General features: G+C 52.6%; 17 protein-coding genes and 1 long non-coding RNA gene across 34 annotated transcripts; 8 read left to right on the top strand and 10 right to left on the bottom strand.

Annotated features, from left to right (window-relative positions):
- Positions 1 to 5,253: 5,253 nt before the first annotated feature.
- On the bottom strand, positions 5,254 to 16,274 carry TLE5 (TLE family member 5, transcriptional modulator). Of its 2 annotated transcripts, none has more exons than XM_068169504.1 (7): positions 15,989 to 16,274; positions 15,431 to 15,528; positions 13,833 to 13,896; positions 10,341 to 10,385; positions 8,599 to 8,661; positions 6,413 to 6,487; positions 5,254 to 5,500 (listed from the first exon to the last, which is right to left on the bottom strand). In XM_068169504.1, exons 1-7 carry the CDS (start codon positions 16,013 to 16,015, stop codon positions 5,282 to 5,284), a joined length of 591 nt encoding a protein of 196 aa, XP_068025605.1. In that variant the 5' UTR covers positions 16,016 to 16,274; the 3' UTR covers positions 5,254 to 5,281. The 2 variants fall into 2 exon arrangements, with proteins under 2 accessions (XP_068025605.1, XP_068025604.1); XM_068169503.1 differs by having other exon boundaries at positions 5,254 to 5,503; positions 15,989 to 16,271.
- A 12,187-nt stretch (positions 16,275 to 28,461) lies between these two features.
- On the bottom strand, positions 28,462 to 29,975 carry LOC137457674 (uncharacterized). The gene is made up of 3 exons (XR_010991384.1): positions 29,388 to 29,975; positions 28,963 to 29,135; positions 28,462 to 28,800 (listed from the first exon to the last, which is right to left on the bottom strand). It is a non-coding gene; the product is annotated as an uncharacterized lncRNA (long non-coding RNA).
- A 616-nt stretch (positions 29,976 to 30,591) lies between these two features.
- Positions 30,592 to 53,599, top strand: GNA11 (G protein subunit alpha 11). Its single transcript, XM_068169519.1, has 7 exons — positions 30,592 to 30,765; positions 36,697 to 36,881; positions 38,696 to 38,850; positions 40,388 to 40,516; positions 42,299 to 42,428; positions 43,077 to 43,230; positions 44,924 to 53,599. The coding sequence occupies exons 1-7, from the start codon at positions 30,630 to 30,632 to the stop codon at positions 45,112 to 45,114; spliced, it is 1,080 nt and encodes a 359-aa protein (XP_068025620.1). The 5' UTR covers positions 30,592 to 30,629; the 3' UTR covers positions 45,115 to 53,599.
- A 7,265-nt stretch (positions 53,600 to 60,864) lies between these two features.
- LOC137457673 (chymase-like) lies at positions 60,865 to 65,220 on the bottom strand. Its single transcript, XM_068169497.1, has 5 exons — positions 64,979 to 65,220; positions 64,737 to 64,872; positions 63,038 to 63,179; positions 62,678 to 62,902; positions 60,865 to 61,583 (listed from the first exon to the last, which is right to left on the bottom strand). The coding sequence occupies exons 1-5, from the start codon at positions 65,043 to 65,045 to the stop codon at positions 61,446 to 61,448; spliced, it is 708 nt and encodes a 235-aa protein (XP_068025598.1). The 5' UTR covers positions 65,046 to 65,220; the 3' UTR covers positions 60,865 to 61,445.
- Positions 65,221 to 69,171: 3,951 nt separating this feature from the next.
- Positions 69,172 to 71,437, bottom strand: LOC137457665 (mast cell protease 1A-like). The gene is made up of 5 exons (XM_068169490.1): positions 71,343 to 71,437; positions 71,112 to 71,259; positions 70,807 to 70,942; positions 70,276 to 70,527; positions 69,172 to 69,651 (listed from the first exon to the last, which is right to left on the bottom strand). The coding sequence occupies exons 1-5, from the start codon at positions 71,404 to 71,406 to the stop codon at positions 69,517 to 69,519; spliced, it is 735 nt and encodes a 244-aa protein (XP_068025591.1). The 5' UTR covers positions 71,407 to 71,437; the 3' UTR covers positions 69,172 to 69,516.
- Positions 71,438 to 77,014: 5,577 nt separating this feature from the next.
- Positions 77,015 to 81,477, top strand: S1PR4 (sphingosine-1-phosphate receptor 4). The gene is made up of 2 exons (XM_068169499.1): positions 77,015 to 77,066; positions 77,931 to 81,477. Exon 2 carries the CDS (start codon positions 78,110 to 78,112, stop codon positions 79,337 to 79,339), a length of 1,230 nt encoding a protein of 409 aa, XP_068025600.1. The 5' UTR covers positions 77,015 to 77,066; positions 77,931 to 78,109; the 3' UTR covers positions 79,340 to 81,477.
- Positions 81,478 to 82,608: 1,131 nt separating this feature from the next.
- On the top strand, positions 82,609 to 93,061 carry NCLN (nicalin). 3 transcript variants are annotated; one of them, XM_068169523.1, is made up of 15 exons: positions 82,609 to 82,822; positions 85,261 to 85,445; positions 85,670 to 85,814; positions 86,739 to 86,833; positions 87,068 to 87,148; positions 87,366 to 87,469; positions 87,964 to 88,052; positions 88,212 to 88,351; positions 89,768 to 89,946; positions 90,383 to 90,470; positions 90,571 to 90,609; positions 90,728 to 90,891; positions 91,501 to 91,554; positions 91,644 to 91,722; positions 92,958 to 93,061. In XM_068169523.1, the coding sequence occupies exons 1-15, from the start codon at positions 82,642 to 82,644 to the stop codon at positions 93,015 to 93,017; spliced, it is 1,683 nt and encodes a 560-aa protein (XP_068025624.1). In that variant the 5' UTR covers positions 82,609 to 82,641; the 3' UTR covers positions 93,018 to 93,061. The 3 variants fall into 3 exon arrangements, with proteins under 3 accessions (XP_068025624.1, XP_068025623.1, XP_068025622.1); XM_068169522.1 differs by having other exon boundaries at positions 85,261 to 85,451; positions 90,731 to 90,891; XM_068169521.1 differs by having other exon boundaries at positions 85,261 to 85,451.
- Positions 93,062 to 100,280: 7,219 nt separating this feature from the next.
- SUB1 (SUB1 regulator of transcription) lies at positions 100,281 to 103,355 on the top strand. The gene is made up of 4 exons (XM_068169533.1): positions 100,281 to 100,481; positions 100,736 to 100,855; positions 101,217 to 101,325; positions 102,795 to 103,355. Exons 1-4 carry the CDS (start codon positions 100,395 to 100,397, stop codon positions 102,872 to 102,874), a joined length of 396 nt encoding a protein of 131 aa, XP_068025634.1. The 5' UTR covers positions 100,281 to 100,394; the 3' UTR covers positions 102,875 to 103,355.
- A 7,028-nt stretch (positions 103,356 to 110,383) lies between these two features.
- CELF5 (CUGBP Elav-like family member 5) lies at positions 110,384 to 153,101 on the top strand. Of its 6 annotated transcripts, none has more exons than XM_068169528.1 (13): positions 110,384 to 110,681; positions 118,664 to 118,746; positions 133,422 to 133,470; positions 139,854 to 139,982; positions 141,742 to 141,821; positions 142,855 to 143,001; positions 146,998 to 147,142; positions 147,768 to 147,914; positions 148,119 to 148,181; positions 148,269 to 148,352; positions 149,510 to 149,653; positions 149,751 to 149,915; positions 150,906 to 153,101. In XM_068169528.1, the coding sequence occupies exons 1-12, from the start codon at positions 110,399 to 110,401 to the stop codon at positions 149,876 to 149,878; spliced, it is 1,482 nt and encodes a 493-aa protein (XP_068025629.1). In that variant the 5' UTR covers positions 110,384 to 110,398; the 3' UTR covers positions 149,879 to 149,915; positions 150,906 to 153,101. The 6 variants fall into 6 exon arrangements, with proteins under 6 accessions (XP_068025629.1, XP_068025627.1, XP_068025628.1 ...); XM_068169526.1 differs by having other exon boundaries at positions 146,998 to 147,229; XM_068169527.1 differs by having other exon boundaries at positions 133,422 to 133,473.
- Positions 153,096 to 164,035, bottom strand: HSD11B1L (hydroxysteroid 11-beta dehydrogenase 1 like). 2 transcript variants are annotated; one of them, XM_068169532.1, is made up of 9 exons: positions 163,783 to 164,035; positions 161,983 to 162,156; positions 160,708 to 160,838; positions 158,759 to 158,870; positions 158,058 to 158,149; positions 156,802 to 156,895; positions 156,453 to 156,618; positions 155,357 to 155,554; positions 153,096 to 153,389 (listed from the first exon to the last, which is right to left on the bottom strand). In XM_068169532.1, exons 2-8 carry the CDS (start codon positions 162,065 to 162,067, stop codon positions 155,374 to 155,376), a joined length of 861 nt encoding a protein of 286 aa, XP_068025633.1. In that variant the 5' UTR covers positions 162,068 to 162,156; positions 163,783 to 164,035; the 3' UTR covers positions 153,096 to 153,389; positions 155,357 to 155,373. The 2 variants fall into 2 exon arrangements, with proteins under 2 accessions (XP_068025633.1, XP_068025632.1); XM_068169531.1 differs by lacking the exon at positions 153,096 to 153,389 and having other exon boundaries at positions 153,493 to 155,554; positions 163,783 to 164,034.
- Positions 164,036 to 164,159: 124 nt separating this feature from the next.
- Positions 164,160 to 166,342, top strand: MICOS13 (mitochondrial contact site and cristae organizing system subunit 13). The gene is made up of 4 exons (XM_068169512.1): positions 164,160 to 164,265; positions 165,076 to 165,232; positions 165,969 to 166,020; positions 166,122 to 166,342. The coding sequence occupies exons 1-4, from the start codon at positions 164,237 to 164,239 to the stop codon at positions 166,217 to 166,219; spliced, it is 336 nt and encodes a 111-aa protein (XP_068025613.1). The 5' UTR covers positions 164,160 to 164,236; the 3' UTR covers positions 166,220 to 166,342.
- A 5,028-nt stretch (positions 166,343 to 171,370) lies between these two features.
- Positions 171,371 to 190,550, bottom strand: LOC137457679 (scaffold attachment factor B1-like). The gene is made up of 21 exons (XM_068169505.1): positions 190,175 to 190,550; positions 188,789 to 188,876; positions 187,041 to 187,105; positions 186,744 to 186,950; positions 186,191 to 186,253; positions 185,571 to 185,598; positions 184,096 to 184,594; positions 183,555 to 183,604; positions 182,951 to 183,051; positions 180,575 to 180,724; positions 180,415 to 180,491; positions 179,146 to 179,279; positions 178,474 to 178,565; positions 177,684 to 177,790; positions 176,712 to 177,005; positions 176,323 to 176,460; positions 175,802 to 175,844; positions 174,537 to 174,658; positions 173,426 to 173,535; positions 173,244 to 173,295; positions 171,371 to 171,813 (listed from the first exon to the last, which is right to left on the bottom strand). Exons 1-21 carry the CDS (start codon positions 190,361 to 190,363, stop codon positions 171,687 to 171,689), a joined length of 2,736 nt encoding a protein of 911 aa, XP_068025606.1. The 5' UTR covers positions 190,364 to 190,550; the 3' UTR covers positions 171,371 to 171,686.
- Positions 190,551 to 190,795: 245 nt separating this feature from the next.
- Positions 190,796 to 207,817, top strand: LOC137457680 (scaffold attachment factor B1-like). 4 transcript variants are annotated; one of them, XM_068169508.1, is made up of 19 exons: positions 190,796 to 191,114; positions 191,990 to 192,074; positions 193,673 to 193,737; positions 193,824 to 194,102; positions 195,249 to 195,311; positions 196,039 to 196,066; positions 197,135 to 197,633; positions 198,115 to 198,164; positions 199,625 to 199,725; positions 200,696 to 200,845; positions 200,943 to 201,043; positions 201,645 to 201,787; positions 202,208 to 202,296; positions 203,232 to 203,368; positions 204,740 to 205,033; positions 205,385 to 205,531; positions 206,205 to 206,301; positions 206,583 to 206,695; positions 207,400 to 207,817. In XM_068169508.1, exons 1-19 carry the CDS (start codon positions 190,923 to 190,925, stop codon positions 207,524 to 207,526), a joined length of 2,760 nt encoding a protein of 919 aa, XP_068025609.1. In that variant the 5' UTR covers positions 190,796 to 190,922; the 3' UTR covers positions 207,527 to 207,817. The 4 variants fall into 4 exon arrangements, with proteins under 4 accessions (XP_068025609.1, XP_068025610.1, XP_068025608.1 ...); XM_068169509.1 differs by having other exon boundaries at positions 190,797 to 191,114; positions 205,385 to 205,522; positions 206,262 to 206,301; XM_068169507.1 differs by having other exon boundaries at positions 190,840 to 191,114; positions 193,824 to 194,034; positions 195,253 to 195,311.
- A 749-nt stretch (positions 207,818 to 208,566) lies between these two features.
- On the bottom strand, positions 208,567 to 221,261 carry AP1M1 (adaptor related protein complex 1 subunit mu 1). Its single transcript, XM_068169510.1, has 12 exons — positions 221,147 to 221,261; positions 220,276 to 220,432; positions 218,978 to 219,045; positions 218,235 to 218,365; positions 217,952 to 218,099; positions 216,473 to 216,599; positions 215,407 to 215,549; positions 214,075 to 214,146; positions 212,989 to 213,147; positions 212,380 to 212,505; positions 211,644 to 211,719; positions 208,567 to 210,934 (listed from the first exon to the last, which is right to left on the bottom strand). Exons 1-12 carry the CDS (start codon positions 221,186 to 221,188, stop codon positions 210,912 to 210,914), a joined length of 1,272 nt encoding a protein of 423 aa, XP_068025611.1. The 5' UTR covers positions 221,189 to 221,261; the 3' UTR covers positions 208,567 to 210,911.
- Positions 221,262 to 221,719: 458 nt separating this feature from the next.
- FAM32A (family with sequence similarity 32 member A) lies at positions 221,720 to 222,950 on the bottom strand. The gene is made up of 4 exons (XM_068169493.1): positions 222,842 to 222,950; positions 222,615 to 222,753; positions 222,418 to 222,471; positions 221,720 to 222,238 (listed from the first exon to the last, which is right to left on the bottom strand). Exons 1-4 carry the CDS (start codon positions 222,916 to 222,918, stop codon positions 222,170 to 222,172), a joined length of 339 nt encoding a protein of 112 aa, XP_068025594.1. The 5' UTR covers positions 222,919 to 222,950; the 3' UTR covers positions 221,720 to 222,169.
- Positions 222,951 to 224,645: 1,695 nt separating this feature from the next.
- CIB3 (calcium and integrin binding family member 3) lies at positions 224,646 to 234,597 on the top strand. 2 transcript variants are annotated; one of them, XM_068169494.1, is made up of 6 exons: positions 224,646 to 224,782; positions 225,849 to 225,883; positions 229,237 to 229,348; positions 230,206 to 230,353; positions 232,061 to 232,256; positions 234,114 to 234,597. In XM_068169494.1, the coding sequence occupies exons 1-6, from the start codon at positions 224,732 to 224,734 to the stop codon at positions 234,133 to 234,135; spliced, it is 564 nt and encodes a 187-aa protein (XP_068025595.1). In that variant the 5' UTR covers positions 224,646 to 224,731; the 3' UTR covers positions 234,136 to 234,597. The 2 variants fall into 2 exon arrangements, with proteins under 2 accessions (XP_068025595.1, XP_068025597.1); XM_068169496.1 differs by lacking the exons at positions 225,849 to 225,883; positions 229,237 to 229,348.
- A 3,750-nt stretch (positions 234,598 to 238,347) lies between these two features.
- On the bottom strand, positions 238,348 to 244,617 carry RAB8A (RAB8A, member RAS oncogene family). Its single transcript, XM_068169520.1, has 8 exons — positions 244,480 to 244,617; positions 243,895 to 243,955; positions 243,630 to 243,690; positions 243,051 to 243,128; positions 242,558 to 242,647; positions 241,870 to 241,935; positions 240,638 to 240,688; positions 238,348 to 239,555 (listed from the first exon to the last, which is right to left on the bottom strand). Exons 1-8 carry the CDS (start codon positions 244,601 to 244,603, stop codon positions 239,463 to 239,465), a joined length of 624 nt encoding a protein of 207 aa, XP_068025621.1. The 5' UTR covers positions 244,604 to 244,617; the 3' UTR covers positions 238,348 to 239,462.
- Positions 244,618 to 245,312: 695 nt separating this feature from the next.
- On the bottom strand, positions 245,313 to 255,912 carry TPM4 (tropomyosin 4). 4 transcript variants are annotated; one of them, XM_068169513.1, is made up of 9 exons: positions 255,655 to 255,906; positions 252,196 to 252,321; positions 249,086 to 249,219; positions 248,711 to 248,828; positions 248,314 to 248,384; positions 247,730 to 247,805; positions 247,091 to 247,153; positions 246,870 to 246,939; positions 245,313 to 245,669 (listed from the first exon to the last, which is right to left on the bottom strand). In XM_068169513.1, the coding sequence occupies exons 1-9, from the start codon at positions 255,766 to 255,768 to the stop codon at positions 245,587 to 245,589; spliced, it is 855 nt and encodes a 284-aa protein (XP_068025614.1). In that variant the 5' UTR covers positions 255,769 to 255,906; the 3' UTR covers positions 245,313 to 245,586. The 4 variants fall into 4 exon arrangements, with proteins under 4 accessions (XP_068025614.1, XP_068025616.1, XP_068025615.1 ...); XM_068169514.1 differs by lacking the exon at positions 245,313 to 245,669 and adding an exon at positions 246,139 to 246,345 and having other exon boundaries at positions 255,655 to 255,912; XM_068169515.1 differs by lacking the exons at positions 252,196 to 252,321; positions 255,655 to 255,906 and adding an exon at positions 251,221 to 251,432.
- Between the last annotated feature and the right edge of the window lie 5,798 nt (positions 255,913 to 261,710).

Below are 261,710 nucleotides of genomic sequence, written 5' to 3'. Positions count from 1 at the left end.
AGGATCCCAGTCTCAGGAGAGCTGGGTTCTGAGCCTGGCTGCCTGCCTCCCTCTCCCACTCTTGCATCATGACCTCTCATGCACAAAGAGAAAAGGTTTCTCTGCCAGGGGCCAGCTTTAAACCATCCTTGAGCAGCAGAGCTTTGGAGGCCCCATGTCACCTGCTTCTCACGAGCATCTGAGCCCCTTCTGCTGGGGCAGGAGTGAGACTCTCAGCTTCAGTCATGGGAGAGCTTACATGGAAGGAAAAGCTGTTTCCTCAAGTCTGCAGCTACTGGGAGAGTCATGAGGGAGGGGAATTTTAACCCTTCTCTTGCTGCTGGTGTGAGTTAGAGCTGCAGATTTTCTTAGGCAGTTGGATTTGTGCCCTTCAGAGAGGCAGAAGCAAACCCAGTGGCTGCAAACAGAGCCAGGCTGGGAAGCAGAGGGAACCACAGCCCTGCTGGTCTGTGGGATGGGATATCAGGATGCCTCCCACCACCCAGGGAAACACTTTGGGTGCAAAGCCAGCAGTGCTTCAGGAATGGGTCATCAGGGGAGGCAGGAGTGAAGCACAAGGTTCAGTTTAATACCTGCTGGGAGATGCAGGAGATTCGGAGAGCCCCAACAGCTCTGCCTTTATCTTTTACAGTGGGTTAGCCTCCTGCAGAGAGCAAGAAGCTCTTCCCCAGGAGGGTGGTGACAGCCTGGCACAGGTTGCCCAGGGAGGTGGTGGAAGCCTCCTGCCTGGAGGTGTTTGCAGCCAGGCTGGAGGTGGCTGTGAGCAACCTGCTGTGGTGTGAGGTGTCCCTGCCCATGGCTGGGGGAGGGTTGGAACTGGCTGAGCCCTTGAGGTCCCTTCCAATTCTATGATTCTATGATGTAGCCACAGCCCAGGCAGGAGCAGCTCCCTGGCCCCTGCCTGCTGGCAGCCAGAGATGCTCAGCCAGCAGCCCTGTGGTTTGTTCGACCCTTTGCCCACTGAACTGAGGCTGCTAATTAGCTCTAACAACAGGAACGTCTGTTCCTCTGAAACCACCAGCCTGCAAACACCCCGCACCGATTTTCTCCTAAATCCTCCTCCCTTTGCACATCCATCAGGAATAACATCCACTTACCGTGCTCCCTACCCCCGGGGCTGAGGTTGAACCAGTGACCCCGAGGTGAAAGCGCTTGAAAAGCTCCAGCCCTCCCCGCAGCCACCTCCCTGCTCCCAGCGGGGTTTGCAGCAGCAGCAGCAGCAGCGCTTGCAGAGCCGAGAGAGAGAGATGGTTTGCAGCCGCTGTCGCATGGCAGCAGCCCCAGCCCGGCGCTCTGCTGCTCTCTCACATCGCAACCCGGCTTGGGCTCGGCTTGGGCTCGGCTTGGGCTCGGCTTGGGCTCGGCTGTGCCGAAGCCCCCGGAGCAGCAGCGAGACCCTGGGCTAAGGCTGATGCCAGCAGCAGGGTTTCTGCCAGCTCCTGACCCACAGACCCTGGGCAGTGCTGGGGGATTACAGGTCTGAGGTTTGTCTTGTCCCAGGGCTCTGTGGCTCCCAAGGATGCCAAGACCCCAGGATCTCAAGAGGGGAACCTTAGAGCAGCCTTCCAGTACCTGGAGGGGCTGCAGGAGAGCTGGGGAGGGACTTTTGACAAGGGGCAATGGCTTTGAGCTGGAGGAGGGGAGGTTGAGACTGGGGGTTGAGACTGGAGGTTGAGACTGGAGGTGAGGAAGAAATTCTTTCCAGTGAGGATGGGGAGACACTGGCAGAGGCTGCCCAGGGAGGCTGTGGATGTCCCCTCCCTGGAGGTGTTGAAGGCCAGGCTGGATGAGGCCTTGAGCAACCAGCCCAGCTGTCCCTGCCCATGGCAGGGGGGTTGGAACTGGATGATCCTGAAGGTCTTTTCCAAGCCAAACCATTCCATGAGCCTGTGAGCCCTGCCCTCACCTCTGTGCCCTGCATCTGGCACACAGCAGCCAAGCAGCTAGCACTGGTGGCTGCTTCCCAAAGCACAGGGCCTGGCTGCATCAGGAGTGTTGGGCCCTGCATGAGGCTCCCAGTTTGGCAGGGGACAGGGCTGAGACCCCCCCAGACAGCCCTGCAAGTGTCCCAGCCAGCAGCCAGAGTTCACAGATGACCACCAGAGCTTTTGCTTCTCTGCACTCTCCCCGGGGATCCCTCCCAGGGGCACAGCAAAGTCCTCCAACACAGCCTCCTTCCCAGGGGAAGGAAATCTTTCTCACTCCAGGTGGCCTGGAAGATACAGAGAAGATGTTATCAGGGCAGAGCAGGCTCTCTGAAGCCAGAGGACAGCTCTAATTGTCGAGAGCCAATTCCATTACAGCAATCTCAGCCCCAGGGCAACACAGGGTGGATTTTCCAGAGGGGCTGAGTGCCACAGGAGCAGCTTCTCCTTTTCACCCACAGGAAAAAGGAGTTGTGCACACGCAGAGCAGAGCTGCAGCAGCCCACAGGGACCATTCCCTTGTGTTCCCAACCCGCTCCTGGCTTCAGCAGGCAGCCAACAGCCCTCCGTGGCACTTTGCCTCCTCACTTTTCATTCAGAGAGCTTCCAGGTCCCTTGCACCACCACCTGCTTTTGCCTTACTCTGAGGTTTGTTTTGGCTCTGCCCAGGCATTGCTCCTTGCCCTGGCTCCAGCAGGCTCCAGCTAAAGCTCCAGCGTGGGCACAGAGCTCCCAAAGGATGCCTGTGGGAGGGATGGCATCCCACAGTGGGAGGTAGGCAACAAAGATGGTCCTAGTTCTGGCAGGAGCAGGAGAGGAGAGGGAGGCAAGAGCAGGAGAGGGGAGGGGAGGAGCAGAGGGGCAAGAGCAGGAGAGGGGAGGGGAGGAGCAGGGGGGCAAGAGCAGGAGAGAGGCCAGAAGAATAGAATAGAATAGAATAGAATAGAATAGAATAGAATAGAATAGAATAGAATAGAATAGAATAGAATAGAATAGAATAGAATAGAATAGAATAGAATAGAATAGAATAGAATAGAATAAAACCAGGTTGGAAGAGACCTTCAAGATCGTGTCCAACCTATCATCCAACACCACCCAACCAACTAAACCATGCAAGAGAGAGATGCCAACCTGAACCTCCTCCTGCCCTCACAGAGGAACCTCCAAGAGAGAGGATCCCCAGCACAGAGAGAGGGAGGGAGAGAGGGGCTCCCCAGCACAGAGAGAGGGAGGGAGAGAGGCTCCCCAGCACACAGAGAGGGAGGGAGAGAGGCTCCCCAGCACACAGAGAGGGAGGGAGAGAGGCTCCCCAGCACACAGAGAGGGAGGGAGAGAGGCTCCCCAGCACACAGAGAGGGAGGGAGAGAGGCTCCCCAGCACACAGAGAGGGAGGGAGAGAGGCTCCCCAGCACAGAGAGAGGGAGGGAGAGGCTCCCCAGCACAGAGAGAGGGAGGGAGAGGCTCCCCAGCACACAGAGAGGGAGGGAGAGAGGCTCCCCAGCACACAGAGAGGGAGGGAGAGAGGCTCCCCAGCACAGAGAGAGGGAGGGAGAGAGGCTCCCCAGCACACAGAGAGAGGGAGAGAGAGAGGCTCCCCAGCACAGAGAGAGGGAGGGAGAGAGAGGCTCCCCAGCACACAGAGAGAGAGAGAGAGGCTCCCCAGCACACAGAGAGAGAGAGAGAGGCTCCCCAGCACACAGAGAGAGAGAGAGAGGCTCCCCAGCACACAGAGAGAGAGAGAGAGGCTCCCCAGCACACAGAGAGGGAGAGAGAGAGAGGCTCCCCAGCACAGAGAGAGGGAGAGAGAGAGAGAGGCTCCCCAGCACACAGAGAGGGAGGGAGAGAGGCTCCCCAGCACAGAGAGAGAGGGAGAGGCTCCCCAGGAAGGGCACCAGGTAAGGCAGGCACTGCTCCGGGGCCGCTCCCGGCAGCCCTCCCAGCCCTCTCGGCAGCAGAGCTCCGTTTCCTCCTAGCGACCGACCGGGGCGAGCCCAGGGGGGGCGGGCGGGCGGGCAGGGGAGGAAGGGAAGCATTTGAAACTCACCCCGAGGGCGCCACAGAGAGCGAGAGAGGGCAGGCAGCGACTCAGGGAGGTGTTTTTTAACCAACCTTCTTATTTCTTTATTTGAAAGGCACAGCTTGTACGTCCTCGATACAGCATTTTCACTTCCTCTTATGATTAGGTCAAAGTGATTAAAACACAAAAAGCAAAAACCAAGATCTTTCTAAAGGACTATATACAAACACCAGATGATTAGTTTATTCCTTTCTTTTTTTGTTGTTGTTGTTCCTTTTCCTCCCCCCCCTCCCCTCCTCCCCTCCCCTCCCCCCCCCCCCCCCCCCTTGCTGTTTTTTGTCTGTTTGGTTTTTAGGAGACACGCTAGCGCACGGAGATAAGAACAGAGAAAGCTGCTGTATCCTCTACACTGGGAAGGAAGGGAGCAGGGATGCATGGAGGGCACCAGGAAAGGCTCTGGGGGGGGAGGTCTGCCCCCCTACCCAAGCAATCCCCCCCCTCCCCCCCCCCCAAAAGCTATGCCAAGGTAAGGGGGGGAGCGGGCGGCGGAGGCTTCCCCACCGCCACCACCAGCCCGAAGCCAAGGAGCAGCTGAAGACAACCCCCTGGGGTGGTGCTAGGGGGACTGGGCAAGAACAGATACATGCAGAAGAAGAGCAAGGTGCCAGCCTGGTATTAGTGCAGGAGGAAGGAGGAGGGGAGGGGGGCACAGAAAAAAAGGGGGGAGAGGGCCAGGGGGATGCGAGGAGAGATCGAGAGCGCTCGGGGAGGGAGGAGATGGTCTCAAGGGCAGGGATCCCAGCAGGGAGTTGTGCAGAAACCCCAGGGGCAGCTTTAAATACCAAGGGGAGCAGCGGGCAGAGGGGAGCCCCATGGCACTGAGGAGCTGGGACAGGCAGGGGGTGGGGGAAGGGAGGGGCAAGCAGCCCCAGAGCACACCCCCCACCTCCCCCGTGCCAGGCTGTGGCTGGGCTCAGTGAGGGAGCAGGGCCAGGGGAGCCAGGCTGGGCACAGGGAGAGAGCACAAATCGGCCACACGGTCACTGCTATGGCGCTCACATCACTGCACAGCAGCCTGCCCCGGGGCGCTGGGGGCAGGAGAGGGGGGGAGGAGGGGGTAGTGGGGGGCATCCCCCAGGCACTGCTGCCCATGGGAACAAGCCTGGCAAGCTGCCACCAAACCCCAGCCCCCCCTGCAATGAGAGAGAGAGAGAGAGAGAGACTGCATCTTGCGTTAACCAGCGACACCCTCCCCACCACCACCACCCACCCCCCAAAAAGCCTGCCAGCCCCCTCCCCTCCCCCCCTCCCCCAACCAACCCCAGCCCCTCCATCCACTTTAATCTGATTTCTCCCCATCATCATCTTGGTGAGCATCCCCATCGTGGCCGTTCTTGTCCTCCTTGGAGAGGTGAGCCTGAGAGCCCAGGGCCGAGAGCGAGAGGAGCCCGGAGCCGGCGCTGACCGCGGGGAGGGATGGGGGCTGGAGGCCCACGGGGAGAGGAGTCAGAGGCAGGGCAAGGGCTTGGAGCTGTGACAGTTGGTGAGCTTGAAGCTGCTGCTGTAGAGAACGATGGACAGACAGGAAGACAAGAGAGGGATATTGTCATTTGGAGTGCACTTGGATTTCCCTCCCCCCCAGCCCCCTCTCCCTTAACCCTGGGCTGCCCACGCAGGTTGTGCCCAGCGGCCAAGTTTAAATCGGGGGCCTGGAGAGCAACACAGCCTTGGGGCAGGGCAGGGGGCAAAGAGATTGGAGAGTTCTTAGGCTGTGGCAGCCTCAAAGGAAGGCTCAACAGCGTGTTGGCAGCACCACACATAGCCCCAAGCCCGCAGGACATCTGGCCTCAGACTCCAGCATGCTCCAAAGGTTGCAGTTAAAGCCCTCTTGACCTTGACCACGAGCAGATGGTGTTTTCATGTCAAGGAGCTGCTGCAGCAGCTCCTGCTCAAAACCAAAGCTCCTCTCCTTGCACCCTGCTGGGATGGAGCAGGGGTCCTGCAACCCCGTGCCCAGATGGCAAGTCTGGGCAACACCAGTCCCATGCCAGCAGGGCCAGCCCAGCACTCAGCTTCATCCCAGGAGGGCTGCTCCTGGGCACAAGGGCACAACCCCAGGCCATGGCTGTCCTGCCCAGCCAAAGGCAGGGACTTTGGAGGGTGTCAGGGAGTGACAGGACTGGGGAGGGATGGAACAAAGCTAGAAATGGGCAGATTGAGATTGGCTGTCAGGAAGAAGTTCTTCCCCATGAGGGTGGTGAGAGCCTGGCACAGGTTGCCCAGGGAGGTGGTGGAAGCCTCCTGCCTGGAGGTGTTTGCAGCCAGGCTGGATGTGGCTGTGAGCAACCTGCTGTGGTGTGAGGTGTCCCTGCCCATGGCATGGAACTGGCTGAGCCCTGAGGTCCCTTCCAAGCCTGCCAAGCCTCTGATCCCCACCCCTCCAAACCCAAACTAAACCTGCACCACGTACACGGATGATGGAGTTCAGTTCTGGCGCCGTGACCTGCTTGGCTCTCTCGATGGCTCCCAGCACTTGCTGCTGATGCTGCACAGAGAAATTCAGGGTCACTGCTGGTAGCACAGGGAAAGGGAACAGGGATTTCCCCCCTCCTCCCCCCCCCCCCCAAGTTGTCCCAGCTGCTAGCACCACAGTGTCCCAGACCCAGGCACAGGCTGGCTGAAGCCCACGGCGGGAGACCCCCTGTGTGCACTTCCACTTGTGACAAGGACCTCACAGCACTGAGGCCCCACAGAAATGAGCAGCAAGCAGAGAGGTCTCCTTCCAGTTCCTCACTACAGGCTTAAACAAGTCCTCTCTTACTCCCTCTTCCTTCTCCCCCTCTGCCCAGGCCCAGCAACCCTCAGCCAGAAGGGCTCCGAGGCGAGTTCCCTGCCTCCCCCTCCCCACACCTGACACAACAGGAAACACTTTCCCCAAACTAAACAGAGCCTAAACCAACCAAATCAGAAGCTCCCTGGGAAGTTCCCCATTCCTTGGGCCACATCCCAGGTCCCAACTGCTGCAGCAGCAGCAACAGCAGCTGGGAGATGCTGCTGTGGAAGAGCCCAGCACAGCTGCTCCAAAGACAGGCAGGGGAAAGGCAGCTGGGCCACAGCTTTAAGAAAGGACAACTGTGCTTGGGCCCCTGAGAGCAGAAGGTCTCTGCTGGGCCTGACCACTGCACCCCCAGCAATTGGCTGTTTCTTTCCATCTTGGCAGCAGCACAGGGCTGGGGAGCAGGGAGGGGGGGAAGGGGATGCATTAAGATACAAAAGTGGCTTAGTTATTAGGCAGCTCTGATCTGATCTGCTCAGCAAAGCACTTTGTCCCCCCCCAGGAACAGGTGGGGGTGGGAAAAATCCCACCACAACTCACAGCTTGTCCCTCAGCCCCACAGCTGACCCAGACCCAAACTCCAGCCCCACCCCCCCCAGCTGACCCAGACCCAAACTCAAACTCCTCCTCCCCAGCTGACCCAGACCCAAACTCCAGCCCCACCCCCCCCAGCTGACCCAGACCCAAACTCAAACTCCTCCCCTCCAGCTGACCCAGACCCAAACTCAAACTCCTCCTCCCCAGCTGACCCAGACCCAAAGCCCCACAGCCTCCATCCCCAGAGCTGGCCATGAGAGCAGCCACAGAGTTCAGCCCCTGAGGGGCTGTGTTGGGGAGATGGACAAACACAGCACCCGAGGTGCTTCACCCTCCTCCTGCCTGGGGCAGCAGCTCCCAAGCCCTCCCAATTGATTCCTCAGGGGAGTGTGGGAGGAGCCAATCAGCTAATTAATGAGGCAGAGGAACCAGCTCTCCAGGAGGAGCCATATGGAGGTATTTTTTTAACTGCCCCCCCTCTCCCTTCCCCCAGCTAGCTGCCTGTGCAGAAGTGGCTGATGACTCAGGAACCACAGGCAGGAGAACAGAGCCCAGCTTTGTCCACTGCTGCCAAGGAAGGGGCTGAGTGGGCACATTCACCCCCACACAGTGCCTGGGGGGGCTGCTCCAAGGCCTCCAGGCCAAATTTGTCCTGAAGGGCTGAGCCCCAGGCAGGGGCCAGGAGCAAGCACGAGGCTCCCCAGAGCAGAGGTGAGAGGCTGCCCAAGTGGGGAGGCTTGTGGTGCCTCACTGCCCCTCCACTGCTCCCCTGAGCCAGAGCTCAGAGCAAGCCCTGGTGAGGCCTCATCTGGAGCACTGTGTCCAGTTCTGCCCTCCCTGGTTCAAGGGGCTTGCTGGAGAGGGGACAGCAAAGGGCTACAAAGGTGCTGAGGGCAGTGGAACATCTCCCTTGTGAGGAATGGCTGAGAGAACTGGGAGGGGAAAAAGAAGAGAGGATCTCATCAGTGCTGCTCAGTAGCTGAAGGGTGGGTGTCAGGATGGGACTGGTGCCCAGTGCCAGGACAGGGGGCAATGGGCACCACCTTGAACCCAGGAGGTTCCACCTAAACATGAGGAGGAACTTGTGTGATGTAAGGGTGATGGAACACTGCAGCAGGCTGTCCAGGGAGGTGGTGGAGTCTCCACCTCTGGAGACATTCAAACCCTGCTTGGAGGTGCTCCTGTGTGACCTCCTCTGGGTCAACCTGCCTGGGAAGAGGGGTTGGGCCCTTATCTCCAGGGGTCCCTTCCAAGCCCTACCACTCTGTGACTGTGTGACTCACCTCTTGAGAAAGGTAGGGCAGAACCTGTGCACAAATCCCATTTAGCCTCTTGACGATTTCAGCCTGCAAGGATGTGAAGAATGCAGAGGAAAGGCAGCAGGTGACTCAGGCCTGACCACCCTCAGCACCACCTGCCCCATCTTCCCCTTCCCCAGGCACAGCCCAAGCTCCCAAATGGGACCTGAGCAAACACACACACCCCCTCTCAAAGATGCTGGCAGTGTCCTGGGGCCATGGAGAGGTCACCCCAATGATTAAGTAAATCACTGCTGCTGACTGCAAAGAGAGGCTCTCAACATTCCCTTCCCTCTCTGGCTCCCTGGTACTCACTCCACAAACTGGGAGCAGCCAGAGAAGAAGCCAGACCCAGGTGGGGATGTGTTGAGTGACACTGGGCAGGCAGACACAGAGGGACACAGCTGCTGCCTCTGCTCAGCCCCCTGGGACTCCCCCTCCCCAAAGGCAAAGGTTTGCTCACTGGCAGCCTGCCCTGTGGCCCAGATGCAGGACTGGAGCCACTCAGGCACTGAGAAGCTTCTTCACTGTCAGGGTGGTGAGACACTGGCATAGGTTGTGCAGAGAGGTTGGGGCTGCCGCCTCCCTGGAGGTGCTCAAAACCAGGCTGGATGAGGCCTTGAGCAACCTGGGCTGGGGGGAGGTGTCCTTGCCCATGGCAGGGGGGTGAAATTAGAGGACCTTGAAGGTTCCTTCCAAGCCAAAGCAGCCTCTGATTCACAAGCAGGTGGCACACTTGGGGCTGTTAAATGCTTTCCTACTGGCAAAGCCCTTGGCAAAGCACAGAGCCAAGGGGTTTAGGCACCAGCCAAAGCTCACCAAGAGGGCTCCACCAGCACCAGAGGGGAGCAGACTGCACTGGGAGACAGCTGATGGGGCAGCAGTGGTGACTCATGGCTCAGAGCCTTTAGCAAGATGCCAGTTCACCCAGCCAAGTCACTCTCATGGGCTTCCCATGGGTGATGGGATGGGAGGCACCAAGTGCCTTTCTGAGGAGCAGAACTGTGCTAGGAAGTGTTTTAACTGAGCCCCAACAGAAGTGACTTTGTGGCTGGAAGCTGAAGCCAGCCAGTCAGGCTCAGAGGAGGCTCTTGGTGTTAGCAGCATGGGTAATTAGCCACTGGGGATAATTAACAACTGCCAGTGAGGGTAATGAACAAAGTTATCCAGGCTGCAGCACAGCCTCCATCACAAGGAGGCTTTCTTAGAAGGTCTGCCATCACCTCATCACAGCCCAGAAGTTCTGGCCTGACTGCAGCAGGAGCCTGGAGGGGAACCAGAAGTGTTTGACATATTAGGGTGACCACAACAAAGCCTCCCTGGGCACCAGGGAAGGCTGCAGAGCCAGGAACCCACCCAGAGCCTGAAAGGAGGGTGGGAGAGACCTGGGGGTCATCTCTTGCCCTCCACCCTGTCTTTGCATCTGCTGACGAACTCAGAGCTGCAGCTCCAGACCCTGCCTGCACTGTCTTGTCCAGGGCTTCACTACCTCTTCAGGCCCTGGGGGAGAACCAGAGAGTGCCCAGAGCCTGGGGTGGGAGCCCTCAGCCCAGCACCACCTTCCTGAGAGCTTGGGGGTCCCTGTATTTTGAAGGCAGCTCAGACATTTGACAGGCTCATGGCATTTCCAGCTGCTGAAATACCACTGAAGTGACAAAGAGGGCAAAGCCCAGCAGCCAACCCTCCCTCCTCAGGAATTAGAGCCCTTGGAAATGCCTCCACCCTACCTGTTTGTGCATTTCAATATTCAGCCCGTAGGACATCTCATAGTACTGCAGAGGGGGAGAGAAAAAGCACACACACAAAGGGACATTTTAAGTCAAGTCTCCAGCAGGGGAAAGCAGCTCCATGCAGCTTTCCTAACAAGGCCTTCTGCAAAGGCTGGTAGGAGAGAGGAGAGCAGCCCCAGGACACAAAGGCAGCAGGAGGCAAACAGAGAGAGACTCAACTCCAGGTCTAAAGCAGAAGTGCTGAGTCCAGGCACTGCCTGCCCCATCCTGCTCCAGCCTCACACTGCTGCAGATGGAGACCTGGGAATCTGCCAGCTGGGCCCTATGCAACACCCCTCACAGCCACCTTTCAGCAGCCTGCACCAAGGTGAGAGTTGAGTGCTGCTGCCTTCAAACCTGGACAAAGGCTCAGGGCTCCACAGACTTCCATTAGCCACAGCCAAAAGAGAGGCAGCCTGACCCTAACCAGCTTTGCCTGGCCAACAGCCCACAGCCCACGTGGCTGCTCCAGCAGCAAATGGAAGAGCTCACAACTGGGCTTCATCTAGCCAGGAACACATCCAGCTGCACACAGCTCCAGCTGTTTGGGGAGAAGCTGTGTGGAAAAAACCCAAACCCTCCCAGAAAAACCACCCAGAAAAATCCCTGCACAGCAGCAACAGGCAGCTCCAGAGCAATCTGTTGGCAGGAGGAGCTCATTCCTGACCCCTGCAAGAAGCTGTTTCAAGGCTTGATATTTGAGAGTGTAGAAATCTCCTCCTGCAGCTTGCAGGCTGCAATCCTCAGCCTTCCAAAGGGGAAGGGGAAAAAAAACCAAACAAAGATCCACATCTGTGCTGAGTTAATGCAAGGAGAGGATCTCTGCAGACATTCTGCAACTGAGTGAGGAGCACCCAGCTCGCTCTCACCATGATCTCTGTCTGCTCTGCCACCACTGCTGGGCAGCTTGCAGGCTGCAATCCTGAGTCTTCCAAAGGGAAAGGGGAAAACCAAACAAAAATCCCCATCTGTGCTGAGTTAATGCAAGGAGAGGATCCTTGGCATCCTGGTACCAATGCTACACAGCTGAGGTGCTGAGTTAATGCAAGGAGACGATCTGTGGCATTCTGGAACTGAGTGAGGAGCACCCAGCTTGCTCTCACCATGATCTCAGTCTGCTCTGCCACCACTGCTGGGCAGCTTGCAGGCTGCAATCCTGAGTCTTCCAAAGGGAAAGAGGGAAAACCAAACAAAAATCCCCATCTGTGCTGAGTTAATGCAAGGAGAGGATCTGTGGCATTCTGGATCTGGCTGAGGAGCACCCAGCTTGCTCTCACCATGATCTCAGTCTGCTCTGCCACCACTGCTGGGCAGCTTGCAAGCTGCAATCCTGAGTCTTCCAAAGGGAAAGAGGGAAAACCAAACAAAAATCCCCATCTGTGCTGAGTTAATGCAAGGAGATCATCTCTGGCATTCTGGAACTGAGTGAGGAGCACCCAGCTCATTCTCACCATGATCTCAGACTGCTCTGCCACTGCTACTGGGCAGCTTGCAGGCTGCAATCCTGATTCTTCCAAAGGGAAAGGGGAAAAACCAAACAAAAATGCCCATCTGTGCTGAGTTAAGGCAAGGAGAGGATCTGTGGCATTCTGGATCTGGCTGAGGAGCACCCAGCTTGCTCTCACCTTGATCTCAGTCTGCTCTGCCACCACTGCTGGGCAGCTTGCAGGCTGCAATCCTGAGTCTTCCAAAGGGAAAAGGGAAAAACCAAACAAAAATCCCCATCTGTGCTGAGTTAATGCAAGGAGAGGATCCTTGGCATCCTGGTACCAATGCCACACAGCTGAGGTGCTGAGTTAAGGCAAGGAGAGGATCTGTGGCATTCTGGAACTGGCTGAGGAGCACCCAGCTCGCTCTCACCATGATCTCAGTCTGCTCTGCCACCACTGCTGGCTCTCCAAGCTCCTTTGCATTCAGGAGCCTGAGCAGGAAGCAGAAGCCTGACCCCCAGGCTGCTTAATTGTGACTTATTGAAAAAAAAACCCAGCAAGAGAGAGCAGCTGGAGCCAGTGCTGCACACTCACAGCAACCCTCCTCTGTGCTTCCCCTGCCTGGGTGCTGCGGGTGGCGAGCGCCAGCAGCTCCGTCTGCCTCCGGCTCAGCCAACGCAAGGAGCTGCTGTGCCTGCAGAGCCCAGGAGTGCTGCACAACAAGCAGTAGCCCTTCCCCTCTGCTGATGGAACCAGAATCAATTCTGGAGGCTGGCAGCATCAAGGGGAAAAAATAATAAAAGCAGCCAACAAACCAAACACAACAAAAAAAAACCCAACCCCAAACCAAACATCTCTCAGCCACACCTGGAGCTGAGAGTCTGCAAGCTGGCTGCAAGGCTCGGGTGGCAGAACAGAAGCAGCCTTCCCCTATTAATAGGCAAGGAAAGCAAGTGGCCTCCTTGTCACCAGCCACCCCTTGCTGCCCAAGGCCTTGGAGTCTAAGCACACAAGGCAGTGGAGTGGCCAGCTCCCCTGTTTCTGGTTTCCAAGTCCCCACTCTGCTCTGAAGAGTGGCTGTATTCATTCCTACATCTTATCTCTCCCTTTCCAGGGCAGGTGCAGCAGCAGCAGCTGCAGCTGGCAAGAGGGCTCCAGCTCATCTTCATGGAAGGTATCACAACCTAACTGTTAACTCTTTGATAGGAAGGGAAGAGAACACAGCCCTGCCTGGCATCCCTGCCTGGCATCCCTCCCCTCTGCTCCAAGGGCTCTTCCAGGCGTGGGAAGAGAGAGGCATCACCTGGCAGGCAAACCACCAGGCTGCCTCCAAGAACATGGCTGTTCCCTGGCAGATTTCTCTCTCCTGAGCCACAGCTAAGCCTGCTGCTCACGTGTGGCACCGCTCCTCATGCCTTCACCAGGCTCTGCTCTGGGGTCTGCACACTTCGTGCCGGGACACAGGCACCGGCAAGACGTGCCAGCACTCAGCACCAGGGCTCTGCAAGGCTGCTGGGGTCACAGGAAGGTGCAGAGGGGTCAGCTCTTGCACAGCAGGAGGTTTCTGCTTCCCCTCCCACCAGCCCTGGGGGATTTTGCAGCTTCATGGCTCCTCAGAGCACAGCTTTGCCTTTCGCCGGCCAGGACTCTCCCCCAGCCCCCAGACGCCTGCACACCAGCCCCTCACAGCTCTTTCTTGGGTGCATAAGAGCTGTCCCTTCCCCCAGGGCACAGAGAGTCAGGTCAAGCAGTGGCAAATTCAAGGACCCCATCCCCAAGCCATTCAGCAGTCAGCCCTGTGCCCACCAGCTCTCTATGCCCAGCAATTCCCTGCTGCTTCCCCAAGCGACTGCATGCAGACAACACACACCAGGGAGAAAAACACCAACATCAAAAGCACCATTTTCAACAAAGCCAATGCCAGCCCTGCCCACAGACCTGCTGCTTCACGGGGCACCTGCTGACTGGAGTCCCCACCACTGCCACCCACATGCTCTGGGCTGCCAGGACCCATCCTTACCATGACGTAGTGACGCTGCATCTCCGATTTCTCACTGGCTAGTTTGTCACATTCCAACTTCAAGCTGAAAAGCCAGAAAACAGTAAGGGTGGGGGGAAAAAAAACCACCCCAAACAAACCAAGCCAACAGAAAACACCCCACCCACAAACAGGAGGTGAGAGAATCGATCTCCACACAGCAGCTGCTGCCTCGCACAGCTCCCTCCTGGTTTCTCGGCACCACCGTCCAGGCGCGGAGGGGCAGCTTGGAGCTGGGCCACGCTGCTGTGCTGGCACGGCGGCGACCACAGCAGAGCCCAATCCCCACCTTCCCAGCTGGAGTTCCCACCAAGCAAGCATTCCAGAGAAGAGGCACAGGGCCACGCTCCAGCTGGAGGACACTGAGCTGGCAAATCCCTTTCGGTGGGAAGCAGAAAGCAGAGCAGAAAGCAGAGGTGGCCGCTCGGGGAGGGCTTCGCCTTCCCGCAACCGATTGCTGGGGGCTGGCTTCTAAGCATGGACCTCGCTGCAGCACTCCAGGGATGCTCCAACACAACTTCAAAGCCAGATCCATTTCTGGATGGTGATGGTGACAGAGGGGGAGGCTCAAGTGCTGCACATCCCTCCAGAAGACATTTTTTTTTGTGGGTGTGTTTTTGGTTGTTTTTTTTCCCCCCTTCTTTCCCCCTCAGTTCTTCACACCCTTCAGAGAAAGTGCTGCTGCTCCCAGTGTTTTATGAGACTCCAACTCACCAGCCCAGCAACTCCAGCCAGCATGTGCTGTGGTTTTAGGTTTCAAACAAGAAACAGCTTCACCTACATAAAACCTGCTCCTTCTTGAGCAGATTAAGTCCAGGGGGTGGAGTGTGGTGGTGGTGGTGGTGGGGAATAGCCTCCCTTCCAGCAGGCATGTTTCCTAAGCTGCCCTCCTCACTTGCTGGCAATGCCCAGACAGAGGGAATACCAGGAAAGAGCTATTTCCCAGCAGCTTTTCTGCCTGCTCCTGCCAGCTCTGCCCAGCAGAGCCCAGGCTGGGAAGCTGCACCCAGGCACAACTGGCACCTCGCAGCCTGCCAGGCTGTAAGCAGGGGGGCATCACCCAGCTGCATTTAACCCCAAAGCTTCATGTTTTCCTTTCCCATGCACACAGAGGCAGCACATCACAAGCCAGCCTGCAGGTCAGCAGATGCATCTCCACACACACCCCCCCCCCCCCCAGAGAGGAGTGGAAGCTTTTGGACTGAAGTGCTCCCTGCAGCACTGGCCGGCCAAGAACGGCAGCCAGCAAGAACAACCACGGAAAACTCCCAACAAGAGGCAGGAGGCCTGGCAAAAGGCTCTGCACGCTGCTGGCCGAGCAGTGCTCAGAGGAAAGACCTTGGCTGGAGAAGGAAGATGCACGTTCTGCTCGCTGGGCTCCCGAGGGGACGCGACTAATCCTGCGCGTTAAGTCCTTCTCTGGCCAAAGGTGACCAAAGTTAAGTGACCAGGCTGTTCCCAGCCGGTGAGCGAAGCAAGGAAGGAGAAGAAGCAGAGCGATTCCTTCGCGTCGTGCTACCACCGGGCAGGCCAGCGGAGGCTGCGGGGCAGCCCCGGGCGGCCCCCCCGGGGACACGTACCTGTGGTACTGGGCCTGCAGCAGCTGGAACTCGTCCTTGATGCGGTCGCAGGAGTCAGAGGTCGTGAACTTGAGCTGCTGCGGCAGGTGAGAGGAGCCCTAGAACGAGAGAAGGCAGCGCTGGGCGCAGGACAGGCAGCCCTCCCGTCACCCTGGTTCCGGCCCCGGGCCCGCCCCGCTGCCGCTGCCGCTGCTCTCGCCCCGGGGCTCAGCCCCCGCAAGGGAGCCCAGGCTCGGCGGCTGGAGGCCCAGGACGCGCCCAAGGTCACCCGTGGGGCCCTTCCCCGGGCGCTGCTTCCAATCCCCACCGCCCCTCGGTAACGGCCGGGGCGCTTCGGCCGCGGCGGGGCGCGGAGATCCCCGGCCGGGGCGGCGGGGCGCGGAGATCTCCGCCCTCTCGCTCGTCGGCGGCGGGAGGCGCTCGGGCACCTCGGCCTCTCCAGCGCCGCCACCGGGAGGGCCGGGCGGCCCCCCCGCCGCGGGCCAGCCCGCGGACCCCCCGCCGTGCCCCGGTGCCGTGCACCAGCCCCGCCCCGCGGCCGCCGCGGCCGCGCCGTACCGAGTGCCGGCTTTGTGGAAACATCATGTCAAGCTGCGGCTCGGTCCCCGCACGGAGCGGCCCGGTGCTGCTGCTGCTGCTGGTGGTGGTGGTGCCGCCGCCTGCTCCTGCTGCAGCTCCCGAGCCCGCCGCGGCTCCCCGCACCGCCGCCTTTGTCCGCACCGGGCCCGCCCGGCCGCCCCCGGGCCCGCGGCCGCCCCGCCTCGGCCGCGCCGCTCGCCCCGCTCCGCTCCCGCCGCCGGCGCCTATTGTCTAATGGCGGCTGCGGCTCCGGCTCCGTCCTGCGGCTGCTCGGCACCACCTGCCGCCGCCGCCGCCTCCCCGGGCCGGGCGGGCCCACGGCCGCTCCCGCCCCCGCCGGTCCCCGCCCCCGCCGCGCAGTGCCGGCGGCCGCGGGCACCGGCCGGGGCTGCAGGCTGCGAGCGGTGCGGGAGCTGAGCGGTGTTTGGGTCGCGCCCGGTGCGCCAGGCTGAGACCTCCGCGCCGCCGCCCGGCTCCCCGCGGCGGGGCAGGGCTGTACCCTGCCGTACCCGACCGTACCGTACCCACACCGGCACTCCGGTCCTCTCGACGAGGTCCCCGAGCCCTCCCTGAGCCCCGGCCGGGGCTACCCAGCTCCTGCTGGTGCTGCAGCCTGTCGGTGGCAGCTCCACTGACCCTGGACTCCTTCCGCCCGCCGCTGCCGAAGCGAGGCCCCGGGCTCAACGCTGGCCACAGCTGGGACCGGGGTCGTGGTCAGGGCCGAGCTAACGCCGCCGCTGAGCCACCGCCGCAGGAGGTCTTTGCTGAGGCTTCTGTGAACAGAGGCTTCCTGCAGGTCTATTGCGTTGTTAGGGGGTGCTCCAACCCCCTCCTTCCCCTCCCCAGCAAAGATAATTCTTGCATCATTGTTTCCTGGGGTTAGAGGGAATTGCAGAATCATTATGGTTGGAAAAGACTTCAAAGATCATCAAGTCCAACCATCAACACCTCCCTGGCCGCTAGACCATGTCCCTGGTGGTGCCTGTGCCAGCCCGTTCCAATGCCTGACCACTCTTGGAATAAGGAAATTCCTCCTGATATCCAACCTAAGCTTCCCTCTGGTGCAGCCTGAGGCCATTACCTCCTGTCCTGGAGGTTTTGCTGTTAACAAAGCCACCGCTCCAGTTTCTTACCAGTTCTTACACCTGAAGTGGCACCACAGCACCTGGACTGCGCTGGGCCCTGCAGGGAGCACCCTCAGGTGTGGCTTATTTCTCTGTCCTTTTGCACAGATTCGGCTGCATGGGTTTGGTTTGCTTTATTTCGGCGCTGCCTTTGCTGAGGGAAGGCAAAGGAATTTACCTGCATCTGCCCCTGCACAGCCCCTCCCCAGCCTTCTAGCAGGTCTCCTTCAGGCACTGGAAGGCCACTATAAGCTCTCCCCCAGAGCCTTCTCTTCTCCAGGCTGCACAACAACCTCAACTCTCTCAGCCTGTGCTCATAGGAGAGAGGCTCCAGCCCTCTGATCATCTCATAGCCTCCTCTGGACCCTCTCCAACAACAGTTCAATGTCCTTCTTGTGTTGAGGACCCCAGGGCTGCACACAGCATTCCAGCCTCACCAGGGCAGAGCGAGAGAATCGCCCCTCTGCACCCGCCGGCCACGCTCCTTTTGATGCAGCCTAGGCTACGCTCTGCCTTCTTTCATGGCTTTCAGATGCTGCTCTGCTTCTATCTTTGAAAAAAATCAGTACATTTTCTGCTCAAAAATAGCCCCCCACACGTCATGGCTCCAGCACTGCGGGCTGGGCTGTTGTGCTGTTTGTTTTTAAAGAGAACAATACAGCAGCTGAGTTATTGTGACACCTCCTGTGTATTGTGCAGCAGCCCCTTTTCACTTCCCCATCTCCATAGTAGTGAAAACTGTGACAGCTTCATGCCAAGGATTATTAATAGTGCAGGCAGGCTTCAGGTCCCTGCAGAGTAAAGGGTTGGAAAAGAGGGTAGCCACTCTCCACCCAAGCTGGTCAATGTTCTGGTGCTGGTCCACAGTCTCACCACCCTCCACACAAGCTGGTCAATGTTCTGGTGCTGGTCCACAGTCTCACCACCCTCTACCCAAGCTGGTCAATGTTCTGGTGCTGGTCCACGGTCTCACCACCCTCACACCAAATAACTTCTTCCTGAGAGCCAGTCTAACCCTGCTGTGCCTCAGCTTCAAACCATTCCCCCTTGTCCTGTCTCTAGTCACCCTCATGTGAAGTCCCTCTGCAGCCTTCCTGCAGGATCCCTTCAGGTACTGCAAGGCAGCTCTAAGGTCCCCCTGGAGTCTTCTCTTCTCCAGGCTGAACACCCCCCCCAGCTCCCTCTGCCTATCCTCAGAGCAGAGGTGCTCCAGCCCTTGGATCATCGTTGTGGCCCTCTGGACTCTCACAGAGGCTGGAGGGAAGGTGCTGACATTGCTCCCACTCTCCAGGGCTTGTGTCTAGGGACATCCTCCCCCCGCCAGGTCGCTGGCCACTAGTGCTGGAGCCTGGTTACCTGGGGACCAGGGGTTTATATTTAGCATTGCTAATGGAGCCATTGGCTGTCCCAGTCCCCAGCCCCAGCAGGAAAGGTTCTTACAGGGATGTCCTAATGAGACCAGGGCAACTTCCTATTCGTTCCTAAAAGGAGCAGTCTAACAAAGCTGCCAAAAATAAATCTGTGTAATGAAGAGCCTTTGTAAATTATTCAGATATTCCATCCCACTCCAGCACTGGTTCAAGGAGAAGAGGCTGTACAGACATTTTCTTCTTCTGAAGCTTTGGACACAAGGTGAAAGTCAGGCTGTCATTGCAATGGAAATGTAGGCCCCAAGGTTCTGCTGTTACCCTAAGAATATTGTCTCTTTTACCTGGAGTTGAAGAGGAAGAAATGAAAGAAAAAGGCAGAGCAGCAATCCAGGCCCTGAGACAAGGAAGGATTTTTTTTTGCCCTTCTCACCACTCGAGTCCCCCAGCCTGAAGCTGAGCACATAGAGAAGTGCTGTGCAGGTTGGAGTGTGAGGAATTCAGGCTTCCCCGAGCAGCAGCGTGGACAGGACCTCATTGGAGGTGGCATGGTTCAGCCAGCAGCTCCTCCTTTGCTTCTCAGTTGTGGTTTGGGTGCTGTGGACTCCTTCCAGTAGAAGCAGGGCTGAGACCCACCCAAACTCATTGAATTTCAGCTGCCATCCCTACACCAGCTGCTAACAAATCCCAGTCCCTCCCCAGGATGTGAAGCCTGCCTTTGCAGAGTGCTGACCCCCACTATCAGCCCATGCTCAGACACCTGTGAGACATTTTGTAAGCCACAGTGGTTGGCATCTTGTGGGCTATTAGCCAGAGCCTGCCCCATGGCACACTGCTGGTGCCTGAGGGCTTCTTCCTTTCCACCATCCCTGCTTTCCCAGCCCATCTTCACCAGTAGCAAGGCAGCAAAACCCTTGTGCAGAGCTTCCCTTCTGACTTTAATGTCCTCTGGAGCTGCTGGAGTGGGTCCAGAGGAGGCTGCAAAGGTGATCAGAGGGCTGGAGCACCTCTCCTGTGAAGACAGGCTGAAAGAGTTTGGGATGTTCAGCCTCAGCCTGGAGAAGAGAAGGCTCCAGGGAGACCTTGGAGCCGCATTACAGTATCAGAAGGGGGCTACAAGAAGGCTCAGGAGGGGCTGTTAGAAGGGCCTGTAGCTCTAGGACAAGGGGCAGTGGTTTGAAACTGGATCAGGGGAGATTTGGGTTAGACATCAGGAGGAAGTTCTACACAGTGAGGGGGGTGAAATGTTGGAATGGTGAAATGCTGCCCAGAGATGTGGTTGTGGCCTCATCCCTGAGGATCTTCAAGATCAAACTCAATGGGGCCCTGAGCAACCTGCTCTAGTTGGAGATGTCCCTGCTGACTGCAGGGGGCTTGGACAAGATGCCCCTCAGGGTTCCCTTCCAACTTGATGCATAGCTGGCACCTGAGTACCAGGTTCCCACCTTGCTGGGCTGCCTGGCAGTCTCTCACCTGCCCCATCCCCATCCCTCTGACGCTGCCACGCAGCACCATGGCTGCCTGCTTGGCTCTGAGCCTTCACAGCTTGGGCAGAGGCAGATCTCCAGCTGAGAGTCTGGGGACAGGTCTGCCCACATAGCACCTACCTTGCATCCCACTACCCACCCCTGAGCAGCTTTGCTGGGGAGGCCAGAGGGGTTGGGGCAGTGGTGGTGACAGGGGGATGCTGGGGAAGGCTGGGGCATCCCTGACTGCATCCAGGCCAGCTCCTGTGGGACCTGAGGCCACGCTGCCTCTTATCATCCTTTTATCACAGGGATTATTGGCTTTTTATATTAAACTTTCTCCAGATAGCATAACACAATCTCCCAGATGCCTGGCAAGGGCTTGGCAGCCCTGGAGTGATTTATAAGCAATCTGTCTCTGCGGTCTCTCTGTTTCCTCCTCTCCCTCACCACCTCCCAGCTCTCTCTGCCACCACCCCCATCAGCCATGCAAATCTCCCTGCTGCAGCCAAGGGCTGGAATGAGCAGTGGGGCTGTGAGTCCTCCTGCCACCAGCTGGAAGGCAGTGCCACCCCTGCTGCTGCCAGCAACCATCTCGCCCACCCCTCAGGCACAGGGCTTTTGGGGCCTGCCACCTCCAAGCAGGTGGCCAAATGCCTGCATAGGAAAGGTCCTTATGACACCAATGGTGACCCCAGTGCCATGGCCATGGGGTCAGGTGGCTGCAACCCATAGTGTGCATTTAAAACCCTAGAATCATAGAAGTGATGAAGTTGGAAGAGACCTTTGAGCTCATCAAGTCCAGCTGCTCACCTGGAGCTCACAATGCCACCACTGCTGCTAAGGCACTGCCACTGGACCACATCCCTCAGCATCTTTTAGACCCCTCCAGGGCATGGTGACTCCACCACCTCCCTGGGCAGCCTGTTCCAGTGCCTGAGAACTCTTTCTGGGAGGAAATTTGGCCTAACATCCAACCTGAACCTCCCCTGGCACAGCCTGAGGCTGTTTCCTCTTGTCCTGTCACTTGTTGCATGTGAGAAGAGACCAACCCCAGCTGCCTCCAAACTCCTTTCAGGGAGCAATAGAGAGCAATGAGGTCTCCCCTCAGCCTCCTCTTCTGAAGACTGAACAACCCCAGCTCCCTCAGCTCTTCATCACAAGATTTGTGTTCAAGGCCCTTCCCCAGCTTGGTTGCCCTCCTCTGGACCTGCTCCAGTCCCTCAATGTCCTTCCTGGAGTGGGGAGCCAAAAACTGCAGCCAGCATTTGAGGTGTGGCCTCACCAGCACGGGATTATAGGGGCAGATTCCCCCTGACCCCTGCAGAGGAGTCAGAGCCAGAGTTCAGCAGCCAGGGCCAGTGCTGGCTGGGGCAGCTCCGTGGGGGTCTTTGTCTTGATCTTCAAAGAGCAGCTGAAGAAAAAAGAGAAACTGCCCCATGGACGTGCCCTGCCAAGGATGGCCTGTGGGCAGGAAGAGCTCTTCTCCAAGGGAAAAAACTCGGGTCTGGGCAGGCTTTTTACAGCTGGCAAAACATTTCCACCCTCTCTGGTCGTGTTTTCATCAGGGACTGGGAATTACCGGGCTCCATCCCTCGCCGCGGCTGCTGCTTCCCCCTTGCTTCTGCTGTGCCCGGTGTTTTTGTTGCAGACCCATTAGGGGTAATTATCATCCCTTTTACCAGCCAGAGTGCAAGGAACAGTTTGACACTCCTCGCAGGAAGCAGGAAAGGGATTTTGCAGCTGAGGCGTGATGAGGAAGCACATGGCAAGGATGCCTGCAACTGCCGGCTCCAGCTCCCTCCCGAGGAGGGCTTTTAGCTCCGGGTGGTGTCTGCCAGGCGTTTGGAGGGAGACAAACAGGAAGTTTGAAGCTGTAACATGGTCAGGAGAGCCAGAGGAATCCAGTGACCCTCTGACCATGCAGAGGCTCCCGGGCCAATTAGTTCCCAGAGGCAGCATTTGGATCCCTCTGCGCGGGGAGCCAAGCCTGAGCCTGCTGGTGGGAGCGACCCGCAGGGGCTGCAGTGGGCAAAGGAGGAGCTTCTAGACCAGGCTGACTCTGTGTCATGGGCATGGCAAGGACCCAGACCTTGCTCCTGCTCCCTTTGCTGGACAAAGGGAGTAATGAGATACCAATTTTAAGGTCAAAGGGATCATCCAGGCTTTCCTCCTGCCTAAGGTGAGGCAGATAATCTCTCCTGGCCACCCTACATCACAATCCTCCTGCTCCCCCTCCCCAGTGCAGGATCAGTGCTCATCTCGTGCATGGGAGCTCCATCAAACGAATATTTGCAGGGTTTTCTGAGGTTTGCAGGGGGGAAGACAGATTGCTACACCCTTAAGTGTCTTCCTGTGCTCAGCTAGTTTAGCAGTGCTGCATTCCAGGTAGGAAGAACATTTCTTCCTGACCTCAATTTATGACAAAACACTGAAGCATGAGGCTGGATTGATTGCAGGAGGAGATTGTGTCTTAGTAACTCATGTGAATGCTGCAGCACAGCTGTGCTAATTCATCATTCCTTTATTTATGTGAATCCTGTGTGCAGGTTGAGTGCAATTAAATGATGTTCTTTGGGATCCTAGGTGGGGGAGAGGGGGGGGATGAAAGGATCACGGTAAATGTAGGTTTGTTATCCTGATTTACTGTGCACTGAGCCCACCCTCCAACAGCCATGCCAAACCAGCTGTGAAACCTGAGGTTGGGAGAAAAAAAACAGAAACCCTGGGCTGTCACAGGCTGTGTTTGTCAGGGGGTTTGATCTGGGAGCCTTTTCCCCCCCTCCCTCTCTTTTCAGAGAACTCAAATCTCCTTGTGGCATCTTCCTGTGACAGGCCATTGAAGAGCTTAACAAAAAAACCCACCACACTACATAATTTTGGGGGGAGGCTGAAAGGTTTGACACCTGCTGTGCAGTAATGACACTTGGCATGCTCAGGCTTTAGGGCCAGCCCTTATGCACCTCTTGCAGGTGCTTATTAAGTACCTTTTGTGGCTTCCAGGGCAGCATTTACAGACTGGGACCTGCAGCACAGGGGAGGAGATGGAGGAATTGATGAGGAAGGAGTCTCAGTTTATGCAAGGGTGGCACCACTGTCATGTTTTCCACTGGTGTGGAGCTGCTTTCAGCTAGCACACAATACTCTGCTTTGCTTTGCCTTACTGGAGGAGCTGTGCTGGAAACTGCTGGCCGTGCCCTGGCCACCAAGGGGTTAAAGAGTGGCAGGGTCCCGATCCTGACCTGAAACACCTGGGGGAGGAGGGGAAGGAGGTGTTAAAGGGCAGGAGCTGGCTGGAGGCAGCTTGGTAGTGTTTCTGTGGCCTGTGGCTTGCTGGTGCCCTCCTGTGGGAGGTGAGGCTGGCAGTGGGTGCTCTGCAGCCGTGGCTCTGGAGGGAGGAGGTTCTGTGCCTGGGGCTGGAAGAGGTGCTGGGGAAGCTGAGGTAAGGCAGTTGCAGGGTGCTGTGGGCACCCTTTGGGGGTGTGCTCAGGATGAGGTGCTGTGAGACGAGCCCAGCAGTGATCTCCTGGCAGGAGCTGAACTGCCCTACTTTATCCTTGACTCTTAGGCACCATTGGACCACGTTCTGGCTGGGGGTCTCAGTGTCCCAATGCTCTTCCCTGGTGGAAAATATTCCTTGTTTTCTGCTGGCCTCTGCTCCTGTCCTCCTGGGGTGCTGGCAAAGGATGAGGGGGAAGGGCAGCCAGGCCAAAGAGGAGTCAGGGTGGATGGTGTAGCAGCCAAAAGAGAGGTGAAGTCCAAGCAGCCCTGATGAACCTGTGTGAGAAGGAGAGAACTGAGGGTGGGAGTCAGGCCCAGTCTTTACAGCTGGGGAGGGAATAAACCTCATTAAAAAATAATCCCACCCAGTAGCTGCAGTGCTGTAGGTGACCCCATTACACCTGAGCCTGCAGATCACGGTCAGTGGATCCCCAGGCTGGACATCAAGGTGCTCTGGCCCTTAACTGTCAGCTCATTTTAAAACCAGGCAGATGAGAGGCAGCTCAAGTGTCCTCCCGAGCACCTGGGCAGGAGTCATTTTTTTTCCTGGCTTTGTTCCTTAAGCACCTGAATGCAGCCAGGAATTCAGCAGTCCCTGCCCACCCCTCCCCGGGCAGGTCCCTGGGGCTGACCTGGTGGCACGGCAATGCTGCATGCCTGAGGGATGATGCTCCCAGGGCTGCTGCAATCCTCTCTCTTTGCTCTGTTCCAGAGACTACTTCAGTGATCCCAGTGGTCCTGGCCTCTCATTAGCGCTGATGAGAGCTCAGGGTAAGTGTCTAATTGATGCCAACCCTTCCCAAGACTGCAGGAGGGGAAAAATTGCTGCTGCTGCTGTGGCAGGTGAGGCAGGAAAACCTTGAAAGGGATGAAAAAGGAGGGGGAGCAGGTGTGAGGCTACAGAAACACTCGGGAGGGGCTTTAAAGTTGTTGGGGGGTGGGTTTGTTTGGGCTGCTTTTTTCAGTGTTTGTTTGGGGCTTTGTTTGTTTGTTTAATTTTTGTTTCTTTTTGTGGTGTTGGTGGTTGTTTTGGTTCGGGGTTTGTGTTTGTTTGCTTGTTGGGTTTGTGTGTTTGCTTTGATGGGAAACGGTGAGCAGCAGGAAACCCTGATCAAAGAGGAGTGTGGTGTGGTGTCCCTGTCCTGTCCCTCCCACCAGCCAGCTTTAAGCAGAGCTTTCCATCCCAGCAGGCAGCAGAGAGCTGCTGTGTGGCTCTGACCTGCAGTGTGGAGCTGCGGGGGGGACACAGCTCGCCAGCCTCCTGGGTGGGCCTGAAAGGGCTGAACTGGGTTACTGGCTCTGGGAAGCTGCATGAGGGCCTGGGAAGCACACAGCTGGCTGGGGGCACCCTGGTCAGTAGGTTCCCCAGTCCCTGGTCAGTAGGTTCCCCAGTCCCTGGTCAGTGTCCACAGAGCAGGTGGTGATGCCTGATGGTCTCTTCTCCCTAGTGTCAAGGGATCTTTGGGTTCAATTTTGGGCCTCTCACTTCAAGAAGGAGATTGAGAGGCTGGAACAGGTCCAGAGAAGGGCCAAGAAGCTGGCAAAGGGCTTGGAGAACAGGCCTTGGGAGAAGCAGCTGTGAGGGAGCTGGGGCTGCTCAGTCTGGAGAAGAGGAGGCTGAGAGGAGACCTCATTGCTCTCTACAGCTTCCTGAAAGGAGGCTGCAGTGAGGTGAGGATTAGTCTCTTCTCCCTAGCATCAGGTGATAGAACAAGAGGAAATGGCCTGAAGTTGTGCCAGGGGAGGGTTAGGTTGGATCAGGAAAACTTTCTTTGCTGCAGGAGTGGTCAGGGATTGGCACAGGCTGCCCAGGGAGGTGGTGGAGACCCCATCCCTGGGGGATTTTAAGAAACATGTAGCCATGGCACGTCGGGGGGACATGGTTTAGGGGCCCTGGTGGTGTTAGGTTGATGGTTGGACTCGGTGGTCTCTTCTGTGATTCCATGGATGTGGTCCTGGGGGTGACCAGGGCATAGCGATGGATCCTATCGCCCCGGTTCTGCCACCCTTCCCCGGGCAGGGTCGGGGCTGTGCGGCGCTCTGGAAGCGACCGTGCGGTCCTGAGAGCCGAGGGGGGTCCCGGGGGCGGTGGGCGCTCGGCCCCGGCCACTCGCTACGGAGCGGTGCGGGGGGAGCCCGGCGCCGGGAGCGGCTCCGCTCCGCTGCTGCCCTCTGCCGAGCGCGGCCCCGCCTGCGCCCCCGCCCCGGTCATCTCCCGGGGGAGCCCGGGCGGCGAGACCGGCCTTGGGGCGGGGGAGAAGAGGCTTCGCTTCTGGTCCAGCAGAAAAGGAGCTGGGGGGCAGAAGACGAACCAGCGGTGTGGCCAGGTGGCCCCCAGCAGGCTGGCCTGGATCAGCAGTGGTGCGGCCGGGCAGGAGCAGGGCAGGGATTGTCCTCCTGGACTGGGCACTGGCGAGGTCACAGCTTGAGTACTGCCTTCGGTTTTGGGCCCCTCACTGCAAGATATTGAAGTGCTGGAGTGGGTTCAGAGAAGGGCAAGAGAGCTGGAGAAGGGTCTGGAGAACAGGGCTGGTGAGGAGCAGCTGAGGGAGCTGGGGGTGTTTAGTCTGGAGAAGGAGAGGCTGAGGGGAGACCTCATTACTGCCAGAGCGGTCAGGGCTTGGCACAGGCTGCCCAGGGAGGTGGTGGAGTCCCCATCCCTGGGGGTGTTCAAGAAACCTGAAGTGGCCATGGCACTTTGGGACATGGTTTAGTCGCCATGGTGGGGTTAGGTTGATGGTTTGACCCAATGGTCTTGGAGGTCCCTTTCAACTGAACCAGCTCTGTGATTCTGTGACACCCTGGTGTCAGCTGCCATGTTTGTGCAGGGCTGGCAGCAGCCAGTGGGTGCCCCCTGGCAAAGGCCATGGCAGGAACGTGCCTGTGTCCTTGCTGGCTTGCTCTCCTCACTTGCAGACCACCTCTCTGCTTTCTCCCCCTGCCTTTTTGGTGATGTTCCCCCTGTGTTTTGTTCTTGCTGTCAGACTGAGCCATTTCTGACTGAGCAATGCTCCTCACCTGCTTCCTGGGGAGGGATAACTATCACTGGACACCTCCTGAGCTGGGGAATGAGGGTTCTAGCTCTGCTCCATGGCACTGTCATTTCCTGGAGAGAGACACATCAAGGACTGGGATCCCACACTGCATTCTTCCAGCAGCTGGAAGGTATAAAGATGATAGGAAGCAAGGCCCTTCCAGCTGACAGAAAGTTGTGAGGAGGGATCCATAACCCTGCACCACCTCTGCTGCTGAAAGCCCAGCTGAAAGGTGAACTGGGGGCAACTAATTCTCTCCAGCAGCTGAAGGGATTGGTTCTTCAGCTTACCAAAGAATCACACAGCAGAAGATCAGGGTCCTGATTCAGCAAGGTACCTGCAGGAAGGGGGCATGTGCTTGGCTTCCAGAAGATCCCTGTGTGGATGTGTGCAGCTGATCTGGGATCCTGGGCTCCAAGCACCTGGTTTCTGCCCTGAGGTGCAGAATCATTTCTCACAGCCTGCTTGCCAGCTGCCTTTTGTTTGTTTGTTTGTTTGTTTGTTTTCCAGGCAATGGAAATGTTTCTCAATTAGGGTTTGTTGATAGGCAGCTGCAGCAGAATGCAGCTGGGCTGTCCCCTGCTCTCCTCTGCTCTCCCACATCTGGAACTCAAATGGGGGCCAGAGTGAAGGAAGGGGATGGGGCTTTGAAGTGGCTGCAATGCTTTCCAGCAAAGTGTGGGTGCACCCTGATGGGCTCAGTGACTGCAGAGCCTTTACAAGGGCAGGGACCTGCCTCTAGAAATGGATGGGCTCAGTTATTTGTTTATTTATTTGGTGCTTAATATTAACTGCTGCAAATGTGGAGCTGTGGAAAAAGAGCTGCTGTGAAGTTGCCTGACATGTTCAGGATCAGCTTGCTGGAAAATCTTCCTCATTAAGTCCTTCCTGGAAAGCCTGAGAAGCCACAAAACCCCACATGGGTTTCCACCCCACTCCCCTCCCCTCCCCTGTCTTGTGCCCCTTGCCAGCCTGCTGGAGAAGAGAGGTGGGGTGGGAGAGACAGATGAGGCAAGCAGCTGCCGCTCTGAGGGGACTGGGGAGGATGCCTGGGAGTCAGTGACATCTGCTGACAGATGACTGAGGGAAGAGGAACATCTGAGGCTACAGACACAGCAGCCCTGTTGAGGCTTAGGGAACTGCACAGCACACTGGTGATGAAGCTGAGGGGAAATCCCAGACCTGTTTTCTAGGTGAGGCCTCTGAGCACCCAAACTCTTCTATTAGGGCAGAAGGGGAAGGGTAGAACAGACTATTGCTGCTTGGAGGTTAGCAGTTCTGTTCCTCTTGGATGGATAGCTTGACCTGGAGTCATCAGAAGTGATGCCTGTCAGCAGGAACCAAGCAAGTGGTCCACAGGGTGGATGCAAATATTGCTCCATCTTAATTCTGGGGGCAAGATGTGAGAGCTTCCTCAGGATCTTCTGGCCTTCAGATTTTAATCCTGCCTAGGGGAAGGGAATCAAAACAGCCTCCAGCATGTAGCACCTTGTGGATCAAAGCAGCCTAGCAATCCTGACTGGGTGACTCTTTAGCATGCTCCTGAGACAGTATCTAGCTTGCACTTGCAGCCTGAGGACGTGTAAAGAGGTTGAGTGGCTTGCCTGAGGTCAGAGCACTGTTGCAGGGGTTACAGGAACTTAAGCCTTCCTGCCTCCTTCAGCACCATCCAGAGTTCCAAAGGGCAGGAGGTTGTGGCACTTGAGCACCCCTCTGTGACTTCAGTTCTGGATGTCCTGAGTGCTTCTGCAGAAGAATTTTTGGCTGCCAAAGCAAAACGACTGCACCTCCCTCACCAGAGATCAGTCAGGAGGCACTAACAGTCCTCTCTCAGCTGTGGGACATCTGGAAGAGAAAGTACAAGGACACATGAAGGTGAGGTGAGTTTTGATGCTGTGAAAGGCCGAACTATGGAGATGCCACTGGAGGGGTGGAAGTTATCTTTTAATTGAGGCCAAGAGCTGATGGGGGAATAGCACAGGTATATGAGGAGCAGGTGGAATTGAAGTGGAAACCAGAACCTGTTGTTTGTGAGTGTCTTGTGTTCCTGTATCAGCCAGACTGCCATGAGGTAGGGACTTGGCACACTGTGCCACAAGCTAGGCAGGTAACAAGTAGGACAGGTATAGAACAGCTCAGTCATGCCTTGGACCATCAAAAAGCCTGGTTGCATACAGACCTCCAGGCAGGGGAGACCAGGAAAGGCGAGTGAGCCCAGCCCAGGAGGTGTGGGGACACACTGCAAGCAGACAAAATGGGCAGTGGTGGAGCTGGGTGTCCATGAGGATGCCAAAGCACCTGCAAAAAGCAGAACAAGAGAGTGGCTAAACTGTGAAGGGTTAGGGAACTTGAAAGTGAGACAAAGAAATAGCAGATGGAGCAGGAGAAAGCGAGACAAGAGGGGGAGAGGAAGCTGGGAAGAGACTTCTCCTTTGGAAAAGGAAGTGTGGTTCTGTTTACCTGCCATATGGAATGTGCAGAGGTCTTTGCCTGCTCTTTCTGGGAGGAGTGACTTGAAATGCATGCACTAAAGCACTTGAGGATCCACAGGGCTGGGATGGAGGGGGTCTCGTGGATGCAAGATGCTCCACCATCCCAGGACAGCTTGCAGCAGCTGGAGCCCTGGTATCCATCTGAAAGGGAGGTGGGAGATGTGGATTTTGGCAGAATCTGCTGCTGTGTGATTTGGGACGGGGGGAAAAAAAAGAATATTCTGAATTTCCAGAGTTCTGTCTTTGTGTATGGAAGCCTCTGGGGAGAGCATGTGGCTGGCTGGGGCACCCTGTACCGGGTCTCCAGCCCCTGTTCACTGTGCTGGGGCCAATGCCTGACTGAAGGAAAATAGTCCTGAGGTTACTGGGATGGAACTCAGCTGAAATGCTCACCAGTGGGGTGGGAGAGTCCAGGTGGCAGATCTGCTGGGGCAGGTTCCTGTGGGACACGGTGGGGTTGCTCAGAAAGGTAGCTAAAAGCTCCACTGGCTCTGGCTTGAACGGGATGCATCAGGCTGCAGCTCAGAGTCGTAGGGCAACAGGGAGCTAGTAAGGAGCAAAGGGGAACCTGGGGTTCAAGACGCCTCTGAGAGACCCCTGCCTGGAGAGACGCAGAGGGAGGGATGGCTCGGAGGAGGCACTCGGGAGAGTTTGGCCGACAGGTTCTGCCCCTGTCTGGCTCATCTCCGGCAGGATGCAGGCGAGGAGCCGGCGGCCGCCAGAGCCTGGGAGCGCAGGGCTGGCGCTTGTGTGCCTCGGGATTTTCCTCCGCATCGAGGACTGCCGCAGCCGTGGGCGGCACAGGGAGGCCGGGCCGGCTGGGGCGACGGGGCCTACAGCTGAGGCAGGCCCTCCCCCGAGCAAGGGCCAGGCCGGGCTGGCTCCGCCGGGGCGGCGCAGGGCATCCCGAGCGGCGGGCGGGTCCCGGGACGTACGGGAAGTGCCACCAGGCCCCCAAGGCCGCGGGGCCCGCCCTGCGCCGCCGACACAGCGTCCGGCGAGGCCAGGCCGCGGGCCCGCAGCGAGCCGGGAAGGGGCGAGGGGGGGAGGGGGCACCAGCTCGGCGCTTCTCTGCGCCGACGCCCCCGGGCCCACCGTCCCGGCCGCCGCCTAGCCCCGGCCCGCCCCGGTCCGCCACCGTCCCACAATGCCCGGCGGCCCCGCCCCGCTCTGGGAACGCGCGTCCCAGCGCCCTCCCCCGCCGCCGGCCAACCGAACTTTGCGCTCCCGTTGGCCGCCGCGCCCCGCCCCGCCGGCCTGGGCCCGCCCCCGCCGCCCGCCGCCCTCTCCCACTGGCGGCGGCGGCTGTCAGTCAGAGCTTGTTTTCGGCGGCAGCGGGTTGGGTTGCGCCGGCTCGTCGCTGGCTCGGTGGGGCTGTGTGAGGAGGGAGCGGCGGGCGGCGCAGCCGGGCGAGGGAGGGCAGCGGCGGCGGCGGCGGCGCTAGGCCCGGCCGCAGGAGTCGGGGCTGAGGCCGGGGCCGGGCCGGGCCGGCGCCGCGAAAGAAGGGAGGGTGGGGAGGCAAAGGAAGGGGGCGCCGGGCGCGGGGCCGGGCCGGGCTCCCGGCCGTGCGGAGGACGGTGGTCGGTGCCGGGGGGGGTGGGGGGTGGGCGGGGGCGTCCCGGCCGCGGCGCGACCATGACTCTGGAGTCCATGATGGCCTGTTGCCTGAGCGACGAGGTGAAGGAGTCGAAGCGCATCAACGCCGAGATCGAGAAGCAGCTGCGGAGGGACAAGCGCGACGCCCGCCGTGAGCTGAAGCTGCTGCTGTTGGGTGAGGAGCGCCGGGGCCCAGCCGGGCCCCGCGGGGGCCGCCGGCTCCTTCCGCGGGGGGGGGGGGGGCTTGGCCCGCCCGGCCGCCCCGGCCGCGGGGCTTGACAGGTCCGGGTGGCCGCGCGGCCCCCGCCGCGCCCGGGCCGTGGCAGGCGGCGGGCGTGGTAGGGCAGCGGCGGGAGCGACGAGCGAGCGGTCTCCGCCTCCGAGCCTGGCGCTCGGTGTGGCCTTCCTGCCGGTGCCGGCCCGGCCGCCTCGCTGGCTGTCCTTTGTTTCTTGGGTTTCGGTGGCGGTTTTGTTTTTGTTCTTTTGGGGTTTTTTTTCCCCGTTTGGGATTATTATTTTTTTCGTCGTTGGTTTTGGGTTGGATTTTTTTTTTTTTGTGGTGGGTTTTTTTTTTTCGGGGTTGTTTTTTTTTTTCCTCATGATGCGTTCTCTTGTCAAAATGGATTTTGACACAAGCAGGAACCGGGGAGCTCCCGAAATCGCTTGCTTCTCGATGCAGGCGGCACACACACACACACGCCTGGAAATGGACTGGGAGCAAAGGCTTCCCCCCCCCCCCCCCCGCAGCCTGCCCCGGCCTTCCGTGGCCTGTCGAAGGTTTGCCGGTGGGAGTCGGTGCTTCTCGGTCCCCCTCGGTGAACTTCGGGGGCTCCCGGGTGAAGATCTTGTTGGGGGGGGTGGGGTGGTGGAAAGATTTGGCCCCCAGCTCCCGAAGCAAGAGAGTTCCCTCGGCGCAGCCCTGCGAGGCAGCCGGCAGCGCTGGGAGCTCGGTGCAGCGGATTTTGCAGGGAGGGTGCAGGAGTTGTGTGTCCGACGAGGAAATGGCTCTGGTGTGCGAGCGTTGCCTTCGGAGGTGGAGATCAGCCCTGCAGCGATAAGGATGTGGCTGCTCAGATGGGAACGTAGCAGTGTCGTGTGGCTGTGCAGATGGGTAACTAGTCCCTGGTTAGATAAGGTTAAAAGGGGTGGGTAAGCAGCTAGAGGAGCAGCCGGCTTAGATTTCAGGCATTTTATGCCCTTCAGCAGCGAGTTGGATGTTGGTGTCCAGGTAGCCCTCAGATGGAAATGGAAGTTAACAGTTTTCCAGGGTCCTGTGATTTGTCATTGCCTGTGTGCCTGGAATACGGTGGCATCTCAGGCCGAAATAGAAAGCAGATCTGGTGGATTGAGCTCTTTCCCTTGGGGTCTGTCAGGAGCTGGCAAGCCAGGAAAGGGCCAGGTGAAGAATTAGGATGAGCCTTGTGAAAGCAAATGGGAAGCTTGGCAGGGGGTGATGTGAGGCCAGCCCTTCGGAGGCCTCCAGTAGTGACATTGTTGCATGGTGATCAGGGCTTGCTTTCTCCCCCTGAATCCTCGGCCGTTAACATGTTGCTGCTCTCCAGGTGAAAGGTAAAAATCGAGGGCTTGATGTTTGTGCTCTTGGAGGATGCTGTGACAGCTTCTGCAAGGCTCCTTTGTCGGTGAGGGACTGTGTCCCTCGCTCTCATGCCTCCCTAAAGCAGTCCCCCAGAAACAGCTGTTTCAAAATAGGTTGGCACTATAGGATAGATCTGGGTTAAGAAGATCCCACTGGATCTAAAGATTTCACTTTAGAAATAATTCCAAGTGTTCAAGAATCCTTTCTGCTTTTCTAAAAGGCACAGCTAAATGAGAGTCGGCCTCAGATTTCCCAGGGAGAAGAAAACCCAAACAAGCCAACCCAAATCTTGAGTGGTTAGTGGTGGGCACTGATCTGTGTGGCTAATATTGGTGTAAGCAAGGCTCTCACTTTTTAGGATGCTTGCTGCCAGCCTTTCACTGGGTACAGCACAGGATCACACAGGGTGTCAGGGGTTGGAAGGGACTCAAAGAGATCATCAAGTCCAACTCCCCCCTACCAGAGCAGGACCACGCAGTCTAGCTCAGGTCACAGAGCACATTGCCCACCTCAAGCTGTGTGCCAGGTGATGGCTGCTCTGTGCTCCTTGCAGGGGTTTCTTGCCTTGCTCCCCACGATGTGGAGCATTTCCCCTTTCAGAAGTGTGTTCCTGAGAGGCCTTTCCCAAAACCTTCAAGGATTTGAAGGCTCTGGTTGGGGGAGGGAGTTTCTGCCTTGTGGAAGCTCTGAGGATTTTTTCTCCCCTGTCACTCCATCGAGTGACAGTTAGTTTGGTGAAGCCTAAACCAAAGTTGGAGGGAAGCAGTGTGTGTGTGTGTGTGTGTGTGGAAATAACAGTTCTAATCACTGATGAAACTTGATCTCAAGGTGTTGGACGTTGCCCTCTGGTCCAGGGCAGTCCTTTGGGTGAGGAGCTGGCTGTGAGGAGAGGGGGAGAATATTGTATGTGGAAAAATTGCTGTTGCTTAACCACCAGACAGTGATGTGCTCAGTGCCTTGGCAGGTGCTGGGGGAGGAGGGGGTCAGCAGCAACCTGTGAGCTCTGCTGCTTTCAGGTGTTGCCAGAAGAAGTGGTGAACTCAGATGAGCTTCTTGCCTCAGCATTGCCAGGCTGACAGAGATTCATTGCGAGGAGCCCACCCCCTACCAAAACCTGGGAGCTTTTTGGGGTGGTGCTGCTCTGGATTGTGGCAAAGCAGGCACCTTTTGTGAACCAAAACAACTTCCCCCCCCTGCCCCCTCAAAATAACAAACCCAACCCCAAAAGCCAAGTGATGGTGGGGTGTGAGGAAGAGTCACCAGGGCTTGAACTTGGGGGAAGGAAGTGCAGGGCTGCTCTTGAGGTTTCTCTTCTTTTTTGTTCTCGTTGTTGGAGTGCTTTGAAACTCCACTTCTCATATATATATATATGTATTTTTTTGTGTGTGTGCTTCCCAGGCTTGGTTGCTGTGGTAAAAGACAGGGAAGTGTTTCTCACCACAGTGAGAGAAACCACAAAGGATTTCAGTTTCTATTTCCCCTCACCTCTCATTTATGATGGGTTGGGTTTTTTTTTCTTCTTCTTCTTCTTTCTTCTTCTTCCTGGGTGAGGTGGAGATGCTTTGGTGCATTTTAATGGTGCTTGTAATGGGCATTTCTCACTGCTGCTGAGATGATTCCTGGCACTCCTCAGCGATGGGGAGAGCTGTTTCATTTCCAACGTGCTGGCTTCTGGTTACTTGCTTGCTGCTTTTATTGGAGCATATTTATTTGTTTGCTTTTTAGCCAGGCACTGTAAACATGAGTAATTGAGAAGCTGCATGTGAGCAGCAGTTGGCTATCAGGAGAAAGGAGCCCTGAGCCTCAGGTCCTAATGGATCTGTCCCCTCTTCTGAGCAGATCTATCCCCTCTTCTGCAGGTCAAAAGAGCATTTGTCCACCTCTGCCATGCTTTCAGGTTCTAGCCCTCAGCAGTTAAGGGAGCTGGGCCACTGAATTCAAAAGAGCTGGATTGAAGAGTTCTTTACTGTGGGGGGTAGGGGGACACTGGAACAGGTTGCTCAGGGAGGTGGTTGAGGCCTCATCTCTGGAGATGTTCAAGGTGAGGCTCAAGAGGGCTCTAGACAAACTGGTTGAGGATGCCTCTGCTTAGTGCAGAGGGGGTTGGTCTGGATGACCTTTGGAGGTTCTTTCCAACCCAGGCCCTTCTAGGATTCTGGCTTCTTTTTAGTCTTTCTTTTTCCTTAGTATATATTTTGCAGATCAATAGCAGATTGTAGAAGACTGAATCAGTGTCAGAGGTACCTGGGCTGTTGGTAGTGGGGTGGAGTGTGGAGGTGTGGCTGATGCATGCAAGGCTTGACCCACACATCCCCTCCACAGCAGTTAGAATCAGAGAATTGTCAGGGTTGGAAGGGACCTCAGAGATCAGCCAGTTCCAACCCCCCTGCCATGGCCAGGGACACCTCACACCACAGCAGGTTGCTCACAGCCACATCCAGCCTGGCTGCAAACACCTCCAGGGATGAGGCTTCCACCACCTCCCTGGGCAACCTGTGCCAGGCTCTCACCACCCTCCTGAGGAGCAACTTCTTCCTGACATCCAATCTCAATCTCCCCATTTCTAGTTTTGTTCCATCCCCCCCAGTCCTATCCCTCCCTGACACCCTCAAAAGTCCCTCCCCAGCTTTCTTGTAGCCCCATTCAAATCCTGGAAGGCCACAATTAGGTCTCCTGGGAGCCTTCTCCTCTCCAGACTGCACAACCCCAACTCCCTCATTCTGTCCTCACAGCAGAGCAGCTCCAGCCCTCTGCTCCTCCTCGTGGCCCTTCTCTGGCCACCTTCCAGCACCTCCAGATCCTTCCTGTCATAGAGGCTCCAGAACAGGACACAGTGCTCCAGGTGGGGTCTCCCCAGAGCAGAGCAGAGGGGGAGGATCCCCTCCCTCGACCTGCTGGCAGAGGGAAGGTGGCTGAGCCCTTCCTGAAGGGGGGGGATTGGACAAGGCAGTGCATGGCTGCTTCACCCAACGGTGGGGTTGGTTCCTCCCCCCACCTCTTGCTTGCTGTGTTACAAAGTTCTGACTGTCTTTTTATATCATCTGTTGGCCTTCACATGCTGGATGACGCTTTTCTGGGGCCATAAATGTAGGAGTGGGAGGACCTGCCCAGCTGACTGTGCAGGAAGCAGGCGCTGAGAGAGGGCTGGACTGTGGAACTCCACCGTGCTGCTGCCCAGCCCTCCCAGCCTCTCCTCTGCTTGAGAAGCTGGGGGACCTGCCAAGCAGCCACTCTCTTGGTTGGGGCTCAGGGTCAGGATCACTGCTCAGGCAGCTTCAAGCAGCATCCTGCCCTGTTCTCCCTGCTGGTTGCTGCTTTTAACTCTGGAGTTACCCAGAGGCTGCCAGCAGTATTAAGAGGTGGCTTGCCACAGGGATGATTATCATTGCAGCCCAGCCCTAAGAGCAAACTGCAGGGTGGTTTGAGGCACTGGGCAGATGCACTGACTGGGTTGTTGATGTCAGGTGGAGAAGCAAATAGTTGCTTGAGTTTCTCTTCTCACCCTGGAGAAGAGAAGACTCTGGGGAGACCTTAGAGCTGCCTTCCAGGACCTGAAGGGGTCCTACAGGAAGGCTGCAGGGGGACTTTTCCTGAGGGTGTCTAGAGACAGGACAAGGGGGAAAGGTTTGAAGCTGAGGGAGTGCAGGGTTAGACTGGAGCTGAGGAAGAAGTTCTTCAGTAGGAGGGTGGTGAGACTCTGGCACAGGTTGCCCAGGGAGGTTGTGGATGACTTCTCCCTGGGGTTGTTCAAGGCCAGGCTGGGTGAGGCCTCGGGCAGCCAAGTCTGGTTGAGAAGTGTCCCTGCCATGGGCAGGTTGTAGTAGATCGTGTCTGAGGTCCCTTCCAACCTGAGCCATTCTGTGACTGGAGAGGGAGTCGTTTCTTGAGCTCTCCTCTCCTTCCAAGTTGGTTTTTGTGCTGCATTCAGATCTCTTTCCCCGGAAGCCATCGGAGAGGCAGAGAGAATTTCTCTGCCGAACGGCAGCGAAAGGAAGCTGCCTGCACAGGGGCAGCCTCCCCTGGCCCCCGCTGCTGTCACCTGGGTTGGCAGCGCTTGAGAGTGCCCCTGGGCCCTCCCTGGTGGGTGCTCTGCCTGTAGCATCTCGCTGGAGTATCTGAGAATAGGTCAGGTGTGACGGCCGAGGGCCTTTTGACGCAGGAGGTGTGGGAGGGGCTGTAACGTGAGATTTGGACCGAGCACCAGAGCTGCTTTTTGAAGGCTGCTGTAAAGGACGAGATGTCTTCCTTCCCTGCTCTTGTTCAGCCTGGGGGGGATGAGCAGGACCATCCAGGTTGTCTTTTTAATAGCCTGGAAAGTGGCTGGGAGGGAGGGTTGGGGGGGGTGGGGTGGGGAAAGAAGTGCTCGGACGGAGTGGTGTAGTTTGGGTACGGCGCCCGGGAATTCTGGGGTGGGGGGTGGAGGGGATGGGGTTGGGGGGGGAGGTTGGTTGCTTTCTGCAGGAAGCTTTGCTTGTGCTGGCTCCTGACTGTCTGCCTTGCACTCTGCAGGCACTGGGGAGAGTGGCAAAAGCACGTTCATTAAGCAGATGCGGATCATTCATGGCTCAGGCTACTCTGAAGAGGACAAAAAAGGCTTCACCAAGCTGGTGTACCAAAACATCTTCACTGCCATGCAGTCTATGATCAGGGCCATGGAGACCCTGAAGATTCTCTACAAATATGAGCAGAACAAGGTGAGCCTCTCACTTGGTTGGTTGGGGAGGGTTTGTCTTTCTCCTCTGGTGTGCCTGTAAGCAATGGGGACTGCAGTGTCCAGCTTTGACTCCGGGTTTGCTCTGTGTGTCCTTTTTGCACTGCAATCTCAGCCTCCCTGAGAGCTTTCCCAGAAAGGGTTTGTGTGTGAGGGCTGCTTTGGATGCCTTCTGCTGGAGACCTGACTCCAGTGACTTGGTTCTGTTAAGGGCATAGAGCAACTTCCTCGGGGTGCTTTGTGTGCTTTGGGCTGCAGAGTGAGTGGTGGGAGCCAGGGTCTGGGGTAGGAAAGGATGGAGGGGGTGGGATTGGGGATAGGAGGAGGGGGTGTGGGATTGGGGGATGGGGGTGGGGTGGGATTGGGGGATGGGGGTGGGGTGGGATTGGGGGACAGGATGGGGGGGTTGGGATTTGGGATAGGATGTCCAGAGAAGGGCAACAAAGCTGGGGAGGGGTCTGGAGCACAGCCCTGTGAGGAGAGGCTGAGGGAGCTGGGGTTGCTTAGCCTGAAGAAGAGGAGGCTCAGGGGAGACCTTCTTGCTCTCTCCAACTCCCTGAGGGAGGTTGTAGCCAGGTGGGGGTTGGTCTCTTCTCCCAGCAAGCAGCACCAGAGCAAGAGGACACAGTCTCAAGCTGTGCCAGGGAAGGTATAGGCTGGAGGGGAGGAAGAAATTCTTCCCAGAAAGAGAGACTGGCCATTGGGATGTGCTGCCCAGGGAGGTGGTGGAGTCACCATCCCTGGAGCTGTTTAGGAAGAGCCTGGATGGGGTGCTTGGTGCCATGGTTGATCAGATGGTGCTGGGTGATAGGTTGGACTGGATGATCTCAAAGGTCTCTTCCAACCTGGTGATTTCTATTTCTATTCCTTTCCTGTTCCCCTTCCTTTCCTGTTCCCCTTCCTTTCCTGTTCCCCTTCCTTTCCTGTTCCCCTTCCTTTCCTGTTCCCCTTCCTTTCCTGTTCCCCTTCCTTTCCTGTTCCCCTTCCTTTCCTGTTCCCCTTCCTTTCCTGTTCCCCTTCCTTTCCTGTTCCCCTTCCTTTCCTGTTCCCCTTCCTTTCCTGTTCCCCTTCCTTTCCTGTTCCCCTTCCTTTCCTGTTCCCCTTCCTTTCCTGTTCCCCTTCCTTTCCTGTTCCCCTTCCTTTCCTGTTCCCCTTCCTTTCCTGTTCCCCTTCCTTTCCTGTTCCCCTTCCTTTCCTGTTCCCCTTCCTTTCCTGTTCCCCTTCCTTTCCTGTTCCCCTTCCTTTCCTGTTCCCCTTCCTTTCCTGTTCCCCTTCCTTTCCTGTTCCCCTTCCTTTCCTGTTCCCCTTCCTTTCCTGTTCCCCTTCCTTTCCTGTTCCCCTTCCTTTCCTGTTCCCCTTCCTTTCCTGTTCCCCTTCCTTTCCTGTTCCCCTTCCTTTCCTGTTCCCCTTCCTTTCCTGTTCCCCTTCCTTTCCTGTTCCCCTTCCTTTCCTGTTCCCCTTCCTTTCCTGTTCCCCTTCCTTTCCTGTTGCCCTTCCTTTCCTGTTGCCCTTCCTTTCCTGTTGCCCTTCCTTTCCTGTTGCCCTTCCTTTCCTGTTGCCCTTCCTTTCCTGTTGCCCTTCCTTTCCTGTTGCCCTTCCTTTCCTGTTGCCCTTCCTTTCCTGTTGCCCTTCCATTGGTCTTTTCCAGCCTGGCTAATTCTATTCCATTCTGAATTAGAACTTAGTTACATCTAAATATTTTGGTTTGGGTTAACCTGAGACTTTTTCTCTGCCTGACCACCATCCCCTCCCCACCCTTGGGGCTGTTCCCCCTCCCTCTTGCTTTTCACTCTCCAGGCCAATGCAGTGCTGATCCGGGAAGTGGATGTAGAAAAGGTCATGACATTTGAGCAGCCATATGTAAGTGCAATTAAAACCTTGTGGAATGACCCTGGAATCCAAGAGTGCTATGACAGGAGAAGAGAATATCAGCTTTCTGACTCAGCTAAATAGTAAGTGTACAACCAGGGGCATGCCCTGCTGGTGGTGGTGGTGGTGGTGATGCTCTGACCAGATGAACCTCCTCCAGGCTCTGTTTCAGAGGACCCAAGCACCTGCTGTGGATTTCACTGCAGAGTTGGTTTAAAGTTCCTGAGGCAGGTGGGGGGAGGGTTTGCAGTGGTGGAAGCCCAGCTGCACAGTCTCTGCTGGCTGCTTCTGTGGGGATATAGAAAAGGCAAGATCCCAGGCAGTGTGGAAAAGGCTCTTTGCCTCTCTACAGCCAGAAGGATCCTTAGGGGAAAAAAATGAAGATCAAAGAGCAAGGAATCTGGCTCCAGAAAGGCCACAAAAAAGCTTTGCTGGAGATGAGGGAAGCTCTTTCTTTATTTGGGGATGGATGTAGGTCAGGAAATTCCTTCCCCTTTGCTGCTTTTCATGAGGGCATGAGGTGTTCTGCTTGGGGATCAAGGCAGTGGTTCACACAGCTGCTTCTGGATATCCCTGAGGCTACAGTCTCTGCCCTCTGCCAGCCACCTGGGTCCTGCCTCTCAGGCAAGCAGAAGGGTTGCTCTTTCCCTTCAGCTCTGTCCTTTGGCCTACAGGTGTCCATGGATTTGTAACTCCATGGATTTATTATTAATAAACTCTCAGTCAGGTGACAGGGCTCTGTTTAGAGATGGAAAACCTTGGGGAGAGTTGATGCTGAAGCAGAATCATCCACTGGGCTTCAATTTGCTCCACTAGAGCAAGGATCCTCCTTTCCCCTGGGACCAGAGAGGGGCTTCCTTCCTCCTTTCCCCTGGGGCCAGGGGGGGTTCCTTCCTCCTTTCCCCTGGGGCCAGGGGGGGTTCCTTTCTCCTTTCCCATGGGGCTGGGGAGTTCCTCCTTTCCCCTAGGGCTGGGGGGGTTCCTCCTCCCCACTCCTCTACAGAGCTGATAAAGGTGTCCAAGGTGTCCTTAGTGTGTAACCAAGGCCATTAAGAATGCATCTGCTGATCTCCAACAAGAATGGCCAACCAACTTCTCCTCTGAGCCCTGTCCTGGCCAACCAACTGCTGCTCCTCCGAGCCCTATCCTGGCCAACCAACTGCTGCTCCTCTGAGCCCTGTCCTGGCCAACCAACTTCTCCTCCTCCGAGCCCTATCCTGGCCAACCAACTTCTCCTCCTCTGAGCCCTGTCCTGGCCAACCAACTTCTCCTCCTCCGAGCCCTGTCCTGGCCAACCAACTTCTCCTCCGAGCCCTGTCCTGGCCAACCAACTTCTCCTCCTCTGAGCCCTGTCCTGGCCAACCAGCTGCCGCTCCTCTGAGCCCTATCCTGGCCAACCAACTTCTCCTCCTCTCAGCCCTGTCCTGGCCAACCAGCTGCTGCTCCTCCGAGCCCTGTCCTCCTTCGTTTCCCACCTCGTATTCTTAAACCCTTTGGGTGACTTCTGCCTTGTTTTTTTTCCTCTCCCCCTCAGTGCCCAAAGGTGTTAGGAGTGTTGCAGCCTGTGTGCTGCAAGCCCCTAAGGCAGCTGTGGGTTTTGTTTTGTTTTGCCTCCTGTAGCTACCTGAGCGACGTGGATCGTATCGCTACCCCGGGCTATCTACCGACTCAGCAAGATGTGCTACGGGTTAGAGTTCCCACCACCGGGATCATAGAGTACCCCTTTGACCTAGAGAATATTATCTTCAGGTACTGCAGGTGTATTCATGTTACAGCTTAACGTGGTGAAGATCTCTGGCATGACACTGAAAGGATAGGATAGGATAGAATGGAGTAGACCAGGTTGGAAGAGGCCTTCGAGATCATCATCCAGCCCAACCCACCACCCAACACCACCTAATCAACTAAACCATGCAACCAAGCACCCCATCAAGTCTCCTCCTGAACACCTCCAATGATGGTGACTCCACCACCTCCCCAGGCAGCCCATCCCAATGGGCAGTCTCTTTCTCTCTGTAGAATTTCTTCCTAACATCCATCCTAAACCTCCCCTGGCACAGCTTGAGACTGTGTCCTCTTGTTCTGGTGCTGCTTGCCTGGGAGAAGAGACCAACCCCCACCTGGCTACAGCCTCCCTTCAGGGAGTTGGAGAGAGCAAGAAGGTCTCCCCTGAGCCTCCTCTTCTCCAGGCTGAGCAATCTCAGCTCCCTCAGCCTCTCCTCACAGGGCTGTGCTCCAGACCCCTCCCCAGCTTTGTTGCCCTTCTCTGGACAACTTCCAGCAAGTCAACCTCCAGCAAGTCAACCTCATTCCTAAACTGGGGAGCCCAGAACTGGACACAGGACTCAAGGTGTGGCCTAATCAGTGCAGTGTACAGGGGCAGAATGACCTCCCTGCTCCTGCTGGCCACACTGTTCCTGATGCAGGCCAGGATGCCATTGGCCCTCTTGGCCACCTGGGCACACTGAAGGCTCATGTTCAGCCTACCATCAACCAGTATCCCCAAATCCCTCTCTGCCTGGCCTCAGCTGAGCTGAGGCAGCAGGGATAGGGCTCTGCAGAAAGGGCTGATGGGCTTTGGGGGTTGCTCTCATGCTGCCTGGTGCTCAGCCAAGAGGGCTTGAGGGGATGGATGGTGCTGGGGTGGGGTGGAGTGGGAGCTGGGATGTGTGCTGGGGTGGGGTGAAGTGGGAGCTGGGATGTATGCTGGGATGGTGTGGAGTGGGAGCTGACTCTTAGCATGGAGTCCTAGAATCAGTAAGGTTGGAAAAGGCCTCAAAGATCATCAAGTCCAACCTGTCACCCAGCTCCCCATGGCTACTAAATCATGGCTCCAAGTGCCACATCCAAGCCCTTTTTGAACAGCTCTAGGGATGGTGACTCCACCACCTCCCTGAAGTCAATGAAGAGTGTGGCCAGCAGGTTGAGGGAGGTTCTCCTCCCCCTCTACTCTGCCCTGGTGAGACCTCATCTTGAGCACTGCCTTCAGTTTTGGGCTCCCCAGTTCAAGAGGGACAGGGATCTGCTGGTGAGGCCACCCCAGTTGCCTCAGCTTCTCCTCACCAGCCCTGTTCTCCACACCTTCCACTATCTTTGTTGCCCTTCCCTGGACCCACTCCAGCCCCTCAATGTCCTTCTTGGAGTGAGGGGGGCTCAAAACTGACCCCAGTATTTGAGGTGTGGCCCTCACTAGTGCCAAGGGGCACAAGTTTGCTCCTTTGGCAGAGCAGAGTGTGGAAGGAGTTCTCATTTCAGACTCAGGACAGCTGCTTAGCAAACCAGAGCAGAATTCAACTGAGAATGGTAAAGCTGGGATTTGGGGTTTGAACTTGGGATTGCTTGCCTGCCTGAGGCCAGCTCTTCACTTTTGATGTCTCTCTGGAGCAGGATGTTTTGTGAACTGGCTGGTTTTGTGGGCAAGCATATCCCCCTGCCAGGGGAAATCTGAATCTTTATCCTGTGCTGCTCCTTGGTCTTCAGCCAGAGAGCTGCAGCTCCTTCTGTGATGCCCTGTGTGTTTCTCCCCTTTAGAATGGTGGATGTTGGAGGTCAGAGATCAGAACGAAGGAAGTGGATCCATTGCTTTGAAAATGTGACTTCCATCATGTTTTTAGTAGCACTTAGTGAATATGACCAAGTTCTGGTGGAATCTGATAATGAGGTAAGCCCAAGGAGTGGGAACTCTGCAGGATGGGTGGGGGAAAGCTGCTTGGAGGTTGGTACCAAAGTCCTTGGTGCCCAGGTGGGTTAGCAAATATTCACAGATTGCATCAGGTTGGAAGGGACCCTCCAAGGTCATCTTGTCCAACCCCCCCCTGCAATCAGCAGGGACACCTCCAGCTAGGTCAGGCTGCCCAGGGCCAATTCTGGCCTTCAGTTCTCCCTCTTGCAAAGGGAACTGAAGTTTTGCACTGGTTAATAGCTTACAAAATGCTATCAGGTGACAGCTGATGTCTGCTGGACAAAGCATGTGCTCCAGGTGGCCCTGCCAGTCCTCTCATGTCACTGTCAAAGCATAAAATGGCTTTTAAGCCCTTCTGCTGTGAATGGTTTGGCAATCAAATGAAGCTTGAGTCCATCAGATTCTGCACCTCACTGAGTGATTTGAGTTGGAAGGGAGCTTAAAGGTTGTCTGGTTCCAACCGTGGGCAGGGACACCTTCATTTACTGGCACAGCTTGAGACAGAACCTACCTGGGGCCAAAGGACTTTGGGAGGCTGGATCAATACAGCTTGGAATTTGTGTGCAGGCAGCAGCAATACCTCTTGGTGCTCTCTGTGACAGCAGAGATTTCCTTCTCTCCTTGCAGAACCGGATGGAAGAGAGTAAAGCTCTCTTTCGAACCATTATCACTTACCCATGGTTCCAAAACTCTTCTGTCATCCTCTTTCTCAACAAGAAAGATCTTTTGGAAGACAAGATCCTCTATTCCCACCTTGTTGACTATTTCCCAGAGTTTGATGGTGAGTGGACACTCTGGGAGGAGGGGTGGGGGTGGTTTGGTCAGAACTGAGAGCTGGATGGGGAGAAAACACCTTAATAGCATCTTCAGCTTTGTGCCCCTTAAGGAGGTGGTTTGGTCAGAACTGAGGCCTGGAGGGGGAGAAAACATCTTAATAACATCTTCAGCTTTGTAATCCATAGGGAGGTGATTTGGTTAGAACTCAGACCTGGAGGTGGAGAAAACATCCTAATAACATCTTCAGCTTTGTAATCCTTAAGAAGGTGGTTTGGATAGAACTGAGACCTATAGATGGAGAAAGCATCTTAATAACATCATCTTTGTAACCAGTAGGAAGGTGGTTTGATTATAACTCACACCTAGAGGTGGAGAAAGCATCTTAATAACATCATCTTTGCAACCAGTAGGAAGGTGGTTTGGTTAGAGCTCAGACCTAGAGGTGGAGAAAGCATCTTAATAACATCATCTTTGTAACCAATAGGAAGGTGGTTTGGTTAGAGCTCAGACCTAGAGGTGGAGAGATCCTCTTGGTGACATCTTCAGCTTTGTAACCCATAAGAAGGTGGTTTGGATAGAAGTGAGAGCTAGGGGTGGAGAAAAACATCTTAACATCTTCAGCTTTGTGCCCTGTAAGGAAATGGCTTAGTTAGAACTCAACTCCAGAGATGGAGAAAACATCTTAGAGACATCTTCACCTTTGTACCCCTTAAGAAGGTGGTTTGGTTAGAACTGAGACCTAGGGGTGGAGGAAAACATCTTAACATCTTTATCTTTGTAACCAGTTGGGAGGTGCTTTGATTAGAACTCAGACTAGAGATGGAGAAAATGAATCACATCTGGATAAGATCTTCATCTTTGTACCCCCTAAGGAGGTGGTTTGGTTAGAGCTCAACTCTAGAGGTGGAGGAAACATCTTAGAAACATCTTCAGCTTTGTACCCCTTAAGAAGGTGGTTTGGTTAGAACTGAGACCTAGAGGTGGCACCTTAAAAACATCTTCACTTTTGTACCCCATAAGAAGGTGGTTTGGTTAGAGGTCAGACTGGAGATGGAGAAAGCATCTGAATAACATCTTCATCTTTGTACCCCCCAAGGAGGTGGTTTGGTTAGAGCTCAGACTAGAAATGGAGAAAACATCTGAATAACCTCTTCAGCTTTGTACCCTTTAAGAAGGTGGTTTGCTTAGAGCTCAGACTGGAGATGGAGAAAGTATCTTAATAACCTCTTCATCTTTGTGACCCATAAGAAGGTGGTTTGGTTAGCACTGAGACCTAGAGGTGGAGAAAGCATTTTCATAACATCTTCATCTTTGTAATCCATAAGGAGGTGGTTTGGTTAGAGCTCAGATTCAGAGATGGAGGAAGCATCTTAATGACATCTTCATCTTTGTACCCCTTAAGAAGGTGGTTTGGTTAGAGCTCAGATTCAGAGGTGGCGTTAAATGCCGTATTAGCATCTTCATCTTTGTACCCCATGAGGAGGTGGTTTGGTTAGAACTGAGACCTGTGGGTGGAGAAAGCACCTTCATAACATCGTCTTTGTAAACCAGCAGGGAGGTGGGTTGATTAGAAGTGAGTCCTAGAGGTGTGGAGCAAACCCCTTACCGACCTCTCCAGCTTGGCGGCCCCGCGGCGGCGCTTCCGCCGGCCCCGCGGCGCGCCGCCCTTCAGCCCCTTGCTTTCTCCTTTGCTGCAGGCCCCCAGAGGGATGCCCAGGCAGCCCGGGAGTTCATCCTGAAGATGTTTGTGGATTTAAACCCTGACAGTGATAAAATCATCTACTCTCACTTCACATGTGCCACAGACACAGAGAACATCCGTTTCGTCTTCGCAGCTGTCAAGGACACCATCCTCCAGCTCAACCTGAAGGAGTACAACCTGGTTTGACCTGGTTCTGCTTGCTCTTGACCTCTTGAGGGAAAGAGGTTGTTGTTGTTGTTTTGGTTTTGTTTTTTTTTTTCATTGTGAAGAAGGTGGGGGGGGAGGGGGGGGGGAAGGAAAAACCAACCAGCCAACCAAAAAAAAAAAAGGAATAAAAAAGGAGATTAAAAAAAAAAAGGAAAAAGAAAAGAAGATTGAAAAAAAAAAAAAAAAAAAAAAAAAAAGATTAAAAGCAGATAAAAAAGATGTAAAAAAAAAAGATTAAAAAAAGGATGGAAAAAAAAAAGATGACAAAAAAAAGATTTAGAAAAAGATGGAGAAAAAAAATGGAGAAAAAAAAAGATGGAGAAAAAAAGATTGAAAAAAAAAGAGATTGGGAAAAAAAGATTGGAAAAAAAAAGATTGGAAAAAAAATTGGAAAAAAAAAGATTGAAAAAAAATGGATAAAAAAAAAGATTGAAAAAAAAGATTGAAAAATAAAAGATTTAAAAAAAAAATTGGAAAAAAGATTGGAAAAAAAAAATTGAAAAAAAATTGGGAAAAAAGATTGAAAAAAAAAGAATGAAAAAAAAAAAAGATTGAAAAAAAAAAAGATTAAAAAAGAGGTAAAAAAAAGACCAAAAAAAAAATTAATAATTTTAAAGCTGAGAAGAAAATTTGAATTTTTTTCTTTTTCTCTTTTTTCCTTTTTTTTTCCTTATTTTTTTCCTTTTTTTCCCCCCTATTTTCCCCCCTGGTTTTTTCCTTTTTTTTTCCTTTTATTTTCCTTTTTTTTTTCCTTTTTTTCTTTTTTTTAAGAAAAAAAAAAAAAGTTGATGATGTTAACTGATTGCAAATTGCCTGATCTGTGGAGGTGGCAAGTGCTCAGTGTTCTCCTGGAGTCTCATGTCTCTGTCCACAGCAGCAGTTTTGATTTCTCTCTATATATATCTCTTATTATTTTGGGGTTTCCCTCTTCTTATTTTTAACAGATTTGCCTTTTTTTTTGAGGGGTTTGTTGGTTGTTTTGTTTTGGTTTTTTTTTTTTGAGGGGGTTTTGTTTTTTATTCCACAGTTAATGGGGATACTGCCTCATTCCTTCAGCACCTTGCTTCTTAAGTTGGGTTTCTTTTGCCAAACAGCTAAGGCAGCCTCATCTTGAGCTTTCCCTTGTGTTGCTTAACCATTTCCCCTCCCCTCCCCCCTCCATCCTTCCCTCTCTTTTCATTCCCATGGTATATATATATATATATATATAAAAAAGAAATAACTTCCCAACTGAGATTGTGAATTCACTGGACTGTGGGAGTGCAGAATGCTACTGGTCCCTTTGCCTCGTGCTGTAGGGTGCCTCTGGTGTCATTTGCTAAACCCTGCTTGCTGGATTATTTTTTTCCCCCCTCCCCTCCCTTCCCCTCTATGTTTTTTTTTCCTTCTTTATTTCTTCTCTTCCCCAGGACATGCTCCATGGTTCACTGTGATGAAATGGTTGGGGAGGAGCTGATTGCTCTCCAACTGGTGTGCAGAGGGGGGAAAAAAAACAGAGAGAGAAAGAAAGAAAGAAGGGAAGGAAAAGGAAAGGAGAGAAAACGGAAAGAAAGGGAAGGAAAAGGAAAGGAGAGAAAAAGGAAAGGAAGAAAAGGAAAAGGAAAGGAGAGAAAAAGGAAAGAAAGAAAAGGAAAAAGAAAGGGAAAGGAAAGGATAGAAATGAACTGGGGGAAAGAAAGGGTAGAAATGAACTGGGGGAAAGAAAGGGTAGAAATGAACTGGGGGAAAGAAAGGGTAGAAATGAACTGGGGGAAAGAAAGGGTAGAAATGAACTGGGGGAAAGAAAGGGTAGAAATGAACTGGGGGAAAGAAAGGGTAGAAATGAACTGGGGGAAAGAAAGGGTAGAAATGAACTGGGGGAAAGAAAGGGTAGAAATGAACTGGGGGAAAGAAAGGGTAGAAATGAACTGGGGGAAAGAAAGGGTAGAAATGAACTGGGGGAAAGAAAGGGTAGAAATGAACTGGGGGAAAGAAAGGGTAGAAATGAACTGGGGGAAAGAAAGGGTAGAAATAGGGAAAAAAAGGAATGAAAAAATGGGGAAAAAGGAAAGAAAAATAAAAAGGAAGAAAAATTTTTAAAGGGAAATCAAAAATGGGGAAAAGAAAATTAAAAGGAAGGAAAAAAAAAAAAGAGGAAAGAAAAATTAAAAGGGAGACAAAGCAAAAATGGGGGAAAATTGGAAAGGAAAAATGGGGGAAAAAAGGAAAAGGAAAGGAAAATGAAATTAAAAATGGAAGAAAAAGAAAAAAGGAAACAATGGGGGAAAAAAGGAAAGGAAAATGGAAGAAAAAGGAAAAAGTGGGGAAAAACAAAGAAAAAGGAAAAAATGGGGAAAAAAAGCAAAGGAAAAAGGAAGAAAAAGGAAAAAATGGGGAAAAAAGCAAAGGAAAAAGGAAGAAAAAGGAAAAAAAAGAAAAGGGGGAAAAAAGGAGAGAAAAAATGGAAGAAAAAGAAGAAGAAAAAAGGAAAGAAAAAATGGAAGAAAAATGAATTAAAAAAGGAAGAGAAAGAAAAAAGGAAGGAAAAAAAAAAGGCAAGAAAAAGGCAAACGGAAAGGAAAAAAAAAAAGAGGAAGAAAAGGAAAGGAAGAGAAAAAGGGAGAAAAATAAAGCAAAATAAAAGGAAAGAAAGAGAAAAAGAAAGAAAAAAAGGAAGAAAAAGGCAAACCACCAACGGCAAAGCCATCACTTTCCATTCTTTATATCTTCTGGTTCTGAGTTAGAGAGAGAGAGAGAGAGAGATATATATTATTTTTCCTTTGGTTCTTATCAATGATACAAAGCTCTGGAGACTGTGATTTAAGTTTTTTTTTTCCTTTTACATTTTTTTTTCTCCTTTTGTTTTTTTTTTTGAGGGGGGAGGGGGAGGGTTTAAATTATTGATGTTCTTCTACAGAAGGTTCTTCTTTCGTGTCGTCGTTGCTACCTGTTGCTGTATTTCCTTCGTGGACTTAAAACAAACGCTGATGGGAAGCTCTCGGAGCGCCGAGCTGCTGAGCCTGGGGAAGTGCCTGACTGTAATTGCTCTTTCCTCCCACCCCACCACCCTCCCCACCATTTCATTGGAATTTTGAAGAACTCTTTTTGGTTTGGTTTCCACACCACCACCACCACGAGGTTGCCAAAAAAGCAGAGAAGGGAGTTGGATGCTCTGGCAGAGAGAGGAGTTGAGTTCCGCCGAGCGCTGTCCCGTCCCGGCGAGCAGCTCTTCGCGCTCAAGTCAGGTCGTGTGGCATCTCAACATCAAGACTTTGGCTGGGTTGATTGAGCAACAACCCCACCCCCAAAATCCGTCTGAACCCCAACAACCAATCCAGCTGAAGTCTCCTGCCGCCCTCCAGCTCTTTCTCGTGCTGCTAGTAGCAACCAAGCCCTTTGTTTATTGCCTTGTTTTATCCTTTCGTTTGGTTTGGTTTGGTGCCAGTGTGTTGAAGGACTCTGTAAGAATTCCTTGCTCCTGTCCAGCTTGCAGAGGTTTAGAAGGAACCAGAGCTGGTGGGGGGAACAAAATTTTGGGGGACATAAGTAGGATTCTTACTTGAAAAGCTTGAGGATAGCTCTTGGGGGGGTGGGGGGAGAGAGGCAGCTCCCTCTCTCCTGGTTTTTATTGTTCTGCATTCCCCTGAGGCACTGCTGTGCCTCTCTCTTTGGAGGAGTCCTGCTCCTCTGTGAAAGACTTGCACAGGTTCTTGCTCTGGGGTGCATGTGAGCGAGAATCGAGTTGCAGTAGTTCTGCTGTGGGAAGCCAGAAGGCCCTGCTGTGGTTGTGCACTTTGCTTTTAGCAGGGAGGCAGCAGGGGGTTGCTGGTTGCAGGCAGAAAATGAAGTGGAAGGAGTTGTGGAGTCCAGATGCCAAATGGAGTCTCCACTAAAGCAGAAGGATGTGAGGCCTTTGCACATCAGAGAGGGTTTTTTTGGGTTGGGTTTGGTTTTATTCTCTCTCCAGGAGCTGAGGCAAGTGAACAAAATGTGCTGAAGGTCTCTGGGCAGCCTGGAAGCTCACTGCAGTGAGAAAGGCCTGGCAGGAGTTAATGAAGCAGGGTTAGATCTGCCCCCACCTCTGGACTGTGTGTTGTCATTTTCACCATCACTGATGGCTTCTGCTTCAGTTCCAACCAAGTAGCAATGGGTCCAAATTCTCTGGTTGCCCCCTTGGAGAGGCCAGCAGGCTGCCAGGAGATCCAGACTAGAAGTGAAGCTGCACTCTTGAAGGGGGCTGTTGATAAGCTGGGGGGGTTATGTGTGTCTCTTTTGTAGACAGAGCACTACATCAGTGTTTTGCACATCACCTAAGAGTCAATCTGAACTGTCTTGACATTGCTTAAAGATGCTTTGATCTAGAACACTAAGATGTGGAGGGGTGGAATTTGGAGGCACTCCGTCTCTAGGCCAGACTAGCTGAGGGAGGCCTCTGCGTCTGTCTGTGTGTCTCAGAGCACTACAGAAGAAAGCCACAAGCTCTGCCAAGTGGGATTAGGGAGCTCAAGCTGGAAGAGTAGCCATGGGACCAAGAGTTTGAAGAGCCAGTCTGGCTGAGTGGTGATGCTGAGGGGGGGATTAAACAGCATCTCTTTAGCCTAAGCCATGCTCTGGTGGACTGCATTTAAAACACTCGAGAGGGATCCCCACGTGTCAGACAACTTTGCCTGGGTTTTATTGCTTGCTTTGGTGGCTGTTTGTTGGTTGTTGGGGTTTTTTTTGGGGGGGGAGGGGTGTCTTCATGCCAAAATGATCCATTTTTTATTGGTAGCAACTGTCCTGTAAAGGAGGACTTTAGAACCACCTTCATCTATTCCAAAGTGCTGCTCGTCTGCCCCAGGTGGCAGCAGCTCCTTCCGCTTCTGTGAGCCTCTTGTAAATGGTTCACGCTACCAACTACTGCCAGCAGCCAAGCTGGCACTCAGATACCACAGGTTCTTGGAAGTAGCTTCCCAGAAGTTTGTTTTGGTCTGGGTTGGGTTTTTTTTTTGTGTGGTGGTTGTTGTTGTTTCATCAAGGTGAATGATGGTGGCACTGCCACTTGAATCAGAAACTTCCTCTGGTTTGCTTCTGTATCCTCCCCTTCTTTTCAAGAGCTGCTGCTGCCCTGGCACGGGAGGAGGAGAGGGATCTTGGCTTCTGTCCCTTGCAGCGTGGTGGGGGGAAAGTGGGGGAGGCTGGTGGGCACAGGGACCTTCAGGCATGTGCTGGACCTTCCTGAGCAAGCTGCTTGGCCTGGCTGTTGGCCTCGGGACCGACACGGTGTGCCGCTGAGCTCCGACGGGGGAGAGGAGATGGCGACGGCGCTGGCTGGCTCCTGCCTTCCTGCAACCTCCTTCTGCAGCAGGGGAGGAATGGGCCAGACTTGTACACGTAATCTGGAGTTGTCTGTGACCTGTGTGTCCTGTGTGAGAAGATCCCAGTGTTAGCACCTGCTTTTTTTCTTCCTCCTGCCTCAGCAAGCAGTAGCTTGTGTGCCTCCAGCTCGGCCAATGAAGCATTCCTGCAGAACTGGTTCATGTCTCTTGTTGGCTGACTCCTTGGCAAACAACCTGCCCTAGCAAATAAAGTGCCAAACCTTCAACCAAATTTGCCTCTACCATCATCTCTCACAGTGAGGCCAGGCAGAAAGTGGTTGGTTTTGGTGGTGGTTTTGTTTTTCCTTCTGGTTTTCTGCAGGTTGAGATTGACCTGCAGGAAACACTAACTAAAGAGTGGAGCTGGGTTCTCGAGGAGAGCCTAGCAGCTGAAAAATCTGAGGAACTCTTGGCTAACCTCTGCTAATTGTGCACTTTTTGTGTTATTTAATCATTGTTCTTGCTTGAAGAAACCTTTGAAGCAGTTGAGGAGAGGACCATCCTAATCCTTTGCATCATTCTATGGGGGATTGATAGCTTGGTGAGCAGCAAAGCCCTCCCCTGCTTTTCCATTCCTCTTCCTTCCTGCTCTCTTCTGCCTGTTTCCTTCCCCCCTCACCTCTCTCTCCTCCCCTGGCACTGATCCTTTGGTCTCTTCTTGTTGCTTCTGAGCAGTGTTGACCTCCTTGCCTTCAACTTCTGGGTTTCTCTTCATGTGCTTCGTTGGTTTTTACAGACCATCCCAATCCTTTGCATCATTCCATGTGGGATTGATAGCCTGGTGAGCAACAAAGCCCTGTCCTGCTTTTCCAGCCCTCTTCTGCTCCATCCCTTCATGTGTTTAAAGACCATCCCAATCCTTTGCATCATTCCATGTGGGATTGATAACCTGGTGAGCAACAAAGCCTTTTCCAGTGTGTCAGATGAAACCTTTCTGCCCCTTTCTGCCTGTCTCTCTTCCTCCTCACCTCTCTTTCCTCTGCTGGCACTGATCCTTTGGTCTCTTGTTGCTTCCTAGCAGTGTTGAATTGCCTTCAACTTCTGGGTTTCTCTTCATGTGTTTTGTTGGTTTTTAAAGACCATCCTAATCCTTTGCATCATTCCATGTGGGATTGATAGCCTGGTGAGCAGCAAAGCCCTGTCCTGCCTTTCCAACCTCCTTCTGCTCCATCCCTTCATGTGTTTAAAGACCATCCCAATCCTTTGCATCATTCCATGTGGGACTGATAGCCTGGTGAGCAACAAAGCCCTGTCCTGCTTTTCCAGCCCTCTTCTGCTCCATCTCTCTTCCTTCCTGCCCTTTTCTGCCTGTCTCCCTCCCTCCTCACCTCTTTTTTCCCCCCTGGCACTGATCCTTCAGTCTCTTCTTGTTGCTTCCTAGCAATGTTGACCTCCTTGCCTTCAACTTCTGGGTTTCTCTTCATGTGCTTTATTGGTTTTTAAAGACCAGCCCAATCCTTTGCATCATTCCATGTGGGATTGATGACTTGGTGAGCTACAAAGCTCTCTCCTGCTTTTCCTGCCCTCTGCTGCTCCATCCCTCTTCCCCCCTGCCCTCTGCTGCTCCATCCCTCTTCCCCCCTGCCCTCTGCTGCTCCATCCCTCTTCCCCCCTGCCCTCTGCTGCTCCATCCCTCTTCCCCCCTGCCCTCTGCTGCTCCATCCCTCTTCCCCCCTGCCCTCTGCTGCTCCATCCCTCTTCCCCCCTGCCCTCTGCTGCTCCATCCCTCTTCCCCCCTGCCCTCTGCTGCTCCATCCCTCTTCCCCCCTGCCCTCTGCTGCTCCATCCCTCTTCCCCCCTGCCCTCTGCTGCTCCATCCCTCTTCCCCCCTGCCCTCTGCTGCTCCATCCCTCTTCCCCCCTGCCCTCTGCTGCTCCATCCCTCTTCCCCCCTGCCCTCTGCTGCTCCATCCCTCTTCCCCCCTGCCCTCTGCTGCTCCATCCCTCTTCCCCCCTGCCCTCTGCTGCTCCATCCCTCTTCCCCCCTGCCCTCTGCTGCTCCATCCCTCTTCCTCCCCATCTCTCTTTCCTCCCTTGGCACTGATCCTTCGGTCTCTTCTTGTTGCTTCCTAGCAATGTTGACCTCCTTGCCTTCAACTTCTGGGTTTCTCTCTGTGTGTTTTTATTGGTTTTTAAAGTAATAAAAGGAAAAAAAAAAAAAGGGAAAAAAAAGGTTAAAAAAGGAAAAAAAAAAAGGTTTAATATATATATATATATATAAAAAAAATATAGTGTGCTGACCATTGTAATGTACTGTACAGAGCCCAGGTTTTGTTAGAGCCCAGCAGAGGTCAAAGTGTGTCATGCAGCACCCAGTCTGGTTTGTGCCAATGCCCTCCTTTCCCCCTCCCCCTTCCCCCTTTCCCCCTCCACATCCTTTTATTTTATTATTTTATTCTATTTGTTGTTGTTGTTTTTTTTTTTCCTCCTTTTGAGTAGTGCCAGAGACTCTCTGACAAAAGTGCCAACGTGGTGGGGAAAAAAACAATAAGGCAACAAAAGGAAAGAGAGAGAGAGAGAGAGAAAACAAACAGACACAACGAAACCTGTTATTTGGTTACACTTGTATATTATAGGAGCCTGATTTAAGACAATTTAAACCTTAGCCTATTTAAGAAAAAAAAAAAGGAAATAATTAATAATAATAATTAAAAAAAGATAAAAAAAAGAGAGGGGGGAGAAAAGGTTAAAAAAAAAAAGAGAGGGGAAAAAGGTTAAAAAAAGGGGGGGAAAAGAGGGGAAAAAAGGTTAAAAAAGAGAGGGGAAAAGATTAAAAAAGAGGGGGAAAAGGTTAAAAAAGAGGGGGAAAAGGTTAAAAAAAGGGGGAAAAAAGGGGGAAAAAGGTTAAAAAAGAGAGGGGAAAAAAAGATTAAAAAAGGGGAAAAAGGTTAAAAAAAAGAGGGGAAAAAGGTTAAAAAAGAGAGGGGGAAAATGGTTAAAAAAAGGTTAAAAAAAAGGGGAAAAAAGGTTAAAAAAAAGACAGGGGAAAAAAGGTTAAAAAAAAGACAGGGGAAAAAAGGTTAAAAAAAAGAAAGGGGAAAAAAGGTTAAAAAAAAGACAGGGGAAAAAAGGTTAAAAAAAAGAAAGGGGAAAAAAGTTAAAAAAAAAGAAAGGGGAAAAAGGTTAAAAGAGGGGGAAAAAAGGTTAAAAGAGGGGGAAAAAAGGTTAAAAGAGGGGGAAAAAAGGTTAAAAGAGGGGGAAAAAAGGTTAAAAGAGGGGGAAAAAAGGTTAAAAGAGGGGGAAAAAAGGTTAAAAGAGGGGGAAAAAAGGTTAAAAGGGGGGAAAAAGGTTAAAAGAGGGGGAAAAAAGGTTAAAAGAGGGGGAAAAAAGGTTAAAAGAGGGGGAAAAAAGGTTAAAAGAGGGGGAAAAAAGGTTAAAAGAGGGGGAAAAAAGGTTAAAAAAGGGGAAAAAAGTTTAAAAAAGGGGAAAAAGGTTAAAAGAGGGGAAAACGGTTAAAAAAAGAGGGGGGAAAAGGTTAAAAAAAGAGGGGGAAAAAGGTTTAAAAAAAAAGAGGGGAAAAAAGGTTAAAGGGAAAAAGGTTAAAAAAAAGGGGGAAAAAGGTTAAAGGGGGGAAAGGGTTAAAAAAAGGGGGAAAAAAGGTTAAAGGGAAAAAGTTAAAGGGGGAGGAAAAAAGGTTAAAGGGGAAAGGTTAAAAGGGGAGAAAAGGTTAAGGGGAGAAAAAGGTTAAAAGGGGGGAAAAGGTTAAAAACAAAAAAGGAAAAAAGGTTAAAAGGAAAAAAGGTTAAAAAAGGGGGAAAAGGTTAAAAAGGGCAAAAAGGTTGGAAAAGGGGAAAAAAGGTGAAAAAAGGGGGAAAAGGTTAAAAAGGGGAGGAAAGGTATAAAAAGAGGACAAAAGCTTAAAAGGGGGAAAAAGATTAAAAAAAGGGAAAAAAGGTTAAAAAGAAAAAAGTTTAAAAAGGGGGAAAGGTTAAAGAGGGGAAAAAAGGTTAAAAAGAGGGGGGAAAGGTTTAAAAGGGGAAAAAGGGTTAGAAAAGGGGGGAAAGGGTTAAAAAGGGGGGAAAGGTTTAAAAGGGGGAAAAGGGTTAAAAAAGAGGGGAAAAAAGGTTAAAAAGGGGGGGAAAAAGGTTACAAAAAGGGAGAAAAGGGTTAAAAAGGGGAGAAAAACGTCAAAAAGGGAAAAAAGGTTAAAAAGAGAGGTTAAAAAGGGGGGAAATAAAGGAAAAGGGGGGAAAAGGTTTAAAAAGGAAAAAAGGTTAAAAAAGAGGGGGAAAAAGGGTAGAGAGGGGAAAAAAAGAGGGGGTAAGAAAGGTTAAAAAAGGGAAAAAGTGGAGAGGAAAAAAAAAAGGGGGGAGGGGAAGAGGGAAAAGAGAAAACCACCAACAAAAAGATAACTCTCTTACAATATGCTGTTTTTAAACCTTGTCATTTGCAATGCATGTATTGTTGTGAGTGTTTTGGGGGCGGGGGGAAGGGGGAATTACTTGAGGGGGAGGGGGAGGGCGGGGGGGGGGGAAGGGAGGGAGGGGGGGAAGAAAGGAGCTCCTGGATAAAGATGCTCCAAAGTGTCAGGAGCTGTTCAGGCTCCCAAGTGGTCTCATTCCCAGGCCCTGGAGTGTGATTGTTTTCTTGGAATGGTCTCACTCTGACTGCTGGGCAACCCGACCCTGACTCCAGAAGTATCTGATGGAAATTGATTTTCATATCTTTCTCCTGAAATAAATTCTCTGTTTGAAATTGGAATAAATTTTGTTCCTAAAAGCCATGGTGGTCAGGGCTGCATTTCTTCTGCTGGTTCCTCTGCTCTTCCCCTCCTTCTGCTTCCCCTGCCCTGCCGCCCCTCTCCCTCTCCCTGCCCTGCCGCCCCTCTCCTTCCCCCTGCCCTGCCGCCCCTCTCCTTCCCCCTGCCCTGCCGCCCCTCTCCTTCCCCCTGCCCTGCCGCCCCTCTCCTTCCCCCTGCCCTGCCGCCCCTCTCCTTCCCCCTGCCCTGCCGCCCCTCTCCTTCCCCCTGCCCTGCCGCCCCTCTCCTTCCCCCTGCCCGGCAGCCTCTCTCCTCTGCAGGCTAAGACCCATCTGGTTGTGTTCCTGTGCGACCTGTGCTGGCTTCTGTGGTGCTGCTCTGGCAGGGGGTTTGGACTCGATCTCCAGAGGTCCCTTCCAACCCTTCACATCCTCTGGTCCCGTGGGACCTGCGCCCTCTGCTCTCCCAGGCTGTGGTTGGTGTCGCTGCTCAGCAAATCAGGATGCCGAGGCACGGAATCAAAGTGGTTTGCTTGGAGCAGATGAGCTCCGAGGTCCCTTCCACCCTAAGCTGTTCCATGGCAAAGTGTCCAGAGCAGGTCCAGAGGAAGGCCACAAAAATGATCAGGGGGCTGGAGAACCTCTGCTGTGAGGACAGGCTGAGGGAGCTGGGGGTGTGCAGTCTGGAGAAGGGAAGGCTCTGGGGAGAGCCTGGAGCAACCTCCCAGGGGCTGCAGGAGAGCTGGGGAGGGACTGTAAAAGGTTTGGGAGTGACAGGATGAGGAGCAATGGCTTTGAGCTGGGAGAGGAGAGATTGAGACTGGAGATGGGGAAGCAATTCTTGCCAGTGAGGGTGGGGAGAGACTGGCACAGGTTGCCCAGGGAGGTTGTGGATGTCCCCTCCCTAGATGTGTTGAAGGCCAGGCTGGATGAGGCCCTTGAGCAACCTGGGCTGGTGGGAGGGTGGTTAGAGCTGGATGATCTTGAAGGTCCTTTCCAACCCAACCCATTGTGTGAACTGGCTGAAGGAAGCCTGTTTGGTTTGTTGCCTCCTTCAGCTCCACGTGGGTCATGTGCTGTGCCAGTCCTGCAGGGAGAGCCAAGCAGAGCACAGAGCCAGGTTTGGACTCTCCAAGGAAGGAGGTTAGTAATGGGCTGCAAGAGGAGCCTCCAGCCAGGAGGTGCACATGGCCCCCAGCTGCTGCAGGGTGCTGTGCAGGCTCTGGAGCCTTGCAGCCTGCTGAGTTCCACGCTGGAGGAGGTTGGGTCCTGGAGAGGCCCAGGGAAAGGGGCAGCTGGGAGCAGCAGCCGGCAGAACAATCCTGCAGCTCGCTCACAGTTGCCTCCTTTCCCAAGGGCCCCTCAAACATCGCCTGAGTAAACCATTGCCAGCTCCTGGCCTGGGGTGAGAGGCCCTCAGCTCCTTTGTCCCACGCAGGCAGGACCCTGTCCTGCAAGGAGAAGCCTTGGCAGCCCAGGAAGAGTTTGCTGCTGCCAAGAGAATTCCTGCAGCCTGCTCTGGAGGGACTCCTGGGAGAAGAGGGTGGTCAGCAAGTGGCTGTGGGGCAGGGGGAGTGCTGCTGCCAGCCAGGGACTGGGCTGCTGTTGGTGCTGCAAGTCACTTCCACCTGGCTGTGAGCTGTCCCTGGGTGGCCCAGATATTAAATCAATTTCCAGCTTCTCTTTTTTTTCATATTAGAGAAAAAAAATCTCTTGCAGAAGATGAGGGCAAAGAAGAGAGAATTTAGGATTCACCTTGGGCAGGCATCCTCAGAGCAGGAGAAAGCTCTGAACATCACACTTGCTCCCCTGGCAAAGCTAGAGGAGCACCTGTGCAGCTTGAGAAGGGTGAAATCTCAGCTGGAACGCCTGAAGCAGGCCCACAAGGACTCCCTCCCTTCACCTCTGCCCCCTCCCATCTCCAGCCTGGCCACAGGCTGCCTATGGAAGCCCTCAGGCTGCCTGCTGTGACTTCTGTGTCACCTTGGGTTGAGGACTCGGGGCTGCTGAGGAGCTCTCACACTGGATTGTGTGGCAGGACACTGTTTGGGGCTGGGGGAGAGCTTCTGGCTCACCTAGCTCTTGAGATGGGGCTCAGCAGGGGCTAGAGGTGCAGCCTGGGGGCTGTTCCTGATGCCTGCCCAGGTGCCACCACCTGCTGTCCCTGGCCACTCTTATGCTCTGCTCCCAGAGCTGCTCCTCCCTTCACCTCCAGTGTGGATCTATAGCTCCTGGCCATGGATGTTGGTGTGAAGCACCCAAAGGACAGGTCTGTCCTGCTGGGCTGGTTCACAGGCTCCTTTCCCAGTGGATCAGAGCTTCAGTCTCTAACTCTGCAAGCAGCTGATGGCTTCAGTGAGGCTCTTTGCAAAGCAGAGGTGGTGCAGGATGAGGACACCCTTGGAGCTCTCTGGGGAGGCATCAGCAGCCAGCCTGATGAGAAAAGAAGTTGCTTCTTGCTGGCAGCTTTGCAACACTTGATTGAGAGCAGAGAAACCAGAGGCACAGAGAGGCCTTTCTCAGCTTGACCAAGGCACTCAAACTGCTGGAAAAGGCTTTCAGAGGTGAAGCTTCTTTTGGATCATAGAATCACAGAACACTTTGGGTTGGAAGGGACCTGAAAGATCATCCAGTTCCACCCCCCCTGCCATGCTCCTCACCAGCCCAGCTTGCTCAAGACCTTATCCAACCTGGCCTTGAACACCTCCAGGGAGGGAACATCCACAGTCTCCCTGGGCAGCCTGTGCCAGTGGCTCTCCACCCTCACTGGAAAGAATTTCTGCCTCCTCTCCAGTCTCAATCTGCCCTCTCCCAGCTCAAAGCCATTGTCCTTCATCCTGTCACTCCCAGCCTTTGTCCAAAGTCCCTCCCCAACACTCCTGGAGCCCCTTCAAGTACTGCAAGCTGCTCTGAGGTCTCCCTGGAGCCTCCTCTTCTTCAAGCTGAACAGCCCCAACTCTCTCAGCCTGTCCCCCTCAAGCTGTGCCAGGGGAAGTTTAGGCTGGAGGTGAGGAAAAAGTTCTTCCCAGAGAGAGTTGTTGGCTGTTGGAATGTGCTGCCCAGGGAGGTGGTGGAGTCCCCATCCCTTGGAGGTGTTCAAGAGGGGATTGGATGTGGCACTTGGAGCCATGGTTTAGTAGTCAGGAGGGGTTGGGGGACAGGTTGGACTTGATGATCTCTGAGGTCTTTTGCAACCTTATTGATTCAGTGAACTTCTCCATCCCTCTGACCATCCTGGTGGCCTCCTCTGGTCTCTTCCCAACAACTCTTCTTGTGCTGGGAGCCTCAGACTTGGAGGCAGCGCTGCAGGCTGGGTGTCAGCAGAGCAGAGGGGGCAGAATCTCCTCCCTGTGCTGCTGGCCAACTCAGAATTCCATTCCGGAGCCGTTCGGAGCCAGAACCTTGAGGAACCTGTGCTGCTGCTAACCCAAAGAGGGCACTGTGAGCATGCACAACCCCCGGCGGGGCTGCAGCTCCTGGTGCGACATCATCGCTGGCAGCCAAACTCCCTCATAAGCCAGAGCCGGGGAGGAGAGGGACCTGGGGGGGGGGTGAGGGTGGGTTTGAGATGTTTTGATTGATTACCTGTGGAAAGCACCTGGCGTCTTGGGCTTAGATTGGAGGAAGAGGGAATTGAGGAAGAGGGAACTGAGGCTGACTCACAGCGAGGTCTTTACAGTCCTGCGGTTTACAGTCCTCAGGAGACCTTAGGCAGCCTTCCAGTACCTGAAGAGGTTACAGGAGAGCTGGGGAGGGACTTTGGACAAGGGCTGGGAGTGCCAGGATGAGGAACAATGGCTTTGAGCTGGGAGAGGGGAGATGGAGACTGGAGAGGAGGAAAAAATCTTGACAGTGAGGGTAGGGAGAGACTGGAACAGGTTGCCCAGGGAGGCTGTGGCTGCCCCCTCCCTGGAGGTGTTCAAGGCCAGGCTGGATGAAGCCCTGAGCAAGCTGGGCTGGTGGGAGGTGTCCTTGCCCCTGGCAAGGTGGGGTTGGAATTGGTTGATCTTTAAGGCCCTTTCCAACCCAAAGCATTCTGTGATTCTATGATCTTCAACTCTTTGGTCTCCTGTTTTGGGTCAAGCACTGCCCCAGGCATCAGATGGCCTTTAGGAAGTGACCTGCAAAGGTGAAGAGGCAAAGCTGGGGAGGGACTTCTGAGGGTTGTGAGGGGGACTGGGGCGGGGGGGGGGGGGGAATGAAGCAAAACTAGAAATGGGGAGATTGAGATTGGATGTGAGGAAGTTCTTCCCCATGAGGGTGGTGAGAGCCTGGCACAGGCTGCCCAGGGAGGTGGTGGAAGCCTCCTGCCTGGAGGTGTTTGCAGCCAGGCTGGATGTGGCTGTGAGCAACCTGCTGTGGTGTGAGGTGTCCCTGCCCATGGCAGGGGGCTTGGAGCTGGTTGATCCTGATGGTTGGACAGCAGCACTGAAGCATCTCCCATTGCTTGGGCTGATGCCTGCATCTTTCTCTCTTGATTTCCACTACACCCAGACCAAAACAAAACCCTCAGCAAAACTCTCTTGAGTCTTTGCTTTTGATTGCTTTCTTGCCGCACCAAACCTGGAGCTGACTCGGGGGGGGTGGGGGTGGTTTGCTCCTCAGTAACACATTGGCTGGATGCTATCACAAGCTACAAGGGCTTGTGGGAAGAGGAGGGTGAGGATGGGTTTAAAGCATCAGCACAGGAGCAGCACTCCCAGTTCTGTTTCCTTTATTGCTTGCAGATTGACTTTGCCCTTTTCTGAGCTGGCAGAGGTCTGAGATAAGCTCATCTGTGGCAGCTGTGCCCTCCAGCCTGGGCACAAGGCCTTGCTGTGGGAGGTGCTGCTGTCATCCTGCTTCCAGCAAGGGTCAGTGTCCTCCTTGTCCACACTGTGGCTTCAACCAGGACCCAACCCTTTGATGCTGAGCCAGTTGGTGCAGCTGAGTTGTGGTCAAGCTGCTTCTGTTTCCAAAGGCCTGCAGGGACAGGAGCAGGGGCAATGGCTTCAAACTAGAGGAGAGCAGATTTAGGTTGGATGCTAGGAACAAGTTCTGCACCATGAGGGTGGTGGAACACTGGAACAGGTTGCCCAGGGAGGTGGCTGAGGTTCCATCCCTGGAGATATTCAAGGTAAGGCTCTGGGCAACCTGATCTAGCTGAGGAGGTCCCTGCTGACTGCAGGGGGGTTGGACTGGATGGCCTTTGGGGGTCCCTTCCAGCCCAGATGTCTCTCTGATTCTGTGATTCTTGGGTCTACTGGAATGGGCAGGCTGTGTCCATGTGGCACAGCAGCAGGTCTGGAGCTCTTCTGCACCTCTGCTGCCCATGCTCAGAACACACAGAGGGCTCCTCCTGCCTTCTGCCCAAGAGGTGGCCTGCTAAGGCTTCTGCAAGCTTGCTCTTGGCAGGCTCAGAGTGCACTTGGGACATTCAGGAGCTCACTGCTGAGTTGTGGCAGCACAGCCCTGGGGGGGCTCTGAATCCATGATCCCTGCCAAAGCCACGATCCCAGGCACTGCCTACCCCGAGGGGAATCATCCTGCTGCTGCCTCTGGCTGTCCCTCAAGCCCTGATCCATGGCAGGATCATGGATGTGGGTGGGAAGAATTCCAGCCTGGGCTTCAGCTGGTCGAGCAGTGACTTTCTTCTGAGCTGTTCAGGGCTGGAGCCAGCAGCTGAGAGAACTCTGAAGCACAGAAGGACAAAAGTCTCTCCCAGGCAGATGCAGTTTATTGGCTTTGTGGATTCTTACAATGCTGGAGCTGCAGCAAGAGGGGAGAAAGGAGGCAGCAGGCTTCAGAGGTAAGGGACAGCAGCAACAGTAGTGAAACAGGAGCTGAAAGTGTCTTCCTTGGAGCTGAGGGCAGTCCTCTAATCCCCCCAGGGCTTGGGCAAAGCAGCCCCAGGTGTCACAAATGCAAGGGGCAGGGAGGAGGCTGCTTTTTGGCACCCCTCCAGTCTCATTGACCTGCAGTCCTCAAGGCATGGAAGCCATCACAAGAGCTGCTGTCAGCCTGGCTCAGGGTTGTCCTGCTGCCTCCTTTCTAGAGCTGCAGCCACCAAAGGGGCTGCTCAGAGCAGCACAGCCTGGCAACATCCCCTGGGTTCAATGGGCACAGGCAGGAAATGCAGCCAGGGCGCAAGCCTCTCACTGCCATCCCTTGGCCTGGCCAGAGAGGAGTCCTTGCTGTGTCCGTGGGGGGGCAGCAGGAGATGTTTCTCCAGGGAGGAAGGAAGAAAGAGCAAGGTGAGCATGGGGTCCTGAGGGCAGGAGCTGGGGGCAGGGCAGGGTCATGCTGGCTTTATGACGCTGTTGACCCAACGGAGGTAGCGAGCGATGTGTGTGTAGAGGCCAAGCTGGGGGCCACGCTGGTAGGAGAAGATGCCAATGGCTTTGCCCTTGCAGATGAGAGGATCCCCAACATCACTCTGTGAAAAGGAGGAGAGAGCTCAGTGGTGACTGCTGTGGGGTGCTCAGGGAAAAGGAGGCATTTGCAGAGAGCAAGGAGGCTGCAGCTCGCAGGGCAGAGCTTCCCCAGAAGCAGCCTGGACTCCCAGGAGCTTGGACTCAGTGCACCTGGGTCCAAAAGGGAGCACTGGCAGTTTTGTCTGGATCCAGCACAGCTGCAGCTGGGCAAACACTGCAGCTGCAGGTGTTGCTTCATTCCTGCCCTTCTGCTGGCTGCAGAGCACACAAAATGCACTCAGCCCAGCCATGAGATTTAGGACAAACCCTCCCTGGCCAAGCTGTTGTCCTGTTCTAGGTTCCCAGGTCCCTCTACAGTGGGAAACCAGGATCCCTTTGGCCTCTCTGCTTTGCCCCCAGCTGAGCACAAGTGTGATGCTGCTGAGCCTCTGAGGGTCTGATCATTGGAGATCAAGACCCAGGGCACCTCCTGTGCCAGGACAGCAAGAGAGAGGGAGGCAGCATGGTCTGGGGGTGGTGGTGTGGGGAGAGTGAGGGGACCACAAGAAGCAGGTTTTAGACGTTACCTTTGCACTGAGGGATTTCAGCCCAGATCAGGTTTGTGGCCAGCACCTGGCTGAAACCTCCCCTGCAGCCTTCATGGAGTCATAGAATGGTTTGGGTTGGAAGGGACCTTAAAGATCAATCAGTTCCAAGCCCCCTGCCATGGGCAGGGACACCTCCCACCAGCCCAGCTTGCTCAGGGCCTTATCCAGCCTGGCCTTGAACACCTGCAGGGAGGGAGCAGCCACAGCCTCCCCTGGGCAGCCTGTGCCAGGCTCTCCCCACCCTCCCTGTCAAGAGTTTCTTCCTCATCTCCAGGCTCAGTCTCCCCTCTCCCAGCTCAAAGCCGTTGTCCCTCCTCCTGTCACCACAAGCCCTTCTCAGAAGTCCCTCCCCAGCTCTCCTGGAGCCCCTTCAGCTACTGGGAGGCTGCTCTGAGGTCTCTCTGGAGCCCTTTCTCCTCCGGGCTGTACAACCCCTGGAGAAAAGAAAGCTCCAGGGAGAGCTTCCAGTACCTGAGGGCTATCTCCTCCTGCCCCAGCCAGAGACTGACCTTTCCAGGTGTGTCAGCAGATGCGCTCTGGCCGCAGATGATGTTGTCAGCACGCCAGTTGTAGAAGGTGTTGCAGACCCTTGGCTTGATGATGGTGACATTGGCTTCCCGGAGCCTGGCGCCGGGGGGCTGCTGGCCCCAGCCAACGACTCTGCACTCAGTCCCACCGAGGACTTTGCCCAGCTCAAGGGCAAGGCAGCCACTGCTGCTGGCATTGCCTCTCAGCTGGCCAAGGGGAAGGAAAAGCCAGAGCTCAGTGCTTGGTGTGCGGGCGCTCTGTGACGGAGGCTGTCCCCTCCTGCCCCGGGGTTCCAGCTCAGGGCAGAGGGCACCCAGCTGGTGCTGCAGGCAGGATCTTACCTTCAGCAAGAGGAGGTCATCTCCATCTACAGGCTTTGTGAAGCCTGGGTGGCTGTGGTACTCTTGGACTTGGAAGGTCTGCCAGCTCTGCTGTTTCCTGGGTGTGGAGTAAGCTCCCAGGGTGGCAGTCAGAGGTTTGTACCTGGGAAAGCCAAGCACAGTGGCTGCCATTTCACACAGTCATGGAACTGGCAGGGTTGGAAGGGAGCTCAAGGCTCAGCCAGCTCCAAGCCCCCTGCCATGGGCAGGGACACCTCACACCACAGCAGGTTGCTCACAGCCACATCCAGCCTGGCTGCAAACACCTCCAGGCATGAGGCTTCCACCACCTCCCTGGGCAGCCTGTGCCAGGCTCTCACCACCCTCATGGGGAAGAACTTCTTCCTCACATCCAATCTCAATCTGCCCATTTCTAGTTTTGTTCCATCCCCCCCAGTCCTATCACTCCCTGACACCCTCAAAAGTCCCTCCCCAGCTTTCTTGGAGCCCCCTGCAGATCCTGGAAGGCCACAAGAAGGTCTCCTCAGAGCCTTCTCTTCTCCAGCCTGAACAGCCCCAGCTCCCTCAGGCTGTCTGCACAGGAGAGGAGCTCCAGCCCTCTGATTTCATTGGCTTCCTCCTGCCTTCCCTGATAACACTGAAGCTCATCTCCCAGAAGCATGCCCAGGAGAGACCAATTGAGCTTTAAAGAAGAATGCTGGCACCAAGGACCTCTGCCAGTGAATCCACCCAGGCAGGAGGCAAAGCAAGTTCCCATCTGGCAGACCAGAGCTCTGCAAGTGCTGCTTCACCTCTGGACCTTGAGCTGAGTGCCTTTGGTCCAATGTTGCTGCTGGGTACTCAACCTGTGGGCTGTTGGTGCAGGCATCACAGAAGCCCGTGGAAGGCCATGGCACCAAGGAGGGATTTCTAACTCAGGACCCTGCCCAGGGCCATTGCACCTTCCCTGGCCTCCTACATCATCTGCAGAAGGGACTTGGGACCTTAGGAGAACTGGGAGGGACCCTGGGGATGGGTAAGAGCCTCTCTTCATCTAGCAGGTGGGACTTGGGCATCCAGGCTCCTGGATTCTGCTGATCTTCCTTCCTTCAGGTGAGAGGAGTGACCCTGAGCCTGGGTTACTGGCACCAGGGCAGAGCTGCCAGCCCTGAGGAGGGGCAGAAGCTACCCCCAGAGCCATCTGGATCTAGAAAAGCCTTCTTGCCTGGCCATGCCCCAGTTTCTCCAGCTGGAGGGATGGAAGAGCGTTGGGCAAGCAGCTTGCTCATAAGAGATTGCTGAGTCTGACAAGTCTTGGGGGTCTTTGGGGGCAGAAAGGGCAAAGCCTGACACCTGCTGTGCCAGCAGGTCGGTGCCAGGAGGGGAAGAAGCTGCTCTGCCTTAGCATTGGGGATGTCTGGGAAGGTTAAAACGAGTCATGGAGGTGGGAACTGAAAAAACCAAAGGGAAGGATCCCAGAGTGGGCTAAGGGTGGGAGGGGACATGGGGAAGGAGAGCTCAAGGGAGAGCTGCAGACACAGCTCTGCTGTTCCAGAGCCAGCTGGGTCCCAGCCTGCACTCCCTGCTGGGGACAGAGTTTGGCCCCAGCCCCTGGCATGGCTCAGACTGTTAGAGCCTTCCACCTAGGAGATGCCATCCAGAGCCTGGGAGCAGACCCCCTGAGTGCAGCAGGAGCTTCCCCAGCACAGCCGCGACTTACGCCAGGCACTGAGCTGCTGTCATCACCCAGTTTGGAGCCACCAGGAAGCCACCACAGGAATGGTTGTTCCTTCCTTGCAGGTAAGCCAGGCTGGGCAGGACTTCACCTCCTCCCTTCATCCAGTTCCAGGGATAATCTGCAACAGATGGGACCCAGGATGAGGGGATGGGAGGATGCAGGGTGTGCTGGCCAGGATTCTGCCTTCCCCGACTCTCTTCTCACCCCCAGGCTGCTCTACTTACAGGCTGTGGTTGAGGGGCAGGTCACCAGCAGCAGGAGCAGCAGGAGCTTCTGCAGGTGCTTCATCATAGCCTCCCCAGCTGCAGTGGATTCCCTTGGAGGTGAGGCTGCAGTTGGGGTCTCTCTCTGCTCCCAGCAAGGCTTTATAGCCTGAGAATAGACTCCAGGAAACCACAGAAGGCAGCCTCATCTGGTTGATCTAGCTGAAAACTGCATGCCTCAGCGATCTGAGAGGGGAATTCAGTCAGCCCTACCCTGGGGCATCAACCCACCTCCGTCCTGGGCCTGATCCAGGGTGAGCCCACATCAGCCCATGGCCTTTGGGCTGGAAGCTGTGGGGACCATGCCCATCCTCACCCCATTGCCTGCTCTCCCCTTGCAGCTCATGGTTGCTGTTGCTGTGCACTTGCAATCTCTCTTGGTTCTTAATCCCCAGCCCTGCCACAAGAGATCTCTTTGCCTCCACGTCCCAGTTCCAAAGGGCCAGGCAGTGGCAGCTGAGGACCCTTCTGCTCCTTTCTCAGGAGGTGTGGAGCAGAATTGCTGTGAGTACATTTAGAAGGACCACTGTGGGCATGGCCTTGTGAGGGCAAGGTGCTGTTAAGGCAGCTTCCTGAGCATGGCCCACAGCAGCCTGACTGTTGTGCACCAGCTGCTGGCGTGGGGCTGGCAAGGGGAACCAACTCCATTCCCTCCAGCCCTGGCCAGCCCTGGCCAGCCAGTGTGAGAGAAAACAGCAGAACACTTCCTTCACCCTGGGTTCAGGGCTTCTCTTGTCCCCTGATGTCTTGAGGGTGGATGGAGACAGGAATGGAGCTCTGGGATTCCACTGGCTAGAGGCAGCCTGATGCCACAGCTGCCTGAAGCTGCCCTGGTTGCTCTGGGGAGGGTCCTGTCCAAGCTGCCCCCACCCTGGCAGGCAGTGACTTTGTAAATGCCAAACAGGTGCCAGGGGCCTCTCTGCCCTGCAGAGTGAGGATGGGACTTGGCATCACAGAATGCAGTGGGTTGGAAGGGATCCCTGAGGGGCATCTTCTGCAACCCCCCTGCAGGCAGCAGGGACACCTCCAGCTGGAGCAGGTTTGCTCAGGGCTCCATCAAGTCTGACCTCCAGTGTCTGCAGTGGCTTCCACCATCTCTTTGGGCAACCTGTTCCAGTGTTTCACCACTCTCATTGTGAAGAACTTCCCTCTGATGTCCAACCTAAAGCCACCCTGCTCTAGTGTCAAACCATTGCTCACTGCCCTAGAGCTGCAGGTCCTTCTGAACAGCTTTCTTGTAGGTCTCCTCCAGGCATTTGAAGGCTACTGTAAGGTCTCCCTGGAGCCTTCTCCTCTCCAGGTTGAACAACCCCAACTCTCTCAGCCTGTCCTCACAGGGGAGGTGCTCCAGCCCATCATGACCCTCCTGAAGGCCTTCCCCTGACCAAGCCCTGTGGCAGCTGTGCCTCCTCCTCCTCTTCCAGCCCTTGACCAAAGCAACCATGCTGGAAGAAGGGCTGGTGGCAAACCACTGAAGACAGTTCCCCCTCCACAGGATGCCCTCTTGCCTCTTTCTTTACCATGAGGGTAGTGGGATGGCTCCGAGGAGACCTTTTTGTGGCCTTGCAGTGTCTGAAGGGGGCTCCAAGAAAGCTGGGGAGGGACTTTCGAGGGTGTCAGGGAGTGATAGGACTGGGGGTGGGGATGGAACAAAACTAGAAGTGGGGAGATTCAGATTAGATGTCAGGAAGGAGTTGTTCCCCATGTGGGTGGTGAGAGCCTGGCACAGGCTGCCCAGGGAGGTGGCCGAGGCCCCATCCCTGGAGATGCTCAAGGTGAAGCTCTGGAGCAACCTGATCTAGTTGGGGATGTTGCTGCTTACTGCAGAGGGGGCTGGACTGGATGACCTCTGGAGGTTCCCTCCCAACCCTGACAGCCCGTTCTGCGTCCTGGGACCTGCCCCCCCCGGCAGCAGGCTGCAGTGAAGGCTGACGGCTGGGCACGTCCACACCGCCCCATCCCGGCACTGACGAAACCTCCGGGCTGCCTCCTCTGGCTTCCAGTAAATTCGGCTTCGCTCTCTGCCCCCGGAGCAAGCCCCAGCCTCGGCTGCAGGCTGCAGGCTGCAGGCTGCCCCTCTCGTGCAAAGGCTGCAGCAGGCTGCAGCTCGGGGGGAAGCCTGACGTGTCACCGCGCCGTGCAGCAGGCAGATAAGCAGCTGCAGCCTTTCCACTTGCAGATTTCCCAGCTGATAGCAGCTGAGCAGCAGCCCAGGGCCATGGAGCCAGCTCGGGCTCCTCGGTGGCAAGGGGGGTGCTGAAGGGAAAGGTGTCGGAGTTTCCGCTCGTCCCAGGGCGAGGGCGGAGAGGAGGTCGGAGCCGGTGCCCGGGGCTGGAGCGCAGGACGCCTCAGCGGCCTCTGGGAGCTTGGACCTGGCTGCTTGGGAAAGAGCTTAAGATCATCAAGCCCAGCCACAGCCTCCCCTCTCGACTCTTAGACCATGTTCCTAAGGGGTTGGACTCGATGATCCCCAGAGGGCCCTTCCAACCCCTTAGCATCCTGTGATCCTGGGTGTGAGCTTCGAAACCGCTCCAGGGATGGTGACTCCACCACTGCCCTGGGCAGTTCCAGTGCCTGATGACCCTTTCTGGGAAGGAATTTTTCCCCATGCCCAACCTGAACCTCCCTTGGTGCAGCCTGAGGCCATTCCCTCTGATCCTGTCACTTGCTAGCTGGGAGAAAAGACCAACTCCTACCCCACTCCAGCCTCCTCTCAGGGAGCTGTAGAGAGCAATGAGGTCTCCCCTCAACTTCCTCTCCTCCAGACTCAACACCTCCAGGTCCCTCAGCTGCTCCTCCCCAGCCCTGTTCTCCAGACCCTTCCCCTTCTCTGGCCATGCTCCATCCCTTCTTGGAGTGAGGGCCCCAAAACTGAACCAGGTGTGGCTTCACCAGTGCCAAGTACAGAGGGATGAACATCTCCCTGGGGTCCTGCTGGCCACACTGTTCCTGGTACAGCCCAGGATGCTGTTGGCCTTTCTTTACCCCCTGGACACACTGCTGCCTCATACTCAGTTGGCTGCCAACCAGTGCCCCCCAGATCCCTTCCTGCCAATCAACCTTCAGGCCAGCCCTCCCCAAGCCTGGGGTGGTTGTGAGCCAAGTGCATGACCCAGCACTTGCTGAACGTCACACAGAGCTTGGGGAGGTCATCAGCCAGCCTCCCACCCCCTTCCTTTCTGCGTTTCAAAGTCCCCTCTGGGTTTCCCCACCACAAATCTGGGCTCCTCTTGAGCTTGTGCAGACCTCTGTCATCCTGCACTGAGGGCTCTGCAGCTCAGTTGCTCACTCTGCCCTCTGTCATCTCCAGGCAAGTGTCTGGCACTCTCCTGACTGTACATGAAAGAGGCCATCAGAAACTTAGCTGGGACAGAGGAAAGTGGGGCTCAGAGTTCTGGGCCCCTCAGTTTAGGAAAGATGTTTTGATGCTAGAAGGTGTCCAGAGAAGGGCAAGAAAGCTGGGGAGGGGTCTGGAGCACAGCCCTGTGAGGAGAGGCTGAGGGAGCTGGGGTTGCTTAGCCTGGAGCAGAGGAGGCTCAGGGGAGACCTTCTTGCTCTCTCCAACTGCCTGAAGGGAGGTTGTAGCCAGGAGGGGGTTGGTCTCTTCTCCCAGGCACCCAGCAGCAGAACAAGAGGACACAGTCTCAAGCTGTGCCAGGGGAGGTTCAGGCTGGAGGTTAGGAAGAAATTCTTCCCAGCAAGAGAGATTGGCCATGGGAATGTGCTGCCCAGGGAGGTGGTGGAGTCCCCATCCCTGGAGGTGTTTAAGAAGAGCCTGGATGAGGCCCTTGGTGCCATGGTTGAGTCGATCAGATGGTGCTGGGTGACAGGTTGGACTTGATGATCTCTGAGGTCTTTTCCAACCAGGTTAATTCTATTCTATTCTCTTTATACCTAGTTCCAGGCCCTGGAAGCAGTGGAGGCTGTGCACATCACTTTGCCCAGCCCATTTCTCTTCCTGCAGTGCACTCAGGAAGGGCAACAGCAGCTCCTGTCCTCCAAGGTTGGCAGCAACTCAGTGGATGCAGACCTGTGATTGCCCCTGTCCCAACAGGCTGACCTCTCCCTTTCACCAGCTAGGACCCCCCCCCCTGCTTTGAACCCCCCTCTCTTCCCCTCAGCCCGGGGTAAAGGACAAGAAAGACCAAGGCTGGGCAGATGCAGCTCAGAGTTTACTGAGGGTGTTGGAGGAGCAGCAAGGTTCAAGCAGGGACAGAGGAGTGGGGTCTGGCTCTTTCTGGTGCCATCTGGGATGCTCCCTGCATCTGCCAGGGTGACTTAAGATGACCTTGGCCTGGCTTCCTGAGGTGGGCAGGGCAGGGCAGGGCACAACCCAGCAGCCTCAGAGCAGGAGGAAGGGCAGCCCTGAGTGCACCGCTTGGGTCACCCAGGAGAGAGGAGGGATTTGAGGCTTCAGCAGGGGCAGGAAGGAAACCACTGCAGTCTCCAGGGCTGCAGCAGCGTTGGAGCCAGTGGTGGTGGTGGTGGTGCTGCTGCTGCTACTTCTTCATGGTGTGCTTGATCCAGGGCAGGTAGCTGGAGATGCGAGCGTAGACGCCGGGGGGTTGTTCGTACCCGAAGGAGACGATGCCCTGTGCCACCTTATTGCACACCAGGGGCCCGCCAGAATCTCCCTGGGGACAGAGGAGAGACTGCTTTTAGAGGCCTCTTCCCTGTGGGAGCAGGTTTCACCTCGGTCCCTCCCTGCCCAGGCAGTGCCATCAGGGCTGTGGCTGTGCTCCTGTTCCCTGTGCCCATGGAGGAGCTGCCTGGAGGAGGCCAGGTGGAGCTTTACCCTTGGCTGCGGCGTCAGAACATCCAGAGAGCTACTCCACAGAGAAGCACAGAATGGTTTGGGTTGAGAGGGACCTCCAAAGGTCATCTACTCCAAGCCCCCTGCACTCACCAGGGTTATCCTCCATCAAACCAGGTAGCCCAGAGCTCTGTCAAGCCTCACCTTGAATATTTCCAGGGCTGGGGCTTCCACTCCCTCCCTGGGCAGCCTGTTGCAGTGTTCCACTGGTCAGAGAGCTTCCCTCTCACATCCAACCAAAATCTACTCCTTCATAGGTTACAGAGTACCAGGTTGGCAGGGACCTCAAGGATCATCTAGCTCAACCTCCCAGGGTGAGAATACAGCTACAAAAGGTTGTCAGCTCTCCTGGTGGACACTCTCCTGGGAACCAGCTAAGCCTGTGCCAGCAGTGAGTCCTCCTGCCCCCCAGCCCAGCCCCCAGCCCGGCAGCAGCAGCCCATACCTGGCTGGAATCCTTGAGCTGATGGAAGCTGCCAGCACAGACCATGCCACTGGTGAGCTGTGGGTAGAACTGGGTGCACTTCCTGCGGCTGTAGATGGAGACTTGGGTCTCAAAGAGCTTGTCAGTGGCCTCCTCCTTGTCGATCAGGCCCCAGCCAGCTATGGTGCACTTGGTGCCCGTGGGCAGATCGCTGCTGCTCTTGGGCAGCCGAATGGTCTTCACATACTCGTTGAGGGTGGCCTTCGATGTCAGCTGGCAAAAAGGGAAGGTTTTTCCTTTTCAGAGGAGGCTACTCCAGCAGAAGAGCTGAAGGACACCTCCCAAGCAGGACATAAAGCACTGCAAGCTCTGCTGAGCCGCTGGGAACGGAACCTGTGGCTCCGAGCCCTGCCCACAGCTCCCTCCCAGCAATTCCTGTCGGCCCTGCAGCTTTCACAGGCAGAAGGGGGTGGGGGTTTGGAGAAGGAGCTAACAGTGAGGGTGTGCTCTGCTCAGAGCCTGCTTAGCCCCACAGCCCCAGGGCCCCCTTGCCTTGAGCAGCATGATGTCATTGGCCACGGTCTGGGGGTTGTATTCGGGGTGCGGGTGGTAGCCGAGGACTCCTCTTATCTGCTGGGTGCTCTCTGGCTCCTGGATGTTGTGAGCCCCCAGGATGACTGTGATGTTCCTGGCCATGGCAGCAGAGGGGAGAAAAGGGGGAAAAGAGCTTGTGTCACACCTGTGTCCCTCTGCTTTTGCAGCTGCCCAGCGCAGCAGGAGGAGGAACTGACTCCAGAATGATTCCTCGCAGGTTAGGGAAGGAGGAAGGGCACAAAGCCCCCGAGTGAAGCACTCACCCCAACAGGCAGTGTGCAGCTGTCATCACCCAGTCAGGGGCCACCAGGAAGCCTCCACAGGCATACTGCCCTACCTTCAGGTATGCCATGTAAGGGTGGGAGTGGGGCTGAGCCTCGTGGCCTCCCACGATCCGAACCCGCAGAGCACCTGAAAGAGAAGCCCCAGGCAGGGTGAGCTCAGAGCCCGGCCCAGCAGCTCCCCCCAGCAGCTTTGCAGCACCCCCAGCTCACTGGCATTGGCCCATGGGCAGCAGAGCAGCAGCAGCAGGGCCAGCAGCATCTGGGGCTGGCACATCTCTTCCCACAGCTGGATGCTCCTTCCAGGACGTGTGGCAGTCTGAGCCTCTCCCGACGGCCAGGGACTGCTTTTATACCTTGGGACCAGCTGTACCCAGCAGCCAAGAAACCATCTGTGATGGCCTGATTGTGCTAATCAGAGCAGTGCAGCATCCCTCCAGGGCTATCTGCATCTCTGCTTCCCCAGCCTGCCCACATGTCCCCCGTGCCCCCAGGCTGGGACTTGCTCACAGAATCACAGAGTGGGGTTGGAAGGGACCTCCAGAGATCATCGAGCCCAGAGCAGGGTCACCCAGGGCTGGTCACTCAGGAACACATCCAGGTGGGTCTTGAAAGTCTCCAGAGAAGGAGACTCCACAACCTCTCTGGGCAGCCTGCTCCAGGGCTCTGGGACCCTCACAGTACTGAAGTTTTGTCTCAGTTTGCTGCACTGCTTCTTGTTCCCTGGGGCTTGGCTGGGCAGTTGCATGCCCACAGCAGAGTGGCTCTCTGTGAGCAGCAGCTCTCTCCACGAGGCCTTCTCCTGCAAGAACCTTGTGCAAAGGTCTTGCTTCCTGCTTGATCCAAGCTCAGGTGCCCAGGGCCATCTGAATTCACTCCTGAGCTCAGCAGCACCAGGGCCAGGCTATGCTGCAGGCAGGAGAAACCAGAGAGTACTGCCAGCTGGCACTGTGGGGGCTTCCCTCCTCTTCTCTTCACAGGGGACCTCTGCTCCTCCTATTACACATTCCCAGGATGAGAGCCCTCACCAAACCCATGATGTGGACTGGAGACCTTCTGGCTCTCTACAGCTCCCTGAAAGGAGACTGGAGGCAGGCGAGGATTGGTTTCTTCTCTCGAGGAACAAGTCACAGGATGAGAGGAAATGGCCTTGGGTTGCAGCAGGGGAGGTTTAGGTTGGCCATGAGGAACAATTTCTGCCCCCAAAGGGTTGTCAAAGCCTGGCCCAGGCTGGCCAGGGCAGTGGTGCAGTCCCCAGACCTGGAGGGGTTTCAAGGCTGTGGGGATGTGGTGCTGAGGGCCATGGTTTGGTGGTGTCCTGGCAGTGCTGGGGTGAGGCTTGGACTGGGTGATCTGAAAGGTCTCTTCCAGCCACAGCACTTGTGTGGATCCACTCTAAGACACTTGAGAGAGCAGTTCTCTGCCACACACCTCTGGGTGTCCTTGGGCATGCCAGGCAAGGAGGAGAACCAGCAGGTGGAGAAAGTGGTGCACAGGATGCTGAGCAGCAGCGCTTGGGACCAACTGGTGCATCCCAGACAGTGCAGCAGCAGCAGCAGCAGCCCTGCTGCTGGTAGAGGAGATGTCACTGCCCCACTAACCACAGGGAGGGGTGGTGCTTGTCCTTCCTCTGCAGTACCCAGGTTAGGTTCAACCCAGGCTGATTTCCTCTGTGTTGTGTGGTTGTTGGCACCAGCCCCTGCCAGCTCCCTCCTGCTCCTCACACTGAGCCCTCCCTGCCCCATCTCCTGGGTGGGGGCTGGCTCCTCCAGGCTATCCCCCCATAAACGTGGGGCAGAAGCAGCTCTGAGTGCTGAGCCTGTGCAGGCAGGGCTGGCACTGAGCTGGCATTGAGCTGGGCCCTGCCCCAGGGGATGCAGGGTGGCACCAAAGAGCTCACTTGAGGGACTTCAGAGGTCTTGTTCAGGGCACCCTAGGAGGACAGAGGCTCCAGCCAGGTCTCTGAAGCCAGCTTCATGGTCTTGGTCACACCACACTGACCTGAAACTGTGCCAGGGTGTGAGGAAATATTTCTTCCCAGAAGGGGTCCTGAGGCACTGGAGCTGCCCAGGGCAGTGGTGGAGTCACCATCCCTGGAGGGCTTTAAAAGGTGAGGAGCTCAGGGACGTGGTCTGAGCTGTGCACAGGGAGGGTTGTGAGTGGACTCCATGGTCTTCAGGTCCTTTCCAAGCAGGTGGTTCTGTGGAGCTGTGAAGCTGTTTGCTTTCTGCCTGCTGCTTTGCACTGGGGAAATGCAAGTTTCTAAAGCAAAGGCACTTAAAGAAAGGAGGGTGGGGGGAAAAAAATATCATCAACAAAACTTAGCCATTTAAGGTCATTAATGTGAGCTGAAGGAGAGGATCTTGAAGCTTTCTTTCATGTTCTTGTTGTCCTTCAAGCCCTGAGATTGGCTGCAGAGATCCTTTTCCTGCAGAGACTTTGCCCAACTGCAGGGAGCTGGCAGCCAGCCACAACAACCCTGCCTGGGACAGTTCCTGGAGCACTGGGCAGGGCCAGGTCTCCAGGCTTTGGGGTCAGCCCAAGCCAGAGAGGCTTTTGCTGGCTCTTCCCAGCCCCTCGGGGGCCTCCTGCCACGCTGGGCACTGGGTTGTGCTACTGCAAAGCCGACCCCCTCCTGCTGCACAGTAGAAGGGAGCAAAGCTAGGAAGTGCAACCAAGGCAGTGCCAGGAGCAATCAGTCATTTTTAAACCAGCACAGCTCCACCCTTCCTGGAGCAGAAAAAACACCTGTGGGGAGATGAAAGCCCTTGGCTGGTGCCAGGCTGGGCTGGGGCCGCACACTGGGGGCAGGATGGGTGAATGGGGGAGGTGGGGGAGAGAGAGAGAGCCTTGTGGGGCAGAGATGAGGATGCCAACCGTCCATGAGCCTAACCTGAGGGGGGGTGTTGCATGGCTGTGCCCTCGAGGCAGAACTCCCACCAGAGCTAGATAGATAGATAGATAGATAGATACACACACTTTTATTTTCATCAGAATGCCTGAAAAGTGAACTTTTAATCAGGACTGTGCAGCAGCACAGCAGGAAAACCTCAACAGAAATCATTGCTGGGTTATCTTGCATTTGTCACTTGCTCCCTTCCTCCCACAGGTGCTCATGGCCCCTGCTCCCAAGAGCAGCAGAGACCACACACAGGCCACGTACCCAGGCTGCTCCTGCCCTGCTTCTCTCCAGGCAGCTCTGTCTGCAGCCAGGCTGCTCCCTTTGGGGCTGAGGTACTTCAGCCTTGCCATTGGCCTCGGGAGGAGCAGGCTGTGGAGGCTTCCAGGGCTGAGGTGTCCTCATCTCAGCATCCCTGCATGCCTGCTCTGACAAAGGGTTTGAGGGGCTGCAGCTGCCCCCCCCCCATTAGCTCCCCTGGTCCTTTCAAGCCCAGCACTCAGCCCCTGCCGAGCAGTTTCAAGGAGATTGTGGTCTTGAGCTGATGGAAAGAGATGAGAAATGCTGCAGGCTGGGGGTGTCCCCCCCCTGCCCTCCAGAGAAAGCACAGCTGAACTGAAACAGCAGCAAATGAGAAGTACCAAGATAAAACTCAGGCTGTTTGTGCAGATAGCAGGGGGCAGCCAGTGCACAACAGCAGGAACTCTCCCTGGGGTGGGTGCCCAGCTGAGGGGAGACTTGTTTGCCCCTCCAGCTGGGGACTCCCTGCCTCGGGTCTGGCAGCAGCAGCTCTCAGAGGGCTGCAGGGTCAGATTTGTGCCAGGCCCCAAGACCCTGCTCTGCTGAGCTTACTGCCTAGAGGGGAGGGGACCTGAGTCCCTGCAGGCCCCCCAGGCTATGGGAAGGTGCCTCTGACCCCATGAGCTGCTGGAGGGGTGCAGTGACTCCCAAGGGGTGAGGAGCTCAGCAGGCTGCTGGGGGGGTGAAAGTCAGAGGGTGCTGGAAGGGCACCAGCAAAGGCTGGCACACAGCTCAGGAGCTTCCCAGATCTGATCCCCCTCCTGATGTGCTGTGAAGCTGTGGTGTGACTCAGAGCTACCCAATCCCCTCTGCCCCAGAAAGGGAGAAGAAGCCTGGAGCTAGGACAGAGCAAGCAGCCAGGTTTGTCTCACTGGAACAGCTCTTGGCACAGTAATCAGCCTTGCCTCTCAGGCAGCACCTGGTGTGCTTGTGGAAGGGGCACCAGGAGGAGCCTGTGATATTTGGCTGGTCCAGAGGACCCAGCACCCCATGGGTGAGCGTGTGGAGGTGTCCCAGCTGCTTCCCTGCCCCAAGCCCTTTCCTGCCATCAAAAACACTGCCCTGCCACCAGCCCCACACTCCCTGCAGCTCTCCCTGACCAAGAGCTGGTTCCTGTCAGATGCCTCCTTCCTGAGACTTGCTGCCAGCCACCTGAGAAGCTACTTAGGGGCCCCTCACAGGGCAAGGTTCTTCATCCTCTGGTCTTTGAGGGATGCCCCCTACCAGCTGTGCCCTGAGCAGACACAGTAAGTGGAGGCTCAGCCTGAAGCAAGAATAAAGCAGTGGTGATGTGCAGAAAAAAATCACAGCGACCTTCCTGACTCCAGTGCTGTGCCAGGAGCAGCTGCCCAGCCCCTCTGGGCCCCTGTGCTGGATGTGCCCCCTTGCACTGCTCTGCTCTGGACCTGAGCAACACTGGGGCAGGGCTCCTGTGCCAGGAGTGCTGTGCCAGGAGCAGCTGTGCCAGTGCCCAGCCCCTCTGGGCCCCTGTGCTGGATGTGCCCCCTTGCACTGCTCTGCTCTGGACCTGAGCTGCACTGGGGCAGGGCTCAGCCAGGAGTGCTGTGCCAGGAGCAGCTGCCCAGCCCCTCTGGGCCCCTGTGCTGGATGTGCCCCCTTGCACTGCTCTGCTCTGGACCTGAGCTGCGCTGGGGCAGGGCTCAGCCTCCCTGCCGATTTCCGCTCCTCCAATCTCGGGGTCATCTGCTGACTTTATCTGCAGTGAAGTTTCTTTCCACACTGCTGATAGGAAAGAACAGTTGAAAGGGTGACCATGGAGGATGGAGCCCTCAGCTTTTGCTGAGCACCACTCTTGCCCTGCCCAGGACAAGGATGAGCAGAGGGCTGGAGCTCCTTTCCTATGAGGACAGGCTGAGGGAGTTGGGGCTGTTCAGTCTGGAGAAGAGAAGGCTCTGAGGAGACCTAATTGTGGCCTTCCAGGATCTGCAGGGGGCTCCAAGAAAGCTGGGGAGGGACTTTTGAGGGTGTCAGGGAGTGATAGGACTGGGGGAATGGATCCAAGCTAGAGGAGGAGAGATTTAGACTGGATGTGAGGAAGAAGTTGTTCCCCATGAGGGTGGTGAGAGCCTGGCACAGGCTGCCCAGGGAGGTGGTGGAAGCCTCCTGCCTGGAGGTGTTTGCAGCCAGGCTGGATGTGGCTGTGAGCAACCTGCTGTGGTGTGAGGTGTCCCTGCCCATGGCACTGGCTGATCCTTGGGGTCCCTTCCAACCCTGTCCCTTCCAATTCTGTGACTTCCTGCAGTGGGAACCTCCTTTGCATTTTCCCCTTGGGATCCAGGCTTAGGATCTCTGCACCCACCAGGCAGTGGCTGGCCTCCCAGCACAGCTCCCTGCTTGCCATGCTGATGGAAGGAATGGCCACACTTTGCTCTCAACCTGGGGACCTCTCTGGGGCTTTGTGCCAGTCTGGAGGGAGAAGAGAGGTGAAAGCAGAAAGCAGGGCACAGCTCCTGCTGTGCACCCCAGCTGAAAGGTGCTCTCTCTTGCTGCTCTCTGGGCCTCTTTGCAGCTGTTTTGGGTGGGGTCCATCCAGCACAGCAATGTGGTTGATGGTGTAACTTCCCTCTTTTTTTTCTCACTTTGGTAGGTACAAGCCTCACTGATTTGCACAAGGACATCTCCCCCACTACCTGCTCTGTGCTGGGCCTCAGACAGGCAGCTGGAGAGCCCTGCTGAACCTCCCCCTGGAAGCAAGAGCCTCAGGCCAGTCATGAGAGGTGAGTCCAAAGGCAAATTCAACAGCAGCAGCTGGGAATAGCACAGTGCAAGACTTTCTCTCTCCAGTCAGGCTCTGCAGATGCAGGGAGCAGGTCAGTGCTGGTCACTAATGTCAGAACTTCTGGGATCTGGCCTCAGTCCAGTCCCTTCCACCTTCCATGCCAGCAGCTTTGTGCCTCTCTTTCCCTGCCTGTGACCTAGGCAGTGGGAAGACCCAGAGCCATCTCTAGCAGGCGTTTGGAGAGCTGAAGGTGGAGGGTGCAGTGCCAGGGCATGTGGAGGTCTCTGGCCAGCTGGTTTCCTTCACACTGGGTGGAGCAGAGCCCCAGTTTCAGCCACACAGACCTGGCCTGGCCTTGCTGCACTGACAGCACAGCACTTGGAGGGATGAGAGACTGGCAGGAGCTGGGCCCACGGAGGAGTCAGGGCTGAGAGCAAGGAGCTTTCCCCTGGAGAAGGACACAGCTGGGCATGGGTGGTGCACAGGGCAGCTGCTGCTGAAGCATCAACTCTCTGCCAGGCTCAGGGGTGAATTTAATGCCACAAAAGGCCCAGAAAGCATTTAGTGCCTCAGGCTCTCTGAGAGCTTTTCCCTGGCACTTAGCCCAGCAGACCCCAGCCATCAAGATTGGAAGTGTTGCCCTGTTTGACCCAAGCTGCCCTGACTCCAAGAGGAGCCTGGCACAGCACTTTGTTCCTGTCCCACCTTCACAGCCACAGCAAAGCTGACAACAGCCAGACCCTTCCTAGCAGTTAGAAACGATGTCAAGCTCACAACAGGAAGCTTTATTAAACAACAGGAAGCCCATGCTCATGTGTGGACTTACAAAACACCTCACCCTCCTTTCCCCTTGCTCTTTCAGTGCCGTGGGGCTGGCAGACAGGGCTCTAGCTCTCGTCTCCACACTGGGTAGGACTGCAGGGGTCAGAGACAGCCTCACAGCTGTCTCCAGCCCTCAGACAGAAGCTCTGCTCTGCTCTCCACCTCAACCCTCGCTCCACCGTGCAGCTGCTCCTGGCTGCTGCCCCGGGGGCTCAGAAGATGGATGGTGCAGAGCTGAGCTGGCTGGTGAATCACTCCCTTCCCCTTCTTCCCTTGGGCTCTGCTCAAAACCCTGAGCTCAGAGCCGACCTCCTGGGCAGGAAAGTCTCCTGCCTGCAGCTGGCAGCCATGCGGAACGCGAACCTCATCCTGCAGCACTACAACTTCACCGGCAGGCTGAGCCACCGGCGCCCCGGGGCCGAGGGGCTGGGTCTGCTCCGCACCACCTTTGTCATCATCAGCTGCAGCATCATCCTGGAGAACCTGCTGGTGCTGCTGGCCATCCTGCGGCGCCTGCGCGCCCGCCGCTGGGTCTACTCCTGCATCGCCAGCATCACCCTCAGCGACCTGCTGGCAGGGGTCGCCTACCTCTGCAACCTCTGCCTGTCGGGGCGCAAAACCTTCCAGCTCTCAGCCCAGCTCTGGTTCCTGCGGGAAGGGATCCTCTTCGTGGCGCTGGCCGCCTCCACCTTCAGCTTGCTGGTGACGGCCGTGGAGCGCTACAGTGCCATGGTGAGGCCGATCGCGGAGAACGAAGCCAGCAAGACCCTGCGGCTGCGCAGCCTCATCGTCGGCTGCTGGCTGCTGGCTTTCCTCCTGGGGCTGCTTCCCCTGCTGGGCTGGAACTGCCTCTGCGACCTCAACGCCTGCTCCGTCCTCCTGCCGCTCTACTCCAAGAGCTACATCCTCTTCTCCGTGGTCATGTTCAGCATCATCCTGCTGGGCATCGTCGGCCTCTACATCTCCATCTTCCAGCTGGTCCAGGCCAGCTCGAAGCAAAGCAGCTCTCGGCACGGCCGCAAGCGCTCCCTGCGCTTGCTCAAGACGGTGCTGATCATCCTGGGGGCCTTCATCGTGTGCTGGAGCCCCCTCTTCATCCTGCTGCTCTTGGATGTCTTCTGCGAGCCCCAGAGGTGCGCAGAGCTGCACAGCCTGGACTGGCCCTTGGCTCTGGCCATGCTCAACTCGGGCATCAACCCCATCATCTACTCCCTGCGGAGCGTGGAGGTGCGCCGAGCTGTGGGGAACCTGCTGTGCTGCTGCTGCCTCAGGGCTGGGCTCTGCCAGCCTGGGAACTGCTTGGCGATCACAGACATCAACTCTGCCTCCTCCACGGAGAGCTCCCTGCGCTACCGGGAGAGCTTCCGCAGCTCCCTAGCCCTGAACGCCCGGCCCAGAGCGCCTCTGTCCAGCAACTCCAGCATGATGAGCAACCTGCCCAGCCTCTGAGAGGCCATCAGACAGCCCACCAGGACCTCAAGCTGCTGGGCCTGGCCCGGCAGAACTGCAGCCTACGGGCAGCTCAGGCTGACCCGGTGCAGCCCCAGCACAGTTGGCTAACCGTGGCCGAGCTCTGCAGTCCCTTCAGGCTGGGGTCTTGCTTCAGGGAGGCTGCAGCCCGGGCAGAGGCATTGCTGTTAGGGTGGAGTGAAGGCCACAGGCACATGTGGGCACTGATGCCAGCTGCTGGGCCTGAGTTATAGGTGGACCTTGCTCTCTGTGTGTCTAAATAGGTGCTGTCCCTGCCCAGAGGAGAGCATTTTGCCCCGAGGCACAGTGACAAGCAGGGTGGGGATCCCCAACCAGACTGTTCCCCAACCCCCTGGGAGCAGGCTAGGCTGGCAGTGTTGCCATCCCTGCAGGCTAGGCTGGCAGTGTTGTCGTCCCTGTGTGCCAGGCAGGGATGGAGGTGATCCTTAAGTCTTCTCCTGCAATTTGCAGCCTTATGGAAGTGCTGTGATGGGCAAAGCTGCTGGCAAAGGGGGGATGCAGGCTCGATGTCTTGCCAGGGAGCTCAGAGGCCCCTGCCCAGGAGCCAAGTGCCCACCTGTAGTGCAGCACAAACCAACCACAGCATGGCAGAGAGCAACAGAACAGCTCAGTCCCTCACTAGTCTGCAGTCTGGGCACTGTGCCTGGGCAAGTGCTGTGACAGTGCTTACAGCCTGGCAGCAAGAAGAGCTCTGCTGTGCCTCTGGGCACGGGGCTGAACCTGCAGAGACAGCCCTGGCACCACCACGGGCAGGAGGTCCCCACAGTGACTGGGGAGTCTGGTGCCATCCTGCATGGCAGAGCCTTCACAGTGCTGTGGCCTCCCAGAAAAGTGGGGCCAGCAAGGTTGCCAGGTTCCAAGGTGCCCACACAGGGGGAGATGCCCACTGTGGTGGGCACTGAAAAGCTGAGCAGCAAGTTCTAAATGGCTTTGAATTCTGTTGTGTCAGGGGAGTGTGTGTGGCTAACCTGAACAGAAGCAGCAGGAATTGTTGCCTCTTCCTTTTGGGGCTGCAAAGGCTGCAGCCTTCCAGAGCCCTTTCCAAACCCAGTGCTGGCAGCAGCACAGATTGGTAAGCATCACTTCAGCAGCCTGGCACAGAATCACCACCCCGAGGTAAGAGTAGGGTAGAGCCTGCCCCAAGTGCTTCTGAAGTTCAGCACAGCTGGGGGAAAGGAATGGAGAGGTCTGATCCTAGTAGGCCTGCTCTAAGTGCTGCCACATTTGGAGAGGGAGTCACACAGGGAAATGTGCAGAGAGTTTCCTCTTCCCTGGGAGCTGGGCAGCACCACCAGCAGAGAAGGTACTTCAGGTCCACCTCTGGGGCCCCCAACAGAAGAAGGACAGGGACCTGCTGGAGTGGGTCCAGAGGAGGGACACAAAGATGAGCTGAGAAAGCTCTCCTGTGAGGACAAGCTGAGAGAGTTGGGGCTGTTCAGCCTGGAGAAGGCTCCAGGGAGACCTTAGAGCTGCATTTCAATATCTGCAGGGGAGCTACAGGCAGGCTGGGGAGGGACTGTTCAGAAGTGCCTGTGGGGATAGGACAAGGAGCAGTGGTTTGGAACTGGAGCAGGGCAGGTTCAGGTTGGACATTAGGTTCTTCACAACGAGGGTGGTGGAATAGTGCCCAGATGTGTGGTGGAGGCCTCAAGTAGCACTGGAAGGCCCTGAGGAGCCAACAGGGCATGCAGAATGCCTGCAGCACAGGGAAGGGGAGACCAGGGGCACAGTGACACCCACATATGAAGCCTGCAGGTTGCAGAAGTTCACTGGGGCCAGGCTTCATCCTTGGTACTCAGAGGGCTGCTCTGTGCTACGGAAAGCAGTTGGCACCAGACCAGTCCCATTCCAGTCTCAGCCTGGTAGAGACCCAGTAGAGCCCAGCTTGCACTTCAGATTCCTGCTCTTCTATTCCCCAGCCAAGTGAAAAAACAATCAGAGCAGCACCCAAATGCCTTCCCTCACCATGCAAGGAGACCAAAGCCACCCAGGCAGTGGGAAGGAGAAGGTCCTGAGAACTTCAAACCTGCAGGCCCAGCCCCCCAGCAGGAGGTGCTGAGCTTCCAGCCCATCTGTTTTGCAATAAATCCAGAGATAAGAGAGCCTCTGTTTGGTTTGCTATGGTTTGACAGGAGAGGGATGGGGTTGATGGGGAGGGCCAGGGGGGAAGCTGTTTGGTGGATACAGAATTGGTCACGTTCAGAAGGTAGTGGTCAATGGCTCCATGTCCAGATGGAGATCAGTGACAAGTGGCATCCCTCAGAGCTCTGTGCTGGGACCAGTGCTGTTTGGGATCTTCATCAGTGACACAGGCAGTGGGATCCAGCGCAGCCTCAGCAAGCTTGCAGGTCACAGCATGGTGAGTGGTGCAGCTGACCCATCTCAGGGATGGGATCACTGCAGAGGGACCTGGGCAAGCAGGCCCAAGTCAACTTTGTGAGCTTCAACAAAGTCAAATGCAAGATCCTGCACCTGGGCTGGGGACACTCTCAGTATCAGTACAGGCTGGGGATTAATGCCTGGAGAGCAGTCCTGCAGAGAAGGGCTTGGGGGTGCTGCTAGCTGAAAAGCTGGACAAAAGGCAGCAATGTGCAGAGCCCACAGCCAGCCCCGTCCTGGGCTGACCCCCAGCAGCATGGGCAGCAGGGGCGGGGAGAGGATTCTGCCCCTCTCTGCTGAGCTTCCCCCGCAGTGCTGGGGCAGTTCTGGAGTCCTCAGCACAGCAGAGACCTGGAGCCAGTGCCAGTCTGTGATTCCGAGTTTACTCTCCTGCAGAGCCGGTACCTGGCGGCTGGTCCCGCAGGACAGGGACCTCCGTGCGGCGGTGCAGGGGCGGCCGGTACCGGCCGGGGCCAGGCTGCCTGCTCAGAGCGACCCTCGGCCGGGCTCCAGCTCGCTGCCTGCTCAGGGCTCCCCGGACCGCACGCTCCTTGTCCGAGCGAGCAGGACCGGCGACGCGTGGGACACAGCTCCGCGCGTTCCGCCCCTCGCTGCCTCTCAGCGCCCTGCCAGCTCCTCCGCCGTCCCGGGCAGCGGCAGCGACCGCCGGCGTGCGCCCCGCGGCGGAGCGGAGCGCCCCCTGCAGGCCAGAGAGGAGAAGGGGCAACGTAACCGCAGCGCCCAGTGCCCCTGGTGTCGGCAGCCGGCAAACTACAGCTCCCGACAGGCTGCGGGGCGCGCGTGCCGTGCGTACGGTGCGTGCCGCGCGTGCCGTGCGTGCCGGTGGAGCAGGCCGCAGCGGCAGGGTCGGGGCCGCGGCGATGCTGGAGGAGGCTGGCGAGGTGCTGGAGTCGGTGCTGAAGGCCTCATGCCTGCCGCTCAGCTTCCTGCTGTTCGTGCCCGCTGTGCTCCTGCTCCTGGGCCCGCCGCCGGCCGCCGAGGCCGCCCACGAGTTCACGGTGTACCGCATGCAGCAGTACGAGCTGGGCGGGCAGCCCTACGGTGAGAGACTGCACGGCCCCGACCGGGCTCGGTTCGGCCGCCGGCCTCCGCTAGGCTTCCCTCCTCCGGGAGGGCGAATCCCGGCAGCGGCTGCCTTCAGGGCCGATGGGGCCGTAGGAAGAGCCGCGACCCCCGGGAGGCGTCCAGGCTAGGCCGCGAAGCTGCAGGTGGCCGGGGAGGGAGACCCAGCCCGGGGAGGGAGACCCAGCCCAGGGAGCGAGACCCAGCCCAGGGAGCGAGACCCAGCCCAGGGAGCGAGACCCAGCCCAGGGAGGGAGACCCAGCCCAGGGAGCGAGACCCAGCCCAGGGAGCGAGACCCAGCCCAGGGAGCGAGACCCAGCCCAGGGAGCGAGACCCAGCCCAGGGAGGGGGTGCAGGAGAGCTCGGAGAGCCCTGGGGGGCTGCAGCCGGCTATGAGTTCAGACCCAGACCCAGGGAGGCTGCAGCCGTACCCCATCTGGCTGAGCTTTGCTGCCCGATCGCAGCGGGAGCAGGAAGGTGTCCCCCGCTCCCACAGGGTGATCTGCAGGTGACCAAGGACCCTGCAGTGGCCTTACAGGTTCCTGGGTGTGTGCTGAGCTCGCTGTCTTTCAGGCAGTTCAGCTCCATCCGTCCTGCACGCTGGCGAGCTTGGTCGTGAGCTCAGTTTTGTTCTGTTTGCTTTGACTCCTCTGCTGACAGGTTGATTCTTCTTTGCTCTTCAGGCGTCTGCCCCAGCCTCAATTAGCAGTGTCATTGCTCCGGTGCCTTCTCCTTTGAGAGCCCTGTGGTTTGTCCTTTCTCTTACAGCTGACCTCCAGTTCCTTTGTTCTGTTGCTTCCAGGCTGGTGATTGTGCAACGTCTTTCTTTTGAGTCAGAAATACAACCTGCTCTTTGAATTTCTGGAGTGCTGTAACCTTCAGCCTCCACCCCCTGTACTCAGAATCTAAATGTTGTTTCTGAGCCTTCCACAGAGATTTCATTCCATGTAGTCTGCCTGTGGCTGACTCTGCCAGAAAGACCAAACAGAGATTGCTGCAGAGCCTTTTCTTGCAGGGGTGAGAAGAATCAATGTCAGCTGCAGAGCAGCTTCAGACCAAACTTGTTAGAAAGGAATTCTTTAGGTTGGAAATGAAGGTTTATTAAACAGGGTGTCAGGGAGTGATAGGACTGGGGGGAATAGTGCATAAGACCCTTAATGGGAAGGTGGTGAGTTCAAGCCTGCAGTGGGCAGTAGTGTCCTCCCTACTCTAGTCAGGAGGTCTGTGGTGACAGGTTGGACTGGATGATCTTTGAGGTCTCTTCCAACCTTAGTGATACTGATACTGGAATGGAGCAAAACTAGAAATGGGGAGATTCAGATTGGTTGTTAGGAAGAAGTTCTTCCCCATGAGGGTGGTGAGAGCCTGGCACAGGTTGCCCAGGGAGGTGGTGAAAGCCTCATCCCTGGAGGTGTTTGCAGCCAGGCTGGATGTGGCTGTGAGCAACCTGCTGTGGTGTGAGGTGTCCCTGCCCATGGCAGGGGGTTGGAACTGGCTGAGCCTTGAGGTCCCTTCCAACCCTAACAATTCTGTGATTCTTTAGAGAAACTGCAGAGAATCAACTTGCCTTGCCCTGCTGTCAGGAAATATTGTTGGGCCAATGCTTCTGTGCTCCTGCATCACCGCTTGGGGAACGGTGGAGAGGATTCTCCTCGTTATGGATTGGTTTTCTCTGACTGGGGAGGGGGCTGCTGTTCATATTTGTGTGTTACACAGTGTGTGAGCTCTGTGTGGAGCATTTGTACTGTGCCTTAACTGCATTGCTGAGGATTTCACTGACACTATGCAGTGGAAATACAGACTTGTCTTGTTCATGTGATTTGACTTCTGGTGAGAACAAACTAGTGTTAAACTTAAGTCAAGTTTAAATCTAACCTTTAGCAACCCTCACTCCTATTTGGCATAGGCTGAGATGCCTGCTGGAGCACCTTTGCTCCTTCCTTGGCTGTGTGGGGACCCAGTGCAATGAAATCTTCAGCTCTGTAGGTGCCAGAGTTCTAGAAGAAGAAATTGAATATGGAGCATGAGAAGTAGTAAGGTGGATTTGAATGGCTCATACAGGATGACCCTATGGGCCTCACCTGGAGAGTGCAGGAGCTGCTGGCAAGCCTCCAGACTGCTGTGCTGCCAAAGGACTGCATTTTCACAGGAGGATATTTGATAAACTAAAACTAAGAGTAGGAGGCAGAAGCAGCCTTTTGGATGGACGTGGGGTAACCTCCTGTCCTCCCTCAGAGCCGTTCTGCACATCTCGCGTCCGTTCCTTCTCGGACAAGAGGGAAGAGATCAGTTTAGCTTTTTGCAGGTCCTGCTTGCATCAGGCTGGCACCCAAAGCAGTCTGAGGAGGAGCTAAGCTCAAGCAAAGGGGATGTGACAGAGTCACTTAGCAAAGCTCTCGCTGTGCTCTCCTCACAGGCACCAGGAGCGCGGTGCTGAACACCGAAGCTCGCACTGTAGAAGCAGACGTCCTGAGCCGCCGCTGCGTCATGATGCGGCTGGTGGACTTCTCCTATGAGCAGTACCAGAAGGCTCTCCGCCAGTCAGCTGGGGCTGTGGTGATCATCTTGCCACGATCCATCTCTTCTGTCCCACAGGATGTTGTAAGGGTAAAACAAACCAAAAACAACCCCACCACCAATTCCCTTTCTCTTACAATGGGAGGGGAGGAGAGGCTTGGGTGGCCGCAGGACTGGAAAGCTCCTGCTGTAATGCACCGCAGATCATATTCTGCCTTGAGAGCTTCAACCCTTTTCTCTCTGCTTTGGTTGTCAGGGTTTCTTCTTCTGCCCTCGTGTTGATTTTTGTGTCTCATTCAAACCCTCAGCAATTCATGGAGATAGAGCCAGAAATGCTGGCCATGGAAACCATCGTGCCAGTCTACTTCGCGGTGGAAGATGAAGAGCTGCTGTCCATCTATGAACAAACGCGAGCTGCTTCTGCCTCCCAGGGCTCTGCCTCCGCTGCAGAAGGTGAGTTCTGATGTCTGGGGGAAAGGTTAAGAGGAAGACAGGGCCTGAGCCCGCGTCTGGGAGCGGCCTGCATCAGAAACAGTGTGGCCAGCAGGAGCAGGGAAGTCATTGTGCCCCTGTGCTCAGCACTGCTTAGGCCACACCTTGAGTCCTGTGTTCAGTTCTGGGCTCCTCAGTTTAAGAAGGACATTGAGCTGCTGGAAGGTGTCCAGAGAAGGGCAACAGAGCTGGGGAGGGGTCTGCAGCAGAGCCCTGTGAGGAGAGGCTGAGGGAGCTGGGATTGCTTAGCCTGGAGAAGAGGAGGCTCAGGGCAGACCTTCATGCTTTCTCCAACTCCCTGTAGGGAGGTTGTAGCCAGGTGGGGGTTGGTCTCTTCTCCCAGGCAAGCAGCACCAGAACAAGAGGACACAGTCTCAAGCTGTGCAAGGGGAAGTTTAGGCTGGAGGTGAGGAGAAAGTTCTTCACAGAGAGAGTTGTTGGCCATTGGAATGTGCTGCTCAGGGAGGTGGTGGAGTCCCCATCCCTGGAGGTGTTCCAAGAAGTGTGTGGACATGGCCCTTGGTTTAATGGCCATGATGGTGTTTGGTTAATGGTTGGACTTGATGATGGTCTTAGAGGGCTTTTCCAAATGAAACAATTCTATGATTTTATGAACCAGTGTTCTGTTGCCTTGATGTTTATTCTGTCTTACTGATCTGCTGCTCAGGATTAACTTTAGGACTCCTGCAGAGAAGTTCTTGTCTTAGCCAGCTCACAGCACTGAGATTTCAGGACAGGAGGAGAATGCAGGATTCCCTGTCAGTGCATAAATACAAGTGAGAAGCCATAAAGGGTTTAAAGCTGGTCTCTCCAAAGCACAGTTAGCAAGGGAAATACAGGGCTGAGACTTCCCCAGCTGTACTTACTGATTTGTTTTTCTTCCAGTTCTGCTGCACACAGCAACTGCCAATGGCTTCCAGATGGTGACCAGTGGGGCTCAAAGCAAAGCTATCAATGACTGGCTCATACCCAGTGTGGAGGTGAGTTCTGTAGGGATTCAAACTGGCAACACTGATGGGATGCCTTCTTTTGTTGGGACTTTGTCAGGCACTGGGATTGATGGAGGAGGTCAGGGGAGTCCTTAGCCAGGTGGGTTCCTAAAGCTCTCAGACCTGAGGCCACCCCAGACTCAGGAGGTGTGTAGGAGTCAGGCTGTCTTTGTACAGGCACACAGGAGGTGATGCTGACTGGCACTGATCTCTCTTCCCCTGCAGGGAAGGCTGACAGGGCTTGGTGGAGAAGACCTGCCCACTGTTGTGATTGTTGCCCACTATGATTCTTTTGGAGTGGCTCCAGTGAGTATTCTTTCTTCCTGCAGCTCTCTCTTCCTGGTTTTTGGCTTGGTGTTTTCTCCCATGTGGCCTCTGCTGCCACAGATGGGCAGATGGGGATGGGGAAAGATGGGGAAAAGCTGCAAGCAGAACATGGTGGTGTGCTATCTTGAAGGCTTTTGTGGTAGGTGAGAATAGGTGTAGGGTTGTCACCTTGTCTCTGTCCCACTTCACCCCACAGTGGCTGTCACATGGTGCTGACTCCAATGGCAGTGGTATCTCAGTGCTGCTGGAACTGGCCAGGCTCTTCTCCCGGCTCTACACCTACAGACGTACCCACGCTGGGTAAGAAACCTCTCTCCTCATGCTTGAATGTGTGTAGCTGAGATCAGATAAGAAAGGCTTTTGCTCCACACCTGAAGAATGTTACAAGCAGTCCTTTAATCCCTTTGAGTTGCTTTGTTTCCCTCCAAATACAGCTGCTCTTAATAGCCAAGCTCCTCGCTTTGATTTCTTTGCTGTAGCTCTGCTCAAGCCTGGGGACAAGTGGAAGGAAGGATGTGGCACATAGGAAGCATTTGTTAATGAACAGTTTGCCTGGAATGTCAGGTGGTGGCTGTTGTCTTCTCACCACAGATGTGAGAAGTAAAATCCATCCTCCAGCCCAGGGAGCAACCCCCTTTGACCCTGTCCCACCCTGTGCCACTGTTATGTGGCACAAAGGAAGTGTCTGCTAATGAACAGTTTGCCTGGAATGTCAGGTGGTGGCTGCTGTCATCTCACCACAGAGGAGTTCAAGGAGTTCTGTGGCTAACACCTTTACCTTCTTTGATGGGCAGGTATAACCTACTCTTCTTTGCATCTGGAGGTGGCAAGTTTAATTACCAAGGAACCAAACGGTGGCTGGAAGACAATTTGGACCACACTGGTGAGTATGGGGCTGGCATTGGCAGCGTGTTCTGTGGCAAGCCCTCTTGTGTTGGTTAGTGTTTTTAGTATGTCAGCCCTCCTGTCTGGGCCTTGCTTGTTTGTGATGGAAATCCCAGCACAAGGCATAGCAGTTAATGCTGGGATTTTTCTGTTCCAGATTCCAGCCTGCTGCAGGACAACGTAGCCTTTGTTCTCTGCCTTGATACTCTGGGCCGGGGCAACAGCCTTCACCTCCACGTCTCAAAGCCTCCCAAGGAGGGCACCTTGCAGCATGCATTTCTGAGAGAACTGGAGATGGTAATGAAAAGCATTTTGGGTAGATGGGAACTTGGGACTTTCTAAAGGGAGCTGCAGCTCTCCAGCAGAGAAAGGAAGGAAGGAAGGAAGGATGTGAAGAAAGGGTGTGCCACTGAAATATTTCATGTGCTGTGTATGGTCACTTGGTTTGAAGTGCAGACAAATCCTCATGCCACAGTCCCAGAGGAAGCACAGGATCACAGGATGTTAGGGGTTGGAAGGAATCTCAGGAGATCATCCAGTCCAACCCCCCTGCCAGAGCAGGACCTTAGAATCCAGCACAGGTCGCACAGGAATGCATCCAGATGGGTCTTGAATAGTCTCCAGAGAAGGAGACTCCACAACCCTTCTGGGGAGCCTCTTCCAGTGCTCTGTGACCCTCACAGTGCAGAAGTTCCTCCTCATGTTGAGGTGGAACCTCCTGTGCTGTAGTCCATAATAAGCAGACTACTTCTGCTGCATTTTCCACTGCACTTCTTTCTGGCTTGCTGCAAAAGCTGCCGTGCAGTGACACGAAACCAGCTTTTTAATGGCAGGAACTGCCCCTTACACTTAGCAGTGTATTTGCCTGGGTAATCTGCCAGGTTCTACACATTGGCCACAACAACCTCATGCAGTGCTACAGGCTGGGGTCAGAGTGGCTGGAGAGCAGCCAGGCAGAAAGGGACCTGGGGGTACTGGTTGATAGTAAACTCAACATGAGCCAGCTGTGTGCCCAGGTGGCCAAGAAGGCCAATGGCATCCTGGCCTGCATCAGGAACTGTGTGGCCAGCAGGAGCAGGGAGGTCATTGTGCCCTGTGCTCAGCACTGGTTAGGCCACACCTTGAGTCCTGTGTCCAGTTCTGGGCTCCTCAATTTAAGAAGGACGTTGAGACACTTGAAGGTGTCCAGAGAAGGGCAAGGAGGCTGGGGAGGGGTCTGGAGCACAGCTCTGTGAGGAGAGGCTGAGGGAGCTGGGGTTGCTTAGCCTGGAGAAGAGGAGGCTCAGGGGAGACCTTCTTGCTCTCTCCAACTCCCTGAAGGGAGGTTGTAGCCAGGTGGGGGTTGGTCTCTTCTCCCAGGCAACCAGCACCAAATGAAGTTTAGGCTGGAGGTGAGGAGAAGGGTCTTCCCAGACAGAGAGATTGACCATGGGAATGTGCTGCCCAGGGAGGTGGTGGAGTCACTATCACTGGATGTGGTTGGGAAGAGACTTGATGGGGTGCTTGGTGCCATGGTTTAGTTGATTAGATGGTGTTGGATGATAGGTTGGACTGGATAATCTCTGAGATCTCTTCCAACCTGATTAATTCTACTCTACTCTGCCCTACCCTACCCTGCCTCTGGAGCACACAACACCATGGCTGTAGGTGGACTGGGCAGTGCAGTGGTGGGGCAGCACGGCACCCTGCTGGATTGCTCCTCCTTTCCCTCAGGTTGTTGCCAGCCAGTTCCCAGAGGTGAAGTTTTCCATGGTGCACAAGAAGATCAACTTGGCTGAGGACATGCTGGCCTGGGAGCACGAGCGCTTCGCCATCCGCCGCTTGCCGGCCTTCACCATCTCCCACCTGGAGAGCCACCGGGACAGCCTGCGCAACAGCATCATGGACAGGAGGTGAGAGGCCTTCGGGGGGGAGCTGCACTTCAAATCCAGCCCAGAAACACAAATTGGCCTCATGACTGCTTGTTACACTTTCTGATGGTCAGAATGGGTGAGGGGGAAGAAAGCCCCAAAACACAGGGAGCTGGGCTCTGGATTCAGGCTTGTGCTTGGTGCTGTGGAGAAGGAGGGGCGCTAGAGGAAGCTGAGCCCAGTGTCCTCACCATGGGGGTGGTGAGACACTGGCACAGGTTGCTCAGGAAGGTGGTAGAAGCCTCATCCCTGGAGGTTTTTAAGGCCAGGCTGGATGTGGCTTTGAGCAACCTGATCTAGTTTTGAGGTGTCCCTGCCCATGGCAGGGGGGTTGGAACTGGCTGAGCCTTGAGGTGCCTTCCAGCCCTGACAGTTGTATGATTCTGTGACAAGTCTACAATCTGCTCTTCTGCTCCAGGGCACGAATAGACACTAAGGCACTCACCAGGAATACCAGGATCATTGCTGAGGCTTTGACAAGGGTCATCTACAACTTAACAGACAAAGTAAGAGCTGCCCATCCTGCAGTGCTGGCCCCATTTGTCCTGCCCAACCAAGTTTGCTCTCAGCAGTAGCCTGGGGTTTGTTTTGTTTTTTTCCTTGCAGGGAGCACCTGCAGACCTGCAGATCTTCACAGATCAGATGGTGAGCACAGTGCCTTTTGGTAACTTGTGGGAAGAAGGAATGAAGAGTCTGGGAGAGAGGTCTGGTCCATGGCATATGTGTGGCTGAGTCCCTTTCTTTTGGTGGTATTTTTCTGCAGCAGATCCAGCAGGAGCAACTAGAATCAGTAATGGACTGGCTGAGCAGTCAGCCCAGGGCTGCCCAGCTGATTGATAAAGACAGCACCTTCCTCAACACCTTAGAGTACTGCATGGGTCGGTACCTGAAGGACGTCAAACAGCATCATGTAAAGGCAGACAAACGGTAAGAGAAGAGAGGCAAGAACCAGCCAGGCCACGTGAAATGGCTTCCCCCTTCCACTGAACTCTCCTCCTGAGCCTGCAGCTTCTCTAGCTTCTTGGCATGGAGTTAGAAGTGATTGTTCTTCTCTGGTCTCCTGTCAGTTTTGGTTCATGCTCACTGCTCTCCCGAGAAAGCAATTTATTGATCCTCATAGCACAGTAACAAGTCCCAGCAGCTCCCTCTGTCTGGTTTTCTGCTGCTTTGGTTCCACCCTTCCAACTCTTGAGTGCTGCTTCCTCTGAATCCAGAAGACTGAAGTCCCCTAGAAGGCTTTTCTTTAATTGTAAAAGGGCAGCTTCCATCCTGTCTGACCTGCTTGGGTTTGAAGCAGTGTAATGAACCTGGTGAGGTGCCTTCCATGTGCCTCTCCTGAGACAGCTCAACAGCATGTCAGTTGTATCCTTAGGAAAAGAAAGGCTTGACAAGTAAAATCAGCTCCAAACTGGTGTGCAAGTTGGTCATGCTGACTTGTCTTTCCTTGGATGAACTCCCTGGGAACAGAGGTTTAGGCTGTCCTTACTGCAGTGTTCAGAGGTGTAATAGAACCTGAGCAATTTCTTCTTTTCCCAGGGACCCTGAGTTTGTTTTCTATGACCAGCTGAAGCAGGTGATGAATGCATACAGGTATGGAATTCCCTTGAGCTTGTTGGGCTGTTGTCTCACTCCGTGGCAGTAGCTGCTGTACAGCTCCATGTGTTCTGCTTTAATTGCAGGGTCAAGCCAGCAATCTTTGACCTCCTTTTGGCTGTCTGTATTGCAGCCTACCTTGGTGTTGCCTATGTTGCAGTGCAGGTAAGAGAAGAAAAGCAGGAGGCAGAGGTGTTATTTTCCTCACAGATCACATTTACTACAGTAATTGGTAAAGGTGCAGTCCCAGCACCAAAGTTGGAGCAATAATGCCACCCTACTGGCTGACTGTTTCAGTGTGAATGCTGTTGAGCACCTGAGTTGCCTGTGCTGAAGACAATCCCTTGCCAATCTTGGTCCTGGGCATGCACCACTCACTTGTGAAGCTCAAGAGAACTAAAAATCTGCTGTGATAAAGGGTTGCAGCTTGTAGTAAGTTAGGAGTGTTAGGACATCCTTCCAATATCTGAACTGGGGATGCAGCTTAGACATGCATCTTCAGGGGGTTGTTTGGTTTTCAATGAAACCATAAATAGTCCTGGGTCCAGAGACCTGGAACAGTGATACTCTGTGCCTTGGCCAGCCAGCTTTTAAGTGTTCACAAAGCCACTGTGAGCTTCTGATCCTGTCTGGGTTCTCTCAAGAACATGAATGAAAGGAAAGCATTTTTAGGTCACTGTAAGTTTTGATCTCTTCATGTCATTTTATATCCTTTTGGGGGGGGGAAACACAAGCATTTAATAATCCAATGTAACAACAGAAACAGGAGGGAAAGCAGAGCCTTTGATTTGTCAGCTCTCTTTATTATGTTGGCTGTTACAAATGATTTGGAGCCTGGATCTTGTGGCTGTCTTGTCAGCTACCTGAAGCAGCTGTTACTGAATCAAAACACAATTAATCAAAGCAGAATCAAAAGTGAATTTTTAATTCACTGGTGCAATGGTGAAAGAGAAGATCCAGCTATAAAGGATTGGCAGCTACTGGGACTCTGTTTTGTGAGGTTCATTCCTGAAGCTGCTAGCAGCAGTGTTTCTGTAGTGCCCAGCATCTGGCATGTATCAAAAGCTGGAGCTTTCTCCTCCCCTTCAGAAGGAACAGAACTGCACTAAAAAGAAACACCAGATCTTTAACAAGTGTTTGCATTTTCACCATGGGGGTGATACAGGCCTGCAAAACACTTCTGTAAGCCTTCACTTCCTGCACAGCTCCCAAGTACCTGGCTTCATTTGTCATCCTTCCATGTAATTCATCGACAGGAGGGGAGTGCCAGTGGATCATCCAAATAAGGCATTGCATTTGCACATGAGTATTGTTTGTAAGCCTTCTAGTAAGTTTTCTCTCTGTGTGGAACTCACTCATTGTATTAAGCATTTATACAGGTTTCTTTTCCTTGTTTCCAGCACTTTGGTCTCCTTTACAAGATGATCCAGAGATTGTCCCTTAAAACCAAGCAGCAGTGAAGCAATGAGCCATCACCCATGCACCAAGCAGCTTTGAGCCATCGGTGAGCCCATCAAGAACCTCCTGAATCCTGCTGTTTCTCTTCTTCTGTCTCCTCTTTGCTACTCTGTAGAGGGGAGGAAGGCAGCAAGGAAATGAAATTTTAACTCCAGTGCACCTTTAAAGTGCTTTTCTTCACCTTCTTCCCCTGATGTACACCATGTCTATTTTCCTTTGCTTTCTGGCGAGGGAGAGGCTCAGAGACTTCAATAGTTCCTGCAGGTTGATACTGAAGGGCTGATTCTGAGCAGCTTCCACGAGCATAAAACCAAGCCCAGCACCTCTGTGGATACATTTGCCATACAGCCAGCTTAGAAAGTGAAACTACAGAGTAGAGTGACAAGTTACCTCTGCCCAGCAGACAAAGACTTGGAGAAGCTGTTTAAAAGGGGAAGATGGGGGAGGTGGGGGGTGGGGAAGTGCACATACAAAGTAAGGAGAATATTATTAGCATGTTTTCTCCTGGCAGCTCTTCCTGAAGTTCACTGCCTGCCTCTAGGAAGCTGTGCTGAGCAGGCAGTGTCTGCAGCAAGCATCCCCTTGCATTTTGGTGTGTGCAATAACTCATTCCCTTTTAGGAGGTGCACTCCAAACCATCTTGTCTGCTGTTGGCAGGAGGAGGAAAGATTGTTAAAGCTGGTGGTTCCTTGTGGTGGTGTTCTAACCAAGCCAAGTTCTCTCCTGTCTCTGTTGGAGGAAGCATTTTGTTCATGGTCCTTGAAGCAGTTCACAGTTGCCACCACTCTGTGCTGAACTCCCTGCTTAGTTTTTAAGGGGAGTCCTACAGTCCCAACTGCTGCAGGATTGGATTCTGTGCTGATCCTGCTATTTCAGTGAGCTGGTTGTAATTAATAGCAAGAGCAACCCAGCTCCTGCTGGGCTCTGGTCTAATCCCTTCAGTCTTCATTCCTCAGTTTTCACTTCCAAATGGCTTCTGGATTTTGGGATGTTCTCCCATGTTCACCTGTGTCTCAGGGTTGCATTTCATGTTTTTCAACTCTGTTTGGAAACACTGTTCCTGGCCTGCACGTATGAGCAAGTCCCCACCCAAAGTGCTTGTTGCTGTCCTTTTGTGTGCTGCCTCCAGTATGTACAAAGGGAGGGAGGTCACTTAGCCATTAAAATCAAAACAACACACACAAAAACAGAGAGAAGTTTTATGAATGGCATTGATTTAAACCTGGCTGTCCAGAACTGTACCTAGGAGGCTATGTCTTGGAACACACACTCTCTGTGTGTGCCTTAGTTTTATTTTGCTGATGCTTGTGGATGGAGAGAGCTGTGGAGGTACCCAAAATAGTTGCCAGTGCTGTGCAAAGATCAGGGGGGCCAGGTGACCACTTGGTCCAGCTTTCTCACCATCTTACAAGTTTTTTTTCCTGAATTCCACCATCCAAGGTGAGCAGAGTATTTGTCACCACTTTCTGGTGGGAGCCCAGTGCCCTTTCTGGGCAGTGTTGCACTTTGTCTGTCCTGAAGTCCTTCTGGCAAACACATCACCAACAGTGACCACAACTCCTAGGCTTAGTTGCAGTTCTAGAAGGTGTCCTGCTTTCAATGCTGCTGTCCTGCCACTCAGCAGTGTTTGAGTCCTTCCTGTGATTTGTTCTGCACACATGGAGGCTCTTCACCAGCCATGGTGACTACTCTTTTTTTTTTCTTCCTTTCAAATGACTACTTGTATTTAAAATAGGAATTTTTTTTACAGAGACTGAAAAGCTCATCTGGGTCTGAGTGAAGGTGTGTACCCTTTCATTTGTATGCAAGGAAGATTCAAGCTGTGCACCCTTGTCTGCCCTACAGCTGCTGTGTGCACACTTGTTAGAAAGGAGCTGTTGTGGCCAGTCACTGTCCTTGTCCTTTGGATGGGCACCAAGCACTGATTTCTGCCTACCCATCTTTGTTTCCCTGGAGTCTCCTTCTTGGAGTACCTTTACCCCATGATGTGTGCTTTCTGCTACTTTAAATATGTAGCAACTTATCCCTTCAAGGGTCTTTTCCAGGAGACCATGCTGCTGTCAGTGGCTGGCTGTGGTGTCAGCAGGTGGCACAGTACCAAGCACTCCACCCCTGCAGCAAAACTTGCCTTTTTTGGGTCTTTTTTTAGCTTTTGACTGCTTATTTGAAAGATGTCTCTCTGCATGCATGAAGTGTTTGTGACACTCCTCTGCCAAATGAATTTAGAATGACTTCAGGACTTGCTGGAGTGGCTGGAAGATGAGCCTTGATTGTTTTCCTCTGGCTTTTATGCTCTGCCCTTAGAGACTGCCTGTGCTGTGCTATGGGAAGGTGCAGGCTCTGGGCTGGGTAGGTTCAGAGTATCCATGGGACAGGGGCTGTCTGAAGAACTTCTCTCTAGGTTCTGAGTGTGTGGAAGTAGCATGATGCAGCTGGATGCCCCTGGGAACATTTTTTGTGTTGGAGAGGCAGTCTTCCTTCTGATTAACCAGGCTGAAGGAAACTTTCTTACTTCATTGTGAAAAATAAAAGGAACCCACTCAAAATTGTTAGCAGTCCTGCTGCAGCTGGCTTGATGCCTGTAAAATTGGCAAGCCATGGGCAAGAGAGAAAAGAACAGGCCCAGAACATTTTCCATGTAGTGGAGACTGTCAGCCTTCCATCTTCCAGCTGAGAAGCTCAGAGTCAAAACCTTCCACTAAGGCAACTCAGCGTGGTTGTAGCTATGTCCCTGTCAAGGTGGTAGCATTAAAGCAAACACTAAAGCTCCTTGTGGTCTCAAGAAGAAACTGCTAACACTCCTGATGCAGTGCCAAAAGCCAGGGGCAGCTCTCTGAAAGAATCAGAGAGTTGGTTTGGTTGGAAAAGACCTCCGAGATCATCGAGGCCAACCTTCAGAGAAAGGTGGGCAGAGGTGAAAGAGGAAGGTTCATGACCTTGAAGGGCTCTCTCCCACAGCAGGATAATTTGCCCTGCAATGTGATTGGATGCATTTTGCATATCTCCAGCTGGCTGCCATAGAAAGTAGCTTTTCCTACAGATAAAGAGTTTATGCTTTGGACCAAAGTGCATGTGCCCTGAAACATTACCCCCTCAAATCTGAGATAGTCAAATTCCAGGTCCTCCTAGCTGGAACACAACCCACTCTGGGGTTAAACTTAGTTCCCACGTTGCTGGTTGGTTCCTTTGGGAAGCTTGACAGAGAGAAGCTTGTAAAAAAAATTCCCTGCTTTTCTGGTAGGTTTTGAAAAAGAACCAAGAAAATAGGTGCTGATCCCTGCTGCCCCATGCCTGCTCAATTCTGCCACCACCACACCACGCAAAGGCAGAGATCCAACTGCTGTTCTGGTCAAATAAAAAGTTCTCCCAACACTGCAGAAGAGGTCTGGTGTAGCTGATTATTACTTTTTTTTGTTGGTGCCTCTGTTTTCACCTGCCCCTTTTTATCAGGAGTTTGCCTGGCTTGGAAGAAAGCAGCATGGAAAGCATATGTCCACTTAACACAGAAGTGGCTGGCAGCTGATGCTTCTAGCCATAAGCCAGTTTTCTTTGCTGTCTTTTCTGACTTTACCTCTTGTCCTGGAGCTGTCAAAGTCTGCAGCTCACAAAAAAAAAGCCCTGGTTTTCAACAGGGTTTAAGCACTGAAGCTGTCAATTCTTCCTGCCCACTCCCACACACAGAGGCACTAATGAGGATTGTGTGCAAGTGGTTTGGACTGATTGTAGTTGATCTCCCAAATAAGGGAGATGGTTCCTCGTTAGGAAATGCTGTGCAATGTGAACTCTACCCTTCTGCTCAGTGCCTCAGAGGAAAGAGAGCCTGAAGCCAGAAGGGAACTAGGTAGCCTACTATCTGTCACCACAATCTCTTCAGATGTTTAAAACCACAGGCACCCAACCGTTGTGGGGCTTGGGTTTGGGGGTTTTGGGTTTCAATGATGTGGTCTGGTGTCGCTCAAAGCACTAAGCCAAAATCACCAAGCTTCTCCTGCTCCTGGGGTTTGCCTTTTTAAGAGCCATTCAGTCTTGACTTACCAATCTGGAATGATTGGGATGCTTCTGTGTCTCAGTAAATTGGGCCTCTGGGGGTACTCAGGCGTGGGCTCCTGCTTGCTCGCTCTGATCTGTTTCCTTTCCATTTGTAGTTCCTGGATAGCAACACTTCAAGGTTATTATCTGGAATATTTTGCAGCTCAGGAAGAAAAAAAAAAAAGGAAGGAAGAGTTGATTTATCTTGCAATGTTAACTCTCAATTATTTATCTCCTGTGTGTCCTAAAGAACAAATGTATATTGAGGTGAATATTTAAAAGCTAAGAGAAAATTCAATGCATTTGATTTCATTATTATTCTTTTTTAACTATAAATGTAATAATATTTAAGTATTTTAACACACTTTTCATTTCCTTCTTTCTTTGTCCCTTTTTTCCCCTCCCTCCCCCCTCAGAAAAATAAACCCAAGTGAGTAGGTTTGGTGAACAGATCCGTTGGGGAACTATTTGCTTCTGGAAGGTCCAAGAGAAACAAATAAACTGGAGTCTCCTTGCATTATCTGAAGGAATAGATCCTTTGCAAACAGAGGGGAAATGCTTATATTTAAGAGCTTACATCATCCCCCTTTATATAGGCAGAAGAATAGTGTGACAGGAGGCATTTACAGACCTTCAGGAAGTTTCCATCACCTTGAGGTGGGCAAAGAATCCCTGCTGATTGGAAGCAGTTGAAGTTTCTGTGCCAAGGCAGCTCCAATGCTGTGACAAGCTGGCTACCCGAGGAGCCAACACAGGGCATGCCACTGGTAAATTGTTGTCCCCCTGCCATTACCAAATTACTTTTGGAACACTTATAAACTATTTATTTAAATTAGATGTTCCCTGAGCGTGAGCCAGCAACGTGCTCTTGGGGCCAGGAAGGCAAATGGTATCCTGGGGTACCTGAAGAAGAGTCAAGGGAGGTTCTCCTTTTCTTCTACTCTGCCCTAGGGAGACCACATCTCCAGTCCTGCATCCAGTTCTGGACTCCCCAGTTCAAGACAGGCAGGGAACTACTGGAGAGGGTCCTGTGGAGGCTGCAAAGCTGCTGAGGGGCTGGAGCAGCTCTGTGAGGAGGAAAGGCTGAGAGCCCTGGGGCTGAGAGCCTGCAGAAGAGCAGCCCCAGAGGGGATCTTAGTGCTCAGCAAAAGCTAAAGGGCCAGGGTCAAGAGGATGGGTCCAGAATTTTTTCTGTGGTGCCCAGCAGCAGGACAAGGAGCAACAGACACAAACTGGAACACAGAGAGTTCCACCTAAACATGGGGAAAAGTTCCTATGGGTGTGCTGGAGCCCTGGAGCAGGCTGTCCAGAGAGGTTTTGGAGTCTCCTGGTGAGAGATTTCAAACCCATCGTGATCCTGGGCAAGCTGCTGTGAGTGCCCTGCTTTAGCAGGGGGTTTGGGCTGGGTGATTGCCAGAGGTCCCTTCCAGCTCCACTGTGGTGGGTTCATTTGCTTCCAGCTGAGCTGGTCTGGCAAAGATAACATTGGGGGAAAATCTCAACCAACCACATCCACCATGCCGGGGCCCTGTGAGCATGAGTCAGTTCAAGTCCTACACACCACAGGGGTCGGTTGTAAAGTGGGAAACCGGCTACAGAAGGGGAAAGGCTGAGCCTTGTGCATTCATTCTGCCTCCTCCTAATGGCAGGGTAGCTAAGAAGTTTTCCTTGGTAAGACCTTTCTCTCAAGCACCAGGTCTCCCACCATCCCTTGTCTGGTGAGGAGGTACAAAGCCAGGTGTCTGTGTGAGCCCAGCCCAGCCTGGGCAGGGTGTTGGGCTCATACAAAGCCAGGTGTCTGTGTGAGCCCAGCCCAGCCTGGGCAGGGTGTTGGGCTCATACAAAGCCAGGTGTCTGTGTGAGACCAGCCCAGCCTGGGCAGGGTGTTGGGCTCATACAAAGCCAGGTGTCTGTGTGAGCCCAGCCTGGGCAGGGTGTTGGGCTCATACAAAGCCAGGTGTCTGTGTGAGCCCAGCCTGGGCAGGGTGTTGGGCTCGTACAAAGCCAGGTGTCTGTGTGAGCCCAACCCAGCCTGGACAGGGTGTTGGGCTCGTACAAAGCCAGGTGTCTGTGTGAGCTCAGCCCAGCCTGGACAGGGTGTTGGGCTCGTACAAAGCCAGGTGTCTGTGTGAGCTCAGCCCAGCCTGGACAGGGTGTTGGGCTCATACAAAGCCAGGTGTCTGTGTGAGCCCAGCCTGGGCAGGGTGTTGGGCTCATACAAAGCCAGGTGTCTGTGTGAGCCCAGCCTGGGCAGGGTGTTGGGCTCATACAAAGCCAGGTGTCTGTGTGAGCTCAGCCCAGCCTGGGCAGGGTGTTGGGCTCATACAAAGCCAGGTGTCTGTGTGAGCCCAGCCCAGCCTGGGCCGGGTGTTGGGCTCATACAAAGCCAGGTGTCTGTGTGAGCCCAGCCCAGCCTGGGCAGGGTGTTGGGCTCATACAAAGCCAGGTGTCTGTGTGAGCCCAGCCCAGCCTGGGCAGGGTGTTGGGCTCTGCAGGCTGCTGAGGGTGACCAAGCCTTCCCATGCCAGGACCCTTGCTGAATCCATCAAGTCCTGGGAATGCCTGGTGTGTCCCTGCTGCTCCCTCATCACCTGGGGCAAGGGTGGGGGAGCCCAGTTCAGGGCAGGCTGGTTCCAAGGCAGCTGCAATCTGTGCTGGTAGCCACCTGGGACCGCTCTGGGCTATGATCAAAGGTGCATGCAGACCTTCAAGGTCGAGCTCGATGGGGCCCTGCTCTAGTGCAAGATGTTCCTGCTCACTGCAGGGGGTTGGATAAGAAGCCCTTTGAAGCGTCCCATCCAACCCGATGCATTCAGGATTCTCAGGCAGATCCCTGCCGTGCAGAGAGGCACCTGGAAGTGTTTGGCACTTAAGGGTGGGGGCAGCTTGGACATTGCCCTTTCCAGAGGTACAAGACCAGCTTCAGGGAGACATGGAGAGGGCAGCGGAGAGGCAGAAGCCCAAAGCTCCATCACCCCTGTCCCCATCCACCCTCAACACCCTCAGGGCGAAAGGGAATTCTCCTCAGCCCGGGCGGAGCGCGGACCGCCGGCAGGGGGCGGTGGGCAGGGCGGGGCACGCGGCGGCACCGCAGCGCCGCAGCGATTGGCCGAGTGGCCGGTGCGCGGGAAGAGCGGGGAGCCGCGGGATTGGCGGGGGGCGGCGGCGGCGGGGCGGGGATTTGCTCTTGATAAGGGCGGCGGGGGAGCTGCGCAGGGCGCCTCCAGTCAGGCAGGGGTTGGGTGTGCTTGGTCTCGGCCCTTCTCTGCCCTCGCCCGCGGCCCGGCGCTTCTCTTGCTCCCCGTCCGCTCCTGGGCACGTCGGCGCCGACGCGCGGCTCTTCCCGTAGGATGCCTAAGGCCAAGGACTTGGTGGGGACGAGCAGCTCAGAGAGCAGCCCGGAGGAAGAGGAGGAGGAGGAGGAGGAGGAGGGCAAGGTACTGCCGCCCCGAGGAGTCGCCAGTAGAGCTCTCGGCCGGGTGCCGGTCCCGGGGCAGGTGGCGTTCCGTTCCTGCCTTTGTCGAGGGGCCCTTGGGCAGGGGCCTAGTGCCAGTGGAGGTTTTTAGCCGCAGCGTGTGGGCCTCGTCTGTGGGCCCTGAAGCTGGTGTGTGGTGGAGGCTCGGGGGTGGCCCAGGAGAAGGGCTGCGGCTCCTCCAACCAGGCTGCTCAAACTGGGCACCTCTCTTCCCAGAAAAGAAAGAGAGAGATGGCTTCCAAGTCAGAGAAAAGGCAGAAAACAGAGGCCAAACCTTCAAGAGAGGCAGAAAAACCTCCAGGACAAGGCAGTGAAGAGGAGGAGGGCATGTTCCAGGTATGGGTGGCAAGGATCCACTCTGAATAACCTCTCCCTCACAGGGTCACAGGATGGTAGGGGTTGGAAGGGACCTCCCAAGATCATGGAGTCCAACCCACCCCTGCCAGAGCAGGACCATAGACTCCAGCACAGGAACACATCCAGATGGGTCTGGAAAGTCCCCAGAGAAGGAGGCTCCATAACCTCTCTGGGGAGCCTGTTGCAGTGCTCCTCTCTGTACAGGGCTCCTCTACTTGTGGCTGAGCTGACTCCCTGGGGTGCCTGCTGTTCCTTGGCTGGTGCTGTGGCTTGTGGCCCTAGGGGCTGAGGAGCAGCTTGCTGGGAGGCTGGGTTTGATGCAGGCTCTGTGTCACCACAGATTGGGAAGATGCGCTATGTCCGAGTGTCCTGCTTCAAGGGGAAGGTCCTCGTGGACGTCAGGGAGTTCTACACTGACAAGAACGGTGAAAAGAAACCAGGGAGGAAAGGTACAGCCTTGTTCACGCCAGCTGGTGGCCATGGCCCTTGCTGGTCTCTGTGCCTCTGTTGCTGGCTCTCCAGCCCTGTCCCCCGGGCTTGGGAGGCTGCCACACTGAGGGACTGGGGAGCTGAGCAAACCACAGGGGAGGATTTAGTACTTGGCCTGGGGGACACCAGGAGGTGAAAAGCACAAAGAGCAAATGTGAGATGCTGGTGAGATCAGGAGCTTGGCCAGGACCACTCTGAGAAGCAGGGCAGGAAACTGCTGTGCAAGACTGATTCCACCACTGGGCAAGGGCAGGACTGCAAGGTGGAGAATGGGAGGTTGAAAACCCTGGCAGCTGGAGAAAGACAGACACATTTTTCTCCAGAGCTCTTCAACACTCAGCTTAGACCTTTTGCTTTGGAATTTTGACACAGTGACTTGCCACTTTGCCTCTTAGCTCACGGGCCCTAGGCTCTTGTACCCTGCAAAGATTCAGTGTGGGATTTCCTCAGCAACCTTTTGGTCTTTGCTGGAGACTTTGGTGTCAGGGCAGATGAACTTGCTTCAGCTCTGTTTGTTTTGTTGCCACCAAGCATGGTTTTTTCTTCCAGAGATTATTATCCATCAGGGACATTAACAAGTATAAATTGCTTACTTAGAGGGAACTGCAAATAGGAAGCAAAGCCCTGGAGCTTTTCTGTGCCACTAGAGGCAGAGAGGGGAAGGGAGCATTGTGGGCTCTTTCCAGGCTGGCAAAAGCACACTCACAATGTAGGACAGGAGGTCTATCAGTTAAAACTCAGATCATGGGGGGGGGAGGGAATACATATTTTTTGTTTCATTTAAATACCTCCTGTGCTATTTTTCTCAAGAGTTCTTTGCCTCTGATCTTTATCTAGAGAATTTAATAATGCTTAGGCCCAAGTTCTTTAATGTGCTTCTTAACAAAGCCAAAAGGAACAAGTTGAAAACATCTGGCTGGGACCCACACAGCTATTCCACTACTGTGTTTGGTTTGCAAGGGAGAAGGACAAGGACCTCAAGACCTTATCTTTGCTGGACCTAAAAAGAAGCCAGTTCTTCTCTAAAGTCACTCCAGTGATTTCAGCAGCAGTCTTCTTAGAGAAGAGGTGGCATTATTTCCTTTGGGCAGTTGAAAAGATGGTGTCCTACCTGCTGTGAGGAGTGTAAGGTTCTCCTGGAGTTCTTTCCCAACTCATGTGAGCTGGAATGTATAGTAGAGAATAGGCCACGAGGGGCTCTGGGACTCCTGAGAGGCAGCTTGAGCTCATACTCTCATATGGTGCTTCTGTGGTAGCATTGAGTACTTGCCATGGATGCTGAAGTGCTGCAGAAGGCTGCTGCTGTTCTCTGTTTCTGCCTCAAAAGATTCCAGGTTTCCCCTCTGTAAGCTGGTGTGAAGGGGCAAACCTGAAGTGCTGCTTGATGTTCACCCCTTGTGTCCTCTGAAACCTCTCCTGCTGTTCCTAGGGATTGCCCTGTCTGCTGAACAGTGGAACCAGCTGAAGGAGGTTATTCCTGAGGTTGATGCTGCAGTCAAGAAATTATAGTCTGAAGAGTCTTGGACACCTTCAATCTGTTGCCTTTCCCTTAAGGGCACTACAACTGTAAAGCCAAGGGCTCTTCTCTGGAGCCTTCTCACCTTGCTGGGGGTTCCTCACTGAGGTGGTGGGCATGCTGAAAAGTCCAGAGCCTTCTGTTTGCAGGAAGTAGGCTGTAATGAGCACCTAAAACAAGAGCCAGTGCTGTGAAGTGAGCCTTCAGCACCTCTGGCCTCAGACTGGTGAGGTGCATGACCCCAAGCTGGCTTTCCAGGGGTGGATGGCTTCAATCTACCTTGTAGAGTGTTCTGTACTGTTCTGCATCCATCACTGTCTTCCACTTGGCTGAATGTTGAGTAAGATGGGTTTGTGTACCTCATGTTGGCATTCTCTTGTGTTTCTTCCACATGGCATTCTGGCTATTTCAAGTACTTTGTGGTGGTGAGGGCTGTTTGGTGTATTTTTGGGTGACTTTGGGGTTTTTTTTTGGGGGGGGGGGGGGGTTGAGGAAGGGATTGTTGTACCTTAGCAACTGCTTTGTCTGGAGAGGGTGAGTATGCAAAATAAATGTGTTTGCATCATAAAAAGGAGATTGCCCTGTGTATTATAAATACCTTGGGTGTTTCACAGGTTGGCATCTTGGCTGTTTGAGGCACCCTTCTTTGTAGGCTGCTGTTGGATTTCCCTTTCAGAAGGAGAGTGCTCTGCAGTGTTTATTCTCATGATAGGTGCCTGTGCAGAAGCAGATTGTGGCCTGCTCCAGGTCCTGGGAAGGGCAAGCTAGAATGTGAATCATTCAGAGGAACTAATTATTAGCAGACTTGTTAAATAGAGGGGAAATAAAAGGCCTAAGGAGGGAAAAGACTATTCCTTACCCTGTGACAGAGAGAAATGACAAGCTGTGGAAAGAGTGGAGAGGATATTTTCTGCTTGAGCTCTAAATGGATCCCATTCTGGCATCAGATGCAGTAAGCACAGCCTTCCTAAGCAAGACTTTTCCAGACTTTTCAACAGCTTGTGTCTTTCATCTATTTTTGGGTTTTCTCTTGCCCTGGTTTCCATAGTATCTGAATGCTTCATGCTCTTAAATATATCTGACACTTGCAACACCTTGGTGAAGTAGGCGGTACTAAGGCCCTTGCTCTGTAGAGGTGCTAGGGCTGTAACAGGCTCAGGGCTGTGTGGAAGATGTGGTGTGGAGCAGGAAATTGAAACTAGGCTTTGCTGAGTGCTGAATTGGTAACTGCTGGGTTAACCTCTTTGCTAGGGACAGCAGGAGAAAGGGGAGGAAAAAACCAAACAATCTTCATCAAACTGTCTCTTAAAAGCATCTTGAAGGGTTCAATGATGTAGCTGCTTGAAGCAGGGGTGGAGAAGGGTAGGCTTCATGACTGAGGCAGCCTCCTCTAATCTTGTGCTCAGCTCTTCCCTATTTGTCACATTTCTTTCTCTCAAGTAACTGAGAGAGAGCATGAGGATACCAGACTGTGTCCCAAAGGCAGGTCACTAATGCTGTAAGCTAATTCCTGTGGAGTATTTATATTTATATATGTGGGTGGTGAGACACTGGAACAGGTTGCCCAGGGAGGCTGTGGATGCCCCTTCCCTGGAGGTGTTCAAAGCCAGGTTGGATGAGGCCTTGAGCAACCTGGGCTGGTGGGAGGTGTCCCTGCCCATTGGCAGGGGGGTTGGAACTAAATGATCTTCAAGGTCCCTTCCAACCCCAACTGGTCTATGAATTGATTTCTAACATGATGTCTTAATAGAGTGTTCAGAGACTCTAAGAAGACAAAAACAGAGGTGAAAAAAAAAGAGATGGTGTAAGTATGAACCCAAGATGCTGGGGATGCTCAGTCCTTTAATTTTGGCCCAGCCCTGGGGTACCCAAACTAAAGTGTGACCAAAGCAACCATCTGTGTGCATGGTCCGTGCTGCAGGAGTGTTTGGAGAGCAGAGGGAGAAGCTAAATCAGCAGAACTTAATATCTCTTGAGCCCAAACTAAACTTGGGCAGCTCACTTGAGTATTGCATGGTTCTAGAACTGATGAGTGGCCTCCCCTGGGTTGAGAAAGGAAGGCAACATCTCATTGTTCCCTGAATAGCTTTCCTTCAAGCTTTGGAGGAAAGAGTTTGCAACTCTTCTGTGTAACAGGCAACAAATCTCCTCTTTAGTTTTAATCCTTAAAACCCAGCTGTTCTTGATCAGACAGATAACTGGAATCTTTGATGTTCATTTCCAGTCTACCCACTGTGGCAGACAATTTCCTGTTGCAAAATTCACAAGCCTTAAAAATGAGTTAATTTCTGGTTTGTTGCAAAGTTAATGTGGTTTTTTTTTTTAACTCCCACCTCATCTTAATTTGGTTGGGAGAACAGATACCAAATGAAAGGGAAACAGTGAGGTCTTGGTAAACAAGAGGGGATGAAAGGCTGTGAGAGTTGTGGCTGTTCAGCCTGGAGAAGAGAAGGCTCCAGGGAGGCCTTAGAGCAGCCTTCCAGTACCTGAAGGGGTTACAGGAGAGCTGGACAGGGACTTCTGATAAGGGATTGTAGGGCTAGGATGAGGGCCAATGGCTTTGAGCTGGGTGAGAAGAGATTGAGACTGGAGATCAGGGAGAAAATTTGCCAGTGAGGGTGGGGAGAGACTGGCACAGGCTGCCCAGGGAGGCTGTGGCTGCCTCCTCCCTGGAAGTGTTCAAGGCCAGGCTGGATGAGGCCTTGAGCAAGCTGGGCTGGTGGGAGGTGTCCCTGCCCATGGCTGGGGGGCTGGAACTGAATGACCTTTATGATCCCTCCCAAGCCAACCCAATCTATCAATCTGTCAATCTCTGAAAGCTCATAGCTCATCCTCTTTTACACAGAGGATGTTTTTCTCTTGTGCTGATTTATCTGGGTGGCTTGGAGCAGTTTTCTCTGCAGAACCTTTTCCTCCAGCACAGGGGGGGGAAAAAAGTCACATAAACAGGAATTAACTTTTATCTTCTTGAGCTGCTATGGTGTTGCTTGGATGTTTTCTGCTAGGACTGTCTTAACTAGTCCTTTGGCTCATCTGCCTGGGGAGCAAATAGGTAAGGGAAGGCAGATTGTTTGGAAAGCTCCTTTTAGTTTGTTTAGGCTTTCCTGCCTAAAGTGTTGTCTCCTAGGTGATGTGGAAATTCAGAGCTTCAGCTGGTGTTTTCTCCATCCCTTGCTGCCTTTAGGAGCTGGAAGGAAAAGGCAGCTACACCCAATGCAAAGTGTATCTTCTTGTTCCTGCATCCTTTGGTTTGGGCTCTCCTCAAATTTGGGCCACCAGGCTGAGCCTCTCCACCTTTTATCTGCCCCAGGAAAGCAGGAGAGCATAGCTGTGTTTAACCTTGGGGTTGATTCCCTAGCAAATATCTCTCTGCAGAAGAGAAATTGCCTGGCCATGCTATGTGGGCTTCTTTTAACAGCTCTTTCTGGAAGCAGCATCTCAGGTCTGGGCAGAATCTGTTCCTTCATCCTCTGGGAATCATGCATCTGAGCTCTGCTGTGCCCCTTCTAGCTCTGCCTTGCAGCCTCCTCAGTGATAGATTCAACATGTTTCTTCCTCATCTACAAAGGTGACCTGTCACTTCCCTTCTTCACTCTCTCTCTGGGTGCTATGACTATCTTTTATCTACCCCTTAATCCTGTTACTGTGGTATATAATTCCTCTGTCTGGCTCTGTAAACTCTTCCCAGGTGCTGATTGACAGCTGTTCTATTTTTCCTTTACCAGCAGTATTTTTCTGTCTGTTTTCCTCTGCTGCAGATTAGAATATGTCCATTCATGGACTCTAAAAGATAGGGGATATATCTCTCCTTCTATATAGACTCTTTCTACCTGAGGCACTGGGTCCCTTGGGCTGTAACACAAGCCTAAAGCAGCTGGTGCTGCAGCAGCTGGCATGGAAAGGTGCTTGAAAACTCCTACTTGCTTAGCCCTGATGCAGCCAAGGTGAGGTTTGCTGCTGTTGTGGTAAAGGTTTCTTGTGCTGAAGATTGTCTTATCTGCTTGCAAGCTGTTAGAAATGAGCTTGACTCCTCCCAGGCTTCCCAGCTGATGCACCTGTGGCTTCCAAAGAGATGGCAGAATGCTGCAAGAGATGTAAACAGAGTTAGGACCAGTGTGAGGAGTTCTGCTCTTTTCAGAGTACTACCACCCTCAAATGCAAGGCAGCTCTGCAGCAAGAGTCTTGAGACACCCTGCAATGGCCCCTGGGTTCAGGCTGCAAAAAGCTGAGGGCCTTTGCGAGTCCATTTCAGTGGAAAGCCTGAATGCAGCTTCCAGGCTCTTGCACTTGCCCTGCCTAAGTGTTCTGGGAGGTCCCCACACAGGTGGGGACAAGAGCCAGGGCTGGAGAAAGAAAGGTACAGAACTGGGGTTTAGAGAAGGGTTGAGATTCTCTGCTGAGCACGAGAGGAGAGAGAATGAATCCACAGTGGCCAGCAGGTACCCCTTGGTTCTGCAGGGTCACTTTTCATTCTTGCCATGGCTTTAGCCTAGGTGCCAGGTGGGTGCTCATACATGAACAGTGAACAGTTCCTCCCCCTGTTCCCTAGCAGTGGTCCCCCTCTTCTTCCCCTGATAACCCATCCTCTTTTTCCTTACCTTTCCTGTGCAGGTATCAGCACTGAAACCTGCTGCAAGTCTCTCTCCTGTTGCAGGGGCTCAGAGTCAGCCCTTTACCTGTGTCTGCATAGCAGGTCTAGGCTGCATCTGAGCCAGTGTGAGGGGCGCTGTGGGGAGAAGGAAGGAAGGAGGAAAGGACTTGGGGAGCAGGCAAGAGGCCAGTCTGCTGAATTGGGCTGCTGCGTGGGAGCACGGAGCTGTCGCACTGGGGATGTGCGTTGGAGGGTCCCCTCCTCCACTTGCTGCCTCTCTCTGCAGAATGCAGGGCAAGGATAGCGGGAGCCGGCAGAAAGCTTCTAGCAGGGAGACAAAGCAAGGGGGAGAAAGGCCGGGCTGTGCCTGCACCGCAGTCCTTTGTAAAGCCTCGGGCCTGGCACGCTCAGCAGAGCCGAGCACCTGGCTCTGCCAAAGCGCTCTCTGCAAACAATCAAGCAAACACACCCCCTCCCTCCTCCCAGCAGGAGGGCGCAGAAGCCCATTCATCTTCAGGGCCAGGGGGGCAGGCTGCCGGGCTGCAATGGATGGCGTGGTGACAAGAGCCGTGCAGGCTGCAGAGGAAATGCCCTGTGGGAGCTGCAGGCGGTGCGTGGCCGTGGGTGGCAGAGCTGGGTTGGGCTGCAGCCCTGCAGCTGCGCTGCTGAGGGCAGCTGCTCCTTGTGGAGCGGGAGCCGTGCCTCAGCATCACCCCAGGCTAACAGAGGTGGAGGAGCAGAGAGCAGCCAGCCTGGGCCACCTGGGCTGTGCTGCTCAGAGCACTGCCCTGCCCTCCTGCCTCACGTCTCCTGTCAGAACTGGAGGAGCTGGGAGGAGAGCCATCCACATCCTGGCATCAGGAGGCAGATCAGACCCTGGCAGCAGTGATGGCTGCTTCAGTGTGGAGATGCAACCAGTTTCTGACCACCTAGCACAGTCTGAATGAGACCTAGCTGGAAATGCCTCTGCCAAGCTACATTCAGGGGAGAGCTGAGCTGTTCAATAGAAAGGCTTTGACTGCAAGGGCCATGGGCAGAGAGACTTGGCTGGGGTTGTAGACATGGAGCTACTTATCACTTCCCATTGCAGCTAAGCACTGTCCAGGACTGGTGCTGGTGGCTGTGCTCAGTACCCTATTGCATATCCTTCACTTCCTGTTAGTAGCAGTCCAAGAGCAAGCTCTTCTTTTGGGAGAGGCTCTGATGTTGGATTTCCTGACAGCTGATGACAATTTGTCCTTTTGAGACAAGTACCAGGTCCTACAAACCATACCTCCCACTCCTGCTGAGCACACAGGGACTATTTGTAGGTGCTCAGAGCTCCCCCCACTCTCTCCCAGGCCCTCACTGCTTCTGGAGCTTAGGCCCCAAAATACACCCCAAGGAGGATGGGTGCTGTGCCTTCTCCTGGGTCCTCTCATGCACTGGCCAGGGGTGAGATGTTGCTGTCTGTCACCACAAGAGTTCCTTTCTGAGGCCCAGGACAGTGTTGCTTGGAGCATGCCATGTTTCCAGCCACCTGACTGTGACTTCCACCAGGGTAAGCACAGAGTGTTTGCCTTGGCATGTTCATGGAGGTGAGAGAGAGTCAGTGTGCCAGGCCTGTCCTTAGAGTTCAGCTGCTGCCCTCCATACCACACAGGGGTGGCTCTAATGGCAGTGCAAGTTTAGCATTTATGGATGACTGCTGTGACAGTGTCCTTGGTCATGAGCCCATCTCTGTGTCACATCTCTGCCTTGGGGGCCTGAAGTGTCATGAGCCCACCCAGCTGAAAGTAATCCATCCTTATGCTGCCAGTTCAGGTCTACTTGAGACTTCAAACTTGGCAATCCAGTGTAGCTGCAGGTTGCCTGGGTGTTCCTCAGGGGTCTGACTCCTAGGTGTGTGGGCACCTATGTCATCTATCTATACCTCTAGCTTGTCTAATCACAGAATGGTTTGGGTTGGAAGAGACCTTAAAGATCATCCAGTTCCCCTCTCCCTGCCATGGGCAGGGACACCTCCCCCTAGACCAGGTGGCCTGAGGCCCTGTCTGACCTGGGCTTCAACACTTCCAGGGAGGGGACATCCACAACCTTTTTCAGTATCTCACCACCCTCTCTGGAAAGAATTTCTTCCTCATCTCCAGTCTCCATCTCTCCTCTTCCAGCTCATAAGCCATTGTCCCTCATCTGATCACTTACAGCCCTTGTCAAAAGTCCCTTCCCAGCCTTCCTGTAGCCCCCTTCAGGTACTGGAAGGTTGCTGTAAGGTCTCCCCAGGGCCTTCTCTTCAGCAGGCTGAACAGCCCCATCTCTCCCAGCCTGTCCCCATAGGGGAGGTGCTCCAGCCCTGTGATATCTTCATGCCACAATGGAGCAGCTTGGATGGGTTTGCTGCTGTGCTGCCAGCTGTTTTCCTGCCATTGTTTTAACCACCCCCACAGGGCACTTGCTGCCATCCAGGAGCTAGCACAGGGACGAACCCGTGGCCATTTCTCTCGCCTTGGGCTATCTAAAGCCATCTCTGTGGGATGGCTTCACCTCTGCAAGCTGAGTCCCTTCAGCTTCACCCTCAAGCTGCTCTCCTGGCTCCCAGTGTAGTCTCTAACGCAGCAGCTCCCCACCGATGCTGCGCCCCTCCAATAAGGGCGAGACCCACCGGTAACCGAGGCACGCCGCTTCTCCTTGCCCCGATAACTTATCGCACGCTGGGGACCTCCTCAGCGCGTCGCCTCCTCCCCTGGAGACGCTCCAGAACCTTCGCCTTCCGGCCAGCCCCTGCGGGGACCCCGGCCCCGCTCCCGGCGGCCGGCTCGGGCCCGCAGGGGGCGCTGCGGCGCGGCTCTTTGTGGCGCCGCGGCGGCGGCGCTGGCGGCGGGGCCGTTCCCAGCCGCGCTGCCTCCCCCGTCTGCCCGCCCGCCCGCAGCCGCGCCGGGCGCGGGGCATGGCCAGACTCACCGAGGGCGAGGCGAGGAGGCAGCCGCCGCCGCCGCTCCCGCTCCCGCCAGCGCCGCAGCCGCCGCGCCGAGCCTCCCCCATGAGCAGCAGCGGCGGCGCGGAGCCCCCCGCGCAGCCCGACAGCATGAAGGACCTGGATGCCATCAAGCTCTTCGTGGGGCAGATCCCGCGCAACCTGGAGGAGAAGGACCTCAAGCCGCTCTTCGAGCAGTTCGGCAAGATCTACGAGCTCACCGTGCTCAAGGACCGCTACACCGGCATGCACAAAGGTGAGCCCGGCCCCGCCACGGCACGGCCTGGATCGCTCCCCGGGGCGTGCACAAAGGGCGGTGAGTCCCACCGGCCCCCGCCCGCCCTCGGGTCGGTCCACGCGTGACCCGCCGCGACGCGATGCCGCTGCCTGTCTGCCTCTGCCTCGCCACCCCTCGATCCGCTGCCCGGGAAGGGCTCCGCATCCTCGGTGCCCGTGGGCAGGGGGTTCGGCGCCGTGGCTCGGGTGGGGTTCAGCGTCCCCGCGCCCCAGCCCCGCGGCCCCCGACCATGCCCACGCAAGTCCCCCCGGCCCCGGCACCCCGCCGCAGCTCGGGGCCTGGCGGCGGTACGCGGGATGCTGTGACAAAGGCGGCGAGATGCAGAGCGGAGCGGGCTGGAGCTGAGGCTGGAAGGGGAGCCCTCGGTGAGCCGTCAGCCACCCTCGCTGGGCTCTCGGACCAACACCCAGGCAGGAGCACGGGGCTACAGGCTTCAGATCCTCCTAACAAAGAGTATCGGGCGCAAATCTGCTGCTGCCAGTGGCGTTTCGGATAGACCAGGGCCCTTCCTGATGCTAGACTGGGGTAGATGGGGGGGTCTTTCATCGCTGACAGACCTTTAGTGAATGCTAAAAAGTTTGAGGAGGCTTATTTGGCCGCACCTGGTGCGGTATCGGAAAGCTGTATTTTGAAAAGCCTTTGCGTTCGAGATGTTGACTCCTTCTGTGGAGCAGCTCTGGTCCACCTCCAGCAGGTGTTTGGGATCTTGTGCTCACCACAGCTCCACCCATGAATGGGAATTCACCGAGCCCGGCTGCTGGGTGATCTGAGAGAGTGATTGCAGCAGCACTCCCTGGCACAGGTAGAGCAAGTCTGCAAGGGATCCTACAGCAAGCACCCTGAAACCTGTCAGTGCTCAGCCTGGGCCTTTGTGCCCTAAACCGATTCATGATGGGGCCGGGTGTGGATGTGCTCTGGAGGGAGTGTGAATTGCATTCGGTCCTGAGGCTTCTGATTTCAGATTTAGGAGGAAAGGTAAGAGAGAGTGAGAGTGTTGGGGCAACCTGAATTGTTCTAGACTGAACAGAGAGGGGAAGGGGAGAAGAGAAAAAATAATCATGGAGTCGTCCAGGTTGGAAGAGATCTCTCAGATCATCAAATCCAACCTTCTACCCAACACCTCCATGACCACCAGACTGTGTTTTTTAAACAGAAGGCCAAATCTCAGCCCAGCACTGAAGGAATACACTTCCTCAAGGGAGCCTGTGGGAGCTGGGCTGGCTTGGATTTAGGTGAGGTACGCCTGGCTGGGACCTCAGAACCAAAATGTCATGTGCTGGTGTGTGTGCAAGGGGCTGTCTCCAAACCTGCTACCATCTGACAGGGAGTTGTTAGGTTTCAAACCCAGTAAGGAGGAGAATGGGCCTGAGGCAAGAGGCAATTGCACATTTCATTTCAGTTGACATATTAAATATAGACTGTGTGGTCTGAGCTTAGGTTCCAGGCAGGAGACAGATTCTAGGGATCTGCCACTTAGATATGGAAATTAGAGGGGGCAGCACTGGTATTAGCCAGATCTCTGTGACGTTCACTTGCTGTTAAATGCAGGATTCCTGCAGCAAAATAAAGATAGCCTTTTGGTTTTGTCATCTTTCAGCTGATGCAGGTGTTGGTCAGAGGTGGCTGTTGCTGCTCTGCTCTGCCCAGCAGAGGCTGTTGAGCTGTGCAGGTTCTCCTATTGTTGTTTCCGTGCACCTTCGGTCGTCCCCTCCCTGTTTTGTACCAAGTGAAAGGTTGGGATTCCTTTTCTGGTGGCATGGGTTTATGTGCAGCCCCTCGATCTGGTTTGGGAATTGGTGGCCCCCCTCTCTGGAGAAGTCATTCCTCCACAAGGATGGGGCAGGGGTTTAGCAAGCAGCGAAGCAATGAGACATCCCCCCCAGTCCAGCCCACCCTGTCCCCATCCTTCCCTAGGACTGGCTGCACTATCTTAGGCTCCATGCGAGAAGGCCAACCTGGTGAGGAGCTGCTGCTCCCCTTGGGATCAGCAGGCCTGGAGGATGCCAGGCCTCACCTGGAAGCCATGGTGGCCTGAAGCACTGCACAGGAGTTGGCCAGGCCTTGCCAGCACTTGCTCAGGGCAGGATTTGGGCAGATCCGGATAACTCTGCACCCATACAGCAGCCATCATCTTTCTGGGGCAGTTGTAACAGCAGATTCAGTTTTCTCTTCCCTGTGTTCCCAGATCTGCAGTGAGATCTGATTGACGCCTCACTTGCAGCTTCCATCTGCTTTTTTTCCCCTTTCTTTCCCTAAATTGGGAGAAGCAGTTGAGTGAGGAGCCAGCACTGCTGGTGAAGCCCAGCAAGCTCCTCTTGCAATCTCTTGCAGCTTGCCATGGATCTGAGCAGCTGCCTCTGTTCCCAGGGAGGTGGGAAAGGCCTGCCAGGGGCAGGAGGGTGTGAATTGGGCTGCAGGGTCTGAGAGCCCCAGAGCTAAGAGTGCCCTGTGCAGATGCTGAGGACTGATGAATTCACTGGTGGCAGAGGAGGGCTCTTCAGGCCTCTCAGCAACACGAGCACCATTACAAAATGGTTTTCTTAGTGCCTGACCATGGCTCAGCAACCTGACTACTGCTGGTTGATGCTGTTCCAGCCTCCTAATATTATTCATGAGGCAGTTTTTCTATTTATGTTAATCACAGATGCATTTGCATGTTAATGGCAGTGTTTGTCTTAAAGCTAATATTTTCATGGGAAAAGCAGGGAGACATCTGAATAGGCTTTTGGAATGGGTTGGAGGAGACCAAGCAGGGAAAATCAAGTGGAAATTTTTGGCCTTGTGTTGCAGGATTGGGCAGAAGGCAGCTCCTCCATGAGTGTCAACTGTGGTCTCCTAGATGGGTTTCCTAGCAGTGGAGAAAGCGAAGAGGTTTTGGAGCCTGAGACGCTGAGCTGCGGGGGAATGGCAGGGCCAGGAGCAGCCCTCTCCCAGGGCATGTGGAGAAGCATACAGCATGTGGACAGCTGGGTGGCTTTTCCAAAGGACAAGGAGGCAATAGGAGAAAAAACCCTCAGCCTCACTTGCCTCTCTGGCAGCTGAGTTTTGACTCAGCTTCTGCAGGCTTGTAGATAAGCTCCCCGCTGACTCCATGCTTCCCCTGCTGAAGTATTTGATGTGATTTCTAATGCTAAGCTGAATCTAGAGACCCCACTCTTCTGCACACTGACAGCTTTTTCTTGCTCAAGGCTTTAGGCTGCTGATGTCTGGAGTAACATTTAGGATCTGAAGGGACTATAAATCCCAGAGTCGATGTGTGGTTTGGAGGGAGGATCAGGCACAGAATGTGTCGTCTTCTTTCCACCCCCCCCCCCTCCCCCTTCCCTCCCTCTTCTTTTGCTGCAGTCTCTTGCAAGTGGAACTGGGCTGGGTTCTGTTTACAGGGAGCTGGAAACCCTCCTTGAGCCAGTGGGAGTAGGGTGGTGTCACTCAACACTAAGGAGACATAAAGATTCTTGAGAGATCCTTGGCAGAATGATGATGGCACTAAGTCAGAGTTTACACTTAAACCTTCCCCCCCCCCTCCCCCCCCCCCCCTTCCCTTTCTTTCTATTTTTCTGAATAGAATTTTTATGATTAGTGTAGCTCAGAATTTATGATGAAGGTGGCACAGGATTCCTACCAGCAGAATCACTACAAGTCCAGCCTGTGGGTGCTACACAATTCATAACACAACTGGTCTGAGGGTTTCTAATCATCTGGGCCCCCTGCAGATGGGGGTCAGATTTTAATATGTGCTTTGCTGTATCAATAGAACAATCACAGCCCAGACTCAGGGGGGAAAAAAAAATCCTATAAAAGGAGATGAGTCACTCAGTTCTGGGAGGGAGCAGATGATGCTTCCATGGCCACTGAGGGTCCAGGCTCTCGCTGCCCAGCAGTCCAAGTCCCCCCATTTAGGACTTGTAGTGTCTTGATTTTACAAGCCAGTGCTCTGGGTGCTGTTCTGCTTCCCTGCTCTGTGCATGGCTCATCCCCACCACCTGCCTGGCCCCATGCCTGGGACCTTGGAGGCCGTTGCTTTTTAACACCCTGAGCAGTTTCTAACACCGTGTCTCATGTCTCAGCAGGCAGGACTGACTTGGTGTTAGAAGTGCCCAAAGGGTCAGAAGCCTGTCAGCCCGAGTTTGTTGTGAACTAAGGCAGGAAACGTGGAAGTGAGAAAACCCAGCGAGAGTGACAGGCCCCTTTGCACCTCTCTGGACATCTCCTCACTGTTGAGTCCATCCCTGGGTCAATCTGTCAGGCTCAAAAGTTTTTAGGAGCCTGAAGATGCCATGAAAGACAGGCAGGAGCCTGTCACAGCATGGAAACCCTCCCTGGCTGGGAAAACAGAGGTTTTCCTTCGGCCTTTGGAGTTTCTGGGAGCTTCAGGCACCTGGGCTTGGGCAGGGGACACAGGGAGGCTGCAGAAAATGCCTGGTGCTTCGCTTTCTTGCTGAAGTAAGTGCTGCTGAGGAGCAGCTGAAGAGTCACTTTGCAGGAGATAATGTCTCTTCAGGAATGTTCTTTTTCCCAGATATTTGTTTACCCACTTAGGCTCAGAGTGTAGTGTGCCTACAACTCCCCTTCCTGCATTTCTGCTCAGCACTTTGCAGAGAGAAGAGAATTGACTCCTCCAGCCCACCTCCAAAACATCTGGCTGTGGAGGGGCAGGAATTGTGTTTTCCAAACAATGCATTTGATCTCTTTAGCTCCCTCCTTTTCCCAGCCTCCCAGATTCCTCCCATTTGGTAAGCAAGGATGAGATTAAATGAAGGAGCTGAATGTTCTGAAAGCTTAAGAGATGTGGAGAGCTCAGGGATGGAGCAGTAGGCAAGGGCTGTCCTGTGCCTGTAGGCTTGTTTGTCCCTGTCCAGCCCCGACACGGTGTTATTAGAGGCTACTTGAGTGCTGTTTCATGCTGGAGTGGAGGGAGGGAGGACAAGGTGGCTCCCATTGAGCAAATGTCCTTTAAGAGCAGAGCAGCAGCAGCCAGGATTGCCCTGGGAGTGAAAACAGGAGGTTCGAGTGGGACATTTCCAGGCTGCGTAGCTGCAGGATGCTTCTGTCTCCAGGGGCTGCTCTCTCTAGGTGCAGACACCTGAGCACCTATACCATGAGCAGTGGTTTGAGCTGCCTTTGCTGGAGGGAAGAGGAGGACTGGAGGGCTCTAGGGAGGGGATTTATGGCACTCTTTTTTGGATTGATGCTGAGCTTTCCAAATCCCTGCTCTGCCATGATGGCAGTGGTTTGCATAATAACTCTGTCCCTCTGTGAGGAGTCTCTCTCCTTTATTCCCACTCAATGCTGCTCCTTTGTCCAATCCCCCCTTTTTTTTTGTATCCTTGTTCTCCCATGGACTGAAGGTTTTGAGCCTGCCAGTGTGTATTGCCTCAGTTTTAATGTTCCTGAGCCCTGGAACTGGGGCTCCAGGTTTGAGTGCCTGGCTCAGCAGGTAGGTGGCCATAGATTTATTCCTCTCCTGTCCTTAGTTTTCTAAGATTTGATGGCTCATTCTCCTGAGAGAAGGATGATGTCTTCATTGCACTTGGACAGGGTACACTGAAACTCTTGGTGGAGTAAACTGCTTCTTCCCAACTCCTGACTTGAGAGTTTTCTATCCTCCACCTCACCCTGTTTATCTTAGGAGGGGGTCATGTGTGTCTTGCAAAGTAGTGGGAATGGAGCAGCAGGTGGAATTAAGTAAGCTTTTGCATTTGGGATTCCAGGCCTCCAAATCTGTTAGAGACAGTGATTGGCTCTACAGATGCTGTTGAGGCTTCTCCTGATGCTTCACATCACAGCAGTCTGTGAGGGGGAGAACAAAAGCCAAGGGCAGCTTCTCCCCCACAATAGAGCCAGCTGCCTTTGCCATGAGAAGTGAAGGTTACCACCATGCTTCCTGGCCTCACTATCCAGTGACCCCACGTCTGGCCTTGGTGCAGCAATTCTCAGTTCAAAACTTGGGCAAGAATCACAGAATGGTAGGGGTTGGAAGGGACCTCCAGCATTTATCAGGGGTTTGAAGGGACCTCCAGTAATCGTCAAGTGCAACCCCCCTGCCAAAGCAGGATCACCCAGGGCAGGTCCCACAGGAATGCATCCAGATGAGTTTTGAAGGTGTCCTCCTCTGGACACTCCACAACCTCTCTGGGCAGCCTGCTCCAGGGCTCCAGCACCCTCAGACCAAAGAGGTTTCTCCTCCTGTTGAGGTGGAACCCCCTGGGTTCCAGTTTCTGTTGTTCCTTATCCTAATGCTGGGCACCACCAAAACGAGCCTAGCACCTTCATCCTCACACCCACCCCTCAGATGATTATAGACATTGATAAGATCCCCAGGAGCTTAATTCCCTGTTAGAGATATTTAATACTTCTCTGCTGTTAGTGAAGGGTATTTTTCTTTTTCCTTAGCAAGAGCTGTGAGGACAGATGTGATTTGCTTGGCTGCTGCAGCTTGCTGGAGTTGGGGTGGGAGAACAGCATAGTCTCGTTGCCATGGGTTGGGATTGTCCTGAGGGTCAGAGGATCACAGGATGTTAGGGGTTGAAAGGGACCTCTGGAGATCATCAAGCCCAACCCCCCTGCCAGGGCAGGATCATAGAATCCAGCACAGGAATGCATCCAGATGGGTCTTGAAAGTCTCCAGAGAAGGAGACTCCACAACCCCCCTGGAGAGCCTGGCTTCCATGTGGCCTAAAAGTGTTGTGTACCATGGAGTCACTCTGGGGTGGAGGGGAGAGATGTAGGCAGCCCCTGCTCTACATCCACTTCTGGATCCATGAAAGCTGAAGCAGCTTTGGAGTACCCCAAGCCAGGCAGAAGAAGGTGGCTGGAAGGAGCAGGCCTTTCTGGGCCTTAACGATGCATCTGCAGCCCCAGCACTGCAGCGGACTTCTAGCCACAAGCTGAAGGGCCATGCCCTGCCTTTGCTTAGGATGGGAGATGCCACTGTGAATAGGAGCAGGATGAGTGAAGGGGTCAGATGCATTCTAGCAGCTTGAGCCTATTCTCCAGTGCTTTGCCCATCCTCATCTGAAGCAACTCAAGTGACGGAGCTCCAGGCACTTCCCTGGGGAGATCATTCCACAGTCTAATAAATCTCTCTCTGCTAGGAAATGGTTCTTGATAACCAGCCAAATTTTTTCCTCTTTTGCTTAGTTGCATTTGATTATTCTTAGCATCAGAGCACCCAAAGATGATCCCTATTCTTTCTGAAGGGGTTACAGTTCCTCCCCTCCTCCCTTGGCTTCAGTGTTTGGCTAAGATGTTGACTCAAACCTTGGGTAAGAATGTCAGGATTTGGCCTTTTCCCTGTGCTTTTCATCTTGCTCCTCGAGTTGGCCCTTGCAGAATGCATTCTGCTTTCTGTCCTCCCTGTTTCCTTCGGTGTGCTTGTGTGTGTTTGTGCACATGGGATGGGGGTGTGCATGGCACAGAAAGGCCTTCTGTAGCTTGCCATGGAGCATGGAGCCTAAAATCCCAGATGCTTTTCTCCTTTCCTTGCCTTTTTGGCAGCAGTCATCATGGTGGGCCTTGCATCTTTTGTGATCTTTGTCTTTTGGGCTGGTTTTCCCCCAGGCAATGTTAGCTTGTGGTTTGCTCCCTTGTTGTTTCCCCACCTGATTCAACACCCATTTCAAACCTAGTTGATTCACTGGGATCCCTTCCATCGGCCTTGGATGGGGCCTGCAAGTCCTTTAATGTTGTTTCTTTGTCTTTGACACATCCAGATGACATAACATTCTCACCTTTAATTAGCAAGCCCTTCACCCCCTGTTCAAGTCTCACCCGAGGGCACCTCCTCTGTACCTGGGCAGAAATGTTGTGATGGAGACCTGCTGGAACAGGGCAGCACCTGCAGTTCTTGTACTTGGGTAACCTGCTGTTACCAGAGAGTAATGTGCTGACCTGCATCTGCAGTTGCATGGCTAACCTGATGCTTGCTGTATCCACTGCAGGTTGTGCATTCCTCACATACTGTGCCAGAGACTCTGCCATCAAAGCCCAGACAGCACTGCATGAACAGAAGACTTTGCCAGGGGTAAGTCCCAGTGAATTGTGCCGGGGGTTCATGCCATGGGGATTGTCAGGGGGAGGGAGTGAGGGTGAGAAGTGGCTTGGATTAATGCTTCTGCTTGTGAAGGAGAAGAGTAGTTTGAGGCTTAGAACAGGGATGTGGGAGCCAAAGCACAGCACTGCTCCTCAAGAGCTGCTGCTCTTTTATCCACCTTGCTGAGGCTGCCCAGTGTTGCTCCAGCCAAGCTCTGTGTTGCTCTGTGGTGTGACATCTTCAGTTACCTGTCAGTGGGGAGCTGTGGCCTTTGGGGTGAAGTGGGTGGGCCCAGCCTGCACTGAAAGCTGTCAGGAGACAAGAGAAGGTACCAGACCCTTTTCTTCCAGGTGTGCAGAACTGCCTGGTACATCCACTCCCAGTCTGTTCTTGCCCTGCAGGGCATTGGAACACTTTCTTGGGTGGTTCTCTGCAGGACCTTTGGGTCAGTTTTGGTCATGTTGATGACTTCTGGTGTAGTGGCTGAGTTGGCTCAACATCTCAGGGGAAAAAACCCAACAAATTCCTTCTCCCCTCCTCCTCCTGAAAAACCAAACACCAAATCATCCCTAAAAAACCAAACACCCAATCTCCCCCCCCCAAAAGCCCCAAAACTACAACACTGGCCACATCCCATTGTTTGGAAGACAAATGGATTCTAGAGGTGAGCCAAAGACTGCTGAATTAGCTGTGGGTCTCTTCCTGGATCCTGCTCTCTCCACAGCTGGCCATAGGAGCAAAGTGCTGCAGGGCATGCAGGAGGCCAGGCACTGTGGAACAGGTTCCCTCCTTGCAGGGAGGTCCTCTGCCTCCCTGCTGGTGAGCTGAAAGGAGTTGTGAATTGTTGCCATTCCCGTTTTGGTCTGATTGGAGAGCTTTGACTGGGCAGTTCCCTGGCTGCTCTGAGGGGGTTGATGTTGTAAGGATTCATTTGGAGGTGAGCAGGCAGAGGCCGTTGGGTACTTGTAGACAGGAGCTCATAGGAGGCCCTGAGTGCTGAAGGCAGCAGAATAATTCATGTAAACCAGGGCTCTCTGGAGATGGGTTAGAAATTCTTAACCATGCTGTTTCCTTTTTAACCCATACAGGTCCAGACAGCTTCCCTCCCCTCTCCCAGCTCCTTTCAACACCTCCACACGCATCCTGTTCCTTCTTTGCTTGCCTGTGCTCCCTTTTGGCAGGGGCCTGTGTGGGCATTTGAGGGCTAGAAAATTCCTGGGACTTTAATTGCCACCTAACAGGGTCTTTACTGGTTTGGGTTACCTCAGGGTAGCAAGTGGAAAGAGTGCAGCTAACCAGGTGCTCAAAGGGTGTTGGAGTGAGGGGATAAGGTCAGCTTTTGAGGCTAAAGCAAGGTAATTTGTGTGTTGGTCCAGGGCAGGATTGACAGAGGCTGCAAGAACAAAGCAAAGGATGGAGGAGCAGTTGTGATGAGTCATTGTACAGTGCTGGAACATGATGGAGAGCACAGACCTGTCTGCAGAGGGACTCTGAAAGGTTGTTCATGTGACACTCAGCAGATTCAAAGTGATTTCATAGAAACATAGAATCATGGAATGGTTTGGGTTGGAAGGCACCTCCAAGATCAGCCAGTTCCAACCCCCCTGCCATGGGCAGGGGACACCTCCCACCAGCCCAGCTTGCTCAAGGCCTCATCCAAGCTGGACTTGAGCACTTCCAGGGAGGGGACAGCCACAGCCTCCCCTGGACAACCTGTTCCAGTGTCTCCCCACCCTCACTGTCAAGAATCTCTTCCTCTTCTCCAGTCTCAGTCTCCCCTCTCCCAGCTCAAAGCCCCTGCCCCTCCTCCTGGCACTACAAGCCCTCAGTTTTGCTGCAGTTTTACTTCAGGAATTTGTTGCATGTTTTGCTCTCTGCTGTCTGTGCTCTCCATGGTTACCCAGTGCTGCATGGAGTAGTGTTTAAAGCAGCAATTTAGCTGAGCTATGATGATCTCAAGGCTTTTTATGTTAAGGGAGGTGTAAGAAACTGCTGGGGAATAGTAAGAAGCCTGTGCTAGCTGAGTACTTTCAAACATGTTTGTCTGGAGACAGTTAATGAGCAATGTGGTGTAATTAAGCTTCAGGATTAAGATGAAGATGAGCTGTGCTGTATTTGGAGCTGTCTGTTTTCAGGCTGGCAATGCACCACTTCATCATATTTAGCCTCTCTGTTGGAAATGAGAGACCTTCAATGACCAAGGCAGGGAGATGCTCTCTCTTTTGGTCATTTTTAGTGATCATTTAGTGAGGGAGGGCTCTTCCATTCTGGTAGTAACCATTCTGATGTGCAGAGGCTTGGCTTGGATGTGGGCTGGGTGACCTGAGGTAGCTCACAGCCCTGTTTTGCTGGCTTGGTTTCACAGAAAGCCAGGAGGTGATCAGCTGTGTATCATCTTCCCTAAACTCGTGCCTTGCCTGCCTGCTGAGCTGGGGAGTTGCTCTCAGTGCAGTCTGGAAGTAACAAATGTGTGAATCTTCCTTTGGGGAAGGAAGGATGGAGCTTCCTAGTACAGAGAGGGTGATGCTCATCCTGGGTGAATTAGCAGAAGGATCTGATCACCCAGGCTTACTCAGGAGCTTAGAAGAATGCCAAGTGAGAAGCTCAATGTGAGCCAGCAGTGTGCTCATGCAGCCCAGAAGGCAGCTGTGTCCTAGGCTGCATCAAGAGGGCTGTGGACAGCAGGTCTCCCCCTTTACTGTGCTCTGCTGAGACCCCACCTCCAGTCCTGCCTCCAGCGTAAGGACACAGAGCTGCTGGAGCGAGGCCAAAGGAGGCCACAAAGATGATCCAAGGGCTGGAGCAGCTCTGCTGTGAGCACAGGCTGAGGGAGCTGGGGGTGTTCAGCCTGGAGAAGAGAAGACTCCAGGGGTACCTTAGAGCTGCCTTCCAGTAGCTGAAGGGATCCTGCAGGAAGGCTGCAGAGGGACTTTTCCTGAGCATGTCTAGAGATAAGGCAAGGGAGAATAATTTGAAGCTGAGGGAGAGCAGGGTTAGTCTGGAGCTGAGGAAGAAGTTCTGCAGTGTGAGGCTGGTGAGACTGTGTGGAACAGGTTGCCCAGAGAGGCTGTGGATGCCTCCTCCCTGGAGGTGTTCAAGGCCAGGCTGGATGAGGACCTGAGCAGCTGAGTCTAGTTGAGAGGTGTCCCTGCCTAGGGCAGGGAGGTTGGAGCAGATGATCTCTGAGGTCCCTTCCAAACTAGGATGCTGTTAACTGGGCTAAGCAGGAAAAATGCCCTGCCCTGTGGCTGTGTGGGCAAGGAGCCTGCTTCCACACACTGTGGTGTCCCTCAGATGTGGACAGCAACCTCAGCACAGCCACAGGGCTGGCATGCAGCACGACAAGGTTTGCCCAGCAGCCTGGGGGGTACTTGTGCTGAGGGGAGAGCACATCACCCCCTGCTCACAGCAGCTTGTGCTGTGCAGCAGATAGGCAGTGCCAGCCCCGTGGCCACTTCTCTGCCACCTCCTAACCAGCTCCACCTCCTAACCAGGCTGACATGTTCCTATTCCCTGCCCTTCCCCTCCTGCATGTGCAAAGATCCTCTTCAGTGCTGCCCAGTTTTGCTCCCTGAGGCTGGGCAACTGCAGGATTCAGTCTGACTGTCCAAACAAAGCAGTTTGATGGGTCCCAAAGCCTCAACAGAGATGGAGACAGAGCTGCCTGAGGAGCAAACCAGGAACCAGCTCCCTTTGTGGCCTGAATCCACAGGCCTTGGGCGAAAGACACACAACCCGTGGAGACTGAAGAGAGGCAAAGTTCTTGGCTCTGAGAAGCAGAGGGAGTCAAAGCCCTGCTTAGACTCCTTCCTGAATCATAGAATCAATAAGGTTGGAAAAGACCTCAGAGATCCCCAAGTCCAACCTATCACCCAACACCTCCTGACTAACTAACCCATGGCTCCAAGTGCCACCTCCAATCCCTTTTTGAACACCTCCAGGGACGGTGACTCCACCACCTCCCTGGGCAGCACATTCCAGTGGCCAATTACTCTTTCTGTGAAGAACTTTCTCCTCACCTCCAGCCTAGACTTCCCCTGGCACAGCTTGAGACTCTGTCCTCTTGTTCTGGTGCTGGTTGCCTGGGAGAGGAGACCACCCCCCACCTGGCTACGACCTCCCTGCAGGCAGTCGCAGACAGCAAGAAGGTCTCCCCTGAGCCTCCTCTTCTCCGGGAACCCAGAGCCCTCCTTCCACTGCCAGCCAGCTGAGCAGTGAAGTGTTTCACCTTCTCCCCACTCCCTGGCACACTCTTCCCTGGCTTGGTGAAGCGATATTATGTCTCAATAAGCCATTCCTTTGATTCCTGATTGTGCCTTCGCTGTGCTGGGCTCTGAAAGGGAAGCGGGGAGGTTATTAACGACACGCAGCGATCACACACCAAGTTACAGCCTCTTGCTAAGTGAAATTTGAAGGGGGGGGTGGGGGGGGGGGAGAGGAAAAAAAGCAGCCAGCTTTTCAATATTTCTCAGAAATGCTTTGTGTCTCTTTTCATTTGCAGCCAGACAGTTGCAAATTGCATAAAATTGCTCCTGAAGAAGAGGGGAGGGGGGGGGGGAAAGAATAGAAGGGAGGAAGCGGAGGGGGGAGGCTTCAAAAAGTAATTCTTCTGGCAAGGTACAGTTACAGTTGTATTTCTATGCAGAACAAAGAAGGGCTTGCTGAAAGGTAGGCAAGTAAGTGGCAGAAATTGGTATTGATCCAAGCTGGGACCATGGGCAGTTTAAGAGCAGTGCTGGGGGGACTGAAATGTGGCTCCATCAGGGGCAGAGCTCATGGCTCCGGCGACGGCTTGGGAACGCGGGGACACGGGGATGGAAAATTACAGAGAGCAGCAGCATTATGGCAGAGAGAGGCTCTGGGAATGCACCAGGGGTTGAGATGCTGCAGCACTAACTCAGATGGTTGGGCACAAGGATTAATGCAGAGACCCAGCAGAGCTTGAGCAGAGGGCATCCCCGTGGGCACGCTGTCTCCTGTGCTGTCGGGAGCGAGGGCTCGCTGTGGGCCATCTGTCAGGAGCCACAGCCTGTGAGGATCTGAGGGAACACAGGTGACTGGAGGGGGTTTGGTAGAGAGGTCAAAGCAGCTCATTTTCCCCTCACCTGTCTTTAGTGTAAGCATAGATGTGAAACCAGCCTGGACCTGTGTTGCTGAAATGAGGACTTGAGGTGATGACTCTAGCTGGGAGGTGTCCCTGCCTAGGGCAGGGAGGTTGGAGCAGATGATCTCTGAGGTCCCTTCCCAACTGAGCCACTCAAGGATTCTATGCTAGCTGGGGACACTACATGGATATTGTAGCTGGCAAAGCTGGGAGACAGTGCTGATGAGGAGTGGTGGAGGGGGCCTGAATGTTTGGCTGGGGGCTGAAGCTGGGCTCAGGCTCTTAATCTTAGAGGTAGCCCCTGCAGTTTGAACCTTTGGGCAGGGCAGGGAGATGTTTCTTGTGTCCACCCTGCAGGCTTGCTAGGCAGTATCAGCCAATTCATGAGGGCCAGGCAACATTAGCAGTAGAAAGCAGCAATACAGGGAGCACATCAGGGCTGGCTCGTTGAAATGGCAGCGCCAGGACGTGAAGGCACCTGAGCTAAAGCAGTCCCATGATGAGGAGCCACAGAAGCATCTGCTTACTGCAGAGAGAATTGCAAATCCTTCTGAGGGTGGAGGTTTGGCTGGAGGGGCTGAGAGCTATCTGAGAGGCAAGGCAGCAGCCCTACGAAGTCCATACCCTGAAGAGGCAGGGGGAGAGCAAGCTGCCAAGGCAAACATTGGCTCCTGCTGCAGACAGAACTGGGAGGATAATAACATTAAAGATCACCTCCAATTCCCACACAGTGGCAGAAGCACACATCCAGGCTCTGTGCTGTGCACCAGGGGCTTCCCTTTCTCCCCAGGCCTGTTGCCCTTTGCACAGCTGGGTGCTCACATTCCCATGTAGCACAGGGCTTAGACTTTTGTCTCCTGGAGCTGGCACCTGTGCTTGTGAGCACATAGGCACCTGGGCACCAGCCCACACAGACCTGCATCTCTGCAAAGGCACCCACACTCCTGAGCATGACTCTGCACTCGTTTGGCTGAGGGCACACAAGTGTTGGTGGCTGTGGCTGTAGCATCACAGAGAGCTTCATGTTGGAAGGGACCTCTGGAGTCTGTGGTCAAAGGCTGCTCAGAGCAGGGCTGACTGCATCTGATCACTCATCACCAGCCTCAGCTGAGTTTGGGATATCTCCAAGGAGATCCTGCAGTCACTCTGGGCCTGTGCACACAGCCAGAGTCAAGCAGTTTGTCTGGTAGCAGCCATAACTGCTGTGGCTCAGCCCAGAGAGGAGATGGCTCAGGGGATTCTTAGGGTGGCACAGGGCTGAGGCCCATTTCCAGTGGCTTTTCCCCTGGGCATGTTGTTACTGCAGGAGGTTTTGCACTGCTCAGACTGTTCAGGGTTGCCATGGGAACTGGTACACTGGGCCTGTGCTCAGCAGTCAGGACAGAGGCTTCTTGCTGCCATCTGCTTGGCCCTGTCTGCAGCCACCACTGGGTGTTAAATGAGCAGAGACCTCTTCCCCAGCCACTGCAATTAGCTTGCCATGGAGGGGAGAAGAGGGGTGGGCATGGCTGCACTGAGGCACTACCAGTCCACACCACTGCCAGGCCCAGACTGACTACAGCCTGGTAACCTTCCCTTGCAGCCAGGAGGCCTCTGCAAGCTCTGCAGACCTGGCTGGCTGTCAGCTCAGGCTTCCTGTGCCACTCACTCTGCCCTTTGCCACTTTGCTGAGCTCCCTGGAGGTTCCCACTTGCTCATGGAGAAGCACACCTGAGCCTGTTCACCGGGCTAGGTGGCCAGTGGAGCAGGGGCAGTGGTGCAGCAGTGAGTGCAGGCAAGGGTGGGTGTAGGATGCCTTCTCCAAGCAGCTTGACAGGAAGATCAAAGCCAGCTGAGCGTGGCAGCATTCCCAGCTTTCAGCTCTCCAGCTTGCTTACACTTCCTCAGAGTGGTCACCCATCTCATAGCAGCAGCTTCCTGCTTTTTGTAGGCCTGCTAAGCACTTTCTACCTTCCCTTGAGCTTCTGTGGTTAAGGCTTCCTTGGGCAAGCTGAGGACAGTATGACTCTCTCTCTGCTGGAGCAAGATCCTGCAGCTGACACAGGAGCCTGGGCCTGAGGGCCAAGTGTGCATGGCTCCTCGAGCCTCTGCCTTTCTGGTGGCCAAAATGATCTGGGGAAGAGGAGGCTCAGGGGAGACCTTCTTGCTCTCTACAGCTACCTGAAAGGAGGTTGTAGCCAGGTGGGGGGTGGTCTCTTCTCCCAGGCAAGCAGCACCAGACAAGAGGACACAGTCTCAAGCTGTGCCAGGGGAAGTCTAGACTGGAGGTGAGGAGAAAGTTCTTCCCAGCAAGAGAGATTGGCCATTGGAATGTGCTGCCCAGGGAGGTGGTGGAGTCACCATCCCTGGAGGAGTTCAAGAAAGGCTTGGCTGTAGCACTTGGAGCCAAGGTTTAGTTGTCAGGAGGTGTTGGGTGATAGATTGGACTTGGTGATCTCTGAGGTCTTCTCCAACCTGGCTGGTTCTGTGATCTCTTCTGGTCTGGAAGGACTTGCTTAGAGGAACTTTGGGGGTTTTCAGTTCCTTCAGCTCTGTCTCACAAGAATGGGGAGGAGCAGGAGGATAGTTGGGGCCAAATACTGCTCCTTCCACTGCTGAAAAGCCTGCTTGAAACCAGAAAGGCACTCCCCTGCTTTTGGCCCAGGATTTTGCTTCCTGTTGCCTCTGGGGGAACCTTGTTGTCCTGGCACCTGTAGCAGAAAGGGTTTGAGCAAGCTGCCGCTTTCATCTCCTCACCTAAAAGCTCCTTGCACCTTCAGTGGCACTAATCACAAGTGACAAGGAGAGGTCAGGGCAGAACAGGGAAGATTGTCTAAATGTCCTCCTTGATGCAGTGCCCTGTGGTGCACTGAGACATCAAGGAAGGAGCCCCACGAGGACAGACTGACCATGGAGCTTTGAGAGGCTGCACTTAAAACGTGGCCACCAAACAGCCAGGTCCACAGTCAGGGCTGTAATTGCTGTGCTGGGCTGGCTTCCCTACTGGGTGTCTGATGTTAATGCACAGTAATGGTGCTGTCACTTCCACAGAGACAGGAGGGAGACACAAAGGCTTTCTGAGTCATGGCGATCTGTTCCTTGCCTTGCCTCCCAGAGCAGCGCTAGCTCCGGTGGAGACAAGGTTGTCTGACTGTGTTAAAGGAGAAGGAACAGAGCACAGCAGAGAATCCAAGAGGCAAAGCAGCCAGTGGTGTGGTGTGGTGTGGTCTGTGTGCTGCTTTGGGTAGCTGCTTCCTGACTCCTGCCTGTGCTCATCTTTGGTGGGAGAGGATAGCTTCCATGCTCTGCCTGGTTTGCTCTCTGTGCTGGGGGTAGGGAAAATACCTCCCAAAGAAATAGAAGCCCTACAGGAAAGCTGGGGAGGGACTTTTTAGGGTGTCAGGGAGTGATAAAACTAGGGGGAATGGAGCAAAACTAGAAATGGATAGATTCAGATTGGATGCCAGGAAGAAGTTCTCCCCCAGGAGGGTGGTGAGAGCCTGGCTCAGGTTGCCCAGGGAGCCTCGTGCCTGGAGGTGTTTGCAGCCAGGTTGGATGTGGCTGTGAGCAACCTGCTGTAGTGTGAGGTGTCCCTGCCCAGGGCTTGGAGCAGGCTGATCCTTGAGGTCCCTTCCAGCCCTGACAGTTCTCTGATTCTAAGTGATGAGCTGGAGGATTTGAGTCCTCTTCCTGGTGACACAAAGCAGTTGGGTGAAGTCCTCCAACGACCCTCCACGCTCCTGCAAAAAGAGATGGCCTTAGCCACGCAGGCAGGAGGTGTGGTGGTTTGGACTGTGGCCCTTTGCCTCCTGCTTCTGTCCCAGACTTTACTGCATGACCTTCATCATCATGTGCCTTGGTTCCTCCACCTGGTACACAGTCCTCATAATTATCCTTGTCTCCTCCCTAATGGAATTGGATGGGGTGAATCCATAAGCAGCCTTTAGAGCTGTGATGGAGTGGTGCTCGTTGCTGATGTCTCTGGGTGAGATAATTTTCCCCTTTCTCAGGGCAGGGTGGTTCTGCTGGAGAGAGGATGGAGGTGCACTGAGCACTGTGGCAGTGGAAAGAGGCAGGCAGGAGGCTGGAGCAGGGATGCTGGCAGCGATCCCTCGCTGCTCGCGTTCCTGACCAGAAACAGAATCCAAATGAGCAAATCAGCCTTGAGGTTGATGTGCTCTGCACAGCTAGAAGTGGTTGTGATTATTCAGGCAGAGCATTTTTAACTGGCCAGTGGAGGACCAGCCCACAATTTGCAAAGCCTAAGAGCCTAGGACCTGATTCTGCCAATAGCCTTGGATGCCTTTTGGTTCCTGACGTCCCAGAGGAGTCAGCCTGCATTGTGTGTTTCATGTTCTCTGCCTCTGACCCTCTTAACACTTAGAGATTCCCCTGCATTGCACCTGAGGGGCTATTTTACATCACTTACTCCTAATTAATAGAGAGGCTTGCCCTGCCATCCCAGGGGGCTTTCTCCCTCCATCCAGCTTTTGCAGTTTGAAAGCTGAGGAAGCAAAGAGCTAAAGGTCACTGCTGGAGAGTGTGGCTTCCAGACTGCCGAGATGACAGCTCATGCTGGGCAGCAGTGTAAGTGTGGGGAGCTAGCTCACCCCCAGAAGGGCTTTTTTGGGGGGTATGGTGAGGGAAATGGGGGTGAGGAATGGTGAAACCACCACCAAATCTTCCTCTGACCTCCATGGAGCCAGGAATTGTCCTTAGATCCTTGATCCCAAGAGAGCTGTTGAGGGTAGGGGAGCATGTGAAAGCAAGGTGGGATCCCAAGCAGAGCATGGTTCCCCATTTCTCGCTGCTGACCAGATGCTGGGGGTGGGATGTAATCCAAGGGGGTGAGATGTAATCCAAGGGGGTGGGATGTAATCCAGCCATTCACCAGCAAGGCCTCTGCTTTGGAAGCCTCTAGGCCCTTCTGGGCTGCAGTGACTCCCTTACCCCTGGTATCTCCTCACTGCAACCTGAGGGCTGTGCAGGAGCCATGGCTGCCTGTGCTTTGGAGCATCTAACAGTCAGTCTGGTGGTCAGTACAGCTTGGTGCCCCATCAGGCTCACCAGCTGCTCCCCATCAGTGGTGCCAAAGCAAGCAGGCTACCAAAGGTTGTGTGGGGGTAAAGAGGAGAGTGAGGCAGAGAGAGAGAAACATCATCTGTGGGAGCAGCAGGCTGCAGAGGGGAAAGCTGTGCTTGGAAAGGGAAGGTGTGCATCCAACCAGGAGGGCAACTGGGAGGGAGAAGCTAAAGGAGAGGGGGGCAGTGGGAGCTTTGCCCCCTCCCATGTGCTGCCCATCTGGTGTCCATTGCTGTGTGTGGCTCCAGAAGGCTTCTTGAGCCTGGTGCCTCATGGAGCTGACAGCTCTTGGTCTGTGTGTAGGAAGGGCTGTGAAGGGTGGGGGTGAGGGATGCAGGAGGGGGGACACTTGGCCTGTAGTGGCCTGGCAGCATATGCTAAGTATTAATTAATGTGGTGTTCTGCAGTGATGAAGAAGAAATAGAAGAATGCTCAGCTGAATAATTTAATGAGGAAAATAAAGCTCAGCTAGCCAGGCAGGTAGAGGCTCATCAATCATTCACTCAGGTTCTCCATGGCACACATGTGTTCACAGGCTTCTGTTCGTGGCTCTGCAGCTGCCTGGCACTTGGAATTTATGGCAGGCACATCCTGACTCTTGGATTTGGAGCCCAGCTGGGCATCTGCAGAGAGGGCTTGCTTAGAATCAGGGGTGGTCTCTGATTACTGTGCAGCTTGAGGTGGTGTCCTGGAGGCCAGCAGACCCTGTCCCTCCGGAGGCTGCTGTGCAAGCCAGAAGCATGACCTCCTTGCTCTCCTGCTGGCTGCTCTCTTCCTTCCTCCCTCAAATGGAAGAGGTAACTCTTGACCATCCTTCCTGTCTGCTGAGTTCCTGTGGGGAGACAGAGCTCTTTGAGAGCTGTATGCAAAGTTTAGGACCTCACAAGGACTCTTCTCACAGCTTGCAGCCTGTGTTGTGGAGTTAAAGCAGCTGTGGACTCCTTACAGTTGTAGATTCAGGCTTCTGCTTGGTGTTTTGTTCCTCTCTGGGGGCAAGGTGGGGCTTAGAAGCACTGAAGTGGTGGTGTCCTGCTTGTGGAAGCCTCTGGGTGTCCACTTCCCTGCAAGGGGGACTGTGCCTGCCTTGGCCTCAGCTGGGAGTCCTCCCATTGGAGCCAGCAGCAAGCAGAGACTCTTGCTCTTCTCCAAGTCTCCTCATCTGGACACGTTTCTTGTACCTTGTTTTCTGCTCCTTCCCCACATCATCTCGTGGAGCAGAGACCCAGACCCCAGTTCCCTGGCTGGCCTTCAGAGTCCCCAGAGCTGGCCAGGTCTCTGGAAATAAAGGGGCAGCCCTCGGCTGAGGGCCTGGCTCTGATGGGGGCAGAGGGGGGACTCTTCCTGTGGCCTGCCGTGGTGCCGTGTCAGGTAGGCAGGAGGGAAGCTGTTGGCACAGCTGTGGAGCGCAGAGCAGCCCACATGTGCGATCTCACCCCGGGCAGCCCTCCCCCTTCCTCCTGTCACTGCAGCCAGACACCGCTCCCAGACTTGCACCAGCGCCGAGCCCACGTCACTGCTGCCATCAGCTCTGGCACCCCTCCCGCCAGTGCTGTCTTGTGGGCATCCTGCCACGGCCCTGCCGTGGGCATGTGGCCCTGCTCCGTGCGTGTGTGGCCCTGTGGGGTGTCCTCTCCTCTGGCGGGCAGGGTCCTGGGGCCAGCCACGGGGAGCGGCCCAGGGGCAGGCCCTGCAGCACGCCCTTGGCTGCATCGCAGTCCCTGCGTTGGGGGGGGAGGGGGGGGAAGGAGAGGGGTGGACAGATGGGTAGAGGGGGGCCCCCTCCCCAGAGATCATATCAAAATGTCTCTTTTGTGCAAAGCAGAGGGAATGCCCCCAAGAGCTGGTTTCCATGGCAACCACAAATGTCAGGTTCCGTGTGGTGAATAACCGTTTCCATGACAACACCTCCTTTACCCTAGGTGCTGGGAAGTGGAGTGACAGCCCTGTTGGGGGAGGGGACAGGGAGATGTCCTCAGGTACTTAACCCCCCCCCCTCACCTCCCCCCATCCTTTCCAACTCCTTGCCCCAAGCCCTCAGCCCCAGCATCCCTGGGTGGGTCCATGCTCACGTGGGGGTGTGATGCTCTTGGCTTCCACAGCATCCCTCCCTCCCTCCCTCCCTCCTTCCCTCCCTCTTTCCCTTCCCCCATATGGATTTGCTCCTCATAGAAACCGAGATCTGAGTCTGTCCCTCCAGCTCCCTCCCCATCTGTTTAGCTTAATCCTGGTTTTGCATCCTGAGTAGAAACAAAGCTATTTCTCAGTGCTGTGGGAGCAGTGGGGAGCGAGGTGGCCAGCTGCCCCTCTTGGCTCCACACTGAGCCCTCTCTTCCGAGCACACATCTGGGCTGCCTGCCCTCTCCCACCCAGCCTGCTGCCCAAGCACCCCCAGCCTCAGCACACAGGGGCACGTTGCCAGAGGCTGTGAGCAGTGATAGGAGCCACAGCCTCTCAGGGAGGGAGTCAGAGGCTTTCTGGAATAATGTCTGACTGCATCCTTCTGAGCCCCTGCCCCCCATCCCAGCTCCTGGGCTGAAAGAGATGCCTGCTGCTTGGCAGCTCCTGGGAGGAGCAGCAGCCCAGGGGCTGAGGAGTGGCAGTGCTGCACAGGCTGGGGCCACATGGCAGCACAGTGTGAGCTCTACAAACCCCTGCAGCTGGGCAGGAGTGGGAAAGGGACCCTCGGCCTTTCCCTCTCCTCCAAATGACACAGCAAGTCCTGGGAGCTGAGGTGCAGCATGGCAGCAGCTTGGCCTTCCTTTGGGCAGCTGCCAGCCAATCCCTGGCTCTGCCAAGCAGCCCCACATCACTCCTTGAGGCAGGGATGGTATCACTTGGGGCTGGCCCTAGCTTCTGTTCATCCTGCCTGAGATCCACCAGTCCCTGGGAGGCAGCTCACAGCCCCCAGCTGCCACGAGCGCTCTGCTGTGCCCAGCAGTCAGGCTTCAGCAGCGGTGTGCCATGCCCTGGGCAGCCTTGTGCTTGGCATCGCTGTGCAGGGAGCTGCAGAGCTACTTCAGGAGTCTCCTCCAGCTGTCGTGACTGTGGGCTCTGCCAGCCTGGCTCAGCCACCCCTTGGAGACCAGCAGCAGGGCCACATTCTGCATGCTGGCTTCTGAAGAGGTTTCAGTTGGTGACTTTCATGTCTTGATTTCATTTGCAGTGTTGCTGCTGTTGCTGTCTTCCCTGAGGGTGTTTCCTAAGAGAGGGGAGAGAGGATGCCTGGGACCTGCAGCTTGTGTGCAGGTCTTAGCTGCAGAGTTCAGTGTGGGCTTTGTGATGGATGTCCCTGATGGAAGTCACTCTCAGCCTCTGTGAATGGTGCTGAGAGACGTGGAGGGAGCTGTGCTGTGAGCGTGGAAGTCTGCCTTGGCCACTGCCCCTCAGGGGAGGTGTGGCTCACTTGCATCCTGCTGGCCTGGGAAGGAGGCCACAGCTTGCCCCTGCCTTTCTGGGCAGCACAGGTCACCACCAGGCCCTGCAGCAGAGCTGTGCTGCTTTGCAGCTGGGCTGGAGCTGTGGGTTTGGGTTGCTTGAGGCAGCAGCAGTGATTTGCTGTCTTACCTGGGGAGTCCTCTCAGCACGTGAGCTGAGCTACCACTCAGGCTTGGTGACACTAACCAGCTGTAAGGGAGGTAAGCAGCTCAGCTCTTCTCCACACACCAGGGAGAGGAGTTGTGGTGCTTTCAGCTTGAGCATTGCCTCTGTGGACAGATGTTGCTGGAGAGCATCTCTGCCCTTCTTTAGAGCTGCTCTGACTGCATGAGGGCTGGGGAAAGGGAAACACCATCCCAGCAAGGTGTGCTGCTCCTAGCTGTGCCCAGAGGCATTCTGTCCTCCCTCCTGTAAGGAAAGTGAGTGGCTCAGTTGGGTGAGGTGACCATGTCACTGCCATGAGGGTGGTGGAACACTGGAACAGGTTGCCCGGGGAGGTAGTTGAGGCTTCATCCCTGGAGGTATTCAGAGTGAGGCTCAACAAGGCTCTGGGCAGCCTGATCTAGTTGAGGATGCCTCTCCTTACTGCAGAGGGGGTTGGACTGGATGAGCTGTGGAGGTCCCTTCCAGCCCAGACCCTCCTATGAGTCTACATCTGCAGTGAGGCAGGGCAGGCAAAGGAAGAGCTTCCAGGCAGAGTTTCACCTCAGGCCACCCTGACCACTGTTCAGGCTCCAGCTTCACAGTGATGAGCTGCTTCCTTGGAGTCCTTCCTTTGCCACTTGCTGGGTCTGAGGAGGAGGAGGAGGAGGAGGTTTGTGCATTGTGGGCACTTCCAGCAGGCAAGCAGCTGAGCAGGGACGAGAGCCAGACTGCCTCCTCCGAAGGCTGAAAGCCGTGCGCTCCCTTCTCCAAAGGCTTCTGCTTGCCATCACAGTGTCTTGGCTTTCCTTCTGCCACTCTCCCTGCTCTGCACAGCAGGCAGGAAAGGGGCACCCTGGTGCCAGTGCTGTGTGCCAGGCAGATGGGCCAGGCTCTAACCCTCTGCATTTCTCTTCCATTGCAGATGGCGCGCCCGATTCAAGTGAAGCCTGCAGACAGCGAGAGCCGTGGAGGTAGTTGTCATCTCTCCTTGTTTCTCCTTTGGTGCTTGTCAGGAGGGACCAAGCAAAGAGATGGGGTCCTGCATCTCCCCACAGTCTGTCTGGAGGGGGATGTGTGTGGCAGGGAGGGGCAGGAGGAGAGGCGAGGGATAGGTTTTGCTGCACAGCCTTCAGCTTGGCCTAGCAGGCAGCTGGGAGCACCCCAAGGGCTAAAGGCAACGCTGTGGCTGCCCACTCCCACTCTTGCCCAGGCCTTTGAGGGCCCTATTAGCCTGCCAGGGTTTGTGTCTGCCCCTGCCCTCCCCCAGCAGGTCACTGAAGCAGGCATGCACTCTGCTCTGTGGCACCAAGGGCCCTGGAGGGTGTAAGCAGCTGTGAAGAGGCTTCTGAATTCTGACACCTGGTCAGCCCAATGGAAGGCAGATCCCAGCAGCAGCAGCAGCAGCAGCAGCAGTGGCTTTTTAACCTGTTCAGCTTGTAGCTGAATCTGCTGTCTGCAGCTCACTCCTCTGCCTCCCCCATGGCTGCTGCACTCTCAGCCTCTCCGCTCTCAGTCCTGCAGCAGCCCCCACCACGCTGTCAGGGCCCAAGAGCTGTTGCAGAAAATAGCATGTGATGGGCAAACAGTGTCTGGAGAGGAAGGATGCTGAGTTTAGGCCTGAGATGGAGGTGCTGTCAGCCTGCAGGGGACCAGCTGGGTGAGAGCTGTGTGTGCTTGAGCGAGGGAGGATGGGGAGCTGGAGGGATCTCTGAGAATGGAGCGGGGAGCTCACAGCAGCTCAGATGCCTCCTCCAGGTGGAGGTGGTTTGCAACTCCAGCCTTCTCCTGAGGGAGAAACCCATCCTGCTGCTTCTCCTTGTCTTCCCTGTGCACTTCTCTTCCTCTCCATTCCTTCCTCTGCCTCTCCACACCTTGTGCTGTGGGTGCTGCCTGCGGGAGGAGCTGAGGAGCGGGGAGGGGAGGGTTTGTGTCAGGCTGTTTGCTCCGGTGGGCAGCAGGTCCTCCATGCTGCCTTGAGATTTGGAAGGCTTTTGTTTGCCATTTGTTTGTTTTCTTTCCACAGGGGTCACTTCCAAACGCTTTGTGGTTAGTTTTAATAACAATTAAGAGTGTCTTCCTTCACTGGCAGGAACAGGAGAGAGGTTTTTAACAGGGAAGTGTTTATGTGAGCTCCTCTGAAAGACAACTGCTCTGTTTAAGTCAGATGATTTCATTTCCCACGTGGAATCTGCAGCTTCTCATGATTTACTTGAGGGCTGACACCTGGCTTGTACTGCATCCTGGGTGTTTTTATTCCTGACAGTCTCAGACATGCCACCTATAGACAAAGACCTGTGGCTCCAGCCCCCAAGGGAAAGAGCCTGTCTCAAGCATGAATGACTCAATCCAGCTCACCTTACTTCAGCCCCTGGCTGCAGGGCTGAGTTTAAAGTCCTTCTCCATGTTACAGACAGTAAAAGGAGACCAGTGCCTTCAGGGTGATTCACTCTCAGCAGTGGTGCTGGGAGTGGGTGAGGAGTCCTCTGGAGGTGCTGTCCTTGAGAGGTGCCTGCAGTGGAGATAAAGGAAGGTGACTGCTGCCAGGCATCTCAGAGATTCATGGATACATTGAATGGCTTTGGTTGGGAGGGACCTTAGAAAAGATCACCCAGTTCCAGCCCCCCTGCCATGGGCAGGGACACCTCCCACCAGCCCAGCTTGCTCAAGGCCTCATCCACCCTGGCCTTGAAACACCTCCAGGGAGGGGACATCCACAACCTCCCCTGGGCAGCCTGTTCCAGTCCCTCCCCACCCTCACTGGCAAGAATTTCTTCCTAATCTCCAGTCTCAGTCTCCCCTCTCCCTGCTCTAAATCCCTGCCCCTCCTCCTGGCACTACAAGCCCTCAGTTTTGCTGCAGTTTTACTTCAGGAATTTGTTGCATGTTTTACTCTCTGCTGAGAGAATTTCTCCCTAATCTCCAGCCTCAGTCTCCCCTCTCCCTGCTCTAAGCCATTGCCTCTCATCCTGTCACTGCAAACCCTTGTCAAAAGTCCCTCCCCAGCTCTCCTGTAGCCCCCCTCAGGTACTGGAAGGCTGCTCTGAGGTCTCCCTGGAGCCTTCTCTTCTCCAGGCTGAGCAACCCCAGCTCCCTCAACCTATTCTCATAGCAGAGGTTCTCCAAATGGCTCACCTCCCCCTTCCAGGTACACCACCCCCCTTAGAGGTACACACTGGCAGCTCCCAAGCCCCCCAGGCTGGATGGCCCAGGCTGCCATGCACAGCTGATGCCCCTGCAGGAAGCCCTCTCAGGACAGCAGTGAAGCCAGAGGAGCCAATCCAGGCTGTGGCCACTGCAGCTTTGCTTTCTTGACAGTTTGTGTTTCTCTGCTGAGTGCACCTCAAGCTGAGCAAGTGTGCAGATATGGGAAGGGTCCTTCCTTAGAGCAAGAGCCCCACAGTGACAGGAGGTAAAAGGAGAGATTTGGGGCAGGGCAGAACTGCCTGGATTAGGAATTTCTCAAGGGAACAGCTGCATGCATCAGTGAGGCTTTGCTCTGCATTACCCTTGAAGGGGGAAACCTCTTTTATCCTCCCCAGGGACCTGACCTCTCTCAAATGAAGCCTCCTGCCCCAGAGCCTGTCCCTTGCTCTGAGAGATGCTGGGGGCTTTGTGCCAAAGGGGCAGTTCTGGCCAAGCCTTGCAGGGGCTGTGTGGGTGCTCAGTGGTGCTGCTCCCTGCAGAAGGAAGTCTCTGGTGCAAAGATTCCATCTGCATTAGTTCAGAGGGGGACCTGTGATTCTGGTGCAGGCTTTGTCAGCTCTTTCCTCCTTTCCCTCACGCCTCTGTGAGCCTGGGAGTGCCAGAAGGAGAAGGAGTGAGGGGGCAGAGGAGCTTGTCTGTGCTTCTTGTGAGACCTGGAGCACTCTGCTGCACTGATGTGATATGACAGCTAGCCCAAGCCCATTAGCACTGCCTTAGAGACAAGGAAGCTTTCTGCATACCCAAGGAGATTTGCTGCCTCCTGTCCACAGCCCAACTGCTGGAGCAGGCTTCCTCCCTCTCCCTCATCCTTGCTGCTGACAGCTGTTGGCCAGATGACCTAGATCCACTGGGTTTAAAGAGGAGCAGTGTCCAGTGCTTGTGTGCTCCTCTCTCCCTCTCTCATGGTTGATGCCTTCAGCCTTAACCCCTTGCTTGTTCCCGTGGTGTCTTCAGCAGCAGCTTGCACTGCATTGGCCTTCCTGCTGCTGCCTGCCTGCCTGCCTGTGCCCAGAGCATGTTTCCATGGGAACTCAACAGTCAGAGATCAGAGACAATTTTCCTGGTTGCTGGACAGCATGGGAAATTGCCAATCAGAGGGTGAAAAACAAGAGCTGGAGAGGAAAAAAAATGAAGGGGGGGGTGTGGAAAAAAAATGGCAGTAGGAGGAGGAGGTTGTGCTGTTGCAGCAAGTGGGGGAGAGGAGATCTCCCAGGGCTGCAGGCAGTCCCTGCTGGGGGTTGAAAGGAGCCCAGTGATGCACAGCAGTGGCTTGAGGAAGCTCAGGTGACTTGGGGAAGGCTGCTGGGAGAGTGGTGACAGCAGACCTCAGGTGAAAGGGCTTGTGCAGGGCTGTGGGGGAGGGATGAGGCAGCTCAGCAGTTCTCAGCTGGCCCTTGGGTGGGGGCAGGTGCTCTGCTGCTGCTGAGGAGGCAGCTGCACAGCTCCTGGTGGATTTAGCTCCTGGGCCTTGTGCCTTGGCTGGGCCTTTCTGGGGCAGATTTTGTGGTGGACTCCAGCAGCTGCAAGAGTGTCTCCAAAGTGCAGCCCTTGCCTCCTGGGGGCATGGAGGAGTGGGGAAGGAAATGGAAGGGGATGAGATTCCCCCAGCCCCAGTTAGGCAGGGAAGCAGGGGAATGGGGGAAGGCTGGCAGTCTGGCCTTTGGGACTGACACAGTTTCAGCCCTGCCCAGTGCTACAGGGCAGGAGAGCAAAGCCTTAGGTGCAGCACTTTTAACCCTGGGTCTGTGGTGTCCTTCCTGCATGCATGCCAGGTGCCTCCTGGGGAGCTGTGCCTGCAGGGAGGGTGCTGCAGCTCTGCCAAGTGGCTCCCTGGGGGCTCTGCATGGGGGAGGAATGCATCTGCCTGCACCTCCCTCTTGCTCACCCCGAGGAGTGTTGGTGCTGAAGGCACCTGCTGGGGCTAGGCCAAGGTGCAAGCATGCTCCTGTGCATGCAGGCCCCTGTGTGCCCATCCCTGTGTGCTGGGAGTGTGCCTCTGCCTGCCTGCAAGGGGCCATGGCACATGCAGAGCCTCCCTGGACACCTTCCCAGGTTGTGTCTGTGTGTGGAGGGCAGCAGAGGGGAGGCAGATTCCTGACTTTCCCGGGTGGGAAACATCCTCATAGGCAAAAGGAAGGGAGCAAGGAAGGGGCTGAGGAGGCTTCAGGGAGAGTGTGCTGTGTGTCCCATCCCTGCCATACCTCCACACAGCCACCCCTGCAGCCTGCTCTGCTGTTAGAGCTGCAAGACCTGTTGTTTTGCAGGTCACTGCACTCTCAGCTAGCAGCTTCCTTGCTGCTTCCCCTGACCTGCCTCACGTTCCAGTGGCTGTGTTTGAAGCCAGTCCCTCTGACCCCGTTGCTGCCAAGGAGGAATCCTCTCTCCCTGCTCCTCCTGAGCCATCTCCTGATAGGTTTCACTGCTGTGGGTAGTGTGGGGCAGTGGGGGAGGGCTGGCTCTGTAGCTGGCACAACTCTCTCCTCGCAGGAGTGGAGATGTGGACTGGCATGAGGCTGAGGCTTTCATGTTGTGCTATTTTAATAGCTGCTCACAGCAATCTGTGGAGGATGTTGCTGCAACCACTGCTGTGTTTGTGCTTGACTGGGTGGCACAAGGCTGTGTGATGGGCCCCTGTGGGTACTGATGAGGGCAGAGAACTGGCACTCTGCATCTTCCTCCCCACCTCCATACTTGGCCATCCCCACAAAACCATAATCCTCCCTTCTGCCTGCTGATGGAGGAAGCCAGAAGGACCCTGGGCTCAAAGTCAGTCTTAGATGTGTTGGCAGCCTTCCACCCCCCCACCAGTGTGACATGGGTACAAAAAGCCCTTGGAGAAGGGAGCAGTAGGGCCCATGGAGCTGTTGGCCCTCAGCCAGCTGATCCTGTGGTGAGGCACACTGGGATCCAGGCCTTAGAAGACATCTGGGGAGACATCCTGGTTAGACTGAAGGAGAGAAGGGCAAATTAAGGCCAAGATGCTTGCTTACAGAGCAGCTGAAGAAACAGTGGGCTTTGGAGGGAAGAAAAAGGGTTTAGAAGCCAAAGGTCCTGGAATTTATTTGCCCTGCCTGGGTTGATCTTCTGTGTTTCCCTAAGGCACCTCCTGGACTTCATCTACTGCCCAGGGAGGGTGCAGTTGCCCAGGCAGCTTCTCTTACCACCATTTGTGTTGGAATAGAATGAGAATGGAATGGAATGGAATAGAATGAGAATGGAATAGAATGAGAATGGAATAGAATGAGAATGGAATAGAATGAGAATGGAATAGAATGAGAATGGAATAGAATGAGAATGGAATAGAATGAGAATGGAATAGAATGAGAATGGAATAGAATGAGAATGGAATAGAATGAGAATGGAATAGAATGAGAATGGAATAGAATGAGAATGGAATGGAATGAGAATGGAATGGAATGAGAATGGAATGGAATGAGAATGGAATGGAATGGAATAGAATGGAATAGAATAGAATAGAATAGAATAGAATAGAATAGAATAGAATAGAATAGAATAGAATAGAATAGAATAGAATAGAATAGAATAGAATAGAATAGAATAGAATAGAATGAACCAGGCTGGAAGAGGCCTTTGAGACCATCGAGTCGGATGGTACCAAGGAGAGTGCTGAGGAATAGGAGGAGATCACCTGGTTAATTCTGCATTCTGTCATCTCTTTCTTTTGTGTCTTTTTAGTCCTTTGGGAAAGGTAGGACAGGGAAAAGCCACAGCAACCTTTGCAGGTATGAGGAGCTGGAGAGGACCCTGCAGAATACAGACTAGAATACAGAATTAAGCAGGCTGGAAAGGACCTTCGAGATCATCCAGTCCAACCTCTCCCCCAACACCATCTAAGCAACTAAACCATGGCACCAAGGGCCTCATCCAGGCTCTTTTTCAACACTCCCAGTGATGGTGACTCCACCACCTCCCTGGGCAGCCCATCCCAATGGGCAATCCCTCTTTCTTCCTCACCTCCAGCCTGAGCCTCCCCTGGCACACACTCGCCTCTGGAAGCATTTCAGCCAATCCTTGCCGCGCCAGGCATGTCTGCAGCACCAGGCTGTGATGTGCTTCAAGTGTCTCCTGTTCCTCCTGCTTTGGACTGTTAAGCCTCATAGAAGGTTGATGTTTCTGTGTTTGCCCCTAGGGGACAGGAAGCTCTTTGTGGGGATGTTAAATAAGCAGCAGTCTGAGGATGACGTGCTCCGGCTCTTCGAACCCTTTGGGGTCATTGATGAATGTACAGTGCTGCGTGGACCTGATGGCAACAGCAAAGGTGTGAACCAACCCCTCTTGTGTGCCCCTTCTCCCTGCTCTTCAGGTAGCACTCACCTCTGCCTCCTCTCTGCCTGGGGGCACTCATTTCCCCCCACCCCACCTTTATGTGAAGCCATAGCACCGCCAGGCTGTGGTGGGTTGGGAAATTCCTCCTCCCCCCCCCACTCCCCCAACATTAAATTAGCCAGGCCAGCCCAGCTGGAAGCAAGTGAAAGCTGTTACTCACAAGCAAAACCACAATGAAATGTGGTCCAAAATCTCCAGTGTTTACATTCTTTACAGGTATTTACCATCAATGAACAGCACAAGGACCTCCCCCTGGCTAAAGACCAGGGGTTGCTAACAGCTTCTCCCTCCCTGCCCCCTTCCCCCCAAAAGGGACAAGAGAAAAGAGCAGAGAGATAGTTTTTTGTTAGACTTGGCCAAAGCAATGCAGCCAAGGTCAGGCAGAAGCAAGTTAGTCTCAAACTAGAATCATCATAGAATCAATAAGGTTGGAAAAGACCTCAGAGATCATCAAGTCCAACCTGTCAGCCAGCACCTCCTGATTAAACCATGGCACCAAGTGCCACATCCACTCCCCTCTTGAACACCTCCAGGGATGGGGACTCCACCACCTCCCTGGGCAGCACATTCCAATGGCCAACAACTCTCTCTGGGAAGAATTTGCTCCTCACCTCCAGCCTAAACTTCCCCTGGCACAGCTTGAGACTGTGTCCTCTTGTTCTGGTGCTGGGTGCCTGGGAGGAGAGACCAACCCCCTCTTGGCTACAACCTCCCTTCAGGGAGTTGTAGAGAGCAATGAGGTCTCCCCTGAGCCTCCTCTTCTCCAGGCTAAGCAACTCCAGCTCCCTCAGCCTCTCCTCACAGGGCTGTGCCCCAGACCCCTCCCCAGCTCTGTTGCCCTTCTCTGGACACCTTCAAGTCTCTCAATGTCCTTCTTAAACTGAGGAGCCCAGAACTGGACACAGGACTCAAGGTGTGGCCTCAGCAGTGCTGAGCACAGGGGCACAATGACTTCCCTGCTCCTGCTGGCCACACTGTAAGTCTCTCCCAGAGCAAAGAGGCCAGAAGAGAGAGACATTATTTACCAAACTAATTCTTATGGTAGACAACTCTCCAGTGGGATTCAGAGAATCAACCAGGTTGGGAAAGGCCTCAGAGCTCCTCATTGTTTCGAGCCATCACTGCTTCCCTTTTTGCACCCACCAGTGATTGATTTGCATTTTACTACTTCTCTGCTCAAGATCTGTGAAGAGTTTTGAAGGCATAGCCTAAAACTACCACACAGGCACAGAGGGAGCAGGGCCAGGTGGAGCTGTCTGCTGCCAGGGAAGATTGGGGAAGGTGGGCAGAGCCCCCCAGGTGAAGCAGAGCACCATGAGGGAGCTGAGCTCTCAGGATCACTGGTGTGAGCCTCCTGGCTCTGCAGTTGGAAGTGGTTGGAGCCACAGTTAGGGGTGCACAGAGAGCCTGGGGAAGAGGTAGCCAGGAGCAAGGGTGCAGATGGTGACATCATCTGCAGGGTGTATCCTGGAAGCAACAATCTGAGACCCTTCCTGGTTTGTTTCCAGGAGAAAAGGACTTGGGCTGAGTCATCCTTTTTGTTCCCTGCTTGCCGGGGGGTGGGGGGGTGGAGGGGGCTTGCTTTTGCCCTGCTTGAGATCCAGATGCTGCCTCTTGCATGGTGGTGCAAGGGGCACTTTGGCAGCAGCCCTGTCACTGCAATCTCCTCTGCTCTTTCTGTCCCTTTCCAGGCTGTGCTTTTGTAAAGTTCTCCTCTCACACAGAGGCTCAGGCCGCGATCCACGCGCTCCACGGCAGCCAGACGATGCCCGTGAGTATAAGGCCAGGGCTCCCACCCTCTTCCTCTTCCTCATCCTCTTCCCATCACCCTTTTGCAGGAGCCACTCCTCACTGTCCAAAACCAGGACAGGTTCCACTGCAGCTTGCAGCTCCTGTGCCTGTGGGGAGGGGTTGGGGGTGGTGGTGTGTGCACATCTTGTCCTTGGGAGCCATCCTGCCTCCTGGGCTGGTGTGTGCTCCTCTGTCTGTCCAGCCTGGTAGTGACAGCACTGCCAGCTAGAAAGGCTAAATAAAAGAGACCCAGGAACAAGACCATGGCTTTGTCTTGGAGACAGCTACCTGGAGTAGTTCAAAAGGCAGCAAGGTGCAAGCTAAGAGCTCAGCAACGTGAGCAGACAGGACTGCAGGGGCTGAGCACACTCCCCACCTTCTCTTGTGCAGGCAGTAGAGGAGGCCTGTGGGGCAGGCCAGGTGTGGCTGGGGGATGCTTTGTGTGCTGTGTGAGGTGGTGTAGCATCAGCTGTGCCTTCTTGTGCAAGTGGAGCTGCAGTTGTGATCTCATCTCTCACCATCTCTAACCTGGATTTTGGGGCACCTTGTGGAGCATTGCTGCAGCCCAGGCTTCTTTCCAGCTGCCAGGAGCTGCTCTGCCTAGCCCAGCCAAGCTCAGTGGTGGTGGAAAGGAGGTGCTGGTGGCTGGGGGAAGGCAGCCAGGCACCTGTGCACCCCGTGAAGGCAGCCAGGCATGTGTGCACCCAGCTGGGCACCCCTGCGAGGTCCAGGCTGTCAGGGGTGGGGAGAGCACAGGGTTGGACGGACTGACGGATGGGGAAGGGCACAGCCCGGGTTCCAGGCAGCTCCTATGCACTTTCATGCCAATATTTGCTCTTTTGCTCCTCTTCCCAAACTCCTCTCTGCTGCCTGTTCTGCCCCCGTCCTGCCTTGCCTCCGCCTGACCGCTGACTCTCTGGCTGTCCCGCGGCCTCTCCTCCTCCCCTGCCTCCTCTCTCTCTGTCTCCTCTCTCTCTCTCTCTCTCTCTCTTTCTCTCTCTCTCTGTGCCTAGGGCGCCTCCTCCAGTCTAGTGGTGAAGTTTGCTGACACAGATAAGGAGAGGACCCTCCGCCGTATGCAGCAAATGGTGGGGCAGCTGGGGATTTTCACTCCATCTCTCACCTTGCCGTTCAGCCCATACAGCGCCTATGCGCAGGCTGTGAGTATCCTGCGCGGGGAGGGAGGAGAGGGGGGAGGAGCTGCCCTCCTGCTGCGGGGCACCGCCACACCCCCGCCCTGGGGGAGCGCAGGGGGAGCTCTCTCTCTTTTAACACATGCCTGAAAGCTTTCCCAGCAGCTGGGAGGTGCCCCTGGTCTCCTTTGCCCCTGGTCTCCTTTGCCCCTGGTCTCCTTTGCCCCTGGTTTCCTTTGCTCCGTGTCCTCAGTCGTTGTGTGTTTCTCTCTGCTGGAAGAGGGGAGGGGGGAGACAAGGAGAGAGGTGGAAGCTGGTGACAGGGAGGTTGGATTTGGCTGAGCTGGTGTAGACTGGTGGAGGTGTCTGGGAGCAGGGCAAGCATGCCCCAGTGCCTTTCTGTCTTGACTTGAGGACAGCTCAGAGCCCTGGTTCCTAGGTGATGTCTGCCAGACAGCACAGGTTTGTAGATTGATGGAATGGGTTGGAAGGGATCTTCAAGATCATCCAGTTCCAGCCCCCCTGCCATGGGCAGGGATGCCTCCCACCAGCTCAGGTTGCTCAAGGCTGGGAGGGAGCATCCACAACCTCCCCTGGGCAACCTGTTCCAGTCTCTCCCCACCCTCACTGTTAAGAATCTCTTTCTAATCTCCAGTCTCAATCTGCCCTCCTCAAGCTTCAGTCCATCCCCTCTCATCCCTCTCACTGGCAGTCTGCCACCATGGGCACTCTGGGTCTGTGGCACAAATGGCTGTCTGCTTTTGGAGCACCATGAGAGCCCTAGGCCCAGCTTCATGGTGTTCATATCTCTGCTGGAATTCTCAGGAAGGTGCTAAGCCTCCCAGGGCTGTCCTTGGCTCCCAGGATTTTTTTCTCTTGGCTGGTGTGACCCTGGGGTTTGGAGGATGCTGGAGAGGGAGCAGAGGGTGAGAGGTGTTTGAGCAGTCTGACCTCCCCTGGCAAGAGTGGCTGTGCTTTGGATCTGAGAACCTCATTGCCTTGGAGGGATGGTGGTGATTGCCATTTGTTGTTGTTCTCATTTGAGGTAGGTCCCAAAGTGCATAAGTCACTGATCAGCTGTGGTGGAGCAGCTTTTGGGTCTTCCTGATGCTTGTCACTTGAAGGTCTCTGCTACCCTGAGTATAAAGCTGATGGAAGGAGGCTCAGTACTCAAGGTATGAGGGATGCTTGTGTCAGGCAACTCAAAAGTAGATGCTGACAGCAATTGTCCAGGGGAAGGGGCACAAGTAAACCTCTGCTCCTCATACATGTGGACACCTCTTCCATCTCTGGCTTCAGTGGTGTCTCCTCTCCACCTACATGACAGAGAAGAAACCATTTCTCAGTTGTTGGCTGTTTCCTCTCAAAGAACCCCCAGAAACTGCCAAGTGCCACTGAATCATTTTGCTTGGAAGAGACCTTTAAGACCATGGAGTCCAACCCTTAACCCAGCACTGCCAGGTCACCACTAAACCCTCTCCCTCAGCACCACATCTACACAGCTTTTAAACCCCTCCAAGGATGGGGACTCCACCACTGCCCTGGGCAGCCTGTTCCAGGGCTTGACAACCCTTTCAGGGAAGAAATTGTTCCTCATGCCCAACCTAAACCTCCTCTGGTGCAACTTGAGGCCACTTAAGTGTATGGCAAGAAGATGGAGCAGCAAAAGAAAAGAGGCAATGCCTGAGGCTCCACAGCATGGGGGCAGCTTGGGGAACCAGGGGCAGATTTTGTCCAACACAAATGATTTGCTGAGTCTTGTGTCATGAGGCTGAGAACAGCTGTAGCATCCCAACCACCAAGGCTTCCAGCAGAAGAATTGTTTGGAGGGGAGAACTGTTTTTTGACCAAGCAGCAGTGTCTCTTGCCAGGACCAAGCCTTTCTGTTCAGCCCTCTGAGCCATGAGCCAGCTCTGCTTGAGGTCTGAGGCTGTAGCTTAGCTCAGCTGTGTGGCAGCTATGAGGTGATCATTCTGGTGTGTCTTCTACTGGTGGTGCTGAAGGAGGCAGGAAGGAATGGACCACCCAGTGAGGTTATGAGGGCAGTGAGTGCTGTTAGTAGCTTATGGAGCAGGATCTGTAGGGAAGGAGAGCAGCAGGACTCAATCTTTAAGTGCCCTTCAGTCTTCAGAACCTCTTGCTGATGACAAGAAGCCAGTGAGGCCTAGGCTGTGCTCCTTGGTTTTCAGCTGTGTCTGTGAATTTGCTGCTTTGTCTCTGACCCTTCCCTGGCCTTCCTGCTCTGTGACTTTATTTTGGCTTTCCTCTTACTCAGGACTCAGCCTGTCTCCCACTCAGGTTTTTTTCCCTTCCTTTTCCTTTCCACTGGCTTGGGTTCTCTGAGCCTTTCTGATGCAGCAGCCTCAGGCCTGCTTGTGTCTTCTCTTGTGTCATCCCAGTCTTTAGTCTCTGTGCTCCTGGACAAGAGATCCTAGCCAGTTGTTCTCTGCATGCAGCATCCTCATGAGAGGGGGAAGGTATCAGCCCCTTGCAATGCCTTCTCTGGAAGTGAGGACAGAAGGGAGGTGCTGAAGCTCCTTCCAGCACCTCCAAATCTCCTGCCAGGGGCAGCTCTTGGGAGGTGGGACCTCTGGGAAGCCAAGGCTCTAGGGAACTCCCAACATATTTCATGCTTGCATGGTGCAGGGCTTGGAGCAGTAAATGGTGCACCCAAGCTTGCTCACAGGCCCAGGAGATGCAGCTAACAGTTCTGGATGTGGTTGGAGTAGACTGAGAGGAAGGAGTGCTGCTGGGGTGAGCTGCTGCATCACAATTGAATACCCCTGACAACTTTCTCTCCCTCTCCCTGTGGGATTTTGCTGCCTCACCAAACCAAAGCAATCCCCAGAGTCCCTGGCCTGGGAAGAAGAAGAAATTTCGAGCCTGGGTTGTTTGGGGTTTTTTATTTACATCCAGCTGTAAGAAGAAGAAAAATTCCTCCTGTATTAATTGAGTTTTCCTTTAACTGTCTCAGTTGACACATGAAATAATCACAGGCTCTGGTAGAGCTAAACTTCCTCTGCTCTATTCAAATACACAAGATAGTGAGAGCAGGCAAACAGCTGATACAAGCTGTAGGGGTGTGGGAAAAACAATCTCATCCTTATCTGGGAAACAGGACTGGCTCAAGCAGCTGGAAGCACTTTATTTCCCTGCTTAAAACCAGGTTTTGATCCCAGGTGCCTCTTCTGCAAGTGAAAAGTGAATTTTTATTCCCTGCATTTCAGTTGATTCAACAGGTTGAATTCAGGGATGGAAGGGAAGGGGAGAACTCAAGGGGGGAGCTGAAAAAACCCAATCAATCCAAAACCCCAATCAATCCAAAACCCAATCAATCCAAACCAACCAATCCAAACCCAACCCCTCCAAAAATAATCAATCAAAAAAAATCATCAATCCAAAGAAGAATAATAATAAAAATCAAACCCCTAATCAATACAAACCCAAATCAATACAAAACTAATCGATACAAAGCCAATCGATACCAAAAAAACCAATCGATATGAAAAATAATCAATGCAAAAAAAAAAAAAGCCCAATCAATCCAAAAAGCAATAAATCCAAACCCAATCAATACAACAATCAAACCCTCAGGAGCGGGGAGGGCTCCCTCCCGGTGCACCGGAGCCCCTTCGGGGCTGCCCGACATGCAGGGAGGGCGAGGGGGAGCGCGGTGCTGCCCGGCCGTGGCCCCGGCCCCAGCCTGGAGCGCAGGAAGCGGTGCCCAGCCCTCCCCGGCCGTGGCCGCACGGGAGCTCCGTGCCCAGCCGCGGGGCTCCATGCGCGGACCCCGGCGGCCGGGCGGGGCGCAGGGCTCCCGAGGCCACCGGCAGGTCCCAGCCGCCAGCGGGAGGCTCCGGCTCCGGCGGCGGCAGCCGGCGCCCCCCAGTGGCGGCCGCGGAACACGGCAGGGCCGCGGCCCCGGTCCCTGCCCGGGCTGCCCTGCGCAGCCTCCCCGAGCCTCGCCTGCGGCGGCGGAGGGCCCCCGGGCCGGGACCCTGACTGCCCGGTCCTGCTTTGCAGCTGATGCAGCAGCAGACGACGGTTCTGTCCGCCTCGCACGGCAGTTACCTGAGCCCGGGCGTCGCCTTTTCCCCGTGCCACATCCAGCAGATCGGCGCCGTCAGTCTCAACGGGCTGCCAGCCGCTCCCATTGCACCAGCATCAGGTGAGGGCCTGGTGTGGGCCAAGGCGCAGCAGGTCCTTCACCACCCACAGAGCTCCGGCCCCGGCACTCAGCACGGTGCTCACACAGGTAAAACAGTTCCCGCACCCCTGCAGGCTCAGCATCAGGCCACTCTCCTCTGACCCTGCAGCCTCCGAGGGCAGCAGCCCCTACCTAGTTGTGCACAAACTGCTGCAAAACCTCCCTGCACCCTCACAGGTTCTCTTGCCCCGCTGCTGCTGCTCTTCTTTGCTGCCATTTCTCTCTTTGATATTGTAAAGCAGGATGAAGTCCCCAGGTGCTTGGTTGTCCCCACCCCACAGTGCCCCCAGCAGCAGCAGCAGTGCACTCTGTGCTTGAGCAGGGCTGTGTCGTGCCAGGTGCTCTCCAGCCTGGACTGAAAACCCTCAGTCCCAAGGCTCTGACAGCAGCCAGCACCAGCAGTGCTGCACACTCTGCTGCTGCTGCCTCTTAATTTGGTGAGGGCTCCAGCAGTAAGTCTGTCACCTCCACGTGCCAGCTAGGAGGGAGGATGGCTTCATACCCAGCAGCCTTGCCAGGCCGATGGAGAGAGCCTTGCAGGACCTTGCCTCTCACGAGATGTCCTTCTCTTCTTGCTCTGCTGCAGGGCTACATTCACCACCTCTCCTGGGGACAGCAGCCATGCCAGGACTGGTGGCACCCATTTCAAATGGATTCACTGGAGTGGTACCATTCCCAAATGGGCATCCAACCTTGGAAACAGTTTACACCAATGGCCTTGTGCCATACTCAGGTACAGAGAGCAGGGGAAAAAACCTCTGGAGAGCTCAGGAGCTGCACTTGCTCTTTTTTTTTTCTGGATTCCCCCCCTCCCCCCAAGTTTTATATCTCACTGCCAGCCAAGCACTGATCCTTACTTGGCAAAGAGGGTGGGGGGAGAGACAGGACACAGGAGTGGTGTTCTTTGATGTACTTCTGATTATGTTCTCCTCTGCAGCCCAGAGCCCTTCAGTAGCAGAGACTTTGCACCCAGCCTTCACAGGAGTCCAGCAGTACGCAGGTACCAGCTTCCCTTGCCTCCCTCCAGCCCTTCTGTGGCTGACCAGGTCCTCAGCTAACCAGTTTGTTCTGTCTTCTTGGACCACAGCTGTGTACCCAACCACCACCATCACCCCCATTGCTCAGAGCATCCCTCAGCCACCTCCTGTCCTGCAGCAGCAGCAGCGAGAAGGTGAGGATCATGGCATGAGTGTGTCTGCTGGGGATGGGACTTGTGTCTGCTGGGGATGGGACTTGTGTCTGCTGGGGATGGGATTTGTGTCTGCTGGGGATGGGATTTGTGTCTGCTGGGGATGGGACTTGTGTCTGCTGGGGATGGGATTTGTGTCTGCTGGGGATGGGACTTGTGTCTGGCTTGTCCTCAGCATCCCAGAAGCAGCAGAGAGGAGCCAGCACTGACCCTTGTCCATTTAGAGCTGGGTTGTGGAGCCAGCCATGCCTCTGCAGTGGGAGGCTTATCATGCAGACTTTCTGAGCCTCTCCCTGGCCAGATGCTGGCAAGTGCAAAGGGTACAGCAAGCACTACAGCACCAGGCTGTGACACCACAGGGTGTGGAGTCAGCACCTTCCCAGTGCAGGCAGGGGAAAAGAGCACTTCCTCCCCACCTTCACTGGTGCCAGAACCACACTGGTACCAGCCACACCAGCATCTCCACTGTTCTGTCCTCTTTCTTCACCCTTCCTAACTTGATGAGTTTCTTTTTCAGCCTGTTTCAACACTGGCCTGGAGGCAAAGGCATTCCCCTGTCTGCTGCTGCTTTGTATTTTGGGTGCCAGTGAGGGAACAGCTCCCTGTGCCCACCAGGCTCACAGGGAGCAAGTAAAGGGCAGGACCAGGGCAGCTCATAAATTGGATGTGTGGCAATCCAGGAGGTTTGCAGCTGGGGCTGTGGCTTTTAGACTGGAAGGCAACCACTGCGTAGCTGTGGGCAGGGGGTACTACAGCAGCAGCTGTCACAGTGTCTGCTGCTCTCCTAGGGACAGGCAGAGCTATGAGCAAGGAGCTGTCACCTCAGCTCATTTCCTTCCAGCAAAACACCACCCAGGCACTCGGAGTTGTTGTGTCCAGCACCCTACATGGGAGCTGGACAAGCTGTGAAGGTGAATCTGCTCTTCAGGAGCTCTGGCTCTGCATATTGCCTCCCAGCTGCAATTAGAGAGCCCTCAGAACCCTTCATGGAGAAAGAGACAAAAAGGGGAGGTCAAGACAGAAGGAGGCAGCGCTGGGGCTCTCCTCCAGTGCTGTGCTCCAGCTTGAGCCCATTTCTCTTCCCCTTCCCTTTGGGGGCTCTCTTGTTTTGTCCCTCCCCGTTGTCCTCACGCCTGCAGGTCCTGAAGGCTGCAATCTCTTCATCTACCATCTCCCTCAGGAGTTTGGAGACAACGAGCTGATGCAGATGTTTCTGCCCTTTGGCAACATAATTTCCTCCAAGGTGTTCATGGACCGTGCCACCAACCAGAGCAAGTGTTTTGGTGAGTGCCAGGGGGCAAGGGCAGCGTGGTGGACAAGCACTGGGCGTGGCACTGACAGTGCTCTCCCTCTCCATTGCTCCTGCCCTCTCTCCTTCAGGTTTTGTAAGCTTTGACAACCCATCCAGTGCACAGACTGCTATCCAGGCCATGAACGGCTTCCAGATTGGCATGAAACGTTTGAAGGTCCAGTTGAAACGACCCAAGGATGCTAACCACCCCTACTGACAGCAGTGAACAAGCAGGAGTCACTTCTGCAGAACAGGTAAAGCTGGCACCAGCACAGCACAGCTCTGCCCCAGCCCTGCCCAGTGTCAGGGCACCAAGGGCTTGGTGGGAAGCCAGGAGCTGAGGGCAGCTAACAGGACAAAGGCCTCACCTGCCAAGGCCTAGCTCCAGCACCTGCCTGAGGCGGTCCTGGAGGTGAGGACCAGGTTCAACCCAGATTCTAGATCATCAGGCAAGTTTTGTGGTAAGGAGGCAGGCCCAAGGCCAAGCCAGAGAGTCAGGATCAGGGTCAGGTCTGGGAAAGCTAAACAGGAGCAGACACTGGGCAGCGATAGCCAAGCAGGGCTGGATGACAATGATGAGCAGATCCAGCATCAGGGTGGGAAGACAGCCCAGGGGTTGGAGTCCAGCTAATAAGATGCATGGACAGGTGGAGACTGGCACTTTCTCAGCATAGATCAGGGGAGGACTGGAGGCCTGAGCTGCTCTTGAGGCTCCTGGGCCTCTGGGCAGAGCACGGATGGAAGCTGCAGGTGAGGCTGGGCAATACCAGGGAGGCCTTTTAGTGCATGCAGGGTCCTGAGAGCCACATGGGCTCAAATTACCTGCCTGGGGGCTAGGCAAGGTGCAGTCTGAGCACTCCCTGAAAGCCTTCATCTTCCTAAACCTCAGAAGGTTTAGAAACCCTACGTGTTGTGTTTCCAGCTGAGGTTAGTGTGCAGAGAATGCCCTCCAGAGCAGGGTGAGCAGGGGCAGGCTGTGAGGATCCCAAGCAGAGGAAGCAGGAGACCCTGAAGGGCCACGGGAGAGCTGCCTCGCATGAGAGCTGCCTGTCACGGAGCCAGCTCCGACCAGCCGACAGATGGCAGGCAAGGGAGGGGCTCCTCTTGGTCCCTCCTAATTAGGGTCATTGTTGTTTTCTCCCCGTTTAAGCACCAGCCGCTTGCAGCCTGCCCTTTGCACAGCTTTCCTCCTAATCTCCCACTCCCCTCCCTCCCTCCCTCCTTCCCTCCTTTTCTCTGCGCAGGTGAAGGCAAAGTCCAGAGGAAGAATTTCTGCTTCAGGTTGATTTACAGAGAGGCCAGTAAATGTATCAACTCTTTTGACATCACCCTTCCCCTCCTCCTCCTCTCCCCTAACCCCACCCACCCCCCTACCCTATCCTCCTTCTCCCCTCCTTCCCCTTTCCCCCTTTCCCCCCCTCAAAAACTTGCAACTCAAAAAAAACAAAACAAAACAAAACAAAAAAACAAAGAGAGAAGAGAAGGCTCAAAATCTGCCCAGCAGGAAGATTCTTGCCACGATGGACTCAACAATGTTTGCTGCTCTTGTGGTGCATAGCAAAGGGACCAGAAAACCAGCAGCCCTTGGTGAGGGGGGGGTGGGGCAACAAAGCTTTTCCTCCTGGGGGTCTGCATGGAGTACATGGACCAAGAAAAAACAACAAACCAACAACAAAACAAAACAAAACAAACCACCCACAAAAGAAGAAGAAGAAGAAGAAGAAGCAAACCCACTGGTGTGTCTCTAGGTTACTGCAGTGATGTATGGAAACTTAGCTCCATCCCTCCTCCCTCCTTGCCCCTCCTCCTGGCCCCTCCCCTAGATAAATATAAATATATATATATACAGGCTCTATTTTTTGTTTTTAAAGTGGCTCACAGGACCAAACTTTTTTTTCCATTGGAGAGGACTGACTCCTCCTTGCAAAAAGAGGCCTTGGAGAAGTGCCAAAGGGGGCCCCCCGTGTGTTTGCCTTTGCAACCGCCGGCCTCCTCTCGGCGAGCGCTGCAGCCAGGCCTGGGACGTTCCGGGAGAGGATGCTGCGGGCGGACGGACGGACGGACGGACGGACGGAGAGAGCAGAGGCTCGGCCTCGGCAAGGAGGAAAGAGACCTTGAACATACCTCCGGGGTTAGGGCACGGCCAGCTGCTCCCTTCGAGTCACTCATCCCCCAACCTTAGCACCAGCCTGGTTAAAGGATCTCAAGAGCTCTCCTCTTACCTCTCTAAGGGCTTCTGCAGGCAAAGCTCCTGGCGTTTGGTGCCCAAGCCTAGGGGAGCGCTGCTGGATTAGGCTAAAGCACAGCGAACCGACCGCCGGCAGGACCTGCGCTGCCTCCCCGCGCCTGGCAGGGCTCCGGCCTCCGTCGCTCCCCCTGGCAGCTCAGCCTTTGCTTGAGCAAGGCAGGAGAAGGTGGAGAGTGCTGAGCAGGTGAAGCCTCCGAAGCAGAAGGACAGAAGCCTCCCAGGGGATACACAACCGTTCTGTTGGGGCAGCTCTGCCAGCCAGGACGTTTTCTCCGTGGGAACTGGGCGAGGACTCGCATCTCACACCCTCTGCAAAAGCTCTCCCAAGCAGAGCAAGGATGGGCTGCTGAGAGTGTGATGAAAGGGGGTTGCTGTTCCAAGTTTGGTTTTTAACTCAGCACTGTGGGTTACCACAACCACTCTCTCTCCAGGGGACGTTATGCAGCATATATATATATATATATATAGGTACAGCTATAAACATCCACTTGAGCACAGCCCATAGTGCAGAGCTTGACTGAACAAAGCTCCCCTGGGGGTGGGTGAGGTGCTGTGCTGACAAGGCACAAGCCTTTACCAGCTGATTTAGTCCCTGCCCCTGCTAGAGTTGGGGGTTGGAGCTGGATGAGGTTTAAAAGTCCCTTCCAACCCAACCTGATCTCCGAATCTCTGAGCTTGTGGAGCTGGAAGACTGGGAAACAAAACGTTTCCATCCACGGAAGGCAAGCAAACCAAACCCAACCAACTTGCTGAATGCTTAGTTTTCAGTACCCCAGAGTGTGATAAGGTACCAAGAACATTCCCCCCTCTCTCTGTGTGTGTGTGTATGTATGTGTGTGTGCGTGTGTGTGTGTCTCCAAACAGCACCGAGAAGGTTCGACGCAGCCGCTGCTGAAGCTTAAGGGAGGCTTGGGAGAACCTCAGCCAATCCTCACCCTCTTCCAGTGTCCCTCCCCTCCCTAAACCCTCCTCGGGCTGAGCGCTGTCTGTGGTGTCCCCCCCCCCCTTTCTTTTTTTTCCCCCCCCTTCGAGGACCTTCACGTCTCTTTGGTAGCAGAGGGCTGGGAGAGGTGGCTGAGAGGTGGCTGAAGCTGTTGGGCTTTTTTTCCCCCCCCCCCCCCCCCTTAGAGTCCCATTGTTTACTTATTGTAAATACCATTTTTATACTCAGCATCGATTCCGTACGTGATTTGTACCGATGGACTTTATTTCTGCTACAGGTTAACCAACTTCACGAAGTTGAGACTGAAGTCTAATTTTGAACAAAAAAAAAAGAGAGAAAAAAAAACCAACAAAAAAAATCCTTTTTTTTCCCCCCCCTTACCCCCCCCTCCAAAAAAAAAAGAAGAGAGAAAAAAGGAAAGAAAGAGAACTCCTAAGTTTCAACCAAGCATTTTTTGCAGTGTTCTTCCATCACGGTTCCCGATGCGACCTGTCCAATGTTACTTTGGAGCTTTGTCGGTGTCAAATTCCTCTCACTCTGGTTTAAGAAACAAAAAAAAAAGGAGAAAAAAAAAAAAAAGGAAAAAAAGAAGGAAAAAAACTAATAAAAAAAAAGGAAATAATAATAATAATAATGATGATGAAAAAAAAAAACCTGAAATTTATTTAATAAAAGACAAAAGAAAGTTTGACTTGCTGAAGCAAACAAAAAACCAAAGCACCAAACCACCCCAGGGGGGTTTGTCGGCTTCCTGCGGCGGTTATGGGGGCAGGGAGGGAGGGAGGGAAGTCTTCCAGAGAAGGGTGAGAGGGAGGTGGGGTTGACAGCTGCTTAAAGATGAGGCAGCGGTGTGCCCAGCTGGCCAAGGGCAGCCTGGCCTGCAGCAGGAGCGGGGAAGTCGTTGTGCCGCCTGTGCTCGGCACTGCTCGGGCTGCACCTCGAGTCCTCTGTCCGGTTCTGGGCTCCTCGGTTTAAGAAGGGCATTGAGAGACTTGGAGGTGTCCAGAGAAAGGCAACGAGGCCTTGAGCACAGCCCTGTGAGGAGAGGCTGAGGGAGCTGGGGTTGTTTAGCCTGGGGGAGAGGAGGCTCAGGAGTGACCTCGTTGCTCTGTACAACAAGTGCCGGGTTCTGCACATTGGCCACAACAACCCCAGGCAGTGCTACAGGCTGGGGTCAGAGTGGCTGAGAGCAGCCAGGCAGAGAGGGACCTGGGGGTACTGGTCGATGGTAGGCTGAACATGAGCCTGCAGTGTGCCCAGGGAGCCAAGAGGGCCAATGGCATCCTGGCCTGCAGCAGGAACAGTGTGGCCAGCAGGAGCAGGGAGGTCATTCTGCCCCTGTACACTGCACTGGTTAGGCCACACCTCGAGTCCTGTGTCCAGTTCTGGGCTCCCCAGTTTAGGAAGGAGGTTGACTTGCTGGAACGAGTCCAGAGAAGAGCAACAAAGTTGGTGAGGGGTTTGGAACACAGCCCTGTGAGGAGAGGCTGAGGGAGCTGGGGTTGCTCAGCCTGGAGGAGACTCGGGGGTGACCTCATTGCTCTCTACAACTACCTGAAGGGAGGTTGTAGACAGGCAGATGATGGTCTCTTCTCCCAGGCAGCCAGTACCAGAACAAGAGGACACAGTCTCAAGCCCTGCCAGGGGAGGTTTAGACTCAAGGTGAGGAGAAAGTTCTTCACCGAGCGAGTCGTTCATCATTGGAATGTGCTGCCCAGGGAGGTGGTGGAGTCACCGTCCTTGGAGGTGTTCAAGAGGGGATTGGATGTGGCACTTGGAGCCATGGTTTAGTCATGAGGTCTGTGGAGACAGGTTGGACTCAATGATCTTTGAGGTCTCTTCCAACCTTGGTGATGCTGTGATACTGTGATATGAGCAGAGGGCTGGAGCACCTCTGCCAGGAGGACAGACTGAAATCAGAGTTGGGGCTCTTCAGTCTGGAGAAGAGAAGGCTCCAAGGTGACCTAATTGTGGCCTTCCAGTGTTGTTCAAGAGGGGATGGGATGTGGCACTTGGTGCCATGGTTTAGTCAGGAGGTCTGGGGTGACAGGGCAGGCTGGGAAGCAGACAGGGGAGACTGAAGGGAGAAAGGCTGGGAGGAGAGAGGAGGGAGCACAACTAGATGTGGGGAGATTTAGACTGGATGTGAGGAAGAAGTTCTTCCCCAGGAGGGTGGTGAGAGCCTGGCACAGGCTGCCCAGGGAGGTGGTGGAAGCCTCATGCCTGGAGGTTTTCAAGGCCAGGCTGGATGTGGCTGTGAGCAACCTGCTGTAGTGTGAGGAGACCCTGACCAGGGCAGGGGGGTTGGAGCTGGATGATCTTTGAGGTCCCTTCCAGCCCTAACAATTCTATGATTCTAAATGTCAGAGCTGGGGCTGGAGCAGCATAAGGGGGAGACCAAAATGTCTTAGGAACAGCTGCTGAGGTTACTTTGCCACCACTGCTGCCCTCCTGCTTGATTCTGATGGTTGGCTGGGATGGGGGAAATGTGATGAGAAAGGAACCTGAGACTGGGCAGCCCTTAGGGGCTGCTGTAGTTGTAGTAGCTCTGCAGAACCTCGTTACTGGGCGCCAGGACCCAGAGGTAGTAGACTTGCTTCAGCTTCCAGGGGTAGAAAACCTGCTGCACACGTGTGGCACCCCCAGAGATGATGGCAAGAGCAGCTTCAGAGGCAGGAGATGCAGGGATGTGCACTTTGCCCCTGCAAGAAAACAGTGAGAGGGTCACTGAAAGGCAGTGGATCCTTGGTGTGCTTTCAGCTGTGCAGGCTGTCACAGGATCCTCATCCCCTATGCTGAGGTGGACATGCAAAGCCTCCATGATGCACCCAACCAGTCATTGGTTGATAAGAAGCTCCCCAGGAGCCAGCAGTGCCCTCATGCAGCCCAGCAGGCAGCTGTGTGCTGGGCTGCAGCAGGAGGAGGGTGGGCAGCAGGGCAAGAGAGGGGATTCTGCCCCTGGACTCTGCTCTGCTGAGACCCCACCTGCAACCCTGCCTCCAGTTCTGGTGTCCCCAGCAGAAGAAGGACACAGAGCTGCTGGAGTGAGCCCAGAGGAGGCTGGAGCAGCTCTGCTGTGAGGACAGGCTGAGGGAGCTGGGGGTGTTCAGCCTGGAGAAGACCCCAAGAAGGGGACCTTAGAGCTGCCTTCCAGTAGCTGAAGGGATCCTGCAGGAAGGCTGCAGAGGGACTTCTCCTGAGGGTGTCTAGAGACAGGACAAGGGAGAATGGTTGGAAGCTGAGGGAGAGCAGGGTTAGACTGGATCTGAGGAAGAACTTCAGTAGGAGGGTGGTGAGACTCTGGAACAGGCTGCCCTGAACAGGGAGTCTGTGGATGCCTCCTCCCTGGGGGTGATCAAGGCCAGGCTGGATGAGGACTTGAGCAGCTCAGTCTACTTGAGAGGTGTCCCTGCTCAAGGCAGGGAGGTTGGAGCAGATGATTCTGAGGTCCTTTCCAACCTGAGCCATTCTAGGATGCTGAGCTTCCTTGCACATCCAGATGTGCCACACCAGCTTAAACACAGCCCCAGCTGGTGCATTTTTCTGCCTGCTGCCAAGATGGGCTCCTGCAGACACACTCAGGCTCCTCCAGCCACTCACCTGGTGCTCTCCATTGCTGATTCAGTGTCAATCAGGCCCAGGATGCAGAGTGTGACAGAGACATTTTTCTTCTGCATCATGAGCTCGTGGCGCAGCGAGCTGAAGAATCCATCCAGGGCAAACTTGGTGGCAGAGTAAGAAGTGGTGAAGGGAGTGGCAATTTTCCCTGGAAAGGAGAGAATGGAGAACACCAGGAAAGGAGGAGGGTGCCAGAGAGAGAGGGAATGTGGGCAAAGAGGCGGCTTTGGCACCCTGCATCAACCCAGCTCCTGGCCAGGTGAGTTTTCCCTCTAGCTCTAGTCACAGGCAGGCACCAACCTGCAAGGGAGCAACCTGCAATGGTACCTACCTGCAAGGGAAGAAACAACCACCAGAGAGCCATTACTCTTCTCCAGGGTGGGAAGAGCTGCTGTTGCAAGGGCCACATAACTGAAGAAATTCACCTGGAATGATCAAAGCAGACATGGAGAGGAAGAGAGAGGCTTTGGAGGGAAGGTCAGGGTGAGCCAGCAAGCCTGCAGAGCAGCCAGAGATGGGAAGGAGCATGGCTTGGGTTTGCTTCTGCCCACATCAGATAAGAAGAATCATCTCTCTGATTCTTTCTTCAGCCTTTCAGCTTCCAGCAAGAGCAATGTGTTGTGCTCTTCAGTGATGTGCATTTGCAGAGCTTGCTCCTCCCCTGTTGGCATTCCCAACCCAGAATCACATTGCACAAGTGCCTGGGGACTGCTCATCCATCCCTGAGCTGTCCTGGGCTAGTGGGAGGTAAGGACAGAAGGAAGGAGAGAAGTGAAGAGGAGAAAGTTCTTTACTGAGAGAGTCCTTAGCCATTGGGATGTGCTGCCCAGGGAGGTGGTGGAGTCACCATCACTGGAGGTGTTCAAGAGAGGATTGGACGTGGCACTTGGTGCCATGGTGTAGTCATGAGGTCTGTGGTGACAGGTTGGACTTGATGACCTTTGAGGTCTCTTCCAACCTTGGTGATTCTGTGAAGCTCTTCCCAGACAATCACAGAATCACAGAGTGGTCTGGCTTGGAAAAGACCTCTAAGATCATCCAGTCCAACTGTCACTCTAACACCACCACCACCACCACACCATGGCCCCAGGCGCCATGGCCACACATTTCTTGAACACCCCCAGGGCTGGGGACTCCACCACCTCCCTGGGCAGCCTGTGCCAATCCCTGACCACTCTTGCAGCAAAGAAATTGTTCCTCATCTCCAACCTCACCCTCCCCTGGCACAATTCCAGGCCATTCCCTCTCTTTCTATCACCTGAGACGAGGGAGAAGAGCCCAACCCCTACCTCCGGGCAGCCTCCTTCCAGGGAGTTGTAGAGAGCAAATGAGGTCTCCCCTCAGCCTCCAGACTGAATAACCACAACTCCCTCAGCTCCTCCTCACCAGCCCTGTTCTCCAGACCCTTCATCAGCCCTGGGGCCAAGCCCCTGTCTGGCAACTCCGCCTCCAAACCATTCAATTTGAAATCCAAATGAAATGGAAAGTTCCTCCTCAGCCACTGCCAGACAGGAACTTGTCTCTGAGCTTCCCAAAGCTGTGCCAGACCCACCAGACCCAGCCAGCTCCAGCTGAGCTCCTCCTCACCTGCATCAGCCAGCGAGTGAATTCCACGTCCCCAGCCCACATCTGGAAGCGGTTGGCACCGATGTGGTTCAGCACCAGGTAATCCAAACCCCCTGTGGAGAGGAGTCAAGACAACCACTCAGGCAGAGAAGCCATCCCCTGACCACCTAGCAAGGAGCTCTGGAGCTCAGCAGGAGGGCTGAGCCCACCAGCTGCTCCCTCAGAAGTGCTTTAGCACCAAGAGAAATGAAATAGAGAATCCCTGAGCTGTTTTGGTTGGAGTAGAAGAGGACAGAATAGACCAGACCAGGTTGGAAGAGACCTTTGAGATCATCAAGTCCAACCTATCACCCAGCACCATCTGATCAACTAAACCCTGGCACCAAGCACCCCATCCAGGCTCTTCCTAAACACCTCCAGGGATGGTGACTCCACCACCTCCCTGGGCAGCACATCCCAAGGGCCAATCTCTCTTTCTTTGAAGACCTTCTTCCTAACATCCAGCCTAAAGGATTCTGTGATTCTGTGAATGAAGACACTCAGCTCCTGGACCAAAGGATGGTGAGCAGAGCAGAGAATGCTGCCTAATGTCTGAGCCAGAGGAGCCAAGCTGGAGAGGTAAAAGCTCATCAGCATTCAGCCCCCCTGCAGGCACACAGAAGAGGACTGCAAGAAGAACTTTCTGTACAGCTGAAAGCTGAAGAGATGCCCAAGATGCTTACCCAGCTTTTGGACAGCAAACTCCACCACCCTCTCAGGCTCTGAAGGGGAAGACATATCTGCAGGGATCAAGAACACTTTCTTTGCTCCAAGTGTCAGGCATTTCTCCATCACCTTGAAAGAGAAGACACAGCCAAAGGGTAAAAGAGGAAACACAGCCAAAGGTGAAACAATGTGGAGTGGGATGAAGAGCACTGAGGGCACTGTGAGGCACTGGGGGGGTTCCCCTTGGTACAGGCAGTGAGAGTCAGTTCTGGACACAGACTTTAATGTTCCACCTGCTGCTGCTTAGCCCACAGAGAGCTCATTCTGCACCCAGAGTTAATTAGTCAAAGAGAAGTAACTCTTAGCAGCATGCAGATTGGGAGAGGATCAAGATTCACCCCAAAGCAGCCAGCCTGCTTCAGGAGAACACCTCTGGAGTGCTTTTGGTGTTCCACAGCACCTGGTAAGCTGCCCTAGCAGTAGCAGCTGGTTGCTTCTGCTGCCTTGCTGACCTTGGCTGCATTTCTTTGTTGTGGCTAAGTACTACCAAGCTACTCTCTGCTTTTCTCTGGTACAGGGGTTGAAGTGGAGAGAGAGTGAGGGGAGCTACTAGTAGCCCCCCTGGTTTTGTCCAGGGTGGGGTTGTGTTGTTTGTAAGTTTTAGATGCAAGTCAATATTGTCTCTTGTACACAGCCAGTGCATTGCATAGTTTTGAATAGGAATAGGAATTGGAGGGGAAGGGAGGGGAAGGGAGGGGAAGGGAGGGAGGAGTGGAAGTAGGAATAGGAATAAGAATAGAATAAACCAGGCTAGAAGAGACCTTTGAGATCATCAAGTCCAACCTATCACCCAGCACCATCTCATCAACTAAACCCTGGCACCAAGCACCACAGAGCTTCAGTTGCTCCCAAATGAACCACAATTCCGGGGCTGAGCCTCCAAATCAGTTGGGGGTGGTGGTGGGTTGAAATCCTCCCACCCCCCAACATTAACTTTGCCAGCCCAGCCCAGCTGTACTTACAAGCAGAACTGCAAGCTACAAGGAAGTGCAGTGAATGTGTAGAAAATCTAACAGTGTTTACAAAACTACTACTGCAGTATTTACCTACAACCACCCCAGGGGATGATTTCAACCCACCACAACACCCCAGCGGCATCCAGACCCCAGCAGCATTCATCTCTCATAGCCCCACTGCTACACCGAGGGTCTGAAGATTGGGTCAGAGTGGTTGAGAGCAGCCAGGCAGAAAGGGACCTGGGGGTACTGCTTGACAGCAGCTGAACACGAGCCAGCAGTGTGCCCAGGGGGCCAAGAAGGCCAAAGGCATCCTGGTCTGCATCAGGAACAGTGTGGCCAGCAGGAGCAGGGAAGTCCTTGTGCCCTGTGCTCAGCACTGGTCAGGCCACACCTTGAGTCCTGTGTCCAGCTCTGGGCTCCTCAGTTTAAGAAGGACATTGAGAGACTTGAAGGTGTCCAGAGAAGGGCAAGAAAGCTGGGGAGGGGTCTGGAGCACAGCCCTGTGAGGAGAGGCTGAGGGAGCTGGGGTTGCTTAGCCTGGAGAAGAGGAGGCTCAGGGGAGACCTTCTTGCTCTCTCCAACTCCCTGAAGGGAGGCTGTAGCCAGGTGGGGGTTGGTCTCTTCTCCCAGGCACCCAGCACCAGAACAAGAGGACACAGTCTCAAGCTGTGCCAGGGGAGGTTTAGGCTGGAGGTGAGAAGGAAGTTCTTCCCAGAAGGAGTAATTGGCCATTGGAATGTGCTGCCCAGGGAGCTGGTGGAGTCCCCATCCCTGGAGGTGTTCAAGAGGGGACTGGATGTGGCACTTGGAGCTGTGGTTTAGTTAGTCAGGAGGTGTTGGGTGACAGGTTGGACTCGATGGTCTCTGAGGTCTTTTCCAACCTTATTGATTCTATGGTTCTACGATTCCATGATTCTATGGCTCTAAGTCCAGCCATGAGTCCTTACCTTCTGCAGCACAGCTTCCCTCCTAGCAGTCAGGACGAGTTCAGCCCCAAATCTGGCATAATGATAAGCCATCTGCTCTCCAATTCCAGCACTGGCTCCAGTCAGCAGGACACGAGCACCAACCAAGCTCTCTTTGGGAAAGAGAAGAAAACATCACAAAGGAAGTGAAAGGAGGCACCAGAGGAGCTGCCTTTAACTGCTGGCGGAGAGCTAAAGCAGAAAGGTCTGAAGTGCTCAAAACCCTTGCTGCTTCTGCAGAGGCAGGGCTGACCTGAAGAAGCCAGGAAATTGCCAGCAGGCTGAAAACAATTAAAAGTGCCCCAGAACAATGCCCAGCCCCAGCTGCAGTGAGCATAGGCTGAGGGAGCTGAGGGTGTTCAGCCTGGAGAAAGGAAGGCTCCAGGGGGACCTTAGAGCTGCCTTCCAGTAGATCCTGCAGGAAGGCTGCAGTGAGACTTTCCCTGAGGGTGTCTAGAGACAGGAGAAGGGGGAATGGTTTGAAGGAGAGCTGGGTTAGGCTGGAACTTAGGAAGCTCTGCAGCATGAGGGTGGTGAGACTCTGGAAGAGGCTGCCCGGGGAGGCTGTGGATGCCTCCTGCCTGGGGGTGTTGAAGGCCAGGCTGGATGAGGCCTCGAGCAGCATAGCTGAGAGGTGTCCCTGCTCATGGCAGGGGGTTGGAGTAGATGATCTCTGAGCTCCCTTCCAACCTAAGCCTTCTATGATTCTACAGCTCTCTGTAGGAACCTTTGCCTGGGTTCCTAAAGCAGCCTCTTCCAAGGGTGAGGTTGGTTTTCACTCTGTTAAAAGCTGTCCAACACAAACCAGCCTCTGTGACTCTGCCCTTCTGCATAGCATTAACTCTTTGCCACCAGTTTGGGCACTGCACACCTACAGGGATGGTTCTTGACCTCCAAGGAGTTTGCAATCAAATCCAACCAAGGGCAAGGCAAAGCAGATGAACTTTCTCCCCACACAGGCAGCAGGATTCCTTGGAAATGCTGTTGGAGCATTTTGTCTTCCTCTTTGTCTCAAGCTCCTCTGGGAATGAAGCCCTGTGTGGCCTGCTCTAGGTGATCCTGCTCTGGCAGGGGGTGGGGTTGGACTTGGTGTCCTTTTGAGGTCCCTTCCTACCCTTAACATTCTGTGATTGACTGCTCTGGGGCCACCAAAAGACTACAGGAAGGAGTGAGGCCAGCAGTTAGAGCCTGGAAATCCAACCCCTGCTGTTAGGTGATTTACAATCCAGCTTGGAATGACCTCTCTGCTGAACCCACCTGGGTCAAAAGGGTCTTGCCAGTAGTAAGCTAGGAACCCAACTAGGAGCCCTGTAGCACAAAGCACTTTTCCAATGGGCTTCATGTTCCTCCAAGCTGTGAACAACAAAGTCTTGAAGCTGAGCACTGCAGTCAAAATGCTGTGAGCTCCTTCTTCTGATGCTGGAAGCCAACCTGCAAGAGGCACATAAAGTCCTTTTCTGTCCTGCAGGTAAGAGAGGAACTGAGATCCCACCTAGGAAGTCTCTCCCCTGGGAGCCAAAGTCAGTGTAGCCAGGAATGCAAGACAGGGAAGGCAGAGACAATTAAGACTTTAATGAGAATCTGCAAAGAGTTTGCTGCTTCCCTGCTGAAGGGTGGGAACCCCACAGCCCTACCAATGGTTTGCATTTGCCTAAGAACAGTGAGGGCTTGGCTGTGCCACAAAGTGCAGCTCCCTGTTCAGAGAGGTAACCTTGGCAGGAGGAAAGATGTAAATGTACAGGTCTGGAGACAGTGAAACCTGCTCTCATAGGAGGGGAAGGCATCCAAGGAGGGCAGAGAGCAAGGCTGGAGAAAGCTGAAGGAATGATCTCAGCCTCCTGCCTTGCTCAACTGCTGCTTTCCTGTGCTCCAGGACAGCCACTCAGGTTTTCAGTCTGTCCTAAACAAACTGGCCTGAGGGGGAATCCTTTCTACAATGCTTGTCCCTGCTGGAAAACTCCACAGAAACTTGTGGAGTCAGCACCCAGTTCCTCACTTAACCTGAGAGCCTCGTTTGACAATAAAAGCCTTCTGCAGTTTGCCTTGCTGCATTCGGCTCCAGAACCTCGCAGCTGCAATTGGTGTTGAAACAAAAAGTGTGTTAAAAATACATCCAACCTGAACAGCAAAATGAATGAATGACTGAAAACTACCAAGAAATAAATCACCTGCAGCTGTTAACAAAGATTTAAACCAGGGAACTGTGCAGACAGATTGTGGTTAGATGTGCTTTTAGGTAGGTAAAATGCTTTAGGAAGCAAGGAGGGGGAAAGGTGAAGGTTTTATTTCTGCACTTCAGCTTCTTTTGAACATTGCCCTGGAATCTCCTGCAGGATTTTTTTTGGGGGGTGGTGGTGGTGGTTATTTTTTGGCAGGGCTTGCTCATTTTGCAGGACTTTACTGCATAAGGAAAAGTCAAACCCCAAGGCAGGATTGAAACTCAGGAACAGCATTCACTTGGCCAGCTAACCCAGGACTATTCTTTTCTGTATTTTCTTGTATTTTCTAACCTTTTTCTGCCTTCACAAATCCTTTGGTAGCCAGAAGCAGCCACAGTGAACACAGGAAGGATCAAAAAAGCGTTTTTGCAGTAGTTCCAGAAGTTCCCTATGCAAAATTCGTTTCATCAGCTCCCATTGTTGTGCAAACGTGTTTAAAACGCAGCTTTCCCCCCCCCGGCCCCCCCTTTTTATTCTCTATCATAGAACTGTTTCAGCTGGAAAACATCTCCAAGATCATCGAGTCCAACCATCAGCCTACCCCATCAAGAAATGGTTAATAATTAGTGCGAGAAGGAAGTGATCAATCGAAGGTACAAAGATGATCACGGACCGAGGTCTTTGCACACCTGGAGAAGACAAAAGTGTGAATGGGAACCTCGGGAGCTGGAAGGTTCTGAGATAATATTCTTGAAGCAGGTAGAGTTGGGACTCGGGGGTCGGAGCTAGATGATCTTAAAGGTCCCTTCCAACCGAAACCATTCTATGATTCCATCGGCTGCCCAGCCCTTGGCTCAAGCGCATCCCTCAGCACCACATCGACACGACTCTGAAATACCTCCAGGGATGGGGACACCACCGACCGCCCTGCCGCTCCGATAGCCCTGATGAGAAGCGCAGCACGGAACCGCCTGCCCGCATGTCACGATGCAAGACACCGGTGACAGGGACGCTACCACCGAAGGCAGGGAGCGCAGCACGGAGAACCGACCCTGAACGGCAAGGAAGCAGCTCCCATTGCCAAGGGCTCAGCACCGCTGCCGTCGCTGCCGCCCCGCTGTGCCAGGCTCTACCTGGCTCTGCCTGGCTCTGCCCACGCCCACCCCGGCAAGAGCCGGGCGGGAGGCGGAGGCGGGAGCGGAGGGAGAAGTAGGCGGAGCCGGCTGGGAGTGAGCGGAGAAGTGGGCGGGACCAGGCGGGAGAAGGCGGAGCCTGGCGGGAGAGGGCGGAGCCGCGGCCGCGCTGCCGGACGAGAGTGGCTCCCGAAAGCCCCCGCGGCAGCCGCCGCAGCCATGGCCGCCAGGCTCTTCCCTGTCGTCAAGTGAGTCCCAGCTCCTCTCGGTCCGCACAGCGCGGCCCTACCGCCGCCCGCTTCGCGCCCCCCGCTCCTCCGCCGCGGCTCGCCGGGCCCCGGTGCGGATCGTCCGCCCCGGCTCCCCCGGGCCTGCTTGCGCCGGGCCCCGGCCGGCGCCCGGCCTTGCAGCGCTGCGCCCTTGACCGCGGCTGCCCCCGTGCCAGGCGTGGCCTCCGGCCGGCGGCTTCGCTGCGTGTCCCCGGTCGGAGCCTTGTGGGGGTCTTGTGGCGAGCCTGAATGGGGAGGGCTGGCCAAGGGCGCTGGGCTGCGGAGGGAGCAACTCCCGCTCCGCGCCGCCAGCCGCTGGAAGGGAGAAGGTGTGAAGGGCGCTTTTGGCAGAGTCGTGCATCCTGAACAGGAAAATCTCCCCCCAGATATTTCGTAGGATCATGGAATCGTTTTGGTTGGAAGGGGCCTTTGAGAGCATTGAGTCCAAAGGCAGCACTGCTAGCTCACCACTAAACCATGGCCCTCGGCAACAGCTTTGAAAACTCTCCAGGGCTGGGGACTCCACCACTGTCCTGGGCAGCCAGGAGAGGTGCCAGGCTTGTTTCAGTGGTGCCCAGTGATAGATAAGGAGCAATTGGTAGAAGCTGGGACATAAGGAGGTTCCATCCCCACACAAGGAGATACTTCTTCACTGTGAGGGTGCTGGAGCCCTGGAGCAGGCTGCCCAGGAAGGTTGTGGAGTCTCCTTGGCTTTTGGCAGTCATAACGTACCAGGAGGGATACACTGGCAGTCAGAGTGTGAACTGTTGCTGCTTGTGATTCTTTCAGGTTTGTCATCAAAGGAGGCCTGGCTGGAGCTGCTGTGTATGTGGCATATGATCAGGGGCTGCTGGGCAGCAGCACACAAGGTGCAGAAGCCCTCAGGAAAGCTCAAGAAGCACTGCCTCCAGCTATCCAGGAGTGGACAAGTTACGTAGGCTGGGAGGTAAGGACTGTGCAGATGGAACCCAGCAAAGCAAACACATCCTCTGAATGGGGCAAAAGGAAAACCTTGAGGAGATGCTCTGGTTCCAGTGATGCTGGTGGGAGTTTTGCTGTGGAAACTGGGTTTCACCTTGAGGATACTTTGAAGGGGATTGAAATGGAAGGAGAACATAAATGTAAAGTGTACAGGAGGGACACTGCTCAGGGGAAAGGGTAGCTGAGTCCAGGAGGGGATTTCAAGCATGCTCTGGGATGTATTTCACCAGGGAGTGGTGTTTCTAAAGTTCTTTAGGATCCTACATGCTTAAACAGATGGAAAGCTTCTCCTCCCAGTTGCTCAGGCTGCTGGCAGCTCATCAAGTTGAATTTAAGTGACCTGAAGAGGTCCTTTTCTTTGAGTAATTCTTAAGTGTTTTAAAACCCTCCCAACCGGAGATGCCTTCCCTGGAGGTTTGAAAAGCATCTTGCCTGTCACAGCCTCTTCTAAGCTAATAGGAGATGGCCATGGAGAGGACTTTTTCAGCAGCACCCAAACCTTCTGCCTTCTGCCCCTGCTTTAGACTGAGGCAAAGAGCAAAGTGCAGGCTTCAGGCCTTGTGTCTGATCCCTTTAGAGACTTATGGAGAGCAGGCACCTAAGTAGATTGATCTGAGGTGTAAGAGGCTTCTCCAAGGGGATGTGAATCCTAAGCAAAACCCCTCAGGTGCTGATAGTTTATCTTCTGTTTCTCTTTCTAGCTCCCACCCATTCCAAAAATTGACTTTTCCCCCTCTGATTCGTGGAATAAAGGTAAAACAGCTCCTCAGCAAACCATGAAAAGAGCAAGAGGCCAAGAAGCTTGGGCTGAATAATGCTTTGCTTGGGCTAATTCTTCTCTGCTTTCCTTGCAGGAGTGCAGACAGTTATATCTGCCTTGTCTGTAGCTCCCACCAGGGCCTGTGAGTACACTGTGGAAGGCTGGAAGTATGTGAAGGACCTTGTCAAATGAAAACGTTCTCCAGGGTCCATGGCTCTCTCCATCCTGAGTTGTCTTTGGGATGAGGGAGAGTCCATCCCCCTACAATGCAGCTCAGCCATGCAAGGGCTACAATAAAGGACTTTGGAACTTCCAGTTGTATTTGGGTTGGTTTTAGCACACAGCCTGCAAGAGCTGCTTCCTGTCTTAGCAGTGCTCAGAGGCTGCAGCAGAGGTGGTGGGGCAGTTTGGTCAGGAGGTGGTGGCCAGGTGTTGGAGGTGCAGCTCGTGTTCTGAAGCTGCCAGGCTTGCTAACTAAACAGATTGTGCTGAAGCTGGATTCATCTGGGAGGTAAATGCTCTCCAAACCAAAACCAAGGCAGGACGAGTTTTTAAAGAATAAAGATTTCAAAGACTTGATTTGAAGCCTGAGGAGGCAGGGCCTCTGTCAGACAAAGAGCTGCTCCCAGCTGCTCTGTGGCTTGGCACACAGCTGGAAGCCACCAGCAGCAGTTGCAGTGCTTGCTGTTTGTGGCAGTGTGCAGCAGAAGGGAGCTTAGACATCTATGGTGCCAAGCTCCAGCAAGTCACAAGAAGCTTTTAACCTTCCCCCTTGCTCTGTTTTGTTCAGCCTGTGGGCAGTGCCTGTGGCCCAGGCACTTTTCCAGTTCTGGGCCCCTCAGTTTAGGAAGGATGTTGAGTTGCTGGAACATGTGCAGAGAAGGGCAACAAAGCTGGGGAGGGATCTGGAGCACAGCCCTGTGAGGAGAGGCTGAGGGAGCTGGGGTTGCTTAGCCTGGAGAAGAGGAGGCTCAGGGGAGGCCTTGCTGCTGTCTACAACTCCCTGAAGGGAGGTTGTAGCCAGGAGGGGATTGCTCTGCTCTCTTCTCCCAGGCAACCAGAACAAGAGGACACAGTCTCAATCTGTGCCAGGGGAGGTTTAGGCTGGATGTTAGGAAGAAGTTCTTCCCAGCAAGAGAGATTGGCCCTTGGGATGTGCTGCCCAGGAAGATGGAATCACCCTCACTGGAGGTGTTTAAGAGGAGACTGGATGAGGCCCTTGGTGCCATGGTTTAGTTGATTAGATGTTGTTGGGTGATAGGTTGGACTGGATGATCTCAAAGGTCTTTTCCAACCTGGTTAATTCTATTCTAATGCTGCTGAAAACCTTCCAGGGGCAGTTTGCAGTCCCAGCCAAGGCATAGGTGAGGAGCAGTGGTGGCCTGGAGGGCATCAGGAGTGCAAGATGGACTTAAGAGATTTATTCTGCATTCTTAAACCCTTTGTGATGGGATTGTGGCATCAGGTTGCAGAAGTCATTAATGCTGTGGCATCAGCAGGAAGCTGCTCCCTCTTCACAGGAAGCATTTGCCAGCTGGGTGGCTGTAAACACACAGCTTCTACTCCTTCTGTCCTCAGGTCTTTCTTTGTTCAACCTCCTGCTTCCAACAGAGAGTGTCCTCACTGCTGGCAGCAGAGGTGGCATTTCTCCCACTCAGCTGCATTGTTCTAGTCCCTGCTAGTTACAGAAGGAGCCAAGACACAGGGCCAGGGCATGAAGCAGGAGGAGGCAGGAAGAGGAGGCTGAGTGCTCCCTCAGATTAGGAAGCAGATTTGTAACAGAAGCAGCAAAAGGCTTTGAAGGAGGTTTGTTTCCTCCTTTAAACAAACAGTTCTCTGCTGAAACTTGCTGCCAAGAGATTGCAGAGGATTTGGCCAAGGTATAAATAGCTTGGAAAAAGTGCTTAAGTTAAATCCTGGAGGATGGGTCCAGCACTGCCTCTTAAACCCAGCAGTCCAGATGGAAGCTCAGTAAATCTTGGGGAGTGCCAGACACTGGGAATTTATCACCTGCTAAAGGATTGTCCTGCATGGACCCTGTTCCAACATAGTTTCTTAGGGGCAAGCAACACTTCTGCTGTGGAGATTTGTTTCCTGGTAGCCCACAGAAATCTTTGCACCAGGCAAAAAAACCCCAAACCAACCAAGCCCAAAGCCAGAATTTAGCCAATCCTTCCCACACCACTGCACTGAATAAAGGCTGGCCAGGGTACCACAGCTGCAGGGTGGGTGTGGAGGTTGGAGTTGAGGGGGCTGCTAACTGCCAGGAACAAGCAGGTGGGCAGGGTGTGGACATCCCCTGGAATTAAGAGGGAAATGCAGTGAAAAACAGGGTGGGGAGAAAAGCCTCCAATCCTGAAGTCAACATCATTTTAAGATGCAGTGAACATCATCATGACATAAGCAGCTCCAGTCTTGACTGCCTGGTGGTTGTTTCCTGCCCCCTCTGGTGGTTAAAAAGGTTCTTTGATTAGAGTAATTATCAACCCAGATGAGAAAATGTGGTCCCTTTGGAATCAGTCTCTGGGTCTGGGTCAGATTTTGACTTTTCCAGGCTCCTTAAATAGCAAACTAGGAGATGGCAACATTCCTCATGCCTGTAAATGACTCTGTGGTGCTGTAAGTAGAGCCTGCCTCGGCTGGAAGGGGGCAAAGGAAAGTCTCCTAACCCCTGCTGAGGACAAAGGAAAGATGCTGTCCTTACGAGCCACAAAGGAACAGGTCAGTTGTGCTGGAGCTTCACACTGCCCTGCAACTCCTGCAGAGGACTTCCAGACAGAGCAACAAGGACAGCCACAGGTTAGAGCCAGTGGAAGCAATTCAGTTGTCCTCATGCTTTAATGGCTGATGGCTCTGAAGCAGAGCAGGTCTGGAGCTAGCAGTGCTCTTTCATTTTCTTTCTCTCAGAGGTGAACATCTGAAGGATTAAAAGCAAGGAGGCACTGGCTTCTAGCCAGCTCCACACACACAATTAGTGGTTAGGTGCTAATAAGAGTCTGGAAGCCTTCATTTGCATTCCTGGTTTGTTCTTGGATAAATGGCCCTAGGTCTGTCTTAGCTTCACCACCAAACCAAAAACTAACTTGATGTCTGTGTGAGATCCAGGCAGCCTCAGGCAACTCTCCCACTGCAAGCAAAGCAGCTTTTTAGAATGGAGATGATTTGTTCACAGGGATCCTTCCTCCAGTGAGCCTGAACCCTGGTGGAAAAGCTGTGAAGTTTCCCTGTCCATAAGAATGGAGGCTGGAAGGAATGAATAAAGAAATGAAAACCTGCAGGCAGTTGGGAGAAAAAGAAACCCAAACATCTCTGAAGCTGCAAAAAAACAGTGACCCCAGTCAGGAAAGCAGTAGGATTTGCTCCCTCTTGGCATCACAAAAGCCATCTCTGGTGGGTAATGCTAAGGCCATGTTGCTCCAGACAGGACTGCACAAAGGCAAATGAGAAGCTGGCTGTGACAGTGACAGATCATTTGCACCAAATCTTCCTCCTGCTCTCAGCACCTCCTGAGCCTGAGACCAAAGCACAGCCAGTTGTGGTTTCAGTTCTAGCAATGCAAAGCTTGCATGAAGCAGGGAAAGTGACTGGCCTGAAAGTGGTGGAGCTTTGGACTGTCCATTAGCTCTCAGAAGCTGAACAGAAACAATTGTGACTTGCCTGTGGAAGCCATGGCTTTCACAAGGACCTTTGCATTTGCTCTGGGAGGAGCTGTGTTGGTAACTCAGGCAGCCCAGGGAGAATCAGAGAACTGTTAGGGTTGGAAGGGACCTCAAGGATCAGCCAGTTCCAACCCCCCTGCTATGGGCAGGGACACCTCACACTACAGCAGGTTGCTCAGAGCCACATGAGGCTGTGGATGCTCCCTCCCTAGAGGGGTTCAAAGCCAGGTTGGATGAGGCCTTGTCTAGTGTGAGGCCCATGGCAGTGGGGCTGGAACTGGATGATCTTCAAGATCCTTTCCAACCCAAACCATGCTCTGAATCTCTTCTTTTTCAGAGTTCTGTTGCACAGGACCTGCCCTGAGACAAGATGAAAAAAAAAACCCAGAGAAAATGATTCACCCTTTGCCCTCCAAGCTCCTTTTGCAGTGACAAGGTGTTCAGGCTTGGACAGCTGCAATACACCACCAGCCTCTCCTGCTGAAATCTCCTCCTGTGACAGCTGGAGTCACACTCCTTGAAGTGCATTTCTGGGAGCTGTGTGCTACTGGAAGTGCAAAGAAAAGAAACAACCTGGAAGGCACTTTGATGCTTGAAAGTGAAGTGACATGGGGGGGTTAGGTTTTTAAGGTAGAACCAAAGCAAAACATGGAACTGCTCTGGCTGGAAGAGACCTTTAAGATCTTCCAGTCCAACCCTTAGCCCAGCACTGCCAGGGCACCACCAAGCCATGGCACTCAGCACCGCATCTACAAGGCTCCGAAACCCCTCCAGGGATGGGGACTGCCCTGGGCAGCCTGGGCCAGGACTTGACAACCCTTTTAGGGAAGAAATTGTTCCTCATGTCCAACCTAAACCTCCCCTGGGGCACCTTGAGGCCTTTCCTCTTGTCCTATTGCTTGCTCCTTGGGAGAAGACACCAACCCTCACCTCACTGCAACCTCCTCTGAGGGAGTAAGGTCTCCACTGATCCTCCTTTTCTCCAGACTAAACAACTCCAGTTCCCTCAGCTGCTCCTCCCCAGCCCTGTTCTCCCTTCATCCTCAGCCTTGTTGCCTTTTTCTGGACCTGCTCCAGCACCTGAACATCCTTCCTGGAGAGAGAGGCCCAAAACTGAACCCAATATTCAAGGTGTGGCCTCAGCAGGGCCAAATACAGAAGGATAATCCCTGTCCCAGTCCAGCTGGCCACACCATTGCTAATCCAGGCCAGGATGCTGGTGGCCTTCTTGGCCACCTGGGCATACAGTGGCTCATCTTCAGCTGCTGCTATCACCCCCAGGTCCTTTTTTGCTGGGCAGTTTCCAGGCACTCTGCCCCAAGCCTGGAGCATCCATGGGGTTGCTGTGACCCAGGTGAAGGACCCAGCCCTTGGCCTTGTCGAACCTCAGCCCACCACTGGCCTTGGCTTGTTGGTCCATCCTGACCTGGTCCCTCTGTAGAGCTTCTCCACCCTGTAGCAGATGGAACCATCTCACTGCCTGTGTGGTGTGCAGTGTTGCACTGATGGCAGGAAGGAGCCACCTCAGAAGAGCCACTGCCTTGAGCAGTCCTTTCACACAGCAGCTCCCCCCTCTGGCAGCAGACTGGATCAGGACCCCGCTGCTTCCCGAGCAGCAGCCAAGCCTCGGCCACAGTGGAAGTGTGCAAATGGAAGCGTTCCAGGGGCACTGCTGAAACCAAGCCATTAACTGCCAGCTGGCTGGGCTGTTTTTTAATTGTATCTGGAAAATGGAATGCTTTCATTAACAAACAGGTTGGAGAGGAGGGGGGAGAACATGAACAACACATTACAAAAACGAATGAGTTCACGTCGGGGGCGAGGGACAGAGTGTGGCAGCAGCTTAAAAAAAACCCCAAACAACCCCAAAACAAAACAAAAACCCCCCCAAAGTAATAAAATTACACTTAAGAGTGGGCCCCTGAGTTACAGTGAAGGGTAACCCTGGGTGAAGAGAATTCGTTTTGGTTGCCACCTTGCATTAAAAAGTCACAGGACGCTCAGTAGCGGCGGTTGAACCGAGGGTCGTTCGGTCGGTTTGCTCTCTCCTGGCCAGCAAATCCTTCCTGCATTCCTCCTGCATGCATCATCTGACTTTGGTTGCCACTCTGCATGAAACCTCCACGCCTGCAAAGAAAGCCCCAGCATTAAAAGAAAGAGGATTCAGACCTTCTCCTCCCGCTCTGGGACGCCAGGTGATCTCGGGGACGGTTCCTGGCGTGGTGCAGGGAAGGGCAATGAGGCTGGGGAGGGGTCTGGGGCACTGCCCTGTGAGGAGAGGCTGAGGGAGCTGGGGTTGCTTAGCCTGGAGAAGAGGAGGCTCAGGGGAGACCTTCTTGCTCTCTACAACTCCCTGAAGGGAGGTTGTAGCCAGGTGGGGGTTGGTCTTTTCTCCCAGGCACCCAGCACCAGAACAAGAGGACACAGTCTCAAGCTGTGCCAGGGGAAGTTTAGGCTGGAGGTGAGGAGAAAGTTCTTCACAGCAAGAGAGATTGGCCCTTGGAATGTGCTGCCCAGGGAGGTGGTGGAGTCACCATCCCTGGAAGTGTTTAGGAAGAGACTGGATGAGGCACTTAGTGCCATGGTTTAGTTGTCAGGAGGTCTTAGGTATTGGGTAATAGGTTGGACTTGATGATCTCTGAGGTCTTTTCCAGCCTGGTTGATTCTATGATTCAAGCTTTCTGCATCGTTTTTCTGCACCACATAAAAGCCAAGGGGATTTTGTTACCATGAGGGCAGTGGAACACTGGAACAGGTTGTCCTGGGAGGTAGTTGAGGCCTCATCCTTGGAGATATTCAGGGTGAGGCTGCACAGGGCTCTGGGCAACCTGATCTATTGGAGGATCTCCCTGCTTACTGCAGAGGGGGTTGGACTGAATGACCTTTGGAGTCCCTTCCATCCCAAACCATTCCATGATTGTTTCATGACAAGTAACAAATCAGGTAGCTGCTGCTCCCATAAAATGTTTCTTTGGCTAATGAAAGTAGATGTCCCTCTACTCTGCCCTCATGAGGCTGCATCTGGAATATTGTGACCAGTTTGGGCCCCTCAGTTCAAGAAGGGCCTCAGGTAACTCCTTGAGAGTGCAGCACAGAGCTACAAAGCTGCTGAACACAGTGGAACATCTCCCTGCTGAGGCTGAGGGAGCTGGGGCTCTGGAGCTTGGAGGAGCCTGAGGGGTGACCACATTCATGTGTACAAAGATGTGCAGGACAGTGCTGGGAGGATGGAGGCAGGCTCTGCTCAGGGATGTCCAATGACAGGACAAGGGGCAAGGGGGGCAAGCTGGAGCAGAGGAAGTTCCACATGAACATAGGGAAAACCTCACTGTGAGGGTGACAGAGCCCTGGAGCAGGCTGCCCAGAGAGGTTATGGAGTCTCCTTCTGTGGAGACCTTCAAAATCTGCCTGGATGTGTTCCTGTGGGACCTGCCCTACGTGGCCCTTCTCTGGCAGTGAGGTTGGACTGGATGATCTTTTGAAGTCCTTTCCATCCCCTAACATTCTGTGATTCTCTTAAAAGGGAAACAAAGACTTAGCTGCTTTCAAGTCCTTACCCTGACATGCCTCCCCGGTGCATCACGTGGCCAGGTCTGCCTCTACCTCCACCTGAAACAATAACAACCCCAAAAAGGTTCAGCTGCACAGAAATGGTTTTACTTCATCTCTGAGGATAACAGTGCCTGCATTTCCTGCTTTCTGTGGCACAGCTAAGGAGCTGTTATGCAAGCAGCCCTACCTTGCCACCTCTCATGATCCCGTCCTATCATCCCATCCACGCTGCTCTGCCACGAACGATCCTGGTGGCCTTCAAACTTCCTGCCATGATCTCCCCAGTCTCGTCCATCTCTGCAATGAAATTCACACCTCCTCATGTCAGCCAGAGCGAGCAAAATAAGATTCAAAAGTCAAGGAATGCACTTGTTTCCCCCCCCCACTCCCCTTCAAAGGGCTGAGAGGGATGGTGCTGCCAACAGCTGGAAGCTGGGGAAGAACCATTATCATAGTATCAGTCAGGGTTGGAAGGGACCACAGGGATCATCTAGTTCCAACCCCCCTGCCATGGGCAGGGACACCCCACACTAGATCAGGCTGGCTAGAGCCTCATCCAGCCTGGTCTTAAAACACCTCCAGGGACCTTGCCAGTATCAAAGCTTTGATAGTAATGTTAGGTAAAATGAATTGAAAACATCACAGACAGAATGTTAGAGGATGGAAGGGACCTTGAAAGATCATCTAGTCCAACAAGAGGACACAGTCTCAAGCTGTGCCAGGGGAGGTTTGGGCTGGATGTTGGAAAGAAGTTCTTCCCAGCAAGAGGGATTGGCCATTGGAATGTGCTACCCAGGGAGGAGATGGAATCACCCTCACTGGAGGTGTTTAAGAGGAGACTGGATGAGGCACTTGGTGCTATGGTTTAGCTGATTAGATGTTGTTGGGTGATAGGTTGGACTCATGATCTCAAAGGTCTTTTCCAACCTGGTTAATTCTATTCTATTCTAACCTCCCCCCCTTGCCAGAGCAGGATGACCTCTACCAGATCACACTGGTATGCACCCAGGTGGGTCTGGATAATCTCCAGAGGGCTTTGAAGGCTTTCAGATGGGAAGTTATTAAAAAAAACCACAAAAATAAGGTTTAAAACCATCCCACCAAGCTGCATGCTTTGACCCACAAAGCAAGCTGAAAGAGCTTCCTATCTGTAATCCATCCAGAGAACAGACTCAGGGGTGAAAGTTGGGAAGAAAAAGAATCCTACTTCCAAACCCTGCATCCCCACTTCCACAAGAGAATGTACAAGAGAGAAAAAACCAACCAAACAAACACCACTTCCAGTGAAGCAGACTAACCTTGACTGGGGGGGGATCCCTCTGCTCTCACTCATTCTCCTGTCAGATCCATAGCTGCCCCAGCTCTCCCGAGAGTCTCGCGAGTGACGATCTGGTCCCCCGTGGCGCTCATCTGGGTAGTGCTGGAAGGCAAAGGACACTCAGAGGACTGCCTAAACCAGACCCCTATGTTGGTTGCACTCATTCAGCTGCACTGACTTCATCCCAGAATCGGTTAGGATAGGAGGGACCTCCTGAGATCATCTAGTCCAGCCCCCACGTTCAAGCACGCTCAGCCAGGGCAGGCTGTCCAGAACAGTCTCCCTTTGGGGTTTGAGTACCTTCACAGCTGGGAACTTCACAACTTCCCCAACCTATTCCAGTGTTGTGGTTTGGGTTTTGTTTTTTGCCTTGTTGCTTGGCTTTTTTTCCTTTGTCTTGGTTTTTGTTGTTTTGTTTGGGGCTGAGGTTTTCAGTTTGGGTTTTGGTGCTTGTTGTTTGGTCTTTAAAGCTGATTTGTTTTGTCTTCAGATGGAATTTCATGTTTCAGTCTCTGCTCATTGACTCTTGCCCTGTCAGTGGGCTCTAATGAATAGAGCCTGGCTCTATCTTCTCCATACTCTCCCCGCCATGAGGTATTAATACCTGTCCTGGTTTGAGGCCAGGCAGATTCTCTCTTGCCTCTCACTGGGGCAGAAAAATGAGACTCACACAAATGGATTGCAGAAGTGATGGAAAGTTTAAATGTAAAACACTCCCTGCTTTTCCAAGAGCTACAAGCATAGTGACAAACCCAAAGCATACAGAGTCCCTTACATCATACCCAGAAGTCTCCCAGCATTTCCCTTTCTCCCTACCTGAGGGTATACTCAAAACCCCCAGGGCTCTTTCTTGAAACACTCCCCCACCATTACCAGATAGGAAAGCATCTCTCAGGGGAGTAGAAAGAGAAGAAAGTGTGAGACCTTGCTGATAGATTTATAGGGAGCAGGACATTATGGGTATGAAATATGCTCTTTCCTGTGCCCACCCACTGGGCTGGACACTCAGGACACCAGAGGTGTATCTGGTGTGGCAGCACAGCAGGCACTTAGCCTAAACTGCCACAGTAAGATAAACTGAGCCTTCTCCAGGCTGAACAGGACCTTGAGCACCCTGGTTTAGAGGGAGGTGTCCCTGCCTATGGCAGGTGTGTTGGAACTAGATGATCTTTAAGGTCCCTCCCAACCCAAACCACTTCATGACTCTACAACAAGATGTTTCTGTAGCTTTATAAAGCAACTCACTTGTGCATCCCGATCTCCCATCATTGTCCTGGAGCCATCTCTCCTACAAACAGACAATTAAGATCAGATTGTGGCAGTAAAACATAGAGCAGCCTATAAAAATCCATCTGCAGAACAACACAGATGAAAAAAATCCTGCTTCCAAGCTCTTGCCACGGCACAAGCAGCTGGGATATATGGCAGCCACGACACATTTTGGATTCCTGGAGAACCCAGTTAGTCCTAAAGCATAAACAAGACTGTTTTGAAGATGCTAGGTGCCTACAATAGTATTTAGGAAGGTTTTAGGATGCTGCAGATGTGTGAAGCAACACTGCAAGCAGAACACTCTGAACAAGCCTGCCAGAAGGTTTAACTGCTGGCACAGCACAGGTTTCTTTGTGATTATATAGGATAAAGAGTCTACCAGGCCATGCTTATAAAATAAAGTGTAACCCAAACACACAAGGGCTGGTAAATGTAGCATTAAATACATTTTGGGCTGTTGTTTTGGGGCAGCAGAGTGGAGGTGAGACACCAACCTGTCTACTGAATGGTCCTGGTAACGGCCACGGTCCCTGTGGTCGAAGTCATGGAAGCGATCCTGGCGACTGAAGTCTGAGTGGTACCTGTCATTCATGGCCATGCGCTTTGCCTCTGGCCAGTATGGATCATCTCTCCTGAGGGAAAGAACGTGCCCATTTTAGTCAGGAGAATGCCCCTGGATATTGTTCTCTCCTTCCAAGCTACCAAGAAGGGTAATTAAGTCCCACAAGGGAGCTGAATAACCACAGGGAGGATAGTTTGACACAACGCAATCAACAGCTGCTGCTGACTGGAACCGGAGGGCGCACAGACAGCTTTTTATAGCCCAGGCTGGTGAGACAGAACCTGGCAGCAAGGTCTTCCATCGTGTCTTTGCTGCCTTTACCTGCCATCTATGTCATAAGGCCTCCTCATGGCAGAGCGCCGCTCCTGCTCGTAGCGCAGCTGCTCGTGCTGCCGCCGCAGCTCTTCCCTCTCGCGCTGGATGCGGTCCTGCTCTCTCCTCCTCTCGTGCTCGATGTGCATCCGTTCCCTCTCCAGCCTTTCCCTTTCCATCCTTTCCTGTTCAAGGCGTTGCCTTTCAATTTCCAGCCTCTCACGAGCAATCTCAAGCCTCTCCCTTTCTTCTCGCTCCCGGATGGTCTGCAGGTGCTGCTGCCTCTCCCGACGCTCCCGTGTGCTGTGGGAGCAGAAACAAACAGGCACAGCTCTGAGACTTCCACACACACAGGAGGTTCACAGGAAAAACATAAAGAGGTATTAAACATCAAACCCACAGCAACTGCAAACATCTATAGAGCAATTATTATAATGGGTGGCTGAGGGAACTGGGGTTCTTCAGCATGGAGGAAAGGAGGCTGAGAGGAGACCTTCTGGCTCCATACAACTCCCTGGAAGGAGGCTGGAGCCAGGTGGAAGTTGGTCTCTTCTCCCTGTGATCAGGTGATAGGAGGAGAGGAAATGGCCTGAAATTGTCAGGGGAGGGTTAGGTTGGAGATTAGGAAGAATTTCTTGGTACAGGGATTGGCACAGGCTGCCCAGGGAGGTGATGGAGTCCCCACGCCTGGAGATGCTCAAGAAACGTGTGGCCATGGCACTTGGGGTCATGGTTCGATGGCCATGGTGGTGCTGGGTTGAAGGTTCCACTGGACGACCTTCGAGGTCATTTCCAATCAAAACAGTTCTACGATTCGCTAATCCTGACCCACACACACCTAACAGACTCCAAGGACCAGCCAAACCCAACCCCTCTATTTCCCAGTAACTGTTACATTTCATTCTATTTGTGCTAGAGTAGTTAAAACAATAATCAATCAATCAATCAGCAACAAGTGAGTGGTGTCACTGCTGCTCTTACCGGCGCTGCTCTGCCTCCCTCATTTTCCGCTGCGCTTTGATCTTGTTGAAGGGCACAATCCCTTGCCGCTCCCTGCTCTCCGATTTGCGGTCTTGGCTCTTGCTGCTCTGTGTGCAGTAGTGAAGCAGAGACATTTAATGGAGTGCACTGACAAAGAGGGAGCTTTGTAAAAGGACAGCTAGCACAAACAGTGCTCTAAGCTCCATTTCCATTCACGGGGGTCGTGGCTCAAAGCTTAGCCCCCAGGTTTTTATTAAACACTCGGTCTGCTTTTCTTTACCCTTACACACCACATGGACACAGCAACCTGCCCACATTGGGGGAGGCATTTTCTACAGGGGCTTGAAGGGATGGGATGAGGGGTAATGGCTGAGCTGGAAGAGGGGAGATTCAGACTGGAGATTGGGAAGAAAAGGAGGCTGAGGGCAGACTTCCTGGCTCCCTACAACTTCCTGAAAGGAGGCTGGGGCCAGGTAGAAGTTGGTCTCTTCTCCCTAGGATCAAGTGACAGGATTGACAAGAAATGTCCTGAAGTTGTGTCAGGGGAGGGTTAGGCTGGAGATTAGGAAAGTTTCTTTGCTGCAAGAGTGGTCAGGGATTGGCACAGGCTGCCCAGGGAGGTGGTGGAGTCCCCAACCCTGGAGGTGTTCATGGCTATGGCACCTGGGGCCATGGTTTAGGGGCTGTGGTGGTGCTGGGTTGACAGCTGCACTTAATGATCTTGAAGTTCTTTTCCAACCAAACCAACTCTATGATTATTTAATGTTTCCCATGCAGAAGCATTACTTACTCTGTCTTTTGATGTAGTTGATGTTTTCACACTGATGACAGGTTCTCCTTTGGATTTATCCATTACTACTGTTCTCTCTGTTCCTTTACTTCCTGAATAAATCAGAGGTTGAAGGGAAAGAGATGGAAAAAAAAAGCCAAACAAACTACATAAGCTACAGCTCTCTGCTATGCCAGAAGTTATCTTCTCCAAAAATCACTTTTTTTCCTCCACATCTCTTTCAAGTATTTATCTTAAGCATGACCTAATGTCATAAACCCTCCCCTCTGGCCTGTTGATACCTTCTGGATTTCAAACTAAGAATCTGAAAGAGTTGTACAACATTGGGTTGTTTTAAAATGAAATTAAGTATCATCACAGCTTATCCATCCCCTCTGCTGCCTCCTTATCCTCCCATGGTGACTTCTGAACCACCTTCATGACAAAAATGCTCTCTCTGCTCCTCAGGTGGCATCTTGGTGCCATGTCTGGATAGCAGAGAACCTCCTCTGGGTGTGAATGCTGCACCCACAAGTGTTAAATGCCAGAAGGCAGAGCCACACAGGAGTCTGTGCACCTTGGTGCATGCAACAAAGGGTTGAAACTCAGCCCCTGCTCGTAGAATTCTACAACTGCCTACAATTAACACTCATGCTTTACCATGTCTTTATGGAAAAAGAAGAGCCAAATTACCTGACTTAGTTTTATGTTGATCTGATGAACCAAACTTCTCATCTTTATCTTTCTTTTCCTTTTCATCTTTATCTTCTGTCCTTTTAGAATCATCTTTTTGGTCAGATTTCTCATCTCTTTTAACACTGCCAGGTCTGTAGATAGATATAGATAAAGATTAGACTGATACAGAGTAGAAGCAAACAAAAGGAGCTTTCTAGCAACATAGGAACAAAGTAGAACTCTGTGGTCATTAAGACAGTCATTAAATTTCCTAAGATTTCCTTCCACAACTTCCTACCCCATAAAAGAAACCCATCAGATTATAGTGTGCAGCTGTCACAAAAACCTGGCTATGATTCCAGGTATCTCAACTGGAGGCAAATGGAAAAAATTCACCCACACCCTACACTTCATGCCCACCAAGTTCCTTGTACAACATGAGAATCAAAAAGTGCCAAGATGCACAACTTTTGCTGGGCAAACTAGATGAAAACAAGGCAAAAACTTCCCAGCAATAGGAGTTAGGCCTCAAGGTGATAATTAAAGCAAAGGACTTAGTGCCTTACTCATTCTCTGAAGTGTCTTTTTCAGCTACTTTCAGTACTGGTAAAGAGGACAGCACAGTGCTGAAGAGCAACACATTCTGGAAATGAGATTTTGGGCAACTTATCTTTAACTGTTTGTGTGACCACAGCCACCTGAGAAAGCTCTATTCCAATGAGAGCAAAATGTAAAGAAGGAACAGTGACACACTAATCAATATTCCATTTCTAGAGATTTATGCCATGAAAGCATTGTTTGGATTAGATGTTAGGAACAAGTTCTTTACCATGAGGGTAGTGGAACATTGAAACAGGTTGCCCAGGGAGGTGGTTTGGGCTCCAACCCTGGAGATACTAAAGGTGAGGCTCAACAGGGCTCTGGGCAACCTGATCTAGTTGAGGATGCCTTTGCTTACTGCAGAGGGGATTGGACTGGATGACCTTTGGAGGTCCACTCCAACCCAGGCCATTGTATGATCATAATCTGCTAAAACCCAAACAGAGCTAAATTAAAAGGTATGTTTTAAAATGCAACTTTCCAATGCCTACCTTTCAAAGCTCACCAACAGAGATTTGTTAAGACACTGAACACCAAGGGAAGCTTCTCTTGGGATAAGAGTCAGAAAGATGGACCTATGGCTTTTTGGTGCTTGCCACAGAAATTCTTACTGCTTTTTTCCTGACCAATCACCATACACTGAGAACCAGCAAAACATCTCTGGGCAGAGAATGTTCAGAACAGTACCTCTCACTGCCTGATTCTCTTTTTCCTTCATTCTCTTTTTTTTCACTTGGCTTCTTCCCAGCAGGTTCACTTTTTGCCTGAAAATGATTTTGCACATCATCAGCTGAGAACGTGCCTTGACCTCTTGTCCAGTGTGATGGTGATGGGGATCAGCACTCACCTTTTCTACTGAAATGATTTTCCCATGTAACTCTGTTTTGTGGAGGTGAATTATGCACTTTGTAGCTTCCTCTGCTGTAGACATCGTGACAAAGCCGTAACAGCGAGCGCCAGGGCTGCGAGCGTTGGTGACCACTTTGGCACCTACCACCTTCCCAAAACAAAGAGAGGTTACTGTAACAGCTGCCTGCCAGGTAACAGCAACAAGGATGAGCTCCATTCTTACTCTGTTTTATTCCTGTCCATAATCATTCAGGAAAGCTTCCATTTTTAATAGATTAGCAAATCTCAGAGGGCGGGGGCATCTCCCCTGTGGGGACAGCCTGGGAGAGTTGGGGCTGTTCAGCCTGAGGAGAAGGCTCCAGGGAGACCTTGGATCAGCTTTCCAGTATCTCAAGGGGCTACAGGAGATCTGGGGACAGACTTTTGGCAAGGGCCAGAATGAGGGGCAGTGGCCTTGAGCTGGGAGAGGGGAGATTGAGACTGGAGATTAGGAAGAAATTCTTTATAGAGTGTGGGTGGGGAGACACTGGAACAGGTTGCCCAGGGAAGTCGTGGATGACCCCTCCCTGGAAATGTTTAAAGCCAGGTTGGATGAGGCATAGAGCAAGCTGGGCTGGTGGGAGGTGTCCCTGCCCATGGCAGGGGGGTTGGAACTTAATGATCTTTAAGGTTCCTTCCAACCCAAATCATTGTATGATTCTATGAAATACAAAGGGAACATTGCTTGGAGGTAATCCCCTCACCCATGCAAGGCTGCAAAAGATGGGAGGCAAAGACTGAAATCTGTTCTGAAGAAATCCCATTCAAATTAATTTTTTTCAAAGGCTAATTTTGCATCAAGAACATCATTTTGCTCAAATATTAGAAGCCTAGTAACAATTTGTAAGCCAATTTCCCCCATGTGCCAATGCTAGCTCAGTTGCCAAGTCCCACCTGTCCTCAGGAAAAAACCTTTCCCTGTCACTGCTAAAGGCAGACACCATTTTAGCTACCATCTTATTGAAGAAACAGGAAGTTTCCCCCCAGAAGTGTATGAAAAAACCCACAGAAATCACTTCTGTTCTCTAAATGCTGCTTACTTATGTTCATACCTTCCACACAGCTCAGTTTGTATTACAGAAATCAATTGCATTTCACAGAGCTGTCAGTATTTTCAAGCACAACTGAATAAAGCACATACTTCTGAGCACTTTATTTACTGCAGATGTACATTTATGTCTAGGAAGCTTTGCCCCTGCTAATACTCCAAAGAAAAGAACAGTAATTTTAACTCCAATGACTAAACATTACCATGGCAGCTAAGTAGAGGCAAAGACAAGGTTGGCTGCTGTCTAGTTTTTAACTACATTTAAAACTGTGTGAGCTCTATGATCAATGTTCCAGGTTACCAGAAGGAATTCTGCCCAAGGAAGGAAAATAATTGCATTTTTATGAGGAGGAACATTAAAAAGGTTTTAGTGAGCTTGTCTGAAACTCTGGAGACTAAAGCCTGTTGCACTTAAGCCATTTTTGGAGCTGTTATAAAGTCACATTTAAGTTCCAGAGTATTTTCATTAAACATTCAACAGCAGATTGCCAGCACATAACACTTCTCTTTCATTACAATCTGCTGACAGTCATCTTTAAACAGGCTTCAAAGGGCTGACATAAATCCTTACTGATGTCTCTGACATCAATCTTCTATTAAATTGGCTTTTTCAGTTTCCCAGTTGACAGGGAATTTGTCTGTCATTAAGAACAACTGCAGGAATCTCCCTCACTCAAAACTCACCCAGCCCTCAAATCTACCAAAATGAGAGCTTCTTACAGGAATTGCCAAGCCTAGGCAAAAACTCAAGCTTTGGGTACCAAGGCAATTCCTTAAGATATTCTAAGGGTCATTTGGAGGGTGTGTCTGCATGGGTGGCTGCAGATGGTGACAGGTTAACTTCACCTGTGCCTTGAAGCTGCTAGCTAGGAGCCAGCTCCCATGCAGCTGTGTGGGATTCATGTTTGCTGAGCCTGCAATAATTATGTTTCAGCACCTGTTGCTTGTTTCACTCAGTCCTAAAGGATGTCTTTGATAAGCAATGTTAAATTCACTGCTCACTGTCATTTTCCAAGGGGTGAAGATACTCAACCTACAAATATTTTCCTTTTCTGTGCTGTAAACAGCCATTGGTTGTTTCAAATAAATGGATAATAAATGGAATCTTGTATTTGTTTGGAAGTGAGGCACAGAACACAAAGCAAGCAGTCAGTCAGTGTGCACTTCAATTTTTCCCTTGGTATCCCACAATGATTTTTGTATGTTGTCTCCTTTCACTGATATTTTTAATGACAGGACCATAGTAAGCCTTAAAAAACCCTTAAGCCAAGCCAAGCCAACGCTTACCTTCCCATATTTGCTAAAAAGGTTCTTCAAATCTGTAGCTCTTGTAGTGGAAGCCAATCCACTCACCCAAAAGTTTCTACCAGAACCACTGGCAGCGTGACCTAAAGGAGGAAAACAAATAAAACCAACATACCCCTTTTCAACAGCCACTTCTGAATCAAAAAGGAGCAATTCCACAACTGGTTTGTAATGAGAGAGAAAATGAAATGCAACCCAGAAAGTGAGGAGAAACTTCTTTGCTGTGAGGGTGCTGGAGCCCTGGAGCAGGCAGCCCAGAGAGGTTGTGGAGTCTCCTTCTCTGAAGACTTCCAAGCCCCATTTGGATGTGTTCCTGTGTGGCCTGCCCTGGGTGATCCTGCTTTGGCAGGGGAGTTGCACCTGATCTCCAGAGGCTCCTTTCCAACCCTTAACACTCTGTGACTCCTCTATTTACTCCTCTGAATGAGTAGTTACTACAACTGCCTCATGTAAAGGTTAGATTTGACCCCAAAACACTTCAAAAATCATTGGCACATCCACAACACAGTCTCCAAACCCCTAAAACCCTCAAACCAAACAACCCAAAGCAATCAGGAAGGCTTTTTTTGTTGGCACAGGAACATACCTTTCTCATCCTTTGAGATTATCTTTGCATCTCTGTCCTCCTCACCAGGGCTAAAGACAAAACAACACATTATTCAAGTCATAAAGCAAAGGGACTGACTAGAAATTCTTGACAAAAAGCTAAAATCAAATACCTACCAGCAAATACCTTGCAACTGAAAGCACACCTTTGTATACTCAATTTAAGACATCTGACAAGAAATAACCAAGTCAGATTCTTAAACAGCTTTCCATTAGGAAGATGTTTACGAGTAAGAGGAATTTAAGGAGGAAAACCAAACAAAACAACCCAACCTGTGAAGGTTGAGGAAGGAAAGGAAAAGAATCAAACCCTTTATGTTTTTAGAAACAAAATATAGATAGATAGATAAGATATTAAACAAAATTATATATCTGCACATGGAGAATTAAAACAGGCTCTTTAGGAATAGGCTACAATTTCATCAGTCTCGGTGGCCAATTGAAGGAAACACCTTATTTGCATCACTTAAGGACCAATGAAAAACAGATAGCATCTGGGCGATAACGGAGAAAAAACAAACCTCTTTTTCTGATCACCGCCCTCACTGGCTGAGGACTCTTTAGTAGCAGGGGATTCCTCAGAATTAGCTTTGTCTTCTGGTCTCTTGCCATCTTCTTTGCTAGCTTTGCCTTCGGGACCTGCGCCTTTGGCCGCTGTTTCCCCACTAGAGGCTTCCGGGCCTTGGGAGCGTTTGCTACTCTGATCGCTTAGGGTCTCTACCACTAAAGAGTCAGAGTCCAGCTTCTCTTCCTCTATTGTCTGTTCACTTGTCTCCCCTTTTGCTACAACTAAACGCTTTGCTTCCTTCCTTGCCATAGCTTGTGCCGATTTGCTGTCCATATCTAAAGCATCTTCCTCCACCTGAGCGGCAGCAAGAGCGTCCTCTTCCTCCGCTAGCCTCTTGCCTGGCACCACGTTACTGGCTTCCTGGGCGTGTGGCCGCTCCGCCTCGGAAGGCTCTTCGTTAAGTACTTCAGATTTACAAGTTTCCCCCAAAATGTCGAGTATTTTCTCATTTTCTACGGATTTAACAGGAATAGAATGGCACAAGATTTAATCACCAGGGAAATACAGCAATCACAAATGTGGAACTGGCATGGCTGCCACACTAACACCAAGAGAACTGCTAAGCTACACAGAGATTGGAAAACCCTAGGTGTACACAGCATTACAAGTGCTACGCTAACTGCCGCCTCACAAGCTACCACACCAGCCCTACCATGTTAACAGGGAAGAAAAATGCCCCCACAGACTTAACAGAAAAAAAAACCTTCTGGCTCATCCTTCATATTCTTCAGGAAATCGTTCAGCTCTGTTTCTTCTCTAGTTAGCTTCCAGAGTCCGAGATGCTTAACTGAGTGTATCAAGGCACTGAGGGTTCAATTTTAAATTTCTCTGAATTTCTTTTAGCAGACAGTCCAACATGAGACCTGGGCATCTTCTGATGGTGCATGAGTGTGTTTGCAGTCCAGAAATTGGAAAGTATCTGTATGAAATTTCCATGAAGAAACTCTCTTCTTTCTTCTGTATCCAAGTAACTAAGCTTTACATCTTAATCACCTACAATCTCTTTTTCCTCTTTACTGCTTTCACTGCTCTCTACTTAGTAACAGAGTTAAGGTGTGTGATATCACAAGATCTGTTTACAAGCAGAATCTTTAGCTTAAACTGTGATTAACTTCTCTAAATCCATTTAAAAGAGGGTGTTTGGTTTTTTTTTGTGTGTGTGGTTTTTTTTTTAAACCATTTCATTGCACTGGAAATATTTCAAAGCTGACAAGCATCACACTTCACAGATCTGGGGATATGATTGGGTTTCCAATCTCTATGACCCTGCATGATCTGGGTTGTCCATCATAAAAATAATGTAAATTAGGCTTGTTGCCTGGGTTTGGTTTGTGGGTGGTTTTTTTTGTTTTGTTTTGTTTCTTTTAATAGTTAATGGTTTAAAAAGTATTAGTTGAATAGACAGGAATATGTTTTCTTTAACAGTACCTGGCTCCAGGTGCAGCTTCTCCGTTTTCTGTTTGGGGAAAATAAAGAGAGGATGAGGATGTTGGAGAATGCATTTTGTAACACAGGCTAATAGCAACCCCTCCCCCAGTCCCAAGGCTGAAAAAGCTACACAAATCCTCCTGCTACATGTAGCACTTTTCCCCCACCACCAGCCAGGGGAAGTCAGTATTTTATACAGGGAAAATTTCCAGCACATTAAAGCCAAATCAAAGGATCAGCCACAACGTGGTTCTGACCTCCCTCCAACATGGAATGGTAAAGAGATCAATAAAGTATCTTTGTGTACCACTTCAGCTGCAGAATGAAAACCAAGAACAGCTACTGCTTGTGATAATCAGCAGGAAAAAGAAGAAAGCAACAGTGCAAGACTCTGGTTTTGTTTGTCACAGAAGTGGAGAGAGTCTTTAGGATGACTGAAAAGCAGGGGAAAAGCCACCAGGGATTTTCATTTGACAGGTTGCATTCATTCCAAGCAAGAGCACACATCATGGCTTCTGTTACAGTTCTACATTGTGGTCATGTGGGGTTATTTTTCAGTATGGCCACAGAGTGAATACTGACAAAGCCAACCTCAAATGCAGCTATGTTTTTCTGTTTACCTTCATTTCAATTAAATTGGGAGAAGAGGCATCTAAATTGTTTTCAATTTCATCATAATCTTCCTGAAAGAGTAAAAAGAAAATGGAATTATATAGCATTTCTTACAAGAAGTAATATCAGAGTGTGGAGCAATACTGCTGAATTTGATTCTCCAGAGCAGTAAACCAATCAAAGTTTCCAGTATTTGACACATCTCAATTCTTACTTCAAATTGTGAGCCAAGAATGAGGAGCAAGATCTGAATATTCCTGTTGATTAAAAAGCTTTCTCCAGTTGCCTTTTATTTTAATTTCCACATGACAATGTCTAGTTCAAAGAAGTTCTTTACTGTGAGGGTGGTGGAATGTTGGAACAGGTTGCCCAGAGAAGTTGTGGAAGCCCCATCCCTGGAGGCATTCAAGGTCAGGCTTGATGGGACTGAGCAACCTGATCTCGTTGGAGATGTCCCTGCTTACTGCAGGGGGGTTGGACTAGATGATGCCTAAAGGACCTTTCCAACCCAGTGCATTCTGTGATGTGATTCTAAATACCCTCTGCAAGACCTCTACTCACCTCATTTTCTGTTAGCTGGTCTGGAAGTTCTTTCATTTCTGCTTCAATGTTGTCTTTACTCTCAGACAGAGAATCAAGAATATTATCAGTACTATAGTCTTCTCCACAGTCTACTGCACTGCCATTATCTATCTCAGCTTCATCTAACACACTAATGTCCATCATGTCAATATCCTGCAAGGTATCCAGACTTGTTTCAATATCCTCCTACAGGGAATAAAGAAAGGAGTGGATGTGTATTTATTGTGGGTTAAATGATGGACATTCTTAGTAACAGCAATCATGATTTTCACTTACCTGCCCATCTCTAGAGTTTTCCTCTAGTCCATTGTCTTCAAGACCTTCCTCTTCTGATTTTCTCCCTAAAAGCAGCATCACTTCAGTGAGATACAGCACTGAATTTCCTAACATGGCTTCTGTCTGCTGAATCATCTATTCCACACTGAGTTTGTTTCAACAAATAATCCTCAAGACCTCAGTTCAGAAGTCCAGGTCTGTCTTGATATAATGGGAGGACAACTTGCCACTCAGTGAACAGCATGAGCATGAACTAAAAGTAGCACAACTAACAGTTTCCAACAGCTGCAATCCTCTCATTCCACAACACTTCAACACCAAAAAAAACCCATGACTATCCAGGAAGGTTTCTATCTAAAAGAAACATCCTATCACTGCTACAAGAACCCCTCCATACCATTTAAATAATTAAACTGATTTAGAATCAGTCCTAATTTTTAAGATCTTGGGAGAGAGATCACATCTAGGCACACATGCCACCAGCAATCTTGGGTTGCTATTCAAAACCAACTGTTCTTCCTCTGTTTGTACCACTTTATCTTGAAGGAAGCAGTAAGCTTCAGAAAGGACCTTTTTAAGAACTGGCTATGGGCAATTCAAACAGACCACATGTAATTGGTGTATTTAGTTGAGTATTTCTGAAGCAAACAGTCAAATCACTGATGAGCTTATTTCAGAGCAGGTTGTTTCCAAAGTAACAATCAGAAAACTGTGACACTAACAAAAGCTGTTTGAGCAACAAAAGGTTCCAATTATTCCCTCTGCAATTTTTCACATCTAAAAATGCACCTCAGTGGTGAGAGAGGTTCAAGGGCTTCTAGGAAAAGAAAAAGGACAATGTGTAGAGGTACAGCAAGGAAATCAGTACCCAGGGTGTTGTGGAGCCACCTTAGTGTACATTAGCAGAGCTTTCAGCAGGAGCTTATGGTGTAGCTGCTTGCTCAGTGCCTGACAATTCTACACTCATGGTCATATCTCTAATCAGCCCTAGTTAGGCCACATTTGGAGCACTCTGTACAGTTCTGGGCTCCCCAGTTGAAGGACAGGGAACTACTGGAGAGAGTTCAATTGGGAGCTATGAGGATGATGAAGGGACAGGAGCATCTCTCTTATGAGGAAAGACTACTGAGAGATCTGGGGCTGCTTAGTCTGAAGAACAGTAGGCTGAGAAGGGACCTTACCCATGCCTACAAATACCTGCAGGGTGACTGTAAGGAGAATGAAGTCAATCTCTTTTCAGTGATACCCAGTGGCAGGACACAGAGCAATGGATGTAAACTCAAACACAGGAAATTCCATCTTAAGTTGAGAAAAATGTACTATGAGGGTGCCAGAGCCCTGGAGCAGGCTGCCCAGAGAGGTTGTGGATCTCCAGCGAGGTTGTGGATCTCCAGAGATCTTCAAGATCCGCCTGGAAGCATTTCTGTGTGACCTGTCCTAAGAGGTCCTGCTTTGCAGGGGGGCTGGACTCAATCTCTGGAGGTGACTTTCCACCTCTACCATTTATAGCAATTGATAGTCTCATGCATAGCTTTCAGGACTTCCTAATGTAAGCATGGTTAGGTATCATATCACCACCTGAACTTGTTCTTACTCACTAAGAGAGTTTACTATCTTCAGTAAAAGGAAAAAAAATGGCACTTGTTTATTTATTCATGTTTGTTTTAATGAAACAGAAACAACCAGCATTGTATACCAAGTTCTAGCTATACAGAAACAAAGGAACTGTATTTGTCCAGACATCATACCTTTGCTATTTCTTTTGGGTGTTCTCTTGTTGGTCAATTCTGAGGCCACAGGAATTTCGTCAGGATCTCCTCCTTCATCCTCAATGGCCTATCAGAGACAGCAGTATGACATCTCTTGCATTGTTTGTGGGTGTGCATTTGTACTGGTTTTGAACGGGACAGAGTTCAATCTCTTCACAGTAGCTAGTGTGGAGCTGTGCTTTGAATTTGTGCTGAGAAGCAACACAGGGATGTTTTAGTTACTGCTGAGCAGCACTAGCAGTGTGAAGTTGCTCCTCAGCACTGATCAGGGTGTACAATGAGCCTGGGATGAGGCAGCTAGGACAGCCGACCTCAGCTGACCTAAGGGATATTCCAGACCATATTATATCATGCTCAGAAAGGGTGAGGGTGGAAGCTGGGTGGGGCTGCCACTAATGGGGATTGGCTTGCATTGGTTGGTTGACAGCAAGCAATTGTTTTCTTTTACATAGCTTTCTTCTTTTCCTCCTTTCTCACCTTTTCTGTTGCTGTTTCCCTTCCAGTTTTGAAAACCATTGTCTATCTCAATCCACCAGTCTTCTCTTACTTTTAACCTTCTAATTTTCTCCCTCATCCTGCTGGGGGAGGAGGGGGGGAGCAAGCAGCCACGTGGCTCTTTGCTGCCCAATAGTGACAAACCACGACAGCATTTTTAAGGATGTGTCAGACGGCAACATCGGTGTCTCACCCCAGCTCAGGTCATGCAGCCACAGCAGCTGTTGCAGGCACTGAACAGCACGGTGTTCAAACACAACCCCGCAGCTAAATCAAGCTGCCACTGAGGGACAAAGCTCCCCTCAGCTGTGAAGGTTAAGGCTCACTACTCGGCAGACAGGCATTTTAGCTGGGAGTCTGGGAAAACACTGACTGAACTGAAAAAGATGGAGTCAGGGGCAGTGTGTAAGAGGTACTGGAGAGGGGAGAGTACATGTATGACGGGAGAGTACATGTATGACGGGAGAGTACATGTATGACGGGAGAGTACATGTATGACGGGAGAAGGGGAGAGAACGTCGCGAAAGGCTGCCCCTACGTGGGAAAGCCCAGGAGGAGATCAGAGCAGAACCGGCACAGGTTCGGGGCGGCTGCAAAAAGCGACATCACTGTAGGGCCTGCTGGCGGTCCTCGCAAGGACAACAGCTACACAGCAGTGCGAGGAGGGGGACACGCCGCCGCCAAGCAGTCCCCGCGGCTCGCCGTAAACAGCGCAGGGAGGCGGTGGCACCGCCGCCCACCCCGCGCTCCCCTCAGCGCCTCCCTCGCACAGCGGCCTGCGAGCGCCAGCGCGCATGCGCCACCCGCCACGGGCCGCGGACAAAGGACCCGGATGATGCCTCCCCCTCCCCCGCCGGACCAGCGCTTCACCTTCCTCAGCCGCTCCATGAGAATGCTCTTGTTGCCGCCGCTGTCTAGGCTACGACGTTTGAGCTCAGCCCGGAGGTCGATGACTCGCAGCTCGCTCAACCGGCGGGTTTCGGGTTCTGAGCCGAGAGCTGCGGCCCCACCAAGGGATGTGACGTCCCCCAGGCCGGCCGCTGATTGACTCTCCGCCATCAAGGCCCCTTCAATATTCCGTCTCAAGCCCGAACACACAGGAGAATACGAAACAACCGAGTAGCTAACCTTGCGATCACAGCACAAAATGGTGGGGAGGCCAAGACGCGCCGAGGGGAGGGGGGAAAAGCCCTCTCCGCGCAGGCTCGCAGACAAGGGCGACGGCAAGAAAAGGGAGGGGGAAGGCGCGGCCTGGAGGCAAACGTAACTGACAGCTCTTGCGCAGGCGTAGGCGGCACCGACCGCCTCTGTGGGGTCCTGCAGGACTCTCGCGCGTGCGTCCCAGGGCTGAAGCAGACTGCGGTTGCTCTGGTCCCGCGGTGCGAATGCGCGCCCGCAGCGAGAGCGGGGATTGGTCAATTCTTATAGCGCATGCGCTCAACATCCCTGAGGTCTTCTGGTCAACGCGCATGCGGCGTGTCATCCCCCCCCTTCACTCCCCCCTCCCGTTCTCCTTAGTGCGTCTCGGTTGTGCCACCATTTTGTGCTGCAATTGCGGCTTTTTGCTGTTGTTTTTCTCCTGCCTTGCTCCGTGTGTGCGAGTCGAAACAACGGCCCTATGGCGGAGAGTCACTCGGCTGCAGGGCAGGGGGAATCTCCGTCCTTGGGCGGCTCTGGAGTTTCCAGTTCGGAGCCTGAAAACCGGCGGCGGCTGAGCGAGCTACGCGTGATAGATCTGCGGGCTGAGCTCAAGCGCCGCAATTTAGACAGCGGCGGCAACAAGAGCGTCCTCATGGAGCGGCTCAGGAGGGTGAGCGGCGAAGCGCCGGGGCTGTCTGAGGGGAGGCGTAGCCGGCACCTGCGTGGCCCAAGCCCCCCCCGGACAGCGCTGAGGAAAATGGCGCCAAACGGCCGTCAGAGCGGAGGGAACGGTGCCCCGGGGAGCCGCGGGCCTCCGCCGGCTTCGGGGAGTGGCTTCACGAAGCCTCCCAGGCTCTGTGCGAGCGTTCCGTGCGTGCTGAGCGCGGTGCCGGGCTCGTCCGTGCCAGGCTCAGCCCTGAGGCAGCCGGGCTCACGGAGTGGCGGAGGGGCTGTGTTAGTGCCAGTCCGGCGTTGTCCCTGTCCGCAGCGAGCCCCCTTCTGATGTCCGAGCTGGGCACAGCGTCGCCAGTCTGCCCTGCAGCTCGGCCTGAACGTTTCAAACGTCATGCATCACTGGGCTATCCACCGTGCATTCAGCTCCTGGATTTACAGTGCTGTGCACTGTCCTCTAAGGCTTTTTGCTGCGTACTGCTTTTCTTTTCTTTCCTCCCCGGGCTGACAGCCTGTACGCTGTATCCCCACAACAATGTTTGGTATGTTGGTAGCAAGCAGGCAGCCCTCTCTGAAGTGGTGCTTGCTGTTGCCTGCAGACGAGGTTCTTGCACTGTCAGGCAGCATTGGGTCTCTGCACTGTTGCAGACTTAGTTGTTTGATCTAGGTTATGCTGCTGATTACTTTACACCAACAGGTTACTGTTTTCTGTGTGCCTGTTGCTATGATTTGGTACTCCAAATTGTTGCTATCTAATTCAAAGTGGTAGAATCATGTCTTCTGCCTCTGGTGTCCAGGGCTGAAACTCAACAGAAACGCAGAGGGAATTTTTGTATCTGTCTTGAGATCTATCTCTATCTTTTCCCTTAATAGGCTATTGAAGAGGAAGGGGGAAATCCTGATGAAATTCCAGTGGCTTCAGAAAATATGAAGAAAACTCCAAAAAGAAGCAGCAAAGGTACAGGGCGATTAGAGAGCATCTCCATCCCCACGCTCCCCTTGAGTTTTTCTAGCAACTTTTACTCATGAAATGGAACCTTGCTAATGTTTTTGTTTCCCCACTTGAACTCTGCTTTTCCTTTTGGCAAAGTGCTTGATTTAGTTTTGGCACTGCTGCTGACTGTTTTGCACTCCTAAAGCTATACCTAATGTTACTTGCTTGAGCCAGGTTTGGGTTATGCTGTTTCTCTGGGAGAAATTAAGCACAGTTGAGTCTCCTGTTCCTTGGGTCTGAGCATTAATGCTGTGTCTTACAGGTGCTCCCTCCCCGCATTTGCACTCAGGTTTCTAGAGATGCTGTGGTAATGGTATAAAACTTGTTGTTTATTCACAGAACCTCATGTAATTTAATCAGGCAGAAGGATTTACTGGTTTTGTTCTCAGAGTCCCCTGAAATTTTTAATGCTGAAGCAGTGCCAATGTTGTTAAAATAGGTAATCAGGTTTTCAAGTTGCTCTGCCTTTGCTGCTATGGTGCTGTGCTTATGTTTCATAGCTGAGCAGTCTCCTATTCCCCCCCTAGAAGATCAGTTTTTAATGAACATCTGAAATGGGATGTGTTTTTCAGGCTTTCTCTCTGCCTGTTTTTTCTCATGGTGAAGCACAATCTTAGATAATTATTCTCTAATCTTGCTATTTTTTTAACATTAATTAGCACATTAGATTCTCTAATCAAATAATATTGAAGCTTTTCTATTAGAGCTGGAAAGAACAATGAAGGATTTTAATTACTCATTGAAATTTACCCAAAATGTGAATCAGTGAGCTGAAACTCAAATGTTTTACCACCTACCTTGTTTGACTCGGTGGTTTGGGGTGGGCTTTTTGTCACTGCATGCAGTTTGGAGTGATATTACATTTGCTTGCAAACTGAATTGTGGAATTTTTAACTGGAAAGAGAGCCTGGCACAGCTGTGGGGGTAAAAGCAGAGAGCTTTGGTCATTGTGTTCGTTTTTGAGTCTCAGAAAAATACCTCACACGTATGTTACAGCACTTCTAGTGTTAGGATAAAAGTAGATGAGATCTTCCTCTTGGCTCTGAAATCCCTTTCTCCTTTTTATTGTGGTGTGCCTGTAGTTTTTGAGGGAAATAATGCTCATGAAAGATAAACCAACTAAGCTCTGAGCTTGAGGAGTACTGAAACTGGTGTCCTGTTGTCTGTCCTGTCACTTCTGATGCTTTGGTAACTTGAGCACTGCGGTGGTGCTCACACCTAGAGTGTTTGGGCTTTTTGTTGTTTGGCTGGTTGCTTTTCCTTTCTTTTGCTTTTTTCCTTCTGGTAAATGTCTGTAAAGAAATGAAAGGTTGAGATGATAAATTCTTGCAGTCTCAGCTGAGGCAAATGTTCTGGGGGGGAAGCGCTGCTTGATCGCAGACTGTGGCATGTGTGTCACTCGCTGAGCTGGGCTGATGTATGAACACTCAGTTGTATAAAACAAGGAAAACGCAGATAACTGAATGGAATACCAACCCTGATGGGAAAAAAAAACCCCACCAAAACAAACTTGAAGGCTGTATATTACTACCTTTTCATTCTAACAATCATAATGTTGTTAGGACGTAGAGCAGATGAAGAGGGAGTAGAAGATAATGGCCTGGAAGAGGATTCGGGAGACGGACAGGTGCGTGAGGCTGTGTTTGAAGCAAAGTAGTGATAACGTTGCTTTCAGGTCAAAAAATGACTGTTATGTGTATTTTCTTTTTACAGGAGGATATTGAAGCAAGTTTGGATAACTTGCAGGATATTGACATGATGGATATTAGTGTGTTAGATGAAGCTGAAATAGATAATGGCAATGCGGTAGATTGCGGAGAGGACTACAGTGCTGATAATATTCTTGACTCACTGTCTGATAGTAAAGAAAATGCTGATGCAGAAGTGAAAGAACACCCAGATCAGCCTGCAGAATATGCTGTAGGTAACTTGGAGGCATCCCCACAGTTCTCAGAAATTAAAGAAGAATCAACAGAAATACCAATAGTGATGGTATGCATCTCTGATGTATGTGGAATCAGGTTCTTTTTTCCCTTCTATTTCTCTCAATATTGGAACAGTAGCTAAAGGGTATTTGAAACAATGTGGGGCTCTACTGGTTCTCATGGTCATTGTTTTTACTTCCCCATATTTGTGGGAGTACTATTCTTGATTTTATAGTGCTTAAAATGTTGTTTGTGCACACATGCTGTATGTACTTAGAGTAACCCAGAGGCATTCCATTTAATCATGCTTTGAACTTTTTGCTTCACCTTGTGTTTACATTCCCATTTTCATATCTTCCCTGTATTTAGGAAGACATATGAGGCATACAAATGCTGTATTCATTACTCATTACAATGCATCACTTCCATTTCAGCTGAACAGCAACATTCTGAGAAATAGATTCTGGATTGTTTTTCTGTTAACTTAGGGCCTTGAAGTTACTCAGTTATTGAACATATCTTTATGCTGGCTTTTTGTACTCATCTGGTTGTTGCACTGCTTATGTGTCATGGGCCATGTGGGCTAGAAGATAGCTTCTTTTTTGTTTTTTAACCCCCAAAGTCAAGTGTTACCACCTGAAATGCACAACAAAGCATTGGAAGAAAGTTATTTCTGCCTCATCTAATAGGCAAGTATAGCTCTTTGTTGGTGTGTGCACATTGTCATCAGTGTGTATTACAAGATCCTGAAGTTGGGTGGTTCCCCTCCACCTCAAATCTGAAAGCTGCAGAAAGCTCCTGTCCCCAAGCATATCCCTGCCTCACACAAGTCAAACACAAATGCCCAGAAGGTTTTTTCAGTGTCTGAACTGCTGGAAACCAGGGCAGCTGTGGTCATCTTTTATCAGCAAAGAAAATAGTTAGCATGTCCCCTGGACATTTTGACTCTCTTCTTGCTTTTGTAAGTAAGAGAAAGTTTGCTCTTGGAATCTTCATCCTTAAAAGATTATTTTGAGGGGCAGTGGGGAAGCTTTCTTGGTGGGGATCCTGAAGAGGTCATTGGTCAGTTTTACCCTTATTGGCTGGTTTGGTTGCTAGAGGTATTTGTTTAATGTCAGTTGTTAGTGAAAATGAAGTCTTTGGTTTCTCATTCAGGTTCCATTCACAATACCTTTCGTTTGTAGATGAAATGTCTTCTGTTTACTTTTTCTAGGTAGAGATTGAAGATGTTGGAAACAGTTTAGATGCTGCTTCATCTGATTTAGCTGCAATAAAGGTAAGTGGTAACCAATTTTTCTTTAAAAGTCAAAAAAATCACATTATTTGCCTTATAAACTGTGTGCTGCAGCAGTCTGTGTTCAAGGAGTGCACAGTGGGTGTGCTCTTACTCTGCAAAGTACAAGACCTGATAGCTTTCTAATTTCATCATAGGGGCAAAGATCTCTATTAGGTCATGTCTATATGATGTGTATCTCACAGAATGGTAGGACGTGGAAAGGACCTCTGCTATGGAACACCTCTGCTGTGAGGATAGGCTGAGGGAGCTGGGATTGTTCAACCTAGAGAAGGTCCAGGGGGACCTTAGAGCTGCCTTCCAGTACCTGAAGGGCTTCTACAGGAAGGATGCAGAGGGACTTTTCGTAAGGGTGTCAAGCAATAGGACGAGGGGGAATGGTTTTAAGCTAAGGGAGAGTAGGCTTAGACTGGATCTTAAGAAGTTGTTCTTCAGTACACGGGTGGTGAGACTCTGGAACCTCTGCATGCCTCCTCCCTGTATGTGTTCAAGGCCAGGTTGGATGAGTCCTTGAGCTGCCAAGTCTAGTTGAGAGGTGTCCCTGCTCATGGCTGGGGGTGTTTGAGTAGATCATCTCTGAGATTCCTTCCAACCTGAGCCATTCTGTGACCTCTGAAGATCATCTTACCTGTTGTATAAACCAACTCACCATGGCTTCTTAAGATACAGTGATACTTCTCTTCTTTCTTTTGTATCATTTTAACTGCAGGAGCTTGAAGAGTTACCTTTGGAGCCAGGTACTGGTTTTTTGGTTTTGTTTTGCTTTCTTCTTTTCCTTTTATTTTATTGGCTTCCTTTTTGTCTGTTTGATTTCATGTGGAAAAAAAAGAATATGTATCAAGAATCAACAAAACCCCCCCAACAAACCCCAGAGGCAACCCAAAAACCATCCTGGCCATTGAAAGAGTTTCATTCTTCATTTAATTTATTTTTTTCTTTGTGTGTCCCTGGCTTGGTTTTTGTTTTGGTTTGGTTTTCTTTCTTCAAATGCATTACTGTAGTGTACATTATTATGGTGGACAATCCAGGTCATGCAGGGTCATAGAGATTGGAAACCCAGTCATATCACCAGATCTGTGCTTTTAACTGCTCAAACACCTATTGAATGTGATGAAATAGTTCCATGGAACTGTTGCCTACAGTGGAGTTAAGGGCTGAGCCTTAAAGATACAAAGGTTCTGGAAACAGATCTTGTGATATCACACTATACTGTAGTTGTGTGACTAGAAAATACAGGAGCATAGGTAATGGGAGACTTTGGTAGGGACCAGGAAGTGAAAGAGTGACTGGACTTCGGAAGAAGGAATTCATTATCATCACCACAGGAACTTTCAACAGATACTTTGCAATTTCTGGACTGCAAACACACTCATGCACCGTCAGAAGATGCCTGCTTCTCATGTTGGGACTGTCTGCTAAAAGAAACTCAGAGAAATATGAAATTGAACCCTCAGTGCCTTGATACACTCAGTTAAGCATCTCGGACTCTGGAAGCTAACTAGAGAAGAAACAGAGCTGAACGATTTCCTGAAGAATATGAAGGATGAGCCAGAAGGTTTTTTTTCTGTTAAGTCTGTGGGGGCATTTTTCTTCCCTGTTAACATGGTAGGGCTGGTGTGGTAGCTTGTGAGGCGGCAGTTAGCGTAGCACTTGTAATGCTGTGTACACCTAGGGTTTTCCAATCTCTGTGTAGCTTAGCAGTTCTCTTGGTGTTAGTGTGGCAGCCATGCCAGTTCCACATTTGTGATTGCTGTATTTCCCTGGTGATTAAATCTTGTGCCATTCTATTCCTGTTAAATCCGTAGAAAATGAGAAAATACTCGACATTTTGGGGGAAACTTGTAAATCTGAAGTACTTAACGAAGAGCCTTCCGAGGCGGAGCGGCCACACGCCCAGGAAGCCAGTAACGTGGTGCCAGGCAAGAGGCTAGCGGAGGAAGAGGACGCTCTTGCTGCCGCTCAGGTGGAGGAAGATGCTTTAGATATGGACAGCAAATCGGCACAAGCTATGGCAAGGAAGGAAGCAAAGCGTTTAGTTGTAGCAAAAGGGGAGACAAGTGAACAGACAATAGAGGAAGAGAAGCTGGACTCTGACTCTTTAGTGGTAGAGACCCTAAGCGATCAGAGTAGCAAACGCTCCCAAGGCCCGGAAGCCTCTAGTGGGGAAACAGCGGCCAAAGGCGCAGGTCCCGAAGGCAAAGCTAGCAAAGAAGATGGCAAGAGACCAGAAGACAAAGCTAATTCTGAGGAATCCCCTGCTACTAAAGAGTCCTCAGCCAGTGAGGGCGGTGATCAGAAAAAGAGGTTTGTTTTTTCTCCGTTATCGCCCAGATGCTATCTGTTTTTCATTGGTCCTTAAGTGATGCAAATAAGGTGTTTCCTTCAATTGGCCACCGAGACTGATGAAATTGTAGCCTATTCCTAAAGAGCCTGTTTTAATTCTCCATGTGCAGATACTATTTTTTTTATATATATATATTTTTTTTTTTGGTTTTTAAAAACACAAAGGGTTTGATTTTTTTTTTTTTCCTTTCCTTCCTCAACCTTCAAAGGTTGGTTTTTTTTTTTCCTCCTTAAATTACTCTTTATTTCTGCTCATCTGCAAACCAGAATTGTATGTTTAATGATCCAAATCCTGTATGTCCTTGTTACTCTTCTATAAAATTTGCCAAGATTGTGTTCATTTCACAACTAATTTGCTGGTAGGTATTCGATTTAAATGCACAGTTTAGAGTTTTCTTCTTTTGGGGATGATTGGGTGAATAATGTGTTGTTTTGTCTCTAGCCCTGGTGAGGAGGACAGAGATGCAAAGATACTCTCAAAGGATGAGAAAGGTATGTTCCTGTGTGAAGAAAATAAGCCTTCCTGATTGCTTTGGGTTGTTTGGTTTGGGGGTTTTAGGGGTTTTGAGACTGTTTTGTGGATGTACCAATGATTTATTGAAGTGTTTTGGAGTCAAATCTAACCTTTACCTGAGTCAGTTTTAGTAACTACTCCTTCAAAGGAGTAAATAGAGGAATCACAGAATGTTAAGGGTTGGAAAGGAGCCTCCAGAGATTGAGTGCAACCCCCCTGCCAAAGCAGGATCACCCAGGGCAGGTCACACAGGAACGCATCCAGATGGGGCTTGGAAGTCTTCAAACAAAGAGACTCCACAACCTCTCTGGGCTTCCTGCTCCTGGGCTCCAGCACCTTCACAGTAAAAGAATTTTCTCCTCATGTTGAGGTGGTGGAACTTCCTGGTTTCTAGTTTGTGTCCATTGCTCCTTGTCCTATATATGGACTCCTCTGAGAAGAGCCTAGCACCTTTATTTTAATGCCCACACCTCAGGTATTGATAAGATCCCCTCTCAGCCTTCTCAAGATTGAACAGCCCCAGGTCTCTCATTCTGTTCTTAAGAGAGATGTTCAGTAATGCTCTGTTCTCTTTGACTTGTCTTTCTTGCAGTGCTTATCAATAAAGTGCCTCGTTAATTCCCTAAGCATGTATCTATCTTCACTGCAAGAGTTCTACTGGACTCCTGCTGGCTTTGTGAATGCTGATAGTTACTGAGAAGACTGGGATTTACCTGAGAGAAATCACAGAGTGTCAGATTGCATTGTGTTGGAAGGCACCCTCAAAGGTCATCTTGTCCAATCCCCTAGCAGTGAGCAGGGACGCTTCCAACTGGATCAGGTTTCTCAGGGCCCCATCAAGTTTGACCTTGAATGTCTGGGTATGGGGCCTCAACCACGTCTCTGGGCAAACTTAGTTCACCACCCTTGTAGCAAAGAACTTCCTCCTTATGTCCAACCTAAACCTACCATGTTCCAGTTTGAAATCATTGCCCCTCATCCTAGACTTGCAAACCCTTCTAAAATCACAACAGGTGCTTAAGTCTATAGGTTTGTGCTGTGTGGCAGTTCTGATGAGGACTTAATTCAGGGTACCCTCAGTGCTGTTGTGTATCCTGGAATTTCAGCTCATATAGCTTCTGTAACCTTACTGACTCAGCTTTTTTCTTGAACTCAAGATCTTTAGAATGAACATTTAATACTTTTTCTGATTTTAAAGAGTGATTGAAGTGTAGGAAGATCTGCAGATGAAAATTCATTAAGGCTCTTCAAATGCACATCAAACAACAGGAGTTTCAAAGTTCATTTTTGCAGGTGCAATGTCTGCTTTTAACATCCACTGGAAAAGGCAGAATTAAATTTGTGGAGGGGGGAAAAGATGAGGTTGGGGCAATTTCTTTTCCACCTGCCATTCCTGTGCTACATGGTCTCTGATGCTTGGATTCTTTTTGTACCTTAGGCCGTGTGGGTAGTGCTTCTGGCAGAAATCTGTGGGTTAGTGGACTTTCATCCTCTACTAGAGCTACAGACTTGAAGAACCTTTTCAGCAAGTATGGAAAGGTAGGTGGTGGTTGTGGAACGTTAACAAACCATTTTATCAAGGGTGACCTTCAGTTTAGCACTTTTCCTGATGAAGAACTGGGCAGGCTGAGCACTTTGCTTCCTGGTGTTCATTTGAAGCTGTATCTGAAGTAGCAGATTTCATTGAGAAGGTTGTTTGAAAGGGGAGGGGAGAATCTCTGTGTAGATAGCTGCAAAAATGAGGCAGCTCTCAGCAGGAGAGCGGTGGGTTGTCATCTGATGTGTCTTATTATACCTCTTGAGTGTCCAGTTATGGAATGCACTGGGTTGGAAGGGACCTCTAAAGGTCATCTAGTCCAACCCCCTGCAGTCAGCAGGGACATCCCCAGCTAGATCAGGTTGCTCAGTGCCTCATCAAGCCTGACCTTGAATGTCTCCAGACATGAGGCCTCCAGCACCTCTCTCTGGGCAACCTGTTACAGTGTTCCACCACCCTTGTAGTAATAAAGAACTTCTTCTAATGTCCAACCTAAATCTACTCTGCTCTAGTATAAAGCCATTGCCCCTCCTCTTATGGCTACAAGCTCTTGGAAACAGTCCCTCCCCTACCTCCTTCACATACTGGAAGGCTGCTCAAAGGTCTCTCTTCTCCAGGCTGAATAACCCCAACTCTCTCAGCCTGCGTTCATAAGAGAGATGCTTCAGCCCTCTGCTTCTATGGCCATCCTCTGGACCCTCTCCAATGGGTCTATGTCCTTCCTGTCTTGATGGCCCTAGAGCTGGACCCAATACTCCAGGTGAGGTCCCACCAAAGCAGAGCAGGAGTAGAGGGACAGAATCTCCTCTCCATCTGCTGGCCGCCCTTCATTTGACCCTGCCCAGACCGATGACATCCTTTGTGCACTGATGGAGTCACATATTGCAGAAGGCCACCAGAGTGGTGAGGCAGGACTTGCCTTTAGGAAAGCCACACAACAAGTTGTTTTGTGGGTTTGGTTTGTCCCCAAAGGTGGTTGGTGCAAAAGTAGTGACAAACGCTCGCAGCCCCGGTGCTCGCTGTTACGGCTTCGTTACGATGTCGACCTCGGAAGAAGCCACCAAGTGTATTAACCATCTCCACAGAACAGAGCTGCATGGCAAAATGATTTCTGTGGAAAAGGTGAGTGTCATGAAAATTAAAAACAAACATGCAAGTTGAATGTCTCTTCCTTACTATAAAAAAAAAATGAAATCTTTGCTTTTTGCTAAAATTCTAGGCGAAAAATGAACCATCTGGGAAAAAGCCTTCAGACAAAAAGGAAAGTGAAACAAGGAAGGAAAAAGACAGGCACCATTCTGCAGAGTCCAAATCTGAGAAGTAAGGTGGTTTTTAGGTGCTTTTCTGTGTTTAAAGGCTACTCATTTAAAGTGCAGCCACATCACAGGTTGCAGGTTGCCCAGGGAGGTGGTAGAAGCCCCATCCCAGGCTGGATGTGGCTCTGAGCAACCTGCTGTAGTGTGAGGTGTCCCTGCCCATGGCAGTGGGGTTGGAACTAGATGATCCTTTAGCTCTCTTCCAACCATGACAATTCTATGTTTCTATGACCAAAGTGAACCCTAACTAATAAGTCTCCATTTGTACTGCACCTGAGTTAGCAATAAGTTTCCATTTGCTGCTTTGTACTGCACCTGAGTTAGCAATAGGACTTGAAAGATTGAAATGGATGTTCTGCAGCAGGCAGTGCTTAATGGGTCCTCTGTGTTCAGCATACAGAATTCTGCAGGGCTTGGTATCAAAACTTCTCAGTGATACCAGGAGATAATCAACTTGAGAGTAACTTTGGAGGGGGTTTGTGTTGAGTATTTTGGGGGTTTGGGGTCGTTGGTTGGTTGTGTTTTGTTTTCTGGGTGGTTGGCTTGATCAGTGGTTTTGTAGCACTTTTTGTTAGGGTCTCTATTAAAGCTCAGTTTACTTATAGATCTGGTGGTGTTAAGAAGGAGGAGAAGATGGACAAAAAAGATGATAAGAAATCAGAAAAAGATGGAAAGGATGAAAAAGAAGGCAAAGGAAAAGAGGAACAAAAGTCTGGATCCTCTGATAGATCCAGGGCAAGCAAATCAGGTAACTCTAACTGTCTCTCAGAAATGTTTTCAAGGTTCACTTCCACCCAGCTCTGCAGCCTGTCCAGATCTCAGCCTGGCAGGGTGTCAGCCATCCTTTCAGAAACTTGGCTTAGACCTGACATTGTGTACATTTTTAGGGGTTTCTTCTGGTGTGTTTCTTAGACTGAAGAAAAACTTCTTGCTTTTAACTCTCATCCCTGCCAGAAACCACTACTGTAATTTTGTGTCAGGTTCACTGCCCCCATCCTCAACTTGGCCAAATCTTGGCAAGCTGCTTGAATAATAAATGTCTTCTTCCAGAGGTTATTTAAAATCTTGAGATTGAAATCCCTGCTTAGCATCTCAGTGGTTTGAAACCTCACAAGAATCTGTGAAAGCTTTGCATGTTGTTTATTCCTAGATGCATTTTGTTTTCTAGCCAGTCGTGGAACTGAAAGGACAGTGGTGATGGACAAGTCTAAAGGAGAGCCAGTGATAAGTGTGAAAACTTCTACATCCAAAGAGAGGGTAAGGACCACCTTCTGAGCAGCCTTTGTTTAAAATAGGTGTCAGATAGCTTTATATGCATATAGCTGGGGGGGCTTGTCCTATATATTTGGAGGAGTTGTCCTTTTCATAGAACCATAGGATTGTTTTGGTTGGAAAAGTCCTCCAAGATCATGGAGTTCAGCCTTCAACCCAATGCCACCAGGGCTGCTAAACCATGCCACCACCAGGGACAGGGACTCCACCACCTCCCTGGGCAGCCTCTTCCAATCCCTGACCACTCTTGCAGCAAATAAATTCTTCCTAATCTCCAACCTAAACCTCCCCTGGCACAATTTCAGGCCATTTCCTCTGTCTATCACATGATCCTAGGGAGATGAGACTGACTCCCACCTCACTGCAACCTCCTTTCAGGGAGTTGTAGAGAGCAATGAGGTCCCTGCTCAGTTTCTTTTCTCCAGCCTGAACAAGCCCAGCTCCCTCAGTTTCTCCTCATGTTGATGTGGAACTTCTTGTGTTCCAGCTTGTACCTGTTGTTCTTTGTCTGTTGCTGGGCATCACCAAAAAGAGCCTGATCCCTTCTTGGCAGACTAAGATCCCCACTCAGCCTTCTCAAGACAGCCCCAGGTTTCTCAGTCTTTCTTTATAGTAGAGATGTCCAAGTCCCTCCATCATCCTTGCATCTCTCTGTTGGACTTTATCCAGCAGATCCCTGTCTCTCTTGGACTGGGGAGTCCAATACAGGACACGGTATTCCAGGAGTGGTCTCAGCAGGGCAGAGCAGAGGGGTCCCTAGACCTCCTGGTCACACCTTTGTGATACACCCCAGGATGCCATTGGCCCTCTTTGCCTCACTGCTGCCCCATGGATAACTTGCTGCCCGCTAGGTTGGCCTAGGATTTTTCCCAGAGAATGCCCTGTGTTCACAGCTGCTGTTCTGTGTTGCTTGAATTCAGAGTACAAAAAGCCAGGACCGCAAATCAGAGAGCAAAGAGAAGCAGGATATTTTATCCTTCGACAAGATCAAGGAGCAGCGGGAACGGGAACGCCAGCGGCAGCGGGAGCGGGAGATCAGGGAGACGGAAAGGCGCCGGTGAGTCCTCCCTGTGGCCCTCTAAACCTCAGTGCTTGCTTGGGGTGCCCTGAGCTGGCTGTTGAGGATGTTGAGTTGCTTGAACGTGTCCAGAAAAGGGCAACAAAGCTGGGGAAGGGTTTGGAGCACAAGCCCTATGAGGAGAGGCTGAGGGAGCTGGGGTTGCTTAGCCTGGAGAAGAGGAGGCTCAGAGGAGACCTTATTGATGTCTACAGCTACCTGAAGGGAGGTTGTGGCCAGGTGGGGGTTGGTCTCTTCTCCCAGGCAACCAACACCAGAACAAGAGGACACAGTCTCAAGCTGTACCAGTGGAGGTTTAGGCTGGATGTTAGGAAGAAGTTCCTCACAGCAAGAGAGATTGGCCCTTGGAATGTGCTGCCTGGGGAGGTGTTGGAGTCACCATCACTGGAGGTGTTTAAGAAGAGCCTGGATGAGGCACTTGGTGCCATGGTTTAGTTGATTAGATGGTGTTGGGTGATAGGCTGGACTTGATGATCTCTCAGGTTAATTCTGTTCTATTCTGAACATCTTGCTCCAACATCAGTATCTCAGATCAGTTTGATACCAACGTATTGATAGAACAGACATAAGCCAAATGATCACAGGTTTTACTCCTCTGAGCTTCTTTAAGTCAGTGTTTTTGGGGGAGATTCTTGTTGAATAATAACTTTTGGAGGTCTTTCAGGTCTCTCATTCTCAGACTTGAATTTTCATATTTGGTTCCCTGTCAGACTTCTGTCTGAGGATATGCTGTGCTCTTTCAGAGACGGCTTGGAGCAGAGACTGTTAGAGTACCTCAGAGTAGATACTATTACTTAAGAGTTACTAAGTTGCTTAGAGTACCAAGCTGACCCCCACCTTGTGACTTTGACCCCCAGGCTGTGACTCGGAGTAGATACTGTTACTTCTGCTGAATGCTTACCTTTGCTTCTTTCATCTGTGTGGACTTTGTGGTTTGTTGGGTTTTTTTCCTCCTAAACTAAGCAGGTGTGGTTTATTGAGAAGGGATCATCCACCTTGAAGCAGGTGGTCTAAAGAACATGGAAACTTAAAAGCCCAACACCAACAAACCAGACTTTACTCAAAGCAGAAATAAAGCTTAGACTTAAGGTCATAGAATCACAATTGTGTCATTTGGGAAAGGCCTCTCTAAGATCATCAAATTCAACCCAACACCACCACGGCCATCAAACCCTGTCCCCAGGTGCCATAGCCACACATTTCTTGAACACCTCCAGGGATGGGGACTCCCTCACCTCCCTGGGCAGCCTGTTCCTATCCCTGACCACTCCTGCAGGAAAGCAGCTTTTCCTGCTATCCAACCTGACCCTCCCCTTTTGTTTTCCATTAAAAATACTTTTTGTTTCTCAGGGAGAGAGAGAGGCGGGAGCGAGAGCAGCGCCTCCAAGCCATCCACGAGCGGGATGAAAGGCAGAGGCTGCAGCGGGAGCGGGAGCGGCTGGAATTTCAGAGGCAGCGTCTGGACAGGGAGCGCTTGGAGAGGGAGAGGCTGGAGAGAGAACGAATGCACATAGAGCAGGAGAGGAGGAGAGAGCAGGAGCGCATCCAGCGGGAGAGGGAAGAGCTGCGGCGGCAGCAGGAGCAGCTGCGCTACGAGCAGGAGCGGCGCTCTGCCATGAGGAGGCCTTACGACCCTGACTGCAGGTAGTGAGCACAGGGAGAGCCCAAAGCCTCTGGCCACATCCAGTTACAGGCAGCATTCTGTGTCAGCTGAGTGCTGTTGGTGGAGCAGTCACAGGACCTCACCACTGAAAGACTATTTACATGTTGCTCTTAACACTTTAATCACAGAGCTCATGGGGTTGGAAGGGACCCTCCAAGGTCGTCTTGTGCAGCCCATGCTGCAGTCAGCAGGGACACCTCCAACCACAGACAAAAGTGTTTTTTACTTACAAATAATTGTTTGGCTAATTGGCTTGAATGAGATTTGACACAAAGAGAACAGGAAGGGATGGTTGTGGTGAGATTGGGTGCTGATGGTGACCTCCCTTGCAGGCGAGATGACCCCTACTGGCCCGAGGCCAAGCGGATGGCCATGGACGATCGGTACCACTCCGACTTCGGCCGCCAGGATCGCTTCCACGACTTCGACCACAGGGATCGTGGCCGATACCAAGACCATTGTTTGGACAGGTCAGCAAGGTGGTGTCTCTTCTTCTTACAACCTTTCTGGAAGTGAGGTGCTTTGCTGTGGCTTGCTAAGGGCTTGCTCAGTGCCAGAAGAGAAGAGCGGGACAAACTGATCCTTGTGTATTTCTACCTGCCTGCGATCCCCTGTGTCCTTTCTTTGTGGACATAACTGAAGGAAGCTGCATGAGGATTATAAGCCAAGTCCTAATACAGTTTGCCATAATGCCACATGAGATCCTACAGCTTCTCTTGAGATGTGTGAGAAATCTGTTGTGTGAATCCCTGTTCATTAGCCTAAGATTTTGTTTATAGGAGTTGCCCTGTTCTCCTTTTTGCAGTGCAGTTAACACAGGGTTTTAGTTGCACAGAAGGCAGAAATACTCTTCTGTAGTGCTGCTGAGGCTTCTGGTTTGCTGTCAGAGGATCTTTGGCATAAACCATACCACTTTGCTTTTGCTTACAGCTCCTTGCTGATATTAACAGGTTTACATAGTACTCTCTTGTTACCATTGAGCATCAACTGTGCCTCAGGGATGCCTTACCCATAGTAATCAACATTAATCTGATCTCTTCTATACTCTGAAACAACAGCTCATTTGAATACCTTGCCACTAACCAAACATCAGCATTCAAATTTCCAGCCTAATTAATGAAGCTAATTTTTTGTGTGCACTATTTCTTCCAGACATTGGAATGATGATTTCTGTGTTGATTCAACTGAAACTTTTCCTTTTTGTTCCAGAAGAGACGGTTCAAGAGGAATCCCAGATCGAGATGGGCAGGTGGGTTACACCCAGACAGCTGCTTCATTTCAAAAGCCAAGCAAAACAACCCCAGAGCAGAAAGAATTTTTGTGGGTGCTCCTCCAGCTCTTAACTTCAACCCCCCACTGGGTTTAAACTGAGCAGGTGTTCCAGCACAATCTGGTTTTACAGGCTAATGGGTGGAGTGTGTTAATGGTTACTAAGTTATCCACTTGCTGGGGTGGTAACCACAGGTCTGCATTGAGGGGAAACCTCCAAGGGATGGGAGCCTGGACTGATTTTGGCCATTTGCCTTCCAGCATTACCCAGATGAGCGCCACGGAGGGCCTGAACGTCACTCACGGGACAGCTGGAGTGGTTATGGCTCTGACAGAAGAATGAGTGAAGGGAGGGGGATACCCCCACAGACCCGGTCAGTGCACAGCAAACAGGGGCCTGGGGGGTTCTTCACCTGTTAGCACTCAGTGAACCTTTGAAGGGTGACAGTGGAAGCAGTGTGACAAGTGTGATAGGTGCAAGGAACCTCCTGTGTTCCACCTCAGCAAGAAGGGGAAACTTCTTTCTCATGAGGGTGGTGGAGCCCTGGAGCAGGCTGCCTGGAGAGGTTGTGGAGTCTCCTTGTCTGGATGCACTCCTGTGTGACCTGCCCTAGATGAACCTGCTTTGGCAGGGGGGTTGGGCTCTCTTTTTTCCTTCTCCTCTCTCTCTCCCCCTGCCCTCATTTTCTTCTCTTTTCCTCCCTTTTCTCCTTGCTCTTTCCCCCTCCTTTTCAACTTCCCCTCTCTCTCTCTCCTTTTCCCCTCCTTTTCTCCTTCACTCCTCTCTCTCTCCTTTTCCCTTCCTTTTCTGTGTCTTATTTTAAATTATGTGGTGATAGAAGCAGGCCTGGTCAGTCAGGGCCAGGCCCTGTGATGAATCAAGGAGGGATGTCAGGATAAGAAGCTTGGGCTTGGCAAGCCCACGGAAGCTCTCCTGTTTAGATCGAAGACCCCAATCCTTGCCTGTCTCCGTTCCAGCAAGAGTCTTGGGCTCCATCTGCCAAAACATTTTCCTCTCAGAAGCATAGCAGGATTCACTTCCCTGGGCAGCTTTTAATGGGTTTGGTTTTGTTTTCAGGCGGGGAGGCTTCACACAAGTGGGGAACCAGAGCCAGATGATGCAGGGCAGCGGAATCCAGGGAGTGTTCGCGGGGCAGGAGCGGACGAACAGAGGCACCGAAGCTCGCTTCACCCGGCGCTACTGAAGGCACTATGTATAGACATATATCTCTATTTTTTTTAATGCCAGATGACAATGGTGGTGAATTTTATTAACTTAGGGACACCTTGAATTCTTGTGATTACAAAACAAACAAACAAACAAAAGAAGAAGTTGCTGCCACATTGTAGCCAAATCCTCCGTCAACTTGTCCGCTTTGGGTTTCTTTTCTTTTTGGTAACGTGCTTTTGGTCAAACATCACTTCCAAGTTTTTGTTAGTGAAACATTCCAATTTTTTTTTTCAAAAACAATAAAAATCACTTTCCAGGCTACTAACTTAACGTTTCTAGAGTCTGTGGTAATGTGTGCCTGCCCTGAGAGGCTTAAAAGGCAGTAAGGCAGCTGGGCCTGGAGCAGGAAGTGATGGTGCTAGGCACTGGGGTGGCCGCAGCTGGAGTACTGGCTTCAGTTTTGAGCCCCTCCAACAAGGACAGTGAGGGGCTGGAGAATAGGGCTGGTGAAGAAAACAGCTGAGGGAACTGGAATTGTTTAGTCTGAACAAGAGGCCAACAGGAGACCTCACTCTCCTGGTGTCCAGTTGGTGCCTGCTGCCCCTTGTCCTATCCCAGGGCACCACTAAGAAGAGTCTGGCCCCATCCTCTTGCCCCTCACGTGTTGGCTCTTACTGAGTATCCAGAAGATCCCCTATCATGCTGCTCTTCTCCAGGCTCAACAGCACCAGGTCTGTTCCCATGAGATACTTCAGGCTCCTTACCATCTTCATAGCCTCTGCTGGACTCTCTCCAGTATTTTCTTGTCTCTCTTGAACTGGGGAGCCCAGTACTGCAGGTATTTTTAGCACTTCACTATAGAGGGTGCTAATGAATGTAAATGGTATGGTGCATGGGTGAATTCTGCAGAAAACAGCAGCTAAGATTGGGTTGGTGTTTACCTAACAACTCTGGAGCAGCAATACTTAGGCCTGGATAAGCTGCTCCTATTAGGACAAGTGAGGGTACCCAAGGGCTAGAACTTGGTGTAGATCAAACTGAGAAAAGAACAAGTGAAATGCAGCTGATTCAAAGTGGACTTTGACCCTTTATTACTTCCTGGACAAGCAGAGCTGATGTCCCATCCTCAAAACAGAGTCAAACTGCCAACAAACTCTTGAGAGAACACTGGTCTGGTTTGCAAGATCCAACCCTCAACAGGACAACAAATGAAGCTGTTGAGTCACATTTTACAGGCAGAGTTTGAAAGCAGACACATGGAAGAGAGGCAGCAGAGAGGGATTTGTCAACCAGGTACAGTTTTAATATAAAAATGTTTCATCCAGTCATAACCTTAATTGTTCAAATGAAAATGAGTAGTGGAACCAAAGTCTTGGACAAGAGGATTTAATTTGTTTCAACATCAAGCTTGTTGGGTGACAAATACAGCAACCTTACTCCCTACCTAACCCTTGCCTAACCAGCTGGTCACTGCCTAAGATCCCTTTGGATATCAGCCCTTTCTGAAGCAGATCTTCCTGAAACCTCACAGCAGCTGCACTGAGGGGAACTGAGCTGATTTTGCTATACACAGATGCAGCCTACAAGGATTGAGCAGGGACCAAAATCCCTCCTCAGCCTTGGGGGAGAGTCCAGGCCTTTCACTAGAGCTGCGTGAAGCAGCCTGCAGGCAGTGCTCACTGGATTTGGATGGCTGAAGTTTAGCACCTGCCAGGAGCACTACATTCAAACCAAGCCAGGCTGAAACAAATCCCAAAAAACTGTTGAAAGGAAAAGAGAAATACTGATAACTGTCCAAGTTTTGCTTCCAGCTCCACAGAGCTATGCACACCCATGGCAACCTTAGCTTACTGCAACAAAAATGGAGCAGCCTCAGGAGAGGCAAAAACAACCAGCAACCAAAGAATAATACCTTTAAAGTAGAACCTTCTGAGCTCTTTATCCCTTCTGCCAGGGAGGTGGTAATGAGAGTTGTTTACAAACAGAGAGGAGAAAGCAAAGCATATCCCCCAGAGGGCAAAGAAAAAGCTGAACAATTCTAGGGAGCTCTAGCAAGAAAGAAAGGAAACCTTTGCCCTAAGTTAACACAAAGGCAAGCTGGGAGAAAAGAGGGCAACTCAATTTCATAGCAGCCTCTTCCCCAGACAATGGATTTGCAGGAGGAGGTTGGAGTTTATTACTGTTACCAGGAAAAAGCAATAATAAACTCTTCAATCTTCCTCCTAAATTGCATCCAAAATTGGTCTTTTTTTGGTGTTGTTTTAATTTAACAACTACATGGGTTTGGTCTTTTTGGTTTAAATTGGTCTTTAATAACTAAATTGGGTTTAGTCTTGTTTTTTGTTGACTAATTAAGCTCAGGTTTTATGCTTCTCTATGACAGTTTGCAGTTGGTTTATGAATTAAAAAGCAAACTCAGTCAATGGGCATTGGGGAAGGTCAGTTTTTATTGGGTGTCCATGCCCTGGGTGAGGGTGGGGTGGGTGTGTCAATTGGCATTGGGGGTCCATGCCCTGAGGGTCAGTTTGCATTGAGTGTCCACGCCCTGGGGACCAATTGGCATTGGGTGTCCACTCCCTGGGCATTCCAAAGGCTTGAAACCCTTCAGCCTGCATTCTGACAATCCTGAACTAAGATACTCCCAGAGAAATTTACTTCTCTGAGCTCTCATTCTCCACTTAATTAAGTCTTTAACAACCCCAGCTTTATTTCCAAACCCTTCACTTGAATCCTGTCAGCTTTAATTGGTTTGAAAGCAGGCCAAAAGAGCAAATGCTATTTGATTGATTGATTTTTTTGGGGGGTGGGGATTTCAGGTAGTTTTAACTCATCACCTGGAAATTTTGGTAAGTTAACAGAGTTTTGAATGAGTTAGGGCACCCCTATGCCCAGAAGAAAAAATAAAACAACACATAAAATAAATTACCTGGGGCTAAATCCAGCTAAGTCTTCAGCAGTCATTTAATTGCACAATTATTATCTCCCTAATTTGTAGCACGAGGCTGCCAACGTCTTTAAGAGATCCTAAAACACCAACACTAGAAATGCTGCCAATGTAACAGACAAAGGCATCATCATCATCATCAACAACAAAGACATTCCCAAGGCTCATCCTTGTCCTCCTGGCTCCTCAAGGTAAACCACTACTCCCTACTGTCATTAGCATTTAGCAGCAAGATCAGCGTGTTCTAAGAATGAAATAAATATCCACACAATCAATACTAATGGTTTCCCAAATGCTCAAAACACCTTTAGTGAAAAGGAGGAAAACTTCCCAATTCTTTCTCCTTTCAACCCAAGATGGCAGAAACCAGACCCTTGGCAATGACATTCACAGCTCTCAGTACCACAGAAGCTTCTGCAAACAAAACTTGGAGGCCTGAAGTTCTGTTGTCTGGGGTGGCTCGTGAGGTGTTTCTTTACTGCGTTCGAAGCTGGTAGTCTGGAAAAGAGGGGGGAGGAAGTTAAATCCAAGGGGGGTTGTGTCTCATTAGAGGTAGCAAAGCCAGGGCAGAAGCTTGGGATGAGCTGATGTCAAATGAACCCAGGTGTGTGCTCAGAGGGGTCATGATAATGAGCTCTGAGGCTGATGAAGGCAACCGAAGGCAGCCAGGCCTCCATGCCTTAACAAGGGAGATAGAGAAACAACAAGAAACCCAAACATATAACCCCAAACCCACCATCCAAAAGCCCCCCACCCCCACCATCCAAAAGCCCCCCACCATCCAAAAGCCCCCCACCATCCAAAAGCCCCAACCAAACTCCCAAACCAACCCCAGAAGCAAACAACAAACCCCACCCAGTTCTGCTTTGCTAACAGCCTCCTATCTTTCAGCAGCCAGCGTCTTACACATCTCAGAGCTGGCAGACTGAAATGTGACCAATTTCTTTTTGACCTGGCACTCTTAAGGTCTCCCTGAATGCCACTTTCCTAACCAGAGCCTTGAACGGCATCTCTGAGCCTGTCCCACTCTGTCCTTCATTAAGACAGCAAAAGCAGCACACCTTAGTCTAAGGCACAGCTAAACTCCCCAGCTGAATAGTCAGGAATATAAACAAGCTGGGTTTGTGCGTTTCAGTTTGTAGGTTGGTGCTAGAGAAACAAACCCCACAAGCAGGGGGATGGCCACAGTCTCTTGCCTGCCACTTACCTCCGTTCTGGGTGATGTAGCGGACCCAGGGCAGGGCCTGGTAGCCGCTCTTCTCAATGATCTTTAAGTAGCGAACCTGGAAAGAGAGGTCAAAGTCTCCCATGGCAGCCAAGCAGTGTTTCACAGCATCCCAGCATGGTGAGGCTTGGAAGGGACCTCTGGAGATCACCCAGTCCAACCCTCCCTGCTAAAGCAGGGGCACCCACAGCAGCTTGCCCAGCAGCACAATGGCCAGGTAGGGTTGGAAGCTCTGCAGATAAGGAGACTCCACAGCCTCTCTGGGCAGCCAGCTCCAGAGCTCAGCACCCTCACACCAAAGAAGTTTCTCTTCCTGTTCAGGTGGAACTTCCTGGCCTCCAGTTTTTGCCCACTGTCCCTTGTCCTATCAGTGGCCACCACTGAAAAGAGTCTGGCCCCATCCTCTTGACCCCACAGGTCCTTCAGCTCTTGCTGAGCATTATCACAGAATCACCAAGGTTGGAAGAGACCTCAAAGATCATCAAGTCCAACCTGTAAGCTCAACAGCCCCAGGGCTCTTAGCCTTTCCTCCTCAGAGATGCCCCAGGCCCGTCAGCATCTTTGTAGCCTCCACTGGACTCTCTCCAGTAGTCCCCTGCCTATCTTGAACTGGGGAGCCCACTGGAGAACATTGAAGAGAATCATCAGGAAAGAAAAACTTAGGTGTGAAGAGCTCAGCATGGTCACTGCTCAGGATTTCTATTTTTCAACTACTAACCTGGATTCCTGAAGTGGTGAAATAGGGAATCTCAAACTTCACACTAATGGGAGGTTTGCCCTCCTTATCTTCAGCTTCAACACTTGGCAGTCCAAAGTGAGCTCTCATCAGGTATTCTTTTCCACCCTATCCAAAAGGACAGATTATTCATTTGGCTTTTTCTCTTGAAACAGAAAAAAACCCAAAACCTCCCAAAACACCACCAGTAGTTTCCAGGGCTGGAGAACCTCTGCTCTGAGCCTTCTCTAGGCTTTAAAAATAACCCAGCTCTCTCAGCCTGTCCTTGGAAGAGAACATCCTGACATCGAGCTGCAGAACCCTCAGATGGCCTGGATTTGTCCTGTCTGAGAGTCTGCAGCACAGCCCCTCTGAGACACTTTGACAAAGGGGATCTCTGCTCTCTAACCCAGTTCTGGACAATGATCCCAGTTAAAAAAAAACCAATAAATACCCAAAAGGTCTGAAACCTCTCCCCAAGCCTTCCTCCAAGGGCAAAGAGGAAGCAGCATCCAGGGCTACTTGTCCGCTGCTATTAAAATTCGCTTTGGGCAGAACCTGAACACTCATCATTGGACTGTTAGGTGATGAAAAAGCAAAGTGAGCACTTACTGGGAAAGATTTAATGGACCAGACAATTTCACTGTTCTCTGGAACCCATTTGACACTCCCCACAGTGGTTTTGAACTTGGGTGAGTCGGCATCGTTGGGGACCGGGATGTGAATCTCCACGTTGTTGGCCGTCGAGCGGCGCTTGAACTGGCTCTTGGCCTACAGAAGGAGAAAGAACAATGAGAAGAGGAAGTCTCTAAATGTTTCCATTATCCACTATTTGCATCATGACTCCAGGGCTGAGACACACAATTCCCTCCCACCTCAACTGTGGCCACAAGGATGATCTGAGAGCTGGAGCACCTCTGCCATGTGAGGAGAGGCTGAGGGAGCTGGTGGTGTTTGGCCTGGAGAAGAGGAGGCTCAGGGGAGACCTCACTGCTGTCTACAACTACCTGAAGGGAGGTTGTAGCCAGGAGAGGGTTGGTCTCTTCTCCCAGGCAACCAACACCAGAACAAGAGGACACAGTCTCAAACTGCACCAGGGGAAGTTTAGGCTTGAGGTGAGGAGAAAGTTCTCCAGAGAGAGTTGTTAGCCATTGGAATGTGCTGCCCAAGGAGGTGGTGGAGTCACTATCCCTGGAGATGTTCAAGAGAGGATTGGATGTGGCACTTGGTGCCATGGTTTAGTAGTCATAAGGTCTTGGGCAACAGGTTGGACTTGATAACCTTTGAGATCTTTTCCAACCTTATTGATTCTATGATTCTAAGGCTCCAGGGAGACCTTAGAGCTGCCTTCCAATACTCTAAGGGCCTACAAGAAGGCTGCAGAGGGACTGTTTACAAAGGCCTGCAGTGATAGGATGAGGGGGAATGGTTTGAAATTAGGGAAGAGCAGATTTAGATTGGATGTCAGGAACAAGTTCTGCACCATGAGGGTGCTGGAACACTGGGAGAGGCTGCCCGGGGAGGTAGCTGAGGCCCCATCCCTGGAGATATTTAAGGTCAAGCTCATTAAAGCTCTGAGCAACCTGCTCTAGTGGAGGGAGGATGTCCCTGCTGACTGCAGGGGGGGGTTTGCCTGCATGAGCTTTGGAGGTTCCTTCCAACCCAAACCATTCTGTGACTCAAAGGCATTATTCTGACCTTGATCATGTACTCGATGCGGCTGTGGGAATGTTTCTCGATCACAGACTCAATCCAGATCAGTGGTTTGACCTAAAAAGGGGGGAAAAAAGAAACCCAAAACAACAAACCCCAAACACTTCAGAGCTGTAGGTTTGACTTTGGCAAGGTCATTCAAATGCTGCTTCCCCATAAAGCCACATCCCAAAGGTGAGCCCCACAGAAAATAGGTGTTTGAAATGGCCAACAAGTTGTGGGTTTACTTAAACCCAAGAAATTCCATTTGGCATTGATACAGCAACCAGCAGGTGGTACCAGAATTACAGGCTTAAAAAGGTACCTCTCAGGTCTAGCCATGAAGCACCTGCACTCCCAAATACCTGTTGATTGCACACACTAGGGACTAGGTTGTAACAAATCCTAACAATAACTCCAAACTGCTGCCCTAAAAGTAAAGGATTAATGCTGAACTCTTCATCTGTTGTCTCTTGGCACAGAGACAACATGTTCCATTTCTCTATGTTCCATCTTCCCTTTCCCCTAAGGCAAGCTCTCCTTAACCACTGGGGCTGGCATGCTTCAATCAGTAAAATCTTTAATGTCCCCTTCCTGATCTCTAAGGCCCTAATTAGAACTAATATCTAAGCCAGGGACTAGCTCAAACTACTGCAGGTCCCTTCCAACCCAGGCCATTCTATGAAATGAGACAAATCCAGCTGCTGCCAAGCAGGATGAATTGCTGCACTGACACCTCACAGAATGGGTTGGTTTGGAAGGGACCTTCAAGATCATCCAGTTCCAAACCCCCTGCCACAGGCAGGGACACTTCCCACCAGCCCAGGCTGCTTAAGGCCTCATCCAACCTAGCCTTGAAAACCTCCATGGAGGGGGCATCCACAACCTTCCTGAGCAACCTGTTCCGGTGTTTCCCCACCCTCTCAAGAATTTCTTCCCCATGTCCAGTCTCAATCTCCCCTCTCCCAGCTCAAAGCCATCATTCCTCATCCTGCCCATTCCTCACTCCCAGCCCTTGTCAGAAGTCCCTCCCCAGCTCTCCTGTAGCCCCCTTCAGGTACTAGAATGCTGCTCTAAGGTCTCCCTGGAGCCTTCTCTTCTCTAGGCTGAACAGCCCTAACTGCCTCACCCTGTCCCCAACAGGGGAGGTGTTTCAGCCCTCCTCCAACAACATCACCACAAAGCTTTGCTGTTAATAGCTGGCTTGAGGGCCACCACACTGCACACACTGGGAGAATGAACCCAAGGCTAAGGGAAAGCCATTTTAACCACTCTGCTCACAACTCCACCCAGGATCCCATTGAAAAGAACCCCAGAATGCCCCCTCCAGAGACTCACGTGGGTATTGAGCCTGTAGGACATGAGCTCAAACTCTCCATCGGGTGGGATGAAAGAGATGGTTCTGTCGTTTTCGAAGCGAGACAGCCGGACACACTGGTGGAACTTCACATCTTCCAGCTCTACTGATTTACTTTTGCCACCTAGCAGAAGAACAGACATTCCCCACTGCTCCATGAGTTCTCTCCACAGGCTCCTCACAGCTGACATCCCTCCCTTTCAGCCAGTACTTTACCTTGTTCTACGTTTTTAGGAGCACAGAGATCCCAATGAAGAAAGAGATGAGGAAGCCTAGATGGCTACACCAGGGCATTCCACTTCTGCTGGGCACTGTCACATAAGACTTAATGTGCTGTTCTATACTAAAATCAGGAGTATTTCTGTCATGGAATCACAGAATTGGTTGGCTAGGAAGGGATCTTAAAGAGCATCCAGCTCTAATCTCCTGTCATGGGCAGGGACACCTCCCACCAGCCCAGGTTGCTCAAGGCCTCATCCAGCTGGGCCTTGAAGGCCTCCTTAGAGAGGATATCCACAGCAACCTGTTCCAGTGTCTCACCACTCTCACTGTAATGAATTTCTTTCAATCTCCAGTCTAAATCTCCCCTCTTCCAACTCAAAGCCTTGTCAAAAGTCCTTCCCCAGCTCTCCTGGAGCCCCTTCAGGTACTGGAAGGCTGCTCTAGGGTCTCCCTGAAGCCTTCTCTTGTCCAGGCTGAACAGCACCAACTCTCCCAGCCTGTCCCCATAAGAGAGGTTCTCCAGCCCTCTGATCATCTTAGCAGCCACCTCTGGACCCACTCCAACAGTTTGATGCCCTCCTTGTGTTGGAGGCAGTGCTGCAGGTGGGCTCTCAGCAGAGCAGAGGGGCAGAATCCCCTCCCTGTGCTGCTGCTCTTGATGCTTTGGCTGCTGGGCTGCCAGCGACCATCGCCAGCTCACGCTGAGTTTATCACCAACAGACACCCCTGAGTCCTTCTCCTCACAACTTCTCTCAGCACAAATCCCTCCAGATGATCCTCAGGCATGCCCAAACCTACTCCTTCAGCTACTGCTGAGATACTCACGGCCTGTGTTGTCAAAGAGAACTTTGTCATTCAAGCCCAGGCGCAGCTCCGGCATGCCCGAGAGGAAGACTCGCATTTTGATGGAGCCCACGATCTCGCTGCGCAGCACGTTCCCGTTGGCACTCACCTGAGGCACGTGGGAAAGGAAGTCAGACAGCTCTGCTGGGATGTGTTGATGACCTCAAACTACACTCTCCCACTCTATACAATCAATAAGGCTGGAAAATACCTCAGAGATCATCAAGTCCAACCTATCACCCAACACCTCCTGACAACTAAACCATGGCTCCAAATGCCATGTCCAGTCCCCTCTTGAACACCTCCAGGGATGGGGACTCCACCACCTCCCTGGGCAGCACATTCCAGTGGCCAATTACTCTTTCTGGGAAGAACTTTCTCCTCACCTCTAGCCTAAACTTCCCCTGGCACAACTTGAGGCTGTGTCCTCTTGTTCTGGTGCTGGGTGCCTGGAAGAAGAGACCAACCCCTTCCTGGCTATAACTTCCCTTCAGGTGGTTGTAGAGAGCAAGAAGGTCTCCCCTGAGCCTTCTCTTCTCCAGGCTAAGCAACCCCAGCTCCCTTAGCCTCTCCTCACAGGGCTGTGCTCCAGACCCCTCCCCAGCTCATTGCCCTTCTCTGGACACATCCAAGTGCCTCAATTTCCTTCTCAAATTGAGGGGCCCAGAACTGGACACAGGCCATCCCTGGGCATCTTTCTCCTGAACTAAGGGCACAGGGAGTGGAGGAAAGGACATAGCAGGAATCAGCAAAGAGCACAAGGTGTCTGCTGGAGGTCCTTATGGGTACTCAGCCTAACAGACATCATTTATCTCACCTCCCTGCTGAAACCACATCTGGAGTATTGTGTCCAGATCTGGGCTTCCCAGTTCAAGAGGGACAGGAATACACTAGAGAGTGTCCAATGGAGGCTAGGAGATTGATGAAAGGACTGCAGCATCTGCCTGGTGAGGAGAGGCTGAGACCTGGGGCTGTTTAGTCAGGAGAGGAGCAGCCTGACAGGGAATCTTCTTAATGTTCACAAATATCTGAAGGGTGGGTGTCAAGAAGAAAGGGCCAGGCTGTTTTCAGTGGTGAGCAGTGATAGGCTGGGGGACAATGGATACAAAGTGGAACCCAGGAAATTCCACCTCAACACGGGGAAAAACTTCTTTGGTGTGAGGGTGCTGGAGCCCTGGGGCGGGCTGCCCTGGAAGGCTGTGGAGTCTCCTGCTCTGAAGACTTTCAAGACCCATCTGGATGCATTCCTGTGTGAACTGCCCTGCTTTGGCAGAGGGACTGGACTCAGAGGTCCCTTCCAACCCCTACCATTCTACAACTCTATTTACAGCACCACAATGCACCAGCCACAGCCACTCTGCTGTGTGTTGTTGTTGTGCCCTTCCAGCCTTCCAGCCAACGTGCCCTTTTCAACACTTCCTATTACATTTCCCTTTCCAAGTTCAAGCCAGAGGGACTCACCAAAAGGTTAACAGACTCTATAACATCCAGGAACACCTCATTCTTCCTGTATTTGATCCCTTCTGATCTCCAGGACACAGCATTTGTAACAGTGGCAGGTGGACGTGGAGCTCCAGTTTCAAGTTTGTGACCTTCCTGAGTGATGTACCTTCAGGGCCAGGAGAGACAAAAGGGAATTAACCTTTCCTTCTTTTGGTAATTAGCCCCAAACCAAACCCTCTGAGTGTGGAAGAAGGCTCAGAAATTTAGAGGAGTGCAGAGGGATGCAGAATGGTTAACTTACTCTTGTAATATTTTACTATCAGTGGTCTGTGGGTAGCCAAAATCCATCAGCTCATCTAACAGCTCATAAATAATAACAAAATTATCCCTAATGCTTTCTTCTTCCAGCTCCTTGAAATACTCAGAAAAAACCTGAAACAACAAGGAAAGGAGAGGAGGAAAGGGAGGAGGAGGACATTAATGAGAGGAAGTCAGCACATCCACAGCAGTTCTGGTTGGTTGGGGGTGTGTGTGTGGGGGGTTTTTCCTCTTTGCATCTAAAAGCCCCAAACCAAACCCCCACAACTCACAAACAGCATCAGGAAAGCCCCACCTCCATGGCAAAGAGAGCTGGGGGTGAGGGCTGGGAAAATTCATCCTAGAAGCAGCTCTAACTATTTGGAATGTGCTGGAGAGAAATGTTTTTCATGCCAGGTACAGATGAACCAAACAGAAGAATCTAGGGGACAGCCACTACTCATGCAGCAAGGTCACAAGTCTCTTCCATGTCTCTCAGGTCTGGTGCAACTACTTACAGGCTGGTGCCACATCCTTTTTTATTTTGCCTACTCAGCTACAAAATATCAATTCCATTATTAGTGGTTAGGAAGAGAGTTCTACAAAACAATCAAATATAAAGGGAGGGAAGGGGAGGGGAAAAAAGCTATTAGCAAATGTGGAAGCTCTAAGCACTTCTGTTTAGAGGAAACTTAGCTTGAACTTGGACAAGGAGGTGGAGATGACTGCTGAAAGGTTGGGACTCACCTGAACTACTTTGTATAAAAATGAGAACACCAGTGACACACAAGCATTCTTCTTAGAAGTTGCAACAACTGGTGAAGGAGGTTGAGGAACAAGCAACCAGCAGAGTGACCAGAAAGAAATCCCCACCAAGTGCAGTTTGGAAAGCTTTTAGACAGCAATAGCTGGGTAAAAAACCACCCCATACAACATTAGAATCACAGAATTGTCAGGGCTGGAAGGGACCTCAGGGATCAGCCAGTTCCAACCCCCCTGCCATGGGCAGGGACACCTCACACCACAGCAGGTTGCTCACAGCCACATCCAGCCTGGCTGCAAACACCTCCAGGGATGAGGCTTCCACCACCTCCCCTGGGCAACCTGTGCCAGGCTCTCACCACCCTCCTGGGGAACAACTTCTTCCTAACAACCAATCTCAATCTACTCACTTCTAGTTTTGCTCCATTCCTCCCAGTCCTATCCCTCCCTGCCACCCTCAGAAGTCCCTCTCCAGCTTTCCTGTATCTCCCTTCAGATCCTGGAAGGCCACAAGAAGGTCTCCTTAGAGCCTTCTCTTCTCCAGACTGAACAGCCCCAACTCTCTCAGTCTGTCTCCATAGGAGAGGAGCTCCAGCCCTCGGATCATAACTCGTAGGCTCTGTTCTAATGGGATATGAAGATTGATTAGATGAATGCAAACCTCCTGCCCCCTGTGCTGCTGCTGCACATGACACTGGGTAAAGCTTAACCAGGCTTTACTTTCCTCCTCGTGTCACTTAACCCATTCTCTACCTTTGCATTTAGCCCCAGCCAGCACAAATCTTTGGCTCATCACAGCATCACAAAGGTTGGAAGAGACCTCAAAGACCATTGAGTCCAACCTGTCTCCACAGACCTCATGACTAAACCATGGCACCAAGTGCCACATCCAATCCCCTCTTGAACACCTCCAGGGATGGTGACTCCACCACCTCCCTGGGCAGCACATCCCAACGATGAACGACTCTCTCCGTGGAGAACTTTCTCCTCACCTCCAGCCTAAACCTCCCCTGGCGCAGCTTGAGACTGTGTCCTCTTGTTCTGGTGCTGGTTGCCTGGGAGAAGAGACCAACCCCCACCTGGCTACAACCACCCTTCAGGTAGTTGTAGAGAGCAATGAGGTCACCCCTGAGCCTCCTCCTTTCCAGGCTAAACAATCCCAGCTCCCTCAGCCTCTCCTTGTGGAATGCTTTAGGTCGGAAGGGACCTTTAGAGGTCGCTTGGTCCAAAGAGCAGAGCGGCCCGGGGCCTGGCGGAGCTGCTGCGCGCGGCGGGAAGGATACGATAGAGGTTGTTGTGCTTAATCCACATGAAACGAACTCCCCCGTGCGCTAGGATAGGAGAAAGGGTTCCCTCCTCTTCCTTCTCCATAAGGATTGGCATAAAATGCTCCACCTCTGACATGTCCACATCTCCGCGGTAATTGCGACATATGAGAACCTACAAAGAGAGGAACAAAAACCTCTGCCTTCGGTTTTCCTCTCCTGGGGGCGAAGATCGATCGTGGGGAGCCCTCAGGAGCTTTCGAGCTCACCAAAGCTCCCCCGAGCCTCGATGCAGGCTCCAAATGGCAAGCACAAGGCCAAAACCCTTTGCTGTTTGGAAGGCAGATTCCCAGTCTGTCATTGCTAAGCCATGTGTTAATATTTTCCAGTCATTCGTCACCTACTGCTGCACACACCCCAGGATTCCTTTAGGATGGGAAAACAACCAGCTCCTCTGAGACGAGCTACGGCAGCGATTAATCGCCGCAGGTGGGATGCCCGAGGGCCCTGCTAGCGCCTCTGCTACCGGCGGCCACCCCTTTTAGCATCTCTAACGGCGACCAGGCGCTCCCGAGTCACCGCTCGGCCTCGCAGTGCTGCGTTCCACTGGCAGCACGGAGGCGCCGGGATGGGGGACGCGGCTCCCGCAGCCCCCAAGGCGGCCAATGGACCTCCACCACCTCGGGGCCGCTCACAGCCCGGACCCTGCCCGGACCCAGGGAGGCCGCTCCGCCTCGGCCCCGCAGCGCTACGTTCCACTGGCAGCACGGAGGCGCCGGGGTGGGGGACGCTGCTCCCGCAGCCTCCAAGGCGGCCGGGGGACCCCCACCAGCCCGGAGCCGCTCACAGCCCGGACCCTGCCCGACCCCCGCCGCGGCCCGGGGCCCACCTTCCCCTTCAGGTCCAGCACGTAGACAGCGCTGGCCGACATCGCCCCACCGCCGCCTCCCGCCCGGGCCGCCGTTCCGCCCGGCCGCGGCCACCCTCACTTCCGCTTCGCGCACAGCACTTCCGGCAGGAAGTGACGACACGAGGCGAGCGCCGGCTGCCGCGGGGAGGGATCCTCGCGGGGCTCCGCCGGGCTGGCGGAAGAACACCGTTAACCGCCGAGAGCGGCTGTTAAATAGCCCCAGGGTCTTTTCTCGTTCCCCCTGCGCTGGGAGGGGGTCTCGTAGGGCTGAAAGCAGCAGCGGGGCTGGGGAGGAGGAGCTGCTGCAGCCTCGGGGGTGGGCTGGGCTGGGGGGGTGCCCCGGCTGGACACTGAGCACCCAGCCAGCAAGACCAGAGCCACAACGCTCAGGTCCAGGAACAACCTCCGGGTTTAAGAGGCAGGTTTTAAACACCGTGAAACGAATCCCCCCCTCAAAGGGAGGAGGCACTGTAAAGGCAGGCAAAGCACAAACACAAAGCCGGTTCTGCCAGTGCACAGCCCCTGGCTTTTTAGGTAACTCAGCACCCCCAATAAAAAAGGATGAAAGCAGCGTTTTAATAAGTTACATCGCAGTTACAAGTTAACAGCAAACCCTCCACCCCCGAAAGAACTCCGGATAGAAAGAAACGGTCCAGTCCCTGAAGCTTAGGCTGGATGAGACTCTGAGAGGAGTTAGTATCAAACAGATAAAGGAATGTTTTCCAGCTGGATGTTTTTTTTTTGCCTTCATCTCACTTGAAGCACTAAAAACTCAGCTCCCCCTCCGCAAATCAGAGCTCCCCAGCCAAGAGGAGGCTTTGTCGCCTCTTTGGTTTTGACAAAGAAAGCAGTGAAATAAAAACAGAGCAGCAGGAAGCTGTAAACGCTCGGAGGATCTATTAAACATTCAGTACGGAGAATACACAGCTCGGGATGGCAACCCTCCCGTCCAGGACACACAAAACACAACTCCTGATCCGCAGCCCCGGGCAAGCAGTCCCTTCACTTGGTCCAGCTGACTTTAGGAATGTCGTAATGCTCAGTCAGAGTATCCAAGTGCCTGTTGAAGTCCTAGGGGAGAGAAGGAGGAGGGAAACGTTTATTTGCTGCCAACACCGCCGCTGCTCGACCACCAGACCGCCCTCTGCCTCCCCCACTTGTGCGCTTCACGAGGGCTGAAGGGTTCCTCCAGCGCAAGGAGCCTGCGCGCTGGGCAGCAGCCCGAGCGTGAAAGGGTCTCCTGGGCTCACCTCCACTCTCTGCTTGTGGGTCTTAGAGGCTTTCTTCAGGATCCTTTCCATTTGCTGGAGGAAGAACACAAGAGGGGCTTGGTTACTGCCGGCACCCGCAGCCCCTCGAGGGCCGCAGCTCAGGGGTCGATTGGGGTTTTTGTCGTGAGCTCCACGGAGCCCGCACAAGGGATGCGGGGCAGGCAGGGCAGCCCTACCCGCTTCTCCTGCATCTTCTCGTAGGCCACTTGCGCCGGGGTCCGTTTGTCCAGGCCGCGCTTCTTCTCCTCCTCCTGCTTCTTGCTGCTCACGATCTGCTCCAGGATCTGAGCCTTCTCCTTCGCCTTTTTCTTCTTCCTGCGGGCAGAGGGCGGTCAGGACCCAGTCCCGGCTGCCCTGCCCGGTGTGTGTCACCCCCTCCCCGACCCCGGTTCCCTCTCCTCACCGCTTGCCGGCCCCCATGGCCCCGCCGCTGCCCTTCAGCCGCAGCGGTCCGCGCTGCACCGCTTCGTAGTCCGCCATGGCTCTGCCGCCGCCGCGGCCGCCGCCGCTCTGGTGGTGGCGACCTCTGGCGGCGCAGCGTTACCTGCAGCAGCCGCCGTGACTGCCGCTCTGGTGGCGCCCTCTGGCGGCACAGCGTTACCGCAGCAACGGGCACCTGGCTGCCCTCCGCTCACATCACGGAGTCCCCAGCACGGTGCGGGCTGGAAGGGACCTCTGGAGCTCATCCAGTCCAAGCCCCCTGCTAAAGCAGGACACCCACAGCACCTTGCCCAGCAGCACAATGGCCAGGGCGGGCTGGAAGCTCTACAGAGAAGGACATTCCACAACCTCTCTGTGCAGCCTGCTGCAGGACTCCAGCGCCCTCAAAGAACAGAAGTTTTTCCTCAGGTTCAAGTGAAACCTCCTGTCTGCTAGTTTGTACCCTCTGTCCCTTGTCCTGTTACTGGTCACACTGAAAAGAGCCCAGTCCCATCCTCACGACCTTTAGCTCTTGCTGAGCATTGATCAGATCCCCTCTGGGGCTACTCTTCCCTATGCTCCACAGCCCCAGGGCTCTCAGCCTCTCCTTGGAAGAGGGATGCTGCACTTCCTTCATCATCCTCATAGCCTTCCATTGGACTCTTTCTAGTAGTTCCCTGTCCTTTTCAAACAGGGGAGGCCAGTTGAGAGGTGTCCCTGCCCATGGTGGGGAGGTTGGAGTAGATGATCTCTGAGGTCACTTCCAACCTGAACCATTCAGTGAATCATAGACTATAAAAACACTCTCTCAATGTCTCTGCATATATGCATCATGGCACACTAACAACTGTGTGAGTCATAGAATAATGTGTGTAAAGTAATTTGTGTTAGCAGAGTAAAGAGGCTGAGCAAACGTTATCAATACTGCCACCAGGACAAACTACTACTGGCACTAGTGAGAAGGAAAGGGCAAGGAGTTACCACCACTGTTAGTCATAGAATTGTCAGGGTTGGAAGGGAGCTCAAGGCTCAGCCAGTCCCAACCCCCCTGCCATGGCCAGGGATACCTCACACCACGTCAGGTTGCTCACAGCCACATCCAGCCTGGCTGCAAAAACATCCAGGGATGAGGCTTCCACCACCTCCCTGGGCAACCTGTGCCAGGCTCTCACCACCCTCCTGGGCAACAACTTCTTCCTAACATCCAATCTCAATCTCCCCACTTCTAGTTTTGCTCCATTCCCCCCAGTCCTATCCCTCCCTGACACCCTCAAAAGTCCCTCCCCAGCTTTCTTGTAGCCCCCTTCAGATCCTAGAAGGCCACAAGAAGGTCTCCCCAGAGCCTTCTCCTCTCCAAATGAACAGCCCCAGCTCACTCACTCTGTTTCCATGTCCACAGCAGAGGAGCTCCAGCTCTCTGCTCATCCTTGTGGCCCTTCTCTGGACACCTTTCTAGCATCTGCTCTTAATTCTTAAATAAAGAAGAAATCCACTGTTAACTCTTTCCTGTTGATTGACTGCAGCTGGAGGAAGGAGAAGGCATCCCCCGTGAGGTCTCCCTGGCTGCTTCAAAGCCACCAGAAGCTATCAGCTGTTTGGCTAAATGGTGTAACCTGAGGCTTTGTTGTGCACACAGGAGACAGGTGAGTGATGCTGGATAAGAGCCTTGAGTAGCCAGACTAAAGATTTGATGAAATGCTCCTATTATGATACTTTGCAGCCTGGGGAATAGGGGAGGTGGTTACTTGATCCTCTGCTATACCTGCAGCTCATTGTTGCAAGCTTTTAATAACTGAATATCCAGAGGTATAAAGCTGCCTTTGGGGGCAGGGGTAAAGGACAATGGGAAAAGAGGCAGCACTCAGAGCCAGGAATGGGCAACAAGCAAACCATTTTCACCCCAGAGCAGCTGGATGCATATCAGGTAGGAAAGAAAGGAAATGGCTGTTGGGGCAGGAGAGAGAGCAGCAGTGGAGGGCTGGTTTTAAGCAGCCTCTTTAAACGTTGCTGAGCAGGAGTTCTGAATTGCAGCAAAGGTTTTAGTAACGTTGGTGGAGTCTCCCAGCTAGGAGAGTTATGGAATGCTCCTAATTATGTGCCAAAAAAAGGAAAGGAAAGGAAAGGAAAGGAAAGGAAAGGAAAGGAAAGGAAAGGAAAGGAAAGGAAAGGAAAGGAAAGGAAAGGAAAGGAAAGGAGAGGAGAGGAGAGGAGAGGAGAGGAGAGGAGAGGAGAGGAGAGGAGAGGAAAGGGGGGGGGAAGGAAAAAAAAATAAAGGAGAGGAGAAAAAAATGAAAGGAAAGGAGCTAAAAGGAAAGGAAAGAAAGGAAGGGGGAGAAAGGAAAGAAAGGAAGGGGGAGAAAGGAAAGAAAGGAAGGGGAAGAAAGGAAAGAAAGGAAGGGGGAGAAAGGAAAGAAAGGAAGGGGAAGAAAGGAAAGAAAGGAAGGGGAAGAAAGGAAAGAAAGGAAGGGGGGAAAAGGCAAGGAAAGAAAGGAAGGGGGGAAAAGGCAAGGAAAGGAAAGAAAGGAAGGGGGAAAAAGAAAGAAAGGAAGGGGGAGAAAGGAAAGAAACGAAGGGGGAGAAAGGAAAGAAAGGAAGGGGGAAAAAGAAAGAAAGGAAGGGGGAGAAAGGAAAGAAACGAAGGGGGAGAAAGGAAAGAAAGGAAGGGGGGAAAACGCAAAGAAAGAAAGGAAGGGGGAAAAGGAAAGAAAGGAAAGGAAAGGGGAAAAAAGGAAAGGAAAACAAGGAAGGGGGAAAAAGGAAAGGAAAGAAAGGAAGGGGGGAAAAGGAAAGGAAAGAAATGAAAGGAAAGAAAAAGAAAGGAAAGGGAAAAAAGGAAAGGAAATGAAAGGGGGGAAAAAAAGGAAAGAGGATTACCGCTTGGCCACCTCTGTGCCAGCAGAGCTCCATCTGAGTCACTGCACTGAAGACGTTCGGGCCCAATGCATGCTCCAAGTGCTCACTGAGTGTTGTTATCTTCCCTTCTTCCCCAGGACTGCACGTTCTTTACGAGGAAAGAGATTCTGAGGTGAGCCTCAGGCGCACTTTGGGTGCCTCAGCAGAGAGGCTGCTGGAAAGAGAAGTTACAGAGAGGGGAAGCTGCTGAAAAAACAAATCAAATCCATTTCAAGTGGAGTGACAGAAATTGGAAGCAAAACTTTGGGGCATTTTAACGGGGAAGCTGATCTGGGGCGAGCCGGGACGCTGCCACTGGGATGAAGGCAGCAGCCTCTGCTGGAAGGGAATGTGGAGAGCTGGAGGTTACACAGCTTGGCAGAGAGCAAGGGATGGTTCTGTAGTTCTAGCTGCAATCCTCTCCAGTTTGCAAATATCTCTACCTGTTTACAGTTGGTTTATATCTCTTTATATATTTCTAGTTCTCTATATGTATTTTATATCTATTTGGCCAGATATTTATCTGTATTTCCTGTCTATTTATGTCTCTATGTCTGTATTTGTATTTATATCTATTTTATTTATGTCTATTTTATGTCTATTTATCTCTCTATATATTTCCATTTCTATTTCCATTTCTATTTCCATTTCTATTTCCATTTCTATTTCCATTTCTATTTCCATTTCTATTTCCATTTCTATTTCTATTTCTTTCTATTTCTTTCTATTTCTTTCTATTTCTATTTCTATTTCTATTTCTATTTCTATTTCTATTTCTATTTCTATTTCTATTTCTATTTCTATTTCTATTATTTCTATTTCTATTTCTATCTTTCTATTATTTCTATTATTTCTATTTCTATTTCTATTTCTATTTCTATTTCTATTTCTATTTCTATTTCTATTTCTATTTCTTTCTATTATTTCTATTTCTATTTCTATTTCTATTTCCATTTCTATTTCAGTTTCCATTTCTATTTCTATTTCTTTCCATTTCCATTTCCATTTCCATTTCCATTTCTATTTCTATTTATTTCTATTTCTGTTTCTATTATTTCTATTTATTTCTATTTCTATTTATTTCTATTTCTATTTATTTCTATTTCTATTTCTACTTCTATTATTTCTATTTCTATTTCTTTCCATTTCTATTTCTATTTCTATTTCTATTTCTATTTCTATTTCTATTTCTATTTCTATTTCTATTTCTATTTCTATTTCTATTTCTATTTCTTTCTATTTCTATTTCTATTTCTATTTCTATTTCTATTTCTATTTCTATTTCCATTTCCATTTCTATTTATTTCTATTTCTATTTCTACTTCTATTTCCATTTCCATTTCTATTTCCATCTATTTTATATCTATGTCTAGATTCAAAGTTTGATATTTACTTATTTTCACAGAGTTTATGCCTTTATTTCTATACATTCATATTTTTATTTGACATCTCTTTATGTCTAGAGCTATCTTTTTGTTTGTCTCTGCTTTGTATCCATGTATGTCTCTCTATAGTTATATTTCTAGCTATTTTATGCCCCTATATTTCTATTTGTATCTATTTTGTGTCTATTTATGCCTGGAGTGATATTTTAATGTTTATTAATTTATTGGATATGCTATTTATTTATTTGTATATATTTATATTTATCTTTTAGATCGATTTTATCTATATTTATATTTTTATTTATATCGATTTCATATCTATTTTTGTCTCTTGTCTCTCTATATTTATATTTACAGCTATTTTATGTCTCTATATTTCTACTTCTGTTTCTATTTTACATCCATTTATGTCTCTTGTCTCTCTATATTTATATTTACAGCTATTTTCTGTCTCTATATTTCCACTTCTATCTATTTTACATCTATTTATGTCTATATTTTTATATATGTTATTTTTTAACACGTTTATATTTTTATTTTAGATCTATTTTTGCCTATATTTATCTCTTTCATTTGTATCTATTTCACATCTATGTTTGTCTATATTTGCAATTTCATATTTATTTATTTAGTATAGATTTTAATTATTTGGTTTTATTTATTTATGGATATTTCAGATCTATTTTTATATATTTATATTTTTATCTTTAGCTATTTATTTTTATATATATTCTTAATTTCATATATTTGTCTTTTTATTTGTATCTATTTTATATCTATTTATGTCTCTCTAGAGTTATATTTTCTCTATCTCTGTCTATATCTATATCTATATCTATATCTATATCTATATCTATATCTATATCTATATCTATATCTATATCTATATCTATATCTATATCTATATCTATATATCATCTCTATCTCTATCTCTATATAATCTATCTATATCTATATCTATATCTATATCTATTTTATGTCTATTTTCTGTCTCTATATTTTTCTACCTCTATATATTTATATTTATACTTAGATCCATTTCTATCCATTTACACATATTTATATCTATATCTATATCTATATCTATTTCTTTCTATATCTTGATCTATTTCATCCTATTTCTGTCTCTTTCTACCTATTTTATATAGGTTTTGAAGGCCAGGCTGGATGTGGCTGTGAGCAGCCTGCTGTAGTGTGAGGTGTCCTTGCCCATGGCAGGGGGGTTGGGACTGGCTGAGCCTTGAGGTCCCTCCCAGCCCTAACAATTCCATGATTCTAATCCTGTGATCCTGTATGGAGTGAAGCTAGAAAGGTGACCAGAGAAGGGCCACAAGGATGAGCAGAGGGCTGGAGCTGATCTGCTGTGGATGTGGAGACAGAGTGAGAGAGTTGGGGCTGTTCATTTGGAGAGGAGAAGGCTCTGGGGAGACCTTCTTGTGGCCTTCCAGGATCTGCAGGGGGCTACAAGAAAGCTGGGGAGGGTCTTTTGAGGGTGTCAGGGAGGGATAGGACTGGGGGGGATGGAACAAAACTAGAAATGGGGAGATTGAGATTGGATGTGAGGAAGAAGTTGCTCCCCAGGAGGGTGGTGAGAGCCTGGCACAGGCTGCCCAGGGAGGTGGTGGAAGCCTCATCCTCATCCCTGGATGTTTTTGCAGCCAGGCTGGATGTGGCTGTGAACAACCTGACGTGGTGTGAGGTGTCCCTGCCCATGGCAGGGGGGTTGGAACTGGCTGAGCCTTGAGGTCCCTTCCAACCCTGCCAATTCCATGATTCCAAATCCTTCTGGCTAAGCACTGCTCCTGAACCAAATGCAAGGAATAATGTGAAGGTAAAGGGTTAGGGTGGCTGTGGCTGTGAGCAACCTGCTGTAGTGTGAGGTGTCTCTTGCCCATGGGCAGGGATGATCTGGAATGATCAGGGATGACCTGGAGGATCCTGGAGGTCCCTTCCAGCCCTGACAGCTCTATGATTCTAATCCTGTGATTCTGTAAAGGCTGGGGGAAAAAAGCTGCAGAAGGATAGAGAAAAGGCCAAGCAGAGACTCCCCCAGGGTCTAACTCACTCATTGCCTGACCTAAGCCTCCCTTCTCTGCCCCAGGCTGTTCTACAGGTACAGAGACCTTGCCCCCCAGCTGGTTCCGCTCGACTACACCCATAAACCAGACGTGACACTTCCCTATCAACTCATTGGCAGCATGCCAGAGCTGAAGGTACCCAGCCAAGGACACGACTAGAATCAAGTGACACATTTCAGCTTCATCATCTACCCCACTCCACTTTAATAATTTAACCCCCTACTAATTGCTGGGAGGCTGAAATGACAAATAAATTTGGGCGGTGGGAAGGCAAAAAGGTCCTCTCTGGAAGCTTCCAGAGAGGTTCCCTGAGGTGGCACAAAGGTGAAAGGAGGCTGCAGCTGTGCCTGCCTCTGACACAGCATCAGGCAAGGACTCAGCAGAGTGTGGAGGGTTTGGCAAAATGAGGCTGCAGTAAAAATAGTCTTGCTCCAGTTGTGGCTTCCATTCGAGCCCTCAGCACCAGAAGGATATTAACCTGCTGGAGGAGAGCCAGAGGAGGCCACAGCAATGCTGGCAGGGCTGGAAGCCCTCTGCTGAGAGGCCAGGCTGGGAGAGTTGGGGGTTGTGCAGCCTGGAGAAGAGAAGGCTCCAAGGAGACCTTCTGGTGGCCTTGCAGTGCTTAGAGAGGGGAGCAGAAAGCTGGGGACAGACTTCTGAGCAGGGACAGGGCAAGGGGGGATGGTTTGAAACTGAAAGAGGGAGACTGAGAGTGGAGAGAGAAGGGAGAAATGTTTGGTGCTGAGGGTGGGGAGAGCCTGTGCCAGGTCACCCAGGGAGGTGGGAGCTGCCCCCATCCCTGGAACCATCCCAGGGGAGGTTGTGTGGGGCTGTGAGCAGCCTGCTCTAGCTGGGGATGTCCCTGCTGCCTGCAGCGGGGTTGGGCTGGCTGAGCTTTAAAGGTTCCCTTCCCATCTAAAGCATTTCTGTGACTCCATGCTCCTGAAGAAACCCTGGGGCTGACCTCCCCCTGCTGCTGTCTCCCTCCCCAGGACAATCCCTTCCGGCAGCGGATAGCGGAGGTGTTCTCGGCGCGGGGAGATGGCAACATGACCTTGGATGATTTCCTGGACATGTTCTCAGTGCTGAGTGAAATGGCTCCCAGAGACCTGAAAGCTTATTATGCCTTCAAAATTTATGGTGAGACATGCCTCCAAAAGAGGGAAACGTGGAGGGAGAGGGGAGGGAGCCCTGCAGCTGCACCTGGGGGGGTGCAAAATATTCCTAACCACTTCTAGTCAGGCACCTTTCTTACCACTGAGGTTGTAGCCAGCTGGGGGTTGGTCTCTTCTCCCAGGGAACCAGAACAGGAGGACACAGTCTCAAGCTGTGCCAGGGGAAATTTAGGCTGGAGGTGAGGAGAAAGTTCTTCACAGAGAGAGTTGTTGGTCATTGGAATGTGCTGCCCAGGGAGGTGGTGGAGTCCCCATCCCTGGAGGTGTTCAAGAGGGGATTGGATGTGGCACTTGGAGCCATGGTTTAGTCAGTCAGGAGGTGCTGGGTGATAGGTTGGACTTGATGATCTCTGAGCTCGTTTCCAACCTTATTGATTCTATGGTAAATTACTCTTCTGGCCCCTTGGAAGCTTCTGCTCCTTGTTATCCCTTTGGCTCTCCTTGGGTTTGGGATTAGGACTGGCTGCAAACTGTGCAAGCTGCACTTTGCAAGAGCTGATAAAACATTCAGGAAACTGTTCTGGCTGAGGAGCTGCTTGGCAAAGTGCAGCCCAAGGGATGTGGCTGCCTGTAAACCTGCAGGTGGTTTGGATGCAGAGGTAGGGAAGCCCACTTCCAGCCCACTTCCAGCTTACTTCCAGCCCACTTCCAGCAGTTTTCTCCATGGATTAAAGGTTTTGTTGTTGCTGCTATTTTGGTTTACAGTGCAATTTTTCAGTTCTGTTCTTTAGCATCAGCTAAAGCCAGGTGACACAGCAAACAAAACCCCTTTCCCTTTGCCATTTAAAGGACATGATTCAGCAAGGAGGTTAAACAGCTGAATCCCCACCAAAGCTCAGCCTTTACCTTCACCTTATTCCTTGCATTTGGTTCAGGAGCAGTGCTTAGCCAGAAGGATTTAGAATCATGGAATTGGCAGGGTTGGAAGGGACCTCAAGGATCAGCCAGTTCCAAGCCCCCTGCCCTGGGCAGGGACACCTCACACCACAGCAGGTTGCTCACAGCCACCTCCAGCCTGGCTGCAAACACCTCCAGGGATGAGGCTTCCACCACCTCCCTGGGCAGCCTGTGCCAGGCTCTCACCACCCTCCTGGGGAACAACTTCTTCCTAACATCCAATCTCAATCTACCCACTTCTGGTTTTGCTCCATCCCCCCAGTCCTATCCCTCCCTGACACCCTCAGAAGTCCCTCCCCGACACCCTCAGAAGTCCCTCCCCAGCTTTCTTTTACCCCCTTCAGATCCTGGAAGGCCACAATGAGGTCTCCTGGGAGCCTTCTCCTCTCCAGCCTGCACAACCTCAACTCCCTCAGTCTGTCCTCACAGCAGAGCAGCTCCAGCCCTCTGCTCCTCCTCGTGGCCCTTCTCTGGACACCTTCCAGCACCTCCAGATCTCTCCTGTAACAGACCTGGCTGCTGGCCAGCCTCTGTTTAGCCACCAGACCACGGCCATCGACAGTTTCACTTCCAGTTTCCACTTGCTCTCCCTGTGGCTGCTGAGGAGCTTTGCTGTTTGGCTGCTGAGGTTTCAGCCAATCAAACACAGTTCATCTGATTGCTGCTTGGGGAATTCTGCTCAACCTGGGCACCAAGCCTGTCAGGGTCTTGGCAGTCAGCCCCTGGGCAGTGCTGACTTTGGGTCACTTTGCCTTCATTTGCTTTCCCCTCCCAGATTTTAACAACGATGATTACATCTGCAAAGCAGATCTGGAGAAAACTGTCAACAAGTTAACCAGGAATGAACTTACCCCAGAAGAAGTCAACCTGGTCTGTGAGAAGGTGATCTATGAAGCTGATGCAGACAATGATGGCAAGCTGTCCTTGGAAGACTTCCAGCACATGATAGTGAGAGCTCCAGATTTCCTCAGGTAACTTCTGCTTTCCATTTCTAACACAGAATTGCTCTTAGGGCTGGGGTTGGTTTTTGGGTCTGTGGTTTGCATCTCCTCAGCACTCCCAGAGTCACAGATTGCACTGGGTTGGAAGGGAGCCTCAAAGGGCATTGTCTCCAACCCTCCTGCAGGCAGCAGGGACACCTCCAGCTAGAGCAGGCTGCCCAGGGCTGCAACGAGTCTGACCTTGAATGTCTCCAGGGATGGAGCCTCAGCCACCTCCCTGGGCAACCTGTTCCAGTGTCTCTTCACCCTCACTGCAGAGCTTCCTCCTGAGCTCCAACCTAAACCTCCCCTGCTCCAGTTCCAAACTACTGCCCCTTGTCCTACCCCCACAGCCCCTTCTGAACAGCCCCTCCCCAGCCTCCCTCTAGCTCCCCTTCAGACATTGAAATGCAGCTCTGAGGTCTCCCTGGAGCCTTCCCTTCTCCAGGCTCAACAGCCCAAACTCCTTCAGCCTGTCCCCATAGCAGAGGTTCTCAGCCCTCTGATCATTGTTGTGGCCTCCTCTGGACCTGCTCCTGCAGCTCCATGTCCTTGTGTTGAGGGCTCCACAGCTGGAGGCAGCACTGCAGGTGAGGTCTCCCCAGAGCAGAGCAGAGCAGAGGGGCAGAATCCTTTCTCTCCATCTCTGGCCACAGTGCTTTGGCAGCTTTTAGTAGAGCTGCCTGCCACAAAGACTGGGAAAAGAGATGCTTGAAGGAGTGTGGAGGCTTCTTGGGCTTGCTCTTTGACCCTCCCATGTGCTTCTGCCATGACAAACAGTCCTCTAATTTAAGAAGTTAATATTAGCAGTGAGGCCCCACTGATAAGCACAGGGCTTAGCTCAGAGGGTGCCTCTGAGCCTGCTCTCTGACTCATGTCTTACACAAAGCAGCTCTCAGCTCTTGTGTTTATTGAATGTTCCAGGTCTTGACAAGGGCTTTGCAAAGCAAAGTTTCCAATTTCTTGCAGTCCCAGGACCTTGACAGGCTGCAGAGCTGGGCCCATGACAACCCCATGAGGGTCAACAAGACCAAATGCAAGCTGCAGCTGGGTCAGGGCAATCCCAGGCACCAATATAGGCAGGGCTGGGACTGGCTGGAGAGCAGCCCTGAAGGAAAGGACTTGGGGGTGCTGGGGGAGGAGAAGCTCAACAGGAGCCAGCAGGGAGCACTTGCAGCCCAGAGAGCAAATCACATCCTGGGCTGCATAAAGACAAGCACTGCCAGCAGGGCCAGGGAGGGGATTCTGCCCCTCTACTATGCTCTGCTGAGACCACAGCTGGAGCTCTGGGGCCAGTTCTGGAGCCTCTGTGCCAGGAAGGATCTGGAGGTGCTGGAAGGTGCCCAGAGAAGGGCCAGGAGGATGAGCAGAGGGCTGGAGCTGCTCTGCTGTGAGGACAGACTGAGGGAGTTGGGGTTGTGCAGTGTGGAGAAGAGAAGGCTCCAAGGAGACCTAATTGTGGCCTTCCAGGATCTGAAAGGGGTAAAAGAAAGCTGGGGAGGGACTTTTGTGGGTGTCAGGGAGAGATAGGACTGGGGGGATGGAGCAAAACTAGAAGTGGGGAGATTCAGATTGGATGTGAGGAAGAAGTTGTTCCCCATGAGGGTGGTGAGAGCCTGGCACAGGCTGCCCAGGGAGGTGGTGGAAGCCTCATCCCTGGAGGTGTTTGCAGCCAGGCTGGATGTGGCTGTGAGCAACCTGCTGTGGTGTGAGGTGTCTCTGCCCATGGCAGGGAGGCTTGGAACTGGCTGAGCCTTGAGGTCCCTTCCAACCCTGACAGCTCTCTGACTGTGGTGGCTCCCTTTGAGCAGGGGGAGGTGAGTGACCATCCCTTCCTCTCTTGAACAGCACATTTCACATTCGAATCTGATCCCAGCTGAAGCACTTCTTCAACCTCCTCCAGCAACTCTTACTTCACCTGAAACTACCCTTCCAGAGAGAAGTCAATGAGAGGAGCAAAGAGGACAACTGCTGCTGGCTGAAGCCCTCAGAGATGTCTGTCTCTTACTTACCTCTTCAAAAGGAAACCATTAAGCTCTTCATTAACACTTCCCTGTCATGTAACAAAATCTCTCTCTCCCCTCACCCTGTGAGAGCAAACCTGGCCTGGAGAGGGAGATGGGATTTAGCTTGTTGAAGTTCAGATCCCACCAGGTAGGTCAGGGGCTTGTATCCAATTACAGCCTCTAAAATACCCTTGAGAAAATGCCTTGGCCAGGATTACAACTTGGAAAGTATTAAAACTAACCAACCCCAAGCAAACCTGCTCTGGTTCATCAAAACTCCGCAGGCAACTCCTCTGAGCAGCTACAGAGGAATCCCAGCATGGCTCAGGTTGGAAGGGACCTCAGAGATCATCTACCCCAACCCTCCTGCCATGGGCAGGGACAGCTCTCAACCAGACTTGGCTGCCCAAGGCCTCATCCAGCCTGGCCCTCAACACCCCCAGGCAGGAGGCAGCCACAGCCTCCCTGGGCAGCCTGTGCCAGAGTCTCACCACCCTCATACTGCAGAGCTTCTTCCTCAGCTCCACTCTAACTCTGCTCTCCCTCAGCTTCAAACCATTCCCCCTTGTCCTGTCTCTAGCCACCCTCATGAAGTCCCTCTGCAGCCTTCCTGCAGGATCCCTTCAGGCAGCTTTAAGGTCCCCCTGGAGCCTTCCCTTCTCCCAGCCCCAGCTCCCTCAGCCTGCCCTCAGAGCAGTGCACTAAATGACTTTGCTGAAGCATTCTCCCAGCAGCAATCACAGGCCCTGAGCAGCACAGAGGGCAGAGCTCTGGTTCAGACCTGATAATGAGAAGTCAACACATGTGAAGGGCAGGAGAGCCCAGCCCAGGCTCCTGCCCCTCCTGTCTGTCTGTCTGTCTGTAGAACCCCCCCTCTGTGTGCCAGGCAGCAAGGATGGAACACAAGTGACAACCTCAGGTGGTAAAAGTCTCTTTTCATAAGAAGTTTATTTATGCAGTGCTCAGGGTCCTGTACAACCAGAGTAAAAACATCCAGCCTGTAATAAACAACAGGCTTGGGGGTTGAATACAAAGAAGGGGGGAGGAGAAAAATCAATGAGAAGTGTTTAAGAAAGCAGCTGTAAGGGGGGGGAAGAGTGGCAGCCAGGAGTGGGCAGTCTAAAACCACAGTTTACAGGCATTAAAAAGGAAATAACAATGTTGGGCTGCATGAAGTTGCCTCCAAAGCAAAGCCCCAAGTCCCAACTCAAGCTCAGAGCCCAGCATGTAGCTCCCCCAGAAAGGCTCCAGAGTCCCTGTCCCTGGAGGTGGTCAGAAGAGGACTGGCTGTGGCACTTGGAGCCATGGTTCAGGTGTCAGGAGGTGTTAGGTATTAGGTAACAGGTTGGACTTGAGGACCTCTGAGGTCTTTTCCAACCTGGTTGATGATTCTGTGATTCTAAGCCCTCCCCCAGGCTTGTGTCACCCTGGGGAGGAGTGGGAGATGGGTGATGGAGTAAGGCAGCCTGAAAGAAGCAAACTGCACCAAACTGTTCAGAGCTTTACTGAACCTAGAAGTGAAGGCAGAAGTCAGCCCTCAGCCCTCCCCAGCCCCCATGGACTCCCAGGACTGGCTGTGGCACCCTTCACCACCACTCTCTGGGCTCAGCCCTCCAGCCAGTTCCTAACCCAGCACAGAGTGGAGTGGTCCAAGCCACCTCCAGCTTCAGAGGCTTATGGTGAGTTTTCCCCCCCCCCCCCCCCCCTCTTTACTGGAAGCAAACTGAGCTACAACTCCCCCCTGCAGCTCTTCATGCAGCACCTCTTCTGGCTCACTGTCTTTCCAGACTTTAGAACCCCAGGGTGGAAAACATCCACTGCCTGCTGGAGTGCTCCAAGGTTTCTGGCTGTGTTTAACCTGATGCAGACAAAGAACTGAGCCTTGAGCCTTCTCCTGCCCTCCATCTGCATTTTAGGTTTCACAGTGCTGGTCTAACTCCTGGGTGATCCTCTCTCCCCCTCCAGCAGCCCTCCCAGAAGTCAGTGATGACTGACTACAGTCACAGTAGCTGCATGAAACTTCCTGAGATCAGGCAAGGATGCTGCTGTCCACTGAGTCAAACCAGGCTGTGAAGGGAACTGATGCTAGGGACTGGGGGCAGGAAGGTGCAGCAGCCAGCAGGAGATGGACCAAAAGGCATTCCCCTAGAGAGAGCCAGCTCTGAGTGCTAGAGAGGAGCTTCAAGGGAGGAGGGAGAAGACAATTCCATCCCTCAGGCTTTAGCCACCTGTAAATGAAGGTTTGCTTGCCCATCCCAAGCTGAGTTTTCAGTTTGGAGGCACTGGCAGCAGGCAGGCAATGCCCAGCACCACAGAGGACAGCCTGGGACACCAGCTCAGCCTGACCACTCACTGCTCAGCCCCTTGGGGAAGCCAGCCTGGTTACCCTGGAGTGCAAGGATGGCTGGGAGGCAATTCACATCTCCTAAGCCACAGACAAATCCTTAACCAGGTCACTTTTGTGGAGGAAAACCCAACTCAGGCCATGCCTTCACCACCTCCCCAGCTGAGCCTCTGTGACTTCTGGGAGCACACACAAAGCCTTCCTGCAGAACCATCCTCCCCTCAAGACAGAGGCTTCCACCACACCCTGAAGCCCAGACTAGCAGCAGAGTAACTTGGGAGGCTCTCCAGTGGCTCCCCTTCCTTTTCTCCTCCATCTGTGTGCAATGCTCACCAACTCCTCCAGCTGAGAAGCCACAAGCAAACAAAACCCCCAAGCAGCAGAAGGTTCTGGTTAGAGCAGAGCTCTGCAGATGACTCTGAACCATGAGCAGAGCTCTCTGTGCTCTGCAAGCTATTAAAGCTAAGCCAGAGGCTGGTAGCCTATCAAATGCATTTTCCTAACCCAGCAACTGTAGGAAAATGCTCTTTCCCTGCCCCCCAACTTGAGAGAGCCAAAGCAACACTCCTGCTGTGCCCCACTGCAAGCTGCAGAGCTGTAAAGTTCCCTGATGAAACCTGACAGATCTTCCAACCACAGCCCCACTTGGGAGTGCTGCTCTGGAGGCCACACTCCAATACCACAGGCTTGAAGAAAACAAAGCTGGGGTGGTGTAGGGGGGGGAGTTAAATTCATTGAGCTGAAAATCAAGCTTTAATTTGCCCCTTAAGTGCAGCTGTCAATGTAAACAAAGCATGTTCAACCAGTTGCAGTGAGTGGCAGGACACAGCCTGGATGTGCATCTCAAACACACCAGAGTTCAATTAGGACACAGCAAGACTGGGAAGCAGCTGGCTTCTCACTGGCTCCTTCTGTCAGTCTAACTGAGAGCCAGGCTTACAGCCTCTGAACAGGGAGCAAGCAGCTACCTGGGAGCTCCAGAGCCCAAACCAGGGAGCTCCAGAGCCCAAACCAGGGAGGCTCCAGAGCCAGCAGCTGCTAACCTGGGAGCTCCAGAGCCCAAACCAGGGAGGCTCCAGAGCCCAAACCAGGGAGGCTCCAGAGCCAGCAGCTGCTAACCTGGGAGCTCCAGAGCCAGCAGCTACCTAGGAGCTCCTGAGCCAAAAACCAGGGAGCCCCAGAGCCAGCAGCTGCTAACCAGGGAGCCCTTGGGCCAGCTTCTAACCTGGATGCTCCAGAGCCAGCTAACCTGGGAGCCCCAGGGCCAGCAGCTGCTAACCAGGGAGCTCCAGAGCCAGCAGCTGCTAACCAGGGAGCTCCAGAGCCAGCAGCTACCTAGGAGCTCCAGAGCCACAACTTGGGAGCTCCAGAGCCAGCAGCTACCCAGGAGCTCCAGAGCCACAACTTGGGAGCTCCAGAGCCAGCAGCTACCCAGGAGCTCCAGAGCCAGCAGCTACCCAGGAGCTCCAGAGCCACAACTTGGGAGCTCCAGAGCCAGCAGCTACCCAGGAGCTCCAGAGTCAGCAGCTACCCAGGGAGCTCCACTTGGCTGTTACACTTTCATCCATTGGAATGTAGGAGACTGTGCTGATAGCAATAAAGACAAGAGAGAATCTTTCCACTGAGGCCTAAATGTGGTTTGCATTGCTGCTGCCTGCCACCTGAAGTGATGGAGAACTCAACTCAGCAGCCAAGCAAAGCTCACTGGAAAAAAGTCTGTTTGCAGCAAGTGTTGAGATGTGCAACATTTATTTGCATATGTGAGCCAAGTGTGCCTGAGGACACACAACTGGAAGCAGTGCAATACATTTTCTTGTCACCATTTCTAACTAGCTACTACATCATGACAGACCTGGAGTCAACTGGAGAAGGAGAAGCCACCCCTGGTGCTGCTCCAGATCTTGAGTGGGTTGTCCCTGCCTGAACCAGGGCTCTGGTTCTCCCAGCACAGACTCTGGAGTGCTTGCACAGGACACCCCCTCCCCTGGAGCCATCACCTCTTGCTGAATGTGTCTAAAGAGGACTCACTGTGGCCAGCAGCTGCTAAAAGTGCCTCCCCAGGACTCCCCAACCTCCTCTGAGCAGCTGGAGCACTGAATTACAGTCAGGTCTGGCATGGCTCAAGTCACTCCTGGTGGTCAGGGTCCATCACAGTCACAGCACACTTTGGTTTTTATCAAAAATAGAGATTCCTTTCAGGAGGAGTCAGCAGCTCTGCAGCTCTGCAGCTCCAGCTGGCCTCGGGGATTGTCTGGGGACTGAAGGAGCCACAGCCAGCTGGAGATCCTCTCTGGGGCAGCAAAGAGGTGGAGCTGCAGAAAGCTTCCTCCTACCTTCCCAAAGGTAGAGCCCCTCCTGCTCACCCAAGTGGTGTGAGGCCCCCAGGCCCCTGCTGAGGCTGGGGGAAGCAGCATGTGCCTCCTGGACAGGCTGCTGTGCTTTCATCAACCTTGGCATCGGCGTTGCCTCGCCGCCATCAGAACATCGGACCCAAATCCTCTCCAGTGTGTGGGTCCACACCAGCAAGCAACAGGAGGGCTGAAGCCTGGCAGCAAAGGTGCTTCACCACAGGTCAGTGTTTGGTCTGCCACTCTCCCTCTGCTCAGAGAAGCAAGCCTGGCCCCAGTGGCAAGCTGACAAAACCCCAAGGGTAAAAACTTCATCGTCTCCCAAAATCCAAGAGGCAGAGGGGTCCCTAAAAAATAAACAGCTTCTCACTCAGCTGGTCACAGAGTGACAAAGGGAGGTGGAGAATGCTAAGTTCCACAGACAGAGGAGATCTCATCACTCAGAGCAGGCACAAGTCCAGTGCAGCTGAGCCAGGGGCTCAGGTTAAGGCAGTGTCCCTCACAGAAGAACACAACGGAAGAAGCTGCTTTTCTTTTGCTGGTCTGGTGTGATTTTGACTCCCTGGTTGCTGCCCTGGGGGCTATTGCCTTCCTGAAGGGGCAAAGAATAGGCAGTTACTTGTTTGTACCTCACAGCTGGGGTAGTTTTAAAGGCTGTGCCTTGAAAGGGTTTTGTTTTTTTGGTCACAGAGCTCGAGGAGAAAAGTAGCAAAGAAATCACTGCTGGGGGAGCAGAGGAGAACAAAGACCACCCTCAACCATTCCACTGGAGAGGGATCTACCATCAGCCTGCTGGAACTGTGAATCCAACCCCTGGGGCAGTTCCCAGGCATCCATCCTTCACAGAGTTCATTCTATGGAATCAACCTTGTCAATGCCCAAAGCCCAACAGCAGCAGCAGGAGCCTTGGACTGCAGGCCTCAGCCACTGCAGGGGGTCAGAGACCCACATCTACAGGCAGCACACAGTGCCTCTGCTTTCCATCAGCTCACAGATAGCTGGGGTTAAAAATACAAGGCAGGGCCTGTTTGGCTCCTGAAAGCACTCAGGAGCTGGCAGCCAGACCCCAGTATCACAGCTCTGGTCAGGGGTAGGGAAGGGGAAGGGAGGGGAGGGAAGGGGAGGAGGGAGGTGAATGCTCAGCAAAAGCAGCAAAACCTTCATCAGCTTCCCTTCCTAAGGAGCAAACTGACCAAAGGGTCTTGAAGTGCTGCTTATTTGTTGCCCAGAAGAGAGCCAAATCATTTCTCAGGCTGTTGCCCACAGGAGTTACCCCCAAACCAAAAACAATCAGTTCTGGACCTATGTTCAGCCACACTGAGGTTTGAAGGCAGCCCCTGAAGCAGGAAGGGGGCCTCCCACCTGCCTCATCTCTAGGATCCCACTGTTTTCAGCCAGCAAGGAAGATCATCAAGCTGCTCCTGCACTCCCATGGCTCCCAATAAAACCAGCTAAAGATACTTTTAGTTCAGAGACTCTCACCCACTGCAGCTAACTCCTGACAGGCTGAGACAGTTTGTTTCTAGGCCAAGGTCAGAGCCTGACCTTCAGTGCATCCCCCATGAAACAGAGCAGAGAAACATTGCTTAGACACTGGAACAGGAGAGGCTTTTCTGGGGGTTTTCCCCCTCCTCCCTGTTTCAAGAGAGTTTGGACCAAGCCAGGGTTACTCACCAACTTCTTGTCCATTTTTGCTTTGATATCTCTGGCAAGGGTGAAAAATGCCTGTGACAGGTAAAGCAGCAAAGTGTTAGCCAGGGGACAGAACAGCTTCCAGCAGCTGCTCAGCAATCAGCTGCCTCCCTGACTTCCTCCAGATGCTGACCTCCTGAAGCACATCAAGGGTTTGGGTTGGGTTTCCCCCACTCCAGGTTTTAAAGTTCCATCTCTAAGCTCTTTTCTGAACCTGAGACCACACCAGCACAGGGCAGCCAGAGTGGGGCACTGCCAGGGCTCACCAGTGGGGAAACATCAGCAGCTCTCAACCACCTCATGGAAGGTGGAGCCCCAGGGTGAGGTTTCCAGTGTGCTGCTCTAACCCAGCTGGGTGTTCCCCCTGTGTTCTGCTCTAAGCTCAAGGCCTTCACAGGTGAGGGCCTCACCTGCTGGAAAGCAGCTCTGCAGTGCCCCAGTTGACAACAGGATGACCATGAGCCAGCCATGAGCTTTTTTGTGGCCAAGAAGGCCAATGGAATCCTGGAGTGCATCTAAAGTGGAGCCAGGAGGTTGAGAGAGGTTCTCCACCTCCTCTCCCCTCCTCTGGTGAGGCCTCATTGGGATCATTGTGTCCAGTTCTGGGCTCCCCAGTTCAAGAAGGACCAGGGACTTGCTGGAGGGGGCAGAGCAAAGGGCTGTGGAGATGCTGAGGGGCCTGGAACATTTCTCTTGTGAAGAAAGGCTGAGGGACTTTGGGCTGTTTGGCCTGGAGAAGACTGAGGGGGATCTGATCAGTGCATTAAGGCACTCACAGGGAGGGTGTCAGAAGGATGGGACCAGGCTTTTTTCCAGTGGTGCCCAGTGACAAGGGGGAGTGGGCACAAACCTCACCATAAGAAGTTCTATCTACACATGAGGAAGAACTCCTTCAATTTCAGGTGGCTGGAGCCCTGGGGCAGGCTGCCCAGAGAGGTGGTGGAGTCTCCATCCCTGGAGACATTCAACCCCCTCCTGGAGACTGCAACCCTGGGGAAGCTGCTGTGGGTGCCCCTGCTTTAGCAGGAGGGTTGGACTGGAGGATCTCCAGAGGTCCCTTCCAGCCCCTATCACTCTGTGACACACAGAACACAGGGATGTGCCCTGGGCAACCCATGCACAGCACCTAACAACCCAGCTCTGCACCCACCAGGACAGAGGAAGTGTTCTCATCCCTTGCTTGCCCCAGCCCCAGGGGAAGCTGCAGTACTTACATTCTCTATGTTTATGTTTGCTTTTGCACTGGTCTCCATAAATTTAATCCCAAAACTGGCAGCAAGCTGAACAAAAGGAGGTTTGGTGTTAGTTGGGGAAGATGGGAACAGCTCCAGGCACAACATGCAGTGCAGGCCCTGCCCTCCCAGCCTCACTCTCAGCAGCCTGGGGACTGAGCCCAGCAGAACCACTTGAAGAAATCAGGAGCTAAAGCCCTCTCCTATCAGCACCTGGGCTGTGTTCTGCTGGTTACACCCTGCACACCTTTCAATCCACTCCTTTAGGCCTTTTAATCCCTTTCCTTGCACAGGGACCTGGGCAGTCTTGTGAGATCTGCAGGGCACTTTCTCTGCCTTGACTCTTGCAAGACCTGACACCAGAAAAGCCAATCTCATCTACCTTGCCTTGGTGGCTTCCAGCCAAAGAGCCATTTCCTAAATGCCAGGCTCCAGCATCATTTCTCTGCCCTTTTCTAAGACAAAGTCCAGCTTTGGCTTTGCACCCAACACATCCTGACCCAGGTAACAGAGACTCAGCTTTTGACCAGAGTGGGGAAATGCACAGCCTGGGAACCATTCAGCAGCCCTGCTCAGAAACAACACCCAAAGCAAGGGAGAGAGTGCCCAACACCACTGTGGGACCCTGAGAGGTCCAAGTTAACAAGCACATGCAGTCCCCAGCACTTACCTTCTCCCCTTGCTCTCTAGAAACCTGTCTTTTGTCGTTTGCATCACATTTGTTCCCCAGAATCATCTTCTCCACATCTGGTGAGGCGTGCTGAGACAGAAACAGAGCAAAGAAAGGGCTCTGGCTGGGGTGGTTTGACACAAACACTGTCAAGAGATGAGGCACACAGCCACAGAGAAGCTGGTGCCAAGCACCCTCCACAGCTTTATGGGCTCCCCCAGACCCCTCAGCCCTGCACAACCACAGTTCTTGAGTCACTTTGTGGAGGAAACAGCACCTGCCAGGCCCCTCACCACTGGGAGGGCTGCAGCCCACACTGCTGGCTCTGGTGTTACCAGAACCATGGCAGGCCAGGAGGTACTGCCCCATTTTCATTCAAGTCATCTTCACATCAACTCAAAAGAAACCTAACACTTCTGAAACATGTGGACAGCTTTTGGAAGCAGCAGCAGCAGCTGGAACACTCAGCAAGGAAGCAAGCAGGCAAGCTCACCTCTTCAATGTTCCTGACCCAGTTCCGAATATTTTCAAAGGATTTCTCGTTGGTGATGTCATAGACTAACATAATGCCCTGGAGAGCAAGAGGAGACAAGAGGGCTTCAGCTGGAGATTAGGAAGGAATTCTTCCCAGGGAGGGTGGGGAGACACCAGCACAGGCTGCCCAGGCAGGTTGTGGATGCCTCCCTCCATGGAGGTGTTCAAGGCCAGGTTGGAGGAAGCCTTAAGCAACCTGGGCTGGTGGGAGGCATCCCTGCCCATGGCAGCGGGGTTGGAACTGGATGATCTTGAAGGTCCCTTCCAACCCAAAGCATTCTATGAATCTATGAACTCAGCAAAGACCATTCCTCAGCAGCTGGCTCCCAGCGACACCCAGTCGGCGTGCAGCGGGTGAGATAAGGGCCGTGGGGAGCAGCAGTTGTAGAGCAGGGCTCAGACAAAAGCCCTCCCAGCACCTCCCACTGTCCCAGCACAGCTCCAGCACCGCCGATGAGTATTTAGGCAGGCCAAGTGCAGAGGCTGGCGGGCAGCGGTGCGGGGCCGGCGCTCCTCCCCGCCGGCAGCAGGCTCCTACCATGGCTCCCCGGTAGTAGGCAGTGGTGATGGTCCGGAACCGCTCCTGCCCTGCCGTGTCCCTGCAAGGCACAAACACAGCGGCTCATGCAAACCACTGCCAGCCAGTGCCACCCGCAGCTTCAACTAATCGAAGGTGAACCAGTCTTTAGGTGCCCTACAACCACCCTTTAGTTTCTAAGGCACAGTAAAAACTGATGAACAACCGAAGGAGGTCACCACCCGACCCCGACAGGCACCCGGCGAGCACAGAAGCAAACTCTCACCATATCTGCAGTTTAATTCTCTTGCCGTCCAGCTCTATAGTCCTAATTTTAAAATCAATACCTGAAAGGAGAAGCAGCCACATTACTCCGAGTTTCTGCCGAGAACCAAAGGCACACTTTCCCCTCTGATCTCCCTGCTCGGATTCTCTCTCGGCCCCAGCTAGCGAAAGAGCGCACTCGGCTCACACGCAGCAGCGAAGTCCTGAGCGACTCGACCCAGATCTCCAGAGGTCCCTTCCAAGCCCTACCATCCCGTGAGCCCCGCCACGCGGTGAGCAAATCGCTCTGGCTAAGCGCAGGCAGCCGGCGCGGGGCCGAGGCTCACTACCGGGCTGGACACTCCTCCAGCACCAGGCTCGGAGACCCAGCGGCCGCCGGAGCCAACCGGGGCCGCAGCGAACCCGCTCCCTCCGCTCCCGTATCCCGAACCAGAAGCCGCCCTCAAACTCTCCCGGGCGGGACGAGCCTCTCCCAGGCGCGGAGTGGGAGCCGCAGTCGGCGCCAAGCGGGACCCCCAGCCGGCGGGGGCCCGGGCCGCTCAGCACAGCTCGGCTGGTGGCGGCGTGGCCCCTCCCGGCCCCTTACCGATGGTGGAGATGAAGGTGGCGTTGAAGGCGTCCTCGGAAAAGCGGAAGAGCGCACACGTCTTCCCCACGCCCGAGTCCCCGATCAGCAGCAGCTTGAAGAGATAGTCGTACGTCTTCGCCATGTTCGCGGGCACCGCCCCTCCGGCCGCGCCCGCCCCCCGCGCCGCCCCACGGGCCGCGCCCGCCGCCCATCACCGCTTGCAGCGCGCTTACTGGCTGAGACCGAGCGCGTCACTCAGAGTTCGCCAGGAAGCGCTCGGAGCCGGCGTCCCATTGGCCGGCGGCCCTGGCCGGGGTGTAAGCGGCTGCGCCATTGGCAGCTCGGCCCCGCGGCGGGCGTCCGGCGCACCGTCACTTCCTGCTGCGGGCGGAAGACGAACGCGAGCGGATGAATGCCGGAATCCCAGCGTCCCACTATGGGGCGGGGTGGGGAGGTTTGGGAGGGACCTCTGGGAATTATCCATTGTAACCCCCCTGCTAAAACAGGGCACCCACAACAGCTTGCCCTGGCTCACAACAGCCAGGTGGGGTTGGAATCTCTGCAGAGAAGGAGACTCCACCACCTTTCTGGGCAGCCTGCTCCAGGGCTCAGCACTCTCCCACCAGGAAGTTTCTCCTGTTCAGACGGAACCTCCTGGCTTCCAGTTTGTGCCCATTACCCCATGTGCTGTCACCACACACCACTGTGAAGTATCTGGCCCCATCTTCCTGCCACTCACCCTTTATGTATCTTTAAGGCTCAGTGACATTAGGCCTCTAGGTGCCCACAGCATGCAGGGCTGTGACACCCCCCACCAGAGGCCCTGTAAAAGGATGGTGAGGAGAGCTCAGCACTGTGTAAAACTGTTTAATATGAAAGGTCCGTCAGAGGCTCGCGGCGGGTGACGCTACAGCAGGGGTACAGCTGCTACCAGGTGCATAAACAGGAGTAATGAACCGCCAGGACAAGCCACAAGCTGCTGACCCCCTGGAAGGGCTCTGTGGGTGTCTGACTGTTCATAACTTATTTTTTCCAGGAGAGAAAAAAGAGAGAGAGAGGGGAGAGAGGAGCAATAAGTAAATGCAGAGAGAATGGTCCCTTGGCCGCTGGGGGTTCTCCACCGTGTCATATACAGTTCAGTTCGTTTAGTGTCTGGTCCAGTGTCTGATGTAACCCCAAGTTCTCTTCTTTGGCTTGAGCAAGTTTTTCTAGGGAGAAAAAAGAAAAAGACAAGATTTAAGCCATGTTCTCTTCCAGTCCTTCCTCTTTCAGTAAACCCCTCCCCACTTACCTTCGCCTTCAAGCCAAGGCTACCACTGCAGCCACAGAACAGGGCCAGGTTTTTGGTAACTGCTCTCATTTAGTGAGGTTCCTGGACACATCCCATATGACAGACGTGCTTTGATCTAATACTTACAGGACACATCCTTCCAAGTTGTCACTGTCCTCAGTTTTTACCCCTCACATACACCCCAAACACATTCCAAGCTGCCACACATGTCCTGGGCAACCAAAGCCAGGCATTTGCCAGTGCTCCAGGTCCTTGCCACAGCTGATGAGGCCTCTGTGCTGATGGCATCTGCCTGTCCCCAGTGTGAGGGGCTGAACGTTTTGTCCTTGTCACTGCCAGTGTATTTGGGGTGAATTGTAAGGAAATAAAGCCCCACAGCTGGAAGGTGGAGGTATCTCGATTTTATTGAGCTCAGTTCTTACAGAGGAGGTGGAAGGATCGCTTGTGGAAGGTGCACAGGAGTGACAGGTATGAGAGGCAAGAGAAGCTTAGGAGCTGCAGCAGAGCAGCTCACAGGGAGGTCATGTCATTGAGAGCATGGTCAAGCTCCTCACTGATCGCTTTGTACTTCAGCTTCTGAGCATACAGCTCGTCTGCCAGGCATGAGGGCGGCAAGAAATGCAGAGAAACAGTCCAGAGAAGAGGCGCAGAGCAGGAGACAGTCAGAGGGCAGCAGCCAAAGCAGGTGGGGAGGAAAACGAGAAGAAAACAGAAACAGTAAATTGAGTATCCCCTGAGAGCAAGAACTGCACACAGCTGTTGGGGCAGAGCCTTCATCTACACTTCCTGGGGTTTAATCTCTCGAGACTGTGTTTCAGTTTTCAGATTAAGCAGGGCAGTGATCTTGTTGTTTTCATAGAAAAGTGCCCTTGTGTGCCTCCCTCTCTGAGCTGGCCCAGACCAGGTTATTGTCCCCAGCTCTTGGAAACAGAACCTCTTCCAGGAAAGCATCCTCCTGCCAAGGAGGGACAGACGTCCAGAGGACAGATTGCCCCCATCTGCAGATAGGCCTGATGGGCACTTCTGCCCTTTCCCAGTAACATCCAACACCCACTCCTAGAACTGTGGTTTCTGATTTGAAATGAACCACTGTAAATGAAGCTGAGTCAGTTCCTACCTTCCAGGTCATCAATAGACTTCTCCAGTTTGGCAACTGTTCTCTCTGCAAACTCAGCACGAGTTTCAGCCTGGAAAGATTAAAGAGGAGTAACTGGATGCTGCTAAAAAATGCTGCCAAATACAATTGAGGCTGGACACAGGGGTTGGGGAAGGACACAGGGGCTGGGGCTGGACACAGGGGTTGGGGAAGGACCCAGGGCTGGGGCTGGACCCACTTACTTCTTTAAGCTTGTCAGAGAGAATCTTGATTTCTTCTTCGTATTTATCTTCTTTTTCCGAGTACTGTAGAAACAATAAACACTCTTTAAGGGAAGCTGTAGCAACAATAACAGATGTTTATGAAACCCTGACCTATTTATAGCCAGTTTTCCTTGTTACAAAGGCTGCATTTCCACTTTCCTCTTCACCAAGACATTTCAGACTCTGCTTCATAAACCATCACTTTCAGACAGGGGGTGTCCAAATTCCTTCGTGTGTCATCTTACACCTCAACAGGCTCAGGCAGCACAAACCCAGCTGCATATGCATGAGAATATGAAGCCTTCTGTATCAATTTAGTCTAGCCAGGAACAACAGATTAATGAAAACAAGAGTTTTAACCATTTATTAAGGAGGGTAAAACCCGCAGAAGAATGAGACCAGAGTGCAGAGCAGTTAGCAGCAAACTGGCGTGGGGAATGGAGATGTGAGTCCTGCAGCTAATGATCAGAGCATTGCCTTGGGTTTGGGCAGGACTGAATGTTATCACCAGGCCCTGTAGGGCAGGAGCCAGCTGAACCCCTTCTCTCTATTTCTGCAGTATTAAATGGGTCTTGACTTTGCCCTTATGCCCTCCCTCAGTTTACTGAAAGAACCAACCTTTTCAGACTGAGCTTCCAAAGACTTCAGGTTGTTGGTGACGTTCTTTAACTCCTCCTCAAGGTCACTGCATTTACTGTAGGGACAACCAAAAAGTACAAATTATTGCTGTCCCTGATAGGGCTGAGTTTCATTTTCAAGATGTCTGAAAATCCAGAGAATGAAGTAATTAGAAAGTCTGAAAGGAGAAAATCTTTTATCTTTCTTCTAAACTAGTGGGGAAGTTTAGGCTGGACACTAGAAATTTCTTCACTGAAAGGGTTCTCAAAGACTGGAACAGGCTCCCCAGGGAGATGGTTGAATCCTCATCCCTGGAAGTGTTTAAAAGCTGCAGAAATGTAGTGCTGAGGAACATGGTTTAGCCCCAGACTTGGTGTGGATAGGCAATGGTTGGACTCAATGATCTTAAGGGTCTTTTCCAAGCAAAATGGTTCCGAACCCAGGTATAGAGGGAAGATAAAAGCTTTTCTGCATACCCTGTCACCAAGGGTGAATTCTTAACTAATGACATACAGCACAGGAAGGTGTCTGCAGTACACCTTGGCTGTGTTCTGAACTGATCCCATGTGTATGAAGCTACTCACACTTCAGACACCTCTGCACGCTCCTCAGCTCTTTCCAGTTCACCCTCCAAAATCACCAGCTTGCGAGCCACCTGCAAAGAGACAACAGCTGTGTCAAGCCAGGCTGGGATGCCTTACATGCTTCTCTCTGTGCTGTGCTGCAGCTTTCCTCCTGAGAGATGGAACTGGACTGAACCATGCACAGACACGCCGGACCCTACCCCAAACGAGTTGGATTTTGCCCCACTTTTGGTGTTAAAGGTGCTGCAAAGTCACCATGAAAATGGTTCCTTTTGGGGAACATTCCAAAGTGGAACCATCATGCAGTGAAAAGTGTCCAACAAGTGACTCAGCTGCAGGGCACCAGAGTTGTTCAGTGTTCTCCCCTCTGTTCAATCAACTCCTGACCCCTTTTTACCTCCTCGTATTTGCGGTCAGCCTCCTCGGCGATGTGCTTCGCCTCCTTCAGCTGCATCTCCTGAATTTCCATTTTCTCTTCATCTTTCATGGCTCTGTTCTCAATAACCTTCATTCCTCTGTGGAAGCCAAAGCAAGCACGTTTACTGTAGGGTTATTTTAGCACTTTTATCTCACAGAGCCTCAAGTGGAACTCAGTGTTTGTAAACTGAAGTGGCCTGTTGTGACCGTACTATGGTGTTCTTCAAAGCCAACAGAATGCCGCAGTTGGGCTTACAAACAAGTTCTGAGTCTCTGCCCTGTAGTGCAGATATAAATTAGACAGAAATATTCTTTCTCTGCACCCAATTTTTATGCAAACCAAAAGGCCATGTACCTCTCACTCTCATCTGCTGCTTTCTCAGCCTCCTCCAGCTTCTGCAAGGCTGTGGCCAGCCGTTCTTGGGCTCGATCCAGCTCCTCTTCCACTAGCTGAATCCGTCTGTTGAGGGCTGCCACCTCACCTTCAGCCTGTGAGAAACAGCCACCCAAAGTGAGGTTCTGAAGGAGCCAGCTTCTGCCAGACAAATGTTTTCAACTAATCCCTTTCCACAACACTGCAAAGGCCCTTCCTCGGCAGGCAGGAAGTTCTAGGATCCTTTCTGCCTCTGCTTTTTGTTTGTTCAAACTCTGGCATCTCAGGAATTTCAAGGTATGGGGTATGTGCTGCTTTTCTTTTTTACTGGCACTTAGCATTCCTGCCACACCACAAAGGGTCTGTCACAGAACTATTTTCAGATCACTTCCCAGGGGCAGGATCTGACCCACAGGATAGCAAAGCTAAGAGCTGAACTGCTCCCATATTGCTTGTTCCAAAAAAACTTCACAACTCATCTCTCACTTCTTGGTTTCATCACAGATTGCAGCAATATCCTGTCCAAGCCTGTTCATTACCCACTGCAGGTCGTGCCTGCAAACACTCTATCATCTCTGGGCTGTCAGCTGGGCAGATATGGTTGGTCTCATCTTGGGAGAGTCAGGAGGGCAAAATTAGATGCGTCCTTAAAGTAAATTTTCTTTCCTTTGTCACTGCTTCCTGTGGTAGTCAAGGGATTAGGCAGCAAGCATTTCCTAACAATAAAAAGCTGCTTAGATGTCACTGAATAAAGTGCACAGCAACTGGGGGCACTCAGTGTTTAAAACCCCAAAGTGGGTGATAACTGGGCGGGGGGTGGTGCTGGGAACAACGTTCGCACACAGGCAGTGAGAACAAACTGCTGTCCGTCAGTTTCCTGTTTAAGCTATGGCTGCTTCAGTTGCTTGTTACTGGAAGACAAAGCCCCAATTTACTAACTGCCAGGTTTGTGCACTCAGTTGTCCCCAATCTCAGTGTGATGCCATGTCTAAGACTGTATTTTTTTAATGGCTTTTCCAGGCTGCAGAGCTGGAAGGGCAGTTGGTTTCATGCTTAATGTTAAAAATACTTGTTTTGCTGCAGCCTCCCCAATCTGGTTCCTGCCTGGTTCTCCTGAGCTGGAGGAAGTGGTTTCCTGTCAGAGCTGTACCATCTTGGACAGGATTTCAGTGCCTGATCCAAATGGAAGCTGACCCAGGATTCCTCTAGTCAGCAATTATCCAGCGTTCCATTTGTTTTTTATCCAGTGCTCTGTGTTTAACTTTCTCGGTTTACACACAAAGCATTGATCATGTAGAGAACTGGCAGCTGCTCTGTGGCGGTCTAGAGCTCCTTCCACTACACAGGGCACTTTTAACTCATATTTTAATTAAGCAAGATTCCAGAGCTATGGAGACGGGGCCACTGGGAAGCTGGAGTTAGACTGGCTCCACCTCTCCCAGAAGCAGCCCGCAGTCCTTATACGGTAAAACTAACTCGCTGACATGTGATAAAATAGCAGGAAGATGCCGGGAAGGCTGATCACACACAAATCTAAGTGAAACCAGCTGTCCGGCCCCGGGAGAGCCGCACACTAGTGGAGAGTTCTCATTTCTCTGTGGAAACCAGGAGGGAAAGTTATTTTCCAGCAGTTCGGACATTTCCCAGCTGTGCTGGAGCCAGCGGTGCGGCGCCCAGAGGCGGGAACTCGCCGCTCCTTGTCATGCAGGGTTTTTTCCTAATTAAACAGCCATTTCCTACTAAACTCCTAACCGCTCCCCAATGCCGATGAGTGCTCGCAAAGGCTTTTCCGAGAGGAACGGCCCCGAAGCGCGATAAGCAGCGAGCGCCGGGGACCAGCCACCGCCGCCGCGCCCGGTGCTCCCGGATGCCGGTGCGGGTGAAGGCGCTGCGGCAGCGCCGGCGGTTCCCGCAGGGTTTGCGGAGCCGGAGCAGCAAGGAGGGGGGGAAACAGCCTGAGGATGGAATGAAGGCGGCAGCAGCCGAGCCATCCTCCCGGAGCAGGAGAGAGCCAGGCACGCCCCAGCGAGAGAGAGCCAGAGACAGGAAGGAAGGAGCAGGGCAGCCCGGGAGAGAGCGACCGAGAGAGGCGAGCAAGGCAGCCCGGGCGGTCTCACTTTCTCCCGTAGGTCCCGTTCCAGGTCCAGCTCCCGCTGGAGGACCTGGGCGCGATCCTCCGCCTCATCCGCCTGTTGCTGCAGGCACTGGATCTTCCTCTTCACCGCTTCCAGGGAGCTCGGCGCGGCCATGGGCGCGGCGCTGGCGGCGGGAAGGGCGCGGAGCTACTGCACGTGGCGGCCCCGCGCCTTTCAATGGCCCGATGACGTCACGCGGCTGGAGGTGGAGGGTGGTGACGTCGCAGCGAGGAGTCGGCGCAGGCAGCGCCGGGAGCGGCGCGCCCCGGAGGTGCCCCGCCCGGTTGCTTCATTCCGCGGTGGATCCCAGGGCCGGCCCCGCGGCAGCCCCCGGCCGCCCCTGGCCGCCCCTGGCCTCTGCTTCGGCTACCGCTTCGGCCACCGCATCGCTCCGTGATGCGATAGCCGCTGCGGGCCCTGGGGCTCCCCGGAACACCCCCAGGACCCCAAGGGTGGGGTTCGGTGCACTGCCGTCAGCTCCTGGCCGCCGGTTTCTAACGGCCAGGCTTGGAGAGGAGCCAAAAGTGACCGTTTTGACACCGAAACGAGCGGGCGGTGCCTGGGGAGCCGGGTCTGAATTTTCAGACCGTTGTGTGGCTGTGGCCAGGCTGCTTCCTTAGGCCACAGCAGAGCCCAGCTGCTGGCCCAGCTTCCTTGAAACCTCACAGTTTTGTTCAGTTAAAGGAATTTTCACCTTTCTGAGGAATTCCTTCCCACAAACACTTCCCTCCTGTTTCAGAAGCCTGGATGGGTGCAGTGCTCCCAGCTCTCCTCTTCCCCCCCCCGTTTAGGTGTCTGTTGAGCAGTGCTGGCTCCGTGGGGGGTATGGGAGGTAACGCTGCCCTGCCTCTGCCCTGGGCAAAGTGCTGCAGCAGGCACTCAGCAAGTCCTATCGCTCTGTCCTGCTCCCGCACTGCAGAGCACAGTCACAGGGCAGCGTTACCCACGGATACTTACATCAGTGGCCTTCTTTTCAGCCTGCTCTAGCTTCTCCTGGGCATCCTTGAGAGCCTCCGAGTACTTATCCAGTTCATCTTCAGTTCCTTTCAGCTTCTTCTGCAGAGCTACCAGCTCATCCTCCACCTTTCAAGAGAGAAAAAACACCCAAAGGGAGCGTTCTGGTGTAGTCCTGGTTACAGATTAATGTGCTTAGACTCTCTCTTTACTATTGGTTTCAACCTAACATCACACACGGAGTCACAAAAGCCCAGATCAAAGGTCTGCTGGGGCAGCAGGCCAAGAACGAGCAGCAGCTGCTGCCAGGGAAGGATCATTTCAAGCATGTCTCTGTGCGCGCTCGCAGCTCAGAGCCAGTTGCATCCTGGGCTGCATCCCCAGCGGTGTGGGCATCAGGATGAGGGAGGGGATTCTGCCTCTGCTCTGCTCTGCTGAGACCCCGTCTGCAGTGCTAGGGCCAGCTCTGGAGTCCTCAGTGCAGCAGAGACCTGGACCTGTTGGAGGGGGGTCAGAGGAGGTCACAGCAATAATCGGAAGGCTGGAAGCCATCTGCTGTGCAGCTAGGCGGAGAGAATTTGGGTCGGAGAAAAGAAGGCTCCAGGGAGACTTTCTTGTAGCCTTTCAGTACTCAAGGGAGCTGAGAAGAAAGCTGGGGACAGACACTTTAGCAGGGCCTGTTGTGACAGGACAAGGGGTGATGGTTTGAAACTTAGGGAGATTCAGGACAGAGAGAAGGGAGAAATGTTTCCCACTGAAGGTGGTAAGACCCTGTCTCTTGTTGTCCAGAGAGATGGGAGCTGCTCCATCCCTGGATTGATTCCAGGTCAGGTTGGTTGGGGCTCTGAGCAACTTGCTCTGGTTGCAGATGTCCCTGCTGACTGCAGGAGGGTTGGACTAGATGAGCATTAAAGGTCCCTTCCAATCTGTTATTTTGTGATTCTCTGATCCCTCTCACTGCAGACACAGGACCTGGTTGGATACACAACATGGTGTAAGGCCTTCTTTCACCTCATTCCTGTTTTGGACTCCACACCACCTCATGGCAGTTAATTGTACAGCAGAATTCAAGTGTTTTAAGATTATGTCCTTAGGTTTGTTCTAACTACTACTGCCTGATGATTTCTAATGAAACAATTCCATTCCTGTGCAGCTACAAAAAAAAACCCCAATCACTTTTTGTACATCCAGACACTTAAACCAAGCATGGTCCTCTGGGAGCAGGTCTGGCCTGTGACAGAGCCTGGTGGAAGCAGGGATGGGACCTGGTGACCTCTGGAGGTCCCTTCCACCCCAAATTGTTCTCTGGGCCAACAAGGTATGCTCCATCCCACCACGAGGCTCACCCCCTCTCCTCCATACCATATAAATCCATATTGCAGGCTAAAGGGGACTATTTATAACCTGCCAGGAGACTGTTTAATGACAAAGTGTCTCATGCTCCCTGAAGAATTCCCATTATCAGGAGGCTGGCTGCTGATAAGGGTGCTGCCTGCAAACCCATCTGTTCCACCGTTTCATTTGCAATACAAAGCAGTTCAGGCTGTAGAGGGGAACTGATTTAACCGTTTAGCTCTGCCTGCACATAAATCTAGTCTGTCAAAATAGTTCACTCGAAATAGTTTGTGTTTTGGTGCACTGACTGTCTTCAGTCTAGCTTCAAAGATAGCTGGAGTGACATTTTTGGTGGTGTGCTGTTCCTGAATGTTGCTGAGTTGCTGTACTCTGAGTAACCAGGACGTGCTCACTTGGGTACTGTAACAGAGGGACAGTTTGCAGCAGGAAGGGGTGGTGCTGCTTTGTGTGGGACATTAAAAACAACTACTCGAGGGCTGCACCCACGTTAAAGAAAAAGAAAGAAAGAGCTGAAAAATTGGAGGCAATTCAGAAGAGAGAGAGAGCAAAGATTTGGTTTTCTTTTGTTTTTTAAGTTTTTATTGTGAATTACCTTCGTGGAGATGCTTGCAAATTCCCATAACTGTGTCATTTATCTGTAGGAAATCACCTCTGAGGGCTAAATGGAAAGGAAGACCAAGTGTTCCATCACCATTAAGCACTGGCAAACACAATCTGCTGTGGCTGAGCACAGAAACATCAGCTGGGGAAGCTGTGGCCCAGCAGAACAGCGTCTGCCCAGCTGCTCTGCAGCCCGGGAGGAAGCAAGGACTGCACACAAAGGGCGATGTGTGCAGCTTGTGGCACTTTGCTGTAACGACACAGAAAGGACAAGGAGCTTTCCTCTTGCTTGGGGCAGAGGGGGAGGACAGCAGCACCTGACCTTGTTGGAAACTTTTCCTGCTGCTTCGTTCGAGTGGACAAACAGTTGAAATTTAGTTATATCATCCAGGACCTCCAACTCAACTTGGACATGAGAAGTAGCTGGCCAAATGAATGCTACCAAGGTATCAGAGCAGTCTAGAAGATGTAGTGGAAGCAGTCACATTTAGAGGATGTGAAAGGAAAAGACCTGGTGGTTTTACAAGAGGTGCTGTAAGGAACTTAAATGCAGTCAACTTCCACTTCAAAATCATTCTGAAAATACTTAGAATCCTAGAATTGGTTCAGCTGGAAAAGACCTTTAAGGTCACTGAGTCCAACCATCAACCTAAGACCACCATGGCCACTAAACCATGTCCCCAGGTGCATTATCCATACATTTTTTGAACACCTCCAGGGATGGTGAGTCCACCACCTCCCTGGGCAGCCTGTTCCAATCCCTGACCACTCTTTCAGTACAGACATTTTCCCCAGTATCCAACCTAAACCTGCCCTGGCACAATTTCAGGCCAATTCCTGAACATACAGCTCAAAGATGAGGGAAAGAACAGAATAAAGAACATTGAAAAGCAAAAGAATATGAAAATGTTATCACTCAAATGCAGTTAACAGCTTTCAAATGAAGATATTTCTGATTAGTCTTAACAACACCAACAAAAAAATAGAACCTATCTACTGTTGAGTCACAGCTGGCAGGTCTCAGGGGCACCCTGTATGCCAAGGACTAGTCAAGTGAACTTTATTAATTCACATCAAGGAGTAGGTTTAGAACCCTGTTTAGACACAGCTACCTCTCCAGGAGGTATGAACAATAGTCCTTCAGGTGTTCAAGGTACACAGCTTTGATCTGCAATATGTAAGGCCTTTGCCATGGAACCACAAGCATAAAATTAAGGCAATTGTGTGAGATTCAAGAAAACTCAGACACAGTGCTCTTGATAATCTGTGGATGCTGCTAATTTTGCAAAGCCTCAGATGGCTGAAAAGAGAAGTTAATGCCTAGCCCTGGCTCTATGAGTGTAACAGCACAAAAAGGAGGGGGAGGTGGGGAAGACTTCAAAAGAAGATTAACAGGAAACCTGGCTTCAAATTATTTTGCTTTCTGAATCAGAAAATTGCAGCAGAGTATTTTGCTACACTTATCTGCACAGTGCATACACAATCAGTGATCTTATTCCTACTTACCTGTTTGCATTTGTCCTCTGCTGCCTTCTTATCCGTTTCAGCCTGCTCTGCTCTGTCAATGGCATTCTCCTTGTCTAACTTCAACATCTGCATCTTTTTCTTGATGGCCTCCATGTTTTTTTTTTGCTAAAGGATAGGTTGGATCTCTGGTGCTACTGAAAGAATTCCCAAGGAGTAAAGTTTCAGGTTTCTAACAGCTTGGGCAGAGAAACGAGTTGCACCCAGCCCGTGGCACAGGGAAAATGAGCTCAAGTGCTTGTAGAGAGCTTTAAACCCAGAGACCCCTGGACGAAGCCCAGATCTATTGGCCCTTCTCTGGTCTTTCATACACAGCCTTTCTAAGGAATGAGCTGGAACAGCCTCGCTAGAGGAATCTTCACCACTCCATCATCTCCTTATTTGGGTCCTGTTTTCTTAAAGAGAAAACTGTTTCCATTTTTAAGCTTCTGACAGAAGCACAAGTGTTGACACATGCACACATGCTTGAAAGAAAGCTTATTAGCACCCCTCTGTGTCTGCAGAGCAATTAAACAGCCCAATAGATCTATGGGGATGGTCTGGTTTCATGTAATAATGGCATAAGGCTAATGAGGGAAAGGGGAGGCTATTTTTGGATTACTCCAAAAGAAAGCCATGCTTAGAAAAATAACCCAAACCCCACCAAAAAAAAACCCCTACACTTTAAGAAGCATCTGAATGTATGGTATAAAAAGAGGCAGGGTATGTTATAAGACAGCCAGATTTTTTTTTTTTTGCTGTGAAAAGCAGCACTGGTGTGAAGGAGTTAGCTATAATCTGTCATTGTGTAATACATAATGGAGGTTACATTTAGATCCCAAGTTCGGGCTCAAAGGCATTGAGTGCCCCTCTTGGAAATGTCACTTACTGAATACTTAGGGAACTGAACAGTACACCTGAAGTTGCAGTCTGATGAGCACTGTAAATTATTTCTGCTGTCTGAAAGAGTCACCTTCTCCCTGTCAGGCAAGAGCAGGCTCTGGGAGGAACATCAGGAGCAGCTCCACTTGAGGACGCTATCAAGAGCATCCAAGGACCCCTGGATGAATCCTGCTTCCTTTTGCAGTCCCATTAAGCATATCCCCATAAATCCCATTAAGCATAGCCCCTTTCCTCATGCTTTCACATGCTCTTGCTTAGCTTCACAGCCCCTGACCCCTGCTTTGTCCTGACTGCAGCACGGCCTTGCTTATCTCAGACTGGAAGCACCTGGGGGCTTTGCTAACCTGCTTGTCCTCATATTCCCCCACTTCCTTCCCAAACTCAGGCCCTGTTAACCACCTCATGATCCTTCCCTCCCAGATTCTGCTCCTGCTCTGCTCTCCACAGCCCTGTGCTCAGGCCTCACACAGCCCCAACTCTCTGCACAGCTCCACAGACCCTGCCAGGCCTTCCCCTCAGCAGTGCTCACAGCACCTGCAGCCATCAGGGCGACCACCACCAGGCTCCCCACAGGACCACTCCTCCTCCGGGGTGAGCGAGCATGGCACTGAAAGAAAGACTTTCAGAAAAGCTGCCCTTTATTTAGCAAAGCACGATGGCAGAATGGACACGAAGCCAACACTGGCGCCGTGCCTGTCAGCAAGCTCAGAGCCCCACGGACCACCCTCTGACCAGGGCTGTCAGAGCACCCAACTGGGCTGCTCGGGCTGCCTTTCGTGAGAGAATGCCTGCTGTTTCGATTGAAAATGAAACCAATGCTCATAGTACAACAAAAAAAATCAAGATCCCGGGCGGGGTGGGGGTGTGTCTCTGTGTCTGTGTGTCTGTGTGTCCAGCAGCTGCCTGTTGATGAGAGCTTGGCCCTCACCACCCCAAGATGGCTGCCAAGGCGCGGCCCTGGCACAGCGGCCGTGCTGCGGCGGCGCCAAGATGGCGGCGCGCCCGAGGACTCCACCTCCCAGAGCGCTTTGCGCCACCGCCGCCTCCGCAGCTCCCTCAGCCCGCCCCGCCTGAGTCCCTGCCCCTCGTGAACGCCCTCTGAGCAGCTCCGGGTTCAGGCGCTTGGGCTCTCTCCCGCGGCGGTGTTCGCGGCTGTGCTGCCTCTTCCCGCCATGCCTCACATAGTTAAATGTGCTTTCCCCCCTCAGAAATCACCTTCCCTCCTCTGCCCCACCACTGTAGCGCGGTGGCCCCACGGGCGTTCTGTTTGTTTTTTTCCGGTCCAGTTTTGGTGGTTTAAGCAATGAACGATAAAAACAGGCAGGTGCTGAGCAAACCTGGGAACAGGTTTGAGGAGTTGGGGTGAGGCACTGCATTAACACTGCTGCTGAACATGCAGAAAAGGCGTTAAAAAGGAACACACCACACCGATCACCATCATGGCTCGCATCTCCCCTTGCCGCCCTCCTCCTCCTCCTCCCTGTGTTGGCTGGCTCAGCCCTGGCTGAGGGCAGCAGCTTGCAGAGGGCACTTGGGGGCTGATGTTGGAACCCTAGGTGTCACGCAAGGGCCAGCGCTGGCGATCACAGCCCTCTGCTGAATTGCCCGAGAAGACAATCAGGATCCTGGCAGCCACCCTCATGCTGCAGCTGTGCCTCTTCAGCCCCCTGGTGTGGCACAGCCCTGGTGACCTCCACTAGCTCAGACACCCTTAATGGCTTTCTTCTGCTGGCTGTGATGTGGTGGTCCAGCTCACACGCTGATCATAGTTAGGGTTGGAAGTGACCTCAAGGATCATCTGGTTCCAACCCCCCCTCACACGCTGATCCTGGGAGTTCAAAGCAGTTGGCTGTGTTTCATGGCTCCTTCAGGGCTTCTCCGCCTCGGTCACACTGTTGGTGGCATCCTGTTTCCAGGCTGGACCCTCCAGGAGTGCCTGTACCAGCTTCACCTCACAGGCCTGCACGCCATGAGGTGTGAGTGTGCTGCAGGACCTCTTTGTAGCTCTGCTTCAGAAGGGGCAGGGTTTGGGGTGCAGTTTTGGAGATGCATCAAGTAGGGGGAAGAAACTAAGCAGGGGAACGACTGCATTAGCCCTGTTTGACCTGGCACATGTAGGAACTTGTGTGGTGGAGGCAGATGCAAGACCATGCACGACTCTTCTCGGGACTACAGCTGCACATAGCCTTAGGTGTACGTTTTGAGCCGTTTCTATGGCTGCTCTTGCAGCCTCTTCATAATTTCTGATAATTTGAGATGAGCAGAAGAGGCTTTCCAGCCAGCTCACCATCCCCTCTCCTGCTGCAGGCTTGGGCAGGCTCAGAATTGAGGCTGGGGAAATGAACACTGAGAAAGACTCTCTCTTTTTTTTTTTTTTCCTTTGTATTTCTATAGCAGGAAGATAATTTCTCTAATCAACTCTGGAGCATGACTCAGAGCCACATTTAGAAAGGAACATCAAGGAACATGTCACCCTGTGTAGCCCTTCAGCCAGGTACATTCTCTCCTTTCCCTTCCCTGCTTCATGAACTGGAGGGAAATACCAGAAAGATTCACTCTGGTCTCTCAGTAGTGATAATCTTGTCACTCTCACTGCCTCTGGCTTTCATTAACTTGAGAAACAGTGAGCAACCAAGTGAGAAAGAAAAGCCCTCCAGATAATGTCTTTTATGTTTTATATATATATATATACACAGGTTGTAAAGGAGTTCCTTTGCTTTCCCTTTTCTTGCAGAGCGATTGTTCGGGCGAAGCAAGGGCTTGGCAAGGCTTGGTACGTAAATATGAGAGGATAGCAGAAGGAAATGAAGTCGGATTGTTGGAGAGTGCGCTCATTTCTTTGGCACATGCTGCATGGGAAGCGTGTCACAGCAGGCATTTCAACAGGCTGGAGCAGGGGGCAGACCTGTGGCCTGAAGTCTGGCAGGTCTCCACATTTTCTGTGTCCCCCAATCCCTGCTTCTTTTGTTATTGTCCTGAAGTTTGCAGGGCTCCATGCCATGTCCCATTTCACTATCTGGGGGAAGCAGACACTTTATTTCCCCATTTTCACCCCCTGCTCTATTCTAAACTTCTGGTCATAGACATCACCTTCCTCTCTTTCATAGAATCACAGAATCAATAAGGCTGGAAAAGGCCTCAAAGATCATCACATCCAACCTGTCATGTCCAAGACCTCATGACTACTAAACCATGACTTCAAGTGCCACATCCAATCCCTTTTTGAATTGACTGAGCTCCAACTCCTCCTCATATGCAAAGTGGCACATGTCAGGGCCAAGAAGCAAGAAGCAGTTGACAAATCTTTACCAAATATCCTTTGCCTTCTTACTGTAAGTATCTCCTAACAGTCCACACCCTCTTGTAAGTGTTCTGTCCTAGAGGCTGTAGGCTCTGCTGTATCTTTAGCAGCACACCCTAACAAAGGTGTCTTTTCCTGGTATTTCCTTTTAGAGGTAAAAAAAAATCCCTTAAATCCTCACATCTCAGTGATTTCTTTGTAGGTTCTTCCTACAGGGCTGTCTCCCAGCATGAAGGGTACAGCAGGGTTCAGTGATGATCTCTAACACCTTTCTGGTCCTCCCTCATTAAGTATCCATTACTCACTGAGGATGAGGACAAGGTACTAGGCTAGGTGTGGCCAGAGTGGGAGGCCTAGTCTTTATGTGCCTAGATCCAGGGGGAATTTACCTCTTCTCTTAAATAATCCTGGTCATCTGCATGTCCCAGAAGAGCCTTGAACACCTGAGGTGCTGAATTTGACACTGTTTTGAACAGGATGGCAGAATTCACTCAGCACATGAAACGTGCACCTGCTGGGGAAGCCCATCACATGGCAGTGTCTGGTACATCACAAGGGAGAAAAATCCCATCCTCTAGCCATGTTAACATTCCTGGCTGATACAGAATGGAGTGGAGAGGATGCCAGAAGAGGAGGAATTGTCAGCCTCTGTCCCAGGAATGAAGTGGAGAGGATGCAAGAATTGGAGGAATTGTCAGCCTCTATCCCAGGAATGGAGTGGAGAGGATGGAAGAAGAGCAGGAATCAGCAGCCTTTACCCCAAGAATGGAGTGGAGAGGATGGAAGAAGAGCAGGAATCAGCAGTCTCTATCCCAGGAATGGAGTGGAGAGGATGGAAGAAGAGCAGGAATCAGCAGCCTCTACCCCAGGAATGGAGTGGAGAGGATGGAAGAAGAGCAGGAATCAGCAGCCTCTACCCCAGGAATGGAGTGGAGAGGATGGAAGAAGAGCAGGAATCAGCAGTCTCTACCCCAAGAATGGAGTGGAGAGGATGCAAGAAGAGCAGGAATCAGCAATCTCTACCCCAAGAATGGAGTGGAGAGGATGGAAGAAGAGCAGGAATCAGCAGCCTCTACCCCAGGAATGGAGTGGAGAGGATGGAAGAAGAGCAGGAATCAGCAGCCTCTACCCCAGGAATGGAGTGGAGAGGATGGAAGAAGAGCAGGAATCAGCAGTCTCTACCCCAGGAATGGAGTGGAGAGGATGGAAGAAGAGCAGGAATCAGCAGCCTCTACCCCAGGAATGGAGTGGAGAGGATGGAAGAAGAGCAGGAATCAGCAGTCTCTACCCCAGGAATGGAGTGGAGAGGATGGAAGAAGAGCAGGAATCAGCAGTCTCTACCCCAGGAATGGAGTGGAGAGGATGGAAGAAGAGCAGGAATCAGCAGTCTCTACCCCAGGAATGGAGTGGAGAGGATGGAAGAAGAGCAGGAATCAGCAGCCTCTACCCCAGGAATGGAGTGGAGAGGATGGAAGAAGAGCAGGAATCAGCAGTCTCTACCCCAGGAATGGAGTGGAGAGGATGCAAGAAGAGCAGGAATCAGCAGCCTCTACCCCAAGAATGGAGTGGAGAGGATGGAAGAAGAGCAGGAATCAGCAGCCTCTACCCCAGGAATGGAGTGGAGAGGATGCAAGAAGAGCAGGAATCAGCAGCCTCTACCCCAAACCTTTGGCTGCCCTTCCTTTCTCTGGGCTGCCTGTGTTGCCCTCACTGGTGAGACCCATCCAGTGGCAGGGAAGGATTTGCCTTTAGACCAAAGGCCAGGCCTCCCCGGGCCATCCCCTCTTCTGTTGCTGTGCTGTTGTAATCAATTTCTGGGCCACAGAGACTCTTCCATGCCATTAGATGGCAATGT

The sequence above is a fragment of the Melanerpes formicivorus genome, unplaced genomic scaffold (assembly GCF_026170545.1).
Source record: "Melanerpes formicivorus ecotype bairdi unplaced genomic scaffold, bMelFor1.0.p_v2 SCAF_187, whole genome shotgun sequence".
Taxonomy (NCBI): domain Eukaryota; kingdom Metazoa; phylum Chordata; class Aves; order Piciformes; family Picidae; genus Melanerpes; species Melanerpes formicivorus.
Note: the sequence above shows the minus strand (reverse complement) of the source record. Positions and strands in the feature narration are given on the sequence as shown.

Excerpts from the sequence above, each read along its gene's own strand:
- GNA11 (XM_068169519.1), top strand. The coding sequence starts at position 30,630 with ATGACTCTGGAGTCCATGATGGCCTGTTGCCTGAGCGACGAGGTGAAG. Across the intron at positions 30,766-36,696 it reads GCTGAAGCTGCTGCTGTTGG|GCACTGGGGAGAGTGGCAAA; the intron begins GTGAGGAGCGCC and ends TGCACTCTGCAG. Across the intron at positions 43,231-44,923 it reads CTATTTCCCAGAGTTTGATG|GCCCCCAGAGGGATGCCCAG; the intron begins GTGAGTGGACAC and ends CCTTTGCTGCAG.
- RAB8A (XM_068169520.1), bottom strand. The coding sequence starts at position 244,603 with ATGGCGAAGACGTACGACTATCTCTTCAAGCTGCTGCTGATCGGGGAC. Across the intron at positions 243,956-244,479 it reads CACCTTCATCTCCACCATCG|GTATTGATTTTAAAATTAGG; the intron begins GTAAGGGGCCGG and ends TTCTCCTTTCAG. Across the intron at positions 243,691-243,894 it reads AGAATTAAACTGCAGATATG|GGACACGGCAGGGCAGGAGC; the intron begins GTGAGAGTTTGC and ends TGTGCCTTGCAG.
- SUB1 (XM_068169533.1), top strand. The coding sequence starts at position 100,395 with ATGCCTAAGGCCAAGGACTTGGTGGGGACGAGCAGCTCAGAGAGCAGC. Across the intron at positions 100,482-100,735 it reads AGGAGGAGGAGGAGGGCAAG|AAAAGAAAGAGAGAGATGGC; the intron begins GTACTGCCGCCC and ends CTCTCTTCCCAG. Across the intron at positions 101,326-102,794 it reads AAAGAAACCAGGGAGGAAAG|GGATTGCCCTGTCTGCTGAA; the intron begins GTACAGCCTTGT and ends TGCTGTTCCTAG.
- S1PR4 (XM_068169499.1), top strand. The coding sequence starts at position 78,110 with ATGGATGGTGCAGAGCTGAGCTGGCTGGTGAATCACTCCCTTCCCCTT.
- LOC137457680 (XM_068169508.1), top strand. The coding sequence starts at position 190,923 with ATGGCGGAGAGTCACTCGGCTGCAGGGCAGGGGGAATCTCCGTCCTTG. Across the intron at positions 191,115-191,989 it reads TCATGGAGCGGCTCAGGAGG|GCTATTGAAGAGGAAGGGGG; the intron begins GTGAGCGGCGAA and ends TTCCCTTAATAG. Across the intron at positions 195,312-196,038 it reads CTGATTTAGCTGCAATAAAG|GAGCTTGAAGAGTTACCTTT; the intron begins GTAAGTGGTAAC and ends TTTTAACTGCAG.
- TLE5 (XM_068169503.1), bottom strand. The coding sequence starts at position 16,015 with ATGATGTTTCCACAAAGCCGGCACTCG. Across the intron at positions 15,529-15,988 it reads TTCCACAAAGCCGGCACTCG|GGCTCCTCTCACCTGCCGCA; the intron begins GTACGGCGCGGC and ends CTCTCGTTCTAG. Across the intron at positions 5,504-6,412 it reads AACTGAACTCCATCATCCGT|CAGCAGCTTCAAGCTCACCA; the intron begins GTACGTGGTGCA and ends CGTTCTCTACAG.
- MICOS13 (XM_068169512.1), top strand. The coding sequence starts at position 164,237 with ATGGCCGCCAGGCTCTTCCCTGTCGTCAA. Across the intron at positions 165,233-165,968 it reads CAAGTTACGTAGGCTGGGAG|CTCCCACCCATTCCAAAAAT; the intron begins GTAAGGACTGTG and ends TTCTCTTTCTAG. Across the intron at positions 166,021-166,121 it reads CTCTGATTCGTGGAATAAAG|GAGTGCAGACAGTTATATCT; the intron begins GTAAAACAGCTC and ends CTTTCCTTGCAG.
- FAM32A (XM_068169493.1), bottom strand. The coding sequence starts at position 222,918 with ATGGCGGACTACGAAGCGGTGCAGCGCGGACCGCTGCGGCTGAAGGGC. Across the intron at positions 222,472-222,614 it reads AGAAGATGCAGGAGAAGCGG|CAAATGGAAAGGATCCTGAA; the intron begins GTAGGGCTGCCC and ends TTCTTCCTCCAG. Across the intron at positions 222,239-222,417 it reads CCCACAAGCAGAGAGTGGAG|GACTTCAACAGGCACTTGGA; the intron begins GTGAGCCCAGGA and ends TCTCTCCCCTAG.
- CELF5 (XM_068169525.1), top strand. The coding sequence starts at position 110,399 with ATGGCCAGACTCACCGAGGGCGAGGCGAGGAGGCAGCCGCCGCCGCCG. Across the intron at positions 110,682-118,663 it reads CTACACCGGCATGCACAAAG|GTTGTGCATTCCTCACATAC; the intron begins GTGAGCCCGGCC and ends TATCCACTGCAG. Across the intron at positions 147,230-147,767 it reads TCAGCACGGTGCTCACACAG|GGCTACATTCACCACCTCTC; the intron begins GTAAAACAGTTC and ends GCTCTGCTGCAG.
- AP1M1 (XM_068169510.1), bottom strand. The coding sequence starts at position 221,188 with ATGTCGGCCAGCGCTGTCTACGTGCTGGACCTGAAGGGGAAG. Across the intron at positions 219,046-220,275 it reads TAAGCACAACAACCTCTATC|TTGTTGCAACTTCTAAGAAG; the intron begins GTATCCTTCCCG and ends CTCCTTCACCAG. Across the intron at positions 212,506-212,988 it reads GGTCCATTAAATCTTTCCCA|GGTGGAAAAGAATACCTGAT; the intron begins GTAAGTGCTCAC and ends CCTTTTGGATAG.
- CIB3 (XM_068169494.1), top strand. The coding sequence starts at position 224,732 with ATGGGCAACAAGCAAACCATTTTCACCCCAGAGCAGCTGGATGCATAT. Across the intron at positions 230,354-232,060 it reads TTATGCCTTCAAAATTTATG|ATTTTAACAACGATGATTAC; the intron begins GTGAGACATGCC and ends TTCCCCTCCCAG. Across the intron at positions 232,257-234,113 it reads AGAGCTCCAGATTTCCTCAG|CACATTTCACATTCGAATCT; the intron begins GTAACTTCTGCT and ends TCTCTTGAACAG.
- LOC137457673 (XM_068169497.1), bottom strand. The coding sequence starts at position 65,045 with ATGATGAAGCACCTGCAGAAGCTCCTGCTGCTCCTGCTGCTGGTGACC. Across the intron at positions 64,873-64,978 it reads CTGCCCCTCAACCACAGCCT|ATTATCCCTGGAACTGGATG; the intron begins GTAAGTAGAGCA and ends CATCTGTTGCAG. Across the intron at positions 61,584-62,677 it reads CTGCTGACACACCTGGAAAG|AGTGATGTTGGGGATCCTCT; the intron begins GTCAGTCTCTGG and ends TCCTTTTCACAG.
- LOC137457679 (XM_068169505.1), bottom strand. The coding sequence starts at position 190,363 with ATGGCGGAGAGTCAATCAGCGGCCGGCCTGGGGGACGTCACATCCCTT. Across the intron at positions 186,951-187,040 it reads AAAACTCTAGAGATGGGCAG|GAGGATATTGAAACAAGTCT; the intron begins GTAAGTGAAAAT and ends TATTCCCTGTAG. Across the intron at positions 173,536-174,536 it reads GGGATCCCCCCCCAGTCAAG|AGATGGACGAGACTGGGGAG; the intron begins GTTAGTCTGCTT and ends ATTTCATTGCAG.
- LOC137457665 (XM_068169490.1), bottom strand. The coding sequence starts at position 71,406 with ATGTGCCAGCCCCAGATGCTGCTGGCCCTGCTGCTGCTGCTCTGCTGC. Across the intron at positions 70,943-71,111 it reads GCTGCACACTGCCTGTTGGG|GAACATCACAGTCATCCTGG; the intron begins GTGAGTGCTTCA and ends TGCCATGGCCAG. Across the intron at positions 69,652-70,275 it reads AGCTCAAGGATTCCAGCCAG|GGAGATTCTGGCGGGCCCCT; the intron begins GTATGGGCTGCT and ends CTCTGTCCCCAG.
- TPM4 (XM_068169514.1), bottom strand. The coding sequence starts at position 255,768 with ATGGAGGCCATCAAGAAAAAGATGCAGATGTTGAAGTTAGACAAGGAG. Across the intron at positions 248,829-249,085 it reads GCAGCAGATGAGAGTGAGAG|AGGAATGAAGGTTATTGAGA; the intron begins GTACATGGCCTT and ends TGGCTTCCACAG. Across the intron at positions 246,940-247,090 it reads TCTCTGACAAGCTTAAAGAA|GCTGAAACTCGTGCTGAGTT; the intron begins GTAAGTGGGTCC and ends TAATCTTTCCAG.
- HSD11B1L (XM_068169532.1), bottom strand. The coding sequence starts at position 162,067 with ATGAAGCCCATTGGAAAAGTGCTTTGTGCTACAGGGCTCCTAGTTGGG. Across the intron at positions 160,839-161,982 it reads GCAAGACCCTTTTGACCCAG|AGAGCTTGGTTGGTGCTCGT; the intron begins GTGGGTTCAGCA and ends TCTTTCCCAAAG. Across the intron at positions 158,150-158,758 it reads GTTTGCTGTCCAAAAGCTGG|GGGGTTTGGATTACCTGGTG; the intron begins GTAAGCATCTTG and ends TCCTCTCCACAG.
- NCLN (XM_068169521.1), top strand. The coding sequence starts at position 82,642 with ATGCTGGAGGAGGCTGGCGAGGTGCTGGAGTCGGTGCTGAAGGCCTCA. Across the intron at positions 82,823-85,260 it reads GCTGGGCGGGCAGCCCTACG|GCACCAGGAGCGCGGTGCTG; the intron begins GTGAGAGACTGC and ends CTCTCCTCACAG. Across the intron at positions 90,471-90,570 it reads TCTACAACTTAACAGACAAA|GGAGCACCTGCAGACCTGCA; the intron begins GTAAGAGCTGCC and ends TTTTCCTTGCAG.